The 288,358-nt window shown below is 37.8% G+C and overlaps 1 protein-coding gene and 1 long non-coding RNA gene across 7 annotated transcripts; one reads left to right on the forward strand and one right to left on the reverse strand.

Annotated features, from left to right (window-relative positions):
- Positions 1–19,349: 19,349 nt before the first annotated feature.
- On the reverse strand, positions 19,350–204,239 carry PTCHD4 (patched domain containing 4). 5 transcript variants are annotated; one of them, XM_070586197.1, is made up of 4 exons: positions 203,567–203,949; positions 202,652–203,237; positions 154,212–154,692; positions 19,350–25,438 (listed from the first exon to the last, which is right to left on the reverse strand). In XM_070586197.1, exons 1-4 carry the CDS (start codon positions 203,569–203,571, stop codon positions 23,805–23,807), a joined length of 2,706 nt encoding a protein of 901 aa, XP_070442298.1. In that variant the 5' UTR covers positions 203,572–203,949; the 3' UTR covers positions 19,350–23,804. The 5 variants fall into 5 exon arrangements, with proteins under 5 accessions (XP_070442298.1, XP_070442297.1, XP_070442299.1 ...); XM_070586198.1 differs by having other exon boundaries at positions 22,021–25,438; positions 202,826–203,237; positions 203,567–203,956; XM_070586199.1 differs by lacking the exon at positions 19,350–25,438 and adding an exon at positions 142,638–142,862 and having other exon boundaries at positions 202,826–203,237; positions 203,567–204,239.
- LOC139077515 (uncharacterized) lies at positions 203,546–210,366 on the forward strand. Of its 2 annotated transcripts, XR_011530118.1 has the most exons (5): positions 203,546–203,727; positions 204,030–204,205; positions 204,541–204,698; positions 205,852–206,008; positions 208,953–210,366. It is a non-coding gene; the product is annotated as an uncharacterized lncRNA (long non-coding RNA). The 2 variants fall into 2 exon arrangements; XR_011530119.1 differs by lacking the exon at positions 204,541–204,698.
- The last annotated feature ends 77,992 nt before the right edge of the window (positions 210,367–288,358 follow it).

Raw genomic sequence — 288,358 nt, forward strand, 5'->3', positions numbered from 1 at the left:
GTTGTTCTGAATCGATAATGAAGATGTAAAACAATGTTTGACTCTTGGCGCTGCAGATGACACCTCCTTTCAGCAAGATTCATGTCTATTCATTTGTTGATGCTGTCAGCCTTCCAACCATGGGAATGTGCAGAGCCCAAGCAATTTGCCAGTAGGATTTTGGCAATATTATCTAAAATGCTTTCTGAAAGTCTGCCTATATGGGCATATTGCTTATATATCCATTTTCTCTCCCGTCCTGATTGGAATGATTTTTATCAATGTGTAGTTATTCATTGTTTTTTTTCTTTTTTGAGATGGCTTAGATATTTATTGATCTTCTTTTTACTACTAGATTCATATTTCACCAAGCTTTAATTGCTACTTTACCAAATAGCAATTACCAAGACCTTTTTTGTCCCATAGGCCACTTTTTTTCCTGTTCTATCTCCTCTCTAAGGAAAAATTCCTTTCATCCTGCATATTAGGATACAGTGAGCCCAGTTTAGCCTAGCTAAGCACTCATTGTTGGTGATGCGCTTATTCAATGTAGAAGGAATGATTTAGAGACCTACAGGTTATAAACTGAGGATAGAAGCCCAGACGAGGAGCTCAGTTCTTACATATGGTGGGTAACAATGGCTAACAGCTGGAATAGTGTTCTCTATATTAAAATATCTACCTGCCAGCCCATCATGCATCTAACCAAGCAGCTTTAATTATTTTGAGACAAGTGACCCTTCTGTTGAAAATACTTACAATTAATTGACTTTTTTTTTTTTTTTTTTTAAAAAAGGAATTCTGGACTTTGGTAAATAAAGGAGGGGATGAAATTTAACCCACCTTAGACTTCTCTTTTCTTCCGGTTAGAACTATAACACACCATCTATCAGAGAGGAAAAAAAAGGAACTCCCATTTTCAGTAACCCTTGCTAAGGTGTTAATGAATAAATGGATAACTAAGCCACTAATGTGCACCACTGTTGATCTACAATATCACCTTTTCCAGAGACTTTTGCATTGTAATGGGGAACTCTTAAAACTGGTAAGCTTTCAAGATCTAAGGAGTGAGATTACAATGATACCTGGTCCTGAAGATATTTTTGGAGATGGTTTTCTTGCTTGTCACTCTTCTAACTTCCCTCATACGATCCACTCCCAGCAAATTCGTAGGCAACCTCCTTGGAGAAGAAAAATTTCGACTGAAAGCTATATTTGATAATATTTTTCTTTTTAGTTACCTGTTTCATAGGAAATTTGGCAATGGCAGTGCCAAAGTATGTGATTTAGTGTTTTTTCTCATGGTTGCTCTTGTCATTATTTCCTAGAATATCAGTATTTCCTAGAACAGGAGTATTCCTATTCTTCAAATAAGATTTGAGATTCAGTGAATATATTCCCGGTAATGGTAAATTTTTTCATTTGGGATTTGAAATGGAATAATTAAGGCTTACAAGATGTAGAGAGGTGACCAGTTTGTCTGAGGGAAGGCTGATAATGTTTAAGGTATCATGTTAGCCCTTTCCCCTAATTGGGAGTAGATGGAGAAAGTTATTTTTAGGTAAGCATGATTAGGCCTCCAATGTGATCAGCCTTGAACTGCACAGACTTCCTGGTTTTAGCTTGTTCTAATAATATTCAGATATGCATAAGAGTTTTTTCGTTTATTTTTCCCTATAATGGGAATTTAAAATAGCCCCAAATCCAGGTGTGTTGGCTGTATACAATTTCATTTGCATACCACATAGAGGAGGAGAGAAAACCTGGACAGTATTTTTGGCATTTTAATAATATGCCTGCAAAGAAGGAAAGAGCCAAACAATTCATTTTCTTTGACAAAACTTTAATTAGAAAACCAGACTCCTCTGATTATAAAAATTACACAAGCTGATAAATCTTGGTAAGTTATAGAGAGAACAATTTTATGAACATTTTATACCTAATAAAAAAGTTAAAATAATTAACAGCATTCATCAGATTAATTTTGTTTTCACACAGTTTTCTAATATAAAAAAGCATATAGTCATCAACCTTTATATAAATCCATATATGTTTGTAATAGCTTTTCATAATGGGAAGGGACAATATTCATATTTAATCAATGATGTTAATAATCAGTAATGAATCCAAACTGCCAGAAGCTGAAGCATGATAAAATTTATGACCAAAGTTGTTTAGGGAACTTTTGAATCTTCTGGATCCAGCAAATATGATCTTTTGGAGAAAACCTAGACACAAGAATTCATGTTATTGTAGTATTGCCCCACTTGAAAAAAATTGCTTATGATCAGTGTTGCTTTACATGTTTTCAGAACAATGACTTTTTCTTTTCTTTCAACAGTTTTGTACCAGAGTGGTGCTAACCATGTGCTGGTGTATTGTGCTGCCTAAAAGAAATGGCGTTTGACCAACAGTGAATTGGCAATCTTCTTTTTTCTCCCCAGATTAGTAAGAACAGATGCACATTGATAATACAAAGTTTCATCTGAATATGCAGTTTCCTTTGGAGGCCAACCTCTGTCCTGTAAAACTACGTCATTTAAAAATATCTTGCTTTGTAAAACTTCTGTCCTGGAACAAGGCAGCATCACATTGACTTCCTGACAGTAGCCTTTCGGCAAGATAAAAGAATAGCTCTTGTGTCCAAACAATGAATGAGGAGTTTGGGTAGCATGAAGCACTCACATGTAATATCTACATTTCTTTATTGCATTCTAATTTTTTCAATATTGCATTGCAATGCTGACCCAACTTCATACCATCACCAAACCATTTTAACCCATAGTGTTTCAGTTAAAAGTGCTGCTGTGTCTTTGCAATAGTATCCAAAGAGAAGGGCTATAAACTCCTTGCAGGGTACTTATTTTCATTTGGAAAATGGCAATGAAAAAGTTGTGAAATAAATCATCCAATAAAGATGGCACTACATTGAGTACACAGATATTAAACATACTAACGGCTGCCATTAAATATTTTTTTACAAGCTGGTACTTTAACACTGACATCCCAAAGATAATTTCATTATAATAGATTTTGAGCAAACTGTAATTAGGAATAATTTGATATAAGTACCTTGAGGACTGAGGATAAAACTTTTAAGAATGCCATGTGTTTCATGTCTCAAACTAAAATCCAACACAAGCATTTTTGAAACGTTTCAATTGATTTAGCGTGTGAGCTAAAGAGTGGCAGAACCAGACCATCTATGCACACTTAAGGTTGAGTGTTGTGCATGCAATGTCTTGGTGTACCTTCCCTAGGAAGTGTTTTGCTAGAAATTATATACCGAGTGAGAGCGTTGAATGAATACCCTAGCAATTATAAGAGAGGGAAGGTTTTCAGACAGAAATAAACTTGATTTTGTAACAGGCATCCCCAATTTTTGATTCAGAGGCAGACATAAGAATAAAATCTGATTTTAGTTTATAATATTCATCACCCTGCTCCATAAATAAATTCCTTATGTAGACAAGGTAATGTGTGTGAGAGAAAATTGAAAAATTGAATCTATTCAGCTTACCTCAACTTCAAGAGTCAAGTAGTTAAAAATATAAGTAGCAATTTCCACTGAGAACAAGGTAGAGAAGAAAATATCGGTGGAAATGAAATAGCTATCACATCTCCTGAGCAACTAACGCCTACAAAACTTAAAGGAAACTTTGCTTATGTTGAAACCTATGTTTTTTCTACCACAAATAATGAAATGCTGCTTAACCAACATAAATTACATTATTTTGGAGAAATTCTAATATGGATAAACTAAGGCATAAAACAAAAAGCGATAATAAATTTGAACAAGCAATAAGGCTACACTCCACTAGCCATCTGAGTCAGAATTTCTATGGATGGTATTGAATAATAAATCTGCTGGGGTTAAACTAAAGCAAGTTCTATACTAATAAAAATTTAGAAGATGAAAAATTTCTACTAGAAAGGAAAACAATACAGCAAATACCACAATTGTACAGAAAATGTTTCCTATATTTCTTCCTGAATTGATGAATTTAAACTATGAAATTTCTCCTTAATTCTTTCAGCCATTAGAGGATTGGTTAATGATCTTACAGAACCTGTCATTTAATTACAAGTATCTGTTTTTGAGACTAATCAATGAATCATTAATGTGAGTATGAAAACAGCAGGTAGAAGATCAATAAATTATTCATTTTTGGGGAAAAAGGAAATGTTCCTGAGCATCAGATGATATATTTTACTCATGCTTGTGTTAGGCTGGCTTTGGGTGCTTGTATGCATAATCCTAAAATTCCACCTAAGAATGGCTTGGGGCAGGATCTTTGAGTTCCTTAGCTGAGAAGAAATAGCATAGCAATTGCCCCCATTTAAATTTGTGGTTGCCATGATAAACTGTCACTTTTTCAGCTGGATTTCTTTTTGTTTTTTTCCATTGACAAGTTAGGATATGAACACAGTCCTTGCTGTGTCAAACATGGCTTTTGTTAAAATTTAAGCTACTGATAAATATTTAAGGAAATGAAGAGCTAGATGTTAGTATAATCTGGCAAGGAATTCACAGGCAAGGAACTTTCACATTTATTAGTATGTCTACCTTGAGTTACTTACTGGACAACGAGATACATCTAATGGCTTCAACTTTACAATGGAAACATCTGAAGTTTTCAAGATCCTCCTGAAATTCATCCATACTTTGATCTTGTTGCCTTCCTTCCTGTTTTCCTTTCCTTTCTTTCCTCCCTCGCTCCCTTCCTCCCTTCCTTACTCCTTTCCTTCCTCCCTTTCTCACTCCTTTCCTTTCTTCCTTGCTTTCTTCCCTCCCCAAATATTTATTGAATTCCTAATATGTGCCTGGCACTGTTAGGGTACCAGGGTTATAGTAGTTTATACAACAGAAAAAAATCCCTGACCTCTTAGAGCTTTCAATCCTACTGGGGGCGGATAGATAATTAACAAATACCAACATAAGGAGGGAAGGAGGGAAGGAGGCTTGCTGTATTTTTATAAGATGGTCATGGAAGACCTTTCTAATGACATGATATTTAAGCAGAAACAACAACAACAAAAAAGTGAAGAAGCCTATAGACTATAGAGGGGAAGAAGGGCATTCAGGGTGGTGAGAAGAGCAAGCACAAGATGACAAAGAGGAGAGAGGCAGGACAGGAGGTCAGGGAGGAGGGACGAGACTGATTGGGTAGGGCTGCCCCTGTCCCACATCCTCCACCAGAGGTAAAGGCTGTGGAGAGCTGGGGCCTTTGCTTAAGCAGATTCAGTGCATTCTTCAGGACCTACATGAAGGTGTGTTTCCTTCATGTGGTCTTCCCCTGTAACGTGAACACTCCCTGACACCTGGTTCTCTTCACTCTAAAGTATGAACCATGCAAGTTATCATCAACCATTTCTGTGTGTTATCACTCACGACTGTTTCCTCTGTCAGCATCTTCAAATAGATCCCAAGCAACTTAAGTGTAGAAACCATGTAATACATTTTCTCCATCCCTTACAGTGCGAAATACTGAGCGCAAGGTAATTAAATGAAATATATAAAATTATCTGTTAATTAAGAAAAAACAAAGAAATCTCCACCTCCCCCCCAAATTAAGGAATTTTGAGAATGTTGCCATAACAACAAAAACAGTAGGTTGGACCTCAGTGGATAAAACACATTGCCTTCTGATGTCTGATGATTTATGTCCTTATCCATCCTAATCTACAAATCACGTCCTTATATTTGTAGACTCCTTCCTCCTGCCTTGCAGAGAATGGGGGCCCTATCTGTGCAGCCTTCTTTCTTTCTTTATAATAGTACTACTCCCCATTCCCCTTGATGTCTGCCTGCATTTATGATTTTTTTTTCTCTGATCTTATATCTCCAATTTCCCAGGGTATTGTTACCTAGAAGGGTCAGGGCTATTAGTGGAGCAGAGGAGTATAAATATATCACAGAGAGAAGTTATAGGGTAAAAATCCATTAGGCCACTAGTTTATTTGAACCATTTGCTTAAGATTTACCTACTTAAGCAGGGTAATTAGGTCATCAACAAACGGTGATAAGACACTTTCATAAAAACTAATTGTTTCTCCTGGGGAAAGGTCTTCATGATTTTAGACTTGAAATAATTTTATACAAATTTTTCATCAGTTCTCTATCGAAGATAGTATAGTCCAATTAAGGAGTAAGTGTTGATGTGCTCCATGCTAAATTGAACAAAGACGAAAAGGTGCCACTTGATGCCTCGTAAATCATTATTTTAGTGGAAAACATATTCATTCACTCCAACACTTGAGATCTCATAGTCCCTCTGGTGCTAAATTTCATACTGGAAAAACACTTTGGAATCTAGCATTAAGCAGTAAGATTGTTTTCCTCCATCCAGAGATGAACTCGTCTTCTTTCCCAAATTAGTCATGATTTTTCCTTCCTTGAAGCCATCCTTTTCAATATGCCTTAGTCATTGCTGTGCTAAATAAAAGCACGCGGAGGTGGTGACAGGGCAGGAAATGACTCCTTATTAACATTTTTGGCTGATGTCCTTTCACAAAACAATTTTTCATTTTTCTTTTTTTTTCTTATCTGTCTCAATTCTGGCCCGACTGCTCCATTTATCAGTATTTCTTTCCTTGAGTCAAATTATGAGTTTTGGAACTTGTTTATACTTGTAGTCGCTAACTTGTTTTAGTGTATTAATATCAAGCAAAAGGATTTATGCCCTCAAAGTTTTTATCTTCAGCATTGTTAATAACACTCATCAATTGATCACCTGTCTTGCCTTGCTATCTTACCATTTTGTCCAAAATACCTCTAGCACTCATTGATACTCATTTCCACAAACAAAAAATATTAAAAGACTAACTGCTATTTACTATGGCAAACAAATATTAACTAAAAGTTTTGAACAATTTTTAGATTTGGTTAACAGCAGGCAAATAACACTTGTCTTGCCAATGTTTCATAACACAACTGTTTCAGTTAGAGCAAATAGTTACTTTCATCTTTTTATAAGACATTAAGATGTTCCTCTGAATTGTTTGAACATTGCATTGTCCCTAGCAAGGACTTGGTCCCTAACTTGGCACATTATAAGTACTTAATAAATGTTTGTTGGGTGCATTAGTTAATGGATGATATGGCTGGTTCATTATGCCATTTGACTTTCCCAGTTCCTAGGTAACCGCCTATGTTTCCCGTTGTTGAAAAATTTCTTCCAATCAATAATTATTCTCTATCATGGTCAACCTTTAGTTATGCTTTCCTATTATTGAAAACAACTGAGTTCTCTAAGTATTTAGATGTAATACATAAAGAAAAACTATTGGAAGATTTCCTAAGAGATCTTTGACCTCTAGAGGCATTTTGTGTCTGACTCTACTATAAGTTTCAGCAATTCTTCATTCTATCTGTGTGACCAAGGTGGCCTTTTGGGGGTCTGGTGGTGGTGGTCTTTCTTTAATGAATGACAGGTTTGCCAACCATTGCTTTTGCTGGACTATAGCTTTTTTTTCTTTTTCTTTTTTATAATATCCCCAGTCTGGTATATATGACAGCTCAACAGCTGTGATATTACAACTAAAATCTGCTTAAAACCATTTTCAACATATACTATACTTTTTTGGTTGGCAGGTTTCCCCTTTTTTACTTTATAAAGTTCTCAGAGAAACAACCCTCCTCAAGTGTTTTATTCATGATCAAAATTTCCCAGATACCCTAGAATGCTATAGCATTTTTGAAAACGATGAAAAATAAAATATCGATCCATTCTTACAGACCATTTTGGCAATTTTTTTCTTCATATTTTACTCTTTTTGGTCTATTTCAACTTGGTTTCCATTTATTTACTTCTAATTCCCTGAATTTCTACTGGAACCAAAGGACCAAATCAGCTCTGGGGGTGAATGTTTTAACTAGAACCCAGACTCTCAAAAAAGTTACCCTTGTTGATGAGTCATTTCTCTATAAATATCCGACTCTTCTGCGGGGACACAAATCACTTGATTATCTAGAAAATGCAATATTATTCAGGAAATGAGAGCTGGTTTCTATACAAGCCTATTAATACTGCTTCCTTTAGAATTTTAATAAATATTTGTCTGGCCATGGGTAACAAAGATGAGCTTCTCTAACATGACATTTCCTAAAGTTTGCTCCTTGGAATACAAGTTCTTTAAGATGCCCCATGAACATAGGGTTCCATGGTCAAATAAATTTGGGAAATGGAATATTTTCTTTACTGCACTGGAAATACCCCACAATTCGAAGAGTAAGCTTCATCTTGCCAGAGTTGAAGACATTTGGACTTCCGCTAGCTCCTCTCGATGAGGCAGGAACAAAAAGGTATTCAAATGGTCTGGACTTTGATTCTACTTGATATTTTCCCCTTAGAGTTGATGTTTGCCAATATCCTTTTTGTGTTTATATGTGATATTTACCATGGTCTCACACGCAGAGGCAGATCGATATTTTGTGGGGCCTGAAGCATATAAAATTTTGGAGTCCCTTTGTAAGAAAAAGAGTACAAAATTATCTTACTTTTGCAAATTTTATATAAACCCATGACAAGGGGAGCACACTGCTAGGGACTGTTCCAGGGCCTCAGAAGGACTCGCGCAAGCCAAGAGCCCTGAAATTTAAGCTTCATTAGGTACATGCTAAATCTGCTTCGTTCCACGAGGAAAATAATATTATATTATTATTTAGTATAATAACACAATACTGTTTCACCTTCAATCCTTCTGGTCCTTCTCCCTACCTGACACACACCCTATATTCTTAGACAGATTTAGCTAGCAAAAATATAGGATGCTCATTTAAATTTGAATTTCAGATAAATAACAATTAATTTTTAGTATAAATATGTCCCAAATGTTTCATGTGACTTACTTATACTAAAAAAAATTCATTGTTGATCTGAAATTCAAACTTTATTTAAAGTCAGGTATTTTATCTGGCAACATAGGCATCCTAGTCAAAACACTATCCCTCAAGACTTCTCCGACAATAATATATTCACACTCCATGTCTCGGCTCAGTGTTTCCTAAATTTTCTTCATGTGAAGACCCTCTTTGGGCACTTGTTGCAAATATAGATCCCTAAGGCCCACTCCTAGCAAGTTTAATAAGCTTTCCAAGTGCGTCTTGTCAACAGGCAAACTTGGCAAGCACTGCCTTAATTCAGGTAGTCATTTCCTCAGCCTTCTACTGCAGCAATTTTCAACGTGAAAGTGTGGTTCCCCAGACCAGTAGCATTAGCAGTACCTGGAAATTTGCTAGAAACATAAATTTTCACGCTTCATTCCAGACCTACTGAATTAGCAACTTTGGAGGTGGGACCCAGCAATCTGTGTTTTAACGAGCCTTCCAGGTGATTTCGATGCTGGCTTAAGTTTAAGGATAATTGCTCTCTACTAACACCCTCTACTTTTGCTATAGCTAAATCTAGCTGTCTCACCTCTGGTTTGCTGGTCTAAATTCCTTGACGGGTGGCAGCTGCATCAGATTTCTCGTTCTATTTGTTCTTAGTGCCTGACACATAGAGGATGTTTACAATGCTTGCTGAATAAAAGATTTGGTGAGTAAACGAGTGAATAGATAATTAGGGGGTTTTTACAGTAAGCTCTTTAGTGAAAGCCGTGACCAAAGGGGATACCATAAAGCTAGGTGGATGACTGAGCTGCTCTGGATCCCATTGTGTGGCACTTGCTTCTCTTTCCCTCACACATTTCAGTTGTTCAATAAGATTGTAGAAGAATACAAAGAGTTCATATGAATTACTATCTCTGGTCATTTTAATGCTAATGTTAAAAAGCATATATCTGTAAATATGAAACATTTGACAGGACAATTGTTCCAGAGGAAAAGAATTAAATAGAGACAGATCATCTAAATTATGTAACTGCTATGTGTAAGGATATGTTGTGACAATTCCATTTTACATGCATATCAACATTAAGCAACGCTGATGGTTAAAAATGACAATACCTTTTTTTTATGGTGGAATAAAACTATGGGCCTTACACAAAACTTTCAGAAAAGTTTGACTGAGGAGCAGCTCTCTAACTGCGGGAGGAACAGTGATCTTGTTTCTAAGCATAAATCACCTGAAATGTTAAATTTCCTGAAACGCAAACAAATTTCAAGAATTATTTGCTAATTAACATTTCCATCTGCAGATTAATCTAGATATTATTGTGAATTCTTTAGGTATGGTACATCTGTATAGATAAATATCATATACTTGAGCGACCAGCAATTTAACATGGAGAAAAGCACAAAAGATCAGATGTACCTATTATTTTCCTAAAATTTTTGTTTCTTCCTCTTTGACTCATCTTTTCTTTTTTTGTGGAGAGGAAGATTGTCACTGAGCTAACATCTGTTCCAATCTTCCTCTTTTTTGCTTGAGGAAGATTGTTGCTGAGCTAACATCTATGCCAATCTTCCTCTATTTTACGTGGGATGCTGCCACAGCATGGCTTGATGAGCAGTGCTAGGTCTGTGCCTAGGATCTGAACCTGTGAACCCTGGGCTGCCAAAGCCGAGCACATGAACTTAACCACTATGCCACTGGGCCAGCCCCTGACTCATCTTTTATTTATTGTGCTTGGATGATGCCAATAAGGTGAATCAATTAAATCAATTTTTTTCCCAAGCTAGACATGTGGAGAATCAAACTGACCATTCTTGTAAAGATTGATTTCCTGATTTTGTAGTAACAGCAGCTCATTTTGCATATCCAAACCACAGGAATATGATTATTAAAATATGAATTAGAGTATTAAAGTGAATGGATCATACAAAGAGTGAATGACTGGTTACTGCAATATCCTATCAAACTCACTAACATGTTCAATTGTAGAGTACCACGTCCTGGTGATTTGGACACTCAAAATTCTTGGGTGTCCAGGCCATATTATGGATGTAGGCTTTTGCACCACACTATTAATTGCATTCATTTTTTCCTTTTTATCTTCAGTGCCACAACCCAATTTCATGCCATTATTACCTTTATTCTTAATGAATACAACATCCTCCCAGCATTTCTTTGATCCAGGCCTCCCATCTCCAATCTACCCTATACCTATATCATTGCAGACTAATATTTCTAAATCCCGATTCTAATAATAATGAAAAAAAGATAATTCAAAAGTCCATCAAAATAAATATGAATTCTTCAATATGACATTCATGGGTCCCTATACTGAACTTTCTGCTTGGACAAATTCAGCTCCTCTATTGGAAACACACCCTCAAGCTAAAATGAGTTCATTGATCCAGGAACACATTCTGTGCGTTTTTTCTTTACGGCTTTGCTCATCCTGTTCACATCACAGGGGACGCTCAGGCCAAAAATCTAAGCCCGCCTTAAGTGCTCTCCTAAATACAGGGTATTTCTAACAGGTTTGGCTCTGCTAGAAATAATCTCTCTACCTTCTAGGTACTCCTTTTGGGACTGTCTACAAGATCTTGTTTGTTTTCTAGTTATAGATGCCATAGATGCCTTTGTCTTGTGACTTTTATATCTTCACTCAATGTAAGGACTCTATCAGTATTTACTGGATGAAATTCGTTGACTCAGTGGTCTAAGCCACTGGCTTTCAAATTTAGCTGCACATTGAAACTACTGGAGGAACTTACAAAAATGTTGAGGCCTGAGTCCCCCTAGTAGAGATACTGATTTAATTGGTCTGGCATGCCGTCTGGCCATTGAGACTTTAAAAATCTCTCAAGGTCATTCTGATATGCAGCAAATTTTGAGGACCAATGGATGGCTAATCCTGGGATTATCCAAAATGTCCTTTGGAGCGTGTGTGTTGGCCTCTATGGCTACTTGGTTGGTGGATTTATGTCCATCCTAACTCTGTGAACAGATGGACTCTTGAACCAGCTCCAAAATGGGGCTTCCCCAGACCAACCCAAACCTATCTTTGACTCCAAGTAACATTATTAGGAAATTCTTATTTTGTGTTTAATGGTTAAAATATATTCCTCCAGACTTCCTTCTAATCTTGCTTGCTGGTTCTTGGGAGCACCAATTATTATTATAATTAAGACTCTAATTATAAAAAAAGGAAAAAGTTAGTATATAAATTGATGAGTTTAAAACTATGTGCACATACCTCACTGCCATCTCCAAAAAAAGGAAAAGTGAATTTTAAGCCTATGACTTAAAAAATAGTTTAAGCATTTTAACCAAAGCATTGTTTTAAATTTTGCATTGAGAAAAGGGCAGGTGGGGAGAAAATCTATGCCGTTATTCTCATCACATGTAATTTGCGTTTGTATTACTCTGTATAGGCATCTTTCATATGGCTTTATGATGAAAAGATATGTATTGTACCATAGGGACACAGTATTTGTTTATAATGTTTTCTTTCTTCAAATAATCTATAAAGAAGGGATAGCAATACCTACTCTATTCGGCAGATTTTATTTGGATTCTTAATAAAACTAATAGCATTAGCAGAGATGATCAGGCTGAGTGTATTAATTTGAGTTGTTTTCGTGGTAGGTGTAGATTCCAACTGATCCATGTCAGCCTCTCACTCTTGCACGCTGAGGGACACCAGGTGTGTGTGAGCTGACAGCAGGCATCCAGGACAGAATACTGATAGCGTTCCACCACCAGGAGAATCCAACTTGTGCCTGTAACTGGCTCTTGCAAACACTGTATTCTAAGCAATAGAGCTTATAAACACTTATGCGTTGTTGCTGAATTTTTGGATCATTGACTTTAACAGGTAAAACACAGAAAAGGGGGACTGTGGTGCTTATATTGTGTAAACCTCTCACTGCATTCAAGCTCAAGAATATATCTCAGAAAAACCTTTCTCTTCATGATCCCACTCCCAACTCCAAACAGTTCCCCGCATCCTGGTGATCCTTGCTTTATAATATCACATCTGTAACCACTCTGCTTTGCATCCTAATGGTCTCATCTGCAATAGCCTTCATCCTGGACAACCTGCTTTCCAGTCTGTATGTCCTTGTGTATTCCGTTTTCTCCCAGACTGTGGTGCCCATCCCCCATCTCTATCTATTAGAATCTTATCCAAGCTCCAAGGTGGATCTTTTCATGATGCCTTCCTTGCCTATCTTGAACATCCCAGCCAGAAGTTTCCTCAACAGATCATAGGTGCCTCAAAGGGAGGGACTATGAATATTGTTATTTTTCTCTGAGCCTAGAACAGAGACCAAAATAGGTACTCCTCAAAATTTGCTGAGTAAATAAACATAATCTGAACTAGTTTAGGAGTGTTCCAGAAACCCATCCACAGTAAATCTTGACCCTAAAATACAGCTGGATTTCTGGTCCTATTTTTTTAAGGGTTAACTGCAAACAAGCTTTTGGAGATTTAGATATGTCAACATTCTTCCGACCCCTTCCAATATGGTTATTTTAAAAAAACAAAAAAATAAGCTAACAAATAGAAAACAAATAAAAATTTTAGTTCAGCTATTTATTTCCCTCTTCAAAAGTTTTGTATTTGTTTTTCTTACTGACTTCTCCCCATTTTTTTTTTCATCATCCCTGTCCTTTCATTTTTTTCTTCACGTCAAATCGCATTCCCTTTTCTTTCACTATCAAGATGCACATAGCTCTAGGCTCTAGCATTTCGACTTATTAGAAAGGACAGTTAGTGTCAACACACCTGAAATTTGTCCTTTATGTGGGGCCTTATTGCTATGTAACTGGCTATAAAGAAGAATTCCAGAAAATAAAATAAAACAATAACAAAAACATGCACATACGGGCTCTGACAAGCTGAGACTGTTAACTCCTTTCACATTAGGTCACAGGCAGACAAGTCAGACGCAGGAGGATTCTTTCATTTATTTTCTTCATTGAATAGATAATTAGCAAGTGTTTGCTCAGCGGAAGGACCTGTAATATATACTGTTTGCCATGTCAGCTGCCGTTATTAAAAGCAGTAGGGAATTTCAGCTTGATTCACATACAACTCACAATGATTAACACTTTTCCCAAACTTTAGTGCTTACAAATGTGTTCACCTGTCCACCTTAATTTTGCTAAGCTCTTGTTTTTCTCCTTTCTAGCCATGCTTACCCTTAGCTAAAGGAAAAAGATGTTTTAATTACTCTAAGGAAAATTATTTTAGAAATAAAAAAATTGAACACATTTAAACAAAGAAAAAAAAGCAAAATAAATTAATGATTAAAATGTTAAATTTGGACAGGAAAATGGCTATTGAGTAAATACAAACATTTCCATACAAAATTCTGGGCATTCTTGTTTAAAAAATATGAAATACTATATAAAATGAAATGTTCTCTATTTAGTCATACAAATGATGTCAGTAACAAAGATGACACTGCAATGACAAAAGCTTGTGCAGTGAATTGCAGATTATTAAATTGTCTCAGTATAATTTTGGCATCACATGTACTTAAATCCTGTAAATGTTGGTTATCTACGTATTTCTTGTAATGCCACCACATTATTCATCAGAATACAGTGCACTTGAGCATTCAAAGACTTAACATTTTTGGCTTTAATGACTTAGAAGTGGTGCTGACAGCTCATGAATAATTTTGTCCAAACTTGGAACTGTAACCCTACGCAGCCTAAGGGATGTGCTTTGTGAAGAAATCTCTGTACTGCTCGGGAGCCATTAGCCTATTTATTATTTTTTCCATCTCTGTAGCTCTCATGTGGTGAAAAATTGGTGATTTAAGAACTTTTATAGTTAATGTTCCTACAGTGTTACAATGTAATGCAGTGAGAAGTTTTAGGCCAAATTCTTTTGAACTGATTATAAATTACTTTAGACTTGAAGTTAATAAAACTATTAGGGGTCTTAAAGTGCCACCTAAGTATTTCAGTAACACTTTAGTAATTTATATGTTATACAGATATTTGAGAACTTACAGATTCATAGAAAATATGTCTCAGGAATGTCAAGGTGTTTTGTATTTGATTCAGACTGCTTTGTTTTAACCATGTAGAAATAATTGATAGATATTATCATGGTATTATCTTTAATGCACAATTCTTGAATTTTTAAAGGATAAAAGTGAAAATTTTTAGAACTTGTAATTCAATAAAGGACTAAAGAAGTACAGATTATTATGTTACATTGTGATATCATAAGATGTTACATTTAGGAAGTTTAATTCCTAGCTTAGAAGAATCTTTCCCTAAAGAACAGGAACCCAAAGATCACACTGAGGTTAGATGAAGAAGTCACATATTATGACATACTGTGGGGCACTTAAAATTAACAATGAGAAATAAAGGAGAGTGCAGTGAATTTATGAACAACCTAGCCTGCAGCATTTGGAATTGTGATCTAGAAAGAACTGGTGAAGTCAACTGACCCCGGGAACTAAAGAGTAAATACCGGTATTAGCATCTACCGCTGCTTTAATGTGTTAACTGTTCTTTATTATGACAAATGGAACTAGATTTTAGTTGTTGTTGTTGTTAAACTAGAAGGTCAACCCAGCCAGAAATACTGTAAATAACTTTGCCTGGTGGCATTATAGTGAATATAACTGAGACAACATTTTTGCGAGTAGCTAAGAGTTTATTGTTGTTTTTCTTGAGTTTTACCTTTAGGCTTTTGATCATAAACTTCTTAAACAGAGTAATCCTGAGGAATTTAACTCAAATTATTCTATCTCCATGTATCCAAAGTATGAAAATAATCTGAAAGAAACAAGGAAACATTTGCAGCATAATTTCTCTTGATTGAGTTGTGAGATTAATAATTAAATGTAGGTTTACATGTTCAAATCTATGGGGAATAATTTGTTATTTCTTCATTTTTATTATAGTTAGAAAAACCTGATTTATAAATTCTCTTTTCATCTATAAAATTTCTCTTTTCATGCATAGAGAATGGAGATAAATTTTGATGAAGGCCCAAATTCAGGCAATTTGGAGACTTTGAAAAGACTCACATGAGATGTTTGCTTCTTGGTAAGATCTAACACGGGTACCCAGTCAGTTCCCTACTTTGGAGATATTTTGGGATGGAAATATAACTTAGGTAACGTATATATATTTTTAGATATTGGCATTTTTGTTCAAAATTCTTCTTTAAGCTTTCCTCAATAAGTAGTTTTATTTTTAGAGACCAAGATACATATTTACAGAGCAGAGCTTTAAAAAAGCTTATTACTTTATTTGCTCTATTTTAGGAGTGATAAACGAGCTGTTTTCATAAGTGAGATGTGGTAATAAGAACCTACGTGTCATAGAACCTTTAAAAAGAGCATGTTCTCATAGAGAAAGTCATCTGAAAACGATGGTTTGCCATGAGGTTTGTATTGATAAGACGCTGGAGTGTCATAATTTCATAATTTTTATCATTCTTTTTAATTTTGTTATAGAAAATTTTATTTAGCCAGGATTAAGCACAAGTGGGCTTTTGTTTTAGGAAAAAAAGGAAATAAAAGTACTCAACTTTTACTTTCATTCCTACAATTTGTCTTTGCATGGGCAAAGAATGTTTTTTTCTAGGAGTTTTCTTCTCACTGATTCTAATGTTTCCGAAAGTGGCCTGTGTTTCAGAACCCTAATTTAGCCAAAAATAATATAATGGCATCCAGTACAAAAGAAAACCTAAGTAAAATGTCAAATACTAGTGACTTTGTCTCTTTCTATTTGCTTAGGGTAAACAAGCGAACAGAAAACCTGAGTTCGCCTCCATTGGTAGGAAGTGCACTTGGAAGTTTTACTGAAGCTGTTCACGGGTTACTTGATTGCGCACCTCACTAGGTGGCCCACTGCCTCAAAGTCAATGTCAGGCATTCTCTTTCTGAACCATTTCATGCTCTGGGATGTCTGTAGAGAGACAACCAAACAACTACCCTGAGAGATTTCATATTAATGAATATTACATTAACTAGAATGCACAAATGGGATTGCACATAGGAGTATTCCTTTTACATTTAGCTTGCTCTAAATTTACAAAGTGAAAGAGCATCAAGGAGGGGTGATAAATAATATTACTGTGTGGCTTTACTATAGTGCCATTTAATCAAAGGTTGCACGCCATTTTGTCTTTAAATACCCTTATGAGGTAGCTTGAAAGATCTCTGCCCTTTTCAAGCTGTGACAGATTTGCTATCTAAGAGCAGGAAAGTCTTTTGCTGGAAAATATGCATAATTAAAAGGAAAGTATAATAAAGTTGTTGCTTAAATTCTGCTAAAACTTTGGAATATTTCCACTGGTGAGTTTAACGTCTAATTTATCGGCACCTAGCACTTTTATGTTTGAGAAGAAAAGATGCCAGAATTGCTTGATTCTACCTCAAAATAGATGCTGCATACTGCCACAGGACATGCAGGAATATGACAGTTTGGTCTTTTTCCAGCTCTCTTATTGTGGCTATCAATAATCAGTGAATCGACCAAATAGAATGATGGAAGGTATTTCAGTTTCCAGGGGAGATGCTATTGACCAACTTACATTAGATAACTTAAATGCTCCCCACAACATACTGTGGACTGCTTCTGCCAGAATCCAAGTTAATAAATTTATGCAGGACTGGAAAGTGACACACATAATAAATTCCACTTGTCTTTTACCCATGCAGTCTCTCCTAGTTACTCCTAGGAAATTCTTCAATGAAATCTTCCATAGGATTAAAGTTCTATTTCTCCACTGTTTTGACAGAGCCCTGTGGATAATGTGGTTGCTCTAATCACTACAGAAATAGAGAGAAAGGAAACCATACTCTTCCTCTATCTGGCCATGCCGTCAGCCATGTGAGAAACCAGAACACAGTTACAAATGACTTCTAAAAGCCCCAGTTCAGATAAGTGTAAACACGTGGCATGGAGCAGGAATCACACATTAGATGTTCTTATTCTTCTGTTTCTAAAGCTGCCTTCTGATTTTTTTTTTTTTGAGGAAGATTAGCCCTGAGCTAACTGCTGCCAATCCTCCTCTTTTTGCTGAGGAAGACTGGCCCTGAGCTAACATCCATGCCCATCTTCCTCTGCTTTATATGTGGGACGCCTACCACAGCATGGCTTTTGTTAAGTGGTGCCATGTCCACACCCGGGATCCGAACCAGTCAACCCCGGGCCGCTGAGAAGCGGAACGTGTGAACTTAACCGCTGTGCCACTGGGCCGGCCCCTGCCTTCTGATTTTTAAGACTTCATAATTAGCAGGACCTGTGAAAACTTTCTAGGGGAAAATGTCAACTGGGAAAAATAGTAGGGATTGACTTTCTATAATTTATAAAAGTGAAAAATTAGCAATGATTTTTTTATAAATACTTTATTATATTAAAAATATCTACCTTATAGAGGTTATCAATTTAGGATATAAGTCGATATAATTTTGATGACGTCTTTAGAAATGCAGCAGAGATATGATGTTATCTGTTGACTAGTCATCTGTACTATTCTAGTATATGATTTTTGACCCTATATATTTCTCTCTTCAAATTGTTTTCCATTTTATAAGCAAGTGGCTTCTCTATCAGCAACAGAGAGATCTTCATTAAGTACAGAGAAGACATCAAAAGAGTATTTGTTATGTCTCAAAGACGCACAAAATCAGAGCAATGTTGACAGCCATCTCTGGGAATGAATAATGCTTATCTGGGTGTTAACTTGAAGCTTCTTTTCAAGGAGTCCCCCTAACATCCCACTTTCACTCACAAAATCATCTATAGCTCTGGTTAACGCTTGGAAATCCAGGAGCACTTTCCCCACAAAGATCAGAATCTGACAAATGAGAAGAGAAACTTCAAGTGAGATATAATTGCATCTGATCAACTTTGCTAGCAGTTGAGAATCTATAGTTTTGAGGCACCGTGCAATTCTCTGTGCTGGATGCTAAACTGTAAAATATGTGCAATTTTCCCACATGCTCTATCATCCCTTCTTACTGACATCTTGATTTCTAAGTATGTAGGCTCATTTCTCAACAGTCTTTCAACCTTACTCCAAATGTTACCTGATCCAAATCTGCATCTCTTCAAGCACAAACACTTGCCCTTCTAACTAAAACATAATGGTGAGTTAAACCTTGGCTCTTTAGTTTAGAAATCAAGGTAATTTACTGCTATTTTACCTATCTATAGTCCCTACCATGCTGGACCTGATGCAAAGAGGCTTTGTTACTTTTATTTATGGCTTTGCTGCTTTCATTTGAATAAATATATTTGCAGTCATGATTTTGAAGAGAAACCAATAAAAAAAAATCTAGCTCATTTTCTCCCTACATAATATATTGGCAGATCATTGCTTAAAAGGGTTGATGTAAATGCCTGCACCACGCTGATGATGCTGAGCTTTATGTTTAGATTCAAGATGGGGAGATTTCAAGGGCATACCCATTTGTCTATAGCTAGGTTTTGAGTCAATGTTATAAAACTTGTCATAAAATTCTCTTTGTAACACAGAAAAAGCAAGAAGTGTTTTGTTGTTGTTGTTTTTTGTTTTTAAGGGGAATAAAAACGCTTCTAAATCTCTTTTGGAATAAATGACAGTTTTCAGGTTCATATTTGAAAGGGTTATCAATACCATTTACAAACACCGACAAAAGAGACTCTCTAGAAACAGGCTGAGCAAATCATTAAGTTCTCCAATCCACAAGAGACAACATCTATATTCTAGTCTCAAGGCATTGTATTCTCTGGTTCATCATGAGATTAACAAACACAGGGCATTAAAGTATGCTTAATTACTGAGTAACACAGAATCCGCTCTGATCTTTATCTGGAAGCCAGATTTAGCCTCTAGGATTCTCCAGAGGACATTCTCGAAGAGGTTGCTGCCATTGACACTCAGGGAAGGCAATTTTTAAATTGTTCCCCTTGGAATGGAACTTCCTGTGGACTTTAGGCCCTTGGGACCAAAACCTACAAGGCATTTATGAATGGGTGATATAAGAATTTTAATAAAAGTTGCAATCACCATGAAAATAGTATCTTTAAAAAATCTATATACTATTAGTAACAATGCATGCATAGTGCCAGGCATTCATAACTATTTGGTCATAAAAAATATGTGACTGTAATTATGATATATACAGTCAACTTATAAAAATACATGTAATTCTGAATGGCAATAGTTAATCCCTAGCTCTAACCACAAGCCTCAAAGGATTAGCTTATTATGGGAAAGTGCAATGGGTAATTACAAAATGGACAAAGCTCTCACCCTCTTGAATTCAGCATTCAAGAATGGCTGTTATAGCATCATAGAAGCTTCATTTGTCATAATTCTTCTTCTAACCTCATAAGGTAAAACCAGAATTCTGTGGAAATAAATAGGAATCAAATGGGAAAGAAACACTCACATGATATAACCACCGTGGAGAAGAATTCTTTCATGGAATATTTATGCACAACCTTCAAAGAGGTTCACGGTCCCTGGAAGAATTCATAGGATGACATTTAAGCAAACCTTTCATTAAAAAAAGTTATGTATGGTTAAGTTAGCGTATCATTACCTTTAACTATAAGAGGTTAAGAATCTAACTTTTAGCCAAATCTCCTCCTATAATTTGGGTGAGTACCTCTTTGAAGCTTTATTAACCATCTTGGAGAGTAGAACTCTTATGATACTTAATTCATATTTAAATTCTGATAGGAGGAAACAAATCTACATTCAGTTTAAATTCAGAAATGGTGGGGGTTTTGCAAACTTTTAAAATCTCTCACTTGAAGGGAAAAACACATTTCAACAAAGTGAAATATTCTATTTATCTGAAATATTTCCCACAGATTTCTTCTCTTCTAGGAGCTGATTGGTCATCTTCTAGCAGTAGATAAGTTCCTAATTTGAACACCAACAGTATTTCACAAATAGATAAAACAATGGGAGTAAACTTGAAAACTAGAGAGAGTTGCACACAAGCTACCCAAAAAGGCAGAGGTTGAGCATTGTCTGCAAATCATGATCCCATACTTTAGGATGTATCTTGGCATTCAGTAAGCGGAATTCTTGGAAATATCTGTTTCACAGTGAGGTTGGGAGGCCAGATGACACTCAGTTAGGTTCCTACTGGACTTAAATTACTTGCTAGGATGGAGTTAAGGAATTTTGGGTGGTATATTAACTCTTCCAGAACAAGAAATTCCAGTTCAATAAATTATTGCTACAGTTCGCTAAAGAGGACCAGGGTGTCCTGGAAAAGATAACGTCCCTTCCAAAATTCTACCCCTCTACTCACTTGTACAATGAGAAATTCATATTTATCTTAGTCATTTTGATCCTTGAAGATATAATCTAAAAGGAATGTTTTTTTCCCTATCCAAATAGAGACTATCTAAATGGAGGCATGATATTAGAACTACCCCAGTGGTTCGGCAATAAATGCCACTAACCTCATATGCATTTGGCAACTGGCATGCTCAATTCTTTCCTTGTAAATCAGCCTGCCAATATTCTTTGCATGTGGAATTGTCTAAGGTAATCAAGAAAAATAATGATCCAAACAGATAAGCTTTTTAAAAATTGGCCAATGAATGGAGTATGGCATAACTTGGAAAGAAATGGAGTGATAGCGGAATTTCTTAGCAGATTACCTCCCATCTTTTGAAAGGAATGTAAAACAAATCTTCACAAATGATGAGTTAGCTGTGAACGAAGAATTGCCCCTCCCTCGAAAAACCAACTCCTCAGAAACTTCTACTTCAGATATGAGATCGCGGTCTGTTGGTCTGCTAGTGCCAAAGAGCAGTTCATACTATTAGAGCAGTCCAGGAGGAAAAAGGCTGGGGTTATCTGTGGTATGACTTTACAAATCATGTAAGAACAATAATCCTTTGTTTATGGCAATTATTTTCCATACTTGATGTACTGATATTGTGTCCAGAGGAACACAGTTGAGAAGACGTGGATCATTTCTAACAGAAACTCAATAACCTCACGGTAGGACAAAACAAACGCCATTCAGTAAGATAAAATAAATGTTTTTCCTTTTAGAAAAAGTTCTCTTTCCCCTCAATATTCTGGCAAACTCTTTATTTGTAAAAGTACACTGGTTTTGTTATTTCATTAACTCAGCAACTTCCTTTCGAAAGACTACAACCAGAATGGAATGGTTTGTGTCGATTTTCTGAACTGAAATGAATCCAGTAGTTTGTTTTGTTTTGTTATATTTTGTATTTTTAGATTTTAATATTTTAAATTCAATTAAAATATACAACCAAAGTTGATGGGAGACCGTAGCTCTTTTCCAGGTAAAAGGGCTTCCTGGCAGATTTTATAATCATCAGACATTTGTTCAGTCCTACCTGAAAATTTACTCATTTTACTGCTTGGCATAGGCAAAGGCATTTTCTAGTAATTTTCTGTGACAGGAAGCACAGCATTAATCCAAGTAAGCACCCAACAGACGGAGTCTATCTGCTGGGGAGCAGTTTTAAACTTGAACTCAATGAAAACATTTACCTTAGTCCTTTTTGTGAGAGAGAATTCAGCAGCAGTTACAGTTAATATGCCACCTGTGGAGAGCTACCATCACCCGCAGAGGTGGGCCAACCGAGGAGCACTTTCCAGGTAACAAGAACAACGATATTGCAAGAAGCTACAAAATGATATTGCAGTAGGTATAGTGACCACTACTATAGTGATCGTGGCCTGGGTTAACGTTCCAAATATTAATGCAAGGAACACACTAGACTTCATAAGATTGGAATATTTTCCTTACACTAAGAACCAGTTGATGGTGCATGATGAGTGGTGATAGTCCATTTTCTCTATTTCACTCTACAACAAGTTTCCTAGTTATGTCTCCTTTCTCCTATGTTAATTATCTATGTTCCATGGCAGTATATTTTCACCATCTAAAATGAGAACACTGTAACTATGGAATACCCAAACTCATACACACACACACACACACACACACACAAACTTGTGCACTCTATACATGTATGTATGGACAATACGTGTAAAGTGATCATTTGCAGTGGGTGAGCTCTCTGAAAGCAGCCAAATCAGCCTCCCCAAATACAGAGAATCACTAAAAGCCAATGAAAAGCCATATCAACTATTTAGCTCTAACATGAGATTTTAAACCTTGCCATGTGGTAATTAATTCAAATGCCTTTTTATGTTTTTTGCTTAGTCATCCAAAGCAAGAATCTCAAATATTGACAACATGATATGTAGAATGTAAGGGACTTACATCTCTGTTTATTTTGCTTATCACACAGTTGAATAATACTCTTGAAGCTGAAACACTTGAATTGATTTTAAATGACCGTTAATGCATCTACATATGGCTAAGGCTGATTTGACTTTCTAGAGAAAGGCCAGCCTATCTGCAAATGGACACCTCCCTCTACACAAATGTCAGTGTACACTAAAGACAAATCTAAGTATATGTATATATAACATATATACATATATATGTACATATAAAATGGATTGGGAAGTCCTTTGGTTTAGACAGGATTAAATATGTACTTCCCAAGTGCATAGGTTTCCTTTGACCAAACTGTTCAAAAAACGAATATGAAAAGTGCCATGGCAATTTTGACATTTCCCATGTCTTTTTCCCCATTTGGAGGCCCCCTTTCTTCTCTTCTCCATCTCTCCTAAGTATTTTATTTTTAAAAGCGGTTGGTTCTTTTGGCCTTCGAACACTCCGTTGATTCATCCATTCCTTGGAAGAACTCTAAGATCACATCCAGAAACTTATCTTTAGTGGAGAACAAGGTTGCAAAGAACTTTTTCCCCTTGTTTGATTCCCTCTTCCCCCCAGGAAGCAGACACCTTGATGCATCAGGAATAATTCACTCTTGATCTGACTTGCCTTGTTACCCCGGGCCAGCCCAAGCAGCTGAGGTCTGAGCTTTACTTGCCCTGCATCGTTGTGCAATACTGGAAAAGAAAAATAATCCATTAGTCTATAGCCTTCAGACTGTGGTGACATGATCAGGGTTCTCCTGAATTTCTATGCATTCAATTTCCTCTCTCTCCTTTCGTTTGGCACGTTTCTTTTTCTTGTGGTGCTTTTTGGAAGGGGGGAAAAAGGTTAGGAACACAGGTAAGATAACAAAACAGTGCAGAAGTGTGCAACCTCCGGTGAGCAGCAAGCATTTAAACAGTGTGAAGGTCAGGTTCGAAGGCACAAATAGGAGGGGGACCAACCCAATAAGAAAAGAAGTAATATTTTGCAAAATGGCTGTCCCATGCTCTTGCAGGGAGCTTTTTATACATTGTGTTCGGGTGTGCTCAGTTGCTAATACAAATGTGTAAAGCAGTGGTGCACAGTGGTCAATGGCGAAATTTAAAGTGTAGATAAGGCACAAGATAGAAATGCAATCCATGTCGATGTTCCATAATGTCATTAAGCCCAGAACACCCAGCTCAATTGAGGTGACACTAAGAATTAGCCAGAAGTTTCCCAGAGGGTGGATCACTAGGAAAAAAGTCAGGATTAACACCAGGAGAACACCAAAGCCTGCAATCAGAACAGGCACTGTGACAGACAAGGCATAATGGTCCATGAACACAAAGGAGGGGTTGAACACGATGAATCGGATGCTCTTTGAGAGGGACAGAGGCCTCAACTTTTCCAACACTTCTATGACTTCCTTCTGCTTGTCTCTGCTAGTCCTGGCTACTAGATACAAGCGAGAAGCAATGATGTTGTTTTCATCCCCTGCCTTGGAGAAGATGATATCGTTTCGAAAATGCTGGAATTCTGGCTTTTTTAAAAACGAACTTTGTAGGACACTGATAAAGTCACTCTTGTTGTTGGCACTGATGTTGCTAACTTTCAGGAACTGGTAATACTGCTCCACCCAGGACACTGCGGTGAACCCACTGCAGAGTCTCCGTAGGTCCTCCTGGACGCTGCTGTTCCAGTACTCAAGGGGCTCGTAGACGTAGAATCCTATCACGGGGCTGTAGTTGCTGAAATATTTCTGCTGAACCATGGCATAGGAAACGCTTGGGGAATCACTGGCTAGTAGATTGATGATGTTGGCTCCGTCACTAATCTGCAAGCACCCCATGAAGGAGAAGGAGGCGTAAATGAGATAGAGGATGACAACAAATGGCTTCACATAGATATTGGTAATCCATTCATTGTAATGTTCACGGAGGAAGTGCTGAATAAAGTGGTGCTGGTAGGGGTTCGTCTCATGATGGGATGTCTGTTGATGCCCATCACTCATCACTGTCTGGAACCACACAGGTTTGCGGTCCAGGTACTCTGCAGAAGGGATCTTACAGCAAAAGATGCTGTGGTAGCGGTTTTGCTCCAGTTGGCCAGCAAAAACGAGACAGGAGCCGAAGAAGGAGAAAATATAGAAGTAGTTTAACAGAATGGAGACACACATGTTCTGACAGAAGACCTTCACAGCCTCTATGTTTGTGAATGGGCTGGCACCCATGCCAAAGGTAATGAAGTACAGGGAGCTGGTCATGGTATAGGTGACCATCACATCAGAATAGGCATCTGCTACCCTGTCCTTGAAGGGCAAATTCTCTCTGGTTCTCCGCCATCCAGACAGAAGCTCAAATACTCCTTTAGTTCCATGACCTAATTTAAAAAAGAAGAAAAAAGAATAATTGTTTTTATTTCCTCCTATGGTTCAAGTGAATTCCTTATAGATTATCTATGCCAAATAGTACTTTATATTCTAATCTTCAAAGTGCTATGATTCTCTTATCAGGGTCTCAAAATTTGAATTATGCAGCAGAATATATTTGGTCCCTGTTTCCACTTTAGCAAAGTCCAAATTTATTGGTATTCTGGGAAAATGAAATATTTACTGTCTGTTCTATTAATTTGACAAGTTGTAAGTGTAATGTGACATTATTACACGTTTTTTCTCCCTGCACACATATTGTCTCCCTAAATGGATTATAAGTTGTCCTTCTGGGCTGTTATTCATGCATCTTCAAATGCCCCTCAACACCAAGTCAGTGCTTGATCAACCGATGTGTTGACTGGTAGTCACTGACTTCCATTTCATGCTGACTTACACGCTGATTTAGGAAATTATAAGATGATTTTAAACACTTAAAAATGGCTTTAAATTGATTTTACAATGTTAACCATCTGCTTGGTGGCCAAATGGCTTAGAAACCAATTCCTATAGATTTTATTAATTAACATTGGATGTGGGTCAAAAAAATCTGCCAGGTCACATAAAACACAGGGCAAGACCTTCAGGGTAAGAGATCACAGCAAGCATTTCCTTTGGGCTTCTCACAGCGTCTTTATTCACAGAGTAGATGCTGACTAAATGTTTTTGACCACTTCATTAAAGTTAGTGGAGAATGATGCTTTTTAACCAAGTTCTGTGCAACCTTTGATAAGGGTAGATAGGCAAAAGGTTTAGTCAACAAATATTACTTGAGTATCTACTACGTGCTAGATACTCTTAGATATTGAGCTATTATTTTCAGGAACTTGACAGCTCTTAATATTTCACCAGTTGCTTCCTTACTAGCAAAAGTAAAAAGCAGCTGGGAGAGTGAGGATTTACTCTCCCATACCTGCAATTTCCTGCAATTCTGTTTTTTTTTCACGTCCCTGAATTAGCTCTGTAAATTACCATCCATAATATAACAATTGGGAACTCTCTGAGTGAGCGGAAATCTTCATAGATCACTCTTGCCCTTGTAGGCATAGTAATGCTATACCCAAACCTTTTCTATGAATGGATACAAACTGTGCTTGGGCTGTTCTCCAAGAAATCCATTAGACAAAAGCGTAGTTTAAAGGTACAAAATGACCTAGTTAAAGAAAACCTGGAAAATGGACTTTGTGTGGCATCTAGATATTGGAGTTATGTGTTACAGACTGAATTCACTTTGTAGTGGTTTAACCAGCATATAATGCCTAGGGTCTTACTATAATCATTGATTTTGTGTTGTTGATGGGGTTTGCTAGTTGGCCTACATAATCTTTCCCTTTCTTCCTTACTTTATTTAGGAATGCAATGTACACAGTTAAAAACTATATTTTTCAGCCTACCTTTCAATTAGGGGTGGTTCATGTGACATGTTTCTGGACAATGGAGTGTAACTGGAAGTCATATAAGAATGTATATTAGAAAACCAAAAGGAGCTTTGTCCTAAATGGGTATCATGGAGCCACCAATAAGAGTCCTGGTTTGCCTTCCTCTCAAATTCTCTTCAAAGAAAACCAAATCTCCATTTGGCTGAGCCACCATAAGTAGGGCTGTTATACGCCTATTCCTAACCAACAAAGCTTTGTAGGCGAGTTAACATTTACCAAAACCTCTTTTATGGGGATCTAAGAATTCTTGCTTTATAGTTAATTTGATTATAATATTTATAGTCTCAAATGTATATAATGCTAATCTTTGATTTTAAAGACATAGTGGTCCATCTGTTTTCGGAGTTTTTGTTAATGATAAATTGTTATTTAATTGGAGTTCTTGTTATAACAAATATAAAGCCTATTTATTCCCCAAAGTTCTCTCTTCTGGGCCTCCAATCTGGAAAGGTAAGTTTATCCTAACAAGTATAAAGTGTTATGAAAACAGACTGTAAGTGTAAGGTGAGCTTTTGGAGGCAATGATCTATTCCCTCTTGCATTTAACTACTAGCTCAACATACATGTGCATTGAATTAAGCCTAGTCATTCTTAACAACATTAACTGTACATTTCTATCTTCTGCAAGACTCCTTAACCAAACATAATACTTGTTCTCTTATTATCTTAAAGAAAACATAAAATCAGGGTATTAGTTAAGGTAGTTAAAATAATTCTTTAATTAGAGCACTACTCTTCTGAAATGAGGACTCTCACTATCTTTGTAGTCACAAGCGTGGAAAAGGCTACACGGGGCTGTGGCTAAATTTGCCTTGCCTTTGCTAATGGTCACTTTTATGGAATGTTAGGTACATTATGTAGCCCAGATTGTTACTTTTATAGCACAAAGCGCTCAGTGTGTGGGAAGGTGATGCTAAACCGTATTAGGTTAAGTAATCACTTTGTTTGCTAAAAACTGAAAACACAATTTCCAAACTTTGTTTGGAGATGGCATGTTTTATCTCACTCACAGGTTTAGATACTTTACAGGGTATTCCTATCGATATTCACTCATTTGGTTCTTACCATAATCTGGCCCCTTCACGGCAATTCAAATCTATCACCTGCTTGAGCCAGGAGAGTCTTCTCACGCCCCATGAACCTGCACGTGATCAGTCTTATCTTCTTAGTTTTGTTCATGCTATTTTCTCTGCCTTATAATACCTTCCCCTCATTGCTGGTCATACTGCAATTCTACCTGTCAGTCTGTTAAGGGTCAGCTCAATTCTCTTCTTTGCCGTGAAACCATCTCTGACGACTTCAGACATATTGATAATTTTTCTGTTCCTTAAACTCTTATTGCACTAATTAGTTGCTCATTTGGCATGCAACCATGTGCTGTTTTACACTAGATCAAAATGATTTTCTCAAGATATGTTCTCTCTTTGGTTAGCTTGCAAATTCTTCAAGGTCAGGGAATGCATTTTCTGTTATTATACTCTGTAGAGCACCTGGGAAAATGATAGATGCTCAGAAGAGGCCAATATCCTCTTACTGAATTAAATCAATTGAATTCTTGATTCTAGATAAGTCCAGAGAACATATCTTTTAATTACTTATTTTACATTTATTATGAATCTTTATACCTAAATTAATTGTGTCCAGAAGAGCTATACATTTTTAATTCAATTCAATCCAATATACATTTATTTAGAATTTGTTACACATGAAGACCCATGCTAATCAATATAGAAACATAAAGGTAAACAAGAAACACAATCTTTTCCAACATCTATCAGTCCAGAGGTCACTTTTACTTGGCTAATTCTCAAAGATCATACCTTCTAATATATACAAATTTTAGAAGCTGTCTTGTACATTATAGGATGTTCAGAAGCACTCCTGGTCTCTATCCACTAGATGCCAGCAGCACACTCCACAGTGTGACAACCAAATATGTCCCCAGGCATTGTCAAATGCTGTCTAGGGACAAAATTGCCCCCAGATTGAAAATTATTGGTTTAGTCAAAAGAAAAAGAAATAGCACATACATATACACATGTCTTTTTCTGATTATAAAAACAGGACATATTTCCATCAAAAGTTTGGGAAAGATGGAAAAAATAATGGTGAAAAAATTATTCCATAGTCCTACAACACAAATTACAGATTACAACTGTTAACAGTTTTGGTGTATTTATTCCAGTTTTGTATGTATGTACGTATTAAGCTTATCTATCTATCTATCCAGCTATCCATCCACCCATCCAGCAGCCAGCCACCCTTTCATCCATCCAGAAAGATAGCTACTTAGTTATTTCACAGAACTGGGCTCTTACCATGGAGAAATTAGGATTTGAGGTTACTCTTGCCGTTCTGTCCAGTTGGCCTATCAATCATGGAGATCCTGTTTTCTAACCTCTGCAGTGTTTTATCTGTTGTTTTCTTACTTTTCACTTTTGTTTCCATTCTGAAGCTGGATCATTTCTTGAACATCTGATCACTTGAAAGAAGCCCTAGCTCTCTACATAGCTTTTTAAAAGAGTTGTATTCACTATTTTTCCACCTTTACTCTGAAAGTCCTATTCCAATTCAAACAATACACCTGAAACCAAGACTCTGGTATCCAATCAAAAGACAGGTGGCCCACCAACTCAGATGATGATGCATGGAACAAATATGAGTGTGACTTGCCCCATCGAGCGACCTGAACTAATTCCATTATATTGCTTTCTGGTACCCCAGTTCTGATGGTTCTTTGCTTCTGTCCCATTCCCACCAAAATTCTTAATCTTCACCTAAAGCCCCAGTTTGTCTTATGAACAACTCCATTCAAGTTCCTGACTGGTGGGAGATATATTTGTAAGCAGTTAACTGACATATAAGGAAGAATCACATTCTTGCTAAGTAGAGATGTATGCTGTGTACTGTGAAAATATAGCCGGTTCTTTCTGAGGGGTCAGGAAAAGCTCCAAAAGGTTTTAGTAGGCAGAGGGTGATGCAAATGGCAGTCCAGGCTGATGGAATAACATTAACCAAGGCACAAACCTGTAAATTCAGAGGCGGTAGCTGTGTTTTTAATGTTTATAATTGATTTTTTTCTCTCAGCAGAGATTAGCTTGCTGGTACAGTAGGTTAACCTATTGTCTGAAATATACATTTTATTTAATGTTCCAAAAGGTGACCGCCAAACTTTTATCATGATTTCCTTCCACTATATTAGTATACATTTGCAAACTATCTTAGGATAATATAATAAGTAGCTTCCCTGGGACATTATTGGATAACTAATATTTCTGTTGGCAAAGTTCCATGAAAGAATAGAGAGAGAACTCTTCGGAGTAAAAATGATTTGGACAGTTGGAATTGCGGGAAAAATTCAAGAAAGGAAATGAATAGAAATAAAAGATTTGTGTGTGTACGTGTGTGTATTGAATATTTCAAAAGTCTTCACGGATGTTGTTGGGAAGACCTCTTTCTAAATGAAAGTAAATGGAAGCATTGTGCAATAACAAGGAAAACTTACATGCCACCTTGCTAACATACCCTATTTAGCAATAAAGTTCTGCTATTGGCCATTGAGAAATATGAAAAAAGAAAGATTATGTAGATTCTTCTTTTGGACATAGTGCAATCAGCCAGAGGAAATATTTTAAATGGTTAAAATTACAAAAAACATATATTTTTATTACCAAATAAAACTAATTTCAGTCTTAAGTGAACTGAACAATATTCAGAACTGGTTATAATTCCATTTGAGCCTTAGTAATCCCTGTACAACAAATAAAGATGACTTCTAACGTAAGATGGATCGTCTCTGAGAACTGATTCCAACCCACATTTAAGAACATTTCTCTAAACTCCTGCACTTCCAGAGTGAACTTCTACACCGTGATTGCACCTTACAGTGCTGTAGGAAAGCTCTCTGGTGACATGGCTAGGCCTAAAGTGACTTCTTTCAAAGCAACGTTGTCCTTCGGGAAACCCAATACAAATTTTACAGTTGCCATTTTAATCCCAAACCCAATCTCTCCAAAAACCAGGACTCCAAAGAAAGTAGTTTTTATAAGGACCAAATCCAATCAGAACTAATTGTAACTGACTCAATTAGCACTCCCTACTGGGTTTTTCTTTGATATTTTGCTCTAATAAGCACCATCTGTGAATTTCTGATTCTTTCTAATCAGCTGAATTAGAATTCTCTTCATTTGCCTCAAGAAGATATACTAGTGGATCTCCCTACACTTGAACGTGTTAAGCTCTCAGCAGGTCGTGAGAGCTTGACATCTCCTGTTTCAGTGACATAAGAAATAGAGGTAGAAATAATACTCCTTCTTAGCATCCACTCCAGAGAAAGCTTTCTACTTTTAGGAGTTATTTCTGCTTTGGTTAGCTATGCTTTCTGTGATTGTGGAAATTTGTGGAAATTACCATTGAGCTCAGGGAGAAAACAGCATTTTGATTTCCTATTGGGCATTTAGGCTATGTGACTTCCCAGTGTCAACCAGATGAATGAATAATGAATAAAAAATATAAAATTCCAGTTAACTGAACCAGTAAAGCAGCTAACAAAAAAATCTGGATATTGAACCAGCATTTTGAGTTATCGTTCACTTGTTTGGCATTATAAGAGATGTTTATCCATTGTTCTTTCTCTTCAGTTGGCTGATTCCTACTTATATTTTAAAGACACCACTCAAACATGCCCACATCTCTAACACCTTTCCCTTGCCCTCTTTATCTCTAACTCATCTGCTTAGAAGCCTCCCCTACAACACATATCATAACGGTTCCTACTACACCCAACTGAAATTATCCATCAGTGGGCCTGTCTTGTATGTAAATCTATAAACTCCTCACTGTCTAGGGCAAGAACTTGTTTCACTTTTGTATTACAATTATTTGTCACTTACTGGTGCTCAATAAATATTTGTAAAACTGAATTGGCCACAATCTGTGTCTAGTTTTTTTTTTTATTTTTTTATTTTTTTTATTTCTTTTAGAGATTTTATTTTTCCTTTTTCTCCCCAAAGCCCCCCAGTACATAGTTGTATATTCTTCGTTGTGGGTCCTTCTAGTTGTGGCATGTGGGACGCTGCCTCAGCGTGGTTTGATGAGCAGTGCCATGTCCGCGCCCAGGATTCGAACCAACGAAACACCGGGCCGCCTGCAGCGGAGCGCGCGAACTTAACCACTCGGCCACGGGGCCAGCCCCCAATCTGTGTCTACTTTTAAAGATATTTTTCAATGTCCTTTCAATGATTATTATTAACAGCCCTCTATTCGCCATAAGATTTTGTAAAATAGAGTTTGCCTCATTTTACTGAGGATGCTTGCTGAGTGTTACTCAGTGATTCTGCGGCAGAGGTGGTGATAGATATCAACGATGTCCAATTGCAAAATTAGCATGTAATTCATTAATTTGTCTCATTGAGCTTTATAAATGTCTATAGGAAGTGGAATATGAAATAAAGGAGCTTGCTCTCACTTGCTATTTGGCAGGGTAGAAATAGGTCCATAAGTCACTCCTGTTCCCCAAGAGATGATGGATTTTTTAGATATTTTCTAATCCCTATAATGTTTAACCTACAGGTAGTGACCAGTGTGCATTTGTAGACTGACTGCTTTTAATTAACTCTCATCTAGAATAAATAGGTGACTATCAAGCTCCTTTCATAAAAGATGGCCAAGGTTTTTGCTTCTTTGTACCTATGTAGCCCACAAAGACATAGGGCAGGAAGTTATTCAACAGGAATTCTCCAACCTGCTCTTGCCAGGAGCATATTTGATGGTTTTATGTGGAAACCTGTGATGGTGTTGTGCAGTGAGGGAACGTCGAATTCCATTGTACCCTTACACAGCAAGTGATTTCTCTTGAAACACTCATCCCAGGACAGAATCAGGCAGGGTAAAACACAGATCAAAGAGGCAAGGTATTGCAAGGAAAAGAATTCAGAATGCATCTGAACAGACATTCATCCGTTAGCACTTCACAGGAGGTTAGAGGATTTTATAAGGCCCCTAATAAGAACAAATGGAATTTAATAACATATTCTCATTGTGCTATTTTCAGAGCAGTTGTATACGTTCTACATATCTTAATGTATAAACAAGGTCATATAGTCTCATTCCACAGTTTGCATTCCATCATTTTTGACAATTTATTTTTTAGTTCTATATAAAGTTAAATTTTTAAAAATCCAGTATATATATGGGCGTGTGTCCTAAATAGGAGATGGGGTGTTCTCCACATCTCAGTTTCCTCATCCGTAAAATGAGATAACAATGGGTCCCACCTCTTAGGATTGTTATGAGTTTTAGATAAGTTAATACATGTGCTTGGCACACAGTAAGTACTACTTTGGTTGGAAAAGCTCAGGACTGGCAACTGCAGGATGTCTGCCGTGGAGAATGTTCCAAATCACTTGACTTGGAATGCCACCTTCTGAATGCAGCTTGGTTACTACTATCTTTACCTCCGCAGCTGAGCTGGCTTTCAAGGGGGGGATCCCTGGTGCTCTCTTTTCAGCTTTCCTTGCGGCCGGACCTCAGGGCTGCCAAGAGCTGAAGGACCACTGCAGAGCCAGCACACACATGACGGCTTGCTTTCTTATTCTCTCCCTCTCCCTGGTATTCCTATTCAGGGAAAAAAGCCTCCCAGGAAGCTTTTTGTTGTCTTCTCAATGCTTTCCATGTCTTTCAAGTTTTATGAAATGAATATACCTTGTTTTTGAGAGAGAAAAAAGCAGCCCTGACAGTTGGGTGCTGTCAAGTAGGCCTTGGTGCTGCCAGGATCTGGTCTGGCACTCACACCTGGGTTTAGTGTTATCTGGTTGACCACAGACAGTCTGACTGAAAAGCCTCAGACAGGACCACTTTGTGACTGAGATGGATGCAGACAAAACAAGATCACTCCTTCATTATGACTGAGCACAAACAAAATGCAAATGTCCCAAACATAAAATGGACCAAATATCCTCCTGTCAAGAATAGCAGGAGACGGACCGGCCCCGTGCCTGAGTGGTTAGTTCACACGCGCCGCTTCAGCAGTCCAGGGTTTTGCCAACTCAGATCCTGGGCGTGTACATGGCACCGTTCATCAGGCCACGCGGAGGCAGCATCCCACATAGCACGCCAGAGGCACTCACAACTAGAATATGCAACTATGTGCTGGGGGCTTTGGAGAGGAGAAGAAGAAGAAAAATAAAAAGAGAAGATTGGCAACAGATGTTAGCTCAGGTGCCAATCTTTAAAAAAAGAAGAACAGTAGGAGTGATTGCTGCTTCTTTAGTCTTCCTCTGGTCTTCTCGCCTTCTAGGTCTAAGAATTAAGATAATGATCATAGAACTACCCTCTCTTCTTCACAGCAACCAACCATGCTGCCTTGAACCTTCTTCCAAATCACCAAACACTTGCAAAATCATATACTAAGTCCATTCCAACACCTTTTCCCTGAAATGCTCCATGGTCCCCAGTGGCATGTGTTCTTCCTCATTGCAATGATTCAATAAACCCAAATTTGTTCAATTATAGCAGTATTCCTGGTGGTCTTTGGCTAGAGGGCATTGATATTTTATAACAAATAAATATTTTTAGAAAATGAAATAAATTAAAACTTTTGCTATTGTTGTTGACTTTATAAGTTGATTTCTTTGAGTGTAGGAGTTAGAACAGGCACTTTGGGCGAGAATTAATCCCTGGAGGATTTGAATTTCCATACCATGTCACTAGTAAAAGGGATGGCTTCCTGGTGGAAGTAATATTTTAATTGTGTTCTCCCTGAAAAGAGAATGCCACTTGGGCATATGGGATGTGGGAAGATGTTCTGAGAGGAAGATAACATGGATATTAATTTAGAAGAAGGGAAGAGGAGCCGTGTGGAACTAAAAAGTCATTGCTTTAAGCAGAGAAGAGCAATGAATGGAAATATGGGTAGTCAAGCTGAAAATCTTACAATTGTCAAGAGAAGTGGATTGGTAGTTTATAAACTGTACACAAGCATATGCTTAAAAAATCAAGGCCTAGAACAAGGGGTCATATAAAGGAAGAAAATAATAAATGCAATAACTTGTAGGAATAAAAATTAAGATAATCTTAGTGTTTACTGAACTAAAGACATTAAAAGAACAAAAATTAGTGAGAAAAATTAATTAACTTATTTGAAGGCTACTTCCCAAGTGCCTCCCATTAGGAAAATATGGTAAAATGTCATCCCTTTGAAGCTTAATAACTCCAATTTATCCCACTTGAAAACCACATCACATCTATATGTCTGAATTTAACAGTTCACTAATTACAAGCTTTGGGGATCTTCTCTCCTATAAAGAGTAAAAGTGGTGATGACTTAGGATTTCTGTAATACCAAGATCTGGAGAATGCTTTTAAAATGTCTGATTCAATCATGAGGAAAGATGTTTGAAATGAAAGGAATCTTAGTTAGCAAATTTAAATTATGCACAGTTTTGGTTTCTAGTAAATATCATTCAAGAGAAAATATGGAAAGTTGTAGTACAAATCCTTAATAAAAGTGTAATGCTTCAAATGGCAAGTTTTCTGGGAGTGTCCTTGAACGTTCTGCTGCCTTTCTCACAAATGAAGATGAAATAAAAACACCCATGGCTGGAATTTTCTCTGAAAAGAATGGCCTGAAGCCAGTGGAAACTCAATTAACCAGAAAGCTCGGGAATTGGATCATCTGATCACTTGAACAGTCATTAAATTAATCAACCAGAACTTCCTTTTTGATTCAACTTTCATTGGTTGATTAACTTTATTGGAGAAGATCTTTCTAAAATGCATTAGACCTGTATTCCTCTTCTGCATCCAGTCCCTAAACCAAAAAACAAAACAACAACAAAAAACAACAACAAAAAATGAGAGAGGGAGAAAGAAAAAGAAAAGGCAGTGTGTGTAGCAATTAAAAGGATGTACGCTGGAGTTAGGCTCCATCACCGTGTCATGTGTGGTGGGTGCAGAAGGAAGAAACAGTTTAACCTCTACATGCCTCACTTTCCTAGTCTTGAAAATGGTCATAAAAATAGCACTGATTTTAAGGGGTTAATGTGAAGAATAAATGAGATAATGCTTGTAATGTGCTTAGAGCAGTGCCTGGCGCACAGGAAGCACTCAATGAATGTTAGCCACTATTATTTACTAAATAATATACTTCAGAGTCATCATTTTATGATGCACCGATCATCAGGAGGCAACATGGCATGTTGGTTAAAGCATTGAGTTCTGTGGATTTAAGCTTCCTTACTACCATTTATTAGATGTACGGACTGGGGCAAACTAACAACTTCATGGCTAGATTTGCTGATCTGTAAAATGGAGAGAACAGCAATATCCACTTCCAAGGCTTCTCATGATAAAGGGAACCCAGACACTCTTAGTACTAACATCTGGCACACGATTAGTGCTTTCACAAACGTGGGCTATTATCGAATAATATCATATAGTTGTAGAAGTGTGGGAATTTGGGTTGAATGTGTACCAGGGCTACAGCAGAGTTTAAAAGTTATCTTCTTTGATTATTATTTTGGAATTTCCCTTTTTTGTTTTTGAGGTTAACTGTGGAAAAATGCTGATTAATAAAGGATTTTGGCTAACTGGATTCACCTAATTGTGGCATTTCTTACACGTGTTCTTATTCAGAATAAGCAAATAGAGTTGCTCCCACTTAGTAGAAGAGAAGCTGAAAAGGAGCTTTCTGGCCCCTAATTTATCCTGCGACTCACAGAGCAAACCAGGCGCTTCCAGGAGGAGAACACAGCAGAGCTGCTAGGAAGCCGGCTGAGTTCCATCAGCCGGGGTTGCAAAGAGACTGCAAAGAGACCTTATTCCAGAGAGTCCTCTCAAAGTGACAGAACTGGCGTCATGTGAATATATCCCTGATGAGTACAGATTTCCTTTGCAGTTGAAAAGGCCCTCTTCTCACTATGTTTTCCCATAATCTGTCCCTTTTCAGTGGTCCACAGTTTGGTTTGGCTTTACCATAGCGTAAATTGATAAATGGGAGTTATCTCAGAAATTCTTAGATGTTCATTCCCAAAGGCAGGCGATAGGGGACAGCGGACGGGGCAGATAGCAGCCTGGCAGAAAGGGTCCCACATACAAGCTCTAGTATTCATGCCAAGGTTCAAACCCCAGCTGCATTACTCCCCACCTGGATATCTTCAACAACAACTTCTCCAGGTTGATTTCCTTACACACAGAACAGAACGCAGGCACCTACCTGACAGTGTTGCTGAGAATAATAAATGAGGTAATCCACATAAAGTGTTTACCATGGTCCTTGTCACTATGAAACACTTAATAAATATTAGCCATCCTTTTTTGTTTATGGGTGAACATTCCCTTGGGGTTTTAGCTCTACGCTCACAGTGTGCTACAACACACTTCTATGTTTCATTCTTGAAGTTATCAACAGAAATGACAGCTACTCATGATAAAATGCTAGGCCACCAAACAGCTTCAGTAAATAAAAATTGTAGGAAACTCTTACTGTCCTCTTGTGATAAATCTTACTCCATCTTTCTATCTTGAGAATCCTCATGGATTTTCTCCTGCCCATTTCCATTTGCCAAAGATTAACCAACAAACAATAATAAGGAACAGTCAAATGAAAACCCTCCTAGATAACTTTGATTATAAAATAGCTAACTAGACCCTAGGGACGTTTGAATTTTGGCCATATGACCAGCAGGAAGTTCTAATCCTTAGATATATATGAAAACTCTAGAGCTATTTCAGCAATTACAAAACAAAAAAACAGGTTCATATTATTTATTTTCAGAACATTTTCACCTATAATTAACTGACAACAATTCAGGGCCTAGAAACGTTAAATAAAGAGAAAGGATGTCAGCAGCTTGTAAAATTTATTATCTCTTGACACCTTCTGTGATTTCTCAAGGGGTAGACTTATTAACACTGGAATGGGAATCTTCAATAAAATAGCACGCTTCTCAAAGAAACTGATCAACTAATCAGCAGATATTAATTAAGAACCTACCGCATACAAATCATAGTACTACATGACAGCATGCCCAGCTTTCCCCCTGATGTGTGTATTCTTTCCACAAGTCCAACAAGTGCATATCCTGCCCTGAGGCTTCCTGGAATTTGTAAAGTTCTTCCATGTTTAGGGTTGAAATTAGTCATCCTGAAACTTCCGAAGTTTCTTCCCAATTGTATTCTTTGAAATATATGCCAGTTATTCTGTCACATACCCAGATTTTAAATACTGGAAACAGTAGCATGGTACCTTCCATCCTCTCCAGGCCAATCATCTTATTACTTTCACTGTTTGTTTGAAGACATCTGCATAGAATTCCATCTGAAGTACTAGATAGCGGTGAAAATGCCTTGAAATCAAGGAGCATGTCTTCATTTTTGTTTGCCCCTCAGTACCCAGCAATGTCATGGATGTAGCAGGTATTAAACGAATATTTTTATTTATTTTATTTTTACATTTGATTATTTATTTGAGTTCATAATAGTTTACATCTGTGAGATTTCAGTTGTACATTATTTCTTGTCTGTCACCACATAAGTGCTCCCCTTCACCCACTGGGCCCACGCCCCACCCCCCTTCCCCTGGTAACCACTGAATTATTTTCTTTGTCCATGTGTTTGTTTATGTTCCACATATGAGTGAAATAATCTAGTGTTTGTCTTTCTCAGTATGGCTTATTTTGCTTAGCATAATTCCCTCCAGGTGCATCCATGTTGTTGCAAATGGGATGATTTTGTCTTTTTTATGGCTGAGTAGTGCTCCATTGTATATATATACCACATCTTCTTTATCCAATCATCAGTCGATGGGCACTTGGACTGTTTCCATGTCTTGGCTATTGTGAATAGTGCTGCAATGAACATAGGAGTACATATGTTACTTTGGATTGTTGATTTAAAGTTATTTGGGTAGATACTCAGCAATGGGATAGCTGGGTCATATGGTAGTTCTATTTTTAGTTTTTTGAGGAATTTCCATACTGTTTTCCACAGTGGCTGCACCAGTTTGTATTCCCACCGGCAGCGTATGAGGGTTCCGTTTTCTCCATACCCTCTCCAACATTTGTAATTTTTAGTTTTAGTGATTATAGCCATTTTAACAGGCATAGGGTGGTATCTTAGTATAGTTTTGATTTCCATTTTCCTGATGATTAGTGACGTTGAACATCTTTTCATGTATTTATTGGCCATCTGTATATCTTTGGAAAAATGTCTGTTCATATCCTCTGCCCATTTTTTGATTGGGCTTTTTGCTTTTGTTGTTCAGTTGTGTGAGTCCCTTCCATATTATGGAGATTGACCCCTTATTGGATAGATGATTTACAAATATTTTCTCCCAATTGGTAGGTTGTCTTTTTGTTTTGATCCCAGTTTCTTTTGCCTTGCAGAAGCTCTTTAGTCTGATGAACTCCCACTTGTTTATTTTTGCTTTAGTTTCCCTTGTCTGAGAAGACATGGTATTCGAAAAGATCCTTTCACATTTGATATAAAAGAGTGTACTGCCTATATTATCTTGCAGGAGGTTTATGGTTTCAGGACTTATCTTCAAGTCTTTGATCCATTTTGAGTTTATTTTTGTGTATGGCTTGAGATAATGGTCTGCTTTCATTCTTTTGCAAGTGGCTGTCCAGTTTCCCTAACACCATTTATTGAAGAAACTGTTTTTTCTCCATTGTATGTTCTTGGCACCTTTGTCAAAGATTAGCTTTCCAAAGATGTATAGTTTTATCTCTGGGTTTTCAGTTCTGTTACATTGATCTGTGTGTCTGTTTTTGTACCAGTACCATGCTGTTTTGATTGCTATGGCTTTGTAGCACATTTTGAAGTCAGGGATTGTGATGCCTCCAGCTTTGTTCTTTTTTCTCGGTATTGCATTAGCAATTCGGGGTCTTTGGTTGCCCTATATGAATTTTAGGATTCTTTGTTCTATTTCCATGAAGGATGTCATTGGGATTCTGATTGACATTGCATCGAATCTGTAGGTTGCTTTGGGTAATATGGGCATTTTGACTATGTTTATTCTTCCAATCCATGCTCATGGAATCTCTTTCCATCTCTTTATGTCATTATCTATTTCTTTCAATAATGTCTTATAGTTTTAATTGTGTAAGTCCTTCACCTCCTTAGTTAAATTTATTACTAGATACTTTATTCTTTTTGTGGCGATTGTAAATGAAATTATGCTCTTGAGATCTCTTTCTGTAAGTTCCTTATTAGAGTACAGAAATGCAACTGATTTTTGTAAGTTGATTTTGTACCCTGCCACTTTACTGTAGTTGTTAATTATTTTTAATAGTTTTCTGATGGATTCTTTAGGGTTTTCTATATACAAAATCGTGTCATCTGCAAACAGTGAAAGTTTCACTTCTTCACTCCCTATTTGGATTCCTTTTAATACTTTCTCTTGCCTAATTGCTCTGGCCAAAACCTTCAGTACTATGTTGAATAAGAGTGGCGATAGTGAGCATCCTTGTCTTGTTCCTATTCTCAGTTTTTCCCCATTGAGTATGATGTTAGCTGTGGGTTTGTCTTGTCATATATGGCCTTTACTATGTTGAGGTAATTTCCTGCTATCCCCATTTTGTTAAGAGTTTTTATCATAAATAACTTGGATCTTGTCAAATGTTTTCTCTGCATCTATTGAGATGATCACGTGGTTTTTATTCCTCATTTTGTTAATGTGGTTATCACATTGATTGATTTGAGGATGTTGAACCATCCCTGTGTCCTTGGTATAAATCCCACTTGATCATGATGTATGATTTTTTCATGTATTGCTGTATTTGGGTTGCCAATATTTTGTTGAGGATTTTTGCATCTATGTTCATCAGCGACATTGGCCTATAGTTTTCCTTTTCTGTGTTGTCCTTGTCAGGCTTTTGTATCAGAGTGATGTTGATCTCATAGAATGTGTTAGGAAGCATTCCATTTTCCCTAATTTTTTGGAATAGCTTGAGAAGGATACGTATTAAATCCTCTCTGAACGTTTGGTAGAATTCCCCAGGGAAGCCATCTGGTTCTGGGCTTTTACTCTTTGGGATGCTTTTGATTACTGTTTCAACCTCTTTACTTGTGATTAGTCTATCAGATTCTCTATTTCTTCTTAATTCAGCTTTGGGAGGTTGTAAGAGTCTACGAATTTATCCATTTCCTCTAGGTTGTCCATTTCATTGGCATATAGTATTTCATAGTATTCTCTTATAATCCATTGTATTTCTGTGGTATCCCTTGTTATTCCTCCTCTTTCATTTCTAATTTTATTTATCTGAGCTTTCTCTCTTTTTTTTTCTTTGTAAGTCTGGCTAGGGGTTTGTCAATTTTATTTCTCTTCCAAAGAACCAGATCTTTGTTTCATTGATCCTTTCTACCGCCTTTTTTGTTTCAGTAGCATTTATTTCTGCTCTGATTTTTATTCTTTCTTTCCTTCTGCTGACTTTGGGCTCTGTTTGTTCTTTTTCTAATTCAATTAGGTGTAGTTTGAGATTGCTTATTTAGGATTTTTCTTGTTTGTTCAGGTGAGCCTGTATTGTGATGAATTTCCCTCTTACTATGGTTTTTGCTGCATCCCATATGAATTGGTATGGTATGTTTTCATTTTCATTTGTCTCCAGATATTTTTTGATTTCTTCTTCAATGATCCATTGCTGTTCAATAGCATGTTGTTTAGTCTCCACATCTCTGTCCCTTTCTCAGCTTTTTTTCTTGTAATTAATTTCTAGCCTTATAGCACTGTGATTGGGAAAGATGTTTGCTATTATTTCAATATTCTTAAATTTATTGAGGCTTGCCTTGTTTTCCAATATATGGTCTATCCTTGAGAATGTTCCATGCACACCTGAGAAGAATGTATTCTGCTGTTTTTGAATGGAGGGTTCTATATATGTCTATTAAGTCCAACTGGTCTAGCTTTTCATTTACTTCCACTGTTTCCTTGTTGATTTTCTGTCTGGATGATCTATCCATTGATGTGAGTGGAGTGTTGAGGTCCTCTGCTATTATTGTGTTATTATTAATATCTTCTTTTAGGTTTGTTAATAGTTGCTGTATGTACTTTTGTGCTCCTGTGTTGGGTGCATCTATATTTACAAGTGTTATGTCTTCTTGATGGAATGTCCCTTTGATCATTATATACTGCTCCTCTTTGTCTCTCTTTCCCTGTCTTATCTTGAAGTCTACTTTGTCTTATATAAGTATGGCAACACCTGATTTCTTTTGTTTGCTATTAGCTTGGAGTATCATCTTCCATCCCTTCACTCTGAGCCTGTGTTTGTCATTGGAGCTGAGATGTGTTTCCTGGAGGCAGAATATTCTTGGGTCCTGTTCTTTACTCTCTCTTGCCACTCTATGTTTTTTTATTGGAGAATTCAATCCATTTACATTTAGGGTGATTATCAATATATGAGGACTCAATGCTGCCATTTTATCACTTGTTTTCCAGTTCTCCTGGATTTCCTTTGTTTCTCATCTTGTGTATTTTGGTCTACCAGTTGAGGTGTGTAGTTTTTTATGTTGTGCTTCTTTGTTTTCTCCTTATTTGTTATCTGTGTCTCTCTTCTGCTTTTTTGTTTAGTGGTTGTCATGAGGTTTGTATTAAAAATCTTGTGGAGGGGCTGGCCCCGTGGCCGAGTGGTTAAGTTTGCGCACTCCGCTGCAGGCAGGCAAGTGTTTCGTTGGTTCGAATCCTGGGCGCGGACATGGCACTGCTCATCAAACCTCGCTGAGGCAGCGTCCCACATGCCACAACTAGAAGGACCCACAACAAAGAATACACAACTATGTACTGGGGGGCTTTGGGGAGAAACAGGAAAAAAATAAAATCTTTAAAGAAAAAATCTTGTGGATAAGATAGTTCCTTTTCTGATGGCCTCTTATGTCCTTAGACTAAACTGATTCAGTCCCTTACCTCTTCCCCTCCTAAGTTGTTTTTCTCACATCTTATTCCATCTCATGCTATTCGTTTGTGGTTAAAATGACAAGATTATGTTTGTTTTGTGTTTTCCTTCCCTTTGTCTTTAATGTTATACTTGAGTATTTGCTACGCTGCTCTGATTCTGTCTACCTATTTATCTCCTTACTCTGTGCTTTGTAAGCTCTTTCTCCCTCTTTTTTTTTTCAGGTATGAGGGGCTTCTTGAGGATTTCTTGTGTGTGTGGGAGTCTCATGGCTATGAACTCCCTTAGCTTATGTTTGTCTGGGAAAGTTTTTATTTCTCCATCATATGTGAAGGATATGTTCACTGGATAGAATATTCTTGACTGAAAGTTTTTGTCCTTCAATGGTTTGAATATGTTATTCTAGCCTCTCCTAGCCTGTAAGGTTTCTGCATAGAAATATGCTGAAAGCCTGATAGGGGTTCCTTTGTAGGTTATTTTCATCTGCATTGCTGCCCTTAGTATTCTTTCTTGGTCATTCACTTTTGCCATTTTCACTACCATATGCCTTGCAGTAGAACTTTTTACATTGATGCATTTAGGAGATCTGATAGCTTCTTCCACATGGATTTCCATCTTTTTCCCTATGTTTGGGAAGTTCTCTGCTATTATTTCTTTGAACAAGCTTTCTGCTCCAGTCTCCTTCTCTTCTCCTTTTGAATATCTATAATTCTCATGTTACATTTCCTAATTGAGTCAGATATTTCTTGGAGACTTTCTTCATTTATTTTTAGTCTTGGTTCTTTCTCCTCCTCTATCTGAAGCATTTCAACATGTCTATCTTTGATTATGCCGATATGCTCCTCTATGACGTCCACTCGAGTGTTCAGGGATTCTATGTTTTGTTTTATTTCTTCCATTGTTTCTTTCATCTCTAATATTTCTGATTGATTCTTCTTTATAGTTTCAACCTCTTTTATGAAATAACTCCCAAACTTGTTGAATTGTTTCCCTACATTCTCTTTTAACTTGTTGAGTTGTGTGATGATAGCTATTTTGACTTCTTTGTCATTTAGATTACATATTTCTGTGTCCTCAGGACTGATTTCTGGGTACTTATCATTTTCTCTCTGGTCTGGAGATCTAAAATAATGTTTGACATTGCAAGAGGGAGTTGCTCTGTTTTTTGGCCTCCTGGTGTTATTTGGTTGCAGTTACTGCCTATTACCACTGGGTGGGGGTCAATGGCCACATATTCTGAGCCCTTTGCCTTTAGCCGAGATGCGGGGGAGTGGAGCCACACTAGGTGGTTGTGGGGAGGGGTGCTTTCTCCTGCCGCTTTGCTCTTGCTATCTGCTCTCCTGAGGTATTGACTTAATAAGGTCACCCCCCATGAAAGCTTGCACCCCAGTAGAGGGCTTCCTTCTAGGCTATAAGGGCCCACCAGGGATCCTTGAAGTTTCCATGAATGAATGTCCCTTCCCCTGTTCCTTCCCTCTTGGAAGCCTCCCATGGCTCTGGACTGCAGTCTTCTGGGGAGGAAGCAAAGTTTTCTTTTACCCTGTTCCTCCTCCTCTGAGGGGGCCTCCAGCCTCTCCGTCCTTCATCGTATGGCTGTGTGAGTCTCTCTGGCGTTTTTTGTGTTGTGTTTGGATGTCCTCTTTTGGAGTGTGAATGTCGTTTTTGTAGTACATTGGAGGGGAGACATTACTGGGGAAGCTCACTCCACCATGATGTTGACGTCACTACGGAATATTTTTTGTCTAGTGTTGATAAAATTTTTGTAGCTAAACTTGCTAAGCTCAAATGCAGATTAAGGCATTACAAGGAGTAACAAATAGTAAGTCCTGTCATCATCTCTTAATTGCAGTTAGGAAATGCAGTAGCAGTTTTGATATTTAAATGTTGTGAATTGTTATACTCCTTCCATCTCCTGTACTGCAGTGGGTGATGACATTCTCTTCTAATTTGATGGTTGGGGTGATTTCTGTGACAGATGGGGTCAAGTCCATATTGTACAAAGCCTGTCCTCACCAACTGTGGAGTTCCTCAAAGGAAAGACCCATTTCTCTCTCATGAGGCAGAGTATCCTAGGAATGCTTCTTGGATAGGTTTACAAAGTCTGTGGATGAACTAACACTTGCACACACAAAAAGATATAGATTTTCTATACTGGCTCTCCATGCAGCAGGGCTGGCCTGATTTGCCTGCCACCTTAGAACAGCACTAGGAAAGAATGTTACTACATGGAAATTATTTTAGTATTTAACTTAAGGAGTTAGTCTTCCATGAAAAAAGAAATAATTCTGGGAAGATCGACTTGTAAACATAGTAGTTCTTTACTCCTTTGGGTGAATGAGTTTTTCATATCCTTTCCTAAAATGGATGTGTATTGACAAAGTAGGCTGGGTACAAAGGAAAACCCAGTAAGGAGGAGATATGTACAAGGATCCTGAGAAATACCATTGTATATGAATCTCATGAACTTCTTGTGAGGCAGACTCATTACTTTTTCCCTCTGATTTAATGGTTAGGAAATGGAGACTCAGAAGATTCATGGACATGCAGAGTTTACAGAGTTCTTTTGGTAGTTAGGACCAGAACCCAAGTCTTCAGCCTCTGACCCAGTGTGAGTAGACCATGATCTTGAGGGCAGTGGCTGTGTCCTCCTTTGATTCTTACATGTGTCATTATTTCCTTAGGCAGCACTTGGCATTTGGTAAATATTTACTGTAAAATTTAGGAATGGATGTGTGTCTCTGAGCTTCCAAGATTTCTGATGTTCTACTATGTTGGTGAGGGGGGTACTTGTTCCCTACTTCTCATGTTTCCACGAAGAGGAGATTCCCACTCAGCTCTCGTTTGGGTAATACTGGAGAGTATATTTACATTTCTTCCTTCTTCTCTTTAACTCCTTTTCCAAGCACTGGGAATAGCTGATCTGATGATGAGAGCCTGATAACACTTGTGACAACTTATCAATGGGGTGGCTACTATTTTACTAAAACAATAAATAAGCTGAACCCCAACTCTTTCCTGTACTACTTGTATAATCAATAAGTCAGAAAGGTTAGGGCTTGCCCTCAGCTTTATCAGTCCAAACAGGAAGCACTCCTGGCTCTGTTGTTCTAAATGGAGGCAGGGTGTCCAACTCTTAATGTTGTTCTCTGACACGCTCCCTGTATTTGTGAGGCAAACCACAGTTTTCCATGCAGTTGACTGACAGGGAAATCTTAGGAGGGATACCTTGAAGACCTAACTCTCTCTACAGATAGGAGGGGAAAAATCTAGATTTAGGATTTGTTAGGTGGAGATCCCTACCTTGGCCTCTGATCACATATAAGGTCTCCATTCCAGCTTTACCAGGGACTTTGGGAAATATTGTACCTCCACTTATAAGGATGAAAATTTGACTCTTGTTTAGCTACCTGGGTATATATTCTCCACCACATAGCACCCAAAAAAGAGGAGGGTTGATTGGTTGAGATGACTGATTTCCATATATTATCTATGAGATGATCAATGAAAGAGCCCATCTCTAGTTTAATAGTTGGCTACTAGATACAGAGTAGGCATGTCAAAAATACATCTCATTGAAGCTACAATTTTTTTTTTTTTAAAGACTGGCACCTGAACTAACATCTTTTGCCAATCTTCTTTTTTCCCCCTTCTTCTCCCCAAAGCCCCCCAGCACATAGTTGTATATTCTAGTTGTAGGTCCTTCTGGTTCTGCTATGTGGGATGCCACCACAGCATGGCCTGATGAGCAGTCCTAGGTCCACACCCAGGATCTGAACTGGTGAAGCCCTGGGCCACCAAAGTGGAGTGCACAAACTTAACCAATTGGCCATGGGGCCGGCCCCGAAGCTACAATTTTCTTTTCCTATGTGTTATTATTTCATCCTTCCAAAATAGCATTTTACATTTTTAAACTCAATTTTAAGCTATCATAACCCATATCTAAAATTTTAGATGACTTCTAGAATCTTTTTGGCTAATATTAATTTTTAAAATGTTTACCATTCCTATTATTTGACTTGACTCTGTGCTTCTCAATTATTTCCTATATACAGTAATTAGGCAAGACTGTAAAACGTATACTGTGTCTAAGGAATTTTCCTTATTGAATAAGAATGGAAGCATGAGTTCAGCAACAGAACGTCTCATAAGTATTGCTGGAGATCCAGGGTCAGTTTAGTTTGTCCATGCTACCACTCACATTTCTTTTCAAAAGTTCCCATAAATAAACACAAAGACCAGAGCTAAGCAGCAATGAATTTGTCAACTTGCTTATAGTAAAACTATAAGGGAGGATATGGAGCCTTCTACCTCCCAATCTGATGTGAGCATCCTTTCAGTTAAAGGCAAAATCACTCCAGAAAGACAGCATCCCTTGTAAGAGGAGGGAGGCCATGCCACTGTAGGGAAATAAAGGGGAGTAAGAACAAGAGAAGGAGGGAAGGAAAGAGGGAAAAATACAAAAGTTTGCTTTTTAGGTTCCTGCTGGCCTTAGGGCCACTGGATGTCAGATTCTCCCTATTTCTTCAATCAGAGAGGTCACTTTTCTCCCTGGAGAAGAATCCAGTGAAGGGCTTGCATGAATAAATGGAAAGTTCTCCTCTTACATTCTTCCTTCAGGGAGAAGACTAGAAGTATCCATAAGTGGAAGAGTATTTGTTCCTACAAGAGACAAGAGATAAAATACTAAAGGAGAACATCAAAGTAGATACAGACCCAGGAGAGCCTCTCTCCTTCAAAGCAGGTCTATAAAATACCATACATACGACAAATCCTGGGATTCTCCCATGTAATGCACATAATTAAATGCTTTTTTTTATTGCTCTTCTATCATTCTTGTTGTTTCACATATTTTGCCAACTATATGAAGTAACATCCAGTGTCTCTTTGCTCCCAAACACCTGAGCTTTCACTGTACTATGATCATTACAGATGCTTAGGAAATACTTTTGACAAATTGAATACAAATATTTCCCCTGGCCCCACCAAATGGGAAAGTATTTGTGAAAAGGTTGTGGAAACAGTAATACTCTATAGTGCTCCATAAATGTAGCATAGGCGTAATGTTGTACAGCTGCTAAAGATTCCTGAGTTTCAATTCATTTCATGGGGTACAGAAAATGAGTCTGGAGGTCAAACGTATGCTGAAGTGACTTTGCATGTTATCCTAATGGGGTTTGCAAATTAAATAGAAAAAAAGAAATGGAAGGTGAATCCTTTCCTCTTGTGTTTAACAACTTTATTGAGATACATGCCATACAATTCACCCACTTAAAGTGTACAATTCAATGATTTTTAGTATATTAAAGAGCTGTGCAACCATCACCACAATCTATTTTAGAACATTTCATCACCTGCAAAAGAAAACCTATATCCATTAGCAGTTACTCTTCATTTCCCATCTCCATCCCCTAAAGGCCTGGGCCTGGGTAACCACTAATCTACTTTCTGTCTCTACGGATTTGTCTAATTTCTGGGCATTTCATAAAAATGAAATCATACAAAACACAGTCTTTTGTGACTGGCTTCTTTCACTTAGCATAGAGTTTTCAAGGTTCATCCACGTTGTAGCAAGTATCAGTACTTCATTCCTCTTTATGGCCAGATATTAATCCATTGCATTAATATACCACATTTTATTTATCTATTCATCAACTCATGGACATTTTGGTTATTTCCACTTTTTGACTGTTATGAGTAATGCTGCTATGAACGTTGCCAGACTATTTTTCAAAGCAGCTGCATCATTTTACATTCCATCAGCAATGTATGAAGGGTTCTAAACCTCCACAACCTTGTCTATACTTGTTATTGTCTGACTTTCTAATTTTAGCCATCCTAATAGATATGCCATGCTTATGGTGATTTTGGTCTGCATTTCTCTAATGACAAATGATGTTGAGTATCACGCTTATGCTTTTTTTGCCATTTGTTCATCTTCTTAGGATAAATATCCATTCAAATCCTTTGCTGCTGTTTTAATTGGATTATCTGTTTATTATTAAGTTGAAATAGTTCTTTATATATTCTAGACAAATATCTCTTATCAGATATATAATTTGCAAATATTTTCCCATTATTTGCAATTACTATTCTGTGAGTTGCCTTTTCACTTTCTTGCTGGTATCTTTTGAAGCACAAAACTTTTATTTGAGAAAGTCCAATTTATCCATATTTTCTTTTGTTGCTTTTGCTTTTGGTGTCTATCTCAGAAGGCTTTCTTAACCAAGGTCATAAGGAGTTACTGCTATATTTTCTCTAAAAGATCTATAGTTTAGGTTTTTCCTTTAGGTCTATGACCCATTTTGAATTTTACTTATGGTGTGAGGGCGAAGTCCAACTTCATTCTTTTTCATGTGGATATGCAATTGTCCCAGTATTATTGGTTGAAAAGACTATTCTTTCCCCATTACATGATCTCGGCATCTTTGTCAAAAATCCATTGACCATAAATTCAAGAATTTATTTCTATAGTCTCAATTCTGTTCCACTGGTCTATGTCTATCCTTGTGTCAGCACCACTGTGTCCTCATTACTCTAGCTTTACAGGTGAGTCTTCTGATCTATGAACCTGTCCATTTACTTAGGTCTTTTAAAGTTTTTTTCAACAGTGTTGTGTAGTTTTCAGAGTTAATCTTGGACTTATTTTGGTAAATTTATTCCTAAAGATTTTATTCTTTTTGATGCTATTTTAAGTGGAATTGTTCTCTTAATTTTGTTTTTTGGATTGTTCATTTCTAGTGTGTGAAAATACCATAGATTTTTGTATATTGATCTTGCATCCTGCAACCTTGCTGAACTCATTGATTAGTTCCAACTACTTTTTGGTGGATTTCTTAGGATTTTCTATAATGAGAACATGTCATCTCCAAATAGAGATAGTTTTGCTTTGTCCTTTCAATATGAATGCTTTTTATTTCATTTTCTTGCATAATTGTCCTGGCTCAAACTTCTAGCACAGTAGTCCCCTCTTATCTGTGGTTTCACTTTCTGTGATTTCAGTTACTCGTAGATAATCACAGTGTGAAAATATTAAATGTAAAATTGCAGAAATAAACAATTCTTAAGTTTTAAATTGCATGCCATTCTGAGTAGTGTGATGAAATCTTGCACCGTCTGCTCTGTCCCACAAGGGACATGAATCATCCCTTTTTGCAGCATATCTATGCTGTATATGCTATCCACCCATAGTCACTTAGTAGCTATCTAGGTTATCTGATTGACTGTAGTGATATCGCAGTGCTTGTATTCAAGGAACTCTTATTGTACTTAATAATGGCCCGGACATGCAAGAGTAGTGATGCTGGCAATTCAGACACGCCAAAGAGAAGTTATCATTGTTAATCTTACTGTACTTGTTTTATAAATTAAACTTTATCCTAGGCCTGTATGTATAGGAAAAAACATAGTTTATATAGGGTTTGGTACTTTCTGCAATTTCAGGCATCCGCTGGGGCCTTGGAACATATCCCCCATGGATAAGGGAAGACGACTGTGTGATGCTGAATGGAAGTGGTGAGGGCAGACGTACTTGTCTCGTTCCTGATCTTAGGGAAAAAGCATTCACCACGAAGTATGATGTTAGCTTTGAGTTTTTCTTAGATGCTTTTTATCAGGTTAAGGTAGTTCCCTTCTGTTCCTAGTTTGTTGAGTGTTTTTATCATAAAAGGGTATTGGAGGTTGTCAAATGCCTTTTCTATGTCTCCTGAGATTATCATGTAATTTTCGACCTTTATTCTATTGATACCCTGTGTTGCATTGATTGATTTTTAGGTGTTAAGCTACCTTTGAATTTATGGGATAAAGTCCACATAGTCATAGTGTATAATCCTTTTTATATGTTGCTGGAGTTGGTTTGCTAATACTTTGTCGAGAATTTTTGCATTTATATTCATAAGAGACATTGGTCTGTAATTTTCTTTCCTGTGATGTCTTTGCCTGGTTTTGGAGACAGTAATATTGGCCTCATAGAACAGTGTTGAAAATGTTCCCTTCTCTTCCTTTTAAATTTCTTAATTGCAAAAATTGTTCCTACCTCTCAGATCTTTCCAGGTAACCTCCTTCATTTTGTTTATCAATTACAGCACATCGAAACTTCCTCATCAGTCAGTATTTAGGAAAGTACCTATGTGATTTGATCCAATTTATTCTCATCACCAAACAGTATTTATAATGCTCCCGCATGATTTAAACTAATTTAGTTTTCCCATGAGAGAAATCAGGTGGGAGATAGAGAGAGATGCTGTGCCTTGCAGATGTGCGGCAGTTAAGCATGGGAGGAGAGAAATCCTGGAGGATACTTAACCTCTAAGAAGCAGAGAGCTAGGTTCTTAGACCAGAATAAAATCTCAGCCTTTCACAGATCACTCTGATTATTATTATTATTATATTGTACTCTACCTTTTAGGTTCTACGAAAATAGTTTCCATGTTTAATTTTGCAAATTCTGCTTCTTTTTTTCCTCCTTCCCATCAGAATATTTTCCCCCCTTTCTTCCTTCCCCTTTTCCCCCCTTTTTCCTTCCTTCTTTTCTTCCTTCCTTCCTTCCTTCTCTTAGGACTAAATTTGTTACTAGTTTGAGGTACAGTAAGTGGAGATAACCCATTATAGTATGAGCAAGTCAATAACTAGAGTTAAAGTAAGTGTTATTTTCTTAGCTTAACTCATGCTTCTGACTTACTATTGTGAAAACACTGGGGAATTAAAGATTTTAAAAACAAAAACAGGAACAACACAGTAACCTGTCTGATTCTGGATGAATTAACATCTTCTGGCTCCCCTCACCCTAGGCTTTACTGAAATACTTCATTTTAAATGCTGTAAAATTATAATCCTTTAATTCCTAAATATCTGCTGTACATCTATGTTTCTTTTTAGAAAAATACATTAAACAGGTAATTAATTATTCAGTAGCTAGTATGTTCTGGGTATTAGAAGATGAGAGAAGAAGGAAGGTTCAGATACTTCTTATTTTTGAGGAGTCTACAGTCTCATTGAGAGAAGACATATGTTTAAGAACTACTTAAATAAGAATTCAAGAGACTTGAATCCAGGGACACAGGTATTTGTTGTTCACCTACTGTGTTCAAGGTTCTGCATGTCACTCAGAGGTGAAACTAAGAGCTCAGGGAAATGAATAGATAGGAAAGTGAAAATGCAGGAAATGATTCTAGAACTCAGAAAGATAATGAGGATATGGACTAACAAAGAAATAGGAGGCATTAATGATGATTTCAGCCTGAAGACTAATTAGCAATGATTTCACCTTCTATTTCAAAGAAAGCAGCCAATTTAAAAACTGTCAACTAATTTTCCTTACTCTGATTCCCTTTTAATCACATGTAAATAAATCCAAATTCTAATCTTTCTTTTTCTCTTTTGATGGGGTAACTCAAATATGTCTCACCTTGAGCCAATTTCGTACGCTCAAAAATAACCCATGCACATTTTTGAATCTTAAAAAAATTGACGTTTTCCTTTGCTCCAAAGTACAAAGGAAACATATATTCACATAGTGCTTTCTGTTTAAAGTTATTAAAATAGATTGTTGTTCTTAGAGTTCTCTAAGAATTGTTTTTCTGGCATTATTACCACCCACACGCTAAGGGTCTGGTTAGCACACTCACCAATACCCAGAGAATTTGTGCAAAACTTCTCAATAACCAATTTCTGTGCATGCATTTAATTAAGAAACAAGGTACTTCTTCTTTTTGACCTCTGCAACTTAATTTCCCACCCTCTAGTTCCATCCTGTCGAGAGAGTCAGTTCAGAAGACAAAAAGTAGCTAAAATGCAGCTAACAAGCATTCTTAATTTGAGCACAAAGATAAGCACAATGTGTACAAACTTTTTCAGCTAGAAACTTGACTAGTTTTCTTAAATATTAAAAGGAAAAGAAAAAATTACTTGTGATGATGTCTTGATTCAGGCATAGAAGAACCTAGAAGGGAAGAGGACTTATTCATTCATTCTTTCATTCAAAATATGTTTATTGAGTGTATACTATGTACTATGCACTATTATAGGCATTAGGGATACAGTGGCAATCAGGACAGAGGAAGTCCCTGCTCTCCTGGGTCTTACATTCTAATAAAGAAGACAAACAATAAGTAAGATGAATGAGCACAATATATAACATGCTATGTATTGGTGAATTAGGAAAAAGTTAAGCAGAAAAGCATGGTTATAAGAGCCTAGGGTGGGAGAGTTTAGATAGGGTAGCTAAGAAAAATCTGGAAGATGTCCAGAAAGAAGTGAAGAAGTTGGCTGGGATGTCTTGGAAGACTATTCCAGGCAGAAGGAACTTTAACTACAAAGGCACTGAGGCAGGAACCTGCCTGACGTGTTCAAGAAACAGCCCAAGACCAGAGCGGCTAGAGTGGGCTAAAAGAAAGGAGGACTGATAGGAGATGAACTCAGAGAGATTATGGTGAGGCCCAGACAGAACCTTGTAGATCACAGTGAGGACTTTGTCTTTTATGTGGAATGAGATGGGAGGCCAGCAGACAAGATCACCTTGGTTGCTGTGATGAGAACAGAAGGCAGGGGTACAAGTGAAAAAGGACCAATCCCAGTTAGGAGGCTTTTGCAATAAACCAGGACATATAGCTGTGTGATTTAAAGCTGTGTCTCTGATCACTTAGAGCAGGGGTTGGCAAACTACAGCCTGTGTGCCCAAATCAGCCTGCCACCTGTTTTGGAAATAATTTTCATTGGAATACAGTCACACTCATTCATTTACATGTTGCCTATGGCTGTTCTCCCCCTACAACAGCAGAGCTGAGTGGCTGCGACAGAGACCATATGGCTAGCAAAGTCAAAAATATTTAGTATTTGGCCTTTTACAGAAAAACTTTACCCATCTCTGACTTAGAATTTCCTGGGAAGGACTATGACAGTGAAGCTGCCTCCTAGTAATGCAAAACAGCACAGGCATAAACTAAGCTTCTCTTCATTACAATTCTGTATATTGTATGCACTTTGCAGAAGGTGGAGAGAATTACATCCGAGTTCTAGTGAATGGGACAGCATGAAAATAAGATTAGTCTTTAGATAAGAGATAATGAAGAATATCATTCATTCATTCCGTCAAGAAATATTCTCTGGAAACTACATTTATCAATCATAAAATTTAATGACCTAGAGAGACATCAAATAAATAAACACACAAATAAATATATAATTACAAAAGCACTAAGTGCCATGAAGGAAAAGATCAGGTTCAATGGAGAGAATAAGGGATATATTTTATATTAGGGGAAGTCAATGGAAATGTCATTTGGGGTGCGGTCTCAAGGATGAGTGAGCGGGAAAGATAGAGGAAGCATTTCATGTACAAGGAGCAGAATGTACAAAGGTGATAAATTGAATGGAGAATTAGAAGAACTGGGAAGAAAACGTACTCACACAAATGGCTGGACCTTTGACAGCAATGAGGAAAGAGTCATGGAATGTGGTTGGAGACACAGAATGGGTTGGAAAACACTGGACTTTGTAGATCATGTGAAGGAATTTTGATTTTATTGTAAGTCCAATGGGGAAACATTGAGGGGTGTAAAGCAAAAAAGTCGCGGTAAGTTTTACCTTTTACACTGTACTCTGGCCCCGTGAGGAGTGTGGATGAAGAATTAAAGTCCACCAACCAGTCAGGAGCTGGTTTGCAGTGGCTCAGGAGAGAGATGAAGATGACAGCTTACACTACGTTGGAGCCTGTAGTTTAATTCAACAAACATCAATTGCATTTTTACTATGAACAAAATATTAGTCTTGGTTCTATGTTAAGGGGGCAAAGATAAATGGGAGACTTTCTCTGCCTTCAATAAACCTATAGCTCTGAAGAGTAAGAAAAGTATACAAATATTTGCTATTTGCAGCCAACTATGACAAATTCTCAATTCTATCCTACCACCTGAAAAAGTACTGTTGGAGCCCAAGGGAAGGAAAATTTCTACTGGCTTGATTGGTGAAAGAATCTTAGTTATTACTGTATTTCCAATGCTAAGCACAGTATCGCAGTACATCACACATAATAGAGGCTTGGGACATATTGAGAGAATGGCATGAATCAAGTCTATGGACTCTTATTCATTGTTCCCAAACATTGATTTCAGTAGCTGGATGTGCCAAACTCAGCTCCTTTCTACACTGCTCTGTTGCTACCAGTCAGCCTATCTCTTGCCACCAGACCTTCCCTATGCCATGATCAGACAGCCTGCCAGGACAACTGTGCCCCTCCCTGCGCTAGCAGCTTGCTCGCCTTTATTCTGCCTGTAGCCAGTTGTTTGTTGTGTCTGGCTTCATTGGGTGAAAGGGAGCCAAGAATAAGAAGTGAAGATGCCAAATAAAGTTGAAATCGTTCACAGAAGTCCAGGATCCAACAAGTTTGTCCTGTATTGTGGCCAAGAGTTATTGATTCAGTTTGGATCTATTTGAGGGTTATAGGGTCCTGCCCCTCTTGTCTTGCACACAGTAGGTGTTTAGTAAATGTTAGTTGAGTCAAAAAGGACAAAGTAAGCTGCTATGAAGTTCATTAAGCCAATTCATAGCAGTTATCCCACACAATGAAGAATATTCCAGGGTGTTTTCCTGCTGCTACTGTGAGAGTCTGCCAAACCCCATTCTTTTCCTTGCCCTCCAAGCTGGAATCACTTCCACTTGTGGGATCAGCCTCACCCAGCATGAGACAACTCAGGCAGAAAGTAAGTTACAAACCTTAATCGCACCAAGAGATGGAGCCTTAATTAGACCTGGGGCCATAGACTATGGTTCTTTAGGGGTTAGGATAGAGTATTGATTAAAGCCAAGTATTTGGAGCCTAGATTTTCTTATGCTCTTGCTTTATACTGCCATATTCAGGTTGTGTGACTTTGGGAAAATTTCTTAACTTATCTGAATTCTAATTTCTTCATTTATAGAAGGAGAATAAAGAAATCTCCTGCACAGAATAAAAAGTCCTTAATGTAAATCTTGACATGAGATCAGTGTTAGATAAGTGGTAGTTGTGAAATCCCTGTGGTGATGTGGCTCATTTTGGAAATTCTGGATATAAGGAGATTGGCAGTTTCCCATAGTAGGTTCATCCTTATCATTTCATTAACTTTACAATAGTCTGGTGATCTTGATGTTTTTGGACCCCACTTACAGAATTATGGTGGGTTTTACTGTATTATTATCTATCGAGCTATAATATTATTATTCATGCAGAAACCTATTAATCTTAAGTCAGTCTGGGAAAGAGACAGAAAATTTCAACTCTGACACATTTCCCCCATCTTTGCTTTCCAAAGCAGGACCACTTTGAATGGCATACATAGATAAAATGCCTGTATTTTGTTCTTTCCATGTAGGCCACCCTTTGAAACAAACCTGCCTTGAAATCTTAGATGCAGTTACAGGTTTCTAGTGGCCAAGTGGAATTGGTGGGAAGAGATGTTGGAAATGACTGTACCATGGAATTGACAAAACTTTTCTCAGTAAAAGACTATTTGCCTCCCCATGGAGTCAATAAAATTTCCTAAGATTCAGCCAGCCAAATGGTCTTGGTCTCATTTTACATTAGTTCAGGTTCCCAGGAGCACAACCACAGGGAAGAATGTGTTTTTGTGTTTTGTTAATGATTGTAACAATTAATGTTGTTATTGAAGTGAGACTTCTGGTTTTGGACAAGATGGAGGAGACTCTTCTTTCTCTATCTCCTGCTAAGTATAATTATTAAATCTCTAGATGTAATACAACAGACAAACATATGAAGATTCTGAAAGGTGGAATGAAGACGGTATACTAACTAGGGACCATGGGACTTTAACAACATGGGGTGAGTTCCCAACCCTTTCTTTTTGCCTCCCGTAGATCCCAGGCTGGGTGCTAGAGAAGCCCTTCACTTGGAAGTGCTGAAAGACACAAACAATGAAAGGTACCCCCAAGTCTGCTCTTTCAAACTGAAGGACCAGAAAGTGAGTGATCCAGCAGGATAGCAATATTTTTGACAAAACCCACCCTATTCCAGCCAAACATCATGGAAAAACTCATGCCCTCTTCCGTCATTCCCCTGTGGTGCTGGCAGAGACTGAGCGGGGAGTTTGGACTTCCAATGCTGCCTGGGAGTAGCACATGGGAAGGCAGCAGGCAACTCTCTCATTCCCCTGCAGCCAGGGTGGTGTCAGCAGAGACTGTGGAGGAAAACTGGACTCCTGGATTCCCATCCAAGCTTCATTCTTCCCTCTACCAATTAGCGAGAGAGGGGAGGATTTTGAAGAGGAGGGAGCTGGAGAAAGGTCTTCTTTAAATCTTTATATGAGCACATCCCTAGTAATCCTCACAGGAAACTGATTAGAATTAACAGGGCAAAAGTTTTGAGACAGAATTACAGTGTAGAATACTGTCCAAGCTTTCAGGTTGGCCTCTGAGTAGCCCACACACAAAGCAGCCTAGAATAACACTGCATGGGCTGTGAAGACTAGGTTGTCATTGGAACCACATCCCACAAAAGTAGGCCAGGGCTTACAAGATGAGCCTAAAGAGAAACTCTGCTAAAAAAAGATTAAGATCCAGAATCTTATAACACGATGCCCCAAATATCCAGCTACTGTGATTAGAGTGAGCTCTGACACTCTGATGGCCATCAACCAGTTCTCAGAAATACCCCCACTCTTCAGCTCTTGCTCATTTGACACAACCTATGAGTGGGATTTTGTCTTTCTTTTTCTGCCTAGAGCTCAGAGCCCTTATTCTAATCCCAGTTTCCAGGAGAGGTAGCTGATTCCGTTCCACCTGTTCTCAGCAATCAATAGACTCTTGTGAAATAATCAATTGAATAGAAGTATGATGCTGCTCCACTTATTTTTGGTGAGGGGGTGCTCTTTGTACATATCATCCGAAGTTGCCCCAGAACTGGGTCAGTTTCTCCGATGTTACTCTTTGCCAACCCAATCTGAGCAGGGGTTACTCCACCTCTCCAATAACCCACGCTGTTGAGATCTCACCCTGGTTTCTACCAATATTCTCCTAATCAAATGTCATGGTTTCTATCAGAAGTGAAAATTTAGCCCACCAAATCTTTTTGTCATATCCAATTATGCCATGATTCTATAAAGCCAGCCACTTAGGACCCACATCTTTTCTACCAACTTCAATTTATGAAATATCCATTTCAATAAACTTCTTCCCAAAGAGTGAATGTATAACTGTAGGTGGCTAATTATCTGTTTGAAGAGATTACAATATGTGAATAATAAAATAATAATAGTGATTTAAATAGAAAAGATGTAATGGTTCTCTTATTTTAAAAACCTCTCTCTCAAGAATACTACATGAATTAAATGTCAAACTACCTAGCAGCGTACCTGGTATATAGTGGATGCTAATATATAGTTACTGAAATTAAAACTGTAAGTTATGTTTTGAATGATTCATTCACACTAATGGATAGTCCAAATGCACCTTGACTTATGATGATCACAAGAAATCTAGAAGTGATCTATCCTCCTGAGATAGAAATTATCATTGTAGCTTGAGGCAGTGACCTTGTGAGGAAGTAGTTTAAATACCAGAGACAGTACAGATTAGACACTTTGAGACCACACATTTTCCAAAGCCATCCCAGTTCTGTAATCTCAGGGAAATATTTACTTAGATATTTTGATCACATCATCTGAAGCAGATTGGTATTAAGTGTTGAATGCTTACCCAATGGGGAGATTAAGAGGATTTGCTTATGTAATGCTCTAAGAATTCAATGTGCATCTCCCTTAATATATTTACTTAAAGATAACAACCATATGCTCAACATATTATTAATATTAAAGAAAACCTTAAAGATTTTAATATTTTCTAGTGTTAAAATGAAGTATTCTGTGGTTTGGAAGTTAGAATTTTAAAATTAAGGAAGTAGTTACTATAAGCCAAATGACAAATATTTTTATTATCCTCAATTGTCTAATGATGATTTATTAGCTTTGCTTCAACTCAATTCCTATGCCACTTTTGCTCTTTATTATTTCACCTCGTGGAGTCTTCAAGCGAGTCAGTATTGTTATTCCCCCTTTTTACAGATGAATAAACAAGCACTAACAATTAACAGATTGGGCCAAGAGGTTCACACTGGAGATGCAGATGAGTAATTGGACTCTGTAAGTCTTACCCCTCCTGGGTTCTAGTGTGTGCTGCCTTGCAACGCTGGCAGGCCATGCACATGTACCACATCAGAACAAAAAATAGAAGCCATTCCTCAGAATATAAGGGGTGAGCCATCTCTCCATATGGGAGACACGGCTATTGCAGTGGGAGGATCTGGTTCAGCATCTTCCTCAACTCGGAAAAATTGTTCTACCTCTTTCTGGCCAAGTGGGATTGAAGTAGTCGCTTAACTTCTGTTCATATCTAGTATTTTGCCCCAGGTGGTTTGTGAGATCTCATTTGGTATTATATTCTCTGATCCACCACCAGAAGACAACAACTTCCTTTGTTTTGAGAGTCTTTTCCTTCGAATGGAGGGACCTATTGAGACTTTGACAGTGTGGCTAGAAGAGTAGCTGAAAGGTCAAGGTGTGGTCTAGTGCTCTGCACAGGCATGGATACACACACACACACATACGCGTGCACACGCACACACACTCACATACTCATTCTAAATTTTAGTCAAGCACTTGGAATTCGGTTGGGAGGCAGAGGTACATGTTCTGTTTGTTTAAAGAAGCTATTTTGCCTTTCATGTTAATCAAGTGTTTGTCAACTACCTCTTTATTTTCCATCAATGCATGTCTTTGGTTTGAAAGTAGGTTCCCAAAGCTGACTAGAACAAAGGAAACTAAACAGCACCTAGGTTTCTGATCCCAAACATTTGTGACATCTTTTTCTTTAGGATGGGCTGTTCCATGATCACTTCAGAAAACAACAACAAACAAAAAAAATGAGACGACTTCAGCAGAAGAGGAACAACTCACAGCCATTCTACCTCCCACATCGTCAACCAACTGAAGGTGGAACTCAGACATCTCAATCCCATTTTTTACTTCCTCCATTGGCCTGATTCCTCTCTGTGATCCATTTCATACTTTCATCTCTTCGCAATTTTATTCTTTTTTGCTTTTGACTTCTTTTTGGATTTTCCTGGCATAGTTTGTCTTTTCTTTCTTTCTCCCTTCTTCCTTCTCTTCCTTCCTTCTCTTATAATTCATGACATAAAGACATTACATATTTTGGTGGTTAATTTTATATGTTAACTTGCCTGGCCTAAGGAAGGCCCAGATAGCCAGTAAAAGATTTCTGTGTGTGGCTGTGAGGATGTCTCCAGAAGACATTTGAAGTGGTAGGCTGAGTCAGGAAGATTGCCTTCACCAATGTGGGTGCGCACATCCTATCCACTGAGGACTTGAATAGAACAAAAAGGGAGAGGAAGGGCAAATTCACTCTCTCTCCTTGAACTAAGACATTCCTCTTCTCCTGCTCGTGGACATCCAGGTTGCTGGTTCTCTGGCCTTTAGACTCAGAACAGGATTTACATCTTTGGGCCTTTGAACTAGGAGTGGATTACATCACCAGCTTTCCTAGATATCCAGCTTGCAGACAGCCGATCCTGAGACTTCTCAGCTTCCATAATTACGTGAGCCAGTCCCTATAATAAATCTCTTATACGCATATATTTATATATATGTAGACATCCATATAGAGAAATATAGAGAGGTATAGACAACAGAACTAATAGGATCTATCTATATATACCCTATTGGTTCTATTTCTCTGGAGAACCCTGACTAATACACATGTCATAGCCCCTGGCTCTGACTTGACCCAGGAAATGTCAGGTTCAGTATCTTAAGTTTATGCCTCCAGCGTTTTCGGAGGCACTCTGAAATAAGTTGCTACTAACATTTAAATAAATGCTTTGTATTTAGCTGCTTTTAGGAGCTCATTAATAAGTAATCAATATTCATAAAATCTGACCAGAAGCGGTGAGCCCTGAGTCGGGGATAATTAAGATCTTGGCACTCTTGCCATTGCTCTTTACTGAATGCATAAAGCACTTCTGTTCTCTCTGGGACTTTCCTGGTTGCAGACATTGATAATATGTCATCTTGCTTAATTAGCTAATATTTTGGTGTTTTGCTTTTACCATTTATTGACTTTACAGTATTATGGGCCAGCAGAGGACATGTTGTTTATGTCCTGCCTTACCCACCCAAGATGTCTGCTGCCTTCTGGAGCTACTCAAAGCACCCTCCACAGGCTGGAGGATCCATCAGCTCAAACCTCTAGGGTGTTTGCCAGCCCTCTAGTGTGGACAAGCACAGCAGAGAGGCAGGACATAGTCCTCGTGAATATTTATGTTCTTAAAAGAAGAACGATATTTCTTGCTTGTTTATTTTCTTTCCTATTTCTCCCTAAATAATCAAAATCAAACTTTTCACTTGATAACTTTTGAAAAAGCTTTCCAGTTTAAGTTAATTTTCTCTTCCTACATGTTTCCATGCAAATAATAAAGAGAGTGTTGAAAAATACATTATTTTAGCTGCACTGGAAACTCTTCTGTTTCTCTAAATCAATTATCCCTTCTGAGCTGCAAACTCATCTGAGTCTATACCTTTTCTACTTTCTGGTATGGCTTTATTCACAGCCCTCCCTCCCTCCCAACCCTGAGCATTCCTTCCCTAAAAATCCCCTAATCTAGTAGTCTTCTCTCTTGGTCAGAGTTAATTATATGCTTCAAGATGTAAAGAGGTTTTGAATAAAGATGAGACTCTCATTGACACTTTGGATGGAGGGACATGTCATAAATGTTTTGAGTTAAAAATAATCACTCCCCTATGTGTAAGTGTTTGTTCATAGTGCAGGTGCCAGGCACTGTTCTTGGCACCAGTTATAGGAGAAAGCAAAACGGACAAAGTGCATTCCTTTATGAAGCTTTTGTACTAATGAGGAAGACAGATATTTAACAACAACAACAAGTAGCTGAATGTACAAATGAGAACAAGGAGTTGTTAGTACTTGTGGTGGTCACTTGCTCACAGCTCTTGGATCCATTCTCAACCTTTCTCCTGGAAAATCTATTTATAAGGGTCCCTTAACCTCTGGCGTCCAACTAGTTTTGGCCAAAAGGAGGCACTAACAGGGAAGTAGAGAACAAGAGGGAGGGAAAATCCCAGAGCATTTCTCCTCCCTTCTCTCAGTCCAGGCAGCACATCATGTAATAATTGCATCCTCTCTAGATAAGCTACTTTGTGAATCCACCTCTCATCCTCCCTCCAAGGGCAGCTCTAGAGCCCTGGCAATACCATCTCCTCACTTTTTTCCTCCAGCTCAACGGGTCGTAGCAGCTTCCTTTTCTTCCTAAGCTTCGTGCTGCCTCTTCCAACAACTTCATCCTTATTTCCTTATATTATGGCTCTTCTTTTGGACCCTCTCGCGTGGGCTCTTTTTCCCATAGTGGACCTCGCCTGACAGTACGATGAAGTATAACTGCTAAGTGGGAACACAGAAGGAAGGGGATGCTGTTTGTGATAAGGTGCCAAGGGAAGACCTCTCTGGAAAGAAGGCTTTAGGTCAGGAACCTGGATAAGATGAGGATATGAGCCATGAGAATGTCTCAGGGGAGAATGTTCTGGGCTGAGGGCACTGCAACTGTACAGGACTTGAGATGAAAACATGCTTGGCATGTGTGAGTGACAGCAAAAAGACCAATGTTACTGGATCATAATATATGAAAGAAAGAAATATAGGAAAATAAGTCAGAGAGTTAGCAGAGGCCAGGTTATATAGGACTGTGAGAGGTCTGAGAGGTAATAGAATAACTGGAGAGAAGAGTAAATTGAACTGATGATTCTTGGAAGACTGTGTGCAAGGAGACCAATAAGGAGGCCATGGCAGCAGTCTGCCCGGGTAGAATACAGTAGTACTTCAGTCCAAGATGAGAGAGCTAGCGATGGTGAGACATGGCAGGTATAGGATATATCTTGAATGCAGTGCCAACAGAGTTTGCTCATAGATCGGATATGGGTTGTGAAAGAAAGAAGTCAGGAATGACTCCAAGGTTTCAAGCCTTATCAACCACATGCACAGTGATGACACTGATTGAGCTGGGAAAGCTTTGATGAGGAGTAGTCCTGGAGGGAGTTACATGGTGGGCAGGAATCAAGACTTTGATTTTGGACATGTTAAATTTGAGATGCCTCTGTGGAGAACTGGAATTGGCCACCCCAAGATTGTCTCTTTGGCATGAGGATTATTTTGGGCTGGTTACTTTTAAAAACTGCAGACAGGAAAGAAACTCTGAAAAGTAGAATTTACTTACCCTTTGTTAAGAGACATTTATGTTTGTAAAGGAAATCTCCATCTGTAAGGGTGTCTACCTCTCTGTACCAGGAAGAAGGGGGGATGACTTTATCTCTAGAAACTCTTAATCAATGTGGAAGGCAAGGACTTAAATCTGCATAATAACCTTACCTTTGTTTACTGTGCTTTTTCTGGTGATCTCCCATAACTGATTCCTCCTACCCCCAACATCCTCCTTTTGTCCTTTAGCTGAGGGTGGTATTTAAGGGGAGAGCTTCCACCATTTTGGTGAGTTGCTCAGTTTTCCTGAGCCTCTCCCATGTATACATGTTATAAAGCTTTGTTTAATTTTCTCCCGTTATTCGGTCTCATGTGAATTTAATTCATTTTCTCGCCAGAAGGACCCAGAGCAGGTAGAGGAAATGTCTTCTTCCCCTACACCTCAAACAAATGTAAGTCCAACTACCAGGTAAGCTTTTGGATATGTGCATCCAGAGTTCAGGGGAGAAGACTGGGCTAGGGATGAATTCTAGAAATGATTAATATATAGATGGTGAGGGGACTGGATGAAATCTAGAGAAGGAATATAGATAAATACCACAGAGATCTGTGGACCGAATCTTGAGGGCAATTCAGTATTTAGAAGTCAAGAAGTGAAGGAAGATCCAACAAAAAAGACTGAGAAGTAGTCAGAGAAGAAGGAGAAAAGTCGGAAGAAGGTGATGTCCAAAAAGCCAAGTGAAGCAAGAGTTTCAAGTGGAGGGCATGATCAATTGTGTCAAATGTTACTGTGAGGTTGATAAAGGAGAGGATAGAGAATTGACCATTAGATTAGAGTTATTAATTACTGCACTGTAGCATGTGATGATGGTGATGTGGCCTTGCTCCAGGGAGATGAGGCAGCAGCCTAGGGATCCAAGGGAGAGAGAGCTGAGCCTTTGAGCCTCTGTTGGAGAATAGACATGTCTCTTCTCTGGAAAAGACAGCAAATCCAGCCCCACTCTCAGTGGAGGGTAAGTTTTTGGAATTAGAAAAAACCTACCATGCCTTGTCCTATAATTCTGGGTCAGCATTTCTCAGTTGGGCATGTTATGGCATTTGGAGTAGGAATATTCTTCACTGTGTGAAACTGGCCTGTGCATTGCAGGACATTAGTGTCCTTGACCCCTCCTTCCTTTCCCCTGACACTAAGCGCTGTCATAGTTAAACTTTGATGCTCTCTACTCTACCTGCTTTTCATTGCTACCAACAAAATTCCCATTTCTTTGCTATCATGGATCATAATTGACCTTCAAAAGGAAAGTTATTAGTTCACACTAGGATGTAGATAACTGATCACTTTCCTTCATGCCCTCTTTGGATGTTTTCTTTTTCAGAAACTTAAGAATTCAAATGGATAAAAAATTAGGGACCTTACTATTGGTATAAATAAGTGAAGGAATGCAACAATGATAGGGAGATGATTTGAGGTAAAATAAACTTGTCTTCATCTTGTCAAATAACGTAATTCGATTCAGTTTTAAATTTTAAAAATGCAAACATCTACTACCTGGAAGGCTCTGTTCCTTGCCTTACATAGCATGGAACACAAAGTGGGAAGTTTTGGTGACTTTAGTTTTCCTAGGTATTGTCCTAAACAGCAACTCCTGTTTCCCCACTCCTTCCCCTGCGGTAACCTTGAAAATGCTCTCCTTATTCTATCTTTGGCTTTGCTATTGCTCAAGATGACAAGGAGAGCTTCTCTTAAAAGTCAGTCTGAGATAAATTACCTCTACTTCTGAGTTTCCAGCATTGCTCAAACTTAATTTACCCTTAATTTTACAGTCAGTTTTGCAGCTTTTGTTAAAAGCTTGGGTTTCCGTCACTCTGTTTGGGCTCTGAGTCCAGTCCTGGCTCTACCTCTTACCAGTTGTGTCATCCTGTGCTGGGTACTTAACTTGCTGTGCCTTTTTTTAAATCTGTAAAATGGAAATTCAATAGGTGTACCTACCTCATAGGGTTTCTATGAAGATTAAACAAAATTCTGCTTATAATGACTACGAGAGTGTATGACACTTAGTAAATGCTCAGCAAATGTTAGCTGTGGTTATTATTTAACGCGATTGTTCATGTGTTCTGGTCTTTTAAAATTTTTTTAACAAATTAATCTGCTTAGAATAGTCATTATGGAAAAAAGCCTCGTTTAGATTTAGGTGCCTGTTAACTTGACATCTGTAGATCTTTTGCTCGGGTTACATACTCATAAAAACCTTGAAGGCACAGATTAGACTATCTTATACCCAGCACCTGAAAATGGCACTCCCTAAAGTTGCGAACGGTGATAGCCTTGCCTGGCATGGTTTCTGGAGCATAATATGTGCTCAAAAATGAGTTAGTAAATTAACAAACTACAGGGGATTTTTCAGTAATTCTCAAACCCAAAGTTTACCAGTCATTCTAGAAGCAAAATTACTTGCTCAAAGCTCCCTCATTAATTGCCATCACGTTCCGGATGAATACATAAATACTTTCCTGTCTTAACTTTTACTTAGTATCTGTCCACCACTTGTTTTTATACCCTCGCAAGGCTGATTTCTGCACCACATTGCATAGACAGAGTGCCAATTATTTGCCTCTTTGCTCCTGGCCCCATTCCTTTGCATTCTGCTGTGTATTGTCTGGAGTTGGGAGTCTGCAAACTATATTTGCCAAGGTCTCTTGCCAGCCGGCTTCAGGTTATGTTCTACCACATGCAGGCACCAGTGGAAGAATGAGAGGCAGGAGAAAGTGAAGTGACTTTCTTCTTTCTTGTGATTTCTGGTGGACGTTTTGCCAGCAGTAGAGGCGACAATACGACAGCGGCTACAGAAATGACAGCTACAAGAGTGGTTTGGTCTCAGCCATGATCAAGGTGGCAATTCTGGTAAATCCAGTGTCAACCATGACAGCATCTCCAAAGGTGCAATAGCATGTGTAACCGTGTGGCTACAGCCCAGCAACATAGCAGCCTCGTAGCTCTGGGGATCACGTCTTCCTCCTTTTTGCTCTGCCAGGCCTTTCCTTCTGCTTTTGATTTTCTAGCTCTTCCAGCATCTATGTACCTAATCCCCAGCATTAAAATCCCTGTTTGAGAGGTTTTTATAGATTGCATTGGAGGCAATATGAATGGGAAACGTCTCAAATGCAATTACATATTTCTATTTAGAAATTGTTATATACATTTAGTGATTTACCAAGAATTTCCGGGCATGGTCTTTGATTATATTTAAACTCTCACATTTTATCATCGGTTGCTATAATTTGGGATTCCTCTGTCTCGCAAATTTTCAAAAGAAAGGCAAGTAGTTTTGCCCAGCAGTAAACTAAACCTCAGACTCAGCAAGCACAGTTTTGCAAAACAGTGGCTTCTCGAGTAAGCGATAATTAACTCAGCTCCTGTCTGTTTCAAGGAGTTTCCTTTCTTTTACTTGGCACAAGTAGACTTTATTCTTAGTGGAGGGTCCTGGTGGTATATGTTCCGTGAACTTCATTTTATGGTGCTCCCCACTGGGACACTGTTTCTTATGACTTTCCTCACCAAGAAAAATCATACTCACTCCTCTAATGAGGACAAGTATTTCACACTATTTAGCTTCTTTTTGATCTGGGTGACCTGTAATCCCAATTTTCATTTCCAAAAACTGAAGCAATGTTCTGCTCTTTTTTGTTATGACTTTTTTTTTCAGCCTAGTAAAAAATCAGAGATAGGGAAGGATTGAGAGAAAAGGTTTTGCACTTTCATGGTGAACTGGTGCTTGATGAGATGAAATCATGACTCATTGTGGGAAAATTCTGGATCAGACCAGTGAAGCTAAAAATAGAAGAAACCCCTTTGGAAAGCACTTTTATCATGGGTAGTGGGTCCAGAGTTCAAAAAACAAAGAGAGCCTCAATTCCTTCCTTATGGACCACTTCCCATTTTTAGGCTCCAGTTATTTCAGATTTTTTCCAAGAAAGACTTGTGAACAGAGATTCAAACTTCCGCATGCCTGAGGGGGTTGATGCTGCAGAAATTGTTAAAATGTAGCTTCTACTGCCTGTTCCCAAACATTTTCCTGTGGATTGAGCTGGACTGCCGAAACTTTCATTTTAAACAAACACTAGGCAATTCTGATGGAGCTCATCTGTAGATCAGATTTTGGAATACTCTGTCTCTAGAGTTCTGGTCTCTGATTATTTCAGAATATCCCTTACTTACAAGTGGTAACACGATACAGATTTTTTTTTCTTTCATGTTCATTCTTGTGCAGTGTTCTGGCTATGCCATACCAAAAATGTAAAAGATAATGGAGGAATTTAATTTTAGTTAAGTTTCTAAATACATTCAAATATCTGAATGTTTGGTATTGTGTCCACAAAATATCTGTATGGATGACAGACATTTTTATTTTTCTTCACCAGTATGTTTTGTGTTTGTTTTGGAGGCCAGTTAAGTATTTTCTTAGTGCCACTGTGATGGTTAATTAATGTTTTGTGTGTGTCTGACTGGGCCATGGGGTGACAAGATATTTGGTAAAACATTATTCTGTGTGTGTCTGTGAGGTGTTTCTAGATGAGATTAACATTTGAGTCGGTAGCCTGCGTAAAGCAATTTGCTCTCCCCACTGTGGTGGGCCTCTCCCAATTCACTGGAGGCCTGAATAGAACAAAGGAGGGATAAGGGAGAATTTGTTCTCTCTGCCTGGCTGTTTTCAAGCTGGAACATACATCTTCTGCACTCAGATAGGAGCTTACACCATCGGCTTGCCTGCTCTTCAGGCATTCAGACTTGAATTAGAACTATAACACAAGCTCTCCTCGGTCTCCAGCATGCATGTATTGGGACTTCTCAGCCTTCATAATCACACACAAAACTTCCTTATTTTAGGTATATATATACAGCTTCTCTTGGGAACCCTGACAAATAATGTCATTTTAAATCAATAAAGGAAAGAAAGAAGTCCAAAGGAATGAAGACTGCACACATCAGTCTAAAGAGAGCATGAAAATGATCATTTTTCATAAGGTTCTTTTTTTCCTCCTCTTTTACCAACTTTGTCAAAATTCCTCAAAGCTACTTCTTGAACCCTTATTAGAATTCCTTTCGGATTTGGGGCAATAAAATGTCTGCCTAAGGTAGTGATTAACCATCCATATTGAAAGGTCTACAGTGGTAATTCCATGGAAAAAGACCTAATTAAATGTCATAGACTTTTTACTACTTCTCTGCTTAAAAAATAAAGCCAGGAAGAGGGTCGCCTCAGGCTCTGAAATGCTTGTCAATATGGATTATAAAAGCTGACATTAAACTTTTAAGCTCTTATTTACTCAGGAAAATGATGTATTTAGTCCATCAGCATTTCCTTACATTACCAGGTGTGTTGATTTATGTGTTAGGTTTATATTGTAATATTAACCATTCCTGAGGCATAGTCAGAATTTAAGTATATGACAAAATAGAGAAAAATTCTTTATGGACATCACTTCAAGATGATGACAATGCCTGGCTATAGAGGAGAATGATCCATTGGCATCGAAAGTCCTAAGCAGCTTTCATAGGGGCATAATAATTGCGTCATTTCTGAACTAAAGTTGTGGAAAGATTCCAGAAGGTTCTGAGTTGGCAGAATAGACTCCTAGAAGATATAGGGAAGATTCTCTTGCATAGGAGAAAATTGAAGCCAAAAGAAGAGGGAAAAGTAAAAGGGATACACTGGAAGTTGGGCTACTCATAATGCATTCTATTTGTAATGAATTTGATAATAAATTAAACTGCTTGGCATTTATAATTACTATGTTTATTAGAAACAAAGACTGGGACTTTTCCTGTTGCCTCAAAATTGTCCTGTACTGGGACAAAGAAGCACAATGTACCCTGAGAACACCCCTAACTTACACAAAATCAGTAACACAATCTGAAAGAAACCATTGAATACCTAAGTATAAGGAGGAATTTTCAGGGGGAATGTGGCTGAAGATGCTCCAAGATCCTGTAAACAGAGCAGCTGGAAGATGTCTGAGCTGCCAAATCTGAAGCCTGTTCTAGTGCTATCATCCAGTGCGTGGTGAGAGGTTTCTTGGGAGAGTGTAGTATGTGTGCATCCCTGAAGGTGTGAGTGTGAACAAAGAGACTGGTGGCTGCCTCTGGTCTGATAATTCCAGAAAGTGCTAGAAGGCTGCTGGAGTTGCTGACATCAGCAAAATGACAAAGGACTGAAGTGTAGTGTGGCTTGGAGGAAAGGGTAGTGGCATCCTTCTCTGGGGCCCTGTGGCTCTCTGGCTACGTGGAAGAAGACCTTAGCAGTTCCTCTAGTTCCACTGAAGGAGCAGGAAGGTTAATGGAGGGGGTGGCACATAGGCAACCAAAGCATAAACTGGCCACGTGAGGTTATACCCCACCCAGGAACCTATAGGCTGAAGGGAGACACTGTTAACGCTCTTTGGAGAGATTCTCGACAAACCACCTCCCTCATCCATGTGGAGACTATCCCAACAGAGAATGCCTCCAGCAGCAGGTGGGACCACTTTGAGTCAGAGCAAGAAGTCTTCCTCTCCACCACCTACATGGAATCAGTTGTTTAACAAGAAGATCTGCCCCTCCTAATTCCTCTTCTCTGGTTCCAATTATGAGAGAGCTAGACCTGGAAGAGGGAGCAGAAGCCGGTATCGCTGAACCAAACATTCCCACCCACCCCCCATTACCACATACACAGTCATACCCTCCAAAGGATTAAAAGGGGAGGAGAATACCGTGCCTCCACCCAGAAGCCTAGTTGATGATGGTTAATGGGACAGGAAATTGAAGATGTGTAGTGAAACAGGCTGAGTTGTAATAGCTAAAATTGACCTGAAATTATGGAATCTGTCCAAAATGTTAAGGCTCATGTTGAAAGCAGTATTTGGAGAAAAATAAAACCACTTTGTAGTTACATCCTCCTGGGTTGACATTCCTCAGCATATCATTTAAAGAAATTCTCTCATTTAAAAAAATCTGAATTTAAATAAAATCCAGTTATTTGTCTTATAAAGACTCCTTCTCTGAACTAAATATACTACAATACAAGGTAACACACAGAATTTAAAGCATGATATTATATTTTTCACAATTTGATTTATACCGATTTTTTCAATAACGCTAAATTTGGGTAAAACAATTAATGTGTTTTCAAAGAATCAGAGTAAAAGAATTAGTCATTCCTTCCAAAATTCCTATGCCACAAAGAAGTTAAGTAAATTTTTCAAGGTCATGTTTTAAGCCTGTTTTAGGAACGAATGCATCACCAATCAGCCTACACAGTCTAAATAAGAAAACCAGACCAATGAAAATGCGTCAGTGAAATGGACAGAGACTCTGACATACACAGATGATGTGTATGATCAAGTAGGCAGATGTGTAAGAACACACACTCTCCAAATGCAGTTGCTGGGCAGAAAAGGTTTTCTTTTTATCCTTCCTCTTTAAGGATGCCATAACTCTTTTCGATCACCAACCAATCTTGAAGAAAACATTTGATTCTACTATACACGTTCCTTTATAATTTTCTCAAGCTTAAATAAATTGAGACATTAGCTGGAGAAAAGAGGTTTGGAGGCTTGCAAGTGCCAAATGAATGCACACTATATATGTTCTGAATGTAGAGTTATTGGAAGTTTGAAAGATTTATCCCCAGGAATCTCATCTTACTTTCTTGAAGATAGATAAGCCTGAAAATTTATTTCTATCCTGATAGTGCTGAAAATGCTCACAGGAAAAAAAAAAAAACAGGTAAATCCAAGTAGCAAGATGGTAATACAGTTGTAACCATTAAAAATGTACTTGAAATAGGAGAACAAAAACTTGAGTTGAGCAGAAATTTTAACTTAAGTTGCTGCAGCAGTAAGGACAAGTGGTGACTGGGAATGGGTGGGGCTATGGAGATGGTCTGCCAAGAGGAGACGGGGTAAACTCTGAAAAAGAAAGAGCTTCACAGTACACGTATTCAGGCTAGAGTCAACCTAGAATTTACCTTTTCCTCACAAAATTCAGGAAATCCTCTTAAACTCCCTCCAATAGCAGTTACAGAGGGCATTCACAGATATTTGGAACTGAGAATGATTCAATTTGAAATAGAGAGTTCTTTGCAATTAGTCCATTAGCTTGAAACCAGAAGGAATCCAGATCAGCCTCAGGAAATAACACTGCCTGGGATGTAGCGATGCGTCAGAGACTGGAACCTGCACAACTAAATGCCGGAGAACTTGAACAAGAACCAGGACAGAACCAGGACAGAGACTGACCTTATAGTATTTTTGCTAAGACATTATAGATAATTAAGTGAAAAGCATTTGGTAGTTAATGTTAGAATATTGGCACAGTATTTGTACTTGGCTAGCTATAAATATATTTAAATTAACTGTTGCTAACACTATAGAGGTCATTCCATACTGTAGTAGGTTCCATTATTTTCAAGTGGGGTTTTTTCCCTTATGAAATTCTAAATGGAAAAAGTCACTTCAAGTACTATGGCAGAAATTTTTAGTATTCTTCCGGTATATCTCCTCTTCTTCTATAATAACGGACCTCAATTTTTAAACTTGGCACATAGCAACACAGGTTAGGTCTGAATTTTTCACCCACTCTTACAACTAGGTGTGATCACATGACTAGCTCTAGGCAATGGAATGTAAGAGGAATGGTGCGTTCAACTTCTGAGCCTAAATGCAAAAGGTTGGACCCTATTTTCTCTCATCTTCTGGCTGGAATGTGGATGAGATATAAGCCATAGCAGACCTGTCAGATTAGGGCAAACCCCTACCTAGTACCAGCAGAGCAACAAGGAAGAAGGGATCTGGGACTTTGAGAAGCTGGTATATTAGCGTTGGTATGCTTAAATCTGGGTTGCTTACACCAGAATTATTTACTTGTGAGATAAATAAGCTTAATCATATTTAAGAATCATTATTTTGAGTCTCTTTCATAGCAGCCGAACCCAAACTCATATCCAACCGAACTAGGTATTTGTTCATTAATTCATTCATTCAACAAATTGATATTTTAATGCATATCCTATATCAGTCACTATTCTAATGATGGATTTGACAGTGAAGAAAATATACCAGGTCCCTGCTTTTAATAGAGTGAAGAAATTCAGACAATAAATAAGTTAAATAATATATAAGGTAATATCTTGTAATTATAAATGCTATAAACAAAATAGCACATAGAAATCTAATAAAGAACGAGACAGGTGCACAGGAGGGCTACTTTTAATGAGATAATTATGGACAGCCTCTGTGAGGAGGTGACAATTAAGATGAGATCAGAATGAAAAGAAGGAGGTAAATATCTAAATACATGGAAGAAGAATGTTCCAACAGAGGGGACCAACATGTGCCAAAGCCCCAAGCTAACAGTGAGCCTGGAGTTGCTGAGAAGCATCAGACAATAACATCAGAAAAGGAAGTCTAGAAGCATCCAATGTTAGAGAGACACATGGTATCTGATCACGTAGGAGTTTGTAACCAGGGTAAAAGTTTGCATTTGCATGTAATTGTAGAAGGTAGCTACATTAGAAGGCATTAAACAGGGCAGTGATATGCTCTGATTTTTAATCTATTTGAAAAGATGTTTTAACTATTGTAAAAGCAGGAAATAGGTGTGACAAAAACAATGCTCTGTGTTCACCAAAACATATTTTATTTTACTCCTGGCCAGACAGGAAGACTACATTACCCAGTCTTCCTTGCATTTAGGTGGGGCCATATGACTGACTTCTGGCCAATTGGATGTAGGTAGAACTGATGCAGGCCACTTTAAGGTCTCAAGCCTAAAACTTCTCATGTGAATCTCCATGTGTTCTCTCTTCCCTCATCTGCTGGTTGGATGCTGCTCTTGGAGGACTTAGGTGATGATGGAGCTACTACTTGAAGGAACCTGGTCCCTGAATGACTGTATGGAGCAGAGCCTCCTTGCTAAAAACAATTCTTTATTGTGGTATAGCCATTGAGGTTTGGGTACTGTTTGCTGAAGCAGTCAGCCTAACCTGATACAGATGGTTGGAGTGGTCATCTGAACAAGAATCGATAGTGTCGTGGACCAAAGGTAGCACTGGAGGTAGTGTAAAGTGACTGGATTTGGGATATAAGCAGAAAATGGAGCAAACAGCACTTACTGATGGTTGGGATAGAGATAGCAAGGATATGAGCAAAATAAGAAATGATTTTTTAGGATGTTTACCTGAGCAATTGTGTGGCTTGCGATTATACAAACTGTGAGAGTTGGGTGGAGAGACTTGGGAAGGGACAAGTGTATGCATGGTGGGGGAATCAAACATTCTAATCTGGCTAGGATATGTTTTTAGCTATTTAATTAGACATCAAAGTGGAAATGTTGGATTCATAAATCTGTATCCCAGAGGAGAGGGAAGCATTGAAGATAAATTTTGGAATCATTATCTAATAGATGATGTGGACTCAACGAACATTTGCATTCATAATACTTGTCCAGAGATGGGTTGTTTTTCCTAAGTATGCCTACTCCTTACCAATGTCTCCTGTTTGGATCCTCAACACTTATAAAGATACACACGCACAATCATGTTAGAGTGGAACATTAGAGAGCTGTGAACCTGGACAAGCAAGTTAACATAGTGTGAAGAATTAGACCATGGGTAAACACATAGGTTTTTAGCTAAAATTCTATTCCTAAGAGACTGATGGCTACCACTCAAATGTCAAAGAAAAGAACAAGACAGGAGGCCTGGGAACCTCTTAAGTACTGATAATAGATTCTGCTGATTGTTGTTGAGCTTATAGGAAGAGGAAAGAAGAAAAGATGACCAGTGAGGTGTAATTCCATTTACCAAGCTGTAGGTTTAGGTCACTGAGACAAGGACTAAAATTGTCTGCTGCGAAAGTTAAACAAACAGGGATGGTTAAGAAAAACATGGCTAACATTTAGAGAAAAGATTGTTATTGTCACTAGTCTAAATTTAAGAAAAGCTCTTTAGAAAAAGAAATCATTTGTTGTCCCATCGTTCCAAGATAACTATTGTTGCATATTACATTTTTCTATAAACTATTCAGCAAATTGTATTTCTTTTTGGAGGGTTAATTTGATAGGAGAAAATATCATCCCTCTGTTTTAATTTACATTCCTTTAAGTAATAGTATATCACACATTTGCCCTCCTATTTGCTATCGGTTCTATTTATCTTTTGTCAATTAACTGGACATATCCTTGGGCTTTGTTTTGAAATATCAACTTTTGTCTCTGTGTTAGAGACCACTTTTTCCTTCTCAAATATCCATTTACCCCCCTCTTAGAATCCCTAGCTTTCAGCTGTGCTTAACACCACTTGAAATAAGACATTTCCTGGCCTCCCTTGTGGCTAAGTGTGGCCATGTGACTAAATTCTAGCCAATGGTGTATTAGTGGAAATATAGTATAGCAGCTGCCGGGAAATTTCTTTAAGAGGCAGTGGCATGGACCTCTTACCCACTTCTTCCATCCTGATGCTTAAAACATGGAAATGATGGCTGAATCTCTATGTTGGACCATGAGAACAAAGGCACCCTCTGTAGCTGGCTGCCTGGAAGCACACTGGATTCCAGATGACAGAACAGTCACCACACCAGCCCTGGACTGTCCACATCCAAACTTTTATGTGAGAGAAGAATAAATTTCTACTTTGTTTAAGTTGCTATTTTACAGACTTCTGTTACTCAGAGCTAAGCTTAAAATTAACTAATATACTGGGGCTGGCCCCGTGGCCGAGTGGCTAAGCTTGCGTGCTCTGCTGCAGCGGCCCACGGTTTCACTGGTTTGAATCCTGGGCACGGACATGGCACCACTCCTCAAGCCATGCTGAGGCGGCATCCCACATGCCACAACTAGAAGGACCCACAACTAAGAATATACAACCCTGTACCGGGGGGCTTTTGGGAGAAAAAGGAAAAAATAAAGTAAAATCTTTTAAAAAAATTAACTAATATAGATACTGAATTTAATTTTTATTTTCAAACGTATGTTAGTTTTGAGAAACTCTTTGAATGCAAGATAGTTGTTGGAAGAAATCATGAAATAAACTTATTTAAAAAAATTTTTCCAGATTTAATATCTTGACTTGATTCCTTCCATCTGGCTCTTCCTTTTCAATTTCTTTTCCATTCTACACCTCCTCATTCTTCTCTTTCTTCACCACCACTTTTCCAATTTGGATCTAAATGCCTGCTTTCCTTCACCAGGGCCTCAAACTAGCCCAATTGGCCCCTTTGTAGGAATTAGAAAAGAGGCAATTCTCAAGATGGTTGCAATTTCATCGGCTCATGACTTGGCATGAGGGCTGAGTGTGGGAATCAGAAAATGGTACCCCTTCCTCCAGGTGGATCCAACCCTACACAGAGAATATGGTTTGGCAGGCAGAATGTGGGCTGGATTTCAATCCTTACTTACTCTTTTGGACGGTGCCCTTGTGCAATGAACTATATACTCATGTTTGCAGCCAACAAGTCCTTCACTAGCAGGCTCAGCTCATCTACAACAGGACTGTGATACAAAGAAGTATATAACGGTGCCCTAGCTCAGAGCACACTTGGACTTAGTATCAAGTGTCATTCTTGTTACCAGTTTTCCAGGCCTAAAAATGGGCTCTCTTTGCTTATCTTATCCCTGATTACAGTCAAGAGTCCTACTGAGATTCATTTGCTGCCTGCATATAGCCCTATTGCTGACACCAGTTCCAGTAGCTCCTACTTCCTGTGCTTCTCCATCTGCTTATTTTGCATTTCTGAGTCTTTTGTACATATTTGGTTCTTATTGTCTCAATTCTCAGCTTCCTCTTGTGCTGATGTCTTATGGACTGGTGCTGGCCAAGGATGTAGAGGGGAACAGATACCAACCAAATTAGCTGAAAAATTAATCAAATTTACTGACTTGTCCATCAGCCATTAGCTAAATATTTTCATCACAGGAATGGCACTTAAAAACATTCTTCAAATTTCAAGTGTAAGGGCGAAAATCAAAATATTCAGTATACAGATTCCTTTCTGTGCCTTAGACAGTATAGTCATTTTCTTTACAGTCCTTCTTCTTCCCAATTTCTGGGGCTCAGTGGTATATTATACACTATATTTTATTAGACATTCTAGTTGTCTTACTACTCTTCCCATCAGCATAACTAAAGATCTCTCGTCTTTAACCAACTTCCAGCATTAAAAACTTTTTATGTCTTGTTTACCACATATCAATATAAACATAACTTGCACAGGACACAAGGTAAAACAAAACCAAGGCTAACTAGACCTCTATGTCATTTCCAATCAGATGCCCTTGGGGTTAAGAATGGAACTCATACTATTATTATTTTCTCCACTAGGCATAACCATACAGTGTTGTTTCCATACCCTTCATTTGATTCTTTTTCTTGCCCTAAATGCAAAGAGCATAGATGATGTCAAGTTTGAGATTTACATTTGATGTTGAAGATAATGGTGACTATAAAACTACTGTAAATGGTACAGGCTCCTCATTAGGTTTTCCTTGTCTTAACTTTCATTTGTTGGATGGAAAAATGAGTTTTAACATGGAAGAATCCTTGATTGCAAAGTTAAAGAGGTTCTCTGGAATCAGCTCAGGGAAACGATGTCACCTCAGTGCTGTTGGCACGTGCTCCCTGTCCCAGCCAAGGGCAGTGATCCCTTGAAATTCTCTGATTTCTGAGTGACACTTCACAGTGCTGGGTTAAAGGCTAACATCCCCAACAAAGTGTGAATGGAGAGCAAAAAACTACCTCTGGATGGTCAGAGCTCTCCTTGATCTTTCCAGTTCTTATTGACATTGCCCTAAATATTTCTACCTGTCTCGGCTCTGTACCTTGTCCCCTGAATCCTTTATTCCATGACTGATTTCTACACAAAATTCAATCTCTTGGTCAATATCACCAACCTGTTCTGAGCCATGCACGCACCTGAGCTTCTCTCTCACCTGCTCAGCCAGATGGTTGGTCCAGGCCACTCCTGGCCAGTACTGTCCTACTGCTGAACCATATGATGGAGTCCTGACAATGTAGAAAAGACCAGAGAGAAGAGACTTATTTCGAAATGAGCATGAAAGGGAGGGAGGGAGAAAAAGGAGAGCATCTAACAGGCTGTTTCAGGTTATTACCAAAATGAAGATTAGGATGGCTTTAAAACTCAATGGCACAGGGTATTCAAAATGAGGGAGGCTATGCGAAGGTTAAGTCAAGCGGATAGACCCAGGCGTGAATCTTAGCCTGCTACTTGCTTTTGAGTACCAGGGGTTGGTTTCTTAACCCCATGAGTCTCCGTTATCTCATTTGTAAAATGAAGATCAAGATATCTCCCTTATAGACCTGAGGGGATTACAAGAGATAAGGTATGTGACCTGCTTAGCACAGTGCTTGACCCATAACATGCATTCTGTAACTGGTAGCTTGAAAGAGAAAGTTCAAGAACCCTGGTTTTGGGCTCATAAGGAATTTTCGCTGAGGCTTTTTCAAAAGCAGCTGAGAGCACATTCTAATACGTTTTCAAGTAAAGAACACAACTATAATCCTTTGCTTCTAAGTTGTTTCTTCCCTTTCTCACTTAATTCAAACCTCTGCTCAAATGTCACCTCCTCAGAGAAACCCCCTCCAACCACCTCATGTAAAATGGCACTACCCATCAGTTTCTTTGCCTTATCTTGATTTATTTTTCTTTATGGCATTTGTAATCAGATGTTATATCATATATATATTTTCTGTGACTGGTAGTGGTGCCCTCCTTCCCCAGCGTCTAAGCTTCATGAAGGAAGAGACTTTGATTTATTGCTGTATCCTTACTACTAAGAAAAATGTCCAGGACGAAGGAGGCATTCAATGAATATTTGCTGAGTGAATTACTATGAAGCATTTATTTCCTACTTCATGTTTATTAATATATTGTTGTTATGGTGAATATCTGCGGCCACAAGTAGACAGAGGTACGGGTATGACTGGCAGGACTTTTCCTAGTATTCTTAGATTTCTTGGCCACAAAAGTCGTTTTTTAATATGTGGCACCAACTCACATGATCAAAGCAGAGTTTTTTCCTCAGAGGACTTGACAAGTCCCTTTCAGACTTGCTGAAATCCTAAAAGAAAGCCAGGAACATCACAACCCTTAATTTTTTTGCCAGTCTCATCTCTCAGTGCCCATGAGCTGTGTCGACATCCACAAAGGTGGGAATTCACAAGCGTTTGTGGCTTTCTCTGTTGGCTTGCTTGTAGTCATTCATTCCTTCCCAATAAATTTGCAGAGCTTTTCCTTCTTAGCAGATGCAGTACTCCTGCTTACTCTGCTCTCTGCCTCAGGGGCAATTTATCAGGGCTTGTTTCCCAATTTGCTCCCAGTCACACACGCCTCTTTTATTTCATTGTTCTTCAACTGAGCAAAGAACAGGTTCTGAGGATTGATTATCGGAGCTTTCAGCACTAATGAGCAATTTGTTGTGCAGAAGCTGTGGCTCTACCTGGGGGCTGGCAGGAAGGGCTTCTAGGAGTCACGCATATGAGACTCCTCTTCATTTTCCTCCTTCTGTCAAGCCCAATGAGCACCAAATACCACACTGCATTCAACGGTGCCGGGGCTCAACTCATCTGTGTTAGCAAAGGACATATGAAGGACATCCTTACCTCAATACTGCAACTGCAATTGTGTAGAATCTTTGACAGGGTGTCAGGCTGAAAGCCACTGCTGGAGGTGCAGAGGAAAAGTGAGTGCTGTAGGTTGGCAGAGGCCAATGAGCCTCTCTTGACACTTAGAAACTTCAGTTTTTAAAATGAAGTCTATTGGTTTTATATATATGTATAATCTTTTCTACTAATGGTGTATAAATATTTTATTCCAATGGCATATGAATGCTTTTGCAAAAAATGCTGCTTATTTGATTAAAAAAGTGGGATATAACTATTCTTTATATCTTAATGATAGTATCTCCGATTTTCTATAACTTAAATCTTCTAGAATGAGAGAATTGGACTAGGTTATCCATGGTACTTATATATTTCTACTTAGAGTGTGATCCCTGGACAGACAGCATCTGCTTGACCTGGGATCTTGTTAGAAATGCAGAGTCTCAGGCCCCATCCAGTATCTACTGAATCAGAACCTGCATTTTAACCTGCTCTTAGATGATTCGTATGCACATTACAGGTTGTGAAGCACTGGTCTTCAGCTCTAATATTTTGAGATTCTATGATTATATTTCATAGGTTAAACAATATAATAATCTAAATGCAAAAATAGCACATAGTGGAAAGAACATAGATCCGAATTTGGATTTCAGCTCCATCACTAATAATCTTTGGGAAAATAACTTTTTTTTTGTAATTAGCAGTGTGAAGAAAATAACATCTGCCTTCAGGGTAGATGTGGCGATGAAAAGATAGACCTGTACAGCACCAGCACAAGTACTGTCTGGCACCAAAACCTGATAAGTATTATTGTTAGTTCATTAACATCTAAACAGTTAAGGGATTCTTAAAACTCTTTTACTCATTTGAATTTCATTTTGTGGAAGACCAGCAGCATTTTCCAATGAGTTCCCTCTAAACTGCCTATCGATGAGCTAGCTGGGCCTGGAGGGCCCTTTATGTCCCAGGTGGGAGGCTACATCCAATTTAACATCTTATGTGACCGAAAATCCCCAAGCTCTCCGGGTGTTGGAAGCCATTTCCCAGGACTATCCAAAAGAGCTGGCACCTAAGTTCAGCCACTTTCATCCTATTTATGTGCCCTCTATCCCCTACCTCATATTTTCTCTGTTAAAAGGGGAGAACTATAGGGGCAAGGGAGAAGCTCTCCATGGGGCCAAGTAGTCTGTCTGTAGCCCTTCTGCAGGATGCTGAAATAACAGGGCCCTCATCTATGGCTGGTCCTTTGTCCATGAGTTCCGGTTTGCTCCAAGTGATGCCATTCACATTTACCTGGGCCTTTTGCCCAAGATCATTTGGGCAAAGAATGAAGAGTGACAGACAAAACAACCACCTTTCAATCTAAGTGGTATAAGATGTTATGAAATAGAGACCAGAACTGGATCTCATATAAAAAAAGGAGCAGGAAAAAGAACATTCTACTAGGAGTCGAGACTTGGGGTCTAATTCTGTGTATGCAATTATCTGCCTCATCTCTTCTAGTACATTTTATGAATCTAGGCCTTGAATTTTCCATTTTTTAAATATGAAAACTGGATTAAATTATCTTTCCACTTTGAAAGTCAATGGTTTCTTTTCTTTTCTTGTTTTGATCTCATATGCATTGAGGTGAAAAATCCAAAGATTTTTGTGAAAATTTATAGATTTTGTCATCACCTTTCATACCACAAAATCCTAAACCACTTAGATTAAAATGCTTTTAATCTTTTGAATGCTTTATTTTGTCTGCCATTCTTCATATAAACAATTTGTGGCCCATGTGAGTTTAGGGAGAATTTCCTCAGTCAGTGGCTCTGTTTTTCTAAGATATTGCCTTTCCCAAGCACACACATCCTTGAAGATTTTTAAATGATTGAGTTTTTAAGAACTGCTCCTATGTCAGTAAAAAAAGCTTATCTAATTAATTTTGAAAAGAGCATTCCTTATCTAAGATGAGCAAAAGATTTTCATTCTAAATTTAGCAAGTAATAGTTTCTACAACTGGCATTGACAATTATTCCCATAAATAGGAAGGTCAGTGAGAAAGAAGCAAATAGATCTACAAGAATGCTGAATGAAAGTGGTCTGAATGCAGAGACCTAGGACTGAGGATGAAATTCCAAAATGGTCATCTAAACTACTCAGGGAAAAAAAGCCTAAAACCTTGAGCATTTTCTTAGTCTTCATTGATTTGGAAAATACCACTGGATAACAGATCTACCGTTTAACCCATATCCCCCCTTTTAAGACTGCACTCAGAACAATGTCACCTCCCTGTGTGCTCCCAATCATGCAGGTAGAATCGCTCCCACCTTTGCTATAGCACTATGCTTTGTATATAACTATATGCTATTGTATTACATAATGTTATATATCATATTATAGCATCTATCCTATTGCACAGCAATTCCTATTTACATCTGCCTACTCTGCTTGATTGTCGGTCTTTTGAGGACAAGGACTATGTCGTAATCATCTTTGTCTGCCCAGGGGCTAAGGCAGCTCCTGGTGCAATTGATAATAAATGTGTTTTTAATGTTGAATGAATGAATTAATGTGCAATGTATTAATATAATAGGAAGAAACTTATAATGGTGCTTGAGATGGGAAGTATTACAAGGAATCATGGGCTTTCCACTTGAGAGTGGAAATTTCTAAATGAAAAATGTTTTGAGTTGAGTCTAGTCACTTCTGGGGGAGAGAGAATGTTTTTAAATAGGAGGGCTCTAAATGGGGCCGCATTTAGAATAAGGCTCTTATTAAAATTATGACTTGATACCTAACAATTTTCATAACTAGGCAATTTTAATGTAGGTTTCTATCAAACGCTATGTAAGCACTTTGATATGCAGCATCTTCCTTATCAACAAAAATGAAATGAAAAAAGTCTCACAAAATGATAAAATTTGGCAAAGCAAGTAAAGGAAGCCACATAGAAAAGACAATTTCCATAGCAAAACGAAAATGCTCATTTGAACTAAGAATTTGAACTCAGGAAGAAGATTCAGCAGAAATGAAAAGATCTTCTACTTAAAACAGCATATTCAAATAGGTCACTGAATATCAAGAACCTACCTGCTCCCAGGTATTGAGTCATTATTTTTTAATCTTTACATTTATATTTAATAAAACCATAACAGGGAAGAGTCATTGATAAGCCAAAGGGATGCTTCTTTAGCAATTCATTGTAATTCTTACTCTCAGAACCTTGCAAGCATTTTGAGTCCCTGCCTATTTTGAATAAAACCTAAGTTCAGCTCTTTTTGTCTTGCAGTAGGTAAAAAGGTTGTAAACCCTGTCAAATCACCACTGCATTTTGGTTTACAACACCTGGTGCCACATACGTCCATAGATGTGAAGTTGTGAATTTCTGGAGAGGAACTCTGGGCTGCACTCAAGGGTTTGAATCATTGCCTGGAAAGTGGGGTCTTGCACGCTCTGGTGCTGTTCCGTAGATGATTTATAGACATTCAGAGTGTACAATAACTGTACTCCAACATAAGCCCCCATGCTAATCCTGTTCACTGCCAGGTATTTGCAGTTGAATGTGGCCCCTTTCTGGTTCCTTTCACTTTTCATTTCACACTGGAGGCAGTGCCCCTACTCTTTACAGATCGCTGAGTCAGAGGCCATGCCCGTCAAAAGCAATGCCTCCTGCTCTTTGTCCTGTGGCTTCCTAGATTGAACTTTTGCTATGACAGAATGCATAGTCTTAGGTAAGAAACTTGTTTTCACTAGTTCCATCAACCTCCATGCCCTGTAGTTGAAGCTGTGTCAGTGTCCTTAAATCAGCTGTCAGAAAATAGTATGATTTTTCTAAAGTGGGTAGAAAGGAAGGAAAAGAGGAAAAAGAAGTGAATGGGAGAAGCAGCCCTCTGGAGTCAGCACATAGACACACTCTCTGAAAGAGGAACAAATGGCGGATGTTTTACAGACCCAGAACAATATTTTGCACTTCAACATTCAACTACATTAAATGATTCTAAAGATCCGTTCTAGGCATATTCAGGTAATTGGATGAAAATTTGCTCTGCACACAGATATTTGGGAGCTGATAGAAAGTCTGTATGAGGGACATGGATTTTTAAAGTCGAATTTCTCCAAATAAGGTTCTTTTTAATCTCCACAACATCAATCCTTACAGCAAAACCCTAGCTATCAGCGTCCACTAGATCATCATATTTCTATGTATTCCCAGGCACATATTCTCAGGGATCCATGGCACACGTTAAAGAAAATACTTTTAGAGATTTTCTTTGCAGAAAACCCAAAATGAAACATTCATGAGAGCTACGTGTGCTTGGAAGGTACACAGAGTACACAGAGAATTTTGATATCAAAATTTATATCCAAGTGATATAAAAATTTATACTCCAAGTGATAGTTCTACACCAGCTCAGAATTAGAGTTGGCACCTTCATATCACGTAGGCAAGATCCTAGAAATACTTCTGCTTTTATATTATAAATATCGGTATTATAAAGAAGTTAGTATATTCATGAAATGCATATTATACTCTGACTTTCCTTTTAGCTACCTGAGAGGGAGTGTGGGGCACAAAGGCTCCAATACCTTGTTTGCTATTAATAAAAACCCTACAGAATTGTATCTGAATACGAATTTTTATATTGTTTTTTATCTCAATGTTTAAAAATGGTTAAACATTCAGAGACCTAGAGCCGCAATTATTAGAGCCACAACTCAGGACACCCTCTGCTCTGGTTTGCATCATTCAGAGATTTCAGGCAAAAGCAGATGTCATTCGACTTGTTTTTCTTCTAAGTAGGACACCAGGCTTCCTCTTTCTCTTTAATGGAGCATGGCCCTGAAGATCACTAGCCAATATTATCTATTAGCTGTGTGTCATGTGTGCTGGGCTAAGTAGCCCTCTTGAAACTATAAGTTGATTAAGCAAAAGAACCTTGCTTTTTACCTATTTTTGGGCCCACTGCAGAGCTAGACACAATGGCTCAATAAACATAGTAATAAGAGTATTCTTACAACACTCCTATTCAGCAAGAAAATATTCTTTCAAGAAAACTCTTTCTTATCATAAACTTCCTTAAAATGGGTGGATATGAAATATGGATATCATTCAGATGTATTTCTTACTATCAGAGAAAGGGAGTTTGGTTCCAGAAACACAAAGAGCAATATGTCAAATACTCAAGAATAAAAGCATTCATATCCATGATGTGGAAAGCTGATGGGGGAGGCAGAGATTAGGGTCAGGTTTGGTGCAATGGGGGCGGGGCTAAACCCTTTCTTTGCATAAAAGAAGGGCTCCTGGGAGGGGCGTGCCCAAGAACAATGGCTAAGGCAAGATCTGGTTCTAACTGAAGGAGTGACAAATGAATACGATAGGCTCTGTTTTCCTTAGCAATCCTTGAAACAGTTATTCCTCAGCTGGAGGAGGCTGGACGGGATTCCTGGTAGAGTACCATGTCCTTCTCCATGTGCAGGCAGATTACAGACTGTGACCTCTAAGCTATCCACCTTTGTCATCCATAAACTGTCTACTAGGTCCCTTGGTGGGAGGCCTTCAAGTGGGTCTCCTCTGAATTTGGAAATTTCTGCAATCCAGCTTCCCAAGACCTCTATCTCTTTCCTGATACCTGGAAAAAATGCCTTTAAGGAGGTTTGTGTGCGGTGTGTGTGTGTGTGTGTGTGTATTACAGAGAGAGATTTCGTAATGAGGCTTAAACTGAAGCTGAGATAAGACTGGTGTGAATTGATTTTAGTCAAAATTTAATTGGGTCTGTCAATCTGTAAATGCCAGGTTACCAGCTCCTTCACAGTGTGGATACTGGGAAGGGAGTTAGGCCGAGTAATTTCTATCAAGAAAGAATACCAAAGGGGCCAGAAACAAGAGGCTGGGAAAAAATGAAAAAAGAGAGACAGCTGTGAATATCTGATAATTTTGCCCTAGAGGGTCCTTGTGTCTCTTTGATTGAGCAGGACAGACAGCTGAGGTACATTATGGGATTTTTGTCAGGCTACTGGAAATGGCAGCATCCTCACTTCTCATGATTTATAAAGAGCATTTTGGCTTATTTGACACTGACTTTATACAAGACAGCACCTCTCCCAGAAGGTTCATTAATCAACTCCTGAGGACCCTGAGTGAGAGGTCTGGCAGTGTCCTGCTTAACACTCCCCACTCCCCACCAGTAAGGGGCTGCACTCATGCCTACGATGGTCACCATTCTCACTCTAGTCTGCCTCCCTGTTCCCAGTCCCTCAGTAGGCTTTTGGTTTAACTATTACATGTGCAAATATCACCAGGGTCCTATGAAAGTTATATATATGCACTTGGCACTTTTTCCATATTTGGAAAGAGAAGTATTTCTAGATGGATGAACACAGCATTGAAGAGGCAAGGCTAAAGCCAAGTGTTTCAAACAGCAGCTGAAAGGCTACGAATTAAATGCATGAATAAAGGAGCACACTCATAGTGGTAATTTCAGATGGAGAAAAACAGGTAATTGTATGATCATTACTGTTTGAAGAGCCATGAAATGCCTCCTTTACTTGCTGTTAAAATGCTATTTGCTTTCTAAGCATATTCTCCAAGCAGGATATGAAGAAACAGTAAATTCTTATTTTCATTTAGGCTGTATACTCTTTGAATAAACACATAGATTCTTATTTTGGCATGAAGCTGACAAAAGGCATCATTAATACAGTAATGGCATAACAATAGCAGGGATAATAATAGTGTTCACCTCTAAGGGACCAGGGAATTTTCCTACGCAGTGTGTCAGGAATCCTCCCATAGTTCCCACTGGGGAGATAAAGGGCAGGCAGTATCATAGAGATTTTCTTGGTGGGGAAATTGAGGTCCAAAAGTGAAGTGATTCAGGGACTAAAGGGCTTCTCAGGGGCACACTAGACACTCTAGAAGTCCATGTAATGCCACAAAACCCAAGAGTGGGCCTCAAACTCCATACAGCATGGGAACCACTCTCATCTAGCCCTCGGGCACTACTCTTTACACAGAATCTCTCTCCTTCAAGAAACACTCTCTTGCTTGTCTACTATTATACTTCTTTCCTCCTACTTTTACCACCCAAGGGTGAGATTGTCTGCCCACTGCAAGACATGCCAATAGTCAACAAGCAATGTGGTAGAAGAGAAAGGACTTTAATACAGCTTGCTAGCAAGGGGAAAGATGACCAACTAATGTCTGAAAGAACCATCTTACAAAACAAAGGCTACAGACCACTTATATAGGGGGCTGGTCTCCCACTGAGGGAGGCATCTGGTCTCTGGGTGGGAGCAGATATCTGGTCTCAGTTCCTGATAGTCTTTCATTTTACTGGATATGCATCAAAGACCAGACCAACGCCCTATACCCTGATCTTTCAGTTGTCATTGATGACTGCTATTAGCATAGACTCTCTGCCCAGGGGTCATCACATTCCTAAGGAACTCAAAAGAACAAAGTTATTAATTTATAGCAGCTGGGGGGGCCATAAAATCTACAGAGCATGTCTGGATTAGTTAATCAGAGGTCATTCAAAGTCACAATATGGTTTCTTTTCTACAATATGGCTTCCCTTATGCCAACCTTGTGTTGAGCTGGTATCAATATCTCTCTATTGCAGAAGCTGCAGGGTGGTTAAGAACATCACCTATGGAGCCATGTTCTGGAGCTAACTCTGGACTAGTGAAGGTCTCTTCTGCCCTGTGCTAGCTGTGAGACCTCACACCACTGACCTATCCTCTCTTCGTCTCCATTTCCACATCTGTAAAGGGTGATTTTAATCAAAGCTACTTCAAGGATTGTTGGGAGGATCCAGCGCTGATATGTGGAAGACACTTGGAACAGTGCTGGGCCCATGCCAAGCCTTATGCAAATATTAAGTGAATAAAATCACTCATCCCTTTCTGTTTTCCCTCACATTTTATTCTCCAACAAAGGACAACTGTTTGTAGTTTTATTAACTTACCGTGCAGTGAGTTTCCTTGGATGCCTTTGCTCCTGATGTTTTCCCTTTCTGGAAGGCTTTTCCCTCTTAGACAAGACTTCTTCCTTCCATGGCTCCCATGGCTGACTGACCCCACAGTGCCCTTCAGGATTCCTATTAGAGTGTTACTTAGATTATATTGCAGTTCCAGGTAGAATGAAGCAGGTCACAGCTGACAAACGCTGATCCTTAATTTCCATCGTATCTCTCTCCTGGTTCTCTCTTCTCTTTCTGGCCAATTCATCTTGGTTACCCTTTTGCATGCCTCTTCTCCACCCTGTTTCCTCAGGGCTCTGTTCTAGGTCCCTTTATTTTCTCACTAAGTGTACTTCCGTTCTAGATGCTCTCTTTCACTCACTTGACTACAAATCCTTAAACTGACTATTTCTATTTCCAGATCTTTCTTTGGAGTTTCTGACCCATATAATCAAATGGTACCACAGTCTCTTTACTCATATGTTCAGGCAGCAAACATTCACCATGTTCAGAATTGCACTCAGTATTTTTCTCCCAAATTAAATCCTCCCTCTAAAGTTTTCACTCACCCTAGTATTCCTCTGAAGCGTCCCATGCTCAAAAATTAGCCCTATTCCTCTTGTTCTCTCACCTTCTATGAAAACTCTGGTCCTCTCAGCTAATCTCAGCAAGGTATTAGGAAAGCTAACTGATTATATTAGTTGAAAGGATCATGTAATGGGGGCCCTTCTCACTCACTCCTCCTAGGAGTGCTTTCTTATGAGCCCAAATGAATTGCAATCCTAAATTATATCATTTGATTGACTCCAGTAAGGCCCAGACCTGATGGTCTGTTCCAGAATTTCTTTGTTTATTACTAACTGTAAGTTGGGAACCAGAATTTGATCCTTTTCTTTCATCTCACTGCTTCCAGAGCTCCTTCCACACTCTACAGAATTGGAAGGGGCTCTGTTCTATTTCATTTCTTTCTAGCCCAGGTAGGGCTTTACTTTCAAATTTATCACCTCCCTTCAGCTTTTAAATGCAAGCCTGAATTCTCTTGGACATCTGTACAGAAGACAGGGGAACCTGGGTGACTGTGAACTCAAAGATGGAAAGTGAGTGAGGAGTTACCCACAACTCGCTGACTCTAAAATCCTTGTTGACCAAATACAAGTTTTGATAATATTTCACCTGCACTGGAATAGTGAGTGTCTTTATAAAGAAACACTAAACCATGCCCTCTCAAATAAATTAACATTTCTGTTTTTACTGAATATATTAGTAATAATTATAATTTATTTTCATCCTTCCTTTTAAAAATGCATTTAAGTTCTTATAGAGGCACACATATAGAACAAGGGAAACAAATGTAGGAAAATGAGGCTGAATAATAGATAAGGTCAGTGCACAAAATACAAAGAAGGCAAAGATGGGAGATAGAGGTGGAGCAAAAATTAGGTTTGGAGTTTTCCAGTGGCTGCAATTAAGGGGTAAACACAATAAGTTATAAGAACAAGATTAATGGTGTTCACATGATAAAAGGACAATGTTTTTGGGGTTTTTTTTTGTTTCTGTCACCTGAGAAAAATTTCTTTCCTAAAGAATACATGGTATGATGTAGTGAACTACGTCCAGAGCAATATTGTCCACCAAGTCCCATGGTGAGTTTCATAAGGCTGCTACTTAAGATGGCCCTCAAGACAGTAGGTGGCTCAATGACAAAGCAAAGCTAAAGAAAGGCACAGTGTTGAGGGGTCCGTGGACTCTGGTACAAGTGTACTGCTTGTACCTCACACAGTGTGAGGCTAAATATGGACTCGGGACAAATTGCCTGAGTTTGGAACCTGACTTTGCCACTTCCTGGCTATGTGTCATTGAACAAATTACTTTATCTCCCTGGCTCAGTGAAGTCATCTATAAAGTGGAAGTAATAATATTATCTACCTCATACGTTTATTATGAAGATTCAATTAGTTGATATGTGTGAAGGGCTTAGAATAGCACCCTGGGACAAAGCTTAAGCTATTATTAATCAAAGGAAAAAAAGTGTAGAATATCTGGAAGAAAGACCACACACAATTTAAGCCACAAACACAATAAATACCATTTATTGCTGATACACCTGGGATCACAGTTAGGAGATGAGAATTTGAGAGTATACATTCTGACAAGAACCTAGCCTGCAGAAATTCTATATGGCTGATTAAAGGAGGAACCATATGCTTTGATAATCAACCAAGTGGGAGGCTGGGTTGACATCTGTAATGAGAGATCAGAAACCCACTGAACACATGGAGAATGGAAGACCATCCTCCCACTATGAATGCCGCAACGCTATCTGTGGAGGGACCCAAATGTCTCTCAAGAAAGAGTTCTGGGTCCACTAAGATACATACAGTTTTTCAAGGGCCCTAATTCTGTGCAATAAAGAGAGCTTGGCTGAAATAATTTCAGTTTGGAGAATTTTCAAAGTGAGTATGAATATTTATCCATCCTGACCATATATCTCATTAGGCAATCAGAAAACATTTTAAATGCTTGCAAATACTTAATGAATTCTACAAGATGAACTGGATTCAGATACTCTAGATAACTGAGTTTGGCTTGCTATGTAGGGCAGTAAGGCACAAATAAATCCCGTGTTGGAAAATCATGGTTTTAACATTTGAGTAGTTAACAAAAGTCCATTCTTTTGACACTTGCAGTATCAGTTATGTATTGAGGCCAATCCTCACTTATGGGGAAAAAATGCCTTAGCTACAAATGCAAGAATAATGACACCTCTTTTCTTCTTTATTTGAACAACAAAAATTTACCTGATGATTATATTATTTTCCTGAACTATTAACCATTTATTTTTATTATCATGCACTATAAAACAAATGATGACTTATGCATAAAATATTTCAAATGATTACATTATGTTTCACTTGATTATTACATCAAACACTTCAGGTATTTTCTTTATAGATTCTGTAGAATAGAATGGTCATCTGTTTGCAACTTAAAACATTCATGTGTATGTTATGTACATCACATTTATGTTGCTGGATTCCTCATAAAACTATTACCTCGAATGTTATTATGTGTGCAAATTTTCTGGATATTGAGTCAAGAAGAAAGAAAAATTAATGTGATGCTTGATTTCCAGGACATTTCACAGATCTAAATCTAGTAACATAATCTAGTAGCATAAAAATATTTATGTATAACTTAGTTTGCTAAAGCAAATCTGAACCGTTAAGCTTGACAAGTATGACTTTTAGTTCACTTTTCAAAATTCTTTCTTTTTAAATATCTTCCTTAAACTCCTTCTAAAACTGTACCTACTTCATAAAGCATTTGACACTGAAAGTAAATGAAGTGGCAGCTCTTCTTTCACCATTCCCCTAAACACCGAATTTATACAGTCACTCACTTCCTCTCTCAGCCACTCTGATTCTGTTATCCTCATCTTTGGGTGAGGGTTGTAATCTGTATTTGATTGTAAAACCCATGTCAGTTTTGAGAAAATAAATTTTCATATTTTTAAGTCTTTATAAAACAATTGAAGTGATTGAATATGCATTATATTGTTTAACTAAGTCTTTAAATACTTCGTCCCACCTATGTCTAAAATTAAATAAGGTCATGTTCATGTAGCAACGTAAATCCAGTTGAAAAAGATATCATCTAACTGCTTTTTGGTGTTGTTTACAGTGAATATTTCATTTCCAGTAAGCTGTTTTTGAGTGATAGGGTCACAGATTTAGAAATCAGATCTTTTTAAGGAGTCTCTTGTCATAGAATTAAAGCCATTCTGCTTTATGTTGTTCTCATATATTGCACACAGGCTTACGCCCAATATCCAATTGCATTCTTAGGTAAAATACATAAATTAAACCATGACATTGACTGTGAAGTATGTCATCCCTATGCCGCCTCTTCATTTGTGGCTTTAAGTTGTATTTAGAGATTTGTTCTTATAGTGAGTCTAAATTAGAGAAGGAATTAATATGTCGGATTCTTTTAAAAGGAGATTATGCTGTGGGGCACTCTGCATTGTGCAGATGTCTGCATGAACACAAGTGAAGCAACACCGGCTGGCACACTCTCTGCTTTCTGCCACCTCTCGTTTACATCACCGCCAAGGTTGTCTTAGCATTCTCTTCCTCACACACAAACCACAGCAAGGGAGGCCTCAAATCCTGTGAGAGCATTTGGAGGGGAATTCATCAGAACCAATGCTCTTGCATATTCTAGCTTGGTTGTTATTACTTTAAACAAGTTGACTTATATCTGACTTGCTTTTAATCATTCCTTCAATTTCTTTCATCCATTCACGTATTCAACAAGTATACAGATTGTCCGCTAGGGACCAGACATTATTTTAGGTGCTGGGATATAGCAAAAGAAAAAGAAGAGTTCTCACTCTTACTAATATTGCATTACAATGGGAGAGACAGACAATAACTAAGTATATAGAAAGTATATAATGTTAGGTGATGATAAATGCTATGGAGAAAAATAAAGCTAATGAAGCAGATAAGGAGGATAGAAAGTGCCAGTGGCAGGATGGTTCAGAGGGATGACTTGCCATTTTATTATATGGGTGATAAAGTGGCACTTAAGTAGAGATGTGAGGGGCATTGAGACATCTGAATGTGAATAGGAAGGGAATTTCAGATGGAGAAAGTAGTAAGTGCGAAGGACCTGAGGTAGGAGCATGCTTGGCTTGTTGGAGGAACAGCCAAAAGCTTTGGTGGACCAAGTATGGGGCGAAGTCATAGGAGAGAAGGTCAGAGCTATAATGGATCATGGAAGTCATACTAAGTAGAAGTCTTGTGAGGGACAGGCAAATTCCCTGGGTCATTTGAAGCAGAGGAGCGATTTGACGTGATTTACATTCAGGGTGGGGAAGACACTTTACAGAGAACAAGAATGGACCAGACTAGAGGCTATTGCAGTGACCAGGTGAAAGAAGGCGATGGCTTAGACTAGGGTAGTGGGGGTGGTGGTGATGAGAATTATGAGATTCTAGATATCTATTTTGAAGGTAAGTCCAACAGGATTTGATACATATAAGATGATTATGTCCTGGTTTCTACTGGACACTCCAGTTATAATTATTAAGAGTGCCCTCTTTAACTCTCAAAAGTATCTCAGTTTGAATTAAATTATACGGTCTTCTGTTTATAAAGCACTTTATACTTTCCAAGCATTTCCTTAAACATTATCTCAAAAAACCCTGATAAAATAGATACCATGATTCTCCCTTGATGGAATCTGAGGCTAAGAAAGTTTTAGCGACTTGTCCAAGGTTACAGACAGCAATGGCAATTCCAGAATTTCATAGCAGGTCTTTTGGCTTCCAGGCCAACGTTCTTTCTCCTGCACCACAGTTAAGTTGAAACTACAAGGCACAAGGACACCAATTATCCTCTCATTCACTCACTAATTCATTCATTAAACATCTATTTGCATGTATTAGACACTTTTCTAAGCAGTTGGGATACATAATCAACCAAAGATCCCTGTCCTTTTATAGACTACATTCTAGCAGGGTAAAAAGAATAATAAACAATAAATATAAGAAATAAGTAAAATATGTGGTATGTTAGAATATAATGAGTGTAATGGGAAAAAAGTAGAAAAGGGTAAAGAGGATTGATTCAGAGTGTCCAGTATTAACCTGGAGGTGGTCAGGGTAGGTCTAAGAAGGTAAGTAAGTCAAGCAGAAGAGCATTCTAGGCAGAGGAAATGGCTGGAGTAAAGGTTCTAGACAATGGCAAGTCTAGTGTGTTCAAAAACATAGGAAGAAAGCCCATCTGCCGGTGGCAAAGCGAGAAACAGGAATTTTAGCAATGGTCAGAGTGATAGCGGTACCAGGTAGTGCAATATCTTGCAGGCCACTGTGAGAGCTTTGGATTTTCCTCTGGGTAAAATCAGAAACCACTACAGGGTTTTGAGCCAAAGAAGAGCATGATATGACTGGTGTTTGAAAAGAATGACTCTGGCTGCTTTTTTATAACGGACTGTAGAGGGGAAGGGGAGAAGCAGGGAGACTTGTCGGGAATCTACTACTACAGCATTACCATGAAAATTGATGATGGCCTGGACCAGCGTGAACAGGGGAGAGGGTGAGAAGGGGTGAGAATCTGGGCATATTTTGAAGATAGTCTTAACACTATTTCCTAATGGATTGTGTGAGGGAAAGAGAATTGTCAAGGAGTATTCCACGGATGGAGTTTGCCATTAACTTAGATAGGGAAGGCTGTAGGTAAAGCAGTTTGTGGGGGAAGATTAGGAGTTTTGTTTTGTACGTTCCAGATTTGATATGTCTATTAGGCACCAAATGGCTATTGGGTATATGAGCAACAGGGCACACGAGGCTCAGGACAGATATCTGGGCTAGAGATATACATTTGGGAGTTGTCAGCACGTATTTCGTATTTAAAGCCAAGGAACGGTATTAAGTCACTGAGGAAAGGAATGTATGCGGAAAAGACGGCCAAGAACTGAGACCAGGGTACTCTGATTGCAACAGAGTGTGAGGAAGAGAAGGAACTTGCAAAAGAGACTGAGAAGCAATCCAAGCAATGACATTAGGACAAAACCAAGAAAGAGACTTGATAGGCAAGTGAAGAAAATACATTAGAGAGGAGGGGCTGACCAACTACAAAATATGGCTAATAGGTTAAGGAAAATGACTGAGAATTAACCATTGGGTTTGGCAGTGTGGAGGTCATCAGAGACTGGATGAGAGTTGTTAGAACGACGGGGCTTGAGATTCTAAATTTCTAACAAGCTTTCAGGTGATGCCAATGCTGCTGGTCCAGGGACCACACTTTGAGTAGCAAGAATCTAGTCAAGAAGCAGAAGCATGGGCTTTAGAAAGGAGCAAGGGCAGGAGAGCATGTGGCCACAGATGCTAAAAGATAGATTATGAATCTGAGGAAGTTCCTTCTGAATGTTTCTATTTTCTCAATGAAATATAAAGTCAGGTCATCAGCTGAAAGTGAAGATAGGGAAGAAAGTGTTGAGTTCTGGAGAAGAGAAGACAAGGTGCAACATAGTCATCTAGGTGAGTGGGGCAGTGAATGGACTAGGGATGAATAGCATGATTGCTGGGCAGCATCAGGGCCAAGTGCAGGTGTGTGGCAATGAATTTAAGGTAAGAATAATTAGCGTGCTTGAGTATTCTTTTTTAAGCATGTTTTGCTACACAGGTACAGTTATACAGTAGGCAGAATTGGATTTAACCATAATTAAGTTTTTCTGGGGATGCTAGCAAAATGAGAGAGGGCCAGGGAATTGAGAATCTTCCTAAGCGTGTGATTATAATAATTAGCAATAAAACTTAAGCTAGGTAAGGAAAGAAGAGGAGCCTTTAAGGAGATGAGGGACACTGCAAGCTGGTGGAATCAATGTGCTGGAGATCACAGTGGGGTAGAAAGAGAGTACAGGGTACAAGAAAGAGTGAGTTGGAAAGATCTGGGGGGTGTTCAGAGAATGAATGCGTGCCACTGAGATTATGAAGTGCCTAGGGGAAGGCCTAGGTGACGGCCTTAGGAGCGAGGACTTGAGACTGAGTGAAGGAAGCTATTGGAAAAGAGGTTCAGGGAACTAAGGAGCTAAGGAGGTGGATCTCTCACAGCAGTGTTTCTCCAATTTTATCTGTATCCAACTCTCATGATGGGGTTAGTAAAACTCAGATTGCTGGGCCTCACTCTCAGAAATTTTAATTCGGTTGGTCTGTTACAGGGCCTGAGAATTGGGTTGTGTTGACATCACTGGTTGGAGGACCACACTTGGGAAACATGTCCTACAGATACATTGAAATAAAGAATTAAGTTGTAATTTATTCACAATAGCCAAGATGTGAAAGCAACCCAAATGCCCTTCAACTGATGAATGGATAAAGAAGATGTGGTATATATATATACAATGGAACACTACTCAGTCATAAAAAAGACCAATTGTCCCATTTGCAATAACATGGATGGACCTTAAGGGTATGATAAGTGAAATAAGCCAGACAGAGAAAGATAAACACTGCATGATCTCACTTATATGTGGAGGATAAACAAACACATGGGTAAAGGGATTAGTGGTTACCAGAGGGAAAGGGGCTTGGGGGATGGGTGAAAGGGGTAAAGGGGCACATACGTATGGTGATAGGTAAAAATTAGACTACTGGTGGTGAGCACGAGGCAATCTATACAGAAACTGATAAATAATAACATACATCTGAAATTATACAATGTTATAAACCATTATGACCTCTATAAAATAACTGAAGAAACAAAAGATTTAAGAGAGGAATAATGCAGGAGAGCGCAATACCAATTTTGGAGCTCAAATTGCCAAAATAAGGGCTGGCCCCGTGGCCGAGTGGTTAAGTTCGTGCGCTCTCCTGAGGCTGCCCAGGGTTTTGCCCGTTCGGGTCCTGGGCGCCGACATGGCACCACTCATCAGGCCACTTTGAGGAGGCATCCCACGTACTACAACTAGAAGGACCCACAACTAAAATATATACATATACCGGGGGAATCTGGGGAGGAAAAGCAGAAAAAAAAAAAGAAAGAAATTGCCAAAACAAGAGGGGGAATGCTCCAGAGGTTGGGAGTGAACAGTCTCAATGAACTGTAGTGGAGAGTGTAATCTGATTGCAATGCAACACAAGTGTTTACTGTAGTCTTCTCACTCTGCTCTTGATCAGTGACTCAAACTGAGGCTCTGGAGTCAGGCTGGTTGTTTATAGCAATGTGACATTGGACCAGTTGTTTAACTCTTTGTATCTCTGTTTCCTCACCTGTAAAGTAGGGCTAATAAATAAAGGTACCTACCTGCTGAGGTTGTTGAGAGGATAAATGAGTTAATAAATGCTTGAGTAGTTAGAGCAGTATTGACACATGGTGCTCACTAAACTCAGCACAATTGTATCTTTTATTTACTCATTTCCTCACCTTCTATGTTTGAATAAGCTCTCCTGAAATCCCCTAGCTTGCTCTGAAGCTGATCTTTTGCAATTGGTTTGATTGGAACTCTATACTTTTCTTAATATTATTTGGAATTTTGAACCTGACTCCCTATAACAAGTGGAACTTTAGGTAATTTAGACATTCATCCTTTGAACTAGGAAATGTTGTAAAGGACATTGACATAACATGAAAGCATGTCATTATATAGACGTAAACTATAATTATAATCATAATTGTTTTATTTCCGTAAAGGTCTCTCACCCAGTATAGAAATGGATCTGACCAAAGCTCTTTTGTGAACTTTTGTCTTGGACCTCATGCTTGACTACAAAGAAAATCATAAGCGAAACTACAGTCACACATCACTTAACGACGAGGATATGTTCTGAGAAATTTGTCATTAGTTGATTCTGTCCTTGTGTAAACATCATAGAGTATACTCACACAAACTTAGATGGTATAGCCTGCTACACATCTAGGCTGTATGTCCTAATCTCATGGGACCACTGTTGTATATACAGTCCATCCTTGATGAAACATTGTCATGTGGCACATACTGTATAGAGAAATATACAGAAATAGTTCAACTGCATCTGTAATGTCATTATATTATCTTACTGGACAATGTAATACATGTAACTAGGCTGTATACTGAGTTTAAACCACCCATATCTTGATTCCTGCATTATGTCCCATGCAATGTAATTAGGAAGAAGTAATAGGTGGTTGCTCAGCAAAGCCTGGAGTCCATGTTGGCTATGCATTTTTCCCCTACAAGATGACTTTCCAAATGGAGAGAGAGGGAGACAGAGAGAGAAGCAATTTAACAAATGATTTTTTTCATCTCCAAAGGGAGTTCCCCAGAGTCATTCAGCAGAATATTTTCAAACTTTATACTATAAAGCATTAGCCTTTCTAGGTCACTGTATTACATCTGAGCCCAAAATTAAAACCATAAATACTTAAAGCCTTAACTTCCATATTGTTTAAAAGCTGGTAAAAAACAGGCATTTTGCCTTTGCCACTTTACTGTGCACATGTGTATGAGAAACACCACTTTGGAAAATATGGCTTAAAAACAGTCAGAGAACAAGGGAAGAGAAAAGACAATTTACATGTTTCCATTTTTCTTTCCCTTTTATTTATTCACTCCTGCTTAGTATCAGGCCTCATACAACTCTCTATCCAATTTAAAGAGGGAGGAATTGGCCATCTCAAGCTAACAGTCAAATCAACATTAAAATATGGAAGGTGATTGTAAGTCTAAGATCTCCCATAGCACCTGTTGCATTGCTGGTCCACAACAGATAACTAATAAACATTGATTCTCTGACACTGAGTCTAACGTATAGACCTTTCATTATCTGGTCTGCCTAGTGAGCCATAATAGCAATTGTTTTAGAACAAACCCTCCCTGATTCCCAGTGTGCCTGTCTGCAGGCAACTTAGCATCACTGTCCCCTTCTATGCTCTCCTTTGTAAGGCAGGAGCTATACACATGGGAACTACATTTTCCAGAATCTTTACTAGCAGGGTTACTGATTAGAGCCTACCAATCAGAAACACTCTCAAGACATCTGGAAGGTAGAAGAAAAGCAGAGGACAAACTTATGTTCTCCTAGCAGAAGCAAAAGACATGTGTGCTTTGATGGATGTGAGCCTTACAGTGTGCAGGCAGCTGTGGATGCCGCTGGTGTGTGTTGCATGTTGGCAACTCCTGAATTCCTGAAAGTTTGTGGAGCCCTTCTCTGTCCTTGTCCTCTGGTCCTTCTAATGATTTTGAAGCTCCTGATTCCCTTATGAAATCTCTTCTGGTTTGAAATGCTCATTTTCCTGATGAAACCTGTCTAATATATCCAGATTAGGGGGAAGGAGATGAATTGGGAGACAGGCTCACCACAGGAATCCAAGCTCTGTTGGTTAGTCTACTAGGAGGCATAGCCACAGAGTAGCAAAACTATGTCACCTAAGGACATACTAAATACTCTGGAGCTGAGCTGAGTGGGAGATAAGTCAAATACAACCTAAGTAGCTGTTTGGCCTTGAATAAGTCTCTTGATCTCAGTTTGCTCATTTGTAAAATGGAGTTAAAAATAGTACTTACCTCATTGGGAGTTAATAATAGTACTTACCTCACTGGGTTGTTCTAGCGAATTAATATTTGTAAAATTTGTGGCATAAGGAATGGCACATGGTTAGCACTATACGATTTTTGCTAAAGAAACAGTTAATTAAAAAAAATACACACATGAACATTTCCTTCAAAACAGTCTCCTTGGGAAGTTAGACATGAATTCCAATGCTCAAAACATTCCTGGAGGGGCTGGCCCCTGGCCTAGTGGTTGAATTTGGTGTGCTACACTTTGGTAGCTTGGGTTCGGTTCCTGGGTGAAGACCTACACCACTCATCGCTGGCCATGCTGTGGTGATGACCCACATAGAAAATAGAGGAAGATCGGCACAGACGTTAGCTGAAAGTGAATCTTCCTCACCACAAAGGAAAAGAAAATTCTTGGACTATGGACATTTGTGAAATTCTGTTGACACCTTGTCTAGCAGCCACATTAGAAACCTGTAATTTCTGACCCTGATCTATTCTGCTTCCCAGCGTAGGAAGCTCCCAAGCCCCAGTTCTCTACCTAACAGTCCATCTGAGCTTTGGATGAAAAATTGTATTATGCAACTTGGCCACTCACCTTGTTCATGTGCTTCAATTCTGAATGATTTAGGACTGTTTATACAAAATCAAACACACTCTCAAAGGATGAAGCAATGCTACCCTCAAAAATGTTCAAAACAGCATTGCAGAGAATCTGAAGGGCTTCCAACTGAGAGCAGCAAATGCACCCTAGATACTGGCATGGCCACTGGCATAAGCTTAGATCCTCTCAGAGTAATGCCTTTGAAAAGGACAGAACTCTTTGGCTGATATATTTAAAGAAAAATAATTTTTCTACCTTATAATAACCCATGAGCATGTGGTGGTTGTCCTTTACAAATTTTCAGAGATTGCGGCGAGAACAGAGAATAGCAAAACACAGCGCAATTGAAAAACAACCCCAAACATTAACACAAAACAGCTTCAAGGACAGAAAATGTGAGCTGCAGGGTCGTGATGATCTTTCTCGTTTGCTCACGTCACAGCTGGTGAAGGTTGCCAAGGTCGCCAGAACCATCAGGCACAGACTTATGTCTGAAAGTTTCAGCTGGGGAAAATGTGGTTCCAAAAAACAGGACTCCTTATTTCCTAGCAAACCAGTGTTTGCCCTTCTATGCTTTTCCTTGCAGACATTGCTCAGTTTTGCAAAGTGAGACACACTTTTTTTACTGGTAGATGCCACCCAGGGGGGAAAGCAGAAAAAATAATCTCTATCTTGTTTTTTCTCTCAGGTGCAAAAATTTTCCCCCCAGCCCCTTAGTGTCGTAGTAATCAGTTGAGAGATTCAGCAAGAATATGTCAGATAACCTGAAAAATATTTTTCCAGGTGTTTAATTAGCAAAGAATGAAAGCATTCTGTGGCAATCTTGAAGCCTGTAACAGCAGTTTGCAACTTCCTTGTGGATTAATCTTTTTCATGCAGAGTTTCGTGAGAGGAATGATCTAGTTAATTAGTCCATTTCAGTCCAGCTGAATGCAGAGATCAGTAATTTATCAAGATGAGTCTTTAGGGCATGCCTAATTTCCTAATCCTATGCATTTGGGGCCAAATCTCAAATTAAGGACTGCAAAGACTGCATATATTTTGGATATTTAAAATACTTATAAATGTAAATCTGAGATTTACATATTTAAATGTAAAATGCTGTACATGTTTAATACAAAGTTTGTAAAGAAAGTAAAGGCTTGTTGGCTTTTTTATTTTTTGATGTTTGTGCACAACATTTCTTTATTTTTGTGATTTACTGAAATTTCCCTAAGCATATCCTCATTCATTCGTTCAGCCAACATTTGATGAATGACAACCATAGTGTGGTCCTGTGTGGGCTAGGCCCTGTGGATTTGTAGTTCCTAATCTGTGGGAAATCACAATCTAGAGATGAAAAGGCAGGTGGGCAATTAAATGTATTAATTATTAAGTAATTGTCAATTACAGCGGTTAAGTTCAAGTAAATGTCTCAAATTCATACCCCTGGAAAATGACAGACAGGGGGAGAATTTTTAGCAGTTTATCAAGCATCAGGCCAAATCCATTCTGCTGCTTGCTTTTGTAAACAAAGTTTTATTAGAACACAGCCAATGTCATTCATTGATGTACTGTCTACGGCTACTTTCCGCTACAAAGACAGAGCTAAATACTTGCTAAAGAGGGAAGTTGCAAAACCTAAAACATTTGCAATCTGGCCCTTCAGAGAAGTCTGTCTTCCTCTGGTTTAGATTATTATAGTCGTGCATCAGGTGATGGAACACAGTGCCATCTGGATACAAAGCCCCTTCCATCTTATCCTGTCAAACTTTTAGAACTGTAAGTATCTTAAAGAGTTCTCTAGTAAGTTTCTTTTTTATTGACAGCAAATATTTTCTAGAAATTTCTTTTAAAAAAGGTTTTGATGTTGGACTAAAATATCCACCCTCAGAAATGATCACTCTCCAGAAAGAGTTTCTGCTTTTGCACATATCAGCTCAGAAAGGGAATGGCAGAACTGGGTAGCAATAAATAAAATGAGCGAGTAAGACTAAATTATCTCAAAAGAACCTTCCAGTTCCAACATCCCATAGCTCTGTGTTTCTATAATAATAATTGCAAGGGCTAAAATTAAAACAGCCCTGCAGCTGGAGCACACAGCGCAATGGTTTATGGAAATCAATTGAGGGCTGAGACAGACCTGACTATTGTTGCACCATTAAAAATTCAAGTCTCCCGAATTTTATTTTGAAAAAATAAGAATAATCCCTAATCAATAACACATTATACAAAGAACTTTCCAAAAACATCAATGAAACTAACTTGGAAGCATTTCTAATCCATCTCTGACATACACTGGATTCTAGCAGATGAATATGATGTGAAAAAATGCCCTTGAAGAATAGAAAGAAAAAAAAATCAAGAGCGGACCTGATGGCAATGATTATTTCTTCCGGACCTGATGGCAATGATTATTTCTTCAAATTACCTTGTCTTAATGACCCATTAAGACACATGGTTAAAACTTTAATGTGGGCTTTTGACTTGAGAATGGGCTGGCCGTATCTATGTTAAGAACCCTCCTGGAAGACTTTCATTTAGGTAACAAGTATAATGCCAAGTGTAGGGGTGAGGAAGGAGGGGAAGCAAAGACTGGCCCTCCAGTTTTCTTTAGACTGCTGTAATTACATTTAGGCTTCTAACGAAACCTGGGAACATCTCTCTTCTCCATTCATCCACTCCACAAACGTTTATTGAAGACCTGCTCTTTGTCAAACACAGAGCTAAGCACCAGAAATACAATGGAGAATAAGGCAAATTTGCTCCTCACTTCATGGTGCCTGCAGTTTAGTGGGTGAAGAGAGGCATTGAGTAATTACAATAAAATATGATGTGCTAGTGGGAGTAGGGTAATGTAGAACCCTACAAGAATGTGCCAGGAAGATGTGACTTGGTCCAAGCTGGGGTGTCAGGGTCCTCTCTGAGAGGTCACCTCAGACCTGAAAATAAGTGGGAATCTGCCGGCTCTTCTCTGCTCCTTCCCTTCCCTTCTCTTTATGGTTCCTCTTTTCATCCTTTCTTGTTTACATCGGCTCAAAGTCTGAAAAAGGAAATTGACCCAGGAGGCATTTGAGAATGTGGATAAATGTAGGGTCATGTATCCAGCGGGAATCATCAATACGGTAGATGCTAAGCAGGTAATAAAAACAAAATGACAAATCTAAAGGTGACAGAATCCATTTACTTTAGCAAGGCAATGATATAAAATGAGCAATAGGCAAAGCAGAACGTGTCTTCTGCGGAAACTGAGCACAATGTTTGACTATAATCATTAGGTAGAAGACTGATTAGCTGCATTATGGTAAACTGTTTTAAACATGGTTAAATAAAACGAATGTCCTAAAAATTCACCTTTCAGGGTCCAGTCATCCAATTGAGATGTATAACTTTCTTTAAAAATGTTACTGGCGTGTATAACATACTTGTTCATTTTAAATAAAACCAAAACTAATATCTGTATACACCCCACCCAGCGTAAAAAATACAACATTACAAATACTCTTTCCTTCCCCTTCCCTTTCCTCCCAGAGGTAACCTTTCTCTTAACTTTTACATTAATCATTTTATTCTTTAAAATCTCATCTGGTATATAAGTATGCCTAAACAATATTCTGTTTAGTTTGGCCTATTTTGTTAATAAACATAATCATTTTATATGTCTTTTTCAAAGATCAGCTTTTTTTTTTTTCATAACACACTTTTGAGATTAATCCAGGTTGAATTACGGAGCTGAAATTCATTTACTTCCGTTTATTTTACTACCAGTATATGGATCAATTTGGAAAAATAGATATCTATATGGACATTGTGTTTTCCTATCCATGAAAATTGCAACTTTCTTCATTTAATTAGATCCCTTTTACCATCTTTAAATATAAATCTTTATAGTTTTCTTGACAAAGGTCTTGTACATCTTTTGTTAGGATATTTCTAACAAACATATTTTAGTTGCTTTTGCAAACATTAACACTTCAGCTTCACTGTACACATTTTCTTAAATAGTATTCCATCATTCAATTATATGTACTTTTAAAACGTGGTTATGAATTTTCTTAATACATGGTTATTTTGAAGTATGCCTTTAGTTAAACAAATTTCGATTTTGGATACTTTTTCTTATTCATTGTTGGATTAATAGTATTTAGAGAATGTGGTAAATACAATACTGATTCTTTGTGATTTGTTGAATCTTGCTATATGGTCCAGATCATCGTCAATTTCTGTCAATGTTTCATTGCACTTAAAAACATGTGCATGCTCCCATTCCTGGTGTATTATGGCTATTAGAATAAATTTGGTCATTGTGTTGTTCAAATATTCTCTACTATTACTAATATTTTCTGCTAGATTTATTAATTATTGAGAGATGTATGTTCAAATCTTTCACTGTAATAGTAAAATTTCAATTTATTTTTGTACTTCTCTCAATTTTTGCTTCATATGTTTTGAAGCTATGTTATTAGGAATATACAAGTTTAGAATTCTCATCTTTCTCATAGCTAGAGCCTTTCTGTCAATGTATGGTGACCCTCTTCAGCTCTAGTAAAGCCTTCTTTGCATGGATGTCTTTTTTTTTCCTGATATTAATATAGTTTTACCTGCTTTTGCTTGGTTATCGTTGGCTGATATATATTTTTCTATTATTTTACATTCATCTTTTCTCTTTCATTATCTTTAGGATGTGTCTCTTATAAACAGCATACAACACATATAGACGTATTTTTTGGGGGGGGGAAGATTGGCCTTGAACGAACATCTGTTGCCAATCTTCCTCTTTTTTTTCTTTTCCTCCCCAAAGCCCCAACACATAGTTGTATATCCTAGTTGTAAGTCATTCTAATTCTTCCATGTGGGATGCCTCCACAGCATGGCTAGATGAGCAGTGCGCTCAGGCTGTAAAACAGCGAACCCTGGGCCACCAAAGCAGAGCGCACGAACTTAAACACTCGGCCGTGGGGCTGGTTCCAACCGTATTTTTAAAAAATACAATCTGACAGCTTTTAACTGGACAGTTTAATTTACATTGATTGTGATTACTAATATACTATTCAGATTATTTCTACCTCCTTATTTTCACTTTTAATTTATCCTGTTTTTTATGTTTCTTTTTTATTACTCTTTCTTGTCTTGTTTTGTATTGTTTTCTCCAAATAATTTAGTTTTCAAATTATGTGCACAGTTTCTATTCTATTCATTTTTAATGGGTACTCTAGAAATGTTCATGTGTGTATTTAACTCAAAAAAGTCAAAAAGATTTTTAATAACTTTACCTTTCCACCAAGCAATTCCACAATACTTTATATCGATAACACTACTTCTCACATATGTGCTAATTTTGTCCAGTCTTTTAGCTCTGGCTTGATACCTTTATACACTCTGCCCTCTTCCCTCCTCCAAAAGGAAAAAAGAATAATTAAAAAAAAAAGTTACTGGCACATATAATATATTTGTTATTAGGCATTGTTATCGGTGTGTGTAATATTTACCAAAAAGTTTATATTCTCTTTTTTCACACTTCTTTTTGTATCTAATATCCTTTTGGGGTCCTTTTCTTCTTTTGTAACTATATTCATTAACTATTCCTTTCAGGTTAATTCATTTTTAACTAAACTCAATTTCTTTTTTTACCTGAAAATGTCACATTTTTACCCTTATTCATAAGAGATATTTTTTGCTAGACAAAGAATTCCATGTGGATAGTTATTTTTTCTCAGTGCATTAAAGATAATTATATTCAACTTTTCACAGTTGTTGAAATGCCGGTTTAAATTTTGTTCCATTGTGTCTTCTTTTTCTCTCTGGTTGACTTTTGCTTTTAAAATCTTCTCTTTGTCTCTAGTGTTTTGTAACTTTAATGTAATGTGTTTGGATATGGATATCTTTTTATTTATGTTGCTTGAGTTCTTTTGGACTTTATGACTCTGAGAACTGGAGTTGTTCCTAAATTCTGGAATATTCTTACTCGTTATTTGGATATGACTTTTCTGCTACTCTTTCTGTTCTTTTTTTTCTGGGGCTATGATTAAATGTTTGTTAAATCTTCTCACTCTATCTCGTATGTTTCTTAACATTCCTTTCAAAATTTTTGTCTCCTCATCTCTTAGTGCAATATCCAATAGTTTCTTCAGCTCTGTTTTCTAGTTTATCTTCTCTCTAGGTCTCACCCACTGGGATTTTAATTTAATTATTATGTTTATTTTTTATTTCTAGAAATTTTATTTGGCTCTTTTTCAAATCTTCCTTATCAGTTTTGAAATTCTTGAAACCCTATATCATTTGTTTAATTCTCTCCTTTACTGTTTTAAACATATCTAACATGCTTAGTTTCTTTATTATATTGAAAAATTCAAAGATCTGCAATCTCTAAGGTCTGATTCTGTGGTTTGTGCTTCCTGTTGACTGTCGCCCACTGTTTGTGAGCATGTGCTCTATTTGAAACTGGATTTTCTTGAATTATTTGAAGATGGCACTTAAAGTATATTTTTCGAAAGAGCATCTATGTTTGCTTCTCAGTGTGGAATTACAGATAGGCATTCTCAAACTTTTTTTCATTTCACCCAGCACCAAGGGCAGAAGAGACATGCAAACTCCACTGTTTCCTTCTGCAGAATCAGTTTTTCTCAGTTCAAGCAAAAAAGTTATCACTCTCTGAGGGTCCTGCATCATGTGTGAGAGATCCCAATTTGGCCTCCTACCCTTGTCAGGTGAAGGTCTTTCCCTCCAGTCTTACTCAGGCGTGACCCATTGAAACCCAACCTTAGGCCGTGGGGTCAGAGTTCCCCTCAGGGCAAATGCTGACTTCAAGGCACAGTGACATGTCTGGATTTGTGCTTCCTTGTCATTTGTAACGTCTGATTCTTTTCCTTACTTAGCTGCCAGATCAGCTTTGCTATAAAAAAAGATTTTTAAAAAATGTTTTATGTGGCATGTTTAGGTGTTGGTGCTAGGTGAAGTTTTCCCGAACATGTAAACTGCCATATTTTTGAAAAAAAGAAATGGATAAGTACAATTTTCTTTCCTACTCTCTGTAGGGCAATATCTGAAGGAAATTACTGTGAGGTCAACAGTGGGGTATTCCTTGATGGTCAGACTTCTTCTTTTTCTTTTTTCTTATCCATGTTATTGATCTACATATCTTGACTACACATTACTTTGGTCATAAGAAAAAAAAAGTTCATTTTAAATGAACATGAAATTCACTTTGAATTTCCTGATAGCATTTGTATAAAATAAACTCTTAACTAGCTGCTGTAGACAGTATCATTGGCAATTAAAAAAAGAAAAAGTAAATGTTCTTGGAGAGGTAGTAGATTGACAGATAGATAGATAAAGTGGAGTAGAAGAAAAAGATCAAAGTGGCAAAAAGAGACAACAGATAACATAATATTGAAGAGAGAAAATTGGAGGGTAGAACAGTGAGAATTCTTAGAAAATGCTTTAGGAGAGAAAATGATGTAAAAATCAGCATTTGGGGATTTGGAAATGAGCAAACAGGCCTCAGATCTGGCTCTGCCAGGCTCAGCCGGATCTGAGGCCTATTTTCCTAGAGGCTTGATGGAGAAATCTTGGGGATCTAAAGAGAGCCTGGACATACTCAGAAGGCAGATCACTCATGTGCCACCAAAGCAAGGAGGTGTGAGGGAATGATTAATGAAGCGCTGTACTAAAATTTAAAGTTTTTGATTTTCAACATCATGAAGATGGAAGATAATACTCATTGGAGAAAATGCATCCTGGATTGGAAGATAGATGGGATGGGGTGAACAAAGGGTTCCCAAATCAGAAGCGGGCTAATCCTGAAAAAAGGGCAAAGAAGAAGATTAAAGAAAAATCATAGGGGTGTTGTCTTTCGATTGCAGCTGACTGGAGTTCAGCAGGATCTGCCCAGGCTCGATAAGAACAGCTCCTCTCCGGGAAATAATTGTGCACGTGTCCACAGAGCCAAGTTCTTAGGGCTCTCTGCCCGGTGTCTCTAATGTACAACTTTGGACCAGAGACCTTAGGTCCCAGGAACCTGCTGCCGTTCATTCTTTTATTCATCCATCAAATATTTTAAATAGGTTTATTTTTGAGTGACAGGCTATGCTAGGCCCAGGGATTCAGTGTAGAAAAAAAAGGTTCCCACTCTCCCTGATTTAGGAAGCTTAAAGTCTATCTGAGAGAGACAGGAATCAAGCAAACACTTGAAAATTTGTTTTATTATAATCATGATTAGTACTATAAAAGAAAACAAACTCCAAACCTGAGGGTACAGATACCAGACCCTTGCTAGCCATTCGCAATTATCTTAATTCGTTCACATGTATTATCCATTTCTGAAGCTGTTTTCATGTTTAATCTCTACGGTCTTTTCCTTTTTATCTTTTTTCTTTCAATATGTTGTATTATTCATCTATTGCTCTGTAGTCAGGTACAGCGAATGTAGTGGCTTAAAACAGCACACATTAATTATATCACAGTTTCTATGCATGTCGGCAGGACAAAACTGAGCCCTGAGCTTCAGGGTCTCCTGAGGTTGCAGTCAAGGTGTTGGCTGGGGCTAAGGTCTCACCTCAGGGCCGAACTGGGGAAGAATCCACTTCCAAGCTTACATGGTCGTTGGCTGGATTCAATTCCTTGTGGTTTTAGGTTTGGGATTCGCCAGCAAGGTAAAGAGTCTCTTTCCCAGACAGAAGTCACAGTCCTATGTAATGTAATCATGGAAGTGGCATTCTATTACCCTTGTTGAGTTCTATTGGTTCAAAGCAAGCCACAGGTCTTGTACCCACCCTGAAGGAAAGGGGATCACACAAGAGTATGAATATCAAGAGTTGGGAATCAAAGGGGCTACAGTGGAGTTTGTCTACCACATATGTTCCTTTAGCTTACTTTATTTTTTTACTCCTATATCTGATTTTGTAAATTTTAACTTTAAAATGAGAAACACCAAGCATCAACCTACGAGAAAGAGCTGGAACCTTTCTCTCTCTCTCCATTCCTTTGTCTTTTGCCTGGATTTCTGTAATATTCTCCTAACTAGTCTCTTGCTTTCAATCTGGCTTCCCTCTAATCCTCTACACTGCAACCCCCGTGATCTCTCAACATGGCATATCTAACTATGGGACAGCTCTGCGTCTGTCTCTTCAGTGGCTCCATACAGCTCTGGGGATCCAGTCCAAACCCCAGGGTTTGTCTTGCTTATTCCTAGAACTTTATACTTTTCCAGCTGCATTTCTCACCACTCTCTCTTCTTTACCCTCACCCCTTACTTACTGAATTCCTTGCAGTTCATGTATTCAACAAAAAATTATTGAGTCTACACTTCAAAGCCCTAGGAACAAGTAGTAAACATACAGGACAAGTACCTTCATTCTTAGAAAATAAATTCTGGTCAGGGAGACAGACAATAAACAAGTAAGTTAGGAAAATAAATACACAAGAAACCATATGATTCTTAGACCATGAAAAGTGTACGAAGACAATGCAGAGGCTAAAGGTATTGGAGTGACTGGGAGTGGTTTGGCCTGTGGCTGGGTTAAGTAAGGTTGTTAGGGCAGGCCTCTCTGGGGAAGAGACATCAAGAAGAGATTGGAATGATGAAATGGAAACATCCACGTAAAGATTCAGGTTCCACGCAAGGAAAGTGAAAGCATAAAAGTCCTAAGGCAGAATCAAGTTTGCTGACCACCTACCAGGCCTCTGTGGCTGGAACAGAGTAAGGGGAGAGCATTGAGATGTGATCAGGCGGGGAGAAAAGAGTCTCTTTGACGCTGATTAGTGTCCTCAATGTTCCCTCTGTGCTCCTCTCACCTTCTCACCTGCTCTCTGCCCCAAAAGCTGATATGACAGGCTTCCTGGCAGGAAATGCAAGGCCACAAGCAGGAAATCTACAGGAGGGAGAAGGTAGTTGGGAATTTACGGCACTGATCTCTGCTTGAGGGGTTGCTGTGTCTGTCTACGTCCTTGACTCAAGGTCACAGCTCTTGCGAGGCAGCCTTCTCCATGTAATTCTCTTTTTCAAATTTCTAGCTCCTTCCCTTGACCCTTCAGGCCTAGCAGTGATACAGTGTCCCCCTTATTAGCTTGGGGTAATGATCTATTAGCTGTGATTTCCCCACATTCCGCTCGTACTTATGTAAATGTAGTCCATTTGGGCTGCTATAACAAAGTGCCACAGATTCGGTGGCTTACAAACAACAGAAATTTATTTCTCACAGTTCTGGAGGTTGGAAGTTGGAGATCAGGTGGCAGCATGGTTGAGTTCTGGTGAGCACTCTCTTCCAGGTTGCAGACGACTAACTTCTCCTTATATCCTCACCCTGCACATGGCAGAGAGCAGCAAGCTATCTTGTAACGCATATAAGGACACTAATCCCATTCAGGAGGGCTTTCCCCTCATAACCTCATCTAATCCTAAATACTTCCCAAATGCCCCACCTCCTAATACCATCATATTGGATGGTAGGTTTCGACATCCAGATTTTGGTGGTAAACAAACATTCAGTCCATAACAGACAAATATCATCCAGTTTGGAACACTGAAAGGAAAATAAAACAAATAAAATTCCTAACTTCTTCTATATAATTTCTTCTTGGCACTTTAGTGAGAGACTTTAGTAGACATTTTAATTGCTTTTCAGGGCTTTTTAGATGCCGGAAGAGTGATTCTAATGACTGTGAAGCTGTGCTGTCCGGATTTATTTGTTCTAAATTATTATTAATATAAGAGTCCATTTACTTGTCTGTTTCCTCTGTACAGCAATGATCTCCTAATTTTCTTGATAGTATGAATACTTACTGTGCCCAACACATGGTTCACGTTCAAACAGGGCTGTCTTCGTGGGTGTGTGACTTGTGCAATCACGCTGGGCCCCAAGCTGACAACAGCCCCACACTTGTTCAATGTTCTGTCGTTGCCATCTTGAAATTCTTTAGTTTCTGAATAAGGGGACCCAGATTTTTATTTGGCACTAACCTCTGAAAATTATGTAGCCAGTCGGGCACTCAGTAATTATTTGTTGAATAACTGAGGATAGCCTATGCCCCAAACAAGGAAGGCTGGATAATTTTTCATCTCTTTTGGTTCTAAAATGGTCCTTCCACCTTTCTAAGAAGATCCTCCCTTACATCCAGAAGAATAGTTGACCAGATAGATACAAGTCTACCAGAACACAGGAGAATAGAGGACTATTAAGGAGAGAAATGTCTACAATAAAATAAAAACTGATTAATTTGTGCGTGAACATATTACAATGATCTTTAAAAAGTTTCCCAAGTTAGAAAAGAAAAAAAGAGGATAGAGACATTATATAACATATCAAGATAATATACCAATAACTACAGTTACCATAAAGTTCTAGAGAGAAGATACACCAGATGTCCAAGAAAACTGTTCAGAATAGGGCTATCGCTAAATTTAGGCCAAAGATTTTTACTCTTGTTTGTCCAGTATGGAAGAGGGTGGGTCAGTGAGGCTGGGTGTGTGCATGTGTTCAAAAAAAATTGGAAAGAAATGGAGAGAAATGTCCTAGAATAGGGGACAATGAAATGGGTATTGAGAGTCGTAGGAGTAATTTGAGTTTATTTTATTGACAAAATATTAATATTTCATGTCTGTTGGAATGTAATCTTTGGTGATGGAATTCTTCCAGGAAGGAATTCATTGTCTCCTGGGCTGTGTTGCTGCAGCATTTGTCTATCTCTGCTACAGCTCTCTTGGCTTTGGACTTCAATTGCTCTGTAATTACTTGTCGTCAGTCTGTCAACACCAAGAGACATGAACTCCTCCAGAGCAGACTTTATTTTTTATTCTTATCTTCTAAACAAGTGCCCGGCACAAAGTACATACTCAGTGAATGTTAGCTAAATTAACTGAAGAATAAGTACATATGTATATACATACACACAGGCAAAATTAGTCTTGAAAATCAAACAATATAGAATCACATACATTGAAAATTCTAAACTACTAAAGAAACAACATATAATGATTGTGGTGATGAGGATGACAATGATGGTGGTGATGAAGATGATGGCGATGACAATGTCAATGATAGAATATGCCCTGCAGAACAAAGGAGTCTACCCCTTAACTTCTGGATAATGGATGCTCTCCTCAGAGTTTGTCACAGCTTTGGCAATTGTACGCAATAAGAAACATATGACTATGCGACTATATGCATGTGTTTGTTCTTAACTGAGGGTGACATCTTTATCTTTCATCAGAATTTCCAATGGTCTTGATTAAAGAAAAAGAGTTAAGAATTCTTCTTTGTGGGGAAAACCGTTTTGAGAAATCTACCTGCATATTACTGTGAGATTTATCTCTGAGTTCGGATGAGATTTTAATCAAGAAATAATTTTTGTTCCCTTCAGTATCCTACTTAGAATATAAGTAAAATCATTCCTGCACCATACATCTTGAAAAGAATCCCATTAGGTTAAATGCTCTGAGATAGCCCTACAGGAAAGATCCTAGCATTAACAGAAAATGGTATTATGTTGCTTTAGATTAAAATCAAAGTAGTCACTGAAAAATTGGAATCGGAGTGTAAAGCATAAAGCACATAAAATGCACTAACAGAAGCAGAATGAGGCCAAGTATATCTTGTCCAAAGTGCTGTGCGTGGAAAAATATTCCACTAAGAAAAAGAGTATTTGGGGGAGATATTGACGTGACGAAGGACTGCGAAATAATTGCCCAGGAAGACACCGACTATTCAAATGATACCCTTATATAAACCACTATCTGGTATAAATTGGAACCTTCCTTCAATTTTGAATGTTGCCTGCCAAAATGAATTGCAGGAGCAGAAGCTAAACATCACAGTATCTTCTAAATGTATAACTTTCCCCCTAACATTTCCTATGGGAAAGGCTTTACATCCTAATTCAATATTTAAGAATAGTTCTACTTTTTTATCACTTAAATGTTTCCTACTTTGACATAATTTTTTCCACTTTGTGACTGAAGGATAGCTAGTCATTAGAAATTTACTAATGAATTAGAATCATTTAGAAAGACATTATATAATCTTATTTTTTCAGTTGGGATGATTCAGATTTTTCATTCATACAGCAAACGTCTTAAGTGCCTATTCTGCTAAACCTTGTGCTAGGTTTTGAAATACATCCCGACTAAGTACAAATCCTGTTTTCAAAGAATCTGCATCCAGTGAGAGAGATGGCCATGAAAACCAGGAAGTACACTAAAGTGAGGCAGTCACCTCTGGAGGTACGTGTTAAGTTCAGTAGCCCCCCTTGTCTGGGAGAGAGAGGTCCCAAGACCCCCAGTGGATGCCTAAAACTGGAGATAGTACCAAACCCTATATATACTGTGTTTTTTCCTATACATACATACCTATGATAAAGTATAATATATATGAGGCACAGTAAGAGATTAACAACAACTAATAATAAAATATAACAATTATAACAATATACTGTAATAAAAGCTACCATAGGTCTTAGCAACCTCAGCATACGATTTCTTTTCTTTCTTTATTAAGTTAAGAACTTTCACCTTTTCTCTTAAAGGAAGCACAGTACTGCTTTTCTTTGGCATATCTGAATTACCAGCATCACTACTCTTGCACTTTGGGGCCTCTAGGAAGTAAAATAAGGGTTACTTGAACACAGGCACTGCAATACCCAACAGCCAATCTGATAACCGAGATGCTACTAAGTGACTAATGGGCAGGCAGTGTACACAGCATGGATACACTGGACAAAGGGATGATTCATGTCCAGAGCGGGATGGAGCAGAATTGCAGGGAATTTCATCTTGCTACTCAGAATGGCATGCAATTTAAAACTTATGAATTGTTTACTTTGGAATTTTCCATTTAACATTTTCAGACCGCAGTTGACCACGGGGAACTGAAACTGTAGAAAGCAAAACTGCAGATAAAGGAGGGCTGCTGTAAAGCAGTATTAGTATCGATGTTGTAGCTGTGATATATGACATCACTAGCATTTTGTAGCAGTAACAGTATTGCTGAAGTGTTAGTGTGGTAGATATCCAAAAATGGCCACAGCGCTATTACTAGTCAGACACATTCTTCCAGAACCTCGCCACTTCTACAGTTTAGAACCACCTCCCACTCTCTCACACCTTTTACTAAATTAAACTTTTGTTTAAATAATTTATGAGGCATTTTTCTTTTGGGGGGCTTTTATTTTAGTTACAATATAATGAAGCTTTTACTATATATTTGTTTCGTTACGTGTTAGTTCTTGACATCTGAGAACGTATACGTAGCTGTTCTTTTTATGTTACTTCTACTCCCATTCATGTTGTTTATGGATGAATAAGTGCAGCATTGGATATATTCTTTTCATCACAAGAGATATTATCACACATGAGTGGAGAGAAAGCTTGTCAACCCATGATATAACTATTCAAGTTATATCAAATGGTCACATTTCCATTATTTGAAAGACAATGCAGAAATATTATTGCTAAAGCTGTGCGCTATTCCTGTTATGAATTTTCAGACTAAGTAATATAAGTGCATCTCTCATAAATTTAATCTGAATTAGTTATTCTATGTTTTCACCTCACCCCTCCAACTCAAGCAATACTGTAAATGTATTCCTGCCATTCAGATTTAAGACTAGATCCGTATACTTCAATGCTAAGCAAGTCTATCCATGGGGGGCTAGAGAGAACCAAATCCACATTATATTTCCAAAGTGTGTTATATAGAATTCTCAGTATTTAAGATAGTCCTCTCTCTAATACTAATAGAAAACCTGACTTCTTTCTATAACAAGTCTAGAAATTGAAGATGTCTTAAAACACTGAGGACTTTGGTTTTAATTCAACCAACAGACACTTTGTTAATAGTCTTTCTAATTTGGGGTAATGTATATGTATTTTTCAGGATAGACTAGATTATGTTGTGGTAACAAATTAATCACAAAATCCCAGTGGCTTACACTTCTACTTCTGGCCAAGATAAAGTCACAGTGACCAGATTTACCATCCCTTACTTCACCTGAAAGAATAAAAAAAAAACTGGACAAAGAATGTGAAACACCAGTTTTCAAAGCACTGGACATTAGACAACTAAAGACAGTAATCTCTGAGAAATGGGAAGTGAATGAGATGAGCCCTGCTATTGCCCCCAGCTTACTACCTTGAAACAGTTTCCAGGTCATGGTGCAGGGAGATGGAACTCGGGCAGAGCCCAGTGGACTTCCCGAGTTGAGATGGAGGTGAGAGTAGGAAGATATCAAGGTGGCTAGAGTTTGCAGAATAGAATACTAAAGAGGAAATAGCTGCATGACAGAGAATGCTGCACATCTTAAAAAGGTCCTCCTCAAGAATTCAACAGAGTATTGATCAGCACACGTGTGTGAAGAAGGTACCCTAGCTTGGGGAAAGAATCATTCAAAAGTAATAAAGGGAATGAGACCTGCTACTCACAGAGGGACTGGAATAGGGCCTGTTACCACCAGCCAGACTGGAAAACTTTGCAATCACTTTGCAATGATTAGCAGAATATACTTTACTCCAAACCTAAAGTTTAGTTTGAAATAACATTTTTTTTTTCTGTGCAGTATGTCATTGCTGTGTTGGAGAGGATTGTGAAGATTTGAAACCTACACACAAGAGTGGATCATTTTTGCAATGAACTACCTTCTCGAGTATGACAGTAGAATATTGATAACTGTCACTACACATTTCTATTTCTAGTAGAGTTCCTGCCAATCATTAGTTGGAAAATACACGGTCTTCATTACTGCTCAGGTTTCTCATGAGCTGCATCTCCTCATCACTGTTCCTCTTACTATTTTGTGCCTTTTTGATGGGATACTAATGAGAAAGTGTTTTTAAATAAAAAATGTCCCTTAATTTCCTCTCAGCCTGAGTGCTTTAATAAGCAAATTTGAATGCCATGAATTAAATTAGGTTGATTTTTAATTGAAACTTATTAGAATATATCTGAAGGTAGATAATTTTTCATGAGAACCAGTTACAAAGGTAAGATATCATTTGTAGGTGTGCAGGCTTGAAATTACACTCGATAGCTCTGTTGTTCTAGAAGTCTTAAGAGCAACTTTGTACCTTTTAAAGGATCTGGAGAAAGAAGCATTTCCATATTGCTCTCCTTAAAAAGATCTCAGAATAACCCAAAATATTACAGACAGAATGAGTCCCTTGTTTTAATAGGAGCTTAATGATTTTAAGTAATGATGAAAGAAATTCAAAGGAAATGGAACTAATATTTACTAGGGGCTAATTACCTGTAAATCATGGTGTGGATGTCAGTAATAATACTTATTTAAACAGTGAAATCTATTATTTCATAAGGAAATCAAGAACTTCTGGTGTGGAAACGCAAATCAAAACTGCAATGAGATATCACCTCACACCTGTTTGAATGGCTATCATCAAAAAGACAAGAAATAACAAGTGTTGGTGAAGATGTGGAGAAAAGGGGAGCTTCATGCAATGTTGGTGGGAATGTGAATTGGTGCAGTCACTAGGGAAAATAACATGGAGGTTCTTCAAAAAACTAAAAATAGAACTACCATATGATCCAGCAATTCCGCTTCTTGGTATTTATCTGAAGAAAACCAGAACACTAATGTGAAAAGACATCTGCATCCCCGTGTTCTTTGCAGCATTATTTACAATAGCAAAAACACGGAAACAAAGTAAGTGTCCATCAACAGATAAATGGATAAAGAAGATAGAATGGAATATTGTACAGCCATGAAAAGTGGAATATTGTACAGCTATAAAAAAGAATGAAATCTTGCCATTTGTGACAACATGAATGGACCTTGAGGGTATTTCACTAAGTGAAACATCAGACAGAGAAAGACAAGTATGGTATGATTTCACTTCTATGTGGAATCTAAAAACAAAACAAAGAAAACAAAGTAGAACTCACAGATACAGAGAATAGACTGTTGATTGTCGAAAGGGATGGGGGTTGGGGGATGGAGGAAATGGGTGAAGGAGGTCAAGAGTTACAAACTTCCAGTAATAAAATAAGTAAGTCATGGGGATGTAACGTACAACATGGTGATAGTTAATAATAATGTATTGTGTATTTGAAAGTTACTAGGAGAGTAAATCTTAAAAGTTCTCACCACAAGAGAAAAAAATTTCATAACTTTGTATGTTGACAGATGGTAATGAGACTTATTGTGGTGATTATTTCACAATGTATGGAAATATCAAATCATTATGTTGCGTAACTAAAACCAACATAATGCTATATGTCAATTATCCCTTGATAAAAAAAATAAAAATTTTGGTGTGAAGGAACTCAATAGTATGCTAAGAAGTTCCCATCCTGAAGTCAGTGCATCTTGTGGAATAAAAAATGGAGGAAATATAAATATGTATGACATAATTCAGAATGAATGATAATATTGCCTCTTGGTTTAAAGACTTTTCAGCATCTAGAATTTAGTAATGAAAAATGTTTGGCTCTGTGAACACAAAGAAATATGAAACATTCAGTGGGTCCTATTTGTAAATACGCCGTCTGCCACCCTGTTGCCTAATGAACCAGGTGTGCCCCTGAATCTTGCACCTTTCATACAGCCGCTTTAGCACCATATGGAGATGGTCTCAAACAGTCTTTTTTTGCTCTGTTTGAGACGGCAGGAAGGTGGACAGGAAAAGATGTTTTGGAAACCAGATGGAAGAAAAAAACTCTTCTATAAATACACACTAGACTCTAAGACCTAATGGGGAAAACATTATAAAGAAAACTGAGAGAGAAAAGAAAATGATTTATGCTGATGTATGTAATATTAAAGTACCAAATCAACTCATTCCTAATCATGGCTGTATATACTTCACTGACCTCTCTATTTCTTGTTCTAGATCTACAGTGATTCAATTTATATCTTTGTTAAAGTCTCTTTACGGATTAACTTGCAAAGCTCCTATTAATAAAAAGGCAAATACAGTTTCTGATAAATTGCATAAACTTCATAACAATCCAGAGTGGTTTATTTCATGGTTTGAATTCCACTGATATTGCTAAGACTTCTTGCTTCACAAAACTTCATTGAATTTTGAGGAAAATGAAACAAAACAAAGACAGGACTACACATTAAATTTAGACAAAATAAAAGTAACTAGGGCTACTGATCATCGGTTAAGCCCCCAAACTTCAGGATTTCAGGAGTACAGAGGGAGCCTGTTTTGTTTTCACATACTTGTATTTTCTTCTTGAATACTCTCCCTTGTGAGCTGCTTATGGTGACAGATCTAAAACTGGGGCATGAAATCGGACAAGTATGCATGTATTTGATGGGATTCATCTTTGCACTCATTGGTTCAGATAATATCTTGGAGCATCTAATAGTATCAGGAATCACACCAGAAAATCCGGAAAATTTATTTGTCATATATCATTATTGGTTCATCCTTAAAAGTATATTTTTTAAAATTTAGACTCACTTCCAATCATAGATATTTCTATGTAAAGTTGGCAAATTCTATTTAAACTCAAGAATTAGTAAACAAATATTAAAGTTATATATTAAACAGTTCAGATTAAATTTTGCTAGAATGATTTTTTTTAAATGAAGAAAAGAAAATAAAATTGCATAGCTATTACAAGGAGGTTTTTTTAGGGAGCTTGAAGAAACAGTGGGTATTTCTCATTTTACCTCAAGCTAGCATATATAAAAGTTCAGGGTATTTAAAATTCTCAGAAATGGGAATTCCAATTAAATATGGAAGAACGGAAGAATGCAATTTTCTTTCTTTCTTTTTTTTTTTTTGAGGAAGATTAGCCCTGAGCTAACATCTGCAACCAATCCTCCTCTTTTTGCTGAGGAAGACTGAGCGTGAGCTAACATCTATGCCCATCTTCCTCTACTTTTTATATGTCAGACGCCTCTCACAGCATGGCTTGACAAGCAGTGCGTAGGTTCACACTCGGGATCCAAACCAGTGAACCCCAGGCTGCTGAAGTGGAACCTGTGAACTTTGCTGCACCACTGGGCTAGCCCCAAGGATGTAATTTTCTAATCCAATCTCCTTCCTTAAAATTTACCAATATTGAGCCAGCCCTGGTGGCCTAGCAGTTAAGTTTGGCACACTCTACTTTGGCGGTCTGAGTTCAGTTCCTGGGTGCAGACCTACACCACTCATCAGTGGTAATGGTGTGGTGATGGATCACATACAAAAAAAAGAGGAAGACTGGCAACAAATGTTAGCTCAGGGCAAATCTTCCTCTGCAAAAAAAAAAAAAAAAAAATTACCAGCATTGACAGAAAATGAAAATTATGGAAAAAGTATTAACCTTAATTAAACAAGAACATACCCACAACTCAAATAATAAACTGTGCTTCAGATACTAAGTATAGGACAAAATAAATGAAGGAGCTGAGAAAGTTGACATTTAACTCCTTTCAAAACCTTGGGTAGGTCACATTGGTCACTGTTCCCATGAAAGAGAAACTGTATGCCTATGGCTATGTCCATTGTCCATAACTAAGTTTTATTTTAGCCCAAGGAAACCTCCTGGTGAAGATGGAGGAAAGTAAAGAAAGAAAGGATGATTTCTAATAAAACACAGTAGATTGAACATATGCAGTTATATTTGCTCCCTCCTGGAGCACATTAAATGACATAGTTTTGTGTGTGTGTGTGTGTGTCAGGAAGATTTGCCCTAACATCTGTTTCAGTCTTCCTCTATTTTGTGTGTGTGGGATGCCTCGACAGCATGGTCCGCACCTGGGATCCAAACCCACGAGCCTGGGCCAGTGAAGGGGAACAAGCAGAACTTTAACCACCTGCCCCCAGGGCAAGCCCCTAAATGACATAGTGTTTAAAAATGATCTATACTTTATAAAAAAGAGAAATTGGGAACAGCGGATGAAATCTTAACAAATTGGGGGAAATGGAAAGCAGGTGGAAAAACAGTAATTAAGTGTGGAGACAGATAAAACCTGTGTGCCTGAATAAAAAACTTCCAGTGAAGATTCAAGCTGCAGAAACCTTAGAAAGATTCAGGAAGTGGAAGCAAGCAGTGCCTCAGGAGGTAGGAGGCGGAGGTTGGGCTGAAAAGTTGAAGTGTAGCTGAAACCTTCAAAGGAACAGTCAGATCCCCACGAAGGGTGAGGCTTGTTCTCTGATGACATTCTTAGAGAGACTGTAACTTGTAAGACACTAGATACAAAGGAGATCTGGAATGAGAAGTTTCCTAAAAACCAAAGGTTTTAGAGAAACCCAGTACTGTAGAGTGAGATCCCTAGTCCAACTCCTTTGCTTTGCTTCTGGTTACAGAGGCATCTCAACTAGTAGGAAATTGGATTGAGTTTTCTCTAGACCAGTGGTACTCTAATTGTGGCTCCAGGACCAGCAATACCAGTATCATCTGAAAACGTTACAAATGCAAATTCTCAGGCTCTACCTACTGAATCAAAAACTCCGGGCCTGGCAATTTGTATTTTAACAAGTGTTAACAACTTGGTTAATAACTTTTAACAAGTCTTCAAGTTTGAGTCATGAACTCAGATTTGAGAATCGCTATGTTGGGGAAACTGATTGGCCCAAGAGGGCTGGTGCCAACCAGACCACTCCACCATGAAGCATGTCAGTTGGCTGTACCCAGGCATGCACACAGAGCATGCAACACGCTTTTTCAAATACCTGACATGCAAGAGATCACAGGATATTTGAGGAGATCCTTGAAGATGGAATACAGAATCTCAGACAAACAGGGAATACGACATAGAAGTGTGATGCTGAAGACAGAAGAAACTTCAAAAACGTAAATGACATCTTTAAAAAGGTAAGATGAATTCATGCAACCAGATGGGATGATAAGGAAATAAAGGAATAATAGGAAAACAAGAAAGAGCTGTTTGGAAATTGAAAGCATGAGTGCTGAAATTAAAAAAAAAAAAAACCCTCTGGAAGAGTTATATGTACGTAAAGGTCATCCAAATTGAAGTGACCCACTGTGCACCCAGCACAAAAGTGAAAAAATAGCTGCATCAATTCAGAACCTGAAATTTCAGAACAAGATGGCTTAAGAGAGGTGAAGAAAAGTTACTTATAAATTTGGGGAATCAAAAGGGCATCTGGTAACTGCAGCAGTCACATTGTGGAACCTAGGGGACATTGGGAAAACGCCCCCAAATTTCAGAAAGAAGTTCTAACTAATGCCCAACCAAATGACTTTTAAAGTGTAAGGATGGAATAAAAACATTTTCAGATATAAAAGATCTTAAAAATTTACCTCCCAAGCTCCTTTACTCGGAATGTACTCGATGCAAACAAGAAGATACGAGATTAGGGAAACAGGGCCACTGTCCCACGATACAGAGAAAACGGATTCTCAGGATCAAATCCACCGGAAACTCCAAAGGTGACAACAGTGCAGCAGACTCAGAGCAACAATCAGTTTATTGGCTCAGAAGAACAGAAGGCTTCAAAAGTAACATTTCAAAGAGGGAAAAATGGAGCTAACCAATTACTTAAAGCATTTTGACATGTGGGAAGTAATACTGAATTTGGGAAGAATAAGCAATATTAACATAGAAAAGCAAGGCAATGACTAACTTGAGGGAAAAACTCAACAGGAGAGAAATGGAATCATGGCTCAGTTCTGAAAAACATGAACAGTCATATTAATGTAAGCACTGACCATTGATTTAATAAAAATGATGATATAACCATGATGAGAGAGCAGGGAGAGGGAAGCAGGCATGGCCGAGGTGGTGTAAGTGGGCTAAATCCTCACATTTCATAATAGAAAGTCAATAGATCATGTACAATTGCTAAATCGATCATGAAACAGCAGAATAATTGTGTATGGATTCAGTGAAAAGGCTGATGATGAGCCTGTGCTCCATTTAAATGAAGAACTGAAACTAAACAGCTGGGAGAATAATGGCTATGTTAGAAAAAGTTATATAATAACTAACAAAACTTAGGAGCTGGGAAAGACAGAGCTATAAAGAAATAAAGTATGCTAATTTCAAAATGTTTCATAATAGGGAAGAAATAAGGGTGGCCAAAAGAAGGGAAACAAATATTTTTAAAACTTCAATTCCTAATGTTTTGCATAGTCTTTTTCGCTTATCCAAAGAAATTCTAAAATTGAATATCTCTTAAGTTTTTTGAGCTTTGTATAAAGTTCAACAAAATTTCAACTCCAAAAACTCTTCTGCTTTTTTAAATTTTAAAGTAAATAAAATGTAATCATTTGTAACAAAATATAGTGTAATATTTTATTTTTCAATCTATCGACCTATCTTATCGACCTATCCCTCCTTTTCTCCTCCTTCTCCTCCTCCCTCCATCCATCCTTTGTCTGCTTTAATACATTGGGTAATATCTAGAACAAGGCTCACCAATTGTTAATGATGATTGCCTTGAGTGGTGAGATTTGGAATTACTTTTTACTTTTGTCTTTGTACTTTTTGTATTGATTGGACTTTTAAAAATGCTAATATCAGTATTAAAATATCTTTAGTTTTTAAATTCAAGGGATCTCATTTTTTTTTAGGTAGGCCCTTGGAGCCACCTATAAATTCTTTTTTTTTGTTTTGTAATTTTTTAATTCTTTTTTTATTGCAGTAACAGTGGTTTATAACATTGTATAAATTTCAGGTGTACATCGTTACATATTTTGATTTCTGTGTAGATTACAATATGCTCACCACCCAAAGACTAATTATGACCCATCACTACACACATGTGCCTACTCACCCCATATGCCCTCTTCCCTCTCCTCTTCCCTTCTGGTAATCACCAGTCTCTGTCTCTGTGTTTGTTTGCTGTTGTTTTTATTTTTCACTTATAGGTGAGGTCATATGGTGTTTGACTTTCTCCCTCTGACTTATTTCACTTAGCATAATGCCCTCAAGGTCCATCCATGTTGTCACAAATGTCCCGATTTCATTGTTTCTTGTGACTGAGTAGTACTCCATTGTGTACATACACCACATCTTCTTTATTGATTCATCCCTTGACGGGCACCTAGGTTGCTTCCAAGTCTTAGCTATTATGAATAATGCTGCAATGAACATAGGCATGCATGTGCATATATCTTTATGCATTCACGTTTTCATATTCTTTGGATAAATAAACAGCAGTGGAATAGCTGGATCGTATGGTATCTCTATTTTTAATTTTTTGAGGAATCTCCAGACTGTTTCCCATAGCAGCTGCACCAGTTTGCATTCCCTCCAGCAGTGTATGAGGGTCCCCTTCTCCCCACATCCCCGCCAACACTTATCATTTCCCATCTTGTTAATTATAGCCATTCTGACTGGAGTGAGGTGATATGTAGTTTGGATTTTCATTTCCCTGATAGTTAGTGATGTTGAACATCTTTTCATGTGCTTGTTGTCCATCCATATACCTTCTTCGGAGAAATGTCTGTCCAGATCTTTTGCTCATTTTTTAATTGGGTAGTTGGTTTTTTTGTTGTTTTGATGGATGAGTTCTTTATATATTTTAGATATTAACCCCTTATTGGATATACGGTTTGCAAATATCTTCTTCCAGTTGTTAGGTTGTCTTTTCATTTTGCTGATGGTTTCCTTTGCTATGCAGAAGCGTTTTAGTTTGATGAAGTCCCATTTGTTTATTTTTTCTATTGTCTCCCTTGCACCATCAGACATGGTACTTGAAAATATGCTGCTAAGACCAATGTCGAAGAGTGTACTGCCTATGTTTTCTTCTAGAAGTTTAATGGTGCCGGGTCTTATATTCAAGTGTTTAATCCATTTTGAGTTAATTTTTGTGTATGGTATAAGATAGTGGTCTAGTTGCATTCTTTTTCATATGGCTGTCCCATTTTCCCAACATAATTTATTGAAGAGACTTTCCTTTTCTCCATTGTATGTTCTTGGCTCCCTTGTTGAAAATTAGCTATCCACAGATGTAGATGTGGGGGGAAGGGATCTCTTTTAATTACTTTTATTGCTTGAAAGTTGAATGATGTCATTCCCTTTTCATCACACTTCTATGTTCTAATCTCTCATTATATGCTTTTAGCACTCATAATTAAACCGCTTGTTTCATGTTGCTCATTTCCTCATGTACTATTTTTTCCCCATGTAAACATCATTATATTATACTTTTTTCTCTCTATGTGTCAGAAAATGTGCTTAACTTTACACCATTATTTATAATTCTCTATGTATTTCACATTTGAAATGGACACAAACAAAACGGTCACATCTTTGCCATAGATTTTTTACCATAACGAATTTTCTTGCACAAAGATATAGATATGTTTCTTGGAACTTTAGAAAGCTATTGTGGAAGATCAAATTTGGGTTCATATCTGGGGTGTTCTCTTTTCCTTGAAAACATTCAAACAAGTACCCAAATTTCAAGGAAAAGAAGCTTTTCATCTACTTTTACTTAGTGGAATCTAAGATAAGCCCCACCTCCACCAACAATACTGACAGTAAGAACAACTTGACAACAGTAGCTGGGGATATAAATTAAGACACTATTCAAACTATGTAACAGCCTCTCCAGGAGAGACAATTTGAATCAGCCAATTAGAGCAGAAGCTGCTAGAGTTGGAAGGCATCTGCTCTGGCAGGTATTAACCCTGTAGTTGCTGAACTGTAGGAAGATGGAGAAGGGTCCGAAGGTGGGCTGGGTCACCTGGGATGATGGTGGGCATTCAAGAGGCTTAGGATAACACCTATATATATATCAGAGTGAAAATATTTTAATACTTTAACCACTACCAGTACAGCCAGTACTATAGCCAAGGATGAAGACCAATGTTGGTTATAGATTCTTAAGTCTACAGTTAGAGTTTACATACAAATTCAATCCTAAACAACAAAGGCAAAGTTAAAGCCAGGCTTTGAAGAGTTCTAGTAAGTCACTGTTTGAAATCTCACCATCACTGATCAATTACTTTGGGTTAAACATTGCCATCTTTCTTTTAAAAATGAAGATACAGTTTTCAAGTAGTAACGTTAAAACTATTGTCGGCTATTAACACTGCTGTGGGGCCCTGTCAAGTGATTAAGAACAGGACACGAAGAGAAGGGCAGTTTTGGAAGAGTGGGGGGCAAAGGGGACAATATCATTATGGGATCCTTTATGGGTGAGCAGACAACACACAAAGAGCAGACATAAAGAGGAGGAGGGGCGTGAATACCAATGGCAAGAGATAAGTTAGGAGAAATGCCAGAGACAACTATTTTCTACTTGTTAATTTTTCCCAGACTCCATTCTGGAAAGAAGACAAGAAAACAGTTGGCTCCAATATTTCATCTCATTTCAGCAGCAGGCAAATGGCTAACCCTTCGATGCATACTCGTTCAAGAGCCAAAATTCATTTTCTCCTACATGCTTCCTACTGCATTTTGTTCTATTAAGGAGCAAATATATTCATTGTAATAAAAACACAGACTTTGAGAGCTAGAAGAGTTCTTAGGGTTCAGAGATACAACCATCTTTTGATGATCTATGCCAGTTAAGCAGAGACCCTGATTCCAAAAACCCAGGATTTCTCCGCCTTCTCACTATTGACATTTGGGGCTGGATATTTCTTGGTTGTGGGGGCTGTCCTGTGCATTGTAGGATATTTATCAGCATCCCTGTCTCTACTCACCACATGCCAGTAGCATTCCTCCTGTCTTGACATTCAAAAATGTCTCCAGACATTGCTGAATATCTCCTGGGGGCAAAATTGCCCCTGGCTGAGAACACTGCAAAAATCTAAGAAAAATATTTGATTTTGGAAGGCATATTGTTTTTATTTTCTTGCAGATTTTCCTTTCTAATTGTGTTTAATGTATGCTAATATTAACATTGATTTTTGTTTGCTGACCACAAATTATTGGAGAGCAGGGAAGTTGGCCAATAAATGTAAAAATAGCGAGAAACCAATCTGGAATTGAAAACATTTCATACTAAACTATGTTTTTATAATCAAGCTGTGGTGGGATCATTCATTCATCTACTTTCTTTCAACAAAGAATTTATTATTAATTATTTATTATTTAGGCAACATTCCAGAGACTAGGGATTCAACTGGTGAAAAAGATGGTTGAGTCTGGCCCCTCATGGAACTTACATTTCTGTGCTTGCACACAAATATTCTGGTAAAATGTGAAAATTATCAATATGTTCCAGCTGATCTTTGACTCTTACGTCTCACTGTACTCACAACAATTCTAAAATAACACTCAAGAAGTGTAGTTATTTTAGGTCATAACACTAAGGATATGATTGGTGGTTAAAATTTTTAAAAATCCAATCAATTATATGCCTGCTTCCAATGTAGGTTCCAGGATGTATTCAGACCAAAATACATGAGGTTTTCCCAGTGCTCCAAACTCTTTCTCAATTCCATAGTTTAGTGCATTCTGCTGCCCCTTTCAGAAATTTACTCTTCAACTCTCCTCCCTCAGCTCAACTAGTGAATTCGGAATTGTCATTCATCACAATTGTCCCTATTTGCCTCATCTCCTATGGGAAGCCTTCATCACCTCCAAGGCTGGGTTAGGCTTCCCCATTCAAACGCCTTTAAAATTCACTCCTTATTCCATCACAGCCTTTATGATCTGCTGTAATTGTTTTCTTTTTGAAGTTATAGGATCTACTCTGTTCCTCACCATATACCCAGTAAGTAGCATATTCTGTCACATATTGGGTGTTCAATGTATAGGGATTGAATAAGTAAATGAAGAACTAATCCACTTGGGAAATGGTTCCTGTTACAGATCCTAACAGCTATGACCTATCCTGGCTGAGGCAGGTGTTTATGCCAATATTAAGATATCTCTGTTGTTTCCTAATATCTGTATTCTCAACCTTCTTGCTTTCCATTGATTTCTCAACTCCTGACAGGTTGCCTAGTTACTGGTCTTGTCTTGTCTTTGGTATATCCTTTTTACTTTGTGAGGTTGACCTTGATAACCACACTCCACCCCCATCATTACTCTCCACATCTCCCTTCCTCCCAGCACCCACGTATCACAGTTTAACCTATGTAAACCTTTTCCTAACTGCTACCACATTCATTCTTTTGTTAAAATAGTAATATTTCTTGGATGCCTATTATGAATTTGGCATTGTGTTTAGTGTTCTGCATACAACAACACACAGGGAAACTCCTGCTTTTGGAAAGTGCATAGTGGGCCATACGCTTCTTCAATTTTGCACACACATCCTGGGCCATTTGTACACAAGATGGTACTAGAAGGGGTGGGTCATATTTTTGAGATTGGGCCCCAAACAAGCTTTCAGCTCCTCTACACTCTGATCTCATGTCTGCCCCCTTTCAGTCATCATTTCAGCTCTCAGATGCCTTGTCTGTTCTGTCCTTCCAGGCAGGCAATACCATTCTGGGACTTTCGCAGACCACACCACTCTCCAATTTCTTATGTTCTTTACTTTGATAAATCACTTCCTGAAGCTGCTATCCTATTTGATACACCTTGCTCAACTTGTTGCTGGAGTTCCCAAAACTTTGGAAAGTCCTTATTAGATATGGTTGGGCACTTAGGGAATGAATGCTTTCCTGGATGTCTTTCAGGAAGAGAGTCAAATGCAGAATTCTACCTGCCAGAGAAAAAGGATGACTTCCTCAGAGCCTTCTAAGGTCTCTGCTCACAGATTGGAATTGAATTCTATCTAGCTTAGTCTGCTAAAATCTCAATGCGTCAATATTTAGATATTAGAGGCATTTATATTACAAACGTATATAATTACAAATTAATAATTCAAACAATGTATCACACTTAAAAATGAGCAAAGAATATAAATTATAATTTATAAAAGGAGAAAATTATACTGCCAATAAGAGATATAAAAGTTTAGCGCGTGATCCAGCAACTGCACTTTTCGGTATTTAGACAAAGAAAATGAAAATAATAACTCAAAAAGATATCTGCACCTGCATGTTCATTGCAGCATTACTTACAATAGCGAACACATGGAAACAACCTAAATGCCCATCGATGGATGAATACATAAATAAAATGTGGTATATATATGGAATATTATTTAGCCATAAAAATAATGAACTCTTGCCATTTGAGACACCATGGATGGACCTTGAGAGCATTATGCTAAGTGAAATAAGTCAGACAGAGAAGGACAAATACCATATGATCCCACTTATATGTGGAATCTAAAAAGAAACCAACAACCAAGCTCGTAGATAACAAAGAACAGATTGATGGTTGCCAGAGGTGAGGGGGTGGGAGGGTGGGCAAAATGCCTGAAGGGGGTCAAAAGGTACAAACTTCCAGCTATAAAATACATAAGTCATGGGGAGGTGCTGTACTGTGTAGTGATTATAGTTAATAACACTGTATTGCATATTTGAAAGTTGCTAAGAGAGCAAATCTTAAAAGTTATCAGAAGAAAAAAAGTTCTGTAACTATGTATGGTGACAGATGTTAACTAGACTTATTATGGTGATCATTTTGCAATATATACAAATATTGAATCATTACGTTGTACACCAGAAACCAATCTAATGTTGTATGTCAATTATACCTTAATTTAAAAAAAGGAAAAAATAAAGTTCAGCCTCAATAATAAGGATATATACAAACTAAAATGAAAATGTAATAACGTTTCTTGTTATTCAAGTTATCATCAATTATTAAGACGAAGCCATCCAGAATTGGTGACAGTTTGAAGAAGCAGAGACTGTCATGCCCTGATGAGAAGATAAAATTAACGTAACCTTGTTGAAAAGTAAGTTTACAGTGTTAGTAAATGTGCATATATCCTTTGACTTAGCAATTTTGCTTTTTAGGAATTTATCATAAAGAAACAATTAGGTGAATAAAATTGCATGTCCAATGATGGTTACAGCAGCATTTTAATAAATAACAGTGATGATGATGATGATGATATTCACTGAGTGCTTACTATGTGTCTATGAGGTAGGTATTATTATTAGCTCCATTTTACCAATGAAGAAACTAAGTTATAAAGAAGTTAAATCGCTGGCCAAGGCCTCACAGATACTGAATGGGGGAACCAAGATTCCAACCCAGGCAACCCATCTCTAGACTCTATGTTCACAATCACTAAGAATAGGGGCTGATAGTATTACCATATACCCATGTGATGGACTGAAACATGCTTTTAAATAATTTAAAACATAAAGTTGCATTGGAAAATATTCACAATACATTGATGAGTGAATAAAATAGCCTAGAAAAACAAGTTTTACAGTCTGATATCAGTTTTGTCAAGATGTGGGTATACCCACTGTGGTAGGTAGACTTCTAAGGTGACTCCCAATGATCTGCATCTCCTATTCACACCCTTTTGTAAGCCATCACCCATGAGTGTGAGCTAGACTTAGTGACTTTCTTTTAACAAACAGAGCAAAAACGATGGAATGTCACTTTTGCGATCATGTTACAAAAGGCTATGACTTCCATCTTGCTCACAGACTCTTGTGCACTTCCATGCAGCATGCTGTTATTTTGAAAAATTCCATGTGAAAAGAAAATGAGAGTAGTCTTTGGTCAACGGATAGCGAGGAACTGAGACCCTCAGTCCAACAGTCTGTGAGGAACTGAATCTTATCAACAACCACTGAGTGAGCTGGGAAGGGATCTTGTCCTACTTGAAAGTTAATTATAGCCTTACAAGGGATCCTGAAACAGAGGATCCAGCTAAACCATAACCAGGTTCCTGACCCCAAGAAACTGTAGATAATAATTGTTATTTTAAGCTGGTAAGTCTTGGAGTAATTTGTTAGGCAGCACGAGATAACTAAAACATATTCATTTACAGAATTTTACATTACTATCTTCAGACAACATGATTATGATGAGAATGATATCTTTTCAACTTTGCTTCATTTCATATTTTGAAATTTTTCTATAAATAGCATATTTTACTTATATAATCAGAAAAAACTTATATTGAAAGTAAAGGAAAGGTAAAGATAACTCATCAAAATATGTATATTTTAGTTGATAATTTTAGAACTTCTATGCCCCCTCTACCAACATGACGAAGCCTGTGAGAGTAAAGTTGCTTGGGTCTGACAGCTCCAGAAACTATATCACGTGACCTGGGGAACCTCCCAAACTACACTATCCTTTAGGTAATTAATTCATTGATAGAACTAGAAATAGGGAATTTGGGAAATGATTAAAGCTGGCCTTACTGCTTCCTCCACCCTCCTCCCCCTGCTTCCCTTCCTCCCCCTTCTTTTATTTCTTTTGAGTTTTCCATGTTTTGTAGAGTCCCTTATTAATTCACTCTGAGATTTGGTGCCCTTATAACCCTTTCCATTTCTTCTAATATTAGCCCACCGCCCCCACTGTCACTGCTACTCACAGTTCTTACTCTTCTATCACGCTTCATTCCTGTTTGCTGCAGAGCACGACTAAAGTACTAACAGGCAGGAACACTTGGTGGTCAAGAGCATTATGCTTGAGTGCGAAACCTTGCTCTATCCTTTAGTGTGTGTTCTGCAAAAGTAATTTAAGCTCTCTACATCTCAAATCCATCCTTTAAAAATGAGAACAATAGCAGTGTCTACTTCATAGTTTATTTGAGTACTGAATAAGTTAATTCAGTCAGAACAGTGACACATAAAGGCTCAATAAATGGTAACATTTATTATGATTACTCATCTACGTTAATGATTGATAGGTTTCTAATCACGATAATAGCTACTAGTTATTCCATCCTTCAGTATCCAGGCCTTACGCTAAACACTTTGCATGTTTACTCATTTATCCCTCACAATAACCCTGTGAGACAGACATTATTATCCCAGTGATGGTTAAGCAAACTGAGGTCAAGTAAAATTAGGCAACTCATCTCGCAATGAAACAATGGAACAATAAAGTCAGGATTCAATACTGGATTTTACTGTTTCTTCAAGTGTAGGATGTGCACCACTAGTGAAATGAGTTTAGGAAGTACGTAGACTCACCTATTTCTTTGTTGGGTCAAGATTCTAAGACACTTAGGAACAACCAGAATATTCTATTCATTTTTAAGTTTTCCTAAAAAATATTAACGCTGAGTTTATCAACATCAAAAAGTAAACATGGATGATAGTCAAAAACATTATCACCCAGTGAAAGACGCCTTCTACCAAAGACTACTATATAAGTCTATTTCCATGAAGTTCTAGAAAAGGCAAAACCAATCAATAGTGAAATATAATTTGAACAGTGGTTGCCTCTGAGGGGTGAGGGTGGAGGAGGGACTGGGAAGAGGCTTGAGGGAACATCCTGGGGTGATGGAATTTTCTATATTTTGATGGGAGTTTGCATTATATAGATGCATTTTCTGTTTTCAAAAGTCAATAAATGGTATAATTAAAATTTGTGCATTTATTATATATAAATTTTACCTCAAAAGAAAAAACGAATTGTGAACAACATCGAACTCTAGTAAATGACAAGCACGCTGAAGGTTTTAGGGGTGAAGTGTAAGATGCGTCAAAAATAAGATGGTTGGGGCTGGCCCAGTGGAGTAGTGGTTAAGTTTGCGCACTCTACTTTGGTGGCCCAAGGGTTGCAGATTCAGATCCTGGGCACAGACCTATGCACTGCTTATCAAGCCATTCTGTGCCAGGAGTCCCACATATAAAATAGAGGAAGGTGGGCACAGATGTTAGCTCAGGGCCAATCTTCCTCAGCAAAGGAAAAGTTATAAAAATGGAAAGATTAGGTCATTATGTTTTTAATTTCATGTTTCAAAAATAAGCACTATGTATACATTCCCCTCTGTGAAAGATAAGAGGTACACACAGTTCTTTCCTATTATATATATGTATATAGTTTATATTTTTAAGATTTATAATAGTTGCATTCTATTCTACATCTGTAATTCTCAGAATTAGCAACATTGGTTCTATATTTAAGTAGCTTTATTATGGTTTCTCCAGTTCTGAGTTTTAATTTTGATTATTTTTTATGACATTTTGTGAAGGAGCTTCTCTTTCAAGGAGTCATGTGTGTTACGTCAGGAAGGGGGAGCTTCCCCCTGCTACCCTTCTTGTGTTCTTATGGCTGGACTAATGATAAAATTGACACAAGACCAGATTCAGAGGAGAAAATCCAATTTAATATGTATGTATTGGAGATCACAGAAAAATGGAGCTTGGAGACTGAACAAAGCAGCAGTATATATATTTTATATAAAGAAATAATAAATTTGTGAGGAATGACAAGACAAAGAAACTTCGGTTTGGGGTACATAATAAGAGAGGAATTTACACAGAGTTTAGGCTTGAGGTAGTAAATTAGTAAAAGTCACGAGATTTGTTTATACAGGCTTCTCAGCCCTGAATTCCCTAGCTTTAGTGAGAAGGATGTTCCTGCTTTCAGGTGTGGGGAGAGACCCTTTCATGTGGGAGATTTATCTCTTGCTTTCAAAGAGACAAAGGATGGTCAGAGTGTCCTTTCTGTACCAGCTGTTTCTTAAGTAACTTTAATTCAAAATAACCAATATGTCTTTGTGGGATATGTTGGGGTGGCCTGCCCTGGACCCCAACAGCTATGTTCCCTGAGTTATTATAAACAGGAGATCACCTATCTTTAATCTGGATACTTCAAGAACAATTGGGCTAATTATGAAAATTTTATTTCTGTTCCATATTTCTATTTTTTTCCTCAGAATCATAGCTTATCATTATGCTGATGCCTTTGTCTCCATCTCAATCATCTTCTAATTGCTTTCCATTTTTGTTCTTTTTTATTTCATTTTGTGTGATTTCCTCAAGTCTGTCCTCCATGTTTCTGAATGTGTTTTAACTCTCGTTTATTTTATATTTTATTGCTTCCAAAGAAGCTCATCTCACTAATATTGGTTTTATCTTTTTCCTTTTATGTTTTTCCTGTGTTCTGACAGCTTGTTTTTCTTCTTTTTGCTATCTCTTCAGTTTTTGTTTTCTTTTGTGTCTATTTTTCACGTTTTTGTAATCCCTAGAGAGGACATGGTGTTTACGTCTTCTGTGGAGCATGCTTTGCGGTTTCTCTATTTTCTGGGATAAATTGCTCTTCTGGTAGAATTTCATCCTCTGCATTTTGCTTATATTCCCTTCTCCTTAGTTTTGTGTGCTGGCACCTCTGTGGTTATTGGATGGAGACACTTCTACCTGGAGCAGCTATTGCTGAAGCCCGAGGGCAAGGTGGCGGAAGGCAGAGGGCTCACCTTCAAGTTTCAACTTGGGCTCGCTGTCTTAGAATCTCCCTCACTAAATCCTCTGTGTCCTCTATTCTGGTCACACGTCTCCATTCAACTTTTGGCATTCAGGAGGTCAGCACAGCTTTAAGAGACCTTCCTTAGGTGAAGGTTCCCTAGATGAGGAGTTAATCCACACTGCTTCCCCTCCAGCCCTCACCCAGGCTCTCCTTCATCAATGAAGACTATTCTTTCCTTTGCTCCATTTTTCCTAACATTTTACAGTATTAGGCTGGGTTCTTATGGAACATTCCTCTAACTTTCCCAAGGCTTGCCTCAACTTCTATATCTCATTCTGCTATTGAAAGTATGGTTTGAGCTCTTCTCTGAATTGTGACATTTAACTCTCAGAAAATCTGCAGCCTGCCACAAGACCAAGGAGATGGATACGTGTTGACTGCTTTCATCCTCTCTCCCCTTGGTCCAATATAATATTCTTCACAATTTAGTTTGGGGTTGTGATCTTTCAGTTGCTTTCAGTGGTTCGTAAGGGAAGGAAGCTATTAAAAATGTCTGTAGTAGCACCTCGAATTAGAAGACGTGCCTACCTATGAAAGTGACATCAAGTCCCATCTCCCATATGAATTGTCTCCAACAAATCTGATCTCTCTCCTCTTCGGCCCCTTCATGGTGCTTACTATTTTATCTCTGCAAAACATTTCAGATTATATCCTATATCAATCCTTATTTTTTATTATGTGCAAAAATTAGAACTTTACTTCCATGAAGGAAGGGATCACATCAGTCTGGCTTACCTCTTTTTCCTCACTACCTAGCATAATACCTAGCAGACAATAGGTGTTCAATAAGAATTTTGAATGAAATGATGAATTAATTAGTTATACTCATGAATGTAGTATGCACTGACTTCCAAACAGATTATATAGTCTTCGAGGGCATCCAATGCATATCAAGATAAATAACTTGAAAACTTTTAAAAAGGACGAATATATATTATGTATGTGGCAAAGCAGAGAGTAGACAAGCACTTAATGCCTTGAGAATGGAATTGAATTAAAGAATTAAACATAATTTAATTAAATTAAACATAAATAAATTAAATATAGAAACACATTTGAAAGATTACCTATATAGATTACATATTTCAGAAAGTTAGGATAAAATAAAATAGACATCAAAAAGTCAAATAAATGACAAGACCAAGGGAAGAGAGCTATGTTAGAGGTAAAACGGAGGAAGGAAAGAAAGTTGTTTGGATACTAAGGTTTATGAAGTATTTTTTGTTTGTTTCTGCAGTAGAAAAATGTTTTAGTATATTAAGAGAATACGATTAAAGGAAGTTTTAATGATGCCTTGTAATGCTCATGTTGGATTTATGCATGGTTCAAAATATGTTCTTGAATTTCAGAAGAGACAGGTTTAGTTCTCAGTGATTTAAATATTTAGTTTTCCTGCAGTTCAGACAGATATTCTGGGAGCAATTTAAAAGCATGACATTAAAACAATTTTGAAAAAAATATATATTTTTCTATTTAGGAAGGCAGATTTGGTATTTCAAAATTTGAAGGGCAAATAACCGAGATTTCCAAGTTTAGCTTTTCATAGTGCAACCATATGACAAAACCAGGTCTTTATGTGTAATAGGATAAAATTTTGGTAAATGCCTAAAGATATTTTAGCATATTAAGGAAGAATAAAGAAGATAGTAAATTACCAATAAACTCAGCAAACTATGTAACAGATTAAAGGCTTATGAAGTTCAAACTTAAAAACTCTAAATATTATGATAATCTAGACTAAATTGTCATTCTAATCTTAGAACCTAGTAAAACAGGATAATTCTAGTTTTTCATTTACAAAATGCCATGAGTCATAAATATCAAACATTTGGCAGTAAACCGAACGACACTTTAACCCAATTCCTATGTAAATTCATGACAGTACTACATAAGTAATATTTAAATAAAAAGAACAACATATTTCCTTCCCCTTGTGCTATGGTATCTTTAAATAGAAATAATAGGGTCTATATGAATAGTGACATAAATCATTAATAAGCATTTTATTATAAATATATTTGCATTAGTAATTTTTCTATAAATGTTTATAAATTGATAATTATTATTGACTTCATAATTACTGAAAACTATGAAAAAATTCAAGATTCCCTACTGTGCCATATATTAAAGTAAATCTTAAAAACAATGACTTAAGGGTAATTGTCCTAAAAATTATTCTTTTAAATAAGAAAGTTTCTATTTCACACAAAGTTTCAGTGCAGATTAACAGATACTTGAAGACTATCTAAGGTACATATATGGGCACAATGTCAGAAAATATTTATCAATGACTATGCATCAAAAAGGAAAACAAACGTTAATAAATCACAGGTATAATTTAACTAACAATTTAATACACAGGTAATTTGTCATAATTGCACCTATGATCCAAAATAAAATAGATGTGAGATATAACTTAGGTTGGAGAAATCTCAAAGGTAAGGAAAACAATTCCATAACTTCTAATTTAGGATTTCCTTTATGCTTGTGGATAAAGACAAATTTGCATAGCTTCTACTGTGTTAGGATTTTCTCTATGATTTTAATATGAGTTTTGCATTAACTCAGTTCTCTGCAATGAAATGTATCACACGGGAATTTCAAATATAATTGTGATCATTCCAACATATTTTCATTTACTCATGAGAACTGATTTTTATTCATAACACGTAATATATCTCTTACTTAATTCCTTGGAATTATTCTCAGAACCTAAGTTTTTATTGACTCCTGCCTTTCTTACGCCTTAAGAATGGCTCCCATCCTCATGCTCCTTCTGTTTGTTTTTTTTCTTTTTGACGAAGATTAGCCCTGAGCTGACATCTACCACCAATCCTCCTCTTTTTGCTGACAAAGATTGTCACTGAGCTAACATCTGTGCCCGTCCTCCTCTATTTTATACGCTGGATGCCTGCCACAGCATGGCTCGATAAGTGGTCTTCCGTCTGCACCTGGGATCTGAACTGGGGAACTCTGGGCCACTGAAGCCAAGCGTGCAAACTCAACTGCTATGCCAGTGGGCTGGCCCCGCTCATGCTCCTTTAAGCTGACATAGTTAAATAAAGATTATTATGCTGATAGGATTGTATCTCTATGCCTTAAATAAATATTGGAAAAGGCCACACGGCACAAAATGGGGTACATGCTAAAATCTTATAAAAAGTACAAGGACGGACTTCAGAAACATGGAATTTTATAAGGTAGCTAGAATGGTCTAATATTTTTGGATAGTAAGACAATTATTTCCACTAACAAAGGATATGCATAGATAGCAAGACACTGTACGAAAGCCATTTATTTAGTTAAAATATTTTTAGCATTATAAAGTTAAAAATAGGTAAAAAACAGAGGAAGAAGAATTTATGATATACCTATTCCCATTCAATTTTCTTGTCTTAGAAGAAATCCTTGATTTAACAGAGAGCGAAAAAACTAGCTTTAATTAAATAAAATTCATGCTGATTCAATTACTATGCATGTAGCATATCCATATTCAGATAACTTTTTATTACTGTGCCCTATTTTTACTGTTCATTTAAGACAAAGAAAGTCTAATATTTCAGCATAAAAATTTCATTAAGGTATATTGATATTTTTAGCAATATCCATGGAGTCTACATTGTGAGAAAAACTTGTGACGTTGTCTTGTATCAAGGCTAGTTTTTCTTTTTTAACTTTTGCTTGCTTCTTTTGGCTTGCTTGGTCTTTCATTATCTAAATTATTTTTGAATAGAGGCCAAAGCTGACTTGCCTCATGTTAAATTTGTATCTATTGTAAACTGAGTAATTATGTGTGTATGTGTATATAATTAACATATTAATATGACATATATCAATATTATGTATAATTTTTTCCTTTTATCAGATAAGAAATATGTCTGAGTTTTGAGAGAATCTGGTAGTACTAATTTTGTTTCTAGGACTTTAATTAGCCTAATAACTAGCTACTTATGAAGACAAGGAGGGACAATATGCTCAGTGGTAGAGAGCTTAGATGGAGTTAGAGCTCCTGTGTTTGTACCATAGCTTCATCACATACTATCTGATATGACCTTGGCCAATTATTAAAATTCTTTCTGTCTCATTGTTCTGATCTAATCTACAAGAAAAGTTCATATATAATGGATTATTGTGAGGATTAAGTAAATTAATACCTGTAAAGTGCTATGACTGGGACATTGTAAGTGCTGAACACATTTTAGTTATTACTAAATCTCCATTATCAGTTTTCCTGGCTCCCTGACCACACAATCTGGCCTGCAGAACCGTGTTAGATGGGTAATGCATTTTTAAAAATTAAATTTCAATGGTTTTGGGCAGTGTATATATTCTCTAATGTACCAATCCCCACCATTCCCTATTGTCCTGTAACAGTCTATTGCATATAACAGTGTTAATGTGTCAGTGTTAGCAGCCTGTCCCCTGAGGCATTTGAGTTCAGAACATTTTGATAATGTCTACTCCTAACTATCTTCACTTGCTTTATAAGGGATTCTTTATACTTTCCGTCATCAAATCATTGGATCTGTTCGGCCTGACAGAGCTCTATTATGTTTTCTATCAATCTGATCTAATCAAACTTGAACCCAGACTACGCCAAACAATAATATTTTTGAACTGTAAGCTCTAAGAATCACCATGAACACTATTTCTGTTTTCTCTCATAATATACTTCAAGGTGTAGGATAGGATTACCAACAGTATAGTCTAGTAATATAGTGATTGGCATCCTCTCAACTTTCTGAACGTGGATATGAAAAATAAGTCACTGCGGGGGAAAGCACTTGTTGAGCATCACACTCCACACTGCCGATGTAGTAGTGTTGTACTCTGGATAAAGTCATTCTATTGCACCTTGCATTTTGAAACATTTTGCTTGTCCATTCAGATTAAAGTTCTCATAGTAGCAATCCCTTTCCTTCAAGAAGAGATGCCAGTGTTTGAAAAGAAAAGTAACAATTGGTCTATGGTAAAAGTAAGCTTGAAAATGTTTGCATTTGAATATTATCTATTGAATCAGAAGTTGATATAATGAACAAATTTTCACCTATGAAATTATATGAAGAGCAAATTTGGGTTCGAAAGCAGTTAATATTAACTATACAACATATACATATTAAGAAAATACTAAAATGATGATGGTTTAAAATAGGGCCCGGAATAATATACAGCCATTGAAAGTGACACTGCAGCTCCTTCTGATTCCTGATATTGGAAGATTGTGTTACTAGGATCAACCCTTTATCTGAAAAGAAGAAAAACACCAGATAAAAAATAAACACAAAATATACTAACAAAATTTGTCATTTGAAAATCACTAAAGGGCTACAAATATAATGGGGAACTTTAAGGCCAAATTTTTTGGGAAAGACTGAACCTAGAGTGCTAAGCAGAGTTTCACAGTAATTCCATTTTTCCTTGAGGGTTGTTTTTTTTTTACAATACTGTACACTTGAGCTTCAGCTCAATAACCTCAAGGGATGAAGGAGGGTAGAAAGTTAGTTCCATAGGCTACACAAGGTGAGAAGTCTTATTAAGACACTTTCTCCACCTCAAGCTGAGATCTCAAAGGTCACAGATTCAGAGCAATGACACACTAGAACTAACTCCCACCCCTCACTCCAAATCACAGAGCATTTGAGAGACTGTATCTGTGCCGAGCAGAGCAGGAGAAGAAAAGTGAAAAGGAAACAAAATCATAGAAATTGTTTTTATAGATGAGTCTTTGTGTATATTTACACACTGGACATCAGAGTCTGGATGGAGCAGGGAACCTCAAGCTATGAATGACATTTGAGATGGTTTCCAATTATAAGGGCCCCCAGGTGTCAGACACATACAAACACAGAGCCCTTTTGGAAGAGATATTACCATCACAGGAACCTGAAAACTCTCAAATTTTCTTTTTTCATGGGTAATTGACTATTACACACTCATAGATACCTAGGCACACAAAGAAACAAGATGATTAAGACCTATACAAACAACAGACAGCAGCAGAACCACAGAGACCTCGGACAATAGAATTATTATAAAAAGCTTAGAAGACTCTTCTTACTGTTTTTAAAAATATGTAACCTTGGAAGCATCATCAGATAACACAAAATAAATATAGATATAGGAGGCTCAAAAAAGAACTAAATCAAACTTGTAGACATAAAAATATTCAACAATAAAAATTAAAATTTCACAGGTGTTTTAGTAATAGCCCAGTTGCAGCTTCTTAGTGCATTCAGCCTACTATAACAAAAATACCATAAATTGGGTGGCTTATAAACAACAAACATTTACTTTTCACAATTCTGGAGACTGGAAGTCCAAGGTCAAGGCATGGCAGATTTGGCATCTGGTGAAGGCCCACTTCTTGGTTCATAGAGGATCCTTTTCCATTGTCCCTGACACATGGTAGAGGGAATGAGCTAGCTCTCTGGGGTCTCTTTTACAAGTGCATTAATCCCAATCATGAGAGCTTCACTTTCATGACCTAATCACCTCCAAAGGCCACACCTCCTAACCTTGGGGGTTAGGATTTCAAATAGGAATTTTGGGAGGACACAAACATTCAGACCAAGCATGCAGCAAAAGAGAAAATTGGTAAACAGTTCTAATGAACTAAAGAAATTATTCAGAGTGGAGAGCCAAAGTGTAACCTTGGCCCTGATATTGGTTCCCCTACAATGCACCTGGCATGTATGGGGTTAAAACTAAAAGCCTGCATTCCCAGTTCCCTGGGTCTTTAGTCACAGGCATATGTAAATGTTTGTTTCTTTAATCTCTAACTCCCTGAACTTTACAACTAAATAAAAGTTACAAATTGTTAAAGCCCGATGGCCTCAAACTGGGCTCCCACTCAAGTTATAGCTAATCCCAGGACCTTGGGGTTCTTTTACAGAAAAACTAATGTCCAGAGAATATCAAGAAACCAAAGCTTCCCAGGCCCAACTCCTCGGCTTCCTGATGTCAGAGTCTACCTTCTACCATGGAGATAAACAGCCAGTGACACTCATCTGAGAAATCCTTTGTCTCCTCTGCTGGAAGCAGTCCCAGACACAGGACGATGAGAAAAAGCCGACCAAGAAGTCAACGGTCCTCCGCCTATACCTAAAACTCCAAATAAAAACCCCTACCCATTTCTTAACAGGGAGCAAGCAACTTTTGGGGCACTGGCTCTTTGCTTTTCTCCCTCTGCCTGGCAAAGTAAAGACTTCCTTTTTCTCCCAAGACTTTATTCTCATTATTTGGATTGGCATCAAGATCAGAGACCGAACTTTCAATAACAAAAGGGAAAATGACAAAGCAGGGTAAGAGACATGCAAAGTTGTAACATGTTTGATTGAAGTTCAAGAGGGAGGGAAAAGAATAAAAAAAATAATATTTGAATAAATAAAGCTGATAGATTTTTACAATTTACAAATGAGACTAATTCATGAAATCACGGGGCTCAGTGAATCTTTAGTGACACAAATATGGAGAAAGCCACATCTAGATATATGAGTGAAGCTGCAGAAAACCAAAAACAAAAAAAAAATCTTAAAAACAGAGGAAAAAGACAATGGAATAAAGATGAGGGGGGATCATTGTTTTCAATCAAATGAAAGAATTCTATACACAGCAAAAAAACCTCTCAGTATGAGGGCGGAAAAGACGTATTCAATAAAACAAACAAAAAACTGAGAGTTTTTCACCAACAGAACATCTCTAAAGGTACAAAGCAATTTCCTTTAGAAAGAAGAAAGTGATTCCACATGAAAAGTTTGAGATGCAAGAAGAAATGATAGTCAAATAGCTAGTAAATATGTGGGTAAACGTAAAAGACCAAGAACTACATAAAAAAGAAATAATAATGCCTGGTGCAGTTAAATAACGGCATTAGAATTAAAGTGCTAGACAGAAATAATGTGGAAGTCAGGAGGGGGTCTAAATTGGAGTTCAAATTATCTAACTTTTTTTATTATGTAAGGAGGAGAATGAAGGTTTTGATAACTTTTAGATTTTGATAAGTATGAGTATTATAATTTCTAAAGCAATCACAAAATTAGAAGCAAGCATTTAACTTTCCAACTTGCAAAATGAAAAAATGGAATAATAAAATATATTAATTCAATCCAAAAGATGGCCAAAAAGAGATAGAAAAAAGTATATAGATAGGAATATATATGGAATATGTAAGACAAATAGCATAAAATAAAATGGTAGATTGAAATCCAAAGCTATCTGAAATTATGTTTAAGGAAATAAAGGGGCTAAGTTCTTCAGCTAAAAGAAGAAATCATTAGACCGGAAAAACTCCACATCCAACTATATGCAATTTACAAGAAACATAGAGAAAATCTAAGAAAACAGAAAGGTTGATACTTAAAGAATAGAAAAACACATACTTAACAGATATGAGCAAAAGATTCTGATGAAGGTATGTTAATATTAGAAAATAGACTTTAAAGCAAAAACCATTTCTAGAGATGGAAAATCAGTTTATACTGATAAAATATTTAATTCTCCAAGAAGATATAATATTTGTATGCACCTTGTATGATAGGTGGTGAAACTATAAAGAAAAGAGCTGACTGATTACCTTAAAAGTCAGGATAATGGTTATCGCAAGGGAGGAGGGTGTGATTAGAAAGAGACACTGAAGAGCCTTCTGGAATGCTGGCGATGTTTTCTTTCTTAATCTGAGCAGTACTCACACAAGTGTTAACATATAGCTATCAGTAAAATAGTATACACACAGGTTTTATACATTTTCTGCATGTATGGAAGTTCTTGTGTTATTAAATGAAAAAGCAGGCTGTATAATAACATGTGCACAAAGTCATCTCATTTTGTTTTGTTCTATAGATGTAGTCAAATGATATAAATGAAATTTTGATCAAGAATTATCTCTGGATGGTGGTTTTATACTTTCTTTTTCTTTCACCGTTTTCCTATAACATGCGTTGTTTTTGAAAGAAGGAAAAAAATGAATAAAAACGAACTACTACTCAGAAATAGAAAATAGGGTTTCTAGAGAGAAGAGAGGTTGGTAGAAGGATGTGTGTCAGCCTTGAAAATGGAAAATGAATAGCTTTGTGGGAAGTGAGACATAGATACTCAATGAGAAGGAAATACTTGGAAAGCAGCAATGCTGAAAAGGATTTAAGGGTGAGTATGGACAGCAAATTAGATAGAAGCTTGCAGTGTAATGTGCCAGGAATGAGCGCCAATGCTATTTTCAGCTCCAAAAGCACAGGCACCACCACACAGAACAAGGACAGGCAGCCTTTTTTAATATAGATTTGGAAAATCTGACTCTAAGGCAACAATTTTATATTAAACTACTTTTAGCTTAAACTAGGTACAAGGAAGAAAATAGCCACCATGACCTAAAAATGATTATGGTTATATGGAATTCTCCAATGAGATAATTTTCTCATTCTTGCTTTGTAGAGGTCACAGCCTTTATTAATGGCAGCCCCAAGTTTTACCAAGGGTAATGGTAAAACATGTATATTTGAAAATTTTTCTTTAGGATTTTTTTCAAAAGAAACACATCACAATAGCCATGAAAGATATGAAATTAAATCTGCACAGGAAGCTTGCATGCCCTCAAGAATTCAACTTATTGGAGAAAGCAAAGCATAGGAATTTATAAAAGTAGGAGAAATGAATCCTGACAGAAGACTGGCTTCTGAAAGGAGACACAATGTCCTTTAGACATTGTGAGCTCGAAGTGAAGATAGGCATGTAAACAAGGGTAAAGAGAAGGCAAAAAAGGAAACTAACCAGTCATTCCTGGTTTTGGAAGTCAGTAAAAAATACCAGAGAGCAAGAGATATTTAAACCTTGAAAATCAGAGCAAGGGAGAAAGAGAAGGGTATTTCTGGGAAAGGGGAACAACAGGAGACGTGAAACAGCCTTGTGTATTTGGATGTATAGCAGTTTGGTTTTGTTGGGAGCAAAGAATGTGAAGGCTGTTGGAATTAGAAGCTACACAGAGACTAAGCCCATGAGCCTCCTTGGATGGATCTCTCTCCCTTGGCCAGACTGCTACAGAAACAGAGCGCTGAGCTGAATAAGGAAATGGCGGGTTGGTAATGGTGTTCGGGTAGAGTAGGGGAATACAGGAACTCTCACACAATGCACGACTGCTTTAGGGTTTTCATCTTTCAGGATAAGATCAAGAAGAATTAGCACAATGGGCCGAGGGATAAACAGACTGGAATAAATAACACAACCAAAAAGAAAAATATTGTAGAAAGTTCACAGGGGGAACAGAAGGGAGGAACCTCAAACACTTGGAAATCACAAAAAGGTGGTTACTCTGAGTATGAAACTCATTTGATCAATAAAGAAGCAAGGAGAAAGAAGTTCTGCTAGTCCCAACAGAAACACTATTAGTTCACTTTCTAACATAGTCAGTGGTGTTGAATCATCTTAGAGAGAAAGTTTATCAATAAAAGAAGCTATCCAAAATAGAAAGGTAGGGATCCAGCAATGTAAGCATCTGCATTACGTACACAGAACTTTCCACAAAAGAATTACACTGAGTCTGGCAGGCATTGGTGAACATTTTGGCAGCATTCTTTGAGGGGAATAAGGAAATTCATCCAACATCACTGTGTTTTAACTTATGCTCATCATAAAGCCTTCTGAGTAATAATTGGTATTTTTTATATATCTTGAGAAAGGGAAGTCTAGCAAGGGGATATATGTAAACCATTTTTTGGGAAGATTGCCAGACCAGAGATTCTGGCTAATATAGTATCTCTTGTCAACTTCGTTAATGGAATTCTTCCATTGAGAATCTAGTTTTGCCACTGTGCCTTTATAATACAATTTCTTGACCTGTAAGACAGATACTCTAACTACAGAATACAGTAAAATTACAAATAATCCTACCCTTTGGAGTCTCTTGGCAGTGTCACTCAGTTTCCCATGGCAACCATACAACCTCATTGCCTCTGTCCCTTTGGATTTTCTGCGTTTTAAAAATAGGCTAACTTGTCTAAAGGAGGGAAAGTTATGGTCTTAAGTAGAAATCACACAGCTAGAAATACTTCAATAAAATGATTACAGGAAGTGTGTGGATATAACAGTTGATCGAAGCACAGCTACCCAGGCTGCAAAATAAACTTAGTTCATCTCTAGTTTCTACCTTCCATTACGTACAGGATGAAGGAGGCGATATAAAATGGTAGAGGATTGGCAGTTTTCAAACTTCTATTTTTTAATCCACAGGAATTTTTCCTCAAACTAAATTACGTAAACTTGTCATGTAACAATATCAGAGTGAAGGGCATGGTCAGAAGCAGGAAGGAAGAGCCAGGAGTTTTGCTGGCTAACTTCTTGCCAAGGCACGTAGGACCCCAGCACATCCCAAGGAGTCCTCAGGGCTCAGTTTGAGAACAGCTACCAGAGTTGAGGAACCTGGGAGGAAAAACAAAGTAATATAGGTTCTGATTTTGGCTGCACAAAATCAGAATGGTTCTGGTGACTTTATTCCTTACTTAATGGAAACAGCTACCCAACTTACCTCTGGGCAAAGGAGAAAGTCATTTTCATGACAGAATGGACATGGGAATAATTTTAAGTTGCATGAAGCATCAAATAAAATATATAAGGTTTAGTCTAAACTCTCATATTTGGAAATGCAAAAATCCCCTCATTACATAATCACTCTCAATGGCGCTGTTTAAAGGCCATTGTTCTAAAATTTTTAAAAGAACATATACAACTTCAGGGACAGATTTATATCCATTTCTAAAACATCAACCTTTACCTTTGCTGTGAGATAGAGAAATTACAAATCATCCATTCATGAAATAATTATTGAGCACTTACCATTTGAGAAACACTGTGTCACTATATTCATCACAGTGTCATCCAAAACTCCATAAATTAGGTGTCTTTCAGAGGTGTTTTGTTTGTTTGTTTGTTTTTATTCAAGGAAAGGATCCATCCAACCTGTTTCTTCCACTCCCTCCCCATTTTTTTTTTTGCTAAAAAGTAGTTTAACCTAATCTCATACTCAGTTCTTTCTGATAAAATTATCTTCTTTCCTTCATTATTTGGTTTGCATCATTGACTATCATGGTTATACTCTAGCTTTTTATTATGTCATCCCAAATACCATTAGTAAATCTTCTTAACTAATACTTCACTGATTTATATTATTAAATATAATATTTAGTTTATGATGTTCCATTTAAAACGGAAACAATCACTGGAAATATCACTGACCAGGACATATTCCTATTCCCTTCAAAGCCAAGTCAATGCGAGGAAGCAGTAGGAAATAGCAGCATCTTCTTTATATTAAATTCAAACTCAAGGTTATAACTTCTCTAAAGGTGCACAGTGATATCTATAAGCCAAGGCTTGAATAATAGAGCAGTATCTTGGTCTGGATGAAGACATTGCTCTATCATTACGAAGGAAATCCACCACTACGACACATGGACATTTGATGCACACATAAACCACAGTGTTCCAGAAAGGCAGGTGGGAGTCACTGCACAGGGATTCTTCAATTCTTGGAAGCCTAAGGCTGACCTCTAGGACCCTCAAACTAACATAGGATTGATCTTATTTTTCTCTGCAAATTTTCTTTTGTTGTTGCTGTTAGGTACCTAGGTATGAAAATACTGGCTTGAAAAAGAATGGAATCTAGGAAGTAGGTCTCCAGTTTTCAAATGATTTTTATCTGGATGTGACTTTGTTTTTCTTCGGAAAAGCAATGGCGTCAGCCTTAATGCATTTTCACCTTTCAAGTTTCGAGAGTTTGAACTGCAGCATTTACCTTGATGCAGCGCTGCAAAATCCCAATCTGGTTGGCAACTGCAGCTCTCCTGCATCAGGAATATTTTTTCTTGGAACGTTCTGACATGACAGTCAAGTCAGCTTCAATTAATGAGGATACTTAAGATTGCTTGTGATACACATGCCTGTGAGGAAGGCCTGCATGTCCACACTGGAGAAGTGGTAGTACCTGACATAGTAATAATTCTGCCGTGTGCTGGATAAATTGATGACTTTCTCATTTCCCCATCTGCTAAAATATTTAAGCTTGATTCACTATCTGATTCAGGAGGTAAAAAGCAAGGGCAGAACATATGAGGCAGCATGAGGCTGATTTACAAATCTTCCCATTTTAAGTCTAACCTAGCATATCAGCTACCCTTGAAATAAACAAGATCACCAAAGTGGATCCATATGCTTCTCACTCTGAGTAAAAGTGTGTTATGTAACAGTACTCCTCCTCATTCCTAAACTCCAACTACCACTGAGGAAGCTCATTAGCAGTAAAAAGTGCAATAGACGGAGGTGGATTCCAAAGAAAATGCAGAATTTTAAAGAGGCAGGATATAACTACTACTAATGTTGGATAGTGCTATACAATAAAAAGTACATACTATTCAATGCTACCTCAAATGCTTGGCATAAAACTGAACTTCTTACTTCTTATGCCAAGATCTGTTTCCTTCCCATCTCCTTCAAAAAGTCTATAAAAACCAGTTAGTGAGACAATGTCTTAACTTATTAAAAAACCTCTGTCCCAGAAGGTCCATTTCAAAACCTCAAAAGAAGAACAGAGATCAATACAAGAAAATTAAAACTAAAGAATAACATATAAAAAATAAGGACACTAAGATATCAAAGCTAGAAACAGCAAAAAGTTAAGATTTTTCTTGCTCTAAGAACTTTAACTTTCAGAAGGCCATCAACAAGTCAATGTTTGCAAATTACCTAATATAGGCACTTTGGACTAGACGCTGGAAAAGATGCCAAGAGACCCAATTCCAGCCCCCAATGAGCTAAAAATCTAGATGAGATGATATATAGCCTAGGTGTCAAATAAATGATTTACTGATTAAAGAGTAAAGGTGGAGAGATGTTAAAAACCAATCAGTCCAACTTCTTCATCTTCTGAAAGAGAAAACATGGGAGGTCCAGGGAGAAAAAGTCACCTAGTGGATAAGAAGCAGGGGCTGCACTGGACTCCAAGTCTTTAGCCACCAAGCCTCTAATTATAGGGATATTTTGACATTACTGGCCAACCTTTTCCCAAAGGAGATAACTGTTTATCACCAAAAGCAGGGTGGCTGCAATTAACGTGGCTGAAAAAGAGTTGAACACTCTTGATGTCATAATAAAGCCCTTTCTCTTCCAGCAATGGGGTCTTTTTGGGATGGCTTTTGATAGTCTGAATAACCTCAAGTAAATCAGGCCCTGTAGCAAAACCAACTTATTGAGAAACATTTCCAATACAATAACATAACCATTAAGAAACTTCAGTCAACCATCAAGTCTTGGAGGACCCTTTATGCGTTAAACACTGTGCTGGTTCATATCTAGAAAAACAGAAGTGCCCAAGAAGTAACACCTTATATCCCTGGTAACTCTGCCACTCCCTAAGTCCAGATACTGCCTCCAGCAGAACCAAGAGGAACAGCTACTTATGCTTCTGATGGAGAGTTGCCTCCCCATCAACAAACCCCCACCTATCACCATGATCTGCTTAAGACATTGGTCCAAAGAAGTTTCTAGACAGTGTTTTTCATAAAAATTTTGACTGTGGCCCACAATAGGAAATATACCTTACATCATGACCTATTACACACATATATATTAAACTGAAACAAAAGTATGGCATAATAATACTTACTCTACTATGTGTAACGCTTTCTGAAATTTCCTATTCCTCTTTATTTCCCTTTCTTCTCCTTAAGTGAAATATGAATGTGGATCATGATATATTGATTTAATGACTCTTTAATAGATCATATCTTATTTAAGAAACACTACGAGACCATTCATTCATTAATTCCACATATATTTATTGAGTGCCTACCCTAGGCCAAGTACTGCTTGAAGTACTGGAAAACAGCAGTGAATAGAACAAAGAAAATTTGCATCCTTTTGGGGCTTACATTCTATTGCAGGGAGACAGATAATGAACAAGTCAAAAAGTAAAATATATTGTATATTAGATATTAGATAGAAAATTGAAGCAGAGAGGAAGACAGGAGGTATTCGTGAAGAACTTGCAGTTTGGATAGAGTGGCCAGCAAAGTCCCCACTGAGAAGGTGACATTTGCATAAAGTCCTGCATGAGGTAAAGAAACAAGTCTGAAGACATCTAAGGAAGACCTTTCCAGGTGCAGAGGAGAGACAGAAAGGTTGAACCTGAGGTCAGAAGGATAGCAGACACCAGATCTGTTGGGCCTTAGAAATCACTAATAGATGGGAAGCCGTTGGAGGATTTTGAGCAGCTAAGTGATATGATCCGACTTACAATTTAACAGAATCACTTTGCTGGGTGGGACCATTGGTACTACTGTGAAGTCATACATCTCCCCTTACAGAGCAATCACAAAGGCCCACAATTCTCAGGTCTTTGCTTGGAATTCTTTTCCCCTGACAGTTTTGTACATCCTTGATCTGACCATTTTCTTATGCCTCCAATCCTCCCCCTGCCCTTTGGAACTCAGTCTATCATCACCAAGATTCTCTACCTCCAAAATCTGTTCTCCAAATATCATCTTTACCTTCTTGTTCTAATGAAAACCTGCCAGTCCCTGAGTACACTACTTTCCTGACAGCCCTCTCATTGGCGACTGTTTTGTTCTCCTCCTCCTCCCGCACTACTGGACCCAAAGCATCATAGGTGTTATCTCATATCCCATAACAGGTCACAGGTGTTGTTTCTTTGTCTTCCTTAAAAACACCCACTCCTTTGAAGTGTAGGCCGTGAGCTATGCAGATTATTCCTCCTAGTTTTTTTCATTCATTTACAGACCTCAGGATCAGTTTCTCTCATTTGCTAAAGATTTAACATGGAACTCAATGTGTCAACAGCCATCATATCATTATCTTTCCAGCTTATGCACACAAAGACTGTGTGGCAGATTACATTTTCCAAAGATGGTCACAACAGTAGCTCCCATTCCACATATTCTTCTTCGGTGTGACTCTGCCACCCTCTCAACTCTGCCACTCTCTCAAGAGATGGAATCCTATTGCTTTTCTCTTGAATCTGGGCTAGCCTTAGTGACTGGGACACAGTCAATAAAATAGGGCTCTTGTGATGCTATGCAGCTTCTGTGTCTAGGCCAGCCCTACAACTAACACCTTGCTCTCTTGCAACACTTTTCCTTGGAGCCCTGAGCCACCATCTAAGGAGTCTGACTGTCCTGAGAACAGCATGCTGGAGAGGCCATATTTAGGTGCTATGTTCAACAGTCCCAGTTGAGATTCTCCTCCAGAAATCCTAGACTTGGTACCAGCCATGTGAGCAAAGAAGCCATCTTGGAGGTGGTTGTTTTAGCCTCAGCTATTCCAGCCCTTGGACATTCAAGTCACCCTCAGCTGAGGCTCTAGACCTTGCAGAAGTGGAGGGAGCTGACCTCACCGTGCCCTTTCCAAATCACTGACCCACAGAATCCACGAGCATAATAAAATGGTGGTTGTTTTACACACTAGGTTTTGTGGTGTTTGTTATACAGCAATAGATAACCAGAACAGCCTCCAACTTAAAACAATTCTCTGACTCCACAAAGAATCAAAATATTTTGACCCTATCAGTTTTTCACTATGATGTTGATAGGGAATAAATCCTCATTGCCTTTATTGTTTGGCTTAGTTTATGTGGAAGAGACCGTTGATGCTCATAAAATAATCCATTTTCTCTCCTAATTTTTCTATACTGCCTTGCAGCTAGCTTATGGACATATATCTAGTTCTGGCCAATAGAATGTGATGAGAAGAAACTGTATTACTTTAGGTACAGGGTTTTATAAGTAGATGTGATTTCTCTAACTCTTCTCTGTTTTGTGTGCATGGCTGGGAGCACAAACTCTAAGAAGACAAGATGTTGCAAGATGGAAGCATCCTAGATCCCTGAATCTCTGTTGGAAAAGAGTTCCCAAAGAGAGCTTCCTGACCTACATCAAACCACAATATGAGCAAGAAAGCCATCTTTGTTGTGTTAAGCTTAGTAGATTTAAGGCATTATTTTTTATTGCAACATAGACTAGTTGATCCTAACTAGCACAATTTCATGATCTGTCATTATAGTCACGCTTTGCATGCACTATGAACCCTCTCAACTTTTTTTCTGGGAGTTTTTTTCCAATTAAATTAATCTCAATGCCTACTTAACTCCTTCCCCAAGTAGCTAAATATGGCTGGAGGAGGGGACTGACTCAGCAATCACGCTGACTGATTTCTTTTTTTAATTCATGAACATAAACTTCTAGTGGGCCCTTGTGCTTCCTGGTTACTCACCTAGATTTTCTTCTTTAATGCATTCACCAATTTTCCAAAGTGACCTATTCAAACTCCCTTCCTTTTCTTCAAATCGACACCTCGTTTTCCAAATTTATTCTCAGCTGATGATTTGCTTTATATTTTACTGACAAAGTTGAAGGCACAGAAGAGAATTTCCACATGCTCCCAAACCCACATATACCAATCTATCTAGATCCATCCATACATCTGGCTTTCCTTTTTCTTAACTGTAGATGAATTGTCTATGCTCTTATATAACGCCAGTGACTCTAGTTGTGCTCTGAATCCAGCCCCATCTCTCCTACTCAATGACATTTCTTCTGTAACCTCTTCCTCTCCTTGCTTTACTATGAAGATTTCTCTGCTGCACATTCCCATCAGCATACAATCATTGTTACTTCTCGTTAATGCAAAATTCCTTGCAAGAATTATGTTTACGCACTATCTTCACTTCCCCGTCTCCAAGCTCTATTGAACCTCCTTAAATTACCCTTGGCACTCCCAAAGCAGCTCTTGTCAAAGTCACCAGTGACCTTCAAACTGCTAAATCAAATGACCAATTTTCAGTTCTCGCTGGACACAATTTGTTACCAGCAACAATTGATCTCTTGCTCTTTCATGAAACACCTTCTTTATGTGGTTGCTGTGACACTATTCTCTTTTGGTTCTCCTGCTGTCTCATTGACTGATCCTTCTAGCGTCATTTTCTGAATCATCTTAATCTTCCTCGTTTCTAAGCATTGGAATGTTCCTGGGCTCAGATCTCAGACTTCTCTCTTCCATCTATATTTATCTTTCTAGTTGATCTTATCAGATTCCATGGCTTTCACTATTAGCTACAACATGATGAATCCAAAATTTACATTTCTAGCTCCAACTTACAGATTTTACTTCTGAAACTGATCTGCATACTTGTACAGTGAATATAGTCTTATATAGCTAACCCCAAATTTTCCTACTTGGAGGCTTAACAGGTATCTCTAACTTAGCAGGTAGAAAACTAAGCTCTTGATATTCCCTACTACAACTTACTCTTCCCACGATCTCCCTAAAACAGTAAATAGCAACTGCTATCTATTGGTTACTTAGTCCTCAAAGCTTAGGGTCCTCCTTGACTCCTCTTTCTCTTACACGCCATGTACAGTCCTTCAGCAAATCCTGTCAATTCTATTTTCAAATATATATCCTGAGCCTAATCCCTTTTTACTACTGTCACTGCTCCCATGCTATTCCATGCCAACATTATATCCCATGAAGATTTTGCAATAACCTCTAACATAGTCTCCCTATAACCACTCTTGCTCCGCTGCAGACTAATTTCCATATTGTAGTCAAAGATGTGTTTAAAACGTGTCAGATCACATACTCCTGTCTCAAAATACTTCAGATAGCTTTCCATCTAAAGTATTAAGTTCTCAGTGCCCCAAATGACTCAGCTCTATACTACTTCCCTAACCCCAACTCCTAATACTCAGACTGTTGCCCACTCTGCTCCTGTCACACCCCCTATCTTGCTCTTTCCTAACTTCAGCAAGCAAGGTCCATTCCCAAAGCCTTTGCACACACACTTCATTTTGTCAGAGACACTCTTTTCTCAGGTTGCCACGTGGCTCCTTCTTCGCCTCATTTAACTCTCTGCTTCAATTCCACTTTTTAGAAAGGCTTTCTTCTGACTACCTATGCTCTTTATCCTCTATCCTCCTTTATTTTTATACTTTATATCACTTATCAATAATATAACTTAGTTTATATTTATTTGTTTATTGTCCAATGTCTCCCCATTGCAGTTCTAGAATGTAAGATCCATGCGGGCAAAAACCCGATCAGTTCTGTTCAATACCTGTTACTCTAGAACCCGAAATACCTAGAATATAGTAGGTGCTCAATAAATATTTGAATACATTAATAAGTAAATAAACATGGAGCTCAGTTTTAGATGATGAATGAAAGCGTCATATCTGGAAACCCTGGGTTCACCTGAAAAAACCCAGTCATCTGCATGTGTCCAGTGGCATCAAGCTGACTAAAATGACTCCTGGTGTATAAAGCAAACTCTGATGGACAGCAAAAATAATAGTGAACCAAGGCTACTAATGTCCCTGGCAACTATCCACAGAAGATCAGCATGATACAGCAGGAGCCAGCTTGGCGTCTGTGTGTGATATTAGCCCATATTTCTCCTTCCAGAAAGAGGAAATGCATCCACATAAAGCAAATGAAGTGAAAAAAAGGCTGACAATGGATTATAAATTAAATTAGTGGCATTCTCATTGGTTCATGCTTATACAGAAAAAGGACGTTAAGCTGGAGCTAAATGGGGTCATTTCAGGCGTTTTTAAAAAATTATTACAAGCTGGATTTTTCTCTCTGGAATCTTTTCTAGAGAGAATATATATGCCTATAATTATTTTTTTTTCTAAACCTAAATCTGGAACATTCAATTTGACAAACATAAATTTGCTTATGGTGACACCAGGACAAAATATAAAAAGTGGTACAGGCTTAAAAAATGCAGGATATAAAAAGTACAGTATATATGCCTCTGAAATGACATTGGGGATATAAAGTGGACGAATGATCAGAAAAAAGAACAAGCAGATGCAGTACAGAAGGAAGATAAGTAGTCAGACATAAGATGGCTGAAGAGCAGAACACCATAAGTGTCACCAGATTCAGAGACAAATTTTGATGAGGATGAATGGTTTGAATCCTGGGGCAGAATGGAGTGAATATTCACTACCTCAAGGAAATCCTTGGAGGAAAATAGGAGTAGAAATAGATGTTTACAAAAAGAGTTGGCCTTCTTTCCCTTAGACCCAACTAAATTTGGATTATGTACTTTTGACACTATGTAAACTGTAATTCATCAAAGGACGAGTTTCAACCAACACTGTGTGTACCACTAGAAGATATACACCTGCCAAACTCAACTAACTGATGCTCAGCAGCACATTCCACCTTGCCACCTTCACACAGATGTGCTTTGTGTGTCTGAGGCTCTGCAGGCAGGGCTGCGATTTTTCTACTCTACAGCCTCTGTCTCTCCCTCTCTCTCCTCTCTCTCTCTCACACACACACACTAGAAGTCAGCAAAGGAGAATGCAGATTAGAGGTTTGAGGATAATATATACTTTAAATGTTTCTATAATTGAATGATCGAATTCTAACTTCAATTGAAGAATGAAATGAATAATATTGTAGGATGCTCCAAATTTAATACTGAAGAGTCCAAGTCCTTAATGTAATATATGAAGAACTAGGACGAAAGGACTATATTTAACTTGCCCAATAAAACGTACAAAGCTGGTGGGGAAGCTGGAATGAAAACCTGAATTTCCCAGCCCTGTGGAATATTCCTTTCATTTCACTAGTTCTCAATCTCAGTACCTTTACTATTATGACCATAATAAATAAATAAGTCTATATTTAGAGGTCTCTTGTTGTTCTGGCTTCAGAACATAGCAGAAGAGTTCCTTTCAGAATATTTTAAGCACTAGAATTGCAGGACTGCTGAAGTGTAACCATTCATCAGGCTTCCTAGAGTCTGCACCTACACTGTCCAGGGTTGATTCATGGTTTTAAAGATCACCGAGAGAGGAAAAACTGTGAAAGGTGTGAGTTTCAGGGTTTGACCTTTTCCTCCTCATAGCTTTCAGTATTTTTATTACTTCTGTAAGGATTTTGTGATTTTGCAGAGTCTACGTTACAATTCAGCATCACTAGGGATGATTCTTCTCCTTAGTTACATGGGATATACAATTCTATATATTCTAGAATTTTCCTGATAAATCTCTCCATTACCTAATTAGATTGCCATTATTTTTAGAGAAATCCCTAGTAGGCTCAAAGGCGTCTCATTTGTCAATCTTGAATGAGCCAGGTTTCATCTGTGAATCATGCTATATGATTCTTATGAATCCTATATTATTTCAAGTCAAAAGACTGAGACCAAAGAACATAAAAAGTATAAATGGCTTAAATCTAGAATCATCCTTGTCACTGATGAGAAAAATTTTTCATATAGTTCTTTGGGAAAAAGGAAAACACTTTTCGTTAACAAGACAAGCATGTATTTAAAGATGATATGCAAAACCCAGGAGGACTTTCAGTTTCTTGAAACCAAGGGCTGCTTCCTATTCATCACTGAGTCCACTGCACTTAACACACCAGGTTAATTACTCAAACTTGATGATACTTATCGAGCATTTACTATGTGCTATTAGCCTTAGGTATATTCTATTCTACTCAAAAAACAATTCTTTGAAGCTGGTACAGTTTTTATACTCATTTTATACATTTTATACATCTAAGAGGAAACTGAGGCTCACCAAGATGAACTAACTTAGGCCACAATAAAGCTGAGTTTCCAGATAAAGAAGTTTGACCCATAATATCTACAATATAAATCTACTTTGCAGTGTTGTTCTTAAAAATATTCGTTAAGGTGTAAACAAAAAGTGCCTGGGTCAGCTAGAAGACTTTCTGACCACATGCCTGTGTCTTTTTAATTTAATAATAAAGATGTAATTTAGAGCTGATTTTAACCTGGGGAGTGAAAAGTGAAATTATTTTATAGCTGAAGACTTTGCTCATCTCAATTCATCACCTAGAGGCTATTTTTACAAGTCATTCTCTAAATCATTACATGTAGGGAATTATATCACTTCTGACAGAAGTCTTCTGCAGTACCACATATATCACCATAATCATCTCTTTTCTGGTAAGTTCCATCATTCTTGTTCCTGAGCCATCACTCACTTTTCTTTCCAGACTTGATCTTCTCTTTTGCAAGAAACACACACACACACACCCCTTTTTCTAGATCATTTATGTATGACTAGGAGAAAACTTACAAGAAGAGATAATCTTGACTGAGGATGATCATTAACTATTTTCACCAGAGATAAAAACAATTATAGGACACATATTTAAGTGGCTGCTGAAAGGCTTTAGTTTATATAGAGGTGGGGAAATGGAGTATTTTCTTTGCAAAAACTTTGAAATTAATTAAGCAAAGTTTAATGAATGAGTTCTTGGGATTAGAACATATCAGTGGTTCTCAGAATTTTCATCCCATGATATTCACGCTTTACCACCATCAACTTGAGGATGCTCATGAATATGAATGACAAAATTTTGTTTGAAGTAGGTTTTGGATCTCTGTAACTCTGTATCTGATAATGCCCAGCTTATAATTTTTGAAGCTGAGTAGAGAATTCCCAATATGGTGTTTAAAATTTAAATTTAAATTTTAAAATATTTGACATCATTAAAATCCCTGACAGAAATGGGATGATGGCTTGGTCAGTGTATAATTTCCTGAAAGGCCCAATAAGGTGAAACAGCCACCACTCCAAGTAAAATTTTACATAATCACACAGACACACCAATGCAAAATTAAAACAGATTTCCACCTGAGAATTCAAGAAATGTACTACCTTGCCCCAAACCGGTAAGAATCCGATTACCACAAGGATGGATAGTTACCCATGGCGAAGAACGGGATTCCCAGCAGGGTGGAGTTGTACTTCCCATCAGTGATGAAGAAGATCCCTGCTGCAGTGACAATGGAGATGCACACTGTGAGCACCCCCAGGAGGCCTAGGAAGGGCTTGCTGCGCAAACAGTCCTTCATGGAGCTGGAGAGGGTGGCTGTGGTCAGGATCAGCACGAGGCTCACCAGGACCTTGCTCCTGGCCAGGATGCTGGTCTTATGAAAGTCTCTCCAGAGGCTAAAGGATGCTAAAGAGTAGAGCTGGAGGTCCTGGTGCTCCTCCTGGAGCTTCTTCATAAGCTTACAGAACTCATTCTCCCACTTCTCCCCTATGAGGTCCTGGGTGGCAGAGCCGTACGTCTGGAGGTAGTAGGTGATTTGAATGGCTCTGGCTGACTTGACCCGCTGGTCCTTGCTGTTTGGCACTTCCACTACCCCGCCCAGTTGGTGTCCAATAAAACTGTTCCTCCCATCCTTGAAAACAGAAAAAGGGGAAACTTAAGTTACCAGAGGGACGCACATTCCAGAGAACAGATTCTTACTCTAAGTGAATGGGCACAAAGAAGGCAGAGGTATGCTCTAGCAATTGTGGAACTGATGTGGGTGGAATGGCATGTTAGGATTTTATAGTCAACCTTTTGGAGCTACATGGGATACCATGCAAGATGATCAGGATTAGAACAGATGCAAAGAGTGTTATGAAGCTATACAAGACTCGCCACATGCATAGGAAAATGTACATAAATGTTATTTTGATCTCATCCATATCCTCATTCCCACTATTTCCTTCTGTAACAATCTATGATAACTCCTTTATGCAGGATCAAGTTTTATGATTCAGTTTCAGCCAAAAGTGAAGCATGGCATGAGTTAACAACATTTCAAAAATTAAAATAATAATTCATTTAATAAATATATGCTAAACTTTCTAGGACTAACACACATACCTACACCAACACACACACAAACACACACAAACATTACACACATCCATACTCATTCTTTATATTCTGGGGGTACAACTGTGTATTGCAGACTAAGTAGAAGAAAATACTGTTTTTTACAATTAATTTAATAGTGTTGAAATGTTTTCTAAATATGGTATAGCACCTGTTTACTCATTATAACCTTCCCTCCAATCACCTGCCTCAGTCATAGGTTGACCTTTTCCTATCAGAAGACAACGGACAACCCCCCAAATGAGACCAATAAGATTTCAGCTGGGGTTGTTACAAGTCATCTCAATTTCAGAATTTCACATGAGGTAGAGTAGACAAGATGACAAGAGTAGGATATTTATAAGAGAAGCAATCACGCCTCTTTAAAGCCCATATAGACAGTGAGTTGCTTAAACAGGTTCAGAGCAGTAATCTCAACCAGCGTAACTTAACACTCAGACAGAAATCCCTGACAGCCATCTCCATATTGTAATCAATTTGGATACTTTCTTTTTGCCACAAGGGTTATTTACTTCAATGGCAATGTCTGTCAGATGGAATATTGAGCCCAAGAGCAACTCTATTGCAAGATAGAGTATAACATTGAAAACGTGTGGCAGGTACTGGGCGAGACCAGGTACAATGGTAAATTTATGCCATAAATAGATCAAGTGTTTGCCAGATCAGGCAAGAATTTTATCTCATGAGGATATCAAAGAGTAGAGTCAGTGCAGGAAATTATTCTTTCTAGAAGGGCAGTGTGGAATGGCAACAAACCCAATAGCGTGATAACCATGGTTGTTTTCACCAAACTGTGAGGCCACTGTATCCTCAAGTAGACATATATAACAATTATTGTGAACCTGTTTAGTCCAGACATCTATATCTGAGGTACTTGTTTGTAATCATATTTTGAATATGCACCAAAGCAACTTTAATACTTGAGACTATGTAGCAAACACAAAAAGTCTGAGAAATTTACAGACAATACAAACGCTGTTAGTAGATCATCAAGAATTGAGAGAAGGAAATTTCGTGGTCGTTCCACATACTCATTTTCCCCCTACAAGTTAGATAAAAACAATCTTTCTCTAACTCAACCTGACCAACACTAAAAGAACAATGTATTTCTGTATGTATTTGATTTGAGGGTTATTGTTTCCTTTGTTTGGTGTATCTCTGACTTTCAAGGCATCTCTGTAAGTTTCCTTATAAAAATCAAAGTGAAATTCCAGCCATAGGCTCCCAAGGCTCTCTCATGATTAAACCCCATGCAGTCCTTTGAGGAGCTGCAAGTGAAAATAGAGGAAAGCTTCAAGGAAGGAGTGGGAATCCTGTCTGGCACTGAGAGATTGTGGGATATGGTTTCCACTCTTCCCGTGCAGGTCACATTGCTCCTCAATTAGGCTTGTTTATTTTTGTTTTAAGCTTGGTCTAATATTTAACTCCACCTTTGTTTCTACTTCTTTGAAATCCTGTCTGTGATGTTGACTCGTGCTTCTGATTATTTGAAAGAGAAAGTATTTTAAAAGTTTTATTTATTCACTTTAGAATGTGTAGTTCCATCTGTCTTTACTCATTTCAGTCATCAAAAAGATTTCTCAGGGATCTTTAACAGCAGAATAAAGATTTATGCATCCCTCAGGCCTCATTTGGAGATTATAGTGGATCAAAGAGGGTGCTGATAAAGTGTCTGGACAAAAGTCAAAATTTTAAAGAAGGCAAAATTTAGATTTTTAAATAACTGCTCTTCATTGGGTTTGGCTAGCTGTTCACTTCCCTTTTGAAGTTGTCTAATTTCCATTTTTTATAAAAATTACTTCATAAAAGATATTCTTTCATCCTATTACATTTAAATCAATGTAGCAAATAGAACGAATGAATTTCTGTCTCTTAATCTACTCTATTCCATGCACCAGAACAATAAACAAGGTCTGTGGATGTCCTTGACTCAAGCACTCTTGAAAGGTCTGCGTCTTGTCCAAGCCATTGGCCCAATCACCCTACTCAGTATGGTCCTGAGAAATACACTTTTATACGTTATTTGTAAGGAAAAAATTCTACTGTCTTGTAAGGAATGGTAGAAGAGTTCATTAGTTTTCCAAGCTAACCAATTTATAGGTACTTCTACGTAGAAGAAACAAAGAAAGAATATAACATATTATAATCACCCTCTGGGAGGAACTTTTCTGGACTTGTAAGGTCAAGTGGAATTAATGGAGAGACACTTAATCAGGAATCATTCGATTTGGGTTGCAGTGCGCATCTCACACTAATTGGATAAAAAACCCTTGGCTGGTTCATTTCCCCTTCTAGGTCTCAGCTTTCTCACCTCGCAAATGAGTAGATATGAGTATATGAGTAAACATGAGTAAATGATACGGAAGAAAATTTTCAGCTCTATTATTCTAGGAAAATATCATCTATAAAGTTACTCCGAGGAGATCTGAATGTCAGAAATTATACCATTATAACTAATAGAGCCATAAATTGATTATTTTTCCATCTGGACAAAATCTTACCAATCACCAGGTAGAACTGTTTTGTTTACTAGATGAGCAAACACAGAGGCTCAGAGAGGGCAAATCTGTTAGTTAAAGTTAGGAACCCACGGTTTCAACCCAGTTCTTCTGATTCCAAATCTAGCAATTTCTAGAATCTTACGGGGGTGATTTCAGCAAAGCCACTTTGGTTCCTGCTCCCCACTAAATGTTCTTTATCATTAAAACTTATTTCACCTGCAGATCCTCTTTTTCAACATTTTCCTCTCCACTCAACCAATTGCTTAACATTTAACACATACGTAGATCCAACTTCTTCCTTTCCTCATAAAACCTCCTACACAAATTCTAAAATTCCGTTAAGTGCAGAAATCGCCTTTATGTCCCAATGAAGTTAAATCTTAAAATAAAGATATGACAAGATGATAACACATCGCTTTCAATGCCATCCTGTTTCAGTGTTTCACTGAATTGAACTGACATCATTAACATGGGATGAATTTAGGTCCCTAACTCATATTTTTGTGTCCACTTCTGCTCCTCCTCAATCTATTCTCCACACTGAAGCCAGAGCGTACTCGTACATTCTAAATGAAACCACATCATTTCTGAATCTAAAACCTTCTACCGGCTTCCACTTGCACTAGGAATAAAACAAGAATCCCTTACCAGACCTGCAAAGCCTTGAATGGTCCATTGCTGGGCTGAGACCTCTGACCTCGTATATTAACCACTCTTCTCTTCCTGAGCTCTGCTCCAGCTTTTCTGGCCTTTCTTGCTACTCCTGGAAGACACCAAGTTAATTTCTACTTTGTGGCCTTGCACCTGCCATCATCTGTGCCTGGAATGTTTCCTCTATCCTTCTACGGCCAGAACTACTTCCTCATTGAAGTCTTAGTTTCAAAGAAACCCCTTAAACCACACCATCTAAACTAAACACCTCCTTCTCAGCAATCATCCTATCACATAGTCTTACTTGGTATTTTTCCCACTAACCATTTCTACCTGAAATGATCTTATTTAACCATTCAATTGCTCCTTTTCTGTCTCCTCCACTAGAACGTGTGCTCATTGAGAACTGGCACGATTCCTGTCTTGCTCACTTGTAATTTCCCTGTGCCTAGAACAAAGCCTAGTATATAATAAACACTCCATAATATTTAACTCAGTGAATTCCCCGTGAAATATATATAACTAATCATGGTTACTTTTAGAAACTACTTCACTAAGAATGGGAAAAGTAAGAGACAGTTCAAATTGTCTGAGGACAGTAGGAACTCAGATGAAGAGAGGCAGATATAGAAATCAGAGGCCGGTACAGAAAAAAAAACTTTATCCTTTCTTTCAGTCTGCTTTGTCCAGTGTAACCTTTCCGCAAAATATGTTTCCTCTTTTATTTTCACTGCACACCAAATGTGTGTAAGTTAGTCAACCAACAGAGAGACTTGGCAAGTACCTGGAAAAAGGATCTGTAAGCATCATGGCCTGGAGGCAAGAATAGCACAAGATGCTAAGGAAGTGATGAGATGTGAGGCTACAGACAAGCAGGGCCTCTTCTTTAGGGATAATAAAAGCCTTATATGAGGAGTTGGACTTGATTGTCTTGCAATAGGAACTACTGGTGAGTTTTAAGCAGAGGAGTGGCATGATTTACTTTTTGGAGTGCTCACTCTCCTTGCATTGTAGAACGTGATTTACAGAGTAGGGATGACTCTAAAGAAAAGAGCTCAGGTAGGAAGTTTCTGCTGTATTTCGGGTTCTCAATGCAGCACAAAAAAATTTCAGCCAAGGCAGTCCCTGGTAGGTACAGTGTTCGAAGGTGAGTCAATGGAATTACAGGTCACAGTGCTAGCTCACGGCCATGAAGCGTCTCATCACATTATCTCTCCAGGAAAAGTAACGCCACAAAAAAATATCTTGAGTTCTTTAGGTCTTATTTAGTTTACAGTTACTCCTTTTTAGCTTTTAAAATTACTCCCACAAAATCCACACCTCTACAGTGGAAAAGGAAATTAAATTCTCAGAGATAAGATCAAAGAACAAATTCTTAAGGAGATAGGAGAGGAAAGAGACATTAATGTCATAAATGATTGTGCAGAGAAAACAATTGCTTGATGATGCTTTGAAATTATAGGGGAGTAAGTATCTATCTGCTCAATATATGCACTAGATTGACATTAAGATACTTTCTGCAACTGCAAGATCATTTGGCAGCACAGCTCTTGTCCAAGACAATTGTAATTCAGATTTCATGGATTTTTGATGAGGAAGACACTGCAAGAATATTGGGAACTTTGAGATGATCAATCGTCTTTTATTGCTGAAAAGAAAATCTTCCTATGTATGGTAGGTAGTGACATTTTGAAAAGAATGTTAGGGGTTGTTGTTTGTTTAAACAAGATTTTTCCTCATATTTATTTCTTAACTTCTGTCTCTTTATTTTATCCTCAGTATCAAGTATATACACAAACTAGGATTAAACGAATTCATCAGCTATCTTGAATTTCCTCTCCTGAGCTTCATGTTTAGTAGAAACAAGCAAATAATGAGAAAACAAGTTCCTACAAGATATTTAGTTAAAAAAAAGAGTCAAAAGTATTTTTTCCTTTTTTGTTGCTGGGGAAGATTTGCCCTGTTCTAACATCTATTGCCAATCTTCTTTTTTTTTGCTTGAGGAAAATTAGACCTGACTAATATCTGTGCTAATCTTCTTCTATTCTGTATGTGGGATGCCGGCACAGCCTGGTTGGTGAATGATGTAGGTCCATGCCGGGGATCCAAACCTGAGAACCCAGGCCACGAAAGCAGAGTGTGCGGAACTTTAACCACTTGGCCATGGGACTGGCCTGTCAAAAGTAATTTTTAAAATGAAGGCTTTAAAGCATTAAAAATGTCCTCATAAAGAATAAATTAAATTTCTTATGTCATATTACTGAGCTAGGAGAGTGCAGTGGTACATTTTTGATTTTTTTCAAAGAGGAAGGTTAAAAAATATTTCTGTGTTGTTGAAATTAAATAAGAGCTTTAGCCAACCAGAATATAAAATAACTTTAAATAAAGCACTCTGGCATATCAATTAACTGAGACTCGGTTGGAAATTTTTAACACATGTGGCAGACTCAGGTTCAAGACTTAAGCATCTTATTTGCACTATTTCTAAGCAACTTTTCCAGTAACTTTGTGAGGAAGAGTGATACTGAGTTGCCTCAAGTCACCAATGAGGACATAGAGGTCAAGCGAGAGGAGGTAATCTGAATAACGTTATACAGCTACCAAGCAGCACAGCCGATCACTTGACTCCTGTTTCTGACTCCAATGCTTACGTTCTTAACACCATTGCACATACGACTGAATAATATATGAATATACTTGAACGAAAGGAAGCACAATGTAGCAGTTATGCACACAGACTCAAGAGTTCAACTGTCTAGCATAGAGTCCCAGCGTCGACACTGACAAGCTGTGCAAGTCTCTTAAGCCCTCTGGATGTCAGTTTTTGGTTTTTTTAAAGAAGATTAGCCCTGAGCTAGCATCTACCATCAATCCTCCTTTTTTTGCTGAGGATGACTGGTCCTGAGCTAACATTCATGCCCATCTTCCTCTACTTTATATGTGGGATGCCTGCCACAGCATGGCTTGACAAGTAGTGCATAGGTCTGCACCTGGGACCCAAACCAGCAAAACCCGGGGGGCCACCAAAGCGGAAGCTGTGACCTTAACTGCTGTGCCACCAGGCCGGCCCAGGATGTCAGTTTTATTATTGGTTAAGTTAAGAATCATAAAGCATTATGAGGATCATCTGTGTTAATACACATAAAACACGTCGAACAGTGCTCAGAAAGTGTTGGATATTATTCTTATTAAATATAAGCCATAAATTAAATATTTGAAACGATACTGTTTATTCATTTAGCCATCTAAAATTATTCCACATTTCTCAGCACATGTCTGTAGTGTGATGAAAAGAACACAGGGCACAGCCAAGGTCCAGACACATGGTTGGAGGCTCCAGTTCTGCTACCGTCCAGCAGGGTGACAGAGGACATGCTGCCTGACCTCTCTGGATGCCAACTCCCTCATCTCCAAAGCAAAGGATTTGGCTTATATTATCTCTACAGGCTTTATTAGCTCTGTATTTAATGATTCATCTGTGGTGAAGTCATTAGACGCTACAAAGTAGGCTAGAGAAATCTGCCCTAAGGAAAAAAAAAAGAAATAAGAAGGAAGGAGAAACACAAGATGACCCAGGCTCATTTCCATAGAAACAAGAAGCTTTTTATCTTCTTTAAATCTGGACCTAGTAGTTTTTTCTCCTGTTTCTTCAAGTAATTTCCAAAGAGAATTCAGAGAATTCTTCTCAAATGGAAAAGCATCAAGAATTTGCCCCATTTTACCTAAATGTAAATCATCTCTTTGTAGCTTGGATGAATCAATTTATTTCTTAGACAGTAAAATTCATTTTACCTTCAGATCTCTATTTTAAGAGTATCCTTCCACTGTGTCAGTTTATTTATCACATAATAGAATGAAGCCTTGTAATTTCTCCCTTTACTTATACAAAATCTTTGCACAAATTTATAAATAATGTGTGGAAGTAGAGTTAACATCTATATTAAATGTGAGGCATATAACAACGACCTTTTTGTTTCTCTGTAGCTAACAGTAGTGATGGTACCCCAAATAGTTCCATAAAAGGCAATATTAGTATTTTAAGTGAGTGTTTCTCAAAGGAATCATGATGACCACTGACAGGCAAGATTTAGCTCTAAAAGCAGCTGGTCATCACTTACGGAGCATTTGAGGAATGCAGAAAGGCCCTAGGAACAGTGCCCCCTTCAGGAGAGGGACTGAAAGGCCCACCAGTATAGCCTTTCCTTTGGGCTCAGAAAGTCTTGCCCAAAAAGACACTAATTTACAACCACATGCTATAAAAAGAGTGTGACATCAGGGCCATTAGCACCTCTGAGTGGAAAAGTAGATCAGAGAGAGGCAGACCTCGGAGTAGAGTTCAAAACCTCCTCCCAGAAATGGAAAAGTTAGGGCAGATCAAAAGTGTGGCCACTGCAGGTCCCTACACGGGGCACTGGTGTGGTGGATTCGTGGGGTGCCCAAGGACATGATACAAAGGCGGAAGCAGGCAAGAAGGGCAAAGTCATTCATTCATTCAAGAAATAATCAGTGAGCACGTGCTCTGTGTCTCTGTGTCAGCCAGCGATTGAGGATAGAGTGGTGAATAGCTAGTTCTTATCTTCAAAGCCTATGGCTCTGGAGTGGAGTGGGAGATAGGGGAAGATAAGTAAGCAGGCAGGTATTTTTTTAAAGAAGTACAAATGCTATAGAACCAGTTAACATAGGATGTTAAGGGAGCACTAAGAAGGAGTCACTTAGCCTAGCAGGGACTAAGAAGGCTTTCCAAAGAAGGTAGCATCTTAGCTGAGACCTGAAGCATAAGCAACAATTACCCAAGTGAAGATGGGAGATTTGGTTGGCGGACAGAGGGAGGAATGGTCTTCCAGGCAGAGGGAACAGCATGAGCAAAGGCCTAGAAAGAAAAGTAAGCATGTTGTGTTCCTGGGACTTTGAGAACAACTGGAATATATAATGGGGGGGGCGGGGTGGGACAGGGACGGGGGGATGCAGAGATGGGCACTGGTACTGAGTATGGAGATTTGCTTATTCAAAAGTTCTCTTTGGCCACAACGTGAAAAATGAACTTTAGGTGTATCTTCAGGATGGAGATGGGCACTAGAGATGGGGAATGGGATCCCTTTTTTTTTACTTTTCTCATAGCTTTGTCTAGGCCAAGATGTACCTTATTATTGTATGAGCACCAAAAAAAGATTTTTCAGTACTTATGAAATGCACACTATTCTGAAAATAAATTTTCCCACACCTGGGACTTTTATCCAAAGAACCACCTTTTCTGGAGTGCTGAGGGATTTTTGGAGAAAAGCTTACTTCCTAGAGGAAAGGAGTTGCTGAAAGTGATCTGCTCATTCTAATGACTCCTATAAATCTAACAAATTAAAACAATATCTGTGTTGAGTGTCTGGGAAGGCAAATTGTCAGTCTATGTGTAGAAAGCAAGATAAGGATAAATAAAAGAAAGATAAAGTCTCTTCCTTGGAAGAGATTATACTTTTGTTATTGAAACAAAGGCACATAAATAAGATGGCAAGAGACTAGAGATGCATAGAGCATTACCACACAGACAACATTGCTAAGAAATCAGGATAACTGCTGAGATCTGCAAAACTATATGCAGACAGCATGACCGCAGCCATGCAAAAATAAATATGCACATATAAATAGTCAAAGGAAATTTATCAAAATTTTAACTTTAACCCTTACTTGGTATAAGATTATAGGTCATTTCCGCTTTCTTGGTTAGTTGGGCTATTTTCTATTATCTTTTTAAAAACCATTAACTCACTATCAAAAATGATAAAAATAAGTGTGTTAAGGGAATTGGATAAAGGGTCGCTAGAAATGGAAAGGATAAATTAGGTACGACTTCTAATCAAATTTCACTTAGACAGGTAGTGGAAGAGGACGGAGGTTCAAGAATCAGTACTCCCTTATTCCCAGGCTTAAGTTCTAAGTAATCTGTCTGTGGCTTCTAAATTAACTTGAGTTATGACCGTTCATTCTTCTTCATGAAGGTCTGTGGTTTTGCCTATTGTGACATAATGAACGATAGTATTACAGGTGAGTAACAGCAGATTCCTGGTTTCTAAGGGTAGGGTAAAGTGCTAACACATACAACTCTCAAGCTGATGTGAATTTGCACTTGGTTAAATGGTGATTTCTTTTCAAAGGAAAGATCATGAGGACTTTGGCAGTTCAATATCGCTCTCCTTGTATTGAACTGGCGGTCTGAACTGGCCCTCATGAGGTTCTTTTAAATTTTGGCCTTTGTATCTTTCCTTCCCAGGTATTTTTTCTTTAATCTGATAACAAAGGCTAAATTATTATATGTATATATACTTATTTTTTTTTTTTTTTTGGCTGAGGAAGATTGTCCCTGAGCTAACATCTTTGCCAATCTTCTATCTTCTATCTGGTCCAAGAAGTGTAGGAGTAGTGTAGGTCCCTGCTGGGAACCGAACCCGGGCCAGTGAAGCAGAGTTTCCTGGCTCAAGGGCTAAATTATTTGATCAATCGAACAAATATTTTTGAGTGTTTGCTATGCATAAAGCATCATGTTAAGCAAAAGCTGGCCTATTTCTTTCTTGAATTATCCAGATAATTGTAATCACAGGTCTAGATTATGAAGTTGATTAAAACTTCTAGGAAACATGCCATTAATTTATGCAGTTTGGAGACAGTATTGCCATGTATGAGCTCCATTTTTTCCAATTTCTATGTTGCTTTGTTTTCTAGGATTGTATCAAGTTTTCATCCAAATGACCTCTTCTGATAATAATGCATCTTGCCTTTTACCATTACCATCTGTGTATCTGCTTTATCACTCCAACTAGACTTTAAAGTTCTAAGATAAAAAATGAAGGTGGTACTTTTTTGAGCTAAAAGAAACTAATTTGGGATGCATATTTCAAGAAAATGTAGAGGAATGGACATATTGTGAAAGAACGTGAAACCAATAGTGCAGCCTTTATCTGCAGTGTGGGTGAGGTTAGCTGCATCTTAATCTTTGCATAAAACAAAAGCCACACTCTTATATCCCTACTAAAGACGAAGAAGATCTTAACATCTCATTGTCTTACAGGAGCATCTTCTCCACTTCTTTCTTGCTCCATCTCCTTTCTCCCCTACCCCTCCTGCCTCTCTTTTTTCTTGCTCTTTTTTTTTCTCTGTCCTCCCTTCTGACCCTTTCTCCCTGTTTTCCTCCTCTTTCCTCTCCCATCTCTGTCCTTCCTTTATTTGAGAGACAATTACCTCAAAGCCACAGTGAGGGATAATTATTGAGCTATGTCAAGTAAAATACTAGATAAAGAATACAACGCTTGCTTAAGACCATTTTATCTTCACTAAATTACCTTTTCTTTTTAATCCCCAAAAGGACAGACATGCTTTGAAAGTATCGTGTGTGATATACATTCTAATGAGATCCATGCAATTGTTCTTTACTACTACCAAGATATTCGGCCTCAAAGATATTAAAATAATTGAAAGCCTTTCGATAAAGCCAAGAAAGTAAGTACTCTCCTATCGTGCAGCTCCATGTGGAAGTTAAATATTACTTCTCTCAGCATAGGAAATCAGGGTGTAACAGCTGACCTTTGCAAGTGTGTTAACATCTTCTGTGTTGATGTGACAAATTTTAGTCAAGTGCATGGGCTAATCTTTGTATTAAACTATCTATTTTTGGACATCTAACAAAGGAGCATTTGAATGTCTTTGGGGGGCAAAATTTTAAAAATTAATAAAACCTGTAAGATATCTGAAAGAAAAATTAGCTCAAAAGCAAATACATGTCTCTATTTGATAATTTAGCTTATTGTAAAAGATTATCCAAAAATCTTTAAAGATTTAGAAAATACTGTTGTCTTTATTTCTTGAGAGGAAAAAAATTGCCTATCTGGTTATCTTTGTTTAAGGCTAATATTAAAGTTTGCTTGCATTCCACCTACAAATGCTTGTTTGATGTAGGAAAGAAGTGACCCACCCAAGCTAAGTCTGTTAAGCCAGGAAATAAGCCGGAAGCACGGTAAGTTATATATAGTAACTGCAGACTTTAGCTTTAGTCAGACAGGTAAAATTTCATGTTGTCTTATTATTTAAATGAGAACAATTCATGGAACACTTACATACATTTGCTTTTAGTTTTATACTCATGTGATATTTTTCAGTTAATAACATTCACAGATTAAAATCTTTTATTTGATCACATTTCCCCAGTTTTTGTTTGGAACGTATGGTAACTTTAACAGTTAGGTGGCAGTAAGTTATAGTATGTAAAAGCATATTTGATGGATAATCCCAGAAGGTTTTGACAATTGATTTACTTAGATTTTTATGTAAAAGGGGAAAATATTAAGGTAGACAGTCTCATTATAATGAAAGTAGTCATTCCTGTAAATTTACTATTCAAAATTAGGCCAATTTTAAGTGGGCCAACCCATATTCCAGCCTTTGGGAGTTTAATTGCCTCCACCATGTAAACATGATTGCTGCTTCTGCCAGCCACACATAAATTTCCCTCTTAGATGTGTCACTTCTAATATCACGCAGCCCTATTTCATGGAGTTTGGAGACAAGGCTTCTGGATGTGACAAGTTCAATGGTGGAAAGAGGGCTTGTGGTCTCGTGGCATTTTCTGTAGCCAAGACTATGATGGAAGTAAGAACCAAATCTGCCGATTCCACAATACAGAGCCGCCCCCACACCTGCAGTGAAAGTTCCTGTAACTAAAAGCACCTGGTGAAATCATGAATAGCTTCCTTATCTTATCATCTGTCTTTAAATTTCATATATAAGACAGCAGCCTGCAAAAGCCAGATGACGTGATTCGACACTCTCACAGATTCATTTTGTGTTTGCTGACTTGTTATCTGATCATCCTACTGGATTGTTCAGAGGAATATAATTTCATCAAAATAATTTGCAGCAAACTTTGACTTCAACATACTTGTTTCATGCTTGCTATAGATATTAAAGGTTCTCTCTGATATTCTGTAACACATCACAGGCATCACCGATGTTTGCTCAAGAATGCCAAGAACACTGTGTCTAGCACAGTGTTAATATGAATCCAGTGTATTTCATCTTTCCCATGGATAGCAGAGATCTTCATTCAAATGATTTGATTATATTAAAGTGAAAAGAAGGCAAAAAGTACAGACGGAGAACTGCAAATTCAAAAAGGGCACACAGATATTGCTTCCAACTTAACACACTCAACGAAAAACTAGTTTTTTAGTTTTTTAGAGCACCCGCCACAAACAAAGCTATTTTACAGGCACAAAAATATAAAAGGCTGGTCCATTGTCCTTAAGAACACTCACTGCCACTCTCCCTTACTGCAACACAGATTAATTCCCCGTAATTTTGCAAGTAGTCAGAGAATTTGAGGTGGCTATGTCACGCCTTCCTTATGAATAAGGTGAGAGGCTCTCTTTTTCACAGAGATTCTGTGAAGAAAACAATCTACATGGAGGTACTTTGTGGAAGGACGATTAACTTGGTAAGTGGGTGTCTGCTTTGACTGAAAGATCAGGGCTATCTGAAGCCACTGCAATCGTTACATAAGCAGGTATTTAGGGGAGACTTTTTCAAATGCATAATTGCTATGTCAACACACTGTTAAAAACACCAATAATAACACACACACCAAAAACAATACTCCCTCAGACCCAGTGCTGGCAGCTGTCTGGACCACATTGGAGTTGTTTACAGGGGAATACTGAGTGAGGTTCTAAAGAATAAAATGACACTCAGCACTGGGCTACCCAATTTGGAATAATAAAGAACTCCTTCTGGTGTGGAGGGGCATTGAGGCCCACCACTCCCTGCAACAGCAGTTTGAGCAATGATATTTGTTACAGCTCATCCACAACGGAAGATAAGGATGAACTCGTGGGAGACATCAGAAAGGACTTGTGTAATACCCAAAGGAATCTGGAATAGTTGCCACTGAAAATCTTTAAAACTAGAAGTGACCTAGTGAGATATGTACTAGAAGTTCCCTCTGGTAGCAATATGAAGAATGGTCTGAAATGAGTGTGTAGGAATTTTATCATAATACTGACAGGGTGATGGATGAGTGGGTTCCAATAGACAACCAGGTGAGAGATAATGAATCCTTAAATTCAGCAAGTGACAATAGAGATCAGAGAAAATGAGTTAATAAAGAGATATTTAAGAAGTGCAATGGATAGAACTTGGTGACCGAATGTGAGAAATGAAGGAAAGATGGGAGACGTAGATGATTACCCCATAGTTAGGATTTAGGAGCCTGGTAGATAACAGTGGCACTCACCAAGCTGAAGGCCACATTTGTGTGAATTAGGGGAACTGGAATTGAGCTCTTTATACTGAGTTTTAGGTACCTGGAAAACATCAAGGTGGAGATACTCACAAATGAGTAAAACTATGAGTAGTTTGCCTACAACAAAGGCTAGAGATGAGTACTTCAGAGGTAATACATAGCTAACAGACTGTGGCTAAGGCCACACTTGTCCAGAGATGGTGAATAATGTGAGAAGACTAGACGACTAGAAGGGTGAATCCACAGAAATAAGAAAAATAAGGTCAGGAAAATTCATAAAAAAGCAAAACAATGCAGAAAATAGCATCACTTCTTGTAGCGTCTATATTGATGAAATATTTCAGATCGGATGGGAAAATATATTAAACTAAGGAGGAATTATAATGGATGACAACCCATTTGCTGACATTTTTTAATTATCTCAGAGTAAGTTTTTGTAGGACATGGGCTTACAATATAGTCAAATGTTCCAATTTATTGAAATGAAAGTGGTTCAGATCCAAAGAATTGTCTTCATTTGGAATATTTTTTCAGTGCCTTAATCGGAAATTCCCACCAGTCAAGTGAAGTTGCATCCTGTTCAACCTTTTAAGATGAAGGATTTGCCTTTTAATGAGAAATTTGCATTTCATTATAATGATGTACCCTCTGTCCTTGATTTGGTAATTCTCCACAGAAGCAGGGACTTCTTTGCACCACGTGCTCAGCATATAGTAATGATAGATTCCAGCAAATTTATCTCAGGCATTAAAAAAAATAGTATAGTTAAAAGAAACTGAGTATTAAAAAAACACATTCTCCTCTGCTGGGTGCAATTTAAAGAAAATCCTTAGAGATGACCTCATGAATTTCTTGTTTCACAGCGAGGCATCTGTGAAGACAGAACTAGTCACAAAAAGAGTCCTGTAGATTAGGTTATTGAATATGCTAAAAATCATTTCTAAAGGGGAGCTAGATCATTCGGGCCACATGAGTCAGCGTATATGTTAACCAAGGAAATAGATGTGTGTGTAAGTGTGTTTGTGTGTGTGGGGGTGGGATGGTTTCCAAAATTCTTACTTAATTTGGCATAGCAACACCATGAATAGACAGTAGTTAAGTTAAATAATAAAGCATTAACAAAAAATGAGCTCCGATTTGTGAAGCAATAGCATATTGCACTAAGAACAATTTTTTTTTTTAAGATTTTATTTTTTCCTTTTTCTCCCCAAAGCCCCCCAGTACATAGTTGTATATTCTTCGTTGTGGGTCCTTCTAGCTGTAGCATGTGGGACGCTGCCTCAGCGTGGCCCGATGAGCAGTGCCATGTCAGCGCCCAGGATTCGAACCAATGAAACACTGGGCCGCCTGCAGCGGAGCGCACAGACTTAACCACTTGGCCACGGGGCCAGCCCCAAGAACAATTTTAACAACTTAATAGATTTGCTGGTTATCATAAAATGGACAGGTTTTCAAGTTGGATCAATATGACCATTCAAGCCACAATATTTCTGAGAAAACTTCAGAATTTTCGAAGTCAACTTATTTGCAAGAGAATTTCTTACCTGTGGAAAACAAAAAGTTAAAACTGGCAAAAATTTTTAAGAACCTTGAACTGGAAAGAAGGTCTTCCCCCTGAAGTCTTGTACATTTTCTGGATTGCTCCTATGACATTTATAACTATTATATGGTATTTTCATTGTTTTTGTTTCTTCCCTTCTTTACTGGAAACTCCTTGAAGGCAGAAGGAATGTTTGATTATGTTTTGTTTGACAATTGCCTACAATAGAGTATCTTCTCAAAAATCATGTATTGAACAAAGAGTGATATGCACTTTAAGAGCTAAAAACTTGTCTTTTTGAATTGTGTGTCTTTTCTGAATAGAAAAGGACAGGGTTATGATACACAAAGAAGCTGATTGGTCTAATTTACATGCGAAATTCCCAAGTGTGAAATCAGCTTGTAGCCAGTACAGTTAATCATCTCCCAGAGGTTACGCAGCTAAACCTCCTCCTCGTATCATGGGAAATCCCAGTTGCTGGAACTATGTGGATCTGAAACGCTGTAATTAGGGGAATCTTTTGCATTTACTTTTGTGGAGATTGCAGTAAGCCAGGAGTGAAAAGCCCAAGGACCTCTGAGAAAATGTGATGCTTTGTACTCTTTCCATCCTTTCTGTTAATCTTTGGAGGCGAGTGTTCTCTTCTATCTCTATCAAGAAAACTAAGTGACTATATAACTTAGAAGTCCTGTGCAAGTCTCCACCTCTTCTATCACCGACCAGCCATGTGACTGCCTGCCTCCATCCAACGGCAGCAGTAAAGGTCCCAAGGAGTGCTTCCTTGCCGGCACATCTCTACCAAGTGATACGGACCTTCACCTTTCCATCTGTAGATTTAGTGTAGTTTCTGCTGCTCACATTGCAAACAACACCCCAGGCCATGTGCGTGGCCTTTTCCACAGAGTCCAGGCAGTGAAGCCAGGCATTAAGAAATAGTACCATTTCTGAACTCTTCCTCCAGAGGCATGGAGACTTGTAATACCGGATCACAACAGTAGAGAAGGGTAAGACAGAACAGTGGCAGGCAGATGGACAGGATCCAGGTTGTTCATATTTTTCTCTTTATGTCAAAATGGTAGCTGGACCAGCATTCTGCCTTTTCTCAAATATCTTTTCCATTGATTCCCATAGCCTTACTTTTGGCCTCTTCTTTGGGCCTGAAATTCTTGCTACAGGGTGCTATATTATCATGTGTTAGATAACAAAGGGAATGGGGACAACATTCCCAGGAAATCACCTCTAAGAATATTAATTTTGGATGGGAATGGTTAGCCTGGATGCTCTTCTTTCTCACTAGCAGGTCAGCCCAGAGCAACAATCTGTTACCTTGGAAAGCACGGAGCAAGGGCGGAGAGAACAACACATTAAATAAACAGATTTGGAGGAGTCAAACACAAGGCGCCCCTCCAGGAACTGTGGGCCCTGGAGGATATCACGTTGTGTAGGAAATCTTGGGCTACTGAATCTTAAGGAAAAAGAGGTAGCTTGAGCATACTGCACACTTTTGACTAAAATTAGCTGTAGAATTTTTTGTGTGTGATAGATGCAATGTCATTTTTATTTTATAAAAAGCAAAAACAACACCTCCTCCCCGACAGGTGCATATGACCTCAAATGGCTTCAGGTAAGCAGACTTAGACTTCAGTGATGGAGTATTTGGATAAAGAGCCATGTCTAAGAACAGTCACTACTAGGTGACTAGTTGTGGTTGCCAAGGTAGAAGCTGATAGATGGGGCTTTTGGGTATAGGCCTCACCAAAAGGGATTAGAATTAGGCCTAGAGGGAAAGTTAGTAATTCACTGTACTACAGTCTCTTAATTTCCCTGGAAAAACTGAAGATTACCCAGTGACCCTTTGGTCAACATCTTATAGAACAAAAGTGAGAGTGGGAAAGCATTTAAAAAATTTATATTTTATGATTTCGGAGAATTATAATATTGTTAATATTCAAATAGAGTTTTGAAATACTAAAAAAAATACTAGAAAAATATAACAGGAGAGTGTTTGGGTGGGGGAAAGGGTATCCTCAGATTAATTGTTCTCTGTTCCTTTGCTGCTTTCTTCTCTTCTGAGCCTTGGCATACTGTGCACTTTTCCAGATCTGTCAGCAGATCCATCACTCAAGACATAATTACCGCAGCCACCATCTCTTAGCAAAATAAACTCCCTTTGCAGTCAATGAAAATTTTGCTTTCCCTCCTAATCTTCTTATTCTCCAAGCAATGATTAGAAGATAAAATGTCTTGAAGAAGTGAGTAATTATAAAATGCTGGTTAAAGGTGTCTTGGCAGTGAGCTACCTTCTCAGAGACAGCAAAGTATCTTCCTTTCCAGAATAGCCATTACACACATTCTGCATTCACTCTCCCCAAAAAAGGGAAACATATTTCTCAGAATTGAACCATTTCTTCATGATGCTCTGCTATTATTGCATAATAAAATGTCTATCAAAAGTGAAATGTAATGGTTTTTTCTTTACTGTTCTTCTTTAAATCATCTTTTTTTCTTATCTGTATGGTAGATGAATAATGATGTCTTCATTTTGCAGAGAAATAGATTGAAATATCACAATCTTTCCTAATACATATAATATACCATTGAAACACTTACTTGCAAGATGGCAATGCATGAATCCACACCAACAGCTCAGACTCCATCACTTATAATAATAAAGTATGAGGGTGAGTTGGGTCACTCTGAATTAGCAATATCAATCCTTCAGAAGATTCTAATATTTCACTCTATTATAGTGTTTTCAAAGTGTGTTCCCTGGACCAGTAGCATCAACATCTCCTGGAACGTGGTAGAAGTGCAAATTTTCTGAATTCTGATTCTCGGAATCAAAAGCTCAGAGAGTAGGGCCCAGCAATGTTTTAATAGCCCTTTGGTGTGTCTGATGCATGGTCAAGTTCGAGAACCATCGCCCTAGAAGAACCTTTTTCTCCTGTGCTTGCAACGTAAGCTTGATGGTGAAGAGTCAAATTTCATACCAATAACATGGTAAGAAGTTTAGTTTTTTTTTCAATTCCCAAGAAATTAAATAAGGTGTATGTTACCAGAGAGATGGCTAAAAGAAGCCAGTGAGATACAATTTAAGGAGAAACGGGTTATGCTAACAAGACAGACAGGCTCATGGGCAGCCAAGAGAAAAAGCGAAAGCGCTAATGCGTGGAAATAAGAAAGTACTTAAAGACATGGTCTACTGAAGAAATGTGGAGACACACACTCTAGAAGTCAAGGGAAGGAAGTATACATAGATTTGTGTCTTTTTCTTTTCTTCTTTTTTAAAAATCTCATTCTGATCAAGCCTGGGCTTAGTCAGACATGCCCTGTGAATTTCAGAAAGGAAGACTTCAAGGTTAAAAAAAGGTTGACAGATTTTACGGCATATAACTCCATAACAGAAAAAGAAAACTCAAAGGTTGAAAAATCTTAAAAATATCATTCAGACTATGCAAATAGAAGTAAATGCACTGAGGAAGGAAAAGGGGAGAAATCTACAGAAAATGAGGAGGTATAGAATATTCTCCAATGAACTTAACTTTTAAAAGGAGAGGTCCAAATAACAAAACAGAAGGAAACAATTTAAAAGAAGATCATAACTCTATAAGAAAGTGTGCAAAGGCTAAATTCAAAATAAGCCTCCAAATGCTAAAGGCAAGAAAAAAGTTCCTTTTGTTTGTTGTTGTTAATATTTGACTTGTTTTGCTTTTCTTTGTTTGGACCAAAAAGATCAGAGAAGAAATAAGCCCACTGCTTTGGGCCAGCAATGTAGCTCTTGGTTGCTGGTCAAAAAGAAAGAATGAAGAATAAAGCTACTACTTAGCTTCTGTTTTCTCTTTCCGTGAGAATGAACGGGTGGAAAGAATATGGTGAAAAAGGAATTGAAGCTGAGGAAGGACTAGAAGATAATGAAAACTGTTGAATGATGCTTTTAAATGATCTTTCTCCTGACGTGGATTAATTATCACTCATGTTCCAGGAGAACATGAGAGGCACATTCTGAGCTGCCAACAGTGATGTTGACGCAGCCACGGAAAATAATGTGGGATCAGAAGCCTGGAGATGGGCAAATGTAATCTGGGTTTAAAAAAGGAAAGAAAGTGAATTTCTCACATGCATCTATAAGGATTGATGTTGATTTTAGGGCTGATATTTCAGGGAGCAGAGGGTGAGCACTTAAAATAAGAGACAGGGATAATGACATGTTGGTTTAAGTTTCTGTTTGCTTGTTTTTAAAATGGGGTCATAGAGAGGTATATTAAAGAATTACAGAGGATCTGGTGCACTTGGATTCCATTAAGGCAGCATCTGCAAAATTCTCTTACAGGCAACATCAGGAATTCCACTTATTCTGCTGGTCAGAATGCAAATTGATAGAACTGCTTTGGAAAGCTTTTGGCATTATCATGTAAAGTTGAAGATGCAAAGCCTCCATAGCCTGAGATTCCTCTCTTAGTTAGGTAGCCTGGACAAATTTTGCACATGTGTACTAGGAGACACATACACAAATGTTCATAGCAGTATTGTCTATTATGGCCCCAAAGAGCAAACAACACAAATGCTCATGAACACTAGAATAAATCGCGAAATTAGTCCTCAATGAGAGACTATAACAAGAATGAAAAGGAACCAATTAAAGCTAAACAAATCAACATGGATATATCACACAAATATAAGGTTGAGTGTGATTAGCAAGGAACATATACCATAGAATTCCATTTACATGATGCTCAAAAACAGGTGAAACAGACTCATGTTATCTAAGAATGTGTACTTAAGTAGAAAAACCATAAAGGGAAAAAAGAGAAAGAGATTATCACAAAAATCATACTTTGTTATGGTTAGAACCACTCTGGGGTAGGAATGGGGATACGACTTGGGATAGCCGCCGTAGGAATGCTGAGCTTTGCAGTGGTTATGTTTTATAATCCTGGTGGTATTTACACGGTATTTTCTTGATAATTACCCTTTAAATTATACATATCTCTTACATATTCTTCTATATATATAATATATTACACAATTAAAGTGCTAGAGAAGTGCCTCATATTATTGTGAAAAAGATAAAGAAAAGGATTTTAGGTGATAATATTTAATAGGTAAATTTGCATTGTGGAGCAAGATGCTGATTTAATCACTCATATCAGAATAGGCTTGAGAGATTTTTATGGCGGTATTTGAAGGGTTCTGTCTTCAATCTTATTCATTGTTTGGGCAAACACTTTTTATCAGGGACTCAGATGAAAATATAAGATATGCATATCAGATTTGAAACTTACACAAAAATGGGATGGGTACAGACCTGGCCAGGGTTTCTCAAACTTTTGTGTGCATCTGGGAATCTTGTAGAAATGCAGACTGATTAAGTAAATCTGTCATGGAGTCTGAGCTTCTGCATTTCGAACATGCTCCAGTGACAACGATGCTGTGGATCAGTGGGTGTCACTCTGAGTAACAACAGAATAGGCAATCTTTAAAGTCCTTCTCAATCCTAAAATTTAATGATGCTATGGTTCTAAATTTTAATTTAGGGACAAACATGAGTCAATCTCATACTACTGAGGCCATGCCACTCACAGGGTAATCAGGATGACTTATCAATCTAAACAGTCTGATTTCCCACTTTTTTCACATTCTCTCTTACTTTTTATATACATTCTCCCATCTTTATTTATAATGATTCGATTTTCATCCATTCTGAAATGTAATAATGGATCTTTGGTAAGTATTCATCTTGACTTTTTCCTTATAACACATCAAGTAGCAGAAAGTATGTCCGCCATGGTCCAGAGGCAATTTCCCCCTTCCCTCAGTGGCATCAATACTGTGAATAAGTCAGTTTTTGTCTCAGAGGAGTCAGGAAGGAAGGAAAAAAAATTAAGTGTGTCTTTCCTTCTAGTTCTCATTAATGAGTGAGATAATGATCAGTTATAAATTTGAGGGCTAACACTATGGTTCTAAATCATGAACAATGAGTGTTTTGTGAACCACTTTATATCATGGGAAAAAGGGGGTTTAGAGTAGGAAATAAAAAAATAAAGTCTATTTATTGTTTGTACTATATGCCAGATACGTTGGTAGGTGCTTTCTTATGCTTTAATTCCCTCCACAACTCCATGAAATGGGTATTACTATTATTCACATTTAACAGAGAAAAGTCACGTGGCTTGTCCAAAGCAACACGTCTTAATAGATACAGTCAAGATAAAAACCAGTCTTCTAATTCCCCAGACAGGACCCCTTTTGACCCACCACATTGCCTCACTGCAGCTTCTGGAAAGAGTCAAAATCTCATTCTGGTGAAGCCTGGATGAGAGGTACCACACATTTTAGATTATTCAGAACTATCTTGAAAACTGAATCTTTGATATATATAAAAATCCATAGTATTGATTATGGCAGGTATCCATTCTGAATATCATGTTTTAACTAAAATACAAATCTCAACCCATTACATGTAAATAACCAGTTTCTATGGATTGCAGTAAGATGAGCTTTACTTTAAAAACTGGTTCCTAGGGAACTTAGCAGTGACAAGTTCAATTTAGTGAGTAAACTGATTTATACCACAGAGTTGAGAGGAAACCAGCCTCTATCCAGTTGAGAATCTAATTGAACTCTCATTTTTCATAACAGAATATGAGTCCCGCTACTATCTCCTCTGGTTTCTGAATGTGTTCACTCTCCCATACTTTGTAATATAGGACACCAGCTCTTCAGTTCCCCATCAAAGCATGCAACTTCAAACACTCTGAAATCCAACTCTTACTAAACGTATAGCTAAACAAAGCAACACTTGGCAAAGACTGACTAAAGGACATGTTGCTCACTGACTCCAAGGGATTTGTTAAAATCTCTCCTTGGTACCAGTTAGAACAAGAGGTCTATACACCTAGCCCTCTCAGTTTAGGCCTCTCGTAGAACTTCCATCTTTAAAATATTTTAATGCTATGCTCTCACTTTTCATCATAGGTTACTTTTAGCCACAGCTGCCTACAATTTCCCTCTATGATTGCCAAAAATGTCACTGGGATTACTGTTCAGTATATCAATCCTTTAAGATTCAGGCATAGGAAAAGTGGTAGCATCATATCCTTCCTGTTGAGAGGGTCGTGCTTTCTTCAGCTGTATCTTCTAGCATCCAGAAAATTGATCTGAATTTGCAGCTGAAGGTTGGTAACCATTTGACCACAACTGCTAGCATAAGTATAGTAACATCGTTATTCTCGTCTTTTATTCTATTTGTTTTCTTTACCTTTTTTTAAAGCCATCTGAAATTATTTGTGAATATTTATGTAACTCATTAAAAACTTCAAAGTGCTTAGATTGCTGGAAGAAAGGGCAACACACTGTAAAATTCCTTTGCTGATTGGTACCGTTTAAGACATGCACAGAAACATATTGACAGATTGATTAGAACCTTGGCGCTCAAGGTCATAGCTGTAGGGACCAAACAGACCGATCTTCTCTTAAAGTTCACAATCTGTGAATGGTGGGGATATGAAAAAGAGGCCAATGACATGTTGTTAGGTAAAAACACTTTCTTCTTTTCTCGTTGATTAACTCCAAGAAAAGAGTAAAAATTTGCCACTCTTCACTCTTTTACTCTTTCTGTTTACTATCAGCACCCACATTGAACAATTTTTAACTCAAATCCAGGCCCATAAACGGGGGCTTTCTACAAGGGAGTAAGAATGGCTCCACATAACTTTCTATCAGGAAGTGTGCAGAAAGGCAAACACCATGAACTCGGAGTCAGAAGATCTGGTTTGAGTTCGCTCTTCCTAGCTTTGTGTCCATGAAAAAATCACTTCTATCTAGGAATCTTAGTAATTTGATCTTTAAATGAAAATACTAATACAAATGCACTTCAACACAATAGAAATACAAGCTCCAACCTATGTCTGGGCTAGAGGGCCCTCTGCTCCCTGTAAAACAAGTCCTTCCCAGAGGCTGAAAGGTGTGATAGAAATACCAGTTCAGCACTCTGGACAGAGAAATGGAAATCGACTAAAATGAAAACAGCTGCCCTTTCGAACCGAGTCACTGACCCAATCTCCTTTTCCTGGATGCTGTTTGCTGGACCACTTTCAGGCAACTTTCCCAGGCCACTGCATTGTAGCTTGTTCCTCCTTATTTTTCTATCCTGCAGTTCTTTCTGCTGTTTCTAGGTCTTGTCTTAGTCAAAACACTAGGCAGACATCTGACACTGTGGAAACTTAATAAATACTATATCAGTCAACAGTGATTAATCAGAAACAACTGTCAACAAAATCCAGCACCACAAACAGTTGCCTGTGTTTTCTCATTTGCTTCATTTTTACCAAAGGCATAGTGGCCAGAAAGAAAGACGAACAAATTGTTGTCTACTCTGATTTTGATGAACGTCAGTGGTGTTGGGTCTAGTTCCTTAGCTAATGTATCAAACATATTTGTGAGATTGTACTGTATACTGAACTGAGGGAAAGTATTAGGGACTAAGTTGAAAATATGAGGGAACAAATACTAGAGTTGGGACAAATTAGAGAAACATTTTTAAAAAGGCCTCAAGGTATAAGCAAATCCACATATTAAAGGTATTCACTGCTAGGGAGGTATGAGCATACCTTTAATATACATAAATATGCACAAGTACTTTTTGTCTTTAAATTTTCTTTCATTTCAATAAATTTCTGTGTCAATGCCAAGCCTTCCCAGAGTGGTTTTCCGACTATAATTTTCTGCTACAAACTGTTCTTTTCAATCTCTATAACACTATTAATAATGTGCAGATGCCAATCTGAGGCATACACCTGACTGAATTGCTAGGGAAATATTATTCATTCGCTATGAAAGCATTTGATTATTCTCTTCATGCTGAGAGGCAGCATTTTCTGATGTCCAAACTCACAAGACTACCACTGGGAATGTCAAGATTCTATTTCCTCACTTTTTTCATCTTAGGCTCAAAGCTTTGCCTCGAGCATACTTGCTCTTTCTGTACATTTCTTTACTCTCAGTTTAAGTCATTAGAGTGATAACTTGTAGTGCAGCTTTGCTATAAAACATGACTTATAATGGCATGGCACGGACACGATCTCAAATGCGAAATGTTATCACTCCTTAAATTCAAATGCCTGTGCTTGCTATTCTTACTATGTACAATTCTCTAAGAAATGCCACCTAAAATAGGTGCCAAGCTCATAACAATATCCAAAAATGCAAAACATGCTTCCAGATGCCAAGTATTTATAAAAGTGAGGCTGTCTGCCTCCTCGAGGGGCTATAACTTATCAGATGCACTTGTAACTCTTATACCGAACTCTTGCAGATCTAAAGAAAAGATGCTATTTAACCTGGAGGCAGAAGCAGAGAGTTTTCAGGCCTAGACCCTTGATCCAAAATCTAGGGTAAAACTGTCTTCAGCATATGAGAATTAGAATGTAAAAACTCAAGTGTTTGAGGCAAAAAAGAAGGGAAAGAAATAAGAAGAGGAACCTCATTATTCCTGATTGAAACTGATTGCAGGACTCGGCATGTCTTATTTTATGAGGCCTTTCCCAAGGCAAGTTTAATGCTGCCGTTTTATGTATTTTCACTAATATTTTAATTTTTCTACTTGCATCCTGAGGCATTTTTATGAAGGAAGCAATTTTAGATATGGAAGAGGAAGAATATGACATTTTCTCTTCCCTGCTGCCAGAAAGGTTTAACACACCAAGATATTCTTATGTCATCAAGAATTATACTATTTTCACCCATCCTTTCAGTATGCAACAATACTTTCTAAATTAAATGCAAGTTTGTAATACAAACCTGTAAGACATTTGTTTAATTTTCTTTGTAGATTTGAGTCTTCCTGGTCTAAATGCAGTTCTAAGTGCTGCACTCTAAAGATAGAGAAAACCCAAAATTTGAGGTGGGGATGTCTGACACTCAACAGAGAAAAATGTTATTAATTATTTTGAAAAAATAACCTTTTTTTTAAAGAAAAGAAAGTCTAAACTAGGGGCAAATAGTTGGCAAACTGCAGCCTACCAACCAAATCTAGCTCTTGCTAGTTTCTGTAAATAAAGTTTTATTGGTACACTGCCACACTCATTTGTTTACATATTGTCTGGCACTTTATAGAAAAGTTTATTGACACCTTGTCTCAAGCATGCGAAATATGTATCTGTAAGTTCCAATTTTATTGACTCCCATGTTTTATTGTGCTTAGAATTCTTTTTTATTGAAATGAGTAAAATAAATTTTGAAAACAGAAGAACATAGGAATTTTGAGGTTTAAATTTCCAAATATTTTTGACTTGCATTCCAAATGAAAACGTCCTCAAAATGCTGTCAAACAGCATCTTATTAACTGAAATGCTGTCGAGCTTCAATGCAATATCACCATAAGATTTGAAGGCTGCAATTCTAACAGAATTTGCAAACAGAATTTATATGTTGGGGTTTTCACATCAAATCTTCAAAAGACTATGCAATTGCACACATTACAGAATATGGCCCATTCCTTATTAAAAACACAACTGCTACCTACCTCTCCTGACCTTTTACTACAGGCTTTCCATCTCTGCCACAATGGTTTATTATATGTTGTCAACTCTGCATGTCATCCCCACATCAATCATAGGAGGAGAGAAGATCCTAAAGATTTCACTCCTCTGGCTCCAGTCAGCCCTCCATCCAAATCATCCAGGGAAGACAGACGCATGTCATATTTCTAAAAATACATTTTTGAGGTGATAAATCTTACTAACAACCTTTAGAATTAGAAAGTTTTCCTTAGGCCTAATCTTTTACTGTAATTTAATTCTATTCCCTCCTCTAACTCAGCAGAGATGAAGAAGGGAATACTTTCTTGATCACATTTAAAAAGGTTTGAGTTGTAATATTTCTAAAATTGCAGGTTTTGATTATTCTGAAATGCCTCCACCCACACAGGATGGTTCATTTTTATTCTTCTTGCTCTGGAGGTGCCAAGAGATCTTTGGTGTCCCCACTTTAGAGACCTCTACGATTTAAATGTGTTTATTTTTTCAAATGTGTTTCCTCCCTTTAGAGTATAAACACTAACATTTACTCATTGCTTATTTCGGTAGAGTCACTGAAAGGTGTTTCTCATTTCAATCCTTCCAGTGATGTATAGGATAGTTCCCATCATTATCCCATTTTAAATTGAAGAAGCCAAGGCTTAGAGACAGAATGTCATTTGGCCACTATCTCCCAGCTAATAAGTGACAAGGCCAGGATGCAAGCCTAGATCCGATTCTAGAGATGGGGCTTTTGTCCATGGAGTTCTGTAGCTTGGAGGGTAGGGATTGGGTTTAATGTACCTTTGTTCCTCCAGAGTCTAGCACAGATTCTGGTTTATAAGAAGGTCTTACTAAAATGTATGTTGAATGAATGAATGGCTAAACAAATTCTAAACAAGGTATTTAAAGTTTGTGTAAAAATGTTAGTTGCCATGTCTTGGTTTAGCTGTGACTGAGCCAGCCTGGCTACTTTACAATTTGCTTGAACCCAGGTATTCAGACTTTCAGAGAAAATGGAAAACTAGAGAGTGAATACTCACATTTATAAATTAAATAATACCAGGGAACAAATAAACATAAGTCAGTTGGGAGAACAAATCAGAAAATAACTCTAAAACTTGCCATCTCTGAACTAGTTTACTTTAGCTAGTTTCCAAATGTCCTCCCTCATGATTAAGGCCTTTTTTCATCCCATTTTGTTGGGTCACTGATCCCCAAATATACATCCACATTTAAATCTGTTTATCTCATTCATTCCTATTGGAGCTGTTCCTTTGAAGAAATCAAAGAAATCAGATGAAAGTAGCTCTGTTGGGAAGCTCCATTCCTCCAAAGTGAACTCTCTCAGTCTCCTCCGAATGGAATTCAGACAGATTTAAAAGTATCAGTTAGATTTCCAGCATCATGATTTTATTTTAAATCAAGCAAATACACATTTAATTGATAGGATGAGTGGATTCTTTTCTGTCTTTTAATATTAGTTATGAAACAGTAGTTTAACTGTGTTAACTATATTATCTTTAGGGATCCTTATTTTAAACTTTTCCAGCAATTTCTATTTTCCTTCCATTGTATGCTTCCAAACTTACCGATATTATTTTGGAACAGCTTTCTCAATTGTTCTAGCTTCTTAAGGGTCCCATACCTTATTTAATAATATATATCTTATCATGCAGCATAACATCTGATTTATGATACAAGTTGTCAATTTTCAAATGAAATAAAATGCACATAAAATGAGATTTCCCAAGGGAAGACATCTTTGAAAATAATAAAATAGAGGCTTGTCTGAATTAAATGCTCCACTTTGGGACATATTAAATCAAGCTGTGTTCTTAAGAGGCTAGAGTAGCTCAGGTTATATCCCTAATTCCTGATGAAAACATGAAGGGAAAAATAATGTGGATGTTCATAAAAAACCTCCCCTGGCACCACCGTCATCAACTGATTATTGCTCAGGATGTCTTGGATTCACTGTCAGAGCCTGAACATTGGGTTGCCCTGCCCGTGGGCCCAATGGCCAGAACGGTTTTTTCTCCTTTGTTCTTATGAGATGAGGAAATACTTTAGTAAATGAACCAAAACTGAGATTTTGTTTGCTAGAACTCTCCTCTTCCCTCCTCTCTTGTTCTAATGACCACAAGGTCTTTTTTCAAGAGAACAGAGCTGTTACAAATCACTCCTGCTCAGATTCCAGTTGGGAAATGCAATTTTTTGTCTCTCTATGTACTCTGAGAAAAGCCCCCTGATAAAAAATTGAATTTTGAAATTTGTATTGCCTTGATAACTGCAATGGTTGCATGCAGACTTCCTCCATTATCTTTCACCTTTGTCTACATTCATGTTTGGTGGAGTTAGTACCAAACTACTGAGTCTGACCAATGGAAAAATTTGGAGTTTGGTATTTTTGATTGTTTTTATTGTATGGAGTCAACCACTCAAGCAGTAAAGATCAAAACATAAATTTTCATTAGAATCCCACAATCAATGGAACTTGGTTGAACTGAGCACATAGTGTAGTGGCACATATCTGGACCCTGTCAGATACGAAGAAAGATATTGTCTCATTAAGATGTGAAATAGGTATGTTGGTAAGAATGTTACCTCTTTCAGGGCACAGAAATAAAAATACTAAGATTATTAGTTACCTGAAAAAGTGTCAATGAACTACTGTGGAACGTTGTTGCAGAAGTTGTGATTCTAGAGGGTTTAATGCAGCTTCAAAAGTAATGTGAAAATCCAGGATGAGTTTAGGACTGGTAATAGGACAATTTGGACTAAAACACATTATGTAATAAATAGCCAAGTGTGAGAATAGAACCATTAATGAGAAATATTTATCATCAAGCAATTGCATAAATGGCACCTATTTTCTACAAACTGCAATTGAGCAGGTGGGTCCTCATTTCCATAATCACCTTCTGATTTCTGGGGAAAACATTTTTTAGAAGGGTCAAAATATTTCACTTGAAAAATGAACTATATGCATGAATGACACAGGCATGACAATATGTAAGATGTAGACAGGCCGATCTTGCTTAAGTGAGTTTCATAAAATTCTCCCAGGGCAGCCTATCTTCCCTATGTTACCAAAATGGGGAAAAATCAAGTTAGCAAATAGCATTGTCTCCAGGGCTTCTCCTAAAGCTGTGGAGGATGACCTCCGCGATTTAGTGGGCCTTTTCCCTCCTTAGTGCCAGGGACTAGGTTTTGCAATATTACCTTAAGGATTTAGCATCTCAGCTCGGCTGTTTCTGACTCTCCAAAATGAGTAAGATGAATTATTTAACATCCAGGAAGCACCAGCTGTGCTCTCTCCTAAAAGCTGAGCTTCCCCCACCAGTGGGATTTACAATTGAAATAGGTTTCTAATCTAAATAGCACTACAATTTTGACAAGCGAACACGACTAGAGAGTTTTTCCTCAGTGGAGAAGAGATATTAGTGAGCATTTCTTAGCAGCTTTCAGTGGGTGTCCTAGAAATTCCCCAGAGATTACAGCTCGGCAACTTGACAAGTGGAATGAGTACTCCTGACATGGAAGGCACACACTCTGAGGACACTAAAGAAGAGGATTTATGACATGCAATATGAGGGATTCAGGTTAGGTACAAAGACGATTTTCCTGATGGCCTGTGTTACAGAAGGAGGAGAGAAATACGAGAGAGCTTTCCCACAATGTTCAGAGAATAGAGCAGTGGTTCTCAAGGGGGATTTTGCACCTTAGGGATATTTGTCAACATCTGGAGACATTTGTTTCTGGTTGTGGCAACTGGGAAGAGGAGGAGAATACTACTAAGTCCAGCGGATCGAGGCCTTGGATGCTGCTAAACATCCTGCAATGCACAGGACACCCCCTCATAGCAAAGAATTATCAGGCCAAAAATGCCAATATGCCATGGTTAAGAAACCCTGACCTGGAGAGCCTACACATTTTTTGAGTTCTCTTAAATGTTTGCATACTATGATTAACTCTTAAAGAGTGCTTTCTATGACTCCGAGACAGTTGTAGGAAATAAAATAATTCTTCCCACTTATTTAATGACAATAAAAATGCTGATTTACCACCCAAGTGGGCACACTCCAAAGATTGGTTCTTCTTTTGTCCCACCTGCTCTCCCTGCACTTCTCCGGCTGATTCCAACCTTAGTTTTTGGAACCAACTGAAAGCCCACTTCATCCTAAAAGCCTTAGGGAAAGACAAAGGTGATCCATCATTCCTCTGAACTCTTCTACAGCAGGTACTGTCTCCATCTCTCATTGGGCATTTCCTGCCTTATATACTCACTGCACACATGTGACATGTCAACTAAGTTGTAAATTCCTTGCTGGTAGGAATAGTATTTCATACTGCTTCAGTAACACATAATCTATTATCATCTTCACATAGTGAGAACTCCATAAATATTTATTCATTACATGATGATGAATATTCAATGTCCTCAAATATTCTGGGTACTCTCAGAGTGGTTATGAAATAAAATAAATACAAATAAATAAAACATTAAATAAAATTAGAAGGACTTTGGCTGCCAGTTTTCTCCAGTCTAATCTTGGGGCAGGAAGTGGTCATTTTAAAATTACATCAACTATGTTTCCATTGAAAATGGTTCCTATACTACAAAGCCAGGATGTGGACTTTGGTTTCTGGTCTTCATAAAAACTAGGTATCAGCATGACTTAATAGAAAAAGAATTATTATTTAGGGTCATTCTGTTGTTAATAGAAAAAGGAATAATGGAATGCCATAATAAAGAGAAATAGTTTTATAATAGAGAAGTGTCATGCTATTAGTCAGGTTTATTAGGGCTTTAGAGGAGTATTCCAAGAAAAGTGGCAGAAATTCAATCAATTAACTGAGGTGCACATAAATTGAACTTAATAAAACTGCTTAAATTGCTTTGGAAAAAAACATGCTATAGGGAATATGCTTTTATTAGTTCTGGGTGAGGGTGAGTTTGATGACACAGTGAGTCCTTTTCCACTTTTAATCTTGAGTTTCATATGAAAACCGTCAGGAATAACTTGAGAAGTACTATGCGCCGTCAAACTAAAGATCGAAGGGCCTATGTGGTCAATGAGTAAGGATGTAGGGACGACAGTGAGGATACGGCTTCACTCCTGTCTGAGTGGACTGTGACGAGTTACTTAACCATCTGTGCCTCTGTTTCCTCATTGTAAAAATGAGGATAATGCAAGGGATCGCCTCACTGGGCTGTTGGTGAGGAACAAATGAGTTCCCACATGGTATTTGGAGTAGTGCCTCCTCCACATGACAGAGCACTTGGTCTATGTCAGTGTATATTGCCATTATATGGTAGAACTGCTCCCAGGGACCCTTATCCGATATGCCATGGTCTATCCTTGCCTCCAAAAAATTCAGAGAAAGAGATTTCCCAACTTGCAGTCTTACTATCTCTGAATTGAAACAAACAAATAACAAGAACAACAAAAATCTAAAGAACTGACATAATTACTGAGATAAGTAAAGCAAAGTGTTGCTATAGGACAGTCAGATAACAATATCTAGATTTTCTATTCACGAAGATTGAATTCACTGGGCAATTACTTAATGCTGCTTTTTACTTTGCTAGCAGAAAAAAAATCCTCATGAAAAAAGAAAAAGGCACATTTCCATTTTATGTTTCTTAACACAGAGACTTGGAGTCCTACAATTTGTACATAAACATTAACTCTCAGAACCATACATCAAACATCCTTTCAATCAGTAAAGATGTGATACTTTTATTGATTATATTTACCCATCCTGTTCTAGGGAGACTTAACATGACCTTTTGTTAAAGATATAAAAGTGACTAATTTTTTAAATGAAAATAAACATGTCCATTTTTCCACCCAAGCAGACGCTAAGTCAGAGATGCTTATTAAACCAGATATTACTCAAAACCAAAGTAGGAATTAATCCTTTATTCTTTGTCCTTATTAAAAATGCACAGCATCTTAGCTATGGTTGCGTCGCAACTTCACCATCTTAGCTGTGGTTACTTCATGCTTTATAAAAGATGTTTTATATTTGTATATATGCTTCATTTTTGTTTAAATAATCCTACAATGATCCTAATAGTCACTATACACTAAGGAGGAAAGACCCAAGAATAGGATGATTTTTAGGGTCATGGAAAGTTCCATTATCCAACAATCTTCAGGCCAGGTCTTGTGGATGATTAATAACTGTGTTTTTTCATCCTGATATTTCTTGGTCCATACCCATAAAATTTTCCTGCTTTGTATTCATTTTTTAACTCTATAGCATTATTAGGATTTTGTGCTGACTTCATAACCTTCAGAGTAACTGATCATAGCAAAATATTTCCCTGCTTACCAAGAGCAGCTCTCTATTGACCTCAATTTTAACGAATATATTTTGAAAAAGAAAACACATTTCCCAATTGAAGTAAGTGTCTTTGAAAGACTTCTCCCTGCAATAAAGAGTATTTGTTTTTATTATAGAGCCCTCAAGGAGGCTGAATCTGATGCAGCACCAACTCTGAATTATTCAGAACTCCGGATCATTTTGGACTAACCTTTAAGATTCAAGTTACCATACTGCACTGCTAGCTTCCCATTTACTTGTCTTCCTTCCTCACTAGACTGTAGGTTTCTGGAAAAGAGGATCTGTAACTTATCTCTATAACTCCAGTGCCTAGCAAAGTGTCTGAAGCAATGCAAGCATGGATTACATCTCCATTGAGAAAGGCTATTCAGTGAGATAAGGCAAATATGGGGAGGAGAAAGTTTGGGGAAGGGAAGGTACTTGTATATCTTTATAAAGAACACAACAAACGTGTTTAAGACTCAGGAGACGTATCAATTTCCCAAACTTAAGAGAACTTAAAAATTTGCTAAAAACAAAAAGGCTGTGAGGTGGAGAATGAGGTCTATGTGTAAGAGATTTTTAAGCCAGAGAGGAAAAGGCCAAGAGAATATAATGAGCATTTCTAGGGTCACAAGTAGGAGATGGTTCAAAAAAATAGTAATGATAAGGGTTCTCCTTCTTCACTGAAGGAAGAACAGATAAAAATAGCTGTTTTAAATAGATATGAAGAATATCTATAATAATAATTTTCTTCTAGAGAGATGTTAAATAGTAGGTTATTGAAGGGATTTATATATAACAGGACTTTCTGAAATGAGTAGATTAGATAACCTTCCAATACCTCTCTTGATGAAGCCTTGTGAAAATATCTAGACAAAATATGACTCTCATTTCAAACTCCTTTAAGGCATGTCACAAGTACTAAATCTTTTTTTTAGAACAGTAAATTAAAGAGGAGTCAATTCCCTATTTTATGATCTGAAAAATATAAGATGAGTATGGAGTGAACTTTGTACAATGCTTTTACTTTTTGCCAAAGAGAAAGCATTTAATATAAAGGTGATAGTGGGCTTGCAACTGTTTGGCTTTCTTTTTGTAATGTATAATTTCCAGTTACCAGTGGTCAGTGGCGCATACCACATAGTTCATATTGACTAGAAAAACATCCTTTCACCTCACTGTATCAAGTGATTTATAACTGCCATTTAAAAATAATAAGAGAGGGGCTATATGATTTGTGAATCCACTGGGCTGCTAATGGAAAAGCTTTCTACTGACCCAAGAAGGGCACTTAGATTGTTATGGCTCCTATGTAGCTGGAACTACTTTAAATATTCATTGCATTTTAATGAACATACTTTTCCTTTAATTAGACATTGTGTTAATACTGTTTTAATATGAATTGACTGGCCACACTGAGCTGGGGAAGCCAGGATCCATTTATGAATGAGTTAGAAATCTCAAGCTTGCTAAAACTTGAGTTAACATTCCTAGAACTCACCTGTCTAGAAAAGAAGTATAATATTATTTTCACAGGTGAAAAGATAGAAGACATGGAGTTTGGCTAAAGATTAAGTAAATTTTCAGTTAGCTAAGACTGGGAGTATTTTGAAAGTCTTTAATATCATGCCTTTAATATTCAAAATGTGACAATTAAAAGCAAAATAGTTAATTCACTTGATCTTTCATTCATTCAACACGTATGTCTTTCTCTTCCACTACACGCTTATCAAAAGGATGGGCTGACAAATGATAGCTTTAATGAATTGGTTACAAAGTAGCAAACACCGACTCCCTCAGGATAGGAAGGGATCTAGGTGATCTTGATGAAAATCAAGGAGCTAATGACAACTGAATAAAAATTGAAAGTCTATTTCAAGTCCTGGTATTATACTTCTTTGAGCCACCAAGATTTATTACTTTTGGCTCTACTACCATAATAATAAATATTTACCATGTGCCTACAGGTTTTCTTTATTAATCTCCTTACAGAAATGTATTAAGTAAAGATGCCCTTTAAAGTGTCAAGGGATATATTTTCCCAATGACTAGCAATCTAGAATATCTTTGGAGCATAGCATATTGATAAAGACATATTTCTGGCCAGTCAATATTAGATTAGGGAATTAAAGGAGAGGATGAAGTTGTTTACTTTAGCTACAGAGCTCCCATGGAGGCAAGGTTACCTGGCAGGGAAATGGTGCCAGGGCAAATGCTCTCTCCTTCGAGGCCCCACACTCCGCCTGAAGCTGGGGTTCAAGGTTCATTATTCCCTTAACCTCTCATCCTATGAATCTGCCGAGGAGCTGGGTAGGATGGTGGGATCTTTTGTTGGTCCAAGGTCCCTCAGTATTTCTCAATCTGGTTATCCACTGGAACCATACAAAGAGCTTAAAAATACCAATTCTCAGGTCCTTTCCCTGGAGATTCTGATTCAATTGCTCTGGGGAGGGGCCCCACGCATCACATAGTTGGAAAGTGCCTGAACTGTTTCTTTCGAGAATCATTGAGCTATACCAAGTGAAAAGCCATAAAAATTACTTCATAATAGGATTAGCCACAAGGTCCTCTTAGAAGCTTAATCTTGGATGTGGTCCTTAACAAAGCAATTTACAGCATTTTGGAGTTGGTCTATAAATAAATCAGGTCCTTTTAATTTCTATTCAAGGTTTTTCTTGGGACATCTGCTCCCCTGGAACTTGTTGACCTATATTTGTATCTTGCTTTCATAAGTGCATATACTTATGAAAGTGACATTTTAAATTACATAAGAAAATGCTCTTTTCCTACAGCTTTTGTTGACAAGCCAGGATATTTTGCTTTCTTCCTTATGCCTGTTAAGGATTGTGAAAATCAGCTCCAAAAACACTGCTCCGGACATATTCTAAAGATAACAATAAATGAACAATTAAGTAAACTATGTCACAGTCACTTACCAGAATTTTGAGCAACCACTGAAATGATAATTATGAAAATGCTTATGGAAAAATGAAAATAAACAGGATTAAAAAAGGCATACACCCTATTTGGAAACTGTATATTTTACAGTGAAAGACTGGAAATAAATTGTTTATAGAATTGGTGAGAGATATTGTGAGTGATTTTTCACTTCATTTCCTAAAGTTTTCTTGGTGTTGTTATGATGTTGGACTTATATAAAAAATAGCTATAATTTATTAATACAGTACCAAGTGTCAGAAATTTTGAAAATCTACAGAGTGGATATTAATAATACTATTTTTTATGTAGAAAAACTGGAGGACAAAGACATTAAGTTATATGTCTAAAATCATACAGCTAGTAAATGACAAAATTGAATTAAAACATAGATTTGTCAGTTTCCTTTTTATAAACCTCTTCATCATCATTTAAAAATTTTAAAAGTGGGACTCAATCAGTAAGAGGCCACCCTATCTCAATCTATTAAGAAATAGGACCCACCTCAATAAAAACATTTGTTACCTTACGCTAAATGGGCTAGATTTTCAATGCTCATAACTTTAACATCATGCATAAGTTTCCAGGATACCGAGCTGAGGGAAATGTGGGAAGTGAGGATCTCATTAATTTAGTTATCAATTACCAAAATAGTCTCCTATCAGGAAGAAGTTGAGTAGGATAATATCAGTTTATAAACAACTTTTTGAGGTAAGTTAACCAAAATTATAAACTTGTACGTTGCTTAGTAAGAGACACACTGGTAAGATGTGATTAGTTAATAAAGTAATGTCTAAAGTGTCACATCCTAGAAAGGATCCAATTCCTTAAAAATAATCCCAAAGGTAAAAATGTTTGAAAAGAATGAAAGGATAATAAAAGTCAAGTTGCTAATATCAGTTTTATGTGCTAGTCCCTTAGAGAGGTGTGCTCTATCTATGAAAAGAGGTCAGTAAACTAGTTCAGACCCTCAGCTACTCATTCCCCTGGGGGCTCCAGAAGGGTGTGTGTCTGTCTCCAGGGGCACTTACTGGTGCCCCACGATCTCTGTCCTCCTGCTCCATTTCTCCGGCTCTGCCTCATCTGTCCAGGAATTTGCCCTACAGAGATCATCCCCCAAACTGCAATGTGCAGGAAGACCTGGTTCTTGGGAAGGGACAAATGACAAGCTAGTGTTTCCTCACATTTCTCTTAAGCCAGAAATGTGAACCAGATAACAGTCCTACCCTTAAAAGTTTTATAATCTTGAAGGAAAATAAGACAGGTTTTAAATAGCACATATACTCATTAGTGCTGTTGTACAAATGTTTAATAGCATGAGTCACTTTTGTTTTTAATGCAATATTTCATACATGGAAAGGGTAACCTATTCTGTCCAGGGGTTCAGATTTTGGCTTGCTAATATTCCCATCCTACAAATTTTCACTAATCTGCACCTATCACCTATTTTCTTTAATTAAATTTTTCTCTTGTGCATAAATATTTTTAATCTTCTCATAGCTAAAATAGAAAATGAAAGCCATTTCTGCTAAATGGAGTCTTTATCCAGTGTAGCTTTTGGATAAGTTTCTTTTATTCATTCAATTTTCACTTACTAGCAAATAAACACTTGGAGCTATTAAAACAATAAATGTAACTTGGGTTTCTTAAGGCCACAACACACAAATGAGGTCATATTAAGAGGAACTTAAATTTCACTTGCTTGCATGCCCACTGAGAAAGACAGGAACTCTGCCTCCTGAAAACTTTTACTTATGCATTTCTGTGAGTCCTTAGAATATCTTTACTATTTCCCAATTGGACCTTACATGGTCCTCCTCTCCAGCCCCATGGCTGATGACCACTACTGTGAGTTACAACTGCTGCTGGTTCCCATCTCCACAACACTCTGAAGTCTATGCCGGGGTCTTCAGATGTGGTTCTGCGAATTCCCATAGTGCTAAGTTGCCAGATAAAACATAGGACACTCAGTTAAATCTGAATTTCAGATACGTCAAGAATGCAATATTGAGGACATACTTATACTAAAAAATTATTATTTGCTTATCCAAAAGTCAAATTTAACTGAATGTCCTGTATTTGTATTCGCTAAATCTGGCAACCTTACCAGGTGCCTAAGCCATGTTATGCTCCCTGCAGCCTCTCCTGAGCTGGAGTCACATGTGTGCTGTGTACAAGTGGGGAAAGCGTGTCTCTCTTCCTCTGCTGATGGCCCTTTGTCTCTTAAGCCCAAAGCTATGTTGCCTGTGCCTCATGTTTCTCAGGACCACTCATGGAAACAGCTTCCAATGTCTTTCTGTGGCCATCTTTCTATAGGTTTAGACACAGCCTTAGAATGTCAGACTGACCGGGATGGGCTTTTATCCTCTTCCCTTGAAATTTCCTCCAAGGACTTGCCCCACAGATCTCCTCCTTATTAGCTTGCTCCTCCCAGGCAAACCAATTTACAAAATGAAGGCTACCAGCCCCACTGGTTCATTAGGCACATACAGTTACATTTTAGCAAAGACTTGCAGCAAACCTATAAGTTGGACTGTGATTAAGGGAATGGCCTTCAAAGTGCCTCCAAAGTGCATGGAAGTGTTTTCTCTCTTTGGAAGCACTTAAAGGAGCTCCATGGAAAAAGTGGCTTTGAGACCTGAGCATTTAAGAGATGTAGTGATGTTTGACAGTGTGAAGGAAATTCCAAGCAAAGCAACAGTAGGAACGAAGATAAGAAAAGAGGAAAGTTCAGGGTGGGTTTACTTTGGTTTGGCTACAGTATATAATGTCCTACAACCTGAAACTACAAGTAAAGTTGGGGCCTGGCCAGGGAAAGTTCTCAATGGCCATGGTAAGGAGTTTGTTATTTCTTCTCCAGGCAAGGGGAAGCTCTTGCAAGATTTGGTTAGAAGAAAAATACAATCAAGAGATGCAAATGATCTTATTACACAGGCTAGGTTCCATGTGTGAGAAATTATATGAGAGAGATTAGAATATCACATAAATAAAATAGGTACGAGGTAATGAAGGCCCAAGGGAGAGGCCATGAGAAAGAAAAGGAAAAGAAATCTGAAAAGGAGACCTTGGTCTTCAAACTTGATAATCCATTAGAATCACCAGCAGAGCTTTTAAGAAACCCAATGCCCATGCCATTTCCAGACTAATTAAATCAGAATCTGGAGATGAGACTCATGCATCAGTATTTTTAAAGCTCTCCTCACAATTCCTACACTTAGCCAACACTGAGCAGCACAATTACAGAACAGTGGTTCTCTCACTTCAACAGGAATCAGAATCACCTAGAGGGCTTGGTGGACTCCACTCTCGGAGTTTCTGTAGATCTGGTATGAGGTCTGAGAATGTGCATTTCTAACAAGTTCCCAGGTGATGTGGATGCTATTGGTCTAAGGACCACAGTTTGAGAACATCTGGTGTAGAGCGATCAGGATATGGTAGTTAATTGCATATTACTGTGTATATGTCTTGGCTGGGTGGGAGTAGGGGAGTGCAGACTTCATTGCAGGTGACTGAGATTCTGAGCGTGAGTAAATGACAGAATAGAGATACCGTTAAAAGAGTTATAGACATGGAAGAAAATAGATGTTTGGCTTGAATGAGAATATTGAGGGAACAGAAAACAAAAAAGACTCTTTTATGGGAATGATTATAAATATAGGAATAGTAAGACGAGTGAGCCAGTAAGAAGTAGGGAACCATCAGAGATGTGGAAGAACTGGAACGTCACAGGAGCCAAGAGAGGAGAAAGAGGTCAAGTCTAGCTCTATTGAGAATATCACAAAAATTCAACCTCCGAGATGCTTCCAGACCCATGAACACTGAAACTAAGGGCCCATGCTTTCCTTAGCTGCTTTCTACTGTCCTTAGCAAAGAGAGGTCACATTCAGAATGATGACCCTGGAGGCAGCTCAAGCTCCTTAGTGCAAAAAGCTGAGGGATCAATGTCTCTCATACTGTACTTACTAAGGAAATAGAAAAAACTACCACCTGATAGAAAGAGTTTCCACTTTGAGGGTTGAAATATAAAGGGTTTTCATCATCATGAGTTCACAAGAAAGTCAATTAACCGATTCTGGATAAGGGCAGAATATCAGTGCTCAGGTAGTTAAAACACGAGCATTTGCTAAGAATTTATAACAAAACAGGTGCTGTTCTAAGTGCTTTTATAACCTTCCTACTCAGAGTATGCTTCATGGACCAGCAGCATCAGAATCACTTGCTAGAAATGCAGACTTTCACCCCATCCCAGACCTACTGAATTTTTAAGATCCCCAAGTGACAATTAGAGTCTGAAAAGCACTACTTTAGGTATCACAAATTCATTTAAGTTCACCCAAAGCTAAGAGGTAGAGGCCATGATGAGGGAGCTGAGTTACAAAGAATGCATTTGTACAAAGCCATAGAGCTAGTGGGACAGAGCAAAGAAGCAAATCCAGACAACCCAGATTCATAGATCTGGATCTAACTTATGGTACCCCAACTCTCAAGAAATTGTTTCATGGCCCTTAGCCTTGGCCCATCATCACACTTCAACTTCCATCCACAGTGGCTTTTGGCCAATGCACCCTAGGTACCATGTCCTCGCCTTTGAACCTTTGCTTCTACCATCTAATCCCCTCTTGTGTGTTAATCCCCTATCACCCTTCATATCTCAGCTCACAGTCACCTCATCAGGAAAGTTGTTTCTAACACCCCCAGATTCGGTATCCTTCTCTCACAGCACCATGTATTTTCCCTGCGTGATAATCTGTGATTATGAATTTCTCTATGTGACTTTTGTCTTTTTTACTAGGCTCAAGCTCCTGGAGGGCAAGCACCACATCTCTTGTGCTCCTCACTGAATCTCCAGTACCCAACACTGGCACGTAGCAGACACTTTTAGTTGCCCAAATGAATGAACATGTGAATGGCTTTTGAATCTAACGTGCATCTTGCCCACGTTAGTATGATCTGCAGTGACAATGAGAACTGAACATTCTCTCCCTCCATGTAATTAAGAGCCCTGGTGAGGTGAGAGAACAGATCCGAACGTTCAAAGGGAAGTGTAAACTTTGAGGATGAACTCACAAACACCTGGAGCTGCTTTCAGGCCCTCCAGAAGCCAGGAGAACCCTTTAAGCATATTTCTGCCTTGTGGAACCCAGAGCCTGTATTCTGCCTTCAGCCTTTGAGAGAGCAGAAGAAAGTCAGAATGGCCCAGGTGAGGCCTCTCCACATTGGGAGGGTAGTTCAGGAGGGAAAACACTGGCGGTTCTAACACAAATTCTGTAACTAAGCAGAGCCCACTCATTTTGACCGAAGCTCATCAGGTAGGTACCTTTCAGAGGCCCTGAATTCTCCAGAATGACAGAGAATGAGCCTTGATTTCAACGAATGGCTCTGCCATAATCATCCTCTCTGAGAAAAGCATGGAAGCAGTGCCACTTCACAAATACACTCCACTGTAATTTTGTATTTCATTTTCCCCAAATACTCTTGTTCCTATGTATAGTTCCTATATCTTGTGTTCTCATATAATATTAACATAATCAGGCTAACTAGGGCTTAATGTTGCTACTATCGTGAAATAACTGCAAAGGGGCTTAAGAAAAACGCTGCTGATGTTTTTTCTTAAAGAGGTGGTTAGATTTAATTTCAACATTTTTGGAAAATATTGAATGACAGTAATCAGCTTTCAGCTTAGACAAGTGACAGGCCCAACTACAGATGAGAGGGGTGAGACTTTCTCAAAGTGGAATAGCTGCTGGATAATTCTCCAGGCATTTCCACAATGTCTCTATCACATGACTCCACGATATGGCTATGGGCTCAATTACTCAATTTTCTTACAGTGCCTTTGGTCTGACTCGACACAGGTTACTTCAAACTCAAGCCAGGAATGAAGAATACTAAGGTCAACCTTCTGTCTTAGACCTGAGCTTCTCAAACTCTCAAGTGCATACGAATCACTTGGGGAGCTTTTTAAAAGGCAGATTCTGGTCATTCAGTACGTCTGTGGTGAGACCTGGGGAGTTCTCCTTTCTAACAAGCTCCCAGGTGATGCTGACACTGCTGGTGCATACACAACACTTTGAGGAGCAAGGTCTTAGAAAACAAAATTAATTTTGTAGCTTACAATGCAACTTGGGGCACTTTTACATCAGAAGCAATGCTTACATGTTTTTCTCTGTGTGCCAGGGCTGTGATGAATGTAACCTTGTCCATAGCACACTGGCAGAAACAATCCAGAGAAATGAGTCACTCTCATGATTCCACCCTGGGGATGGGGCCCGGGGGATTTGTTTGACTAAGTTAGGGTAGAAACAGACCGGTTGTCCAATCTAGAGCTGTCTTATGCAAATCTAGAATCTTGGAGTTTCCAGATTTCCTCTTTAAAATCAGTTTTATTGAGCATGCATAGAAATGTCTGGATATATCTGGAGTAGGATTGAGTATCTGCCGATCAACTCTAAAACTAAATTAAAAGCAATGTGGCCTAATAATGGTGTAATAGCCGATGGATTAAAATGCAAAATATTCTCCAAAAACAATATATTTTGAAAAGCACAACACAATAGCTTGTTTCAGTTGTAATAATGTTTATAATAGAAAAGATTAAGAAAAAACTGTTAAGAGTTCATTATTGTCTAAAGTGGCAAGAGAAGCAAAGGAGTGTTTTATTTTGTGGGGAGAGTGGCTTTAGTTCATTCTATACTTCCATAATGTTGTGTGTATCTTTTGGACTTCTTTTCCCTGCCCCTACCCCAAGCTCTTGGTGGGTGCTGGACAACTGAGGGAACCACCATCAGATCAGCTGAGGGTAGGGAAATGAGAAGAATGGACAGAACCATTTCTGTTCCTTTTATTTGTTTTTAATCCTGCCTTAATCCTTGAATTCCCAAAATGAAAAGAAGTATAAATAAGTAACTATAAAAACTGCTTAGTTTAAAGTAGGTCTTCGTTGAAGCCAAGGAGAAGGAGCCAGGCTCCCAATACCAAGCAAGTGTTTTTCCCACTAGGGTACGTAGTGTTGGAGGAGCCCAATGAGAGGACATCACCACTGGTTGATCCAAGAGCTACACCTGAGAGCTAGAGCCGGGCAATCAGAGGCTCCTCACCCATCCCCTGTCCTTGGAATGTGTGCTACAACCACTATTACCACAGTGGAAGCTGTTTTCAAGGACGCAGCCTTGAGAGAGCATTGTGTTGTTGAGACCAACTGAATACATGACTGAACCCAGGTAAGGTCTCCATATAAACTTTTAAGATTCTGGCAGTCAGGTGTAGAGATCTACTCGTCTTGTGGCTGCCTAAGACAAGCCTCATCTGTAAGTTCCCTTGCTTATTAAACCTCCCACCTATCATTCTGAAGTAGTCTGCTTCTTTCTTTCGTCTCTCCTTGCCCTCTGCGTTCGGGGGCCAGTTTTCGAACTAACACTCAGAAACACTTAATGAATTAACTTATCCTGATACGGTGGCTACGAAATATATGTACAAAAATTTAGTTAAGAAACTATGATTAACTTTGTACAACATTATATTCAAATCTAATCAAGTACATCTACTCTACTCCAGAGGAAAAATATTCTAGAATATATTCCCAAATCCATTGAAATGATACCTACTACGTGGTAGAATGTTACAAAAGAATCCTAGAACTTGAAGCCCAGATTGGTGATGGGACTTGTCCAATGTCACACAACCGATCTTTAAAGAACTGGGCTTAGAAGTTAAATCTCCTGAAAATTTCTCAATTTAATCCACATTATATTGTCCCATGCCATCTCATCAATTCTTTTTCCTGATGCCAATTTAAGACAGAAATATCCAAGCTTGTCTGGCACAGAAGCCCCTGGCTCAAAATCTTGGACCATATTATAGGCTTCTCACTTTCACGTGATCCTGGAGCCTCACTCGAGTTTGTTCTGAGTTGATGTGAAATGATATTAAAGGTGAAACCATGTGCCAGTGAGGAATTCACTTAACTTTTTGTGGCAGGTTCCACAGTAGGCAGATGGTAGGAGTTTGCCCAAACTAGAAGCTTCACTCCCTTAAGGGTGAAAAGAGAGTGGAGCTTTACTTTACCATCTTATCTACTGGTTATTCTGCAGGGATACTGGTATGGTAGATCAGTAGCGGTATTTTAACATGGATTTGAGATGGCTTGGGCATTATGGCCCTCGTTCTTTCTTAGTACAAAAGGCTGTTACAAAGAATGGAGCAGGATGTTATAAGACCTAATAGTATTATGGTTAAGAATATGAACCTCAGTACAGACAGATCTGAGGTTAAACTCCAGCTCCAACATGCACTACCTTGGCGACTTCATAGAATTCACTTAACCTCCTGGTCTTCACTTTCCTTATTTATAAAATGGAAATAAAAATACTTCCCTTGACTCATAAACTTGTAAAAATGACATGCTGTGTATAAACCACCAAGACCACTTAGGACACAAACCAAACATTCAATAAGGTATCAGTGTTTTCCCTTATGAAGAGATAGAATCAGGAAATTAAGCTTAAATAAAAATAGAGAAGATCCTGACATGGATATCTTAGGAGATTTTAGAATAAATTAGAAAAATTAGTCTATGGAATAACTTTTCTCAGAAATCTCTAAAAATAATGTTGGTCCTCATTTTCCCTGTTGGCTTATGCTGCCCTTCCACTGAGATTGGAACTAAATGATTAACAGCAACATCGTCCAAACCTGGAAGATGTACTCCAAATGTACCCAAAGAAACACTATCTTTTGTTAAGAAGCAGGAAAGTTTTTCTTTGCTCCATATTTAAGTGTGGAACATTGAAGTACGTATACTTCAATGAACCGTCTGTTTCGAGGTGTGGTATTAATGGAATTTGATGGGAAGGATGGGCTGCAAGGGAATCAAATCTGCTTCATTCTTTTCTCACCATTTGCCATCGACCACATTTGCCTGCTTCTACTTTACCTATGCTTTTTGCTGTGGCCAAACTAAAAGAACTGGGGACATGTGGGAATTGTTACATTCTTGGAACCAGCCAGATGGAAAAGTGAGATCATGACAGCCTACCCAAGAAGCAGGGAAATATTACCTGCAACCACTTGAGCTGCTTCAATTGTAACAAAAACATTTCTTGAAGTCCAGAGTAGTCCTTGCTTAAGGATCTTGAGTGCCTGTCTCATTTTAATCAAGAGATTGGTTTCAATGATACGTTACGTATTTAACTTAAAAATTCAGCCTGGCCACATTGTATTAACTTACACAATATGTATGTCTCTATGGGTGAAAAAAATGGCCCCCAAATTATTGAGGTCAAAAACACTTTACAAAAATCTGGAGAATGTAGAGAATGCCTTTAAAATAAAAGCATGCCACAGGGGTTTGAAAAGTGCTGATAACTTTGTTATTTACAGAATAAATGTTCAAACTTGTCAACAGACTAATCAATGATGTGTATACTATCTACATAGAAGTGGACAAGGGTGGGGTAAGGGAACATGAATAGTACAGAAGGAATATAAAACATGACCTTTGTGCTTAATCAGCGCTATAATAATCTAAAGATTCTAACGACGGGCACAATTGCAGAGTTCATATTCTACAGGCGTAGGGATTTCAGATTTTGGTTTCATTTCTACACAGCTTTTGAAAATGTGTATGCATTTCATTTCTTCTGTAGTATTCTAAGCTGACTGCTGCTTTTTTCACACCAGCTTTATCTGAGCCTGTTTGGAATTCCATACCAGGCGACTCTCTGTGTTTCTGCTTGTCTGGATTACCTTGTCAAGATAATCATGTTTATCAGAAGTTCTAAACATTTCTGTGCTCAGGACTACTTGGGCGTCTTAATAATACTTGAAAGGTGCCCTTCTGATTCTCATAACTGTTTCTGACCACTTCTTTCTGTCAATCAGTGTTTCTACATCTTCAGATTATCTCCAAGAACCGACCTAGTGTTTCTTGCATGTCACAGGATTGCGGATTCCTACTCACATTATTCAGCCACTGCTATTTATTTTGCATTTTCTCTCAACTCTTGTTTCCCTGTCCACCAATAGCATGTTCCAGCACTAAAATTTTCCATATTGGCCAGAGTTGGAAAGAGGGGTGACCCAAGTATAACAGAGGAAAGCAAAATGAAATAGAAGGCCAAAAAATGTATAAATAAAATTTTCCCTCAAATTGCATCCACCAGAAACTCTCAACCTTTAGCATGCTTCAGAATCATAGGGACACTCTCTGAGAACCACTGCCACACGTGAATTGAAATCACTTCCAAATAACATGTACTCAAAATGAAAGGCCATCTCACTTTGCTCTGTGCCAGGGAGTTCTTGACCTGGAAGTCCTTGGAGACCCTTTGATAGCATTCTATGTACCTTTGGTACTCCATCAACTATCTTTTATATTGCATTAGCATGTGTGAGATTACATTGGGATGCTTGAGAGGGTCCCTTGCTCTCAGAAGATTCTCAAAGGATTCATTTTCCCAAACATAGCTTGAACAACTCCCACTGAACCATGCAGAGGTAGTCAAGCCAACACATTTGAGGAAACACTGAAATTAGTCTGTATCGGAATAAGGGCTTTATAGTTATAGAGGCAATGTATAATTCTCCGGTTCTTTTTACGGTTAGTAGAATAATTACCACATTGACCTTTCTAATCAATTACTCTATTCTTTTATGATTATCCACAGCCTCCTACCTGGGTGTAGACTGACCAACCAATCAGCCAAAAAGTTTAGATGGAGCACCTGGTATAGGCCTAGCATGGCGTTGGCTCAGTGGTGGACTGGAAGACTGCAGAGTCCCTGCCTGCAGGTTACTCTGGGTGAGGACACTGACATCACTACTTTTAAGCCCCGTAAGAGTAAGAACTTTGCTTTTCTTGTCCCAAACTCTGTCTCCTGTGCCCAGAAAAGCACCTGATAAATTATAGGAGCATGCCCAATGATTCTCAAACAAATGAATTAAAGACCTCAGGGGTTTGTACCATAAATGTCGTAATGATATTGCCAGATAAACAATATATCCACAATGGCTGATTGGACAAAGTTCTCACACCTGGAGAGTATCGCTGAATAAAGGATCCAACTAATAATGCATATTAATAAACCGCAAACTTGCCTCAATAGGGAAAACAAATTGAAGTTTAAATATGACACAGTTTCAAATCTTTCTTTACACCAGATGTTTGGCACAGGAAAGAACTCAGTTGAAAGACCATACACTAGGAGAATCACCTTCCCACCACATCCTTTTCTTAGCAAGCAATAATCTTGATGACAAAGGATTCAAGAAACAAAAAGCACGCTGCCCAACCACATATATTTATCATGCTCCCTTCAATAAGTGTGAAGCAGGCAAGCCCTTACCTAGATTTCAAGCTAGTGAATCATCTGTCTAGTGTCACTAAACCTCAAAGGGCTGCTCAGCTTTGTAAAGCTGAAATCCTGTCAGACCCTGGATGCACTGAAACAAGGACAATATGTTAAAAGGAGGCAGGTCATGAGGTTTCCGGAGGAATCAGTTTCTAAGTTCATTAAATCCTCCTTCAGTTCAGGAAAAAGAGCCTCTTTATCTCAAGAATCTTGAGAAGGTTATTTTTTAATTGTGTATAGATGCTGATTGTATCAAATAAATGGAAATGTTAGTGATTTCCTATATTAACTCATCCATTTATTGAAACTGGGGTCCCTTCTATTCCATTACCTCCACAGAAGCACACACACATCCTCAGACACCTTAGAAGAAAGAAAATTCCTTCTTCTTGGGAAACACCTGTCTTGGGAGTTCTTGGTCGTGCAGCTACTGAGCATGCACAGGGTCGAGCATACAAATGGTGCAATGACTCTTTTGGAAGTCACATTTGTCCCTGAAACTTCAGTCACCTGCAGACTGCATGCCTCCTTGCCTGCAGCAGCTCAGTCCCGACAGTGTAGAATGAGTTTAGAAATCTCATTTCAGCAACAAAATTTGAATTGAAAGTTTAAAGAGCACAATATGTCTAATGCCGAAATAATCATTCTTTGCAATTTTTGCTGAATGTCAATTTTTTTCTTTTCTTTTGCTATTGGGCTGTTCCAATAATCTTGCTTTGGTTTGGATTTTTTATCGGAAAGAAGATAGCAAGACTCAGTAAACTAGTACATCAGGTAGATGCACATCCCCGTTTTTACACACAGAAAATTTCTGCTTCATTTGCTATGCAAACACACATGCACATAATTCCTGGAGTCTCTACTACATTCATACCCACTGCTTTCAGACACACACTCACAGGGCACCAAAACACAAACTCCCTTCGTGTCAAAATCAAGCCAGGCTGAAGATGTAAATAGGTGGATATGGTACCAGGTGGATGTGTAATCAGTAATAAGAAATACATTGAGCCCCATAATGAAAAGAAATCCCCCAAATTGTTCAGGATTCCCCCTCCCCCTTCCATTCACTGATTTATTAACCCTGAACAAAGATGTAATTGCAGGGTCTCAGAAAAAACTTTTTTTTCCTTTTTTTTTTTCATTTTTGGCATTTGTTTTGTTTGGCTTTGAATTTCTTAATATCTAGTCGTACCATTCATTGCCTGTTTTCTTCACTCAGTTGCCCATCTTTTCCCCCCAAAAATGAAAGAAGCATCAGCTTCTGAGTCTTAAGGATGAGACCTCTGCATTTTCTTTGCTTGTTTAGGGCAAGAAATGAAGTGCTGCCTCTTTAATTGGCAGAAGCATGCAGGAGGAGCATACCTTCAATTTAGTGTTGGGATACCTCACTTGCACCCTGGCTGTTGTCTTATTGGAGACGGCAGCCTGCCTGAGATCCTCTAGCACTGAAATAATATCATCCAGCACGCATTTCTTATCCTGATTTCTCAACACACACAGATGGGAAAAAGTATAATTATAGCCCTTGTGGTTCACCTTCATTTCCAGCACGGCTCGGTGGGTCTGCAGGATCCCCTCAGCTTGGAGCAAAATATTGTCCCCGGGTGGGGAGAGGAGGATCACCCTGCCATACCTCCCAGGGGTGTGTAAGTCCGAATAAAGCTGGCTTTTGGACTGGTCCAGGGGGAAAAGGCTGCTGGCCAGGCTGCGCTCGATCTTGGCCAGGCTGTGGCTGGGAGCGACGAGGCGCTCCAGGTCGCCCTCGGGCTGGAAGCGGTTGAGCGCGCTGAGGCCGAAGGTGATGGTCAGGACTGCGGGCACGGTGAGGAAAAAGACCGGGTGCCGGCTCACGCACAAGCCCAGCCTGTGGCAGAACGACTGGAGCCCTCTGCGAAGCACCTGCCGCAGCATCCTCCACCAGATCCAGCTCGCAGGCGCTCCCGGCCGTCTTAAAAAGCACATGTGACATGTGTAAGCGCCGGGCTACCCCCCGCTCCCCCATCCCACCCGCGCCGGGCCAGCCCCCCTCCCCACCGCCGCCTCCGCCGCCGCCGCCGCCGCCTCCCCACCCCCTCCGCGCTCACCCCCGACCACTCCGCCTGGTCTTTCCCCGGCCCCACCTCCATGCGCTCCTACTACTCTTTCAAACACTGCAGCAAGTTGCAGCAAGGCGGGCAAATATCGACAGCGCGCGTGGGGGCGGGCGCTGCGGGGGCACGGCGGGCCCCCCCTCCCCAGCCTCCCCGCGCCGGGGTCGCCGCCCGCGCCCCGTCTCACCGCATGAGCAGCGTCCCCTCGGTCTAGCCCTTCATCTCGGTGCTGCAGTCCCCCGGCCTCCCTCGCTGGAGGTGGTTCCGTGCGGAGCGTCCCACAGATGTGGATTTCCTCTCCGTCCTGGTGGGGTTCGGCGCCTAACTGGAACCATGTGCCTCGGTGTTGTAAGAAGCAGACATGTGCCCCATAAGGAGGGGGGTGGCGGGAGGAGGGAGAAGAGAGGGGCTGGAGCGGGGCGGGGGTAGGGGGGGAGCAGCTAAGCTTTTCTCTTTTTGAGAGACTCACAGTTATTTTTAGAGTTTTGTTTTCCCTCTTCCCTCCCCGCCGGAGTGAATAGAAGAGGAAATGGGTGAAGGTGCTGCTGGCCCATTGGAGCTGTGGCAGTTAGAGCCCAACGGGGGAGGGGGGGCGTGGAGGGAGGGAGCTCGAGGGCTCCTGGAGGAAAGCAGCCTTTTTGCCTCTCCAGTTTCCCTGTGCCCTCGAATTCTGCTTTTTCGGCCGAAGGAAAGGAGCGGAGAGGATGATGCTGCATTTTTAATATACCACAAAGCGTGCAAGGGATTTCCCTGCAAAGCCTTCCACGCTGCCCTTCCCCAGACTGGTGGGCTGCAGCCGAGGGCTTCCAGAGACGACGCACTGGTGGTACGTTTGGGGCTCCAGCGACGGCTTCCTTGCTCTGGTGGTTGGAGAGGAGGCATTTGCCAATAGCCGGCGCCTGTGGCTTGGTGTTTGAGTGTGTGTGTGTGTGTGTGTTGGAAGTGAAGATCCACAGGCAATATGTGTTTTCTCATAAAATTACATTCACTTTCTGTACTTTTGAAGCTCAGGACAAAAAGTTCTTAAAGCTGGTTTCGGTCCCCTTCCCCCATTTTCCCTTCCACCCCTCACCCCTGAGGAATGTTTCGAGCCATCTGATTTCTTCTGAGGTGAAGCCGACTGAGAGGCTATCTAATTTTCTCCTATGAATGGAATTACAGAAACAGACATTTTGGGACAGCCGTCACATAGTTTTTGCCTGAATAGAGAGGGCCAGATGCGTAGAGGAAACACGCTGGAGTCACTGGATGTGTAAGACAGTCAGTCACCTATAAGAAAGAAAACTCCCGCCAAGTGTGATTTCTCCCTCAGTCTGAAGGTGAGGAGCTGTCACCTGCAGATCAGATCAACTTCAAAAACTTTAATATTGATAAGTGTGTGTATTTTATTTTTTACCTATTGGGGCTTTTACAAGTTCATGTTCTAGACAGAATGTCAGTAAATCTTGAGGACAACTTCACAAGTTTGGTTGTGAACTGGAGACCTGCTTTCCGAAGTTCTCTTCTTTTTGCATTGACTTCGAAGAGAAGATTGAGTTTCAAGAGATGATTTGTTCACACTTTCTTAGTCACAGTGAAAGGACCTGTTTTTCATTAGGTCGTTAGAGATGTACCCATCTATGCATACAAACAAGCCAAAAGACTCAGCTTCTTTTATTTTTGCTAGTAGAATCGATTCTTCAGTAAAGAAACCAATGAGACAGCAGGGAGCTCAGAAACCGGGGCAATGCTTAAGGGCAATAGTCTAAAGGTGGTGTTGTATATAATTAAAGAAAAATTCCAGCCTTTTAAAATTGAAAGTGACCTTGGTGACCATTCAGTTTGAATTTCTACCTACCCGGAGCAGGAATCGCTTCTATAGGATGCCTGATGGTTCTCCATCCAACCCATGCTGCAGAATTCTCCACATCTAAGAACTACTCATTTTTCTGGGAAGCCCATTCTGTTGTTAGACAGCCTTTCCTTTTTCAGCTGGATTCAGTCTCCTTGCAACATTCATGGACTTGTCCTCCGTCTTCTTTAGCAGAAAGCACTCCCTTTACAATTAACTGTCAGATCTCCATGTCATTTCATGTAAGGTATTCCATTAGTGCCATTGTCTATACGGCAAAGAGGAAATGTATCCATCATCCATTTTCTATACTCTCTTTATTATATTAAGTCTACTTGGTCATATCCTCTGCATGAAATTTTCTAAAAGATAGTCTATCTGCAAAATATAGAATAATAGACTTTAGGAATGGACATTTAAGTAAATTATCTACTTCGTTTTATAGATAAGGACACGGAACTGTAGAGATTAAGGCCATGCTCAGAGTTATTTGTGAAGTTGAGACTAGTATGGGGATCTATTGTTTCTCAGCCCATTGCGTTTTCCCTAGCAGCATCGGACCAGACCCATCCCTCTCTTCTCACAATAAACAAATATGTCAGAATTGCTTCCTCTCTTCTTACTCTCTCCATTTCCCACAGATCCTTCCTCAATAAATTCAATGGAATTAGAGAAGAATAAAGATACCAATAGATAATTGACTAAATAATCTATGAAACATCCCTAAGATGAACTACTTGACATAAATACAAATCATCTCATAGATTTATAAGGACATGGAAATACATTCACTAAATGGTAAGTGAAAAAGTCTGTACAGTATGAAAACACTTTGAAAAATAAAAAATAATTTTGATAGAAAAAACCATAAGATTTGCATTAAAATCTTTCTGTGTCTTGCTAGATGATGAGATTATTGGAGATCAAAAAATAACTTCTTAATTTTAGAGCAGTTTAAAGTTATAGAAAAGTTTTAAAGATAGTACACAGAGTGCCCTTATGTTCCCCGTCCAGTCCCCTATTATAATCTTACATTAGTATGGTACATTTGTTACAATTTATGAGCCAATGTTGATACATTATTATTAACTAAAGTCCATATTTTATTCACATTTCCTTAGTTTTTACCTAATGTCCTTTTTTGTTCCAGAATCCCATTCAGGACATCACATTGCATTTAGTTGTCGTGTCTCCTTAGGCTCCTCTCAGCTTTGACACTTTCTCAGATTTTTCTTGTTTTTGATGACCTTGACAGTTTTGATGAGTACTCGTCAAGTATTTTGTGGAATATCCCTCAGTTGGGAATTGTCTGATTTTTTCTTATGATTAGACTGGGGTTAGGAGTTTTGGGGAGTAAAAACACCATTTTCTTGGTAAAGAGCTGTTTTCATTACATCATATCAAAGGTACATCCTATCAGTGTGTCTTATCACTGTTGATGTTGACCTTGATCACCTGCCCTAAGTAGTGTTTGTCAGGTTTCTCCAATGTAAAGTTCCTCTTCTCCGACCACCTTACCAGACTGTCTTCTTTGGGGGGAAGTCGCTAGGTGCAGCCTGCACTTAAGGAGTGGGAGTCATGCAACTTGAGGTGGGGTTCTACATAAGTTATTTGGAATTCTTGTACATGGGATAGAGGTCTATTCCATTCTATTCTACTTATTCAATCTTTTATTTATGTCACTACAGTATGGACTCAAAGATATTTCTAAGTATTTATTTTATAATTGGAGTTACAATTTGATACTACTTTGTTTACTTTCTTGCCCAAATTGTTCCAACTTTGGCCATTGGGAGCTCTTTTCGTTGACTTCTTATCCATTTGACACATCCCATTATTGGGGGATGCTTTTTAAAAAAGTATTCCTTACTTTCTTTCACTATAAGATATTCTAGTCTTATCTTGTATCTTTCCTGCCCCAGTCCTAGAATCAGCCATTTCTCCAAGGGGCCCTTTGTTTTATTGGAGGATGGTATCAGAAACAGACACATGGGTTCTGTTTGTGCTGATTGCTGTTGTGGTGGTATTCTAAGCCCTCTCAGCTGACAGTAAGGAAATAGATGGGTGTATGCTAATATGTGTGTATGTGTATCTATAAATTATTCTCCATATAACAGTGTAACTACACTAAGATAAATATGAGTTTATACTTATGTTTCCAACTCTAATCTGTTGCCACATGGATCACTGTAGCCTCTTCCCCTTGAAGACCTGTAACCTCCAGCTCCAACAGTGAGAAACTGGTTCAGTGGGTAATTTCTCAATTGTTTTTCTATAATGAAAGCATATTCATTTTTTATTAGAAAAAATTATTTATGGGGAAAGAAGAAAAGCATGCTTCCTTAATTTTGATACTGTAAAAAGATAATGCCAAATACTATTATGGATTCATTAGAAAGATAAATTATATGCTAAAAAGAAGGGAGATATTAGCAATGTTCCAGATCAACCTATAGGAAGTTAATTTCCACTAAAATATCAGTGGTATCAATCACACAATAATTCTAGTAAATCTGACTTAAAGCTTAAAATAAAGCTGAAAGCAGTGCATTTAGAGGCCATTCAGTAATAATACACAAAATCTGTACTGTTTAGTTAATACAGGACTTGTCTTCTCTGATATATCTTGGTCAATATCGGTTTTTCAAGACCTGGAATCAAGTTGGAGTTTGTCCGCTTGTCCTTTTGCAAGATAGGACGCCAGAAGAACATGAAATTGGACACAGAACAGCTGAGTTCTAGGCCAGCTCCACAAGTTACTTCAGTTTCCTTATTTGTAAACTTGGGTTATATTATTGACTCACTTGGGTTATATTATTCACCAAAACTCTGTAACTTTGCTGTATTAATTAATGCTCGAATACTAGCAATTGCAACAAATAAACCTCTAAAATTCAGCAATATAAAACAATAAAAGTTTATATCTTATTCAAGGTTAATAGTGCATTATGCATATTCCTGCTCAGCAGGAAAAAGTAGAGCACAGAGGCCTCCGTTCCATAAGTCATTCATCCACCTTTAACTAATGGCGTCCAAGGTCATTTCTAAGGTCATTTCCTAGCCAGCCTCCTGAAAGAGGAAAAGAGCCTGGAGGAGTGTACCTGGGAAGTTTTATGGCTGTGTCTGGAAGGTGGCATACATCACTTCCTTTTTATATCCTCTGATTAGAACTTAGTCGCAAGAGAGGCTGAATAATGCAGTGTAGTAGCTGTGTGCCTAGGAAGAAGAGGGAATGAGTCTGATGACCAGATGGCAAACTCCCTCATCCTCCTTCTGCATTTTCTTGCCCTGTTCATCCCAAGTTCCTGTTCTGGGTCCAAGGTGAACATCTGATCCCCTTTTGTCATTTCATGTGGGACTTGTTCCACCACCGCCATCTCAAGCAATTCTGGCTTTGGGGCTTTAAGAAAATGCTCTTTGAGCTCCTTCTGTGATGGCTTAAGGAGTTTGCCTTGGATCACCCATACCTCCTAGTCAGGCCTGTTGTATCCAGGGAGGGCACATCCAGGAGAGAAAGTTTTACAGGAAATTTTGGTCTCTATCATTTTGGATGTTTCCAGTTGCAACTGGTTTAAATAACAAGGACATTTCTTATCTCACATAACAAGATGTCCAGAAGAACAGCACTTGTAGAGTTGGTTAATTTAGAGATTCAAGGGTGTCATTGAGAATCCAAGTCCTCTTCCTCATTCTGCTTTGCCCATCCCCAGGGCATGAACTTTGTGCTGTGCTTGCTTCATAGGCAACACATCCAGGAGAAACAAGATCCTGAGGAAGAAGGAGCTGCCTCTCTCTGCGTGTCTCTTCTAAGAGTGAAGAAGCCTTTCCCAGAAGACCCCCGGAAGATTTCTTCTGAAGTCTCATTTCCCATGCCCATGTCTAAATCAATCACTGGTGAGAGGAATGATAACACCATAATCGGCTTCAACCAATCTGGATGCACGCCGGGCCTAGGAACAGGGCCAGCCTCCTCTCTAGTCACATTGTCCTGTGGGAGTTTAGTGGGGTTCATTCTGTCAGTTTGTTTTGTTTTAAACAAAAGTTTCTTTAGGAAGAAGCATGGTGTGAAGAGGGGGATGTTTGGATGTTGGGCAACTGAGCCTAACCTTGGTGCTGAGTTTTTCTGTAAGGAGCAAATTAGTTTCTGGAAACCATGCAGTTGTTTTTCTGATTTATAATTCATTTATGTTGAAAGCTTCATAATAGTACACAAATGAAGTCCAGTGATATTTGATACTTAAAAATTACTTTTATTTCAATAGGATACAAATATATAAGTAGTATTCTACTGGAAAACCCACTATCTCTGACCACCATGTATGTATGGGATGGAAATGACTGACCCGAGGAGTTCATGCAAATATTTTGACTTGATAAAAGTTATAAGAAGTTTAGATAAGATTTGCATTTATTAATAACCTAAAATTCATTATATATGGCATTGTGCATCAAATATGGCTTGTAGGTTTAGTCTCATTGTTGTGTTGTTGCACCTTATATGCTTAAAACCTAACATAAACACCATTCTCATTCTAATAGTAATTTATCCACACTATATATTCAAAAAAATAACAAAGGAGTGTAGATATCCACTTTTATAGCAATTGTAAATAAATTTATCAGTACTTAATTTATGTCAAAACTAGTATTCTCCTCTGGTGGAAGGTGGTTAAAGTTCTGGAGACAATTTCAGGCAGTCAGTGTTCTACTTTTGTCTTAACCATTAGTTGGGTTCTCCTCCTGCTTAACCACTGTCTTACCTTGGTCAAATAATTAGATGTCAATATGGCTTAGATTTATTTCTGTAAACTAACACAAAGTAATTGAATTGAAGTAGGTGATCATTAACTTGCTCTCTAGCTATGATTCTGCGATATTCTGAAACTTGAGTTCCTGGGGTTCATGTGATAGGTTTGCTGCATCTTAACACAAGAAACCTCTCATTACCTAGTCAAGTCTCAGCCTCCCTTTCCTGGTTACTATTTGCACGATATCAAACAGAGAGTCCCTGAGGTTTGGGAGTGGCCCTGGATGCAAGAAGAGTGCCAGCTTTGATATTGGTCTGGAAATAGAGAGAGGCTGGAAAAGTACTTGGAATATTATGGCCACAGGGGAATAGCTGGACCGAAGATTAAATACTGCCTGCCAAAATACAATACGGTGCCGAGTCTTATTGGATCAATGCACAAAGATGACGTGGTGCTTTGTACACATTTGATTTTCAATCATTTAAATAAGCATTTTCTAATTCGGGAAGAAGTAGACCACATTTTTTTTTTAAAGCATCTCTTAATTTAATTTTGCTTTTTCTTCTCAAATGTAATATAGGTCAATCAGTTTGCCCTACAAAAAACTGAAAGATTTTCTACATGTTTTCCTCCCCTGTCTTCTTCCTTTCTTCCTTTTCTTCCAAGAACAATTCTTTTTTCTCAAATGTTCCTAGCAAGGCCTTCTTCAAATTATTCTAAAAACTATATTTGTTTCTTCTGGTTAACTCAGTCTATATTTCTTTCATTTTGTTTGTTATGAAGTTACATATTTTCCAAAAAGCTTGGGCTCATATTCAAATCGAGTTGTTGGTTATCAAACTGGGATTTTAGAGGTGTTACTGCACCCAGAGAGAAACCTGCTCCTAAAGGATGGCTTGCTCATTAATTTCAGGCCTGAACGTGACAGTGCATCCCAATCCCTGACAAGGCAGTTCTCCCATCAGATCCTGGCAAATAAAGAATTTTATGGGGCCATTTGTTGAGTGGAAGCGAGCATCAGATTTACCGTGGAAGAGCTGCTCTAATGTGGGAATAACAGCGATGTTGCCCCTTGTTAGAGCTTCGCGTTTATTATTGCATCGTCAGATATCAACATTGACATCATTGTAACAGCAGCAGAGAATAACAACACTCCATAGCCCTAGCAACAGCCGCCCTTGCCCAGGAGGGTCGGAGAGAAAGCGATAGAAGTACAACTGAGAATTTGACATGGGGGGTAGGGGAAGTGGCACAGAGGGTGTGGTCCTACCCAGCAGGGAGGAGCATTCTACCACGGAGGTTGTTAAAATGACAATACATGGGGATAATGAAAAGCAGACCAGATTTTATTCAGTTTTATTTCTTTACATTTTGTACAGCCAATGCTATTATTGCCTACACCTGAAGTGGAGTGCTCCAGCCGCTCTGGCCTCTCCCCACACTTGGTACACTCACTCTATATAATGGGCATTCTACTTCTATTAATGTATTTGAATATTTCCATTCAGTATTCCACTTAATCCACCCAATAGCCTCTGAGGTGTGAGCTTTTCTTAACCCGCATAAAAGATGAGAAGGCTAAAGCTTAGAGTGGTTGGAAAACTTGGCCAAGGTAATACCACTAGAAGGTGACAGAGAAGGGATTTGAACATGCATGTGTCTGGGTCCAGGAGTTGCAACTGTGGTTTCTGAATAACTTCTCATTCAACGCTGCATGTTGCTGAAAAGGTTTGGATGGGTTTGCAGTCAATCTGGAATCACAATATGAAAGGCTGAGTTGTTCCACTCATATGATTGTAACCTGTGCCCGTCATGATATCTTGCCCTTCCCTTAGAAGGGTGTGGAAACTGAGAGGAAAGAAATAGAAGAACCTGGTGCAGCAGGACCTGCATACGACTTAATTCCAAATAGAGTTTTCTTGCTGGGGAAAAGAGATTTTCTTCAGAAAAAATATAAATGAAATGGCATTAGACAACAGACAAACAGAATGTTTATAAGTGTGTCTGACATTCAAAAATTTGGTCTTCAGCCTGTCAAACAAAGTGAGGAATTCCACTGTGACCTTTGGGAAATTTTCAAACTCTTAGCCAGGAAAAGCAAAGTAAACAAAATGAGTTAATATTCAAATGGTAAAATGAAGTTTCATATGACCGTTCACATGTTCTACATAAACAACAACACATCTCCAGAAAACATGTAGACTAAATCTGGAGATTTAGTAATCTTGTTGACATAGGCAAAATCCATAGGCATTTATAGAAACTGCGAGGAAACCTCTTTCTCTGGGCCCTCATCTTTGGCAAAGTGCCTCTCCTTTGCTGAGCAGCTGTAAAATTTAGTGCAAGTCTTTATTCTGTTGGATTGAAGCAATCTATGCCTCCCTCCTACACAGAGAGCAGTCATCATGAGGGCAATGCCCATTACCCTGTGGTCTTGCACCCTCAGTTTCTAGCAGGATGCCTGGCACATAACCGTATAGTAGCATAATAGTTACTTAACTCATTCTAGAATGGCTCTCCCAACGTAAGAGAAGCACAGAAGAAACTAAGGTAGGAGATAGAAGTCTGCAGGTCACTAAGAGTAAAGCAACCAACTTTCCATCCAGAGGTTTCGTCCCTGTGGCTGATGACATGGCTCTATACTCCTGTTTGCCTTGTGCCCATTGTCCGTTTTACCTTCTGTCCCCAAGCATCTCTTTGTTTGGCTCACCTAGCTGCTCTGTCACCAGCCTCAGCTCTCCTGGTATTATCAGATTCTCTGTGCCTTGGAGCTGACCTTTCTTCTTTTCAGCACTGTGTGTTTCTGATAACTGATTCTCTTTCTGGTGATTTTCAGGCTCTAAATAAAGTTCGTTAGAGCTGGAGTGTAAATTCAAGGTTTAGGAGTAACAAAAGATGAGGCTGAAGGAATGAGCAAGTGCAAGAATATAAAGAAGCTTGGAAACCAGATTCATTCAACACACTGACTGAAGACTTACACAATAACCAAAATATACAAAACCTCCCCGGGCAAGCTGGACAAGGTTGTTACTTTCCTGGAGCTTACATTGTACGGAGACTGAGAGTTGGAGCTTTTTCCTCAGAGCAATGTAGGGCTACCGAAGTGCCACAAGAACAGATTGGGTTTTAGAATACGGCTCTGCTACAGTGTAGAGAGTGAACTGCAGAGTACAAGAATGACGACTGGGTGATCCTTTCAGGAGGCTGAAACAGTTGTTTGAGCCATGACAAGAGCAGGCTGGCCCAGGGTAATAAGAACAGGGATGGGGGGAAGTGAAAGGATTTGTGAGTTACCTACAAGTGAAAATAGATATAATCTGGTGATAAATTAAATATAGATGTGTACAGTAAAAGCAAATGGTGTACCTCCTGAATGCACTTACAAAGACAGATGTAAAAGCATTGTCAGTAACATTTCCACTCTGCGGGGTGATGGCAACACAGCATAGGAGATATCTGGACTTGGGACATAGACACATCCAGGTTCAAATTCACCAAATCCCTCCTGTGTCACCTTCCAGTCTTACTACCTTGGCCGTCATTTAACCACCGTAAGCTTTATCCTTCCCATCTGTAACAGGGGGATAGGAAAAGCTCACACCTCGTAAGTTATTGGGTGGAGTAAGTGGAATACTGAGTGTAAATATTCAAATACCTTAAGAGAAGTAGAATGCATATTATATAGAGTTATACAAGCATTATTAGATGTACTTCTTGCCTTCAAAATACCGAAAATGAAAGGAAGTACATAATTACTTGAAAGTAAAACATAAAGAATTTAAATAAAATTAATTTGCATATAGTATTTAAAATCTGCGCCTAAGTGTATATAGATATGTTTAGGTATTATTTATATGTTTGTAGAAACTAAAAAGGTTACAGTCGGGGGGAGAAGTTTACAATAATAGGCAGAAAAACTTAACTATGTTGAATGCTCACTGTATGCTAAATATTATCCTAGTTACTTTATATTCATTACTTAATTAATTACTTATGAATCCAGCGACCTAGATATCACTTACTCACTATTACGGATGCTAGAACTGAGCTTCAGAGGGTTAGTGATTACTAGAAATTGAAATCAGCCCTGCCTACCTCAAACCCCTGTTCATTCTGTTATTCAGGCCGCTGAATAGCAGATTTTTTGTGTTTTTAGCCTATCTTGGATATTTCCTTTTTAAGAAAAGTTGTTTCTCTAATGACCTTCCTCACATTGCCTATTCATGTATCCAGGGAAAATATTTCACTGTCCATGCCAGACTTGCTCTAGGAAAAAAAGATCTGGCTTAAAGATTTCCCTTCTCTTGGTGAGAAGGGAGGACTTTCCATAACCAGCAGATTCAAAGGTCTGCTCCTCGGGAAATGAATGTAGAGGGAAGACACTAGAACATGAGAATCAGGAGGAAAAAATGTGACCTGGAATATTGTTTTCAGGTTCCGTTAGGTTTCATCCAATTTATGTTTCATTCATTTAAGTCTGGCCTGTTTGGTCGAAGGGAACACCCTTATGAAGTAGTTCTACTCTCAATTCCTACCTCATTTCTATTGTGTGAAGTACAAGGATTTCCTGGTGAAAAGACAGCCTCCACCATATGGTTCTTAAAAGAATAAACCATACACACACACACACACACACACACACACACACACACACACACACGTACTTATGCATAATTCCCTATTTTACACTTTTTTTTTTTTAAGATTTTTTAATTTTTTTTCCTTTTTCTCCCCAAAGCTCCCCTGGTGCATAGTTGTATATTCTTAGCTGTGGGTCCTTCTAGTTGTGGCATGTGGGACGCCGCCTCAGCGTGGTGTGATGAGCAGTGCCATGTCCGCGCCCAGGATTCGAACCAACGAAACACTGGGCCGCCTGCAGCGGAGCGCACGAACTTAACCACTCGGCCACGGGGCCAGCCCCCCTATTTTACACTTTTATCAGTGTGAAATCAAACAGTACACACAGCTTATAATGAAAAGCAAGACTCCTCCACAACTTCTCACCCCCAGCCCCACTCCCTAGGGACAACCTCTGTCATCTTTTAGCCCTTTCTTCTTGAAGATTTCTCCAGATCTCTAAACAATGTTTATAGAGCTCTACTTCAAGATTAACTGCTTTAGACCAAAGTCTTTGTTTATTGCTTCTTTAATGTTCCCACAAAATTGTCAATTAATTTTATATAAATAACTTTTATTTATAGTTAACTCTTCAAAATATAATAAATATGCATTATTAAAAACATTAAAATGCATATCAAGGATGATAAAAATAGTTACCATTTATATTCATTATAATATAATTGTAGTACTGAATGCATTTGTTCTAATTAATTTAACCGTCCCCATATTGGTACGTACTTGGCCTAGCTTCAAATTTCTCCCTTTATAAATGATGCTGAGTAAACAAAAACTCTTGCTAAATTTGACTGCACACATACTTGTGTCCTAGGAAAAATTCCTAGTAATATAATTCCTGGCATGAGATTTTGTTTGTTTGGTTTTGGTTTTAGTTTTTGAAACATATTGTTAAATTCCTTCCAGAAAGTCTGCACCAATTTATTTGTCCACTAGAACAGGGATTGGTGGACTTTTTTCTGTAATGGGCCAGATATTAAATATTTTAGGCTCATGGGCTGAAAGGCAAAATTGAGAACGATAGAAAGGTATTTATATAACAAGAGAGAAACACAAATTTCCACACATGTTTAATTAACAAAATTCAAAATAATAATAATAACAGAGTACAGTTTTTTTTGTAACACAGATTTGCTAATGAGAAGAATGGAATTCTTTTTGGATAATGACGTTTTGGTTAACTGGACGTGGTAGGCAGAATAATACCCCTACAAATGCGTCCATAACCTCGTCCTAATTCTTGGGTTCTTTAAATATGTTATATAGCAAAAGAGAAGTTGCAGATATAATTGAGGTTATGAATGTTAAAATAGGGAGATTACCCTGGATTATCCAAGTGGGCCTAATCTAATCAAACGAGCTCTTAAACCAGAGAAAATGCTCTCAGGCTGAAGTCGGAGAGATGCAGAGGAGGAGAAATTGTAGATATTGGACGCCTGGGAAGGACATGACCCACAGTTGGTGGGGGGGCCACATGGAAAGCATGGGAAACAAAGTGGGGAGTATCTCGGAACCAAGATTGGCCCCTGGCTGACAGTCAGCATAGAAATGAGGGCCTCAGCTCTGCACCCATAAGGTACTGAATTTATCCAACAACCTGAATGAGCTTAGAAGTGGAATCATTCTCAGAGCCTCCAGAAAGGATCACCACTTTGCTGACACCTTGACTTTGGCCTTGTGAGACTTTAAGCAGACAATCCAGTTGAGCTAGGCTGTAGCTCAGTCATGGTGTGACTCACACACTGTGAGATAATAAACGGTATTGTTTTAAGTCGCTCACTTGTGGTAATTTGTTACAGCAGTGGTAGAAAACACACAGTGGGGTTTCAAATTTAGTGTTCTCTGTCATCAAAATTGGTGGCAACTGTCCACCTGCTAATGTTGATCTGAAATGAGATTTCGTATATTTCATCTATGAAATATCTTTTCACACAGATAGGTACTGCCAAACACTGATAACAATCAACAACCATATGATTTTCATTGACCATTTTAATCTCTTGTAAAAATTTACAGATTTTGTTAGGTTCTCTTCTTTTTTTTTTTTTCTTTTTTTTCTTTAAGGAAGATTAACCCTGAGCTAACTACTGCCAATCCTCCTCTTTTTGCTGAGGAAGACTGGCCCTGAGCTAACATCCATGCCCATCTTCCTCCACCTTATACATGGGATGCCTACCACAGCATGGCTTTTGCCAAGTGGTGCCCTGTCTGCACCTGGGATCGGAACCGGCGAACCTCCAGCCACCGCGAAGCAGAACGTGTGAACTTAACTGCTGTGCCACGGGGCCAGCCCCTGGATTTTCTTCTTGATGTTTGCCTTTCAACGTGTCATTACACTGCAGCTTAATCACTTCCAATTGAAAGTTAGATGGAAGCTCCTCAGTTGCACAGTTAAATGTATTCTAAAATATGGAAATTTCCCTTGCACTTTCATCAAGGTCAGAAAAATCCTGCCGTAACTGTAGTTTTAGCTCAGAACTGTAGTTTAGCCCATTACCAATTTATGTAAGAATGGAGATCTAGCTTATTGTTTTAACTTTATTTATTTGTTTCTGTATTTATTTATTTTTGAGGAAGGTTAGCCCTGAGTTAACATCTGCTGCCAATCCTCCTCTGTTTGCTGAGGAAGACTGGCCATGAGCTAACATCCATGCCCATCTTCCTCTATTTGATATGTGGGACACCTGCCAAGCATGGCTTGACAAGTGATGCATAGGTCCATACCCGGGATCTGAACTGGCAAACCCCGGGACACCAAAGCAGAATGTGCAAACTTAACTGCTGTGCCACCAGACCAACCCTTATTGTTTTAACTTTTGATAGCACAGGACTTATAAAAAATTTGATACTCCTTGTGCTTCAAACAACATCAGTTGTAAAAGTGACCATATTTAAGTAAGTACATGTTTTTCATATAAGCACTCTTGCCATTGTTAATGTTCATTAAGAAACATTATCAAGTGCACAGCAAAAGGTAATTTCAAAGCTGCTCAGTATTTGATAACAGTGGTTAAGAGAACTTCTTCTTATTCAGAAAAATTTCATTCTTGGTCCTGAGGTCAAAATCATCCAACTGACAATGGTTAAGTCCACAAGTGTTAATGAAGTTCACTGTTGGCACTACTGGTTCAATAACACAAGAAGATACACAGGGGCCGGCTCCATGGCCGAGTGGTTAAGTTCACACGCTCCGCTGCGGTGGCCTAGGGTTCAGATGCTGGGTGCGGACATGGCACCACTCGTCAGGCCACATTGAGGTGGCGTCCCACATCCCACAACTAGAAGGATGTGCAATTAAGATATACAACTGTGTACAGAGGGGGTTGGGGGAGATAAAGCATTAAAAAAAAAAGATTGGCAACACTTGTTAGGCCAGGTGCCAATCTTTGGAAAAAAAAAAAAAAGATATACAGGATTCAAATACCTTCTGCAAAGTACCTGCCAATGAATAATACAATGAATAACCTTAGGCTTTACACACTTTACATTTTCACATGTTTTGTGAATTTGTAAAAAGAATAAGCCCTTTTCTCCTCCACACAAATCTTTACCCCCATCAAGTGTAACACGTCTTAGTGGATTCCACTTCAGATTGTTCTGAATTAGTGTTTTCTTAACTTCTTTCAAAATATTCTCACCTGAATAACCATCAAATAATAAAGTGATTTCTATGCCTTCTTCTTCTTCAAAAAAAATGTTCTCACCTGTACTTGTTCCACACAGATTATTCAGAGAGCATCACTTTAAACTCATCATTGGCTTATCTAATAAGCAACAACTGGCTAGTATTGGTGACATCTTTTGACTCATCAAGAGCCAAGGAATGACACTCAAGATCATTTGCCTTGTTATTTAATTGACTATTGATGTTACTCTCAATGTTTTCAACTCTTTGAGAAAGTGTTCTTGCCAAAGAGTTCATGGTCTTAATTATATTCTCTGGTCACATTTCTTCAATTGCTAAAAGTCAATATCAGTAAATATATTTCCTTGCTTGCCTAATAAATAAGTAGCTGAAAAATTTAGTTGCAGCCTCACTTTTGTTTTTCATTTTTGTGAAGAAGTTCTCTTGTGATGAGATATTCCATTTGAAGTTTTCTACTTTTTCTGATTTTTGTTTTCTTGTGAGTTAGAGATGCGACTAGTGCATAGTCTGGAAATATCAACATTTCTTTAGAACTTCTGTAGTGTTATTACTCAAAAAAAAGATGTTTTGCCATATAATTTGATAATGAAATAATCCAAACCCCACTGTAACATAAGACTGCAAGGTTCAAAGTCCAGTTTTTTCTTATCTTATTTTGACATTACATGCAACACTCATAAAACAAATGTTGTCATACAGCAATATGCATGGCACAAGAAATGTTCTAGAATTACAACTGTCACTATGATTTGTAGTGAAGGAAGCAGCAGTACAAAGCAAAGAGAGTGCAACATATGGTCTGTGTCACAGCTATTCAACCCTGCTGTTGGAGCACGGAAGCAGCCATAGACAACGTGTAAATCACTGAGTGTGCCTGTGTCCTAATAAAACTTTAATTATGGACACTAAACATTTGGACACTAAACATTTGGATTTCATATAATTTTCATATGCCACAAATTATTATTTTTCTTCTGAGTTTACTTCAACAATTTAAAAAGGAAAAGCCCATTCTTAGCTCATAATCCACACAAAAACAGACAGAATTCTAGATTTGGTTTTTGGGTCGTGGTTTGCAGACCCTTGTACTAAAAGAATATCCTTTAATTAAAAAAACCAAAATCTTCAAATAAACTTAAGCCGCTAAACAATCATCGTTTCTGAGTTCTTCTGATATCCTTCAGTGGGAAATAGCAGGGAAGAAAGGGGATTATGGAGGTGAAAGAGGAAAGACATACATTTCTTTCTCTGAGCAAGTCTGCCTACAAATGAACCAATGAACTGAGAATGCTGTGTCTACCATGAGTAGGGGAATGTAGAATGATGTAAATGAAAAGTGACATTGGGATTTTTTCTCCTTATCTTTTCTTATTTTAGTGGAGGGAAAATCTTCAGATCAAGAAAGTGAGAATGTCTATGGCGAAAAACATCACACGTAGAGAAAGAAATGAAACATTCCCACCATGACTCTCTATGGTTACCATGTGTTTTTCCTTTTTTTATCATTTGCACAAATGATAAAATTTGTCCTAGCCTTTTTGTTATTCCTGTTCTTTTCTAAAAGTGCAAATAAGAATTCCTTTGCGTTAATATTCTGTCCTTAGTTTCTATTTATTTTCAAAATTATATCATAAATACAAAATAGCTGTTTGTTCCAAAGTAGGCTTTAGGCTGAGATGGAGCAGCCAAGTATTTAAAGCATTGAAATGGGAGACATGGCAGCTGCTGCCACTTCCACTTCCATCACTTACCCACCTGTCCACCCACCTCTCCTCCTTTGCCCGCCCCCTCAACGGCCTGTTTGTATCTATGTAGTGATGTAACACAGCATTTGTTAATGATGTCAGTCGTAATAATTACCACATTTATGGGACCCTTACTAAGAGCCAGGACCTTTGCATACACTGTCTTATTTAATCCTCACAAAAGTCCTGGGTGGGCAGTGTTAATTGTTATATGTTTCTAGATAAATTAATTAAGGATTCAAGAAGATAAATAACTTTCTTAAGGTCTCATTACCACTAGATGGCAGAGCCTGGATTCAAATTCAGATCTCTCCTGCTCCAAAGCCTGTGCAGTATATTGCTTCTAAAAACAAAGCTGGTGAAGCAAATAAAAAAGTCAGAACTATCCAAGAAGAATTGGCCTGCTGTTGCATCATCTACCATTTCCTTCAGCTCTCAATTATTAATGAGTTAGGCAGCCAGGACAAGAGTCAATTATAATGTCTATGTATGTCTATTCTCAATTATATGGTAGCCTGTTAAGAAGTTGACTCTCAAATAAATTGTGTAATATACAGAACATATTGATGTAAAAGCAGATTCTTGGTTAAATACAAATGCTATTTTATAATATACAACCCCGTTGGCTGCAATAAATTGAGAGCATAACTAATCATTGTATTTATTTCAAAATCAAAATAATTTTTTGAGTATGTTAGGTTACAAGACTATCAACAGGAAACTCAGGATCATAGATTTTTTTGTCATTTCTTGTAAGAAATGTTACAGGAAAGCAGCCAGCATTTGGTTGGTCTGACAAAACACAAACAATACTCTTTGTATTTTTTAGAAGTCTCCATTGATAGCATTTTTGTGTGCACCATTTGGAAGGGTGGGTCTCTCCAGTCAGTACTGACTGATTTTCCACACTTAGCACAGTTTAGCTGCTCAACAAATATATTGATTTGATTTAAGAAAATCTATTTTATGAAAACTCCAAGTTCTAAAATGGGTAAGTGATTTATAGTTTACAATACTTCCTTTCTTCATAAAAAGCAATTGACTTTTTAGCCTCTGTTTAATGAGTATCAATCGATTGTGTTAAAGATGACTATGGAATAGATCAAACAAAAGCAATGTTTGAAATGAACACTCAGAAGTCTAAGTGATTGTGTAAATGTGAATGTGAGTTGTTGAAGATGACGTTATTTCAAAACTGCAATAAAAAAATCCAGGGAAGTCCAACATATCCTGTAAGAATATCATTAAGTGTTCGAGGGACTAAAAGACTGTGGTTTTAGTGCAGTGGAAATGCTATATTTCACAAAGTCAAAGCTATCTATCTTTTTTCCCCAACACAAAGTCTTTGTCCAAATCTCTGGTTTAAGGAAACTTGGATAACCATCACTGATGCAAGCTTGCCCATGTTGAAGACGCAGATACACTGATGCCATATGGGGTGAAATCAATAGCAGCATGGCCAGAGAAGATGGAAATTCTCAAGACCAATGGTAATTAAATGATAATTATAGCAGAACAATTTACAATGTGCTTATTCTATAACCAACTTGGTTTTAGCGATGCTCTTAATATTGTTTATTTAACACCTTCCATAAAATTTTACTCTGAGACTGGGAAGTTATGGTGACTAATTAAGTGATAGATTGGGTATATAAATCCTATCAGTCTGTTTGCATAAAATGAAGAAGCATCATAACTAGAGATACCCACATAGAACTTCTTGTTTTAACAGATTCTAATTAGTGATTAAAATAGTAACATATTTTTATATACTTAATCATCTAGTAATTGTAAAGACAACTAATAATCGTACTCATATAAGATATGATTGGAGTTTAATAATCTTTTGAGAATGAACATATAGATTATTGGTTTAATTTTGGTACTCATCATAATCTCCATTGTTGAATTGTATTCGTGTAATATTTTGTAGCTTTTTTTGTTCTTAAATTTGGATTCCCTTAATCAGCTTTTTCAATAGAGTAGATACCTCATTCGGCAGCTTGAGAAAACTCTTTTCATTGTGACAGCATTCAATGCATTTATCAACTGCATTAGAAATTCTTATTCCTAACGTTATAAATTACAATTTTATCTCTCATGTGTGTCCAGTCTTATGACTTCTATGTTGATTATGACTTGTTAATTCTTCACATCTTGCTCTATCACATGATTACCTTGCCTCCCTTTTCATTTCTATTTATTCTCTTTCTTTAATATTGTCTTTGATACGGAGGTTTGTTTGAATTGAAGTCAATTTGATGCATCCTCTAATAGTTTAAAGAACTATTTTTTTACAGTTTCTCAGAGCTATTTCATAAAACTTAATCCATTTTAATACTTCTTAGAATATTAAACTTTGATTTAGTTAATAATTCAGAACTTATACCATTATTATTAAAAAAAATTACTGTCTACTTAAAGTTAAGATACGTAGTTAGCTAGAAATTCCAAACTTAATTATGAACAATACTAAGTAAATATGAATTCACAAATGCACACAGTTCTCATAAATAGTCACATACAATCTTTTGTGTCAATATTTATAAGTTAACAAGAGTCATTCTTACATGATCATTGAATACTTGACTGGAGGGAAAGTCATTCCCAGGGAAGCTTATGAAAATATTGCTCCTCCATAGAAAACAGCTGCTATATGCTGGGCACTGTACACACTTCTTAACTTATATTGTCCCTAATCCTCACAGCGACCGTGCCAAGCAGGTATTTTTAGTGCCATTTTGTAGCAGGCTTATAGAGGTCATCCTGCTAATGATTATCTGTGTTAAGGTTTGAAGTGAGATCTGCTGGATTCGAAAGCCTACGATTTTTCCACACTAGGCTGCAAAAAAGTTTCAGAAGGGGTCAAAACAACTATTCCATGAAAAAATTAGTCTTCCAAGGGCAGCAGAATCCCTATCCCTTGTCATCTCTCTATGCATGGAGCTGGCCACTCAATAATACAGACAATAAATCATAATTTGGAATGAGCATCGGGAGCTAGCTGGAATCCGTAAATGTTCAAGTCACTAAAAGAAGTCATGTGTAATACTCATCAACTGTTCCACTTCAGTCTTGACTTTGCTTCATTCTTGACAGAAGTAAAGTCACAATAATGTGGTCAGTCATCCTGTAAAAGAGCATGTTCCCGTAGTACTGAAATATAGTTAATTTTTCACAGCTTTAATTCACACTGAAGTTTTCAGTTGCACACTTTCTATATAAACCAGTGTCTTGCATAACTGCTTTTTCTATTAAAATTTCCTGGAAAATCCCACACTAAGCAATTTCTGACATTGACTCTATTAGGAAAGCCTACCATCTCCTTCTGGGTTGATGGGGTCCAGCAGAAAGACAAACCCGGGGCATAAGTATTATAATTTAGGATAATTGAGGTGAGGGAAAATATCGACAAACAGAATCTTTATACTTTAGAATAGTTTAGTTTCTCATTTTAATCTTTGAAAATTTTTGTGGCTTTTACTCTTCTTAACCTAAACAAAACCATCATTATTGTTTCATCATTCAACATCTGGTGATGGCAATAATTAAAAATGAAACATACAAGAGATGTTGCAGAGTATAGAGCAGTGGTCAAAAAATGCAGACCTCCATCAGTCAAACATCACCTGGGAGCTTGTTAGAAATGCAAATTCTCAGGCCCCACCCGAGACCTACTAAATCAGAATCTCTGCAGACATTCTGGAATATGATTCTAAAATCTGTGCTTAATCAAACCCTCCAGGTGATTCTGAAGCATGCTAAAGTTTGAGGAGCATTATAGCACCACTACTCAACATGAGGTCTTCAGATTGACAGCGTCAGCATCACCGGTGTGCAGAGTCTTGGCCCACACTCCAGCCTATGGAAGCAAAAATTATATTTTATAAGATCTCCATGTTGTTAGTACACACACTAAACAAAGATCCAGATAAGATCTCACTGGACAACTAATTCCAATATATTCCATACATCAGTGTCCCGTCCTAAAATTACTGATGTTCATCTACCATAACAAAAATGACTCTCTGAATTTGATGGTTTTAATTCTAACCTTGCCATTCCACACATATGGAAAATTAAACCTAAAGAGGAATTAAAATAATAATCCACTGATGGCCTAAGTCTATTGACCGTGGTTCCTTTATTATCCCTAGATGGTGAGGTGGAATTCATACCAGCTCTTCCAGGGTTTGTGTACCATATCTGCTCCACTGGCCTTGTCAAGTGCTAGATTATCCAATTCATTCAATCTTTTGGGTTAAAGCAGGGAAGGCTTTGCCAACACGCAGCTAGGGGATCCATTACACCTCCATTAGTCAGTATTGAGACTAGAATTAATTTATAAGATAATAAGTGTGGTGAAAGAAGAAGTGGTTATGAGCTATGGATCTGCTATTCAGCCCTATTTATAACTATGCATTAACTGTGATTTCTGATAGTCTGTTGACTACTCTGAGGCTTAATTTGTTGATTTGAGAAATACAAGAAAAAAATGAATTGATACTTTTAAATTTCCTTGAATTCCAACTCAATTATTTGGTAATCATTACAGTTACGTAGATGGTTGAAACGAGGTCTTAAAACAGGTTTGCTTTGATGGGGCAGAAGGAGTCAGGCAAGGAAAAATTCAGCATGAAGAGGAAGTCATCAGGGATACACTGTATACGCAGGTGCTCAGAGATATCACCAGCATGTTAATCGGGCTACCAAGGCAAGATCCTTTCATGAACTCTCCTGTAAGCATGAGTTTCTGTATGTAAATGTTATCACTTGTTTGAATTTCAGGAATATTTGTGCTCTCCACTCATCATGGTTTCTAGCTCCATTAATGGAATTCTTGTTCCCTTTTCCCCTTTCTAAGGCTGTATTGGGCACAGGCAGTGTTGGGGACACTGACAGCAGCTATCCCCAGGCACAACAGACTTCCCTGGCATGCTTCATTTAATAAAACTGGTTTATGGCGCTAGCATAAAACATTTCATCCTTGAGCCTTAAATTATTTCACAAACGTTAATTCTTGCAGAATTCCTGTAGGGCACATATTATAGAGTCACAGATTCCTGGAAACTTGGAGATAAAAGGAACCTCAGAGATCATCTACTTCAAATCACTTCATTCTTCAGGAGAAAAAACGGAAATCCCAAAAGGTGAAGTGACTTGACTAAGCAGTTCTCTTTTTAAAAATGTGAGTGCAAGACAACTAGGTGAATAACTCCAAGCCATAAAATGCATTTTTAATTGTTGTAGAAATTAAACATTAAATTTCACTTACTAACCTTGGGAAGAAGTTCACTCTATTTTTATTTTTTTTTAAACAATTTATTGTTTTGTTTTTTTTTAAAGATTTTATTTTTTTCCTTTTTCTCCCCAAAGCCCCCCGGTACATAATTGTATATTCTTAGTTGTGGGTCCTTCTAGTTGTGGCATGTGGGACGCTGCCTCAGCATGGTTTGATGAGCAGTGCCATGCCGGCGCCCAGGATTCAAGCTGACGAAACACTGGGCCGCCTGCAGCGGAGCGCGCAAACTTAACCACTCGGCCACGGGGCCAGCCCCTCACTCTATTTTTTAAAGGCAGCCCTAAGGGGTGGAGAAATGGGTAGAGATGGGTTAATAAAATAACGTGTCACTAATAAGTGATAATTTAAAGTGGTATACCAAGTAAGCAGAAGAAACGATGTCATTTCTACTCACTTAATTTGAAGATATGGGATGGGAGAAATTGCTAGAAATAAATCTTAATCAAATATGACAACCTCTCCTCCTATCTTTAATCCTAGATAGATTCAATCACCTCTTACTACTTTGTCACCCCGTTATCCCACCTCCACATATTAGTCATCTTTCACTTTAAAGGAAGAAGGAGTTTAGAAGGAAAAGAAAGAAACTGACCATGAAGAGACCTACTGGGTCCACAAGGAGGGGTGATGGGAAAATCACCATGGGACCTTTTACATCTGTTCAGAGAAGGGAGAATGACACAAAAGCTACTGAGATAATAATATTTATCCCATGGATGCAAGGCATTTTCACAGATTCAAAGCTGCCATTTAGGAGCTCACAGGCACAGGAAGATATCTTCTGCATACTCAACCCTACCACAAATTTAATGGGACTAAATGCTTAATAATGGTGTAAACGAAGTGCTATGGGAGCACAAGGAAAACATATGAATTCAAAATAGGTGGACTTTGGAAGATTGGGGGAAGAATTCAAAGTGAGTCTGGAAAAAATGGTTGGCAAAAATGAGGTTGATAGGCAAAGGGCATTCCAGATAAAGAGGAATATATTTTCCCCGAAGCATCATGTTCTTTCTTTCCCTGAAAGACAAAGACAAATAGAAAAAAGTCTCAGAGATTAATGACAATATTATGGTGCAGCCAAAGGACTAATTTGTGAAAAAATAATACAAGAAATGAAGATATGAATCATGACTAGTGACGACCAGAAGATTCCACTTGAGGGAACTTATTCGGATTATTTAGGGAGAATTCACTGCTAGATTGATGGATAAAATGGAGAAAGGGGAAATAGGGTTACGTGACAGAGAAAATGGAGAAACAGTGAGATCAATTAGAAGACAAGGAAGTCTGCAGAGGCCCCACTTAGTGTTGTGTAATATGGTCAACTAAGAACGGCATTGACAGAACATTAGGAGACGTATGAATTCGACCAAACCTTAAAATCACTTTACCTCTTGAAGTTCTTGGGGCTAACTTTTTGAAACCTTCTTTTTCAAGACACCCGACTGAATCTAGAAATGCATATCTCAAAAGATAATACACTGGAAAAGCTGGGATTGATGGTCTAAGGAGATGAGGAAGAGTTAGGGTAATATGACAAACGTGAATAGATGATGGTAATATTTTAAGATAAATGTGGTGTGTTCCCTTTGAAATAATAGAAGTTTAGAGCAAGTAGTGACTTTAGGGATTATTACTGATGTGCATAACAGCATAGATGAGTCTCAAAATAACTATATTGACTGAAAGAAGTCAAACCTTCTCTCCTTTCCAAAAAAAGGGTACATACTGTATGATTCTATTTACATAAAACTCTAGAAAAAGCAACCTCATCTATAGGGACAGAAAACAGATCAGTTGTTGCTTGGGGATGGCGTCAGGTGAGGGTAGATTATAAAGGGGCATGACAAAATATTTGGATATTATGGATATGTTCACTATCTTGATGCTGGTAGTTTTATGGTATACATGTGACAAAACTTATCAAATTGTACACTTTATACACGTGCATTTTTTTGTATGCCGATTATACCTCAATAAAGTAGTTTTAAAAAAAGAGATAAGATGAATGAGAGAAAATGTATTTGCTCCCAGAATATACAGTAGTCTTGGCAAACCCTTCCTTGGATAGCACCTAAGAACATGTGCCTATCTCACATATGATCTCTCTTCTTCCTGCAGAATAGGAGAAGTTACTCCATAGCAATTTTTTAAAAAAGAAACATAATTATTATATCTCAATGAAAAATAGAGTATTTTTACAATTCATTGGTAGAAGGGGAAAGGTCTGGACCTGTTTTTAGGATACCTGTTCTCTGATGCCAGCTATAACTTTGATTTACTCTGTGGTTTTGCAACTTCATCTCATCTTATCACTTGCAAAATGGGAATTAAAATATCTACATCACACTTCACAGACTTTAAAAAAATGAAATTACTTAGAAATTGTTAGAATATTTTTGTTGGTACTATACAAGGCTGTAGATACAAAGATAGATAGGATGTGCTCCTTTCTCTCTAGATGCTTGTCTTCTCTCTCTCCCTATGGATAGATAGATGATAGATGATAGATTGATAGATTAATAGACAGATAGATAGATAGATAGAGGATATAGAGATGCAAATCAAGTATAAGGTACTCTAAATTTTACAATCATGTATGAACAGAATACAGTAGAAGTACAGAGGAGGAAGGAGCTAATTATTTGAGGGTGGAACAAGCAATATTTCAGTTGTTCTTGAAAAAGAAACAATTCAGCAGAGAAAGGAGTATGAAGAGTCAACAAGGAAGAAACGTGCTGAAACATACAGACATAAAGGGACGCAGTACTTGAGAGATGGCTTGAAATTCATTGCTCTTGGAGAAGAGGGCAAGGGGGGAGGATATGCAATGGTCAATCTGAGGACAGTTTAGGACAACATTGTGATGGGCCTTGTATGCTACCCTGGAGAATTTAGACATAAGGGAACCACTAAAGTTTCTAAGTATGAAAGTATGTAATCAATATAAAACCAGCATAAATATATATTACACTAGACAAGGAAAAAACAAGTGAATGCACTAAAAAGTCAGTGCAAAAATAATTCATTGATTACATATTTGACTTTTACAATGGATGCTTTTGGAGTTATACAAACAAAAATTTATATAGGAGTATAACCAAAAATGTCCATAAGTTTATTTTCTGTTAAAATGATTTTTGCAACAAAAATCTAGATTAACTTGTAAGACCTAGTTAAGTCATGATTATACTTCTTTGTTATTTAATTTAAAGGTTTAATGTTAGCGTATTATCATGGATCAAAGACTGTTTTCTTAGAAAAATATTGACTAAAATTGAAATATGTTTGAGAAATGCAAGCATGATTTAAGAAGTATGGTTATTAATAGTTTTTAATAAAGAAAATGGTTTATTAAAGAAAAGAAAATAATTAACAGATCCTTTTCAAATGCATGCAATAGAAAGCTTGGAACTGGATGAATGTTTCTCCCTGGCTAACATCAGTTACTATCTTTGTTTGGCCTTGAAAATTTCAGAGGTTGCTGATGTAAACAATTTTTGTATCTATTTTTCTTGGTATCCTAAGCACAGTGTTGTTGTTTAAATATGGTTTGTGGTGTTGGAAAGATACGAGTTTGGCACACACCATGAGACTTTCTTGCTGAGTAACTTTAAGCAAGTTATTTGACCTCTCTAATTTCTCCATTGTCAAATGGTGACAGTAAAAATATTTAAATCATAGGGGTTTTGCAATGTTTAGATGAAATGGTTCTAAAATACACAGCATAGTGTGTGATATACAGTAAACCTTCAATAAAAATTAGATATTGCTAATTGTTGCTGTTATCTGGACTTGTTGGGACTGAAAGATCGATATGGGACCAACTGTCCTTTTCATGCTGAATACACATGCAGCCCTATGGTGTGTGGAAAAAGCACCACATTGGAAATCAGAAAATCTGGTTCTTGCCACAGCTCTGATATTAATGAGCTGTGTGACGTGCAAGCATAATATGATGTTTCTGACTCCTAGCTTTTTTTCATCTATAAAATGAAGAGGCTGGACCATCCAGTGGGTTTAAAACATGCGTTTGAGAAATCCTAAAAATTCAGGAATTTCCTTAGTTGATGCTCATTGAATGGTAGCGAAGGGAGAGATGAAGAGATGGGACTCAATTATCTCTATCTTTGCTTCAACATCTTGGCTAATTAATGTTTAGTTTGGGATCACCTAGAAGGATTTTGCTTGAATGGAGCATCCAAGAACTATGCAAGCTTCAAAGCCACTAGATTTTATAATTTGTAAGGTTCCATTAGCTCTATAGTTTTGCACCTGTGTTTGACTACTTGTGAGATCTGAATCGTCAACAAAATCCAAGATCGTTCATGAATACAATCACGTTAAAGATGGAAACAATTGTATTTTCTTGTCAAGATGGAAAAATTCCTATGATATGTGACAAATATAATGATTAACAGTTTTAATGTCAATTTAACCCCTGTAAAAACTTTATAAAAGAGGCATCATTATCCCATTTGAAAGACAAGGAAACCAAGACTGAAGATGTTTAAATCATACCATAGATAAATGATAGATTTGGAATTTAACTCAAATCTAGCCAACTCCAAATATTATGCTCGTTCCCTTGTAGTTAATAAATCACTAATGAAAAGGCCAATAATAGAGTGAAAATATCCCAAGGTATCATTCAGCGCACTTCTATAAAGTCCACCTTGGGTCCTTGAATTGTTGAATTCAACAAGTTTTCACTGCGCCCTTATTCTGTGTCCAGAACCTTAGCAGAACAGAGCCCCTGCCCCCTAAGAACTTATAATGTAGTCAGGAAGATTGATCCTTATTAGAAAGCCATTGTAAGAGTGAACACAGATACTTGGTCCAGTCTAGGTTTGCTGGGGGAAGGAAAAATCAAAGAAATCATAAATACAGAAGTTAAATTTAGTCCATCTGCAAATAGTAACAGTTCATCTTTCTAGATATGTGTGAAACAGGGTGAGCCTAGCCAAGTCCTGAAACAAGAAGAAGGGGCAGGTATCTCTTTCTTTTTTTGTTTCTAGGAAGATTAGCCCTGAGCTAACTACTGCCAATCCTCTTCTTTTTGCTGAGGAAGACTGGCCTGAGCTAACATCCATGCCCATCTTCCTCTACTTTATACGTGGGACGCCTACCACAGCATGGCTTTTGCCAAGTCGTGCCATGCCTGCACCTGGGATCCGAACTGGCAGATCCCAGGCCGCCGAAGTGGAACGTGGGAACATAACCGCTGTGCCACTGGGCTGGCCCCAGGGCAGGTATCTCTTAACGTGGATTTCAGGAGAAGGTACGAGTGAGCAGAAAAGAGGTTGTGTTAACCATTTAAGTCCTTGGTTAGTAGCATATATCTGATCTGTCACACCACAGCAACTAGGTGTGAGGGCCTCAATAAGCATGGCCTGTATCTCCTTTTAAGGCTGCTAGCGACAATCACCCAAACTGACATTATCAGACATCAGGAAAAGCCCAGGAGCAAACAACCACTGAGGATGACTTCAAGCGTCATTAGGGTCACAGTTTCCTGCCACAAAACAATTGCAGCAAGAAGAACTGAAATTTTGAAGCAAGGTACCAAATAGCAAACATAAGAGTTACTTCAGCTTCAAAGAAAAAAAAAGTGGAATAAGTGCAGGCTAGATGGATAAGCTGAAGTAACTGGAATTTCATGATTATGAAATTGATGTTTCCTTTGGCCAAATTACACTTATGTTTGATGCTATCTATTGCCACCTGGTGCTTGCACAAAGAGAGTGATCTTTTCAATACAAATACTTTCTCGGTTTAAAGAAACTCTAGAACCGTGCTCATCCTATTTGAGTAGGTCCGGGAAAAGAAGATTCAAATAATGGAAATAAGAAATGCCATCAACTCTGAGATGAACTAAAGATTGGAAGTAAAATTAAGTATTATACCATAAAAATGAAATAATTTAAGATGTTCAATAAAGAGCATATTGTATCTTATGTTCTTTTTGAAGACTTAAGTACCTAGACACAGATTCCTTAAAATGAAAACAAGCTCTGTACTTCTACAGCAATTTGCTTCATATTAAACAGCAGTTCAGCTATTTTTGTCTGGAATTGGTATGACAAGAAGCTTATTTATCTTCTTTTCATTTGAAAAGCTGCTTCCTTCCTGGCAGTAATGAAGTTGGCATAGCTGATGCAGACCTGATCCAGATTTCTAATGCATGCTTGGAGAGGGCTTTTCAAACGGCAGGATCCCTGGATCGTAGTCACCCCTCTGCACTGATTTAGTGCAGGACACCTGCTTCCAGCATCAGGAGTCACTAGTGTGGCTGGGCGTGTGCTAAGGAGCCTCAGACAGAAGCAGGCTTTCTAGACACCCCTGGAATTTCTACTCTTCTGGAACTTGGCATCAGGCCTGCACTTCCTGTGTCATGGAGGTAACCCAACCCTCTTTGCCTCTTTTCTGCTCTGTGCCCTGGGTACAGGGCGCCAATTGCCTGGGATAACAGCAACATTAGATACATATGAAAGGTAGGTTAGCTGAAAGGGAAAACCACTGGAGTGAAGATGTGGAAAACAAATAGCACACACAGTCTCTACCAGTTATCCCAGAACCCAAGAGCAAACCACCTACTCTCTGCCATGTTTTCCTCACTGCAACTCAAGCAGCGCACTTATGGATTCACAACAAAAGAAAAATAATTAGGACATGAAGTTTAGGACATGGAGTCTCTGAGCCACTTCTGTCACTACCTCACTGAATTTCTGATGCAAACCCCTGGCCTTTCTGAGCTTCATTCTCCTTCATGGTAAAATGAGGACCAGAGATCTTCAAGATTCTTTCTACTTCTAAAGTCCTACAATAGTATGGTTCTATTTTAAGAGATGCTTTAACAATAGTAGAAATAATGAATACAAAAGAGTTCACTCTTCAGGAAAAGACATTTCATGTGTAGTAAATATTAATGCGTAGATAATAATACCCACAACACAAGCTAATTTCTCTATATTGGTGTTTTACTGTTCACTGATGTTATATTTAAATGACATTTTCAATCTATGATCTATGTTAAATCCAGTGAGAACAGATGTTCTCAGCTCTGACTCCAGTGAGGACTTGCAGTTAGGAGTTCATTTGGTAAATTGTCTGAAATTGCCCCATACGTCCAGATCTCTAAGCTCCTGAGGTGAAGCAGACTGGTGATTCGTGCACAGCACCATCACAATTTTTTTCTTAATTTTGATCCATTATATTGATAGATGAAGCACATTTATAGTTAAGCATAATAGCATAGCATCATAGAACCTCAGGTTTATAATGTATCTCAAGGATCATCTTCTGGTTAAATCTTTATTCTGTACTTGAATCTTTCCTCCAACGTCCCCCTGAGCATTCTTCCATCCTATATTCAGAACGGTTTCTAAGATACTCTAAGATTCTATGACACAGGGTGGAGGCTTCAATGAGGTAAACTCCCCTGGAGAGGGACCTGGAGTGGAGTTGCCACACATCTCACTCGTAAGGCTTGTTCTGTATACGTGTGCTCTACTCCAAGTCTCTTTACGGCTAATGCATATTAGCCCACCATTTAAATTCAATAGGTCACTGAATCTTCTTTTATCTGTGTTTCAAACCAAATTTTCAAATTCTCATAGAAGTGTGTGTTTCCTTTAATAGATGTGTGTGTTTCCTTTAAAACTTTTCTTCCTCTAAACACTGAGGTGATTATATTGTCTTATTGGTCAATATTACTGGTTTATCCAGGGTTTTCAAGTGCATCCGTTTAGTTTTTTGCTTTGTTTGTGGATTTATTTCTCTAGGCACAGAGCACCTTATACTCTGATAGTATCGGATGCATCTCATCAAATTGCTCCTGTCTATCACACTCTTCAGATTAAGACATTATCATATTTTTTCTTACCCTTGGTTTTGTTGATAGATGAAATAAATAAATGGCTAAACATAATGAAATGTTACCCTAGATCTTCAGGTTAAAAGAACTATCTGATTAAATTCTCATCTGACATTTGAATCTCTCCTCCACGTCCTTCTAAGTAGTCGTATATTCCATATTAAGAACATTTTTAAGAATTCTATAATGTTATATGATTAGAAACATCAACCCATGTTCATTTGGGTTGATAAAAAGTGTATTCCTCTAAAAGCTAAATATCGAATTACCGTATGACCCAGCAATTCCACTCTTAGGTATATATCCCAAAGAATTGAAAATAGGTTCTGAAAAAATTCTTGTACATGTACGTTCATAGGAGCATTACTCACAATAGCCAAAAGGTAGAAAGTGTCCATCAGGAGATGAATGGATAAATAAAATGTGGTATACACAAATGAGGTTATATAATTCAGCCATTAAAAGGAACAATGTTCTGAAACATGCTACAACTTGGATGAATCTTGAAAACATTACGCTTACTGAAATAAACCAGATACAAAGGAACAAATGTTGTAAGAGTGCATGTACGTGAAATATCTAGAATAGGCACATTCACAGAGAGAGAAAGAAGGACAAAGGTTACCAGGGACTGAGGGAGAGGGGAAGGGGAAATTACTGTTTAATGGTTAGAGTGTCTTCTTGGGGTGATGAAAAAGTTTGAAATAGGGGTGATGGTTGCACAACATTGCAAATGTAACTAATGCCACTGAATCGTGCACCTAAAAGTTGTTAAAATTTTATGTCGTGTATATCTCACCACAATAAAAACAAATTTCAGAAAAGTATAAAGTGCTGTTTCCTGAATTTTTGGAATCTATGTTATAATTCTAAGGTAGCATTTAGCTTGGACCTTTGCTTCTAGGCTGTGCTGTGAGTAGAGCTTTCTGAAGTCGGCATTCTGATCCAGAACTTAGAACATAGTTTGTTTATACATATACTTAATATACTCCAGAGTATTTAGGTGCATGTTATTATGCAAACAAGTGTCTATATAAGTAGATTTTTTACCAACAACCTCATTGCAAGTGCCCCATAAGTAATTTCTTTTAGTGGTTATATTAACGAAGTTCAATACCACATGCTGGGTTGGTAATTTTCAACAGAAAGGTAAATGTAGACAAAATTACTACTATTGAGGATAAGTGAGCCAGGAAGAGTATAATTAAAACAAATAATTATTGGAATATAGCTTGTAAAATTGAAAACAACTTAGAACTTTTGATCCTTACACGATACCAACATGACTGGTGGTGGATAATGAAATCACGCTTAACTTTCCGTCGCATTTAGAATTTGGACATAGGTACTGAAAAAATATATATGTAAATAGAAAAATTAATTAAAATATGTAGTGAATATACATTACAAAATGTCTAAACTGCTAGAGAAAATTAGATTGAACCCAAATGAGTGAGGCCTAAGGCACATGACATCTGTCTTCAAAGTACTGTTCCTTCCCCTGTCCTTTTAATAGAATCTCTCTCTTTAGTCCTGGTCACCCAAGTCCCAAGCAACAATTATTGGTCTAACAGCAGACACATGATCAAAACTATGTCAATCTGAATCCTTTCCTGCACTTTGTCTTACTGAGGAAGAGATGGAAACGACCATTTTTTCTCCCTTAAGACTGTGAGTTATAAGAATATGAGACTACAGGTATGACTATTCAAGTCAGCTACATGGAGGAGAAGCCTGGGAAGATGACGCCAACAAAGAGAGGAAGATAAGTTGGTAGTAGAAATGTGGAGAGATTACCTGACATGGTTTTAAACTCTGATATTCTGTGAACATTGAGGGAGCTTCCCTTCCACTTTCTCTGTTTTCCATGTTTCAGCCTTTCCATAAACACACATGCATTTTTTCTCATATTATTTTGAAATGTGTGTCTATCACTTAGAAGAGAATTCTGACCCAAAGCTCAAGAGGAGAACAACTGAAGTAACAAGATCACATGGCAAATTAATAACCTAAAATAATTTACCGTGTTGAAGTCTCATATTGAAATAAATAAAAATAATTAATTAAATAAATAAATCAAAACTAATAAAAATAAATATAAAGGTTTAAATTTTCCTATGAGACAGATAAAATTGGATTGGGTAAAAAAAGTTAAACAGTGGAACAGAATAAAAACAAATAGACAAGTCAGACATTAGTTAAATGCTATTTTCAAGAAACATATCCCAAACAAAATGACACAAAGTTTAAAAATGCAAGATGGAAAAAATACCAAAGAAAACCTTATTTAAAAAACTAGTGTGACAATATTAATATAAGAAAAAATAGAATTCAATGTGAACACTATTCATTTGGATGAAGAGGCCTGTTTTGTTATGATACAAGGTCTATTTTACTAAGAACTTATAACAGTTGGGAGCCTTTATTCCTCTATCCACGTCAGTTTAAAATAAGCGAAGCAAACAATGAAACATATAAGGACCAGTAGATAAAGATATAACCGAAATGGGAGATATTAACACTTCCTCTCAGAAATTATTAGATTAATCGGTGTCACCATAACGTGAACAAATGTGACTCATGGGATGTAGTCATAAAGGGACCCTACTTTGCATCTCATTGTCCTTTTGCATTTGTTCAGTTGGGCTATTTTCCCCTCTTTCCCAGCTCTGGTTAACTGGGTAGCTTCATGATTTACACTCAAGGAATAATTCCTGTTTCGTTTGTCACAGTCTCAATGCAGCCATTGAAGCGTCCAGCTGTATGTAATCATCAAGAACTCTGATCTTGATTGAAGGCATCTCCTCCTCTCCACGCTAGGTCCTACTGCAGGCAAACATCTAAGGAAAGGAGGCCGGCTGGTTTCTCTCTTTCCTCCCCTCTGTCTTCTCCTCCTTCTCCCCTTCTGGCTAACTGACTCCTCTGACTGGGAGGGATGGGTGGATGAGGAAATTGGGAGAGAGGCCCTGCTGCCTCTCTACAAATTCTGCATCGTGGGTCTGCCACCTCACCTTGAGATGTAGTTTCTAGTGTCTGTGAGTATCAGCCCCAAATCGCATTTCAACATCTTCTGATATAAGTAATGATGGAAAGTATTTGAATAACAATTTATTCTCTCTCTCTCTCCCTCCCAATTGGTTCTTAGAAAAACTGTTATAGCCTTAAATGCGCGTATTAGGCAAGGAAATAAATAGACGATAGATTAAGACTTTAATTTGAGATGTTAGAAAATAATTACAGGAGGAACATAGAGAGACAGAATAAACAATGATAAATTCAGCCTTCATAAGATAGAAAACTTTTAAAAATTATATGTGGTTTAAAAGGTCAAAAAGTGGATTTAAAAAAATATATATATATATGTTAATAAATAAAGTATTAAAAACTCCAGCAGGTGGGGCTGGCCCAGTGGCACAGTGGTTGCTTGTGCACTCCGCTTCTGTGACCCTGGGTTCACAGATTTGGATCCCCTGTGGAGACCTAGCAGCAATTGTCAAGCCATGCTGTGGCAGCCTCCCACGAAATAAAGGAAGACCGGCTTAGATGTTAACTCGGCGACAGTCTTCCTCAAGTAAAAAGAGGAAGACTGGCAACAGATGTTAGCTCAGGGCCAATCTTCCTCACAAAAAACCCAAAAAACAAACAAAAAAACTCTAGCAGCTCTGATTAACATGAAAAAAAAATCACTAATAATCCACACTAGGAAAAAGAAACATAATATAATTACAGATGCTGAGAAAATGAAAAATAAGAAGAAAATACTAGGTGCAGATTTACATCAATATATTTGAAAATCTAGATGAAACAATTATTTTCTATGAAAATACGAGTGACCAAAAAATGACTGAAGAGCGAATAAAATACCTCAATAAACCAATATCAAAATAATAAAAAGGAGAAAGTATTCAAAGCAGCACTTTAAATGAATCTGTTTAGCTCGTGAGTTTAATCAAATCATCCTGTAAGACATTTAAGAGTTATCTAATAATTCCTGTTATTTGAGCTGTTACAAAGTAAATAAAGTGATTAAAACTTTCGTACTGATCACAAGGCTACTATTGCACCAACCTAATAATACAAGACTATCACAAAAACCCAATAATAGCCCAATGTCACATATGAACATAAACACAATTTTTTAAATCAGCAAATTCAATCTTTTACTGTGTTAAAAGGCTAACATAACTAAGTATCTTTATCCCAGGACTGCAAATGTGTTTCATCATTAATGAATTCCTTTCAGTTTATAGTAGAAAATGTATTTTCAAAGAACTGGGGGGAAAGGCTCACTGTACAGTATGTAGTGTGTAATGATTGGATGCCCATATTGGAAAACTTAATGTTATAATTCTACCACTCATCGTATACAAAAAGAAATTCTACATAAATTATATATCTATATTTAGAAGGTCACAGAGGTGTTAGGAAAAAAAACCCAAGAAACAAGAAAAACCTTTAGGCCCCTGGGATAGAAAAAAGCCTCCTAATATGTGACAACCCCAAAGGCCGTATAAGAAAAGATTAACTGTAGCTCAATGAACATTCTGTAGAGTGCAAGTTATCTTAAATAAAGCAAAAAGACCAGCACCAGATTGGGAGAAAATATTTTTAAAAGAAAAAAAAACATATAAAAGATTATCACTCTAGTATACTTTTTAAATGTCAACAATTTTTAAAAAGGTAAGAAATCCAATTTAAAAAATGGAGCAAATAATATGACAAACGGCTCATAAATAGAAATTACTAATACTGCTAATAACTAGAAAAGGACATGCTAAATCTCACAGGTAATCAGGGGAAAACATTAAAACAACAAAGGGGTGTCATTTCCTGCTTGGATGATTGGGGAAAAAATGAGATGGTAGTGAGATTTTGCAAGGATCCGGGGAAACTGACACTCTCATCATCAGAGTCTGAATTGGTGCAGTTTTCTGGAGAATTATTTGACTGAATCTATTAAGCTAAAAAAATGCTTTCCCTTTGACTCAGCAGTTTCACATCTAGAAGTCTTTTCCACAGAATCTCTTCTATGTCTGCTCAAGAAAATTTACTTTGGCATTTTGGTAAAAGCAAAAAAAAAGAAAAAACAGGTGCAACATGAAATGTTCCATCATTAAAGAACGGTTCATGCTATTACTTTATTTACTGAGAGAACATATAGAGAGCACTTAGAACAATGTCTGGCACCTGACAAGCAGTATTCATATATGTGTTAGTTTTATTGTTTCCCCCCACCCTAGAATTGTAAGCTCTTTGAAAGCAATGTGTTTGTCTGCTTCATTCTCTATTATATCCCCTGAGCTGGAACAAAGCCTGGCACAATAGCTGGTTCTCAATCAATATATTTAGAATGACTCCTATATGCATGCAATGCTCTTTATTCTGTGAGTGCTCCTCAACATCCATTCTCTGCCCCGCTCTGATTCCTGGGAAGCTGACCTGGGGTTGGATCAGCCCATGGAGATATCAATAGGATTGGAGAGGGAAAAGGTATTTCTGGTATTGCTACTCTGCTACTTCTCTGCCATACTGTGGTTGGGAGTGACTGCATTCCTCTACTAATGGCCAGACCTCCCATTGGCTGAAGCCTTCCATGGCCACAGCTCTCACTAGGTGCCAGGAGCAAAGAACATTCTCTCCCTATTTCCTCAGGCCTTGAGGTGGTAACTCTTTCTTCTGTTGCTAAAACCTTGTGCTTCACCATCCATTTCTGGTTCCCTTAACCCTGCCCACGTATGTTTCCTATTAGGACCACAACTGATGTACAAGCCCTGCACGACTATGCAGCTGTCAAATAGTGTGAGGGAGGGCTAGCTGTCCTGACATGAAAAATTCCACAATGGACATGTTAGATTTTCAAAAGGCCAAAGAAAGGTACTCACATGTGTGTCGATTATCTATAATCCAGATTTGCCTTGTTTTGGTTTAATGCTATTTCCGACATTTAGACATTTCAAGTCCATAGCAGACTACAATAGAAAACATATTTAAACATATAATAAACATTTGAGAACTTCAGTGGTTTAAAAAGAGCTTTAACTGTCCAAACATATGCATGGCTATAAATCCTAGACAACTTATGCCATTCCAGCAACAGTACTGGGACATTAATGTAACTCCTTCCTTAGGTTCCACACTCTTTTCCTGTGTCACAAAGAACAATGACTCTATGGCAATACCAATTGGGTATTTGCAGCACTATCACCAAGCATCATGTGCTATAGCACAATAGCATCATCAGTATAATTCCTTTAATCATGATGACACTTTGGTTTATAAAGTGATGATCAAAGAATAGACTATAAAATCTTAAAAACTTCTGGTGTTCAGACATCCAGATAAGATATCGTCTGCCATATTTAAGTGTTGTTGGTTTGAAACTGCATGAGTTCCCTGGGTGAAATCCATAACTGGTCCCCATATATGCAGGACAAAGATAGACCAAAGAAAGGTGCAGGCCACTCCAGATTGGTAGGTGGCAGTTTTAATATCAAGGGAACTCACATATGAGGCTTGTCTTAGGCGGCTGCAAGATGAGTAGATCTCTGCACCCACCTGCCAGAATCTTAAAGTTTATATGGCAGACTCAATGGGGTTCAGCCACATATTCAGCCCAGATAGTCCAAATAACACATTGCTTTCTCAAGGCTGTGTTCTTGAAGCAGCTCCTATTGTGGGAAGGGTGGGTGGGTCATACCTTCCAAGACCAGGGGAGGGGGTGAGGAGCATGTCTAGGGATCTATCTTGTGGGTCAACCATGAGGTCCTCTCAACGACCTCCTCCAGCAAATAGCTGGAAAACAATATTGAAGCATCAAGGTATGAATGACAACTACCTTTGAGTATGGAATTGGAATGGGTGTAGACACAGAGGAAATGTATCTTTTTGTTCTCTAAACTTCCATATTATTAAAAAACAATTTTACAGTGAGGTGACATTCATTTTCTTATTATGTAAACAAGTTTAAATAAAATTTGATACTAAACAATAATGCGGTCTTCCAGAATGGATTTCTGACAAAATTTTGATAATTCCACAGAAGACTAAAAGAAAAGAGAACAATTTGGCTACACACAGAGCTCTCTGAGATCAGCATTTAAAAGAACATGTAAAAATCAAGGGAGAATTGACAGAGAGGTTGGGGTCACTAAACTGAGAGTGTGAATGGAATGTCTTAAAAGGAGCAGGCAGCCTGCACAATATAGTCAGCATAGCCCAAAGCCCAGACTATCTTGAGATCTATGAAAAAGAGCTCAAGACAGTAAAGAAATGCATATCTTTACCAAGAGCAGACAAGAACATAAGCTGAACAAGAGACAGAACTGTTGAGGGAAGATGCACACTTTTGTTAATCCGACAGAAACAACACACAGTGAACTATTATTTTCTTTTGTTTTCTTAAACAAGGAGATAAAAGAAAGGGTGTCAGGGGGATTGAAACTCAGTACATGAGAGAAGATATAAGCAAACACCTAGACCCTTTAAATAGTATTCAGTTTTCACATACCAAAAAATTAGACTCTAGAGTAATAAAAGAATTTACAAATGTGATCAAGAACACAGTTGGTAATCGTTCTGAACAGGAGAAGTTTAAGGAGTGAAACAATGTCTCAATGTTTTAAAATGAGACATCCTGAAGACTCGCTTAACTTCAATTAGTGTGTGTGTGTGTGTGTGTGTGTGTGTGTGCGCGCGCGCGCGCGCACACGTGTCAAGTGATCTTTTTATCTTCTTCTATCAGTGTACAAGGATACTGTGTTAGTTCGCTGCGGCTACCATAACAAAATACTGCAGACTGTGTCTGAAACAACAGAAATTCACTTCCTCATAGTTCTGCAGGCTAGAAGTCCAAGATCAAGGTGTTAGCAGGGTTGATTTCTTCTGAAAGCCTCTCCCCTTGGCACGTAGATGAGCTGCGTCTTTTGGTGTCTTCACGTGGTCTTAGTTCTCTGTGCCTCTGTGTCCTAATCTCCTCTTCTTTAAGGACACTAGTCATATTGGACTAGCCCTGCCTCCACGATCTCATTTTACCTCTTTAAAGACCCTGTCTCCAAATGTAGGTCCTCGGGGTTAGGGCTCCAACATATGAATTTTGGAGGGACACAATTCAGCCCATAACAGACATTTATCACGTTTGACTGAAATTTAATTGTTTTGGTATATGTCTTATTATTGATGTGATTAAACTTCTTAAATGTTCGAATGCTAGTTTGATTATCTTTATATCTCATAGTATTTTTGCCCATCAAAATGATCATTCAGTGTTTGTTGATGGAGAATGAGTGAATGAGTTAAAGGTACACATTGTGAAGCAATGCCTTTCTCTTCTCTGGAAGCATTCTAATTCAGACTGGAAGTGCATGTGTGAACATCCTTACTGAAGAGAGAGGGAGCCTTGAAAGCAGAAGGCTGAGATTCCTTCTGTTAGGGCCCTGTGATTACAGAGAGTGAGGGGCAAGGCATGACAGGTGCAGGGACAGCTGTAGCAAGACCCTTCCTCCACCTCACAGAGTCCTTTCTTCTTGCAACAGGAAGATGTGAACCACAGCTTCAGTAGCCTTGCCTTCCCTCTGGAAGTCATATCAAGAAGGCAGAGAAGGCTGGCTCAGTGAGGCCCTGGCTCTTATGTAACAGAAGAAGCTGGACCAAGGTGGAGGGCTTACCCCTCTCAGAAAGGAGCCTCCCACCACCTTTGTGGTACTTGACCTTCAGAATAATCTCTGAAATTAAAATAAAAATGAATTTTAGCATGATTGCATTACTTAAACCAAGTTAATTGCAAGGACTGCCATTGCTTCTTTTCAAATCCTGATTAACCATTAGCAGCAATAGTCAGAGAGAGAAAGATGGGGCAACACATGCCATTTTCTACTTAGAAATGGCTTGCTTCAAGGGTCTTCAATAAAACAGGATTTCTCAAAGTATGTTTTTACTCACACTTTATGTAAACTTTCTTTATGTGATTGTTTCTTTTACTTTATTTTAATCAAGTAAAGCTTACTTTACTAAGGATAGCTCTCACTTACTCATCGATACACCTGAAGGAGAAGCAGAGAGCACAAGGAAATCTGAAAAGAAAACAATATCTACTGAGAAAACATAAGTCAGAAAAATGTGCTATATGCACTTCAATTAACTGCCTTCTTGTGTAACAATATAAGGTACTCATAAAACATATTGCCTTTTCCATATCCATTACTATATTTATAGAAATTTAGTTAAGATTGCATAATAATAATAAGGACCATTTATAAGGTGCTTCTATGTGACTGGCACCATATTGGGCTTTTTAAAATACATGATTTCATTTAATCACAATAAGACCATGACATGATGATTATGAGGATGTACTCTGAAGTCAGGCAGATCAGAATTTTAACCCTTGCTCTTTTACTGAATAAAAGTGTGACCTTGGCTCTAAGTTTCCTTATCTTTTAATAGAGTTAATGATTATTAGCTTCAGGACTGTCAATCTCTGAATGATGACTTTAACATAAGACTGTTCCCACTCTTTGAAAAGCACACTTGTACCAGTAAGACAGTGCACTTGAGTTAAGTTGTACCAGACTTGCCTTCTTCTTGAGTAGCCTGAAGTGACAACCTTGTTTACTCTTAGTTCCTAATCCTGGTGTTTAATCATGACTTTGACTTTGATATTTGTTCTTCCCAGTGCTTCGTTTCACCCATCTTGATACTTGAAAACTTGATGATTTCATTATCATTTAACTCTGCCTTTCAACGCTGGACTATTTTTTTTTTAACCATGGTCAACTAATCTAAGTCCACACTACAAGAGCTAAACAATCCACAAGGTGTCATCTTAGATTGGGTTCCCTGGAGAAAGTCTCTGAGACACAGAGTTGCATGTAGAAGGTTTGTGGGGAGTAAGCCCTAGAGATAAATTTTTAAGGAAGTGGGGAAGACAGAACAGGGCAGAGGGAGAAGCTAGTCCACTGTGGGGATGCAACTGAGGCCTCTCCCTCTATTGGGAGTTCGGGAGCTGGGGTGGCCCTTCAGCATTTTCTCAAATTGAGGCACAGGGATTCAGCTGTTGTATTCTCACATCATCCAGTCACTGGCCATGGCTACCCCCAGGAGTGGGCATCACCTTGAGTGAGGCGGTTCCCTGCAGCCAGCTGAGGGCAGTTCCCAATGAGGGCACAACTGTGATCCGTCAACTGTGACATGGGTGTCTTGGTCCCGGTGATCTTGGTGCAATTTCTGGAGATCCTCTATAGCAAGAAAAGATTTATGAGGAAATAAAAATATATGAGAATCATGACACTGTCTTTTAGTTACTACATAAGAAGTCCCAGATATAATGCAGGAATGCCTCATTATTATCAAGTGGTATTGTCTAAGTCATTAATGCAGTGCTATGTGTAATCCACGAACTTCTCATCCTTATCCATCAACATGTGTCCCTAATGGAATATAGCTCTTTGCTTACGCTTGAGAATTATTTGAAATTTTGTTTTGTTACAAATATTTTGTAAATTTTGCTTTATTCTCTGAAAGTGTTTGTGATCATTTAATATAAAAGCAATGCTTTAAATAATTTACCAGTTTAACTACTTAATTTTTCTTCCTCAAGTCTTCTAATACGTTGCTCTTGGCTTATGCTGAGGTTCAGATTATACCCCTGACACACCATTGTAAACCTTTAGTGTATGACTCTCCCCAGTTTGAGAAGAACAATTAAGAGAAAAATTAATAATAATAATAATAGTGGTCAAATCATAATCATAGTCCCCAACATTTGTTCCACATGTTGGAGTTTTCAAATTGAGAAACAGCCTAGCAAGCATAGGGGTTACAGAAATGGATTCCAGATCTATGCGATTGTGTTATAATCCCAGTTTAGACACTTAAAAGCTGTGAAAGCTTAGGTAAGTTGCTTAACCTCAGTTTTCTTGTTTATAAAAATGTGGATAATAATAGCCCCAAATCATCAGGTTGTTTGAGAATTAAATTAGTTATGTTTATGAAACATTTCAAATAATGCTCTTACAAAGTAAATACAATTTAAAGGTTTGGGTGGGACACTATTTACCTTATAAATAACACTACTTTAAATATTGTTACATAGTTTTTAAAAGTAAATACTATTTAAAGTTTGCCTAGATAAAGATTTCAATTGATCCTCAAAACAAGCCTATAAGACAAGAAATGTAGTCATAATTCATGGACGGACAAAGTGGCAGATAATAGTTAAGGTCCTTGCACAAGCTCATAAAGCTGGTCAGCGAAGTAGAAACTCTCTTTCTTAAAACTGAATTCCTCTCAGTTTCTGAGAAATCTTGCTTTTGGAATAGCCACTGCAAACCTACTCTGATAAACGAGGTAGACAGAAGGAGTTCTAGTTTTTAAAATTATGGCAACAGAGTTTATTTTATCATGTAGTTGTCAAAGCAATGCTCTAGATGCTGAAAACATTTGGCTAACATAATAAATGTTTTACTGAGTTTAATTAACTCCATGGGAGTAGGAAAGTGAGAGAAAAAAAGAAGTATCCTTCCTTCTCTACAAAAGCAACATAGAAATAAAAATGTTTCTGTGTAAAAGTCCCCAAAACCCTTTGTAACTTAGAATAATAGACTTTTTTTTTTTTTAGAACTGGAGGGAACGTTAGACATGCAATAACCTAGTTTTATAGAATACCAAATTGAGGCTCGGAAAGGTAAAGTAAGTTTCTGAAAATTACGATACTAATTAGACACAGAGCTGGCATTAGAAAATATGTAATTCTTACTTCTGGGGTTTAATATTCCTTTGTTACAGGACTATTGACTATATTATCAGCTCTTCCCTCTAAGGAAACTCTTAAATCAGTCTCTATTTAAGACTAGAATGCTCCCACACCTGGAGACCAGACAGATAAGGGTTTTCAAAAAGGGTCAATGCAATTTAACGTTTCACGTTACAAAGTCAGATTAAAATATAGGTATAGCTGTTAAAGGAGATTTCTTTATTCCTCTCTAATATACACACTGAAACAAAGTTGAATCATTTACTTTGTCCTCTTTTTCCTTGCAGTTACATGGGCCAACCATACTAATTGTGTTTAAGGGAATCAATTACTGAAAAGTTCCTTTAGACATGCAAATTTAATGGCCTATTTCTGTCGTGCATGAAAGAAAACTCTTTGTGAAATTATAATGTTAGCACATTTTAAGTTGTCTTAAAAGGATTTACAATCTGCCTTCCCCTTAAAAAAAGACGGAACAGGGCATTTGGGCTATCTGCTGGTAAATTAAACACTAAGTTCCCCCTTCTTAATAATTCCACCGATATACTGCCTGCTTCCATTCTCAACCCAAACCTGTACCCAACCAAATCTATTTGGTTGTACACACTGATGTTTTTGTTTAGTGACTGAGAATTAGATACAGAATTAGTCTTGGTTGGGTTGTGCAGGAGCAGGGGATTTAAAAGGAAGAAGTAAAGGGTGGAGAAGAAGGATGCAAGGGATGTGGATCCTATTTCACATTGCTCCCTTGGCTTGGTTTTGAACTGATAGTATAGGGACAGAGTGTCAGAGGCAGAGGCTGATGTCATTAAATTGGAACTTTGAGAGATTCTGGGCATGGGTAGAGCTGCCTTAGCAACCAAGGGACAAAGAGTGGCCTAGAGATGTGGAAGCTGGTCTTGTTTCTGTATGGAGCCCAGAGCCGTGGAATGCAGCGTCAGGACACCTCCAGGTGTAACCTTTATGGCTGGGCATGGCATTCCTACCACTAGCAGTGACTGCTGTGAGACTACTCTGATTTGCTCAGTAGAGGTGTAGATGCGGGATCCAAATCAGGAAAGTAGGACAGCACAGACCCCTGGTGGTACCTGCTGCTGACAGGTTTGATTGAATACAAGTGAGGCATGAATACAAGTGGTTACTCTTGCATGTAACTTAGACACACTTTGGGAGAGGTCACAGGTCCTGCTATTTTAGACTTGAGTAGACGTGAGGCAATGGCCACATCATTTACTAGCACGTATTTCAAGTTGTCTAAAGAGAACCCATGACTGCCTTCTCTTTTCACAAGTCTCAAGAGTCTCTATGTCATTGATCACAGAATAATAGACGCACACAGTCTTATAACTGGAAATGAATTATTTTCCTCTTTGTATATTAGCATATGGTATATGTGAAATGAGTATTGTCACCTCCAGCTCATTTAGTTTCACTCAATGCAGAGATATCTCTACCATATATCTGACAACTTGTCATTTAATCCCTTGGTTTTGTCAGCTCTAAATTCTAAATAGGAGTTATAACAAACAACTCAAATATAGTAAACTCAAAGCAGTTCCTTGGTAGCTCTCGCTCTTGCTTCCTGCTTCTGCCTTTGGCAGCAACAAGCTCTTCTACATGACATCCCTCCAAGTGTTTGCAGATTGCCTTTGTCCAGCTCCATCCTGCATTTTCACTTTTCCAGTCTGACTATTGTTTGTTTCTTCAACCACTCTATTTATATCTAGTGTCTTTATCTTTCACTATCTTAGTTAATCTGTACCCTGATTATGTATTGTTTCAATGCAGTGCTCACAGTGACACTCAAGATTTCAAGGTGGGTTAACCTTAAGGTATTTTCTCCCTCAATAAGGACAATGTACATCTCTACTTTAGAAAGTAATGATGTTACATAAAATATTAAACCACTGAACGAAGAGGAATTGAGAATAAATCATTTTATAATCTCAGCATTTTGTAATCCATTTTATACTCTGGAGAGTGAAGGGAGTTAAGCATTGTAAAGTGTCTACTAAAAATTTGAAATATAACATTATAATAGTCACAAAAACACTACAGGTATTATTACCTTTGTTTTACAGAGAAGAGAAACCTCAGGCTCAGAGAAGTTATAGAATTTGACCAAGGCATACAGCTGGCAAATGTGCTTGGGTCAAATTTCAAAAAAACTGAATCTGTGTGTTTATATAAGTATATGCATGAATTCAAACACATTTCTTCATCTCTATCTAGTACTTAGTTTCCCAATTCTTGCTTCTTCAGCTTAGGTGACATTTTAGGAGAGGAAAAAGCAGCTAAAACAGTCTCTTATTGAAAAGACTGTCCTTCAATTAATGGTGTTGGGAAAACTGGACAGCCACATGCAAAAGAATGAGAGTGGACCACTGTCTTATACCATACACAAAAATTAACTCAAAATGGATTAAAGACTTGAATGTAAAGCCTGAAATCGTAAAACTCCTAGAAGAAAATATAGATAGTAAGCTCCTTGACATAGGTCTTTGTGGTGATTTTTTTAATCTGACGCCAAAAGCAAAAGCAACAGCAGTGAAAATAGACAAGAGGAACTATATCTAACAAAAAGCTTCTGCACAGCAAAGGAAACTATAAACAAAATGTAAAAGCAATCTACGGACTAGGAGAAAATATTTCCAAATAATATATCTAATAAAGGGCTAAGATCTAAAATATATAAAGAACTCATACAACTCAATAACAAAAAAAACCAAACAATCTGATTAAAAAATGGGCAAAAGATCTGAATAGACATTTTTCCAAAGAATACACACAAATGGCTAACAGATACATGAAAAAATGCTCTACATCTTTAATCATCAGGGAAATGAGAATCAAAACCACGAGCTATCACCTCACACCTGTTAGGATGTCTATTATCAAAAAGACTAGAAATAACAAGTATCGGTGAAGACGTGAAGAAAAGGGAACCCTTGTGCACTGTTGGTGGGAATGTAAATTGGAGCAGCGGCTATGGAAAACAGTAGGGAGGTTCCTCCAAAAATTAAAAATAGAACTACTATACAATCCAGCAATTCCACTTCTGGGTATTTATCCAAAGAAAACAAAAATACTAAATTGAAAAGACAGCCACATGCCCATTTTCATTGCAGCAATATTTACAATATCCAAGATATTGAAATAGTCTAAATGTCCATCAATAGATGAATGGATAAAGAAAATGTAGTGTATATGTGTATATATTATACACATATACATATATACACAACAGAATACTATTCAGTCATAAAAAAGAGGGAAATTTTGTCATTTGCAACGACATGAATGGACGTCAAGGGCATTATGCTCAGTAAAATAAGTCAGACTGAGACAGACAAATACCATATGATCTCCCTTATATGTGGAATCTAAAAATAAATAAATAAAAGACAAATGCAAGTTCATAGATACAGAGAACAGATGGGTGGTTGGCAGAGGTGAAGGGTGAGGGGTGGGAGAAATGGGTGAATCGTTATTTGTTTTAGTAAATTGAATTTTAAAAACAAACAAACAAAAAACACACGTGGGAGTTTGCTAGGGAGTCCTGGGGAAAGGGTGCTCTAGGCAGAAGGAACAGAGAGTGCTAAGCTTAAAGTATTAGGGAAAGGAGTGAGAAAACTAGTAAAAGATTTATTCATTCATTCACTTATTCAATAAGTGGTTCATGAGTATCTACCTTCAAACCATGCATCTGTTTGTTTGTTAGTTTTCTACATGGTTCTGGGAAGATATATCAGAAAGTATGATAAATGATGTTACTTGCAATCTTATTAGACAACACACACACACACTCCCCACACATGCACATAGGCAGATACAGGTATCCAGAGACAAGTATCCAAAGAGAGTGTATGATTGAGGACCAAAATAGCAGCACTGATAATTTACTTGCTTGAGTTCAGAGGAGAAATGTCTGTAGATGGCACTGGCTGAGAAAGGCTTCCTGAAAGTGAGGGATTTTGAAGAATGGGGTAACAAAACAAAACAAAAAACCTCAGCCTCTTGTATACCTAAAATACTTATCCTAATCTATAAAGTAGAAGTAGGAATGGGTAGATACAGCTAGCTAAATGGTCCCTAAAGCATAAGATACAAGAACAACAATTCTAAGATGGTAAGAGAGTTTTGGGCTCCATTAATGCAGTAATAGTACTGATGTCTCCATAAAGAGAACTTATGATCAATTCACACACCCTGGTGTTTTCACATGAACCTATCTCCCCTGTCTTGCACACGTGTAGCTCATTTTTTTTTGGATGGGAACCAAATATGGATATTTACCTCAATTCCTATTAGATTTCAACCATTTTTTGGTGCCCATTTGTCCGGCTTGTTGATTCTGCCAGCCAGTGAATTTGTTATTTATATCAGTATTTTGTTATCCATATATCTGGAAGATAGGCATTCTGGGTCTTCATTCAGCCTCTGATGCAAATCTTGAAGAGGACCGAATGCAGGGCAGAGAGGTTCTACAGCTTTCTAGACCCTGGCATATACATAGTGAAGATCAGAACTCAAACGATGAAAGGCTTCCCATGAAAGCAGTCACTAGAGAAAATTCTATTTGGAATTACTAACATCTGTGTTTGCCTCTTCCGTGTATCTCAAAAAAATGCAAAGAGAAAAATAAATCTAATATCATATATTATCATCTAACAATAATCTGATGAGGAAGGTAATGTTAATTTTATATTACTGACATAACTGAGTTTTATAGAGTGTAATTAAATCCTAACATCATAGATTTAGTAAGTATCAGAGCCTGATAACGAGACTGGTCTCTGATTTGGAAGTCTGTACTATTAAGCACTACTCTCTCTAAATACCTGCTTAACTCTTCTGTGTTTGTCAACTTTTGGACCTACTTGTTTTTCTCCTCAGCTTTTCACTTGACCTTGTCCTCAGTATGGAAGGCTGGCAGTGGCAGAGAGCTAGAATCACCATCTCCTAAAAACAGGACTCCAGCTGCCAACATGGAGCCTTGGAGAGCCTTAAAACTTCTTTTCTATAAGGAGCCCTCTATATACACTCTTAAAAACTCCATGGCTTTATGTCAATGTGTATGTGATGTTTCCCTGTATGTAATTGCTTTTAAAGTTGAATTGAAGAGTAGTTCACCATAGCAATATCACTAGATGTTTTCTTAGGCATTATGTAGAAATCCTTAAGGGTTTTAAAAAGTAAAATGACTTTTGATCTTTGGGAGATGGTTTCATTATGTTTTTTACTTAAGTATGGAATAACTTAGCAATTCTCTTAAGAATTCAAGATTTAGAAGACAAATCCATACTGACATATTTAATCATCCTGGTAAAATTTCGGGATTTTTTTTCATGAATGCTTACACTGTTGCTAGGTGTTGGGTAAGCTGTTTCAAATGTCATGATATGTTGATTGAGTCTTTAAGCCAGTAATGGATGCTGTGGGAGATAACAAAGAAAAATAAGACAAGGATCCATCCTCAGGTAAAGGAGACACATAATCAACGTTGTGTAATACAGGACAGAATTATGTATGTAAATAACAGGAACATAGCTTAGATACAAGATAACTAGATTTCCAATAGCATATTATGACGTCTGCATACAAACTAGGATCCAGCATTTCAAAATGTAACTGTTTTTTGACATTATTGCTGATTGAATCATTGCACTCACTTGGGATGGCTATTTGCAATAGCCGATCTTGAAATAATTTCTAAATTAACCACTAAAATGCAAACTTCACTTCATATTGGTGGTCTTAATTAGTCAGCTGTTGAATGTAAGTAAAACTTCCCAAAGAAGTGATTGGTTTTCACAGCAGTGAGGCAGGATACTGCAGCATGTCCTAAGCTTTCATCCATTAGCTTAAATTGTAGGACCCTGCACAAATAAAAACATAGGATGGAAATTTCCCAAAGATTTATTCATAAAGAAATACCAAACTGCAAACTTGAGTTAGTGTTTGAAGCAGAGAAGGTGAACTAAGTTTGGGTCCTGTTTGCCATTTAAAAATATAATTATTTTTTAATTTATCTTCCTTCGTTAAATTACAAATAGAAGAGCCACTAATACGCTGGGCCTTCGTAAATATGTGTCAGTTTCACATTTTACTTAACTGAGTGAAGGTTGAGGCTTACTCAAAATGTCCATATATCAACCCTCATAACTGATATACATGCTATCATCTTATTGCCACTCAGAGAAAAATCCCAAGGAACTCTCTTCGGTATTGACTGGCCCAATTATTCTTGCTTATTCACAATACATCTACAAGTATACACTGGTTTATGCACGTGCAAATAATGTGCATTCATGGATGCATATTACCACACTATGGTATAAAATTAGAAACTCTAAGAAAGATGTAGTTCAGGACTAGAATTGATATTTCTGAGTCCTTGAAGAAGGTAAAAGTACCTCTTAAATATTGAGTAACATAGCAGTTGTTTCACCATCCTTTGGTGAATTCTCATCCTTTGAACTTTTTTATAAGTAAAAGACTCTAGGTGACCCATCACAGACTTTATCTCTTGTATGAAAAGACTGAGGCCTCAAGAGGTGATGTGACTCTCCTAAGACCGTGTACCTATTTCGTAGCAGAACCAGAACTGGAACCTCAGCTTTCAGTATAACACAATAACTACTATTTATTAGTGTCTTTGAATAAGGTAGGCACTTTACCCACAGTTTTTCTAATTGTAGCTACAATCCTTTTACGTATATATGCATTACTGCTACTGCTACTATTAACATTTTATAAACGAAGAAACTGAGGCCTGGGGGGTTTAAGTAACTTGTCCAAAGTTACTTATACGGCTGATACACTCTAGAGAAAGTGTTTCAAGGCAGATTTCTAAAGATTCCTTCTTTGGCTGTTGTCCTAGAGAGGGAGGCAGCAGCACGACCGTCACTGTCATCTCCCAGTGCTCTGTCTGGAAACGACATCCCACATTCAACATTCGAGCAACTAGAGATCTTCCTCATTTTTGCTTCCTGCTTCACCACCCCCTATCTCAGGGCAAGAAGTCTATTGCAAATGATAAAAAATTGAGTTTAATTTTTCCTTGCTTAGTTTGCTCTATTCTATTAAAATGTTTTGCCTATAACGTCTCAAATTCTAAAGTGGCCAACAAGTCAGTGTTCTAAGTTTTGTGGAGTCCATTTTCTATAATTTATTTTTTCCCACCAAATAGTCCTTGTAGATGAAGAACCATGACATTGTAGCAAGTTAATTGTTTAGAGGCAGATTTTCTCATGGGTGTATTATTCTTCTTCTTCATCTTGGTCACCCAACTAACAACCAATTATTGTAGTAGCTAATATTTACTGAGTTCTCACTGTGGCTGGTACTGTTCTAGGCACTTTACACGGATGAGCTTGTGAAAATCTCATAACTACATTTTGAGAAAGATCTTGTTATTTATCCATGTATTACTGATATCAGAACTGAGCCACACTTTTTAGAATGGTAGGCAATTTCATAATGACCACCTTCTCACCTACAAATCAAGAAAGAGAATATTGAGGCTTGGAATTTTCTCTGTAACTTGGCCCTCAGTGATTCCTAGTTTATCTTACAGTAAGTCACTTTTCATTGCATGTAAATATGCTTATATCCAAAGGAATGGAAATGGATTTTAAAAGTAAAATTTTGTTAGATTTTTATGTGAGCTGCTTTACAATGTAAGGGAAGAAAACTTTTCCCTTCTTCCCTTCTAGGTTCTTTGGCTGGTCTAATGATTAAATGGACATAAGACAGATTAACATGAGAAAAATTTAATTTCATAGGAACAGGAGCCCCATCAAAAATATTAGATTCAAAGAGGTGACCAAAGCAAATAAGCTTTGTCATACCAGGGGAAAGGCTGGTGCTTCCCCACCCATGACTGCTGAAGTGACAGAAAGGGGCTGAAGAAGTGTCCAAACACTGTGAGCGGAGACCAAATACATATCCTTCAGTCTCAGGTCCATATGTTCATCTTATCCATTTTATCCTTACATCTCCATATCTCAAGTAAAGCATTTTCCTTCCCTCCCAAGTTCCCACTTGGCAGAGTAATTGTAGAGTCCAACCATAGTGGACAACCTGATCAGAGATCTTGGGGAGACAGAGTAACAGAAGTTTCCGGCCCATCTGTAAATTACACTTTTTAGGAACTATCCACTCCAACTCCAGCCTCAATCATTTTGGGTGAGTTTCTTCAGTTCCATTTTTGTTTTTGTGTTTGTTTTTTGGCATTACAACTTAACACTAATGCTTAAAAATGGGCAGATCCAATCAGTTGTATCTTCACTAAGCAGTTGAGAACAGGAAAATTTTGGCTAAAATTAAAATGTAGTCAAAATGGTCAGACAGTTTACAACTATAACCTTAAGTTTTCATTCTCTCCCACACATATCACATTTTGTATTGCTTTTTACAGAGTATTTGTATATGTATATACATATTTAGGGGGCAACTACCACAATTACTGGTTAAACACTAAATTGAATGCTGATAGTTCTTTTCTGTGTTCAATATTTGGTTTTGGGTTACTGTTTTACCTGCCCATTAAAAGAAACAACCAAAAACACTCATTTGCATTCAGACGTTGTTTGCTATTTTCTTTTCACTTAAACATGCAAATTGTCATCATTGGCAAATTGACTATACAACAATGAGGTGAAAACCACCTCTACTCAATTTTTCTAAAGCGTAAATGTCTCTTCGACTTTCCAAATACATTTCCCTTTTTCTGTGTTTCAGGTTTTGTGTGATTCTTAGTAATCATTTTTTAATTGCTTTTTTTTTTGTTTTAATTCTCCAACACTTGCATCAAGCTATGCTTTAGGATTGCATTTAGGTTTTATTCTTAGGGTATTATTTGTGGAACATCAACAATGCTTTATGAAAGGTAGAAGAAAAGATACCCTAAGAGAATTGATTAGTGTTTTAGACTAAAATAAGATAATAATGAGACCAAAACCACTTCTTTTAGTGAAAAAGAATTTCTTCTTTGGTGCTACTTGAAATATATTCATGAGCTTTGAGCTGAGGCTAAAAGTCTGTGACTGAATATCTTCTGTGACCTTTTAAATTTTCCTTCTCTTGTCCTAGCTCCTGTTTTATTAAAGCCACAAATTTTAAACGTCTCCCAGCTCTGGTTGCTTAGCCCTCTGCTCGTCTCTATTTATACCCTCCCTCCTATTGCTTTCCTCTCACCTCTGTATATGGATAATCTCAAGCCCTGACCTAAATTCCAGCTCTACGTGTGTGAAAGTTGTTAGAATATATTTTTATTGGACTCCTTGAACTAAAAATCCAGAACTTGAGGCTGTTTTATTTTTTATGATTGCATGCATTGGTTAGGAATGAGATAAATCTCTGTAATGCCTGCTCAAAAAAATTGATATTGCTGTTTCATTGATTCCTTTGCAGGAAGCCAGTCCACATGCAAACTTTAAGATGAATCATATAAATTCACTTCTAAAGAAGTAATGTATCAATATATCGTTGTGCTCCCATGCTTTTATTTTCATTTATTTATTTTTTTACTGGGGTTAAAATACATAACATTAGCAGCCAGCTCCATGGTAGACTGGTTAAGTTCCTGTGCTCCGCTTCAGTGGCCCATGGTTTCGCCAGTTGGGATCCTGGGCACAGACCTAGCACTGTTCATCAAGCCGTGGTGAGGTGGCATCCCACATAGCACAACCAAAAAGACCTACAACTAGAATATACAACTGTGTACTGAGGGTCTTTGGGGAAGAAGAAGAAGAAAAATAAGAAAAAAAAAAAAGATTAGCAACAGATGTTAGCTCGGGTGCCAAACAAAAAAAATTAAAAAGTAACATTAAATTTATCATCTTAACCCTTTTTAAGTGTACGGTACAGTAGTGTTAACTATGTGTACCTTGTTGTGCAGCAGATGTCTAGAACTTTTTCATCTTGCAAAACTGAAACTCTATATTCATTGAACATATTCCCATTTCCCCTTCCTCCTAGCACCTGGCAACCACCATTCTACTTTGTGTTTCCAAGAGTTTGACTATTTTATATGCCTCATATAAGCAGAATCATGAAGTACTTATCTTTTTCTGGCTGGCTTATTTCACTTAGCATAATGTCCTCAAGGTTCATCCATGTTGTAGCAAGTGGCAGCAGTTTCTTTTTTTTGTAACGCTGAAACATATTTCTTTGTATGTATATACCACGTTTTCTTTATCCATTCGTTTATTGATGGACATTTAGGTTGCTTCCACCTCTTCGCTATTTTGAATAATGCTACAATGAACATTGGTGTGCAAATATCTCTTAGAAATTCTGTTTTCAAATCTTTTGACTATATAAGTACTAATGGGATTGCTGGATCACATGGTAACTATATTTTTAATGTTTTCAGGAACTGCCATACTGTTTTCCCACAGTGGCTGAACCATTTTACATTTCCATCAATAGTGCAAGGGATTCAGTTTCTCCACATTGTGCCCAACACTTGTTATTTTCTGTTTTGCGATACTGGCTATCCTAACGTGTGTGAGGTAGTATTTCATTGTGGCTTTGATCCGCTTTTCTCTTATAATTAGTGACATGGAGCATCTTTTCATATGCATGTAGTCATTTGTACACCTTCTTTGGTTAATTTTTTATTCAAGTCCTTTGCCCATTTTTTAATTGGATTGTTTTTTGTTGTTGCTGTTGTTCAGTTGTAGGAGTTCTTTATATATCCTGGATATTAACTCCTAATTAAATATATGGTTTGCAAATATTTTCTTCCATTCTGTAGATTGCCTTTTCACTCTATCAATTGTTTCCTTTGCTGTGCAGCATCTTTAGGTTTGTTACAGTCCCATTGTCTATTCTTACTTTTGTTGCCTGTACTTTGGGTGTCATATGCAGGAAATCATTGCAAATCCACTGTCATGAATCTTTCTACCTGTGTTTTCTTCGAGGAGGTTTACAGTTTCAGATCTTATGTTTATGTCTTTAATCCATTCTGAGAAAACTTTTTTTTTAAAGATTGGCACCTGAGCTAACATCTGTTGCCAATCTTCTTTTTTTTCCTTCTTCTCCCCTAAGCCCCCTAGTACATGGTTGTATATTCTAATTGTGAATGCCTTTGATTGTGCTATGTGGGATGCCACCACAGCGTGGCCTGACCAGGAGTGCCATGTCCGTGCCTGGAATCCGAACCCGCGAAAGCCTTGGCCGCCGCAGCGGAGAGTGCAAACTTAACCATTCAGACATGGGGCTGGCCCCATGAGTTAATTTTTGTATATGGTGAAAGGTAAGAGTTCAACTTCATCCTTTTGCATGTGGATATCTAGTTTCCCCAGAACCATTTTTTTAATGGAATAAATTTAACATGTAATATTGTGTAAGTTTGAGTTGTATAGCATATTACTTTAATACATTTATACATTGTAATATGATTGCTGACATAGTGATATTTATCACATTACGTAATTGTACTACAATAGTATTGTCTATATTCATTGTACTGTGCATTAGATCTCTATGGCCCACTTACTACTCATTATAAGTCTGCTCCCTTAGACACCGTCAGTCCTATCCCTCCCCATCACCTGGTAACCACCATTTTACTCTCTGCTTTTTTATAGGTTTAATATTTTCAGATTCCACATATAAGTGATATCATATAGTACTTAATCTTTCTCTGTCTGATTTATCTCGCTTAGCATAATATGCTCAAGGTCCATCCACGTTGCTGTAAATGGGAGGATGTCTTCCTTTCTCATGTCTGAATAATATTCCATTGTGTATGAGCACCACATCGTTTTTATCCATTCATCCATTGATGGGCATTTGTGTTGTTTCCATAGGTTGGCTACAGTAAACAATGCTGCAATAAACATAGGAGTGCATATATCTTCCTGGAATCCTGTTTTCATTTCCTTTGGGTATATACCTGGAAGTGGAATCCAGCACCATTTTTTGAGCAGACTGTTCTTTCCCCAGTGTGTAACTTGCCACCTTTGTAGAAAATCATTTGATGATATGTATGACCATTTATTTCTGTGTTTTCTATTCTGTTCTATGTGTCTGTTTTTATGACGGTATCATACTGTTTTGATTGCTGTAGTTTTGTAATATGTTTTGAAATTAGGACATGTGAGGCCTCTAGCTTTGTTTTTATTTCTAAAGATTGTTTTGACTATTCAGAGTCCTTTGACATTCCAAATGAATTTTAGGATTTTTTTTCTATTTCTGAAAAATGTGCCATTTGGATTTCGATACAAATTGAATTGAATCTGTAGATCCCTTTGGGTAGTATGGATATTTTAACAATATTATGTCTTCCAATCAATGAACATGGGATGTGTTTCCATATATTTATGTATTCCTTAAATTCAAGAATGTTTTATAGTTTTCACTGTACAAGTTTTCCACCTCCTCAGTTAAGTTTATACCTGAATATTTTATTCTTTTTGATGCCATTGTAAATGGGATAATTTTCTTTTCAGATTGTTCATAGTTAGCTTATATAAATGCAACTTTTTTGGGTGTTGATTTGGTATCCCACAACTTTACTGAATTTATTAGTTATAAAGCTTTTTTTAATAAAATTTTTAGGGTTTTCTACATGGAATAGCATGTTATCTGTGAACAGAGATAATTTTATTTCTCCCTTTCCTATTTTGATGCTTTTATTTCTTTTTCTTGCCTGATTGCTCTGGCTAAGACTTTCAGTACTACGTTGAATAAAAGTGGTGAGGGTGGACATCATGTTTTGTTTCTGATCTTAGAGTAAAAGCTTTCAGTTTTTCACCATTTTAGCTGGAGGCTTTTTGTAGATGCTCTTTACTTTTTTGATGTAATTTCTTCTATTCTTAGTTTTTTGAGTGTTTTTGTCAAGAAAGAGTATTGAATTTTGTCAAATGCTTTTTCTGCATTAACTGAGATGATCATTGTAGTTTTTGTCTTTTAATGCAGTGTATTACATTGACTGATTTTTATACATTGAACTATCCTTGCATTCCAGGAATAAATCCCACTTAGTCATGATGTTTAATATGTTTAATATGTTGTTGATTTTGGTTGGCTAGTATTTTGTTGAAAATTTTTGCACAAATATTCACCAGGGATATTGCTTTTTAGTTTTCTTTTCTTATAGTATCTTTGTCTTATTTTAGCATCAGGGTAATTATGGGCTAATAGCATGAGGTTGAAAGTGTTTCATCCTCTTCAATTTTTTTGGAAGAGTTAGAGAAGACTTGGTGTTAATTATTCTTTAAATATTTGGTAAAATTCTCCAGCGAAATCATTTGGTCCTGGGCTTTTCTTTGTTGAGAGGTTTTTGATTACTGATTCAATCTCCTACTAGTTATCAGTCTCTTCAGATTTTTTTCTTTGTGATTCAGTCTTGGTAGGTTATATGTTTCTAGAAATCTATCCATCTTTTCTAGATTATCCAATTTGTTGGTGTATAATTATTCATAGTTGTCTTCTGTGATCATTTTTATTTCTGTGGCATCAATTGTAAAGCCTCCTGTTTCATTTGTGAATCTTTTTAGAGATTTTTCTCTCTCTTTTTTTTTTAGTTAGCCTAGCTAAGGATCCCTGTTTTTATTTTAAGAAAGATAATTTTTAAAATTTTCTTTGTTCTTTTCTTTTTCATTTTTCATTGAAGTTGGCATTAACCTTAACATGGAATAATATACCACATGTATACAGTTGAGAACTTAAGAGTAGAATGGAATTCAGGAGACCTTGGGATGGGGTATTGTCTTAGTCTTCTTGGGCTGCCATAACAAAATACCACAGACTGTGCGGCTTAAACAACAGAAATTCATTTTTTCAAATTCTGGAAGCTAGAAGCTCCAGATTAAGGTCCAGCTGGGCCAGTTTCTAATAAGGGTGGTCTTTCTAGCTTGCAAATGGCTGCCTTTTTGCTGTGTCCTCACATGGCAGAGGGAGAATGAGCAAGTTCTCTGGTGTCTCTTCTCATACGTACACTAATCTTATCAGATAAAGGCCCCACCCTTATGACCTCATTTAACCTTAATCACCTCCTTATAAACCCTATCTCCAAATAGAGTTATATTGGGGGTTAGAGCTTCAACATATGAATTTTGGGAGACACAATTCTGTCCAGAGCAGGTGTGCATACAAAAAGCGAAAATATTTTCTTGTTTAATGCAACATAGATTTGGAACATCCTTTCACTAAGAAGAGGACATTAACAGCAAACATCCAAATGGTTGTTTATTCCAAAATAAATTTTTTTCTTATTTTTCAATTTCTGCCAGTATCTTTTACATAGAATCACTTGTGGGAAAGGGCAGAAATCCACTCACATTAGCTGGAAAAAGAAAAAGAAACAGGGAATCCTAAGGAATTATAATATAGGAATACAGCCAGATTTCATAAGTTCTCAACGGCCTTCAAATATTGCCTTAACTGTTTGGTCTAATCTAAATCTTATACTATGCATAATTTACACCAAATAATAACTTAATGGAAAAGAATCTATTTTAGACATGCGCTCAACTCAATAATATTTGATAAAGGTTTGCAAAATAAAACAAAACAATACACAACAGATGTACATTCATGTTTCTAGAGGAAAAAAGTTTTCTTTTAAGATGAATTCTTCTCTTAGCTTGTCCAAGGTAGAAATGAAAGAAAAGAATGACATCACATCTGTTCCCTGACTCCGTGCTCCAAGATCTCTTCTCAAACATCTTCTCTCTAACGAAGTGATATAGTTTCCCTCTGCTTAGAAAACATTAACTGGTGGCTTATTCTGTTTGAATATGACAGCTTTATGTGCACATGTCATCCTTTCTCTCCAGCATTTGCCACAAATCTATATACTACCTAGTGGTTCCTTAGATGAGGCACCTCCTCCTAATGACTTCACATAAACAATGAGCTCTTCCTTTGCAAATGGTCTCAGGAACAAAATCTATCATAAAATCCAATTTCATATATTTCAAACAAAATTTGATCTGGATTATTTATAATCACATTTTTATGGTCAAATTTAGTTATTTTATTAATACTCCAAAACCTCCTTTCAAGAAAAATAGCAAAGAGAATAGAAAATATTGTTCAAAAGTCACTGAAAACATTAAGAATTAGATCAGGTCTTAGAGTGGCAATGATTCACAATTTGAATTAATGCCATATTTGTGTTGTTCCAAAGTAGTTTTAAATGGAAGAAAAATCATCTTATGTAAATTGTAGTAAGTGTGAAAATGAAGAAGAGAAAATGAGTGTCTTCTCTGAAAGAAAAATGATGGTTGAAGGGAGTAATATATAAAAATTTTATATACAAATGCCATATAGATAAATGTCCAGTTCATAGTAATAAAATAGCTCTTAAACTGACCTTAAATTCATGGTGAACCTTCTAATTAATAATATTCAATTTTTGAATCTACCAATCACTTTGAATTACTGGGAAACTGATGCAATTCTTAAGAATATTCAAAATAATCAGGCTCATATTTTCTCTTCTTTTAACTTCTTTCCCTTTTATTATATTATTTAGTTTATATTATTTTCCCCAACTAATCTAGCCTTTATCTACGTTACAACTCAGGTCAGTCAGATGGCTACTAGCAGAATTCAGTCTTTGTGTCATAAAGTACGAAAGATTTGATTTTTCCATAGCCTGCCGCTTTTTGTTTTGTTTCATTTTCTTTTCATTTATTCCCTCCTTCATTCAACCAGCTGTGTGCCAGAAATGAGATCATCAAAGCAGATATGATCCCTGCTGTCATGTGCCAGTAGCATGGGAAGGGGATGGGTAAATAGATACTAAGCAAATAATCCTACAAATGTATGAAAGAGAACTATTACAAGCACTATGATTGAAAAAAAAAATAACAGGGTAATGGATTAGGGAATTCATCTAATCTGAGGGGTCAGAACAGACTTTCCTGAAGATGGGCTATTTGATTTGAAATCTGAAAGATGAATAGGAGTGGTCTAGGCAAAGTGGTTGTCAACTAACGGAAGACAGGCCATGTCTAAAAGTCCTGACATATAAGGACTCATAGCAGTCCAGGGTCTAGAAGAAGAAAATAAGGCTGAGGAGAAAGACAGGGGTGAGAAAAAACAAGGCCTTTCAGCCACTTAAAGAAGTTCACCTGTCATATTCATGGCAATGAAAAGCTTTTGTAAGATTTTTGAGGGGATGTGGGGGACAATAAGATATTCATTTTAAAAAAGGTCTTTCTGCACTTTCTATGGAGACTGGATTTTTGGGAACATAAGTGGGAGAGGAGAGAGTGATTAGCAGGCTAATGCAGAAGCCCAACAGGAGATGATACTAGCTTGGACCAGAATGATGGAAGCTTTGGAGATGGAAGGGAGAAGATAGCATAGAAATATTTAAGATATAAAATCAAAAGTAATTGAAGAGAGATAGTTTTGTGATGAGTGAAACAATCCATTTCAAGGTTGACTCCTACATATGGTTTCAGTCATAAGTAGAAGATAAACGCAACAACAAGAAGAAAACACATAGATACACAAATTAGATTGGTGGTTCCCAGAAGAGAATGGGAGAGGGAGAAGGGAGAAAAGGGTGATAGGGCATATGTGTATGGTGATGAATTGTAATTAGTCTTTTGGTGATGAACATGATGTAGTCTACACAGAAATAAAAACATAATGATGTACACCTGAAATTTATATGGTGTTATAAACCTGTGTTACCTCAATAAAGAAAAAAGATTGACTCCCGCAGTTCCACCTTGTGAACCAGATGGATAGTTCTCTCATTTGCTGGGATAAGGCAACCCTGGACAAGAATTAGTTTTGGAGGAAAGATGATGAATTCACCTTTGGACCCGCTGAGTTTGAATTCCCTTTAGGGCGTCTTGTCTGGACTTGGTGAGTAGGTGATTAAATATGTGGATTTGGACTCGGAGGAAAGATCCTGACTGATGATAGAGATTTGAGAGTCATAGATCATCAAAGGACCTGTGAGTGAGGGGTTAATGGAGAGAGCACTAAGTCAAAGAGTATGGGGTCTGGGAAATAGCCTTAGAAGTCTAGATATATCACACAGGTAAAGAGACTAAAAAAGAACCACCAGGGCACTGAACTGATTCTCATTCTTTTTAGTCTTGAGACTTTTGCTGTTGTTTTCCTTTTTTTTTGTTGTTACTTTTGACAGCTAAATTCTCTTTTCTTGATGGTTCTATCTCCCTTCCTGCAGAAGAAGAAGTCCTATGTGTTCATGCTTTTGCACAGTAAGAGGGTTAAGGGGTCACCTGTGCTCTATTATTTCAGGGATTGCAGGAATGCCTGTGCTCATAAAGTTCGCTGATGAATGAAATACCAAATCATTCATTTCTCTTTTGGCCAAGACTTTGTTATCTTCTGTTAATATGAAAAAGCCATTGGCATTGTAATTTTGTAACCAGCAACCATTTAGTTATCTCCTAATTGGAATGTATCTATAAGATCACTTCCTGAGAATGCATTGTAAATGATGATTATTTCTTAAATGATTTCATTATTAAGGAGGATAGATTAGAGATCAAATTCAGCACGTGAGACACTTAGTGATATTTTTCTTTGTTAAGTTTTCCCTGGTTGTTTGCATTTTAATAGGGAGGCTCTAATGTGAACTATGCCTTGTGGTTATCTTTTTGGAGAACTAGTAAAATTTTATCAGCTGTCACTTAGCCGGCTAATATTCTTAAGAAAATTTCAATGAAAAACTAAATGGTGGATTTTCTCTGCTGGAAAATCTCCTATACAGAATACTGGGCATGATCATTTACATTTTCTCTCTCCTATCATCCCCAAATAAATGTCTACAATTCAGTGTTTATTTTTCTAAATGGTGCTCAACAGCGTTGTGGCGAAGATTTTGTATGGTTTAAGGACATATCATTAGTACAAACTTACATCATAAGACTTTCAGCCAAAGAAATTAAAATAATTAAAAAAATAAAAACTAAGTTTCATTTGAGTTCTCAGCTCCACTCTTTGGATCTCACCTTGATCCTCCTTATGTCTCCTAAGCTCACTTAGGGATTCTTAAGACAATTGGTAATGCAACTGTGCTCCCCAAACCTTCTATAACCCTCTCGAAATGCTTTCAGCAGCTTGAGCAAATGCTTTGCGTTTCTGTTTAGCCTTTTCCATCTGTATGTAACCTCTCTGTTATACTATAATAGATAGAGGAGAAAATTCTGGGTCCAGAGGGGAGAGGGGAAAATTAAAAAGAAGTGAATTTTCTTTCACTTGTAGAATAGATCAAGGGACTCTCTATTACTCTGATTTATTATACCTTTATTTCAGCAATTTCTTTAGTAGCTAAGATCATTTAATGATTTTTGTCCAATAGCACATTCAGTAAACACACACACAGACAGCTGACTCTCTTTCACAGAGTGAATATTAAAATTATTCATAGCCTTTGAAAAAAAGTACATAGAGTTGTGGAAAGAGGTAGGAGCTTAAAAGCATGTCCTGAAACTCATGTTAATCTAAATGGCTGTATGAGAAATGATATATTTTATAAACATGATAACACAGACATCTGAGTGTCACTTTTCCTTCATCCCCTGCATGTACTTGGTTGGGTTCCTTATTTTCATAATAGCCTAATATGTATGTATTAATTCCCATGGTACCACAGTTTGTATTATAATATGCAATTCTTTTACAGGAGATGGGGTTGGTGCTTATTGATAAGGTGTCTTAATCGGCTTGGGCTGCTATATCAAAAGGCCATACACTAGATGGCTTAGATAACAGACATTTATTTCTCACAGTTCTAGAGGTTGGGAAGTCCAAGATTAAGGTGCTGGCAGATTCAGTTCTGATGAGGGCCCTCTTTCCTGGTTTGCAGATGGCCACCATCTTGCTGTGTGCTTACATGATCTCTTTTTATGTATGCAGAGAGAGAGAGCCTGCTGTCTCTTCCTCTTCTTATAAGGAGACTAATCCCATTATGAGGCCTCTACCCTTATGATCTCATCTAAACCTAATTACCTTTCAAGGGCTCCGCTTCCAAATACCATCACGTTGGGAGTTAGAGTTTCAATACATGAATTTTGGGAGGATACAAACATTCAGTCCATAACATAAAGTTTATTGAGTTTGGAGAGGAAATGGGATGAGTAGTATGTAGTTTCAAAAGCTGGGGAGAATCTGGAAAGTAGGACAGAAAGCAATTTTGTAAGGGTTAGAAAAGGAGACTATCATATCTAATGGATTTGTTCAAGGGACTTCTCTTAAACAATATGCAGTCGCCTGTAACACAAATGGTAGGTCCACTAATGAGAGAGATTGGAAATAAAATCAAATGAATACTGCAGCCCCAGGATTCCTGCTTAGTTGCTTTGCTTTTCACCTTCTTCACCTGAATTCTTATGCAATACCATGGCATTTATAGCAGTTATGTCTTGCTGTGTACCAAATTGCTCCCCAAAATAGCAGCTTAACAACAAACATTTATTATCTCACAGTTTTTTGGGTCAGAAATCCTAAAGCTGAGTAGCTCTGGCTGGATGGCATTCAGGGTGTCAGTCAAGGCTGCGGTTATCTGAAGGGTTGACTGAGCCTGGAGGCTCTGCTTTCGAGGTGGTTCGTTGGCTCACGGATAGCAGGTTGGTTCTGGCTTTTGGCAGGAAGCCTCAGTTCCTCGCCACATGGATCCTTCAATAGGGCTGCTTGAGTGTCCTGATAGCATGACAGTTGGCTTTCCCCAGAGAGATCAATCTAAAAGAGGGCAGGGGGCAGTTGTAATGTCTTTTATGACCTAGCCTTGGATGACGCACTCCTTCCTTTTTACTAAATCTTATCGTTTCTTTAGGTCATCTCTACGAGGGAAGGAATTAGACAAGGGAAGGAATATTAGGAGGGAAGAATCCCTGGAGAGCCATTCACGGAGCCTGGCTACCACAATATCTCTTCAAAAATAATTCCTAGAAGTCCACAGAACCTTGCTTAACAATCATGGTTCTTGGTCAATTCTGAAATGTTACCACCCTGTACTGAGAATGAAGAAGGGACACTAAGACAATTTTTTCTTTTTCTTTTCCTTGTTACCTTCTGCTGGAAGCTGGGCTTTAAAATAATTATTAAGAAGGTAAAACATGCCTACTTTCTCCTTTTGTAGTAATTTCTTCCATCTTCTGTCATTCTTCATATGTTTGTGTACGTGTGTGTTTGTGTGTGCCCAGACTTTTCTTCTGCTTTGTGGTTGACTAGAACCACCCCTCTCTCCCCTAATATTTGTCCTACTAAACTTTATCTTTCCTTATTTATGCTTCTATTTAATACCCTCCCCATAAGTTTCTTCGGTGTTAGCTAATATCAGTTTTCTAAAATGAAGAAAGTTATTTGGTCAAATTAAATTTATTTACAAAGTTATTCATTATGTCTGATTTGCCTTTCTAAGTGTTTTTGTATTTTTAGAGAGTGTTCAATCTCTTAAAATAATAAATCTTGAGATGTGGAATGAGAATCTGAGTCAATTAAGGACCTTTTAGATATTGATAACCACAATATTTGTGGTTTTGGAGACTTCTGTTTTAGAGAGTGTGGTGTAGTTTGTGGTATTCCAATTCTTTCCTTGAAATTAAAAAAAAATCCTACAGTACCAAGATAAGTTACATGTACCACATTTCAAAAAGTATCAGGAGTACAAAAACGAGGAGGAATAGAGGTACTGAAATATCAGAGAGGGGAGACCTTTCATGGTTGAATTCAGGACCTGCAGCTGCTTTGCTTTTGAAGGTATTTTCCAGTTTTGGTTGTGGGCAAAAGGCTGGGAATCTGAGCTTGTGGGAGCAAAGGGTTATCGCTGGGGGACAGAGAAAACAGAGAGCCCAGTAATAGTCACATCAGGCTGAAGGGAAAAAAACCCTGGAGATTCAAGGAGACTCAACACTTGGCTGGGTTTACCCTTCCAGATATTTGCTGTCTTCCCAAGCTGTATCAGGTGGGAATAATATTTCTTTAAAAAGAGTGGAAATTCCGGCAGTCTCGAGGTGCTTAACAGAACAAACTCTCCAGAGGCAGGGGCCCTAAGAAATAAAAGGCAAGAATTGAAAGCTCTAAAAGGGAGTGATGAATTGAGACCCATCAGCTGCAACCATTTTTCCTTAGGGGTACATACCCATCTGGATGCATCTGAAAATTTCCTGAATTTAGTGAAAAACATCAGTCTATACATTCAATAAACTTATCAAACCACAAGCAGGATAATTTCTAAGACAATCACACCTAACTAAGCACATCATGATAAAAGTGCTAAAACCCAAAGTCAATGAAGAAATCACCAATGCATCTAGAAGGGGGGAAAATACTCCACATCCAGATAAGTATTTGCCAAAAATCCTTACACATAACCCAGGTTGCTTTACTTCAATTTGTCTTTTTGCACGCCCTCTCAGAGCTGTTAATACTGTTTTGAGGGTCAAGAATCCCTCCAAAATTTAATGCATCTGTGTGTGTGTGTGTGTCTTTTATGGTTAAAGCATGAGAACAATCGTGCTAGTTAGGCTTAGATGCACAAATTGGAGGTGAATACGAGCAGGAGAGGGGTGATGTAGGATATATTAAGAAAGAAAAGCCAAGGATGCTAGGATCTAAGGAACGGAATATTTTTCAATGTCACCACAGTACAATTTTAGTCTACCCACCTGGGGGATGAATCCACGGTCCTCAATCTTATTGGACTAACTTACCTTTGTGAGAATCTTATGTAAGTAATGGACAGAAAGAAAATTTTAGGCAGTTTTAGAGAGAGAGTGCAGGCCAACTTTGAAATTAGGAAGGGTCAAGGACTTCAAATAATGAATCCTAGGGAAAATTTTAGAGGAAATGGGCCTTGAAAAGGGGGTATTATAAAAAATTGGATCCTGTTCCATTCAGAGCAATTTAAACATCAAGATAAGCTATATAAAACATAGACTTGTCATTCAGAGCACTGATAAAGCTGGTATCCTCTCCATGGGGCACAGTCAATATAGAAACTGCAGTGGTCTTATGGAAATTAATCTATACTAAATGAATGTGATCTCTAAAATTTATGTCCACTTAATAATGATGTTGGTATATATGTGTAAGTGGGGGTGAGAAAGACAACAATGTACAGATGTTGACTTTAAATCCATTTAGTCTCCTTAAAGAAACTGTAAACAGTATGCACTTAGTCGAGGGGTTGTTTGCATAATGATAAATCAAGATTTTGCATTCTACTTTATGAATATCAGTAACACAAATAGAGTTCTGGGAATAAGAACAATGTTCATTTTTTAAGTTGTGGATTGTGACGCTTAGAATAAAAAACGAGGTGATGAGTGAGTCTCTCCACGTCCTTACTTTACCTCTGACTATGTGGAGACTTCACTGTGCAATGGCTTTTGCCAGCTCAAAGACCAGGAAATTCACCATGATCCATTTTATTCTGTGTTTTGTATATTTTGTACGTCAGCAGCTGATGTACGTTTTAGCAGTTGGTATCTGGATTATACTAGTTATAAGAGCCCAGGGACAATCTTACATTGAAAGAATTCTGTAACAATTACTAGAAACTCAACTCCTCCCTAAGTATTTGCCTACATATTTAAAGATTTAAGCAACAAAATTGGGAACTCCTTAACATCAATCCCTAAAGATGACCTTCTATGAAAATTGAGTGTAACTTTTAAACACAGCTTCCATTTTCTGGGTCCAAATAGCTATAGATACCACCTGAACATAAGATCTCAAGTGAAGGCAGTGCTTGGGCAGTGGTGCCAACCTGGAGTGAACTATCTCTTTCCATACTCAATTCTTTTGGAAAGTCTATCCTCCTCTTTCCCAGTACATATCAGGTTTCATGCTTGAATTCATAATTACAAGATCTAGAGCAGACCAAGCATCCATCCAGGTGTTAAACAGTTATGAGGAAGACAACTGTGCAAAAGAGCAGATGTGTTCTTTATAGTTACAACCCAAGCAGGGATGAAGAGAAAACAGGTTAATTAAGTAATAAAGTATACACAGGTGTGTAGAGTGTGTTAACTGGAAGTGAACATTAATGACTATAAAATTGAAGAACTAGTCATTATAAGACCTAAGCATTTTAGTCTTGTTTTCTTATAATTCTAGAATGCTGAAGGCACATGTTTGCCTCATTATTTGAAATAAAGGGAAGTTCACATTATTTAAAATAATAGTAGAGGCAAATTCATTAAAAGAAAAGATGTTTGTTAGACAAGAATTAATGACCCAAAGAAGATTATATAAATGTATATTAGTCTGCTCAGGCTGCCATAACAGAATATCACAGACTAAGTGGCTTAAACAACAGAAATTTATTTTCTCATAGTTCTGGAGGCTGGAAGTCCAAGATTAAGGTGCCAGCAGGGTTGATTTTTGATGAGTTCCTCCTGGCTTGCAGACGCTGCCTTTCTCCTGTGTCCTCACATGGCCTTTTCACTGTGCATGTATGCTCTTGGTGTCTTTTTCTTTTCTTATAAAGACAATAATCCTATTGGATTAGGGTCTCACCCTTATGACCTTATTTAACCTTAATTACCTCCTTCCAGGTCTTGTCTCCAAACCAGTGACACTGGGGATTAGGATCCAACATACGAATTTTGAGGGAGACACAGTTTAGTCTATGCCAAGTGAATGTGAAATCTAAAGCAATTCATGTAAAAGTTACTTTAAAAATTAAAAATTTGAAATATCTGAAAGAATATTATCCACCTGGAAAGATGTTACTTCTCATCAGTTATCTCTAGATAGTAGTATTAAAGATGATGTGATTTTTATAGTATTGTTATTCTTCCAGTTTTTCTCCTAATTTCTTTTCAACTACTGGTGTGATTACTGGTGTGACTTAAGCATGCAATCTGTCTAGTAGAGTACACAGCATAGCATTTCTCTTTTTATTAACTTACTACATTCAAGAGATCAATGCTGCAATATGGTAAACCCAAGATCAGATTTTCAAGAGTAAAGATTGAGACCAGCTATGAATTCTTTTCCAACATATGATGAGGCTAGTATACATCCTATGCTATTGTAACAACATCCTGCAATGAAGAATGTTTGGGTAGAGAGAAAGGGATCGGGTAGCAGACAGACGTTTAAAGACATCACTGATTGTCTATCCTAGCAATCACATTCTGATCTCATGCTTCCAGTGAAACCTTTCTCTAATGATAGCCCCAAAATTTTGTGAAGAGGAACTCCTTTTTATTTTCTTTGAAGAAGAAGGCCAGGAAATTGGGTGGAAAAGGGAAAGGAAGCAGGGGTTGGGAGCTAAAAGAAGATAATGATGTGAGAGTCATCTGTTTTTTGATCTGTTGAGTTGCACTGTATCAGAATGAGTCATTATAGTCATCCATAGGCAATATTCAAGAATTCACAAGCCTTTCAATACTATTTTTTAACTGGAATATCAGTGATAAAGGAGGGTATGTTGTAACTTGGCAGAGGTACACAACAGCAAAGGATACACATGACACCTTCTCAGAGTGGGTCTACTTTAAAGAGTTTGGAGAAATGCACTGCACAAAGAAAGTATGATATTTGTGACTTAGGATGTAAACTATATAAGAACTTATAAATAAAATTTCAAAGAAATTTTGCTTTCCAGGTAAAAGATTTTGGCCTAAATGACTACAGACCTAATAGGTTATTAAATTTCTTGTACAATGCTATGGCGGAAATATCTGAGAAGAACTCTTTTCTACTATTCCATGAATTAGTAGTATAGAGAATAGTAGAATTCTAAGTGGGGGCAAAAATTGGTTCTTAAGGGACAGAAAAATCTTGGCTATTGTCATGGTTTGTGGTCTTCCAAAAAAGGCCAAAAACATAAACAAATACACAGTGTATCTGTGTTGTTAATTCATCGGAGGAATTAGGAAAAAATATCTAAAGTGTCTCTTTGACAGAGGGCAACGATAAAAAAAAAGTTTGAGAAACACTGATCTATTCAGATCAGTCACTTGACTTTATTTTGACTAGTTGACTTCAAATTTGTTCTTCTATGATAATAAGTAGATTTTGTGCTCTATCAATGCTATCCATAGTGGAAGCTATTATAGAGAGATCTGTAGGGTGAATAAAAAGAAAATAATTCATATTGTTAATATCATTTGTTATGGAGGAAAGGAAGTCACTGCATGTAGATTGAACTAAAAATAAAAACAAAACAAAACTACAGACCATGGGGGTTTTGTTTTTATTGATCATAAAGTGTTTTATGATTATTAGTTCTTTACTAATTAGATTTCTTTACTGATTAGAAGTTAGAGAAAGACATAAAAACTTTATGGAAAATATTTTGATATAACTGAGATGCAATGAAGTTAACATAAATGTAGAGAGAAATGTACAATCATTGCCCATTGAACAAAGGCATTAATTTTTAATCTTCAGAGGAAAGAAAATGGCTCCATGTTGGTGAATATGCTTAATTGGGAAGCAATATCCAACCCATGGAACTGCTAAAGCACTAAGTGAAAATAAACTAGAAGGATGCTAGTATTGGTTCTCAAATCATTTCACCTGTAATTTAGCCTAAGTTTTTGGCATAAATGTACCCGATATTACTTCTTTCCTTTTAGAAAATCATGCCATTTGAAGGACTCATAAAGATTAATGGCCTAATTCTATTGGTTTAACATGCACTAGGAGAGTGCCATGGCTGTTTTGCATATTATAGCCTGATGAACCAAACTGTTTTGACAACCCTTTACAACTTGAGTCACAAGGGGTTTCAAAATAGGCTGCTTTCCAAATCTTATCTTGAGAAATGATTTCTCATCTGAAGACATGCTCTATAAACTTGAAGTATCTTTCTTTCACTTATCGGCCTCTATGTGTTGTCTGTATGCCTCAATTTAATAGTGGGCAGTGTGTGGGAAGGCAATGCCCCTCATTTGGTCTTTGCCCTCAGGCTGACTTCTACGTCTAGCAGTGAATTTTATAGAACATGCCAGAAAAAGGCTGAGGGCTCAGAGTCTTAGTTATGATCAGGCTGTTGCTTTGCAGAAACAGTTTATTTCTACTGCCCATGAGACCCCAAATTAATGGATGCTCAGTCAACTCAGATGATAAGCTTTAGGCAGAGAATACTTTCTTTATTAAAACTGTATTCTATTCAGTCTCTGATGATAGACTGGCTAGCTTTATTCAGACTTTTGTATTCTTGTATAGCACACTGTTGATAATGGCTACAATGCTGTTTCTTCCAATGAGCCGGAGTGAACATGTCTCTCACTATAGTCATAACAGGTAATTCTTCAACAAAACATTTTACCCTGTGGAATAGTTAGGGTCACCAGCTTTATAGACTCCAGTATATGTGTTCTTTCCATCTGTTGTCTGGCTTATATATTTTGCATTTTAAATCATACTACATATATGTACGTAACTGGGAAATTATAGACTTCTATCTAAAACATAAGCAAATTTGAACCCAGTACAACAGTACAAGTTAAAGAGACCTGAACTGACACTTGAACTTAGAAAAATGTTGATGCTGCTAGGTCATTCCAGAGATAAAACAATCATTGTCTGCTTTTTGCTGTGTAATAAACTTGATATTTGAATCTTGGCAGGATGAAGTTAACCTCTCTGGGTCTTAGTTTCGCTAATAAATTGTAAACTCCATGAGGAGAAAGATTGCATCTGCCTTGCTCAATAGTACAATTTCAGCATCTCATGCAGTGCCAGGAACATTGTAAGGATTCAATAAATATTTGTTCAGTTAAATTCATTGGAGTGATGCCCTGACTCCAAATATTCTAAGAAAAGGTAGCAGATCTAATTTTTCTGGTCAAGTCAGCCCCACCAATTCAAAACTAAACCTTTTTCTAGTTTATAGCATTAAATGAGTTTTTATGCTTTGTGATTTTCTTTGTTAAATTGACAAATTTTAAGTCATGTCTTTAACTCCTCCTTTATCCAGTTTTTCCTTATCCCTCTTGTCAATGTCTTTTACATCCTTGTTCTGAGGATGTAAGCACACCCAAAGCTATTTTTTCAAGGAGTCATTACTTAGTTTCAACTTACATCAAAATAATGCATAAAAATGGTCAAAAAATAAAATGATACAGAAGAGCTCATGATGAAAAGAAACTGTCTCTTGCTCCACCGTCCCACCTTCATCTTTAGTCCCTAGCGGCAACCCCTTCTACCTGTTATTATTTTAGATCTTCTACTAGTTACCTCCAAAGCAGGAGATTTCATTCAGAGTAACTACATAAGAAACCATCTCTTGGTAAAATATTCTCACTTTTTCCTTCATCTTCCTAGCACCTAGAACAATGCCTGGCACTTAGCCTGACCTTAGTAAATATTAAAGATATTTAAAAAACAGGACTGAGGAGAGTAGCAGAAGAAAAATGTGACATTTATCCCCACAGCAGCATCAATTCTCTTAAGACAGAGAATGCCTAAGAAGCCAGAGGGCACAGGAATAAAAAACTCCTATCAGGTGATATTATTTCTCAGCTCCTATCTGTCTCAGTGCAATTTAATAGAAGGTAATGCCTTCCCTTCCACAAATGTAGTCATGTAACAGGAAACAAGGCTTTCCTATGTTATTTTATGCAATGCAGTTGAACCCAAAGAGAGCAGCAGCTGGGCAGGTGAGATAAGCTAATGACCGCACTGTTGAGTGGATAAGAAAGCTTTTCCCACCATTTTTAAAACTGTAAAAAAAAAAAAACACAAAAAGCTGTCTTCCCTAACCTAGTAACATATATTGTCTTTTAAAATTTGTTATTGATTTGCGGTTAAATTTGCTTATCTTTTACACCAGCTCCCCAACCACCATTTTGAACTGTATATCGTGACTCATAATTCTAAAACATGGCATCCAATAACAAAAAGAACTTTTCCTACTTTTAACTTTTAAATGGGTGATCTCTTCGGTTTTTCAGTGTATCTGTATAACCCCAAAATCTAGGCATTAATTCTATTAAAAAAAGAATTTAGGGGCCAGCCCCATGGTTGAGTGGTTAAGTTTGCACGCTCCCCTTCAGTGACCAGGGGTTCACCAGTTTGGATCCTGGGTGTGGACCTATACACTGGTCATCAAGCCATCTTGTAGGGGTGTCCCATATAGAAGAACTGGAATGACCTACAACCAGGATATACAACTAGGTACTGGGGCTTTGGAGAGAAGAAGAAAAGAAAAGAATTTAGTAGCAAAAGCATGTCCAAGTGCATGTTTTTGAATGGACTTGGGATAGATAACACAACATTCTTTTACAGCTTTGTTCTCATTGAGCTGGCAGTTTGCTAATCCCCATGTATCACTTCCTGTGTGAACTGATCCTTCTAAAAAAGAGGTAAACTTTCCTCTAGCTCCCATACTGATGGTTACATTCTTCTACTTCGTTTTGTAATTTATTTTTATTTTTGCTCCCCCACGACAGATTTTCATTAAAATTTAGCATTTAATGAGACTCTATCTATTCCCAATTTTGTGCTAGATGCTGTATAAACAGAAATGTAATCAGAACTTAAAGAAGCTTGATATAAATTTGAGTGAATAAGCTAATAGATGAATGGAAATGACACTATAAGAAAACTTCTCAATTTGCAAGCAGAGGCCTGGGTGGCAGTGTGCAGTAGGACCATTGCTGAAGTGTCTCACAAAATGAGACCAATATCCTTTACCTCGTTCATTTGTAGAAATATATTGGCCTTCCTATCCTGCTCTGTATACTATGTTTGTGATTCATTTGTATGCCACATTTGAAAACCCAGTATTATGTACTGCTTCTGGCTGAGGGCTGACAGTGGGTTTGACACAGCTAGCAGAGTCTGGGGCTGGTTTTCTGTCCTGGCCAAACATGTCATAGGAGACAACACCCTCTGCTCTGCTAGGTAGGTCTGCATTTGAAAGGATCCCTACCAATGACTTATGCTGATAATGGCATACCATATAAAATATATTTGTCTATTGAAGTAGGTTGCTACTCTAAACAAGGCACAAATCTTTCTCGTATTTTATAGAATTTGGTGTCCACACTTAATTGTGTAGATATCAGTATACAAGCTATTGCATGGAGAAGGTCGGGTAGCTCAAAAAGAAGCAATGTGGAGAAGAACATGCATAAATTCAATATTATACACAATTGTGCACCACATAACCTTTTGATCAATGATGGACTGCATGTACCACAGCAGTCCCATAAGATTAGTGCCATATAGCCTATATGTGTAGTAGGCCATACCATCTAGGTTTGCCTAAGTCTACTCTACAACGTTCACACAACAACAAAATCACCTAACCACACGTTTCTCAGAACGTACCCCCGTTGTTAAGTGACACGTGACTGTGTACCACAAACTGAGGGAAAAGAAGCATGAAGCTTAGTTAGAAATGTTCATTGTAGTCCTTTTTTCTTACCAACTGTGTGACTTTGAGAAATTCACCTACCAAGCTGGAGCTCAGAGTTGTCACATATAAAATGAGAGTGGAACAGGGTATCCACTAAATATTCTTTCAGATCTAAGGAACAATAATTTTATAAAGGCCAAGTTTATAAATTTTTTAACTCTGGGAGCCAGCAATTCTAATATTTCTCCAGTCTTAATCTTTAATCTAGTGTCTAGGAGAAGATTTGAGCCAGCTAGAATTAGTATTGAAGGAGCCAATAATAACGTTGATTGAAAATTATATTCTCTTTATTATGGAGATGGAAAGGCTGATTTGCATTGAAGCAACTTTGGAGACATGGAAAGCAGATTTTGATTAGGGCTTTCATTGCCTATTACCCTCTGAACTTCCAGTGTGCGGGGTAGTTTATGGGCCTTCTCCATGCACACTGTCTGGAGCTGTGAATGGAGCTGCCAAGGCTGGTAGTCCTCAAGTCAGCATTTCCCACCTCTGAGAGAAATGGAGGGGCCACAGAATGGATCCTTCACTCTAAACTCCCCACAGGGAGTTGCGACCTATGTCTCAACTTATACACCATTGAGTTTGGTTTGGATGGCTCAGCTGTTTACTTACAGTCCAGGCAGGTGAAGCATAAACTGTCCAGGTCACGGTACACCCTCTCTCGTGGGCCATCTTACCTCATTTATATTTCTCCCTAGAACCTCATGGCCTTTGGAGGAGGGAAGGTCAAGAAAGCCTAAATAGCCCGTTGTTAGAGTTTCTAATTTGTTTGTTTTTGCTTGGCAGAAATCACTCCCCAGTGTGAAGGTAACAGATCTTCTGGAAAGAAATTATAGTCGTTCAAACAATGGCAACTCAAATGTATGATCACAGCTACTTGAAATGTGCAGTTCTGGAAATAGAGAATTAAAACTAGAATGCTCCACAATGGAAATGGAATCAGTGGCCAACACAAACTACTCCTTAGATAATCAACTGCCAATAAACCTGATTTCTTGATTCTGGCAACAGGGTTCAGCTGAAATTCTTGGTGGCTAAACATCCCCCTGGATGATAACAAGGGAAAATGGGTAGGAAAAAAAGGAGAGTTCCACTGAGCAAGGTGAATCTGCCAGTGCCAGGAAGCTGTGTAATCCGTCTTTGCTTCCTAAATATCATTTGGAGATTGTTTCCAATTCTAAAACTTGAAACCATTGAACGGCAACATAACTGGGCCAGAGTTGCCTGCATATGCCTAGCAATTAACATATGAAATTTCCATTTAGTATAGGAAAAATATCTCCTGATTTGGTTGAATCTCAAATGTTAACAGTTTTATTTTTCAGTTCATTTATTTCCAACTTTCATATCACATCCAAGTATGCGAATGCTTAGGATGTAAAAAAGCAGAAAAATCTTATTAAAAAAAGGATATTTTAGTGAACTGTTTAATCATGTCTAGCCATACCTCCTAAAATGGATTTTAAAGTCACCATGTAATTACAAGTGGAATTTGAGTCAGGGCAGGAATGAGAAATGCTTGCAAGGAGATGCTCCGCTTGGGCATATTCTGCAGCATTCTAAGAGAAGCATGGCTTCAATTTTTGGAGCACTTTGAAAAACAATATCACAGTCTGGATTTTTCTGTGAGTTACTGTGGTCTTTCAGCTCATGCTTTCCATGCTATGTTGATGAAGGAACGTCCAACCCAGACTGATAAACCATGGGCCAGAAGAATTGATATTGGCAACTCAAAAGCAGCTCAAAGTGTCAGAGAAAGTGCAATTCAAACAAGCCACTTGCTGCCTGTAGGATATCTACAACAAAGAAAATACGTTTGTGACATCCCATAAAAACACCAGCCAAATTAATATTACAGTCAAGTCTAAAAAAATGTAGCTGAGGATGGGCTAACATAAACCCAAAGAAAAAAGGAGCAACAGGAGGATGCTTTAAAAACACTGACATCCTTTGCTTCTTGTTAGTTTTCAAGGGAATTATTGCAAGCTCATGTTACTAAAATATGAATTATTTTTTGGGTTCCAAATCTTGGACTAAAATACTTTGATCTCCTCTTAACATCATTAGAGGAAACTCTCTGTGGTTACCATTTTAAAAACAGGTATAAAACAGAAGTGAGATGTGTGTACCACAATGAGAGTTAAAAGGATTGGCCAGTGACTAAGTGATGGGTTAAACATAGAACTGTATCTGGCAGAGAACAGGGATGCCTTACTGGTGAAGGTAGTCTTCCACACCAGCTTACAAATTTGATCTGTCACTGCAAACAATCACTGGGTTGCCATTTTATTGTTGAGGAAACAGCATGAAATCATGGGAAGGTGCGGTTCTTTACTCAAAAGAACTTTACAGTTAATCTGTGATTAAGCCATGATTAGAACCCAAAGTTCTTGACTCTTAGTCCAGTCATATTTACATGATACTATAATACCTCATCTAATTCATTTCACTTAAATGACAGTTCATTGAGGGGTTGTTCCAGACACTTTGGACAGAACTCTGCGGTAAGAGAGACAAAGTCCCTGTCCTCAGGAGGGCATCAAAAGGCAAAGTAAAGAGAACATAGACATTGAATTACATGTATTTAAGTTTAAATTCCGCCTCTAAACTTACTAGGAGACCTTGGACAATCAATTCAACCATTACGAACCTTAGTTTTCTTGACTCATCTTTATGAAAGAGAATGCTAATGTGTTTCTCCCAGGATTGTTTTAAGGATCATAAGTAACACATGTTAGAAATGTTCCACAACTGTCTGGCACACAGTAGCTCTTCAATAAATGTTCTCTTATATTATTAGCAGAGAATATGACAAGTAAACAGACTACAGTAAGGCCAGCAAGAATGAAATGAGTGTCACAGGAAGGCACACTGTTGCTATGAGCAATGAACATATCAAAAAGTATGCTGTGGAATATGGTATTAGATGCAGCTTCTTCTTTTAGAATTAAATACATCTAAGAACTGAAAGAAATCTTTTTTCTTGTTCTACCACCCTTATATCATTTCCTACCACCACCTCAGAACTCGAACTACCTTCCCAGTCACTACCTCATATTCTATCCCCTATATTATTTTCTCTTTAAGAATTATACACAGCTGACTCTCAGTGTCATTTCTCTGAGCGCTGTGAAACTGCCTTAGTAGCATTGTAAGGATTTATTGAGATACGTCAGAAAAACGCTAATATCATTTGACACGGTCTGAACTGGTGAACCCCAGGCCTCCGAAGCAGAATGTGCTAACTTAACTGGTGCGCTACCTCTGCACCTCTGGCTGGCCCCTCTTTTTCATAATATGGATGTTTATTTATCTTCTCTATTGAAGAGACGTTGTGCTTATATCTTCCCTTATTTCTACAAACATAATTTCCCTTACTTATTCGAACATCTTTATAATAGTTTCTTTGACAAGTTTTTGTGTTCAATCCAATATTTGCTGCTCATACAAGCAGTTTCTGCTGTTTTCTCTCTTTTCTGTGCATGAGTCATACTTCCCTGTTTCTGATGTCTCTCCTCAGGGAGTGCAGCCTCAGGCATATGTATAGACACCTTGAGTCCACAGTGAATTCCAGCAGGGCTTTCTTAGCCTATTTTCTAATCTCTCTGTTAAGCTTTCTGCCTTTCTTGGTATCACATCCAGGTGTTAGGATTCACTAATTTTTCAGTTGAATCTCAGGGTTATGCATTGCTCCATAGTCTAATACAATTGACATTCAGGCCCCTTTCTAGGGGATAGTTTTGAAGCCAGTCTTCGTTCTGACCCTAGGATGACTCATCTTAGTTGTCTCTTTCCCTGGTCAATTAGATGACTTATGGGTTAGCTTGTTGCTTTCGTAGTGCTATCAGAATCCTTTTAATTGTTTACCACCAAAATATTCATTGTCTTCAAAGGTGCTCTTAGATTTGAACTTTCCCACACTCTGTTTCAAATTAAGTCCATTCCTTTTTGGGACAACTTCAAAGATCTTTGTTCTTATGGGCTACCTCTTCAGTGGAAAAAATCTCTGAGCCACTTTTCCAGAGCTGGAGGCAGGAGTGACACTCCTTATGAACAGGGCGCTGGGTGGTGGCAGTAGCCTTTGGTCTCCTAGGCTTGACTCTTCTGGCATGGAACCTATGTCCTATGAATGAGCTGGGTTAATGGCTATTGGGGCCCAGTATTCTTGCTTCGCTGTGCCTGGGAAAGAGCCTCCACCGCATGAGTGGGGGCTGGATGGAGAAAAGGAGCATTTAATGCCTTGGATGTACTCACTAGGAATTTAACCTCTGCAATGCAACTCAGAGCCAGAGAAGATAAATGCTGGTGGCCTGTGCCTATCAGTGAGATCTCACAGCCCTCGACTAGGAGCTGAGGGGAAAGAATGACGTGTTTTCTTGGCCACATCCATCAGGAGTGAAGCTTCCATCCCGTAGAGTTGGAGAGGGTGAGAGAAAGAGCAAGTCGTGTTTCAAGTACTACAGACACCTTCTGTTCTTACCAAGACTTAGTGGATTTTCTTTTTTTAAAGATTGGCACCTTTGCCAATCTTCATTTTTTTTTTTTTTTCTGCTTTATCTCCCCAAACCACCCCTTCAGTACATAGTTGTGTATTTTAGTTGCAGGTCCTTCTAGTTGTGGCATGTGGGATGCTGCCTCAACGTGGCCTGATGAGCAGTGCTTTGTCCACACCCAGGATCTGAACCAGTGAAACCCTGGGCCGCTGCAGCAGCAGAACACAAGAACTTAACCACGTGGCCATGGGGCTGGCCCCTGGATTTTCTTGAATCAAAGTTTCCTCATATGCTGTATGCTCTTAAGAAAATTTCCAGAGATTTTTAATGGCTGTTGTTGCCGTTTTTAAAATAATTTTTACCAGTTATAGTTGACTTACTGGGGAACAGGTCTGTGGAACTCTTCAGGCTGCCATTCCAGAAGTAGCAGTTTGATTTTATAAATATATATTCTTAAAATTTTAGGGCTCTATGTTACATATGTGTGAGAGATCTTTTTACAGGCATGAGTTATTAGATCCCTTCAGATTAATTTTGGACTCAATAGCACAGACGTGAGATTTTCCCCTTAATTTCTAAAAACCTAGAAATTCCAATTTTTGCTGAAGCCAGTTTGAAATGAGCTTTCTACTCATGCAAATGAAAGAGTTGCAACCAACCCAGCAAAGTACACAATCGGCTCAGTATGAATCATGTCCATTACTGCAGTCGTAGCAGTAGGTACACTGTATGAAGGTAGAGGGAAGAGGTGTTATGGAGATACAGATAATTGTCCTTTAATCATTTAAAGACATTTCATTATCTTCTGGCTTTTTTTTTTTTTTTTAGCACTTCTTTACTTTCTGAAACTACAACATGCTCCAGCTTTCTTTCGTGTAATCACTGCCCCAGCCCTAGAATCAGTCATTTCTCTACGAAACCCTGGCTCCTTTTGTTGGAGAATAATATTAGAAACCAACATTTGGGGGCTAGGTGCATTTATTACTACTGGCTTCATTGTTTATAGGCCCTTTCAACTGGCAGAGCAAGGATGTATATGTGTGTATCCTTCCTTTTTAAAATTATTTTCTGCCTTATGCTGCAGAGGGATATATATCAGGATCTTAGGTTCATATTACCTCCTGATATAGAGACAAGTCATATTATTAAAATCATCCTCCAAATGGAACTTTGTGTGTGTGTATCAGGAAGGTTGGCCCTGAGCTAACATCTGTGCCAATCTTCCTCTATTTTATGTGGGTCTCCACCACAACATGGCTTGACAAGTAGTGCTAGGTCCACACCTGGGATCCAGGCCTGCAATCCCCAGGCCATGGAAGCAGAGCTCAGGAACTTAACCACTATGCCACCAGGCGGCCCTACTCAAAATGGAATTTGACTTGTGTGTCCTATTTTGTTCTCTTTTATCGACTCCAAGAAATTTATCCACAGAATCAGTGCTATTTTGGATAAATTAATTACTTTTCCCCCCAGACCTATCCGAGAAGCCAAAGAGGGGAAAAAATACCCTTGTTTCACTATCCCCTTTAAAAACGTATCTCCCAGTGTTTTTTCTCAAATACTGAATGGTTAACAACCATGCTAGTCCTCTTTATCACGGAATCTTTGTAAAAGCAGCACAGCTGTGAATGGATTCACTCTTAAAGACAACAGTAACAACAGAAAAACAAAGTCTCCTACACATGAGCTACCTGGCAAATGATGATACGACGGGAGGAGGCGTCCCTGGATCCAGACAGAATGACAGGCATTTGGAAATAACAGCTATTTTCATTCTTGTTTAGGAATAAACCACAATAGCAAATAAAGGAGCCTCTGCCATGACTAGAAATGCATTTTTCAGTGATAACATCAGAGCTGGGAGACATGGGTACCGAAATTTGGAGGGGAAAAAAAGACAGCAGCGGCCAAGATAAACTGCTGCTAAATATAGCAACAGTACTACAGGAGTCACTTCTTGTGTTAGAAAATCAGTTGGTTGATATGCCAAGGGAAATGAGATGAAAATCCCAATAACGGAATAACTTAGAATCATGCTTGTATTAGGTTCCTTTCCACTTGCCTTAAAAAAGTTATTTTTATTTATTCGTTTTGGGGATAAAAAATTGTTACACAAATGTTCACAATTTTAAGGTAAAAACCCAAAAGATTGATTAGTATCTCTTTCCAAATTACAATCAAAGCTAACTGTCTTCCAGGTGTTTGCTTATGGACTATACATACAAATTACTGTAAATCAGGGTAGTTTTCCCACCATCATAAACGTATTTTCAGGACACTTCTTGAACTGAATTTAAATAGAAAAGCATTTTAAAAAACACAACTCAGAGTTGCTTGATGAAATAAATTTCCACTTCTGGCTTTATAAATTCCAGCTGAAAGGTTTACGAATGCAGATGATACCTTCTCAGTTATGATGACCTCCTTTGCAGTTTCCAATTTGCTGGGCTTCAGTGAGTGTGTCTAAAGAGAAATCAGTGGTTTCATGAAGGTCATTAATATTTGCATTTAATGACTTCTCTTTAAATATCGAATTGAATTTTTCCAAAACACTTTCAATTAGAAGCTCATTGACTATGCTTGTAAAATTCCAGGGCCTTGGGGAGGACAACTGGTTCCTAAGCTAACAAGATGCAGCAACTCTGGGTTGTGTTTATGTCCAATGACCTTGTACCCTCAACTTTGTCAAAATGGGTAAGGCTGAGAACCGAGGGGAAAGATCCTTAAAATCATTTCAAAACATATGGTTTATCTTTAAAGTTAATTACTGCAATGACTTTTCCTGCCTTTTGCACTGTTAAGCATTAAAGTCTGTGTTAAACAATGCTTGAGCCAAATAGAGGACCAATGAGAACTGATCTGAGACCCTCTACAATATAGCAGACGTCTCACATGTATTGTAACTTACCTTCACAACCATAGTTCAAGGTAAATTTAATTATTTCCATTTTACAGATAAAGAAACTGACTCACAGAAGTTAAATAATTTACTCCCAACTCTATGATAGTCCCAATAGCCATCCACTTTCTACGTTATCCCAGGGATAGTTCAGCCCCCCTCGAGTTTTATTCCACCTTTTGGCAAATATAAAACATTTTCATAGTTTCCCATTAATAGGTATGATCTTACTTTTCACCAGTACTTTGACAGTGATTGTCCTTCTTTCCTGGCTCATAGTCAAGTAATCATATCTATGGCAATGGGAGGGGGTCAAGATGATTACATTAACAATGCTCAGGAGATAGAATCACTAGAATTCCATTTTTAATTTCTTGTATATTTTGTTTTCAAACCATATTTCAGGGAGTCATAAATTAAAACTTCAATGGAACAGCACCATGGCACTGCTGAGATGCTGCGTTTTAGTAAAGGAAAAAGAAGTTACCTAACCAGTTTTTAAAAATCATTGACTCTTTTGTAAAGTCTTTTATTTATTTTTTGTTTTGTTAAAAGCTGTTACAAATTTACATGAGTGTGTGGATCAATTTAAAAATTAGAACCGGAACTAGCTTACATTTGGATAACTCATTAGCTCATTAATAATAAACATACTCTAGTGTGAAGAGAAAGATTTTCTTTATATTTGGACTGAAATGGTATAACTCCTACCTAATAAATGGATCTTGATAAGGACACCAATTACAACTGCCTCATGAACGGCAGCACTGTTGAGAGGGCTTAACATCACTGCCCTTGGAAAAACCATTGTGAAAATGAGCGAAATTATAGGGAAAGGAGTGAGGAGAAGTTTACCAGGGTGACTTGCAGCAGTACAACCTGGCAGAATAAGAATAAATGATCACTTGGCATCTGGCTACTGAACAATGGTGAAAGAGAAGACTTGGCCTTAAGGAGGAGAAGGGCAGAGGGGAAAGGTTCTTGGGAAATTGAGTTGAAGAGAAACATCTGACAAGGAGTATTACAAAGGATGCCTGAGGCCGGCCCCATGGCCAAGTGGTTAAGTTTGTGCTCTCTGCTTCACTGGCCCAGGGTCTTGTCGGTTTGGATCCTAGGCGCAGACCTGGCACTGCTCATTGGGCCATGCTGAGGTGGGTCGCACATAGCATAACCAGAGGCACTCACAGCTACAATATACAATTATGTACTGGGGGGGGGGGGGGTTTGGGGAGGAAAAAAAGATTGGCAACAGTTGTTAGCTCAGGTGCCAATCTTTAAAAAAAAAAAAAAAGATGCCTAAGATTTTTAACCCTAGAATGAGAGCATGCAATTTGCAAAAGAATCAGTTAATTTTAAAATTCCCAGGCCCAGGTGAAAAACTGACTCTTAAGATTCAGATTTTATTTTTAATAAAAAACACAATCAACTCAGCAAAATGTCAGAGATGGAGAGAGCACTTGACAAAAGCGACCCCTTTTGGTGTTACCTAAATTTCTGAAATGTTTTCTAAGTAAACATGGTAAAATTTTCCTCCTTACCAGTTTTAAAGGGTATCACAATTTTGATAGTCTACACAAAGATTTAGACGCATAAATATCAGTGAAAATTGGAAAATTATCAACTGCTTGCAGGTTCTCCTGGGAGAATATCTTCATAACAGCACGCTGTTGAACCATCACTCATTTTGAGACAAACGGTAGGAGCACAACTTTTGGAATCAAGCTGTTTTGATTAGAATTCATGTTCCACCATTTGGACAAGTCATTCGCTTTCTCTGCCTTCATTTCCTTATCAGTAAAATGGTATAATTATAATTCTTACCTCATAAAATTGTGGGAAAATTAAAAGAAATGCATGTACTGTGCTTGGTCCTGTGCTTGACATATAATAAACATTCACTTTATATAAACTGTAATTGTTGTTGATATTATGGATTATCCTCTCCCCCAAAGGAAGCACTAAATGCAGTGGTGATTATCTAAGGCTGTGGAGTTTTCGAGATCTGGGCTCAAATTATGGCTCCATTGAATAATTCAATGACCATAAGAAGGACTTCATTTCTTTGGTTAAAATTTCCTCATGTATAAAATGGTGATTATGGATAACCTGGTTCACAGGGTTGTCAAAATGCATCTGTTAATGTATTTAAGGCATTTAGCTCCATGCCCGTCAGGTTGTTAGGAGTTCCAACTGGCAGCAATCGCTGAGACCAATATCTACCCCAGACTGATAGATATCTTTCTTGCCTTCTTTTAAACACTTAAATGAAAATACTACTCCTCGAAGGGAAAGTCCCTTGATCTTTTGGCACTCTTATTATACCTTCTATGGCAAAAAACAAAAACAAAACAAAATAAACAACAAAAAAGCCCTGAAATACTGTAGCCTTGAAATTTTCCTATCTTCCTCTGCTTTTGCTCATATTCTCTTTCTTTACACCGAGAACCAAAAGGGAGCTGAAAACTTCTCGGCATGGTTTTGATGCAGGTGACGCTTAGAGGTCATGGCATCCCTGTTCTATATAGTGCCGTTTTTTTTTTCCTTCGTGAATAGATACCCCTTAACTGATTCCTACTCTGTGTTCTCCGTAATCTCATTTACTCTTCCTATCCCTCATCAAAGCGTGTTCTCAGAGCTCCCTCTCTGTGCAACCTCAAAGTAAAACCTGATAAAACTACAAATGTGGGACTTCTCAAAGCATTCAAACTGGGATTAAAATCTTAAGCCTAAGAAAAAAAGTACCTGCAATTCAACAAAGAGATGGAATTCAACTATATCGCTGCAGGTGGAGAGGCACCAGGATTTTCTAGTAGTCCCCAAAAATTGTATCTATGACTAAAACTGAACCTGTACAAGAGAGTACTACAGTAGGATCAGAAGTGTGTAATAGGGAGAATACCGACTGGCTTTATACCCTGACTCAATTTGTATCTTTCTGTCTCCATTTACTTTCTATGCAGCCTAGATCGTAGGTTTGAATCCTATTTCCATCACTTATTAGATGTTAAACATAAGCAAGCCAAACAAATCATCTAATCTTCAGTTTCCTTACCTATGAAATGTTTACTTCTAGGTTTTCTTGGTGAGCAAATTATTGAATGTATGTGAAAGAACTTTCCAAATGCTAACCTCGTAATTATCTGGACAATGCTTTTCCGATCTGACTAGGGCTCAAGTGTCTGTGTAGATCTCACTCTTTCTACTTCTTAAAAGTTAAACTCTTAGCCTTCATACTCTAACGGAAAATTAAGAAAGCTCTTTTGTAAAGCCAGTGTGTAAAAATAATATCAGACTTCAAAAATCAAACTAGACATTACCAACAATTGAGTGTAATGCCGTATTTGAAAATTTGTTGCTGTGAAAAGTTTGACCTATTCTCTTTTTCTTATTTAGGTAATAATATTTTCAGTCATTCAAAAGTTAAATTATTTTTTCTCTTTACTCTTGTCCAAGAAACTATAAAGGAGCTCTTGTGGCTTTACTGAAGGGAGGCAGCTGCTTAAAAGGAAAATGAGCTTCTCCAGATGCAGGTTTACAGAAGTAGAAGTTCTCCTACATTTAACTTCCTCTGGACTCACAAGCCCTTTGTCAAAGTTTTTTCACCAGCCTTTCACTGTGGATGTATTATGTCAGTTTGGGCCTGACTTATAGGGAAGAAAAAGCAGATTCACGAATTATCATCAACATACACGTTTAAACAAGTGAGTGATAGTTTTCTTCACTTCTTATTAGATTTTGCCTTTTGAAGAATGTTTAATTTTACATTTTACACAAAAGAGACAATTCTGAGTGGAAATGTCTTTGATCAAGGCATTAATGTGATAATCAAGTTTAAACTAGAATAAAGTTTAATGGAATTTCCTATCCCTTTTCCCGTCATAAATAATAATTGCTCATTTGTTAGTTAAACATATCTGGCTTATTCTATTCAGGTCTGGTGTGAGACTATGAAGCCAGGCACGTAGCACTATCAGGGATCCTCAATTACCCAGTCGTGCTCCTTATTAGCAGATGAGGGAAATGGGGCTCAGGAAAGCTAAGAAGAGAAGGGCTTTGTCCAAGGTCACACCAATGTGTGTTGTTACAGAACAATGCAGCAATGTCTCACCATTCCCTTTTGAGCGTTTCCTGTGGCCTCTCTCCATTTCAATCCTGTCCCCTCCTTCTCAGCTGGTGACTGCTGCTGTCACCAAGCTCTCTGAAGTGCAAGTGTTCTCAGGCAGTGCACCACACTCACTTTCCTTCCCTGGTCTTTATCAAGAGATATTAGTCCCTTGTTTCCTTGGCATATTATTTCATTATAAGGAATTAATGACTGATGTGGGATTGACATACTATCATGGTTTCCAGATAGCATAGCTCAGTGTTTTAACTTTTAGGACTGATAGCCCAAATATGCCCCAACTGACTTAAAATATTGGCTGTCAGAGAATCCTTCGGGTAACTCTCAAACACCATTCCCTAGCTGTCTGTCTCCCCCAGCTACATGTATAGTCGTCTGCCTTCTCTCTAAGTTACAAGACACAAAAAAAAGCTACTTCATTTTCAATAGTCAATAAAAATACCTTATTCATAAATGATTTTTTGAATTTCTTTAAGAGTAAAGCATAATCAAATCCTGAAAAAGCAATCAAAGCATGGAATTAATTAAAATGGAGTTCACTTAGGTTGTAAGCAGTGAGGAGGGGCATTCAACAATCATATTTTCCTTTATAACTTACCTTTCTTAATTCTGTTTTAGGATAAGTCCGTGAAAGAAATGGTTCAAGGCAGCCAGGAGAAGATTAAGCATTCTTTAGTGAAAAGGAGGATGAAAAGGCTATTATTCATAAATGTTGAGGAAGATAGAAGTAATGCCTTTAGGGAAAGTTTTTACCCGATGTAAAGTTCAAGTCAATACGAGGCATGCACTTGTATTCAGGATAAATAATAGCTGGCAGAGGCAACACAGTGGTTTTTTAACATATTACATTATATAATATGAGAGAAGGTCAAGTATGGAGCTGGGGCTTTCACCCCTGCTGGCTTGTAATGATGCACCCCTGTCCCTGGTGTTAGTAGAGACCATGCAGGGAGCTGGACCTTCCCCTCCAGCTGGCAGTAATGAGATACCCTTTAACCTCCCTGCTAAGGTAGTGCCAGAAGCCCACTGAAGAATCAGGATTTTCACCTTTGCCCAGAAGTAGTGAGCAGTGTTGGGAGAGATCACCTGGGTAGGTAGAAATCCCACCCCCTCCTAGCAGTACCAAGGAGCTCTTCCCCTCAGGTGTCAACGGAAGCCAAGGGAGAGCCTGATCCTCTACCCAAACAAGACAGTAAGGAAGTGGTTACCCCCTTCCTCTGACAGAGAAGTGTCAGAGAAAACCAGCTAAAAGAGATGGTTTAAATAAAATTTAGCATCTCATAATAAAACAGAAAAACGTTCAGGTTATAATGCAAAATCAATAGTCATACCAAGAAACAGAAAGATCTCAAAATGCATGAAAAAAGACGATCAATATGCCAACACCAAGATGACAGAGATATTAGGATTATCTGGCAAAGGTTTGAAAGCAGGTATGATAAAAATGGTTCAACAAGTACCTATGAAAATGATTGAAAGAAATGAAACACAAATAGAAAGATTCAGTGAGGAATAGAAGATATCAAAGAGAACTAAATGAAAAGAAGGACAGTTGTAAATAGAAAGTTCAGTAGATGGGTTCAACAGCAGAAAGGAAGGGAGAGAGGAAAGACTCAGTAAACTATAAGACAAAACAATAGAAATTGTCCAGTCTGAACAACAGAGAGACATAGATTAGAAAAATGGACTGACCCTTAGAGACCTGTGAAATTGTAACAGATGATCTAATATTTGTAAATTAAAAATATTTCAATTTGTAAATTAAAACTACAATGTGATATCATGCACACTAATCAGAAGAGCTAAAATAAAAAATAGTAACATTGCCAAATGCTGGAGAGGATGCAGAGAAACTGAATCATTTACATATTGCAGGTGGAAATGTAAAATAGTACAGTGATTTTGAAAAAGTTTAGCAGTTTCTTAAAAACTGAACATGCAACTACCCTATCATTCAACAATTGCAGTGCTGAGCATTATCTCAGAGAAATGAAGACTTACTTTCAAAGAAAAATCTGTACATGAGTGGTTGTAGTAGCTTTTTTCTTAACTGCCCAAAACTGCAAACAATCCAAATGTCCTTCAACTGATGAATTTAACTGTGGTACAGCCATACTGTGGATTGCTATTCAATAATAAAAGAGAATAAACTATTGATTTATGAAATGACCTATATAGATCTCCAGAGAATTATGTGAGGTTGAAAGTCAGTTTCAAAAGTTTACAAATGATATGATTCTATTTATATAAACCTCTTCAGAAGACCAATTTATAGAAACGAAGAACAGATAGTGGTTGCCAGGAATTAAGAATGGGGAGAGAAATTGATGTGGCCATAAAAGGACAACATGAACGATCCTTGTAGTGATGGAAGTGTTCTGTATCTTGGCTGTATCACTGTCGATATCCTAGCTGTGATATTGCACTATAGTTTTACAAGATGCTATTATTGGGAGAAACTGGGTAAACTGCATACATGATCCCTCTCTGTATTACTTCTTACAGCTGCATGTGAATATACAATTATCTAAAAACATTAAACAATTTCTGTGCCTTACATATATTTTTTTCTAAAGTTTCCAAATGCCTAG

Source organism: Equus przewalskii, chromosome 19 (assembly GCF_037783145.1).
Source record: "Equus przewalskii isolate Varuska chromosome 19, EquPr2, whole genome shotgun sequence".
Classification (NCBI taxonomy): domain Eukaryota; kingdom Metazoa; phylum Chordata; class Mammalia; order Perissodactyla; family Equidae; genus Equus; species Equus przewalskii.

Bases quoted from the DNA above. Each gene is read 5' to 3' on its own strand.
- PTCHD4 (XM_070586196.1), bottom strand. From the start codon at position 203,251: ATGTGCTTTTTAAGACGGCCGGGAGCGCCTGCGAGCTGGATCTGGTGG. The intron at 154,693-202,651 runs GTATGCTCCTCC...TCTGTTTTCAAG, and splicing joins ATCCCAACACTAAATTGAAG to GATGGGAGGAACAGTTTTAT. The intron at 25,439-154,211 runs GTAACTATCCAT...TTTTTAAATTAG, and splicing joins AATCCCGTTCTTCGCCATGG to GTCATGGAACTAAAGGAGTA.